Consider the following 288,358-nt stretch of genomic DNA (forward strand, 5'->3'; position numbering starts at 1 on the left):
CATAATCAGACTTGAGCCACTTGATTCTTTTACTTCCAGTTCCAGTGTAAGATGGATAGCCCTGCCTACTGAAATAATACACGACCACTGAAAGTGCTAATTTTGAGCTGCTTCTCCTCGATGCAGTCCTCACCAGTCAGCATCAATACCAATAAACATCAATACCAATACAATGTCAGTTTTTTCATGGCCCAACCAATTGCCTTCTTGTGCAGCTGCTGCATGTTGGGGTTGAAAATAAGCAGCTGTCAACCTGGGAGCAATGGGAAGACATCAGACCTTCTTGCACTGCCCAGTAGACAGTACCTCCAGCAATAGCTTTTGGTTACTGGGTCTGATCCAGCTTTAAACCTAGAAGTACAAGTCTGCTCAGCGAGTTCCCTGGGAGATCCACCTTGATTTTTTTTCTGTATATTTATGGATTTTTTTTCTCTGGATGGGAAGCTGAACGTGTTTTTAGACTGGGAACCCAAGGGATACCATGTCTACCCAAGGGAACATCAGGCCTACCCAAGGGAATGCCAAGCTCTAATTTCTTGCTGCCCTCCATTAATCACGCTTTAGGAGGGTTCTCAGCAAAAATGTTTCATTTTGGTTACAGCTTGGGCATTGCTTGGAATAAGTCTCTCCCTGAACAGAAACAGCACGTGTCTCCATGGAAAAGAGTGAATGTGCATGGTGGGATTTGCTCTGCAAACAGGTGGCATAAAAAATCCTGTTTCAGCATGATCTTGACCTCCTTCCCACATAAAATAGATCAGAAATGTTACAGGAGTGGGCAGCAGACTTCTTAATATCCCCCCAGACTCCAGCAAGCTGACAACACAGCGTATGCCCAAAGCATTGAAGTGTTCCATGCTCCAAACCGCATCGTTTTCTCTGCAGTGATACAGGAGTTAAACAGATCCGTTACCTCAAACGACCTTTGCAGGAGGCTGAATCATTTGCATTTTGATGCACTGGCACTTTCTAAGCCAAAGAGACACGAGAATTTTTATCACCTTCAACAACAGCGTTGCCAGGAGCAACGTGCATAAATCTGCTCCCCAGCATCGGCCTCAGCATGCAGCAGAGGGCGGTGTTTGTGTGTGAAAAATGCATATTTATGCAAAAAAACCTACAAAATCTTCCTCGAACCTTGGGCAAAATTTGGGGTCTGAGGCTTCTTGTTTATTGCTAATTGCCATGGCAACTGTATCAATCCAAAGCTCATCTGTTTGTAAGTACCCCTGCATCTGAGTGTGTGCTGTTGGGATGCTATTGGGAAAATACAGGCAGTGTGTTTTAACTCATGCAAGATAATCCCTGTCCCAAAGGACTGTGATTTAAAAACACACCTCCTGGTGCCCTGCTCCTGTCCTCCTTGATAACACAGCTTTCCCTTTCTCCAGTTCCTCAGGATACTGCCTGCCCTCACTCTAAAAGGAAAGCTATGCAAGGAAAACAGCCCCTTAAATATTTGCACTGGGATGAGAAATAGATGAGAAAACCAATGCAGAGTGAAACTCTTGGCACTCATCTCCTTATTGAGCTTCTTCAGTGTAGACCATGAAGCTTCAGCCCAGTGTCAAACCATGCCCTGCTTGCTATTGGTCTTGATACAATTGGCTATTAAAGTAAAACAAAGATATTTAATGTTTTGTGCCTATTTTAACATGTGAATGAGATTGTGTTTTTGGGGGGAATCCCAAAACAGGACTCAAGGATGGCTCCTGTCAGCCTTTGGGGAGTCCTGCAGGATGTTGTGTCTGGTCTCCTGCTTCCTCCCCACACACAATGATGGGGTTGATGTCTTCCCACGTTTCAAGTGTTTGTGGAGCTTATGGAAGGAGAGGCTGGTGCCCGCAGAGGCAGTGGGCACCATGGCAGCTGGGTGCCAGACGATTCAATGTGCTGTTTCTGGATTTAGGAGGAAACTCTCTGACAAATCAGACAAGAAAATTACATGTTGCAAGAAATAGTGAAGCTGCTGGTAGGCTGATGGTGTCCCTATTTCACTTCTGAGCAGTTTGATGCTTTTTTTCTTTGGCTGGGCTTTTGCAAGAGGGGGAAGAATTGCCCTGCATCTCTGAGATGGGAATGGCAGCAGGGAGCTGCCCTGCAGAACGATGCCATGTGTGAACCATAGAATCACAGAATGGTTTGGGTTGGAAGGGCCCCTTAAAGGTCATCTGATTCCACACCCACAGCTCCATCAGGTGCTCAGAACCCCACCCAGCCAGACCCTGGGTGTCACCAAGGACATCCACCCCCTCTATAGGCAACCTGATGCTGGTAGCATCATTTCAGCACTGATCCTGCCCATGTTAATCCGTATTAATGCTGTGGGTTTCTGAGCAATAGGAACAGAGCACAAAGAAGCTTTGCCTTGTGGCTACGTGCAGTAAACTCAGTAGTTAGCTGTAGCTGACAACAGCAAGGTGAGCTCACTGTCTATTTTTTGTTGAGTAAACATCTTGAATAACTTCATTATGTTAAATAGGAACCCTTATGGTCATGTGCTGCTTTGGTTTTAAATAAACCTGCTTGAATGAGAGGGTAGGAGGTGGTGGGGTGATAAAAAGGCTGCCAGGAAAACCAAAAGTTTCTCAGAATAAGGAGGAGAAAAAAAACAGAAGGGAGAATAGAGATTAAACCTTGTTGCTAAAGCGTTGAACGGAGGCAATAGAACCAGACTGGGGAGGCAAGCACCAAATGGGCTTTCCTCTGTCAGTGAACCTCTTGCAGCACCCTTGGCTATGGAAGCAGCTTTATGCTGCACCAAACAAGCTCCTCTCTGGATATAATTACATGCTGTCTGATAGGCTGCAGTGTCCCAAAGTGTGTGTTTGGGCTGTCTGGATCTCAGGTGTCAGTGCTGTTTGTAAGGGAGATTCTGTGCTTTTTATTACATGTGTTCTGAAGAGCAAAGAGCCATCATTGGCACTAGCCAGAAGATCTAACAGTGGGTCTGCTTTAAGCAAAACCTGCTGGAAGCAAAGGCAGACCTTGCTCCTTTCTTTCCCAGAGTGGTCTACACATGTGGCTATATGCTGAGATGGTCTGGTTTTATTACTTGGACTGAATTTGATGCTGATTGGGGAGGTGAGGAGGAGTATTCTGGTTTAGGTTCAGCCTCCTGCACAGCGCAATCATGATGCAAAGGACAAGAGCAAGAACCAAACTGAGCCTCCCCTCCAACTACCTCTGCACGTGATGAAGCACTCACCGGTATCGCCTTTAGTTATTGACTGCTTTGCAAATTGCTATTGAGCAAGTGAGGAAGTGATAATTGCTGCTTTCGTTCCATTCCTTGTGATGGTGCAGGCTGCCACTAAAGGACTGAAGTCCTCAAGGATTCTGCTTTCTCTCTCTTCCTCTCTTTTAAATTAAAGCATCAAGTCATTGCTAAAAGTACATTACCAAGTGCAGTTTTGTACAGAAACCTGCGGCAAAAATCATATGACAGCTCCGCATGCAGACTGAAAGAAAAGAAACGTTCTTGGAAACTCCCAGGGAAAAACCGGAGTCAGTTTAACAAGTCACAGGTGGGATTTCGTTAATGGGTGTCATAATCGCTGTGTAACTCGTGGCCAATCTAAAACAATAGCTGCCCTTCACAGCTGCACCGAGAGCTCTGTTTGTGGTTTTTTGCTTTCCTTGCCAGCATGTGGTTGGGTTGGGGCATTGCAGCAATCACCGAACGGTGCTAATTAATGAGAGCAAGATGGGTTTGGTGAGGCTCTTGTACTGATGCGTGGTGTTGTTGGTTCACAAGAGCTTAAACCCAAGGGACTTTTGGATCCATTTTCGTGTTTGAGTGTGTTCTTGCGCAGCATTAAAGTGGCTCAACCTTCGGGTGGATGGGTCTGAGTCCTGCAGCAAAATCCCTCCTCCGAGGTTGAACGGACTCAGTCCCAGCGAGCTGCAGGGCAGGAAGCGCTGCTTCCTGAGCTTGGAAGGAATGTATTTCAGATTTGCCCGGCTCTTAGTGGGATTTAGCTGCTGTTCAGTGCTTTGTCGCCAGGAGCTTCAGAGGAACGCAGACACCAGCACTGGGTGCCAGGTGAGCTTGGCTGGGGGCTGCTGTGCTGCTTCCCACGTGGACCTCAGTGCATATGGGATATGAACCCACCCCCACCTGGTCCCTCTCCCGAGGTTCTGCACCTTTTGCATCAGATAAGGAGAAACGCACCTCCTTCTCCCCCTATTTGCTTTGGTTTATTCACTCGATCGCAGTAAAAAGATGAGAGGTGATGGCCTCTTTATTGGCTCAAAGAGTGGTGATGCATTGGCAAAGGCTGCCCAGGGAGTGATGGGGTGACCATCCATGGAGGTGTTCCAAAGACATGGGGATGCAGCACTGAGGGATGTGGTTAGTGGGCACAGTGGGGGTGGGTTGGGGTTTGATGTGATGGTCTTGAAGGTCTTTTCCAGCCTTAATGATTGCATGAAAACGCATAGGGGAGAGCTGGGCAGATGGACTGACTGTACCAACATATCATGCATCCAAATGGTGCTTCATTAAGAAACATTTTGTACCGTTGTGCTAAGATATTGCTACCATACAGAGATCACAGTGTTTTAATACAAAGTTATTAATGCTTTTACCAGCACTGTGCAAACCTTGGTATTTATTTTTAACTAAGCTCCAGATAACTTTAATTCTCAGTTTATGATGTGGCCAGTATAAGAAGCTCTGTCTGTGTGTGGTGACTCTGAATGGTGGGTGGTGGAAGAGGAGAAACCCTACAAGTGATAGCCTTAGGAGTCAGTGGGGAGCCTCTATTTTGTTGCTATGGGATCAAATTACCTAATGTTATCATTGCAGTTGCCTGATAGTACTTTATTTTAAAATACAGAATCATAAAGCAAGAAACAAACAAAAGAGGCTAGTTTATTAAATACACCTTATGTAAGGTAAGGTCAAGGTGACACACAGAAAGGTCTACCAGCAACGTAGAAATGGCTGTAGAAGCTCTGGTTCTTCAGCAGCCCCAAACCATCTTGCACCACAAACATGGAAAAGACCTCCTTTACTATCATCTTGTTAGGTACCAAAAGGTCTCACTGGCTGCCAAGCAATTAATGCTGTGTTTCTCCTGTTCACATTTCACCTGGATGTTTGGTGAAGCGATATAAAGTGGAAGAGAACATCAACTCTACTTGTTTTTGGCTACCAGATGCAATAGGTTAAAGCCAGATCTAACTTTAACATGTCGAAAATGAACTTCTAATTGGAAATCAGATCCTTTTTTCTTCCTCTCCTTTTTAAATCACCATCAACAAGGCTGTAGAGTGGTCATCTAATGGAGCAAGGGAAAGGAGAAGCCTATGCTTCCCTGGATAGCAAAGTGCTAGGCCTCGTAGCCCTGGAAATTCCCTTCAAGTGTTGTAGTCAAAAGGAGACCACACTTTTCTTGGCAGCCCTGTTGAAGCAATGAATACGCTGAGTAAATTCCCAGTGATTTATTTCTGTCATAGTACTATGAGTTGCTGTTTGAATCAAGAGAACGGTCTTCCTGCTGCTTGAGCTGCAATCCAGCATCATTAATAAATAGCATTGGTAAAAAAGAAAAGTCAAGTGGTTAAATTGTCAGCTCCTGTTTGGAAGCTGCCCTGATTAAAATATCCATTAGTGTAAATTGTATTTTTATGGTTAACACACTGTGCTAAATACAAAACTGCATTAAGCTATTATATTCTATGTAGCCCCTAAATCGAATTACCTGGTGCATCTGTTTAGCAAACTGTAAAACCTGAAGAGTTTGGCAATCGTTATTATTTAGTTTGTACACTTCAAGTCTTTCTTTTGACTGATGTAGAGGCACTGTGGGGCTTTGCTTCATAGAAATACACCCCTCTGAATTTAAGCAGAGTTGTGTAGTGCTGAAAATGAGATTTAAGGACGTTGCCTTGTTAATTTTTCTGCACCCAGTGCCATGATTTCTTGTTCTTAAACTGTGGGTGCTTTAATGCCAGAAATTTTGGTGCACTTTTTGTTTATGTGAAAGATGATATGTTTACAATTGCCAAAAAAAGAGATCTTTTATGTTTCCCTGTCAGTTCAGATTAATTCTCACAGCTCAGCTCCCATTGAATGATTTAGCACGGTCCTCCACCTGCTAACCAAGAGAGTGACTTGACCCCACAGCACCTGTGCATATTGAAAAGCCTCTTTAATTCTGACTCAGGAGAAAGTGTGTTTCTCATTACCACTGTAGGGTTGTGCCTGTGTGCACTAGCCCAGGTCCTCCTGTTGCTCTTTATATGCATGGGGTGGAGGAGGTGACAGTGGTGGGAGATGCTGATCTGGGCCTAGAAGACAGGTAAGCCCCATTGTTGTGCTGGGCACAGGGCTCTAAATCTGTGAAATGAATTGCAGATTCACTGAGGTTGGAAAAGCCCTCCAAAATCATCTAGTTGAACCATCCACATGCCACTAAACCACATACCTGATCCCTAAGGCATCGTCCCTGATTCCTTAAGCACCTCCAGGGATGGTGACCCCATCATCTCCCTGTGCAGCCTGTCCCAATGCATCACCACCCTTTCTGAGAAGTATTTCCAAATACCCAATATGGCACGACTTGAAGCCATCTCCTCCCATCCTATTGATGTTACCTGAGAGCAGGGGTTGACCCCGACCTCATTTCAGGGAGTTACACAGGGCAATAATGTCTCCCTGGAATCTCCTCCAGACTGACCCGTCCCATTCCCTCAGCTGCTTCCCATAAGAATGACCCCTCACAGACCCCTCACAGCTCCATTGCTCTTCTTTGGACACGGTCAAGGACCTGGAGAGGGACAACAAAGCTGGTGAAGTCTCTGCTTTGTACATGATTGCTGTTTCCCGTATAGAGCTGTAACGAGCTTCTTGGCGTTTATAGGAATGTTGGGTGCTGTGTTACTTAAACCTTCAGTGATAATGTTGACTATACCTTTAGGTTAAGGGATTACAGACCAGGAGCAGCAATGGGTTGCATTAACAACATCCTGAGCAGTGAGACTGGGGCTGTAGCAGGAAGCAAAAGCAGCAGCATTGGCTTTGTCTTAGCCTGAAATTCCCAGATGCCAGCAACTTCTTGAGATATTCACAACTACTAAATTTGCACTAAAATCAAACAAAACTGCTGACTGAGCCTGCTGATTGCACTGCTTAAAGCACAGTTTTACTTTTTCTTCCTCTCCTCTCCTGAAGAGCTGATGCTTGATGCAGAGAGCTGGATCTATCTCCACTCCTGAATCATCACTTACCATTGTTGCCCATACCAGCTGCAGAACTCTTGCTGTTGATGATCCTGAGCCAGTTTATTCCCTCCTTCCTCTAAGCCTGTAAGGCTGGAAGGGAGAACTAGTCCTTTTTCTCCCCGCAGAGATAATTCTGTACAGTATGTAAAGACTTGGGGGTTGGAGCTTGATGATTCTTGAGGTCCTTTCCAACTTAAGCCATTCTATCAATCTATTACTTGAAGTCTACTATTGCTGTTTTTAATCAGGGGTCACACTGTAGCCTTCTGCTCCATCTGGTACACCTGAATGCCATGGAAGTCAGGAGTGGGCTGGGAGATGTGGCTGAGCTGGCTCATGTGTGGGGATGGTCTTCATCAGTGACCTGGGTGAAGGGATAGAGTCCACCCTCAGCAAATTGCTGATGATACAGTGCTGGGTGGAGTGGCTGATAGACCTGTAGGACCTGGACAGACTGGAGAGCTGGGCAGGGAGGAACCTGATGAGATTAGACAAGAGCTTATTTTAAGAGCAGAGTGCTGTTTCTTTCTGAGTGTTTTTGAGGCTACGTTTTGTAGAGTAGAAGCATTCAGTATCCCTCACCAGCGTGTTCTTCATCATCTGTAGGAGATTTTTCACCCAGAGGGTGGTGACGCACTGGAACAGGTTGCCCAAGGAGGCTGTGGATGCCCCATTCCTGCAGGCATTCAAGGCCAGGCTGGATGTGGCTCTGGACAGCCTGGTCTGCTGGTTGGCAGCCCTGCACATAGCAGGGGGTTGGAACTGGATGGTCATTGTGGTCCTTTTCAACCCAGGCCATCCTATGTTTCTGTGATCTTCTTTCAGTGAACAACGCTCCTCTTGCTAGTTATTAGTTGATCACTGGTGACACTGATTTAGGTGGCTTAAAAAAAGCTATTACTGCACAGGCACTGAAGGAGAAGACTGAGAGAGCAGACACACGAAAGGTAACAAGAAGCTTGTTGGCTGTGCTTTATTTAATAGAAGAAACAACAACAACAAAATCATTCACTAGTAAATGTCTAATTTCTGCTACATCTGCCTCTTTTGAAAGGATCAGCTGCAGTCTAGTGACTATCACAGTTAATAAACAGCATTGGCAGATACTGTCTTTTATTTGAATAGAGAGAACAGTCTTGAATATTATTAGAAGCATGTTTTCAGCTACCTTGAGGTTACTTAAATATGAGAAATGAAGCTCACACGGTCTCAATTGCTGCTCTTGTAGAATCCTGCAGGACAGCTGCTGAATGCCAAGCTTTGTAGGCTGGGGGAAAGTGGAGGGGGGGTATCCTTATTATATCTTTTATTTTTCATATGTATGTATAATTATGTATTTTTAATGTAGCTGTGGATGCATGTGATGATGTTTTAGAAGGCACTAAGTTGGAGAACTGTATCTAGGTGAAACAATTACAAAGTTGATAAGCCATATATATGGGATAATTCTGATTTCTTGTCAAAATGGGAGTTTGGAGTGGGGCTCTATGAGGGCCTGTCGTGCTTCTGGTGACATCAACTATTTTAATTAATGAGGTCATGCTTATTAAATTTGCAGATGGCACAAAGCTGAGATGGGCTCTCAGGCCATTAGAGGGAAGGATTAGAATACCAAGTGATGATGGCAAAGTGGAAAAATCAGAAAGTAATCCAATCAGGGCACAAATAAACTTCTAAATATAGTCAGGAACGGTCAAATGCACAGACACGAGTGGGACATGGGCAAAGGAGCCCCACCAGGGGCTGGGGTGGGCTGTCACTATGCTATGAGTGTAGTGCAGCATGAGGCTGTGAGATGTTTGGGGTCAATGTGTGCTGCTCTTCATCAGGAGGTTTTGGTGTCTCAGAGCCACAAGTGGGTGAGAGCTTAGAGGAAAAGGTGCAGGAATGATCAGAGGGGTAGGAAACAGGACTTGCAAGGAAAGATAAGGAGTGCTGAAGCTATAACAAAGTGTTTGCATCTTCCATGTGTGAGGATTGATGCCATTGCAAAGGGCAGGGATACGCTGAGTAGATCTGACCCTCATGGCAGGTCTTGAAACGCTGGTTGAAGGTGGGTAAATATAGTGTGTATTGTTTCTGTAACTCCCATTGCTGAAATAAAAAGGCACTTGATGCAAGAAGTGGGTGCCAAAGAGGGAAAGTAGCATCCTCCTTAATTCTGTACCCATTTCATTTGGAGAACCTGATTTAATCCCAAAGTCCTGATGTGATCCTTTCAGAATCACCCAATGCTGTTGGATGGGCTCGCTGCAGCCTTGCACGTGTCCCCTTGACCAAAGCTTTTCATGCAGTTGGGAGATCTGCTGCTTCCTCCCAAACTGGTGAACAAAAGCACTATTTAATCTGTGGGCCAGCATTTTCTGTTTGGGAAAAGGGGATGATAATAGAAGAAAAAAGACAGAAATCCATTAATATCTTATAAAGCATTCAAACTCTATAGCAGTGAGTGCCATAGAAAACGCTCTGAGGAAATAAACAGATTTCTGTCTAAAGAGCAGGTGTTGAAATAATTGCAGTAAATAAGGCACAAGGCCACTTAGTGAACAGCAAGAGTGGGATGGGCTGCTGGATTGCTGCTCATTGCCTCACAGTAGTGCTTGTGAGGGAGGCAGAGGGCCTGGGGATAGCAGGAGGGCCATGGAGATGCCTGATTAGAGTCCTGCTGTAACATTTAAGCTGTTGTGATGGAATATTTCTCTATGAGGATAGAGCTGGGCTGTGCAGCCTGGAGAAGGGAAGGCTCCAGGGAGACCTTTAGTAGCCTGTCAGTGCATAAATGTAAGAAGGAGGGGGACAGATTCTTCAGCAGGGTTCGTTGTGATAGGACGGGGGAAATGGTTTCAAACTAAAAGAGATTTAAATTGGATATAAGAAAGAAGTTTTTACTATAAGGGCAGCGAGGCACTGGAATGTGGTTGCCCAGGGAGGTGGTGATGCCCCCATCCCTGCAGACACCCAGGGTGAGGCTGGAGGGGCTCTGAGCACTGATGGAGCTGTGGGTGTCCCTGCTCATTGCTGGTCACTGTGAGCCTTGGGAACCTGCTGCATCTGAATGCTACAATCAGCACTGAAATCCTACCTAACCTGTGGTTCAAAACCAGACACAAGCTCTGTCTTAATCCGTAACAGTTGTGTTCCGTTCCTGTGCTTAAGGTATTGAAAGGTCTGTTCTTTATTGCATTTCTGCCTTAATTGAAATGGGTTGATGGCCAAACTAGAGGATACTACTGGCCTTTCCAAACTGAATGGTGAGGAGAACATGCAGCAGTGATGGCATAAACCTTGTTTCTGTAGGGAATCTTGCTAGTAAGTATTATGGCATTGAACAGCAGTTTGAAAAGCCACCAGGAGCACAGCCCTGTACTTTAATCCTGTTTATTCCTGCTGCTGGAGGGACCTGCTCAGATTCTGCTATGCACACCCACATGTTGGGGCACGATGGTGCCTTGGGCTCCCAGGCTCTGTAATGTAAAGTGGTAACAAATGGAAGAAATACAGAGGTTTGCCTCCTGGGTATGTATATTCCATTAAAAAAAAAATAATACAGAAAAGCATAAAAATAAGCCAGAAGCTCTATAATTAACATAGCGCCAATCATAGAATCATAATCCAGTGCTTGCTTACTGGTTGGACTGGGACCTTTGTGTTGCTGCCATTATGTACACATGTATGCATAAAGGTATTGCTGGCGGCTTGGATTCCTTTTTCAGCACCTGTCTCCTTTCTGTTTCAACCACCCCCAAAGGCAATGAATGCTCTTGTTTTTCATGCCAAGAACCAAGAATCAGTGGCTCTTCCCTTATCCACTGAGTCAGTTAAAAAGTGACAAGGTTGGTCAGGCAGGAGGACCTGTCCTTGGTGAAGCCATGCTGGCTGTCCCCCATCACCTCCATTTCTTCTACGTGCCTTAGCATAGCTTCCAGGAGGGTCTGCACTATGATCCATTGTGGTCAGGTGCTGGAATGTGCTGCCTAGGGAGGCTGGAGTCACCAACTCTGAAGGTGTTCAAGGACTGTTGTGTTGAGGGATGTGGTTTGGTGAGAACTGTTGGTGATGGGTTGATGGTTGGACTGGGTGATTTTGTAGGTCTTTTCCAACCTTGGTCATTCTATGGTTCTGTGATCTTCCTCAGCACAGAGGTGATGCTGACAGGTTGGTAGTTCACTGGCTCATCCTTCCCACCTGTCTTAAAAGTGGATGTGACATTGCTTTTCTACCAAGAACCAGGGCTCTTAGTTCTTGGTTCAGCTGTTCATCTCAGCAGCGTTTGTATTAATTTTGCTTGCTGAACTGCACTGTTACTTCCTTATTTTTTCCCCCACATGGACTTAATTTCCCTGTTAGTTTAGAAAAGAGCAGAGCAGGCTGAGCATCAGTCTGTCTGCCATCTCCTGTTTTAGACATAGGTTTACACCACTGTGGTGAGGAAGCCTTGTGGTTCAGCAAGGCAAAACCTTCCTCTAATCTTTGTGATGCCTTGGAGAGTCGAGAAATCTCCCCGTTTCTTTTGCTGTAGCTACATCAGTTTATTTCCATCTCACCCCAGCTTCAGATTAGTTTCTTTTCTTTGCAGACCGGAGTACAAAACATGCAGGTAGACCTGATGACTAGAACAGCATGAAGGTGGACTTGGCCAAGGGTATAGGCAGACTTGGGGTCTGAGCCAGCACCTCCCACCTCACTATACTTAAAAACACTTCATACAAGAACCTACATTTTGAATATTGTCATTTCCCACTTTAACTTGCGACGAAATGAATCTAGTAAGAACGATAGAAGCGTTATTGAAATCTCGAGTATTATGCAGGGCTTTGTGCATTGTCTTTGTTAGATGTAATTAGCACTTTGGATGTGCACACATCAGATGGTGGCTGAATAAAGTGCTTGTTTAACCCTCTTGCTTCCACATCACATCCTTCTGCGTGCCTTGGAATGGCAGTGTTGGGAAACAGACAGATTCCTGGTTTCAATCAGAAGCAACCAGTGCTTGCTCTGCTTTCAGTGTGTTAAGGAAGCAGTGGTGAGGCGGATGCTTGGTTAACACTTGGGTTATTGATTCCAGCACTGTATCTCCTCTTTCTTCCCTAACTTTGTGCTACATCTAGGGATGATACCGTGAGTTTAAGCATCCCCAACCATACACAATGCACAAAACTGTGTCTTCTGAAGTTGCTCACTTGGAGTGTGTGTGTGTGATGTGATGGTTGTGTTGGGGTGATGCATGGAGGGAAGGTGGCATGTTTTTTGCTGAAATAATGAGGAACAGCCTCAGTATTCCAGGTGCTTTGCTTTTCTTTCTGAGAGGAAGAGTTTTAAGGTAAAGAATAACCATCTATAAACATGAGCTTCAGCCTGAGCAAAGCAGGGTGGGGAAGACAGGGTCTGGTATGGTGTTGTTCTACTGCCTCATCCACCATGATGTATGAGACCAGAGGATGTGCTTCTTGCACATCTGGGGAGCTTGCCCAGAGGAAAACCCTTCAGAGTGACCCAAGCTGGGGCTGGGGAAACCAAGAAAGATGCTCAGCTCTGAGCAGCTCATTGCTATGCATTGGGTCACACTTATAATGGGCTGTGGGAAAGTCATTGTTCTCTATGGAGCAACAGTGGCAGCAAAGCCAGGAGCTAGAACTCTTGTTCTTTGTATCTTCATTGGCTCAGCCTCAGTACAGGGTGGCTTGACCTACTGACATGAGGAGGAAACCCAGCCTGGACTATCAGGCAGCTCCTACGTGGGCGCATGGTGTACTGGGTGAGGTGAGCCAAGTCTCATGCTGGCCTTTCCAACAGGCTTATGAGCAAATGGAAAGCAAATTCTTTCTTTTTTTCCTCTCTGTTGCCTGTCTCCAATCTGAAAAGGGGTGTTTTTGTATGAAATTGCATACCAATTTGCATACTTCAGTTTCTTTACTCTCTCACAAGTCCAAACAGATCCTTCCCCCTCCCCGTCCTCCTGTAGACATCTGTTACTAGATTTCTCCTTTTGTGCTCACCAAATCTGAAGCCTGCTGCAGCCTGTGGGGTGTTTCCAGCAGAGCACAGGGATCCCAGTCATCCGGATGTGTGACCCCCATCCCACCAGCATCCAGCTCTGGCTGGGATTGCAGCCCTATACCCTTCAATGGGCTCTGACTTCGTGCTTCAGCTCTTGATCTCCATTAATAGTGGCTGAAAATAGCACCAAGGGGCCCTCCCCCTTCCTCCTGCTTTGTTTGTCTCGCTGCTATTAAAGAAAGTTGAGACTCCTATTGGAACATGTAATGAGTGTGTCCTTTATTTATTCATTGCATGCATCCCTACATGGGAGGAGGCACTGTGGCTTTTAAAAAGGGAAAGACAGGAGCTATGTGTTCTCTGCCCCAGGTTTTATGCAAATATGTGTATTTTTATGCCAATTTGCAGTCAACTGCTTGTCTTGCTAGGGAAAAGTGGCAAGCCTGGCTATGAGCCAGAGCCACGAGGCAGTACTTCTGCCTGTGGTGTGTGGGGAAGGGGCTCCTGTGGGTTCAGTACCAGTGCTGAACATCATTGGTGCAGGTGCTCAGGGCTGGGGCTGCTGGCCCATCAGATAGAAAGGTGGGTGAAGCCCCAGGCAGGGAATTGTTTCATCCCCGTGTATTTCCCTCTGCCTGCTGCCGGGGTTTATCTTGGCTCTTGCACTCTGTGCTACGATGTTCTGCATTCACATCTTGTTTGCAATCCCATTTGCCAGCCGTCCCCGGCCCCGAAAGGCAGCAATACCTGAATTAGGGAGGAGATGAGGATCTGCTCCTTGCAATCCCCCTCCAGTGCTTATTTCTCCCTTTATCAGCAGTTCCTACCTCTGAGCTTTGCTAAAGCAATTGGAGAGAGAAGCCGCCAAGAAATCCGCGGCATGCGGGGCTGAGTGGCTACAGGAAGCACAGAATTATGTGCAAGGATGGAAGCCCTGCAGCTGTCCTCGACATGGGAACAACTTTCCATAAACATTTTTGGATGCTTTGGGCTTTTCCAATGAGATATTAGTACTGGGGAATGCCCGTTTAATCGGAATGCTGATGTGTCGAGTTATGGTTTGCATCTTTTCAACTAACTGCTGTGAAGGAATCTGGGTGGGATGTCTTTGAGTTGTAATATGTTAAAATGCTTCTCAAGTGATAAGAGGTATGTGAAGGGTTGGAAGTAAGCTCAGGCTTGCTGCGTATATCCTTTCATGTATCTATGAAGTTTGTGGTGGGAAATTAATCGCTATAAATGAGTACTAGCGGGAGAATATGATTAAGGTTTCCTCCCCCAGTTCTGTGCTGCAGACTTATCCACTTTTTGTTTTCAATGTAGGTGGAATATTTGGAAGAGTTTTGTTTGGTTTGAGCAAGTGGTGAGGAATTACACAAACAAGAGAGTTTGTCCCCATGCACAAATGAAAGCATGGAAGGATGCTCAGCCACAGCCCCCAAACCAGAGCACTCAAAGGTGCTTTCTTACCTGAAGGTCTTTGAAAGTCTCCAGTAAAACCTCTGCAGGCAACAAAGCATGTTAAAAAAGAAAAGCACAAAAAATTAAGCTTAAATAGCAATTCTGACTATGAGAATGTAGGCTATAATTAATGGACAACGCTTCTGTGCTCTTTTGGTAGCAAACAGCACCAAATTAAACTTGGATGCTGAATTACTGTATTCTTATTGTTGCACCAGTCAACGAGCATCCGGCTGTCTGCAGCAGAATGGTTCAAACTAGATGAATCAATTCTTAAAATGAAAGTTCTTTACTTGTGGTTTTAAACCACTCTTGAAGTTGCTGTTTTAATTAAGGCTGCTGTGAGCTTGGTGTAAATTACAGGGCAGGAAAGGTGATTCTTGCTTGAATTCCGGTGCTGTCTTACAAAATAGTCGTGCTAACAGAGCACAGCACTTGGGTAAGAGCAAGGAAACAAATACAACCTTCTGGCTGCTTGTGATGGTGATGTTTGCTCTTCTCTGAAGCAGACCATCCTGTGTTAAAATAAACCAACCACCGGGAGCCTTGTGCTTTTACTACACCACGAATTGGCCCATATGGGATAATTCTGGGATGATACTTATGCTTCTTATAAAACGTTTATTAATGCAGTTATTGGACTGTCTCTACCTTTTATTATTTCTGAGTATTTCAATTGTATGAGAAGTTGTGAATATACACTTTGTGATATGGAGAGGGGAAAAAGGTCAGGTGGGGACAAGAAGGAAACCAAATGACATCCTGCCTGGGCTGCAGGTGGAAACTGAACTGAAATTGTCCCAGGTGAAAGGCTGCAGAATGAGTGCAGCTGAGCATGGCTGGGCTCTTCCTCTCCTCATCACACCAATGATACTTGGGGTCATTGCAAGGCAGCATACCTGGAGTTTCTATTTCTATGGGTAGAGCCTTGTTTGAATGCTTGATGTCTGATACCAGTGTTGTGGTGGGGACTAACTGCTGGAGACTCAAATGATTGGGCTGAGGAAAGGGAGGAAAAATATCAGACCATGACACTAATAAGACATCAATATTATTTTAAGGGCTGGTCAAGGAATCAGGCAGCAAAGTCCTGTGTGCACCTTTCAGTGACTGCACCTCATCTCTGGTCTGGAATAGCACGTCACAAAGTGGTCTCACTGCACAGGGACATCCATGTTTCAATGAGGAGCATTCATCCATCCTGGCTACTGGAAGGATCATAGAATCACCAAGGTTGGAAAAGATCATCCAGTCCAACCATGCACCTACCCACCCCTATTTCCCCATTGAACCGTGTCCCTTAGTACCAAATCTAAATGTTTCTTGAGCACTTCCAGGGTCTTTGACTCCACCACCTTCCTGTGCAGCCCATTCCAGTGCCTGGCCACTCTTCTGAAGAAGAAATTGTTCCTAATATTCAACCTGAACGTTCCCTGCCACAACTTAAGGCCATTCCATCTCATCCTATCACTAATGCAGAAGGAGAAGTGGGGTTGGTTTAAGCTTGTGCACCAGCAAATTGTGAACCAGAGCTGAGCATTTTTGTGGTTGATGGTATGGGAACACAAAAGAAACCGACCTGAATTGTAGCTGCTAACTGGTGTTCCCAGGGCTGCCTTTTTAACTGCAAGCACAGCTCAGTGCAATGCAGAAGCATTCCTAGAGCTCATTAATAAAGTAGTGGAGAGATCGTTAAAGCACCTTTCCTTGAGGAGAACCTGTTAATTTTGGAGATGCAGCAGATACAGAGGGTATGCTGTGTAACTTCCCTCTCACCTACTGCTAAATTAATGTTTCAGAGCCCTGCAGACTTCGTGGCTTCTGGGAGCACAAACAAGCTAAAATGGTTATTTCAGGTTGGGAGAAGCACCGCATGTTGGAAATTTAAATGCTTCCTGTGTGGTTTGCGTGTAATATGTAGCTTGTGTTTCTTCTGACATCCGTGGAAATGGAGGCTCTGGTTTCTGTGCTCAAATAGCATTATTGGAAAATGGAACAGTTGGACAGAATTTCCTTAAGTGGAGAACTGCTCATCCCAATCGGAAAGTGCAAGTTAAAGACTAATGGCAGAGTGATATTGAAGCTCACTGAGCAGCTCCTGCGCCTCCTGGGTTGCTTTGGGTGATCTCATATAGGGAGCTGAAGAATCAGCAGTGCTTCAGACCATGTTAATGGCTTCATGCTCCAGCTCAGGAAGAGCAGACAAGCCTTTGTTTGTCGCCATTCCTCACTGAACCATACTAGATGCTCTTGGCATGTGTGTTATTTAAAGGAATTGAGGGTTTTCTCCAGAGTTGGGCAGCCTACCTGCAAGAACCAACCATCCTATTGGGTATGGATGCCTTGGAAGTGCAGCTGGGTGACAGAAGCTCCCTGTACCCAAGGCCATCCTAGATCTCTGCAGTGTGAACTGAATGTCTTGGCGAGGTCTGAAGCTGTATATATTGTACTGCAGGATGTATTTATATATATATATAAAACGTGTACTGACAGCTAAGAACAAATGACATTTCTCACTTTGTGTGCACTCATTTCAGCTCGATGTCAATGCAGGGCACTTGGGGGTTGGCAAACTGATCTGTTTTCTTCTTTTTTCATCCTATTGTCTATTGTTGGCCTATTACAAGTGATATTTCAGTCAGCAAAGTATAGGTAGCGATGACATCTTGGCTAATATGAATGCCTTGAAAATAATAATAATAATAATAATAATATAAAAATTCAGGGTAAATTTTTCTGTTGCAGACTGCTTTGCAACACTGAGAAGTTGAAAATAAATAAAGCAAACTTGGGAATTGCACGGCGAGCACATTTGGTGTGGAATTACTGAGAAAGAAGCCCACGAGGTCAATTGAGTAGAAATGCAAGTTAAGACAAAGCAGTTCTAAATTAGTAGCTGTCAGGAGAGAGCTAGTTTGGCAGAAAATGTTAAACTGGAAGGAATTGTAGCCAAGAATGAGTTGCTCATAGACTCGTTAGCAAGCGAGGAAGATAGGTTTCAAGTTAAAGGTCTCTTTAACAAGGAGAAGGATTAAATCCTCTTTTTCTTGTTAAGGAATTTCAGGGTCAGATTTCTGGCCCAGACTATGGGATGTAGCTAAACTGGGATGAAATGTAAAAATATCATATGAAACATCCCTAAATGAGTGGTTGTGGAGGCTGAGGGTTGGGAAGAAAGCCTGGGGCAAGGTCAGGCTTTAAACGACTGCAGAAAAGTGTACAGAATTGGAGCACAGTCATCAAAGGAAGCCCAGCCTCTACAATACCTGACTCCTCCTGGAGTCTGCATTAATATTCACTGGCAGCATCTTTAATTGCAACAGGAAATCAGGTTAGTGATGATTTGGGCAGAAAGATGATCTTCCTGGGAGACATAGAGAGCTGATTGTCTTGACTTGCACGTGTGCTGCCAGTCATAACTTCTGCAAAATGGGTGCAAAATGCAATGCAATGAGCATATTGATGTTCCCATTCGCTTCTCACACTCATTCACTTCTTCACAGGCGTGTGAAAAAGAAGTCTTGGGAGGAGAAAGAAGGTTCTCCAGGAGTGCTGGGGCCAGACCATGTGTTGCTCATGGTGCTTGGCAGTGAGGGAGAGGAGGGATGTGTTGAGGAGGAGAGGGATCACTGAGTGAGAGGTTGAATTCCAAGCTATCATTGAGGCCATTAGATCCTCCAGTGTGATGTCCAGTGGGTGACAGGCTGCCACAGGACCCTTGAAAGCTTGGCCTTCAGTTAAAGACTTCATCACTTTGTTTCAAGCCATATGTACTTGTCTTCTCTGTCCCTCCTGTCCACTGAGCTTTAGCACCACCGGCCACCAAGTCTTGTGTGAGAAGAGCCACATGTGAACTTGCACCCATAAGTATTTCTGCAGTAAATGCCTCCTCCCCCAGCTCATCCACCACATTAAAAGCCAGTGGTACGCCCAAGGAGGAGGTGAGGTTGTATGGCTGGGGCAGGGAGCGAGGTTCAGATGTGCACACATAAATCAGGGGTGAGAGGAAGGCATGGCCTTTGATGAGGTGACAAATACCTAAACTGATCCCAGCACAAACCAACTGGGCTGAGTGCTTGTGATCAGACAGGGCTGCAAAAACGTATGCTTGAGTTTCAGAGTGACCAAAATATGAATCTCAGAGGCCTAGAAGGCAAATCAAAGGCAAGCAAAGCTTGGCATCTGTGTGAGCTGGCTGCTTGTGGGGCTGGGAGTGATGGGGCTGGTGTGTATCCACCTGCTGTAGGGTATGCAGTAGGACAGCATGCATTACATAGGTGTGTGTGCATGCTTCTATATATACACACATGCCTGTGTGTGCATATATATGTATATAGAACCTCTTGAGCTGAAAAACACATTGTAATGAAACATAATAGGAAATCAAATAGCTGTGGGGTTGTGACATGTTGTTGAGGAAGTGGTGGGGGAATCACAGGCCATGCCCAGGGTGCTTCTGTCGTCAGATGAAGGGAAAAGAAACCCAAACAGGTGCTGCCCATGGATGCCCTGAGCTGGAGAACCATGGCTTTTGTACTGGAGTGAGTCCATGCTGTGGTTATAACAGAGACAGGTGGCTGAAGGAGGAATGGGAGCCATCCTTATCCATGCAGATGGCAAAAGAACAGGAAGCATTTATTATATGTTGCATTATGAATATATATTTAGCAGGGAGTTATGTGGTTATAGCTCTGTCTCAGATGTCTGTGGTTGACTCCAAGCTGTGGATTTTAGACAGACACCGAGCTCTGCAAGGTTCTGGGTGAAAGTGGGAGCTGTGGATTTGCTGACGTACTCATCTGGCTTCCAAACCTGATGGATTTCAGCCCTCAGAAGCAATTTCAGTTCTATTATTCCAATGAAAGGGGACCTGCAGGGTGGCTGCCCACTGGGCATTGCTCCTCTAGCACGAGTGCTCTACTTCCCAAAGCCAATGCATGCAGCTTTGGGTGCTCAGTGAGCAGAGCTGTTGCCTAATGGAGAACTTCCCATACACTGGGGAGCAGCAGCCACCAGTGTGGCTGTACAAGCAATGGAAAAGATGAAACTCAAAGAAATAAGTGGAGGAAAAATTAATATTTTAATGCATGTAGAGCCTATGCAGAGGGAATCGAGCTTTGCAGTGCCTCAAGGCTTTGCTCATCATTCAGCTCCCACAACTTTAAAGCTTCTTTATGTTTTCATTTTGCAGTGCAGGAAATGCAGCTAAAGGTCTTGAGCTGGGAACAAGGATGGCACTGCTGGTGCAGGACGTGGGCTGGCACCATGGGGTAGTACTGGGAAGCTGAATTTGCTGCCTGTCAGCCTCTCCTTCAGGCCAGCATTCCCCAAGTCCTATTGCAATGATGGCTGAATTCCCAGGAGCTGTGTGTACTGCAAATTTTCACGTTTCCAGGTCCAATTTGCTCTGATAAGATGTATGAAATCACTGTCAAACCACCACTGCCTGCATTTCTCACCCTCGCTTTTCACATGCTGGCAGGGATGGGCTTATTGATGAGTTAAATGGCTGCCCTGACATTCCCAACCCCTTCCTTGTTTCAATTCAGGAACTGTTGAAAGTTTTCTCTATTTGAGAGGCACCAGCAGCCTGCCCTGAGGAGTTTTTCCCTTTTAGCAAGAGGTCACATGGGAAAGTTGAGCTTTTTCTTTCACAGAAGTTGATGCAATTAAAAGGGAAAACGAAACACTGTCATTACCAATGCTGAGAACTGAAAGGTGTGACATAACCTGCAGGGACTCACATTTCAAGCTGGGAAAAGCTGTTTTAACCTTATTACTTGGGGAGATCCATTGCTGTGACCAAGCTGCTGCCTTGGAAATCTCATTCTTAGAACACAGTGTTGCAAACTGTTGTGTGAGTTAATTTGGAAATCCTATTGAAGTGCCTCATCCAGCAGCTGTGAGGATGCCTTGGGTGTCTGCATGCCACAGCGTTTCCTCCTCCAGCCTGGGGTTGTTCTAGGGTTATTTGCGACCTGGAGGGTTGGAGTTAGGTTTGGGTTTAGGGTGGGGGTTAGGGTTTGGGTTAGGGATGGCATTAGGGTTAAGGTTAGTGTGAGGTTAGGGTCACCATTAAGGTTAAGGTTGGGGTTAGAGTTAGGGTTATGTTTGGGTCTAAGGTTAGAGTTAGGATTAGGGCTAGTGTTAGTTTTAGGGCTCTGGTTCATGTTTAGGTTGGGGTTAGGGTCAGGGTGAGGTGATGACCACTGCTATGGGAAACCTTGGTAGCAGAGGATCAAGTGTGCTGACATGAGGCTCTTTTCTTTGCTACTGGAAGTAATTAGTGCTGCTTGTTGCTCTTAATTCCTCATCCAGCGTTAAGTGATAAAGAGCCCTCAGTTCTTGCTACAGAGAAATCTGATTTCCAGATTCAGTTGCACTTTTGAGTTTTTTAATTAATCCAAGCTGGGAAAGAGATGATGAGTTTATGCAGAGATCGTATGGGAGAACGTGAAATCTCTTCTTGCAGAGCGCCTCTGCTTTCAATGGGCTTATTCCTAACCTAAAACATCTGCTCCTGGTTTTACAGGAGGGAGCAAAACGAATGAAAACCTCCTGCCTTGGAAGATCAGAGGTGGGGGTAGGTGGTGTCTGTACACTTTCATTAACCAGAACTCAGTGTTTCCTTGGCTGCTTTCTCCTTGGACTTCAGAGTTATAATCGGGTCAATTTGTGGATGGAAAACCTCTCTATCCCTGTCTCCAGTGCTGCATTAAGCAGGTGGCTGCTTAAGACTTTAAATACCAAGGAGTGGATAGGGTGGGGTGTTAAAATTGCAGTGCAGTGTTACAGAGAAGTATTTATTAAGAAGGCATTTTGCTTGCTTTATCATTACAGTGCATCCAATGCTGCATAAAAGGACAGCACTTGGAGGCTCCATTGAAGCAGCTCTCCAGCTGACAGTGGCTCTATGTCTGATTGCAGCTCCCATTCTGGTGGCCCTGAGTGATTTCTTTCAGGCTGCTTGGATCTCCTCCTGCATAGTACACGCACAGTTAGGCCAACCCTTTGCTGATTTAAAAAGTTCCAGCTTTGGGGTTTTTAGAACATTATACAATGCCAAGTCTAATGTGGTGGTCCGAGGCATGGATGCAGTTGGAGAAATACATAGAAATACATTACATTGCATTACAGGTCCAGAGGAGGACCACTAAGATGATCAGAGGGCTGGAGCACCTCTCCTATGAAGAAAGGTTGAGGGAAGTGGGCTTATTATATTGGAGAAGGCTTTGGGTACTCAGGACATCAGTACTCAGGCTTGGCTCCAGAGCTTTCCAGATTCAATTCCTCTCCTTGGTATGTGGGAGTTTTCATTTTGCAGTCCTCAGTTCCTAAGGATTGCCAGAGAAATGCAAGGAAGTCCTGATTTTGGAGCAAATGTTGGCTTTCTCATGTCCGCAGGGCTCAGAAATGTCCATTATTTTGACAGTAGTTCTCTCAACAGAAGACCCTAAGCCACGACCCAGAACATTTCTGAATGTCTGAACATTGCTGGAAGACACAAACTTTTCTTTACAGACACATTTGAGTTATATCCATGAATATAACTTATGATTATATCAGCTCAACTGCTATCATCAGTAAATCTCAGTTCTGTCAGAGATATATTTTATAGCTGTATACATTTACAAATACTTAGTAACGTTACTTTTATTCATAACACCGCTTCATGGCAAAGAAAATCCCACTTAATCTCATTTCAAACATTTCTAAATATCCAATGCAAGAAGCTGGAATGAATATGGCATTTACAAGTGCAGTGCTTGTGCCACGATGCAGTCTGTAAACTCTTGTTCATGTGTGAGCATCAATACGGCTCTTGCTGTGGGAATTACTTAGGACCGATGTCTAGCTGGTTTCTGTACTTCATCTTATTCTTTGTACCTCTTGTCATCACCCGTAATTTGTTGCTTATTGTTCCAACCCTGCTCTGACATCAGGGTTATTTGTTTGCTCATAAAGTTCTCTAGGGCTGAGGATCAGCGACGGATCAGTCTGATGGTCTGAAAAGGATGGAGAGAACTGTTGAGAGAAGAGCAACGTCAATAATAAATACCCAGACTGCGTTATTTCTTTTTCTTTTTGAGGGCAGGTCCCTCAGAGAAGAAGCAAAGCACAGCTGCTCTGCAGTTCAGCCAGAGCTTTGCTTGGGTGAAGGCACTGCAGTCCAGGACCTCAGAAATCAGAGTTCCATTGGAGGGCCAGCAGTGCACAGCTTGGCTGCAGCAGCTGCTAATTCCAAATCCAGGCCTTCAGGGTGAAATCCAACCCCCAACCTCTGCTGAGTGAGCTCAGCTTTTTTCTTGCTGCTGTCTCTTCAGTGACACTCCTAACTTCAGCCCTAGCAGGGCTAGTGCAGTGCTTGCAAGCTAATATTTAATTTCCCTTCAGCCACAGCTGGGCTCACCTGGATTAGAGTCAGCAGGAGGAAGTATAATTTAATGTTGTAATGTTATTTTTGACTCTCAGATATGCTTTGCTGTAGCAGCAGGAAATGTCATCCTCTGTTCAAGCCACAGTGCTGGGGCAGATCCCTGTTGGAAGGGGCTGGGTTGTATGCAAGGAGCTGGGGCTGTTACCATTGGATTCAGTTAAGGTGACTGTCACAGTGAACAGAGCTTGACCAGAATGGGAAGGTGCAAAATGTTTTTTGAGGTAAGGAAGAAATTGGAAGCTGCCACTTGCCTTGCATATTTCCCAGTGGCCAAGCTGCAATAAATGTCAAGCTTGGTATTGCATAAATAGTCATTAAAAGATGAATAGTGGGGTGCTTGATGCAGTTTTGAATCTAATTAGAATGTTTTCGTGATCTGAGCAGGATCTTATTTTGAATATCAAGTGTTGGATGATGGAAGATGTGTGAATTCTCACCTAAAATATTTAACAGCAGTGCTGTGTCCTTCCTTCTAAATCAAACAAACCAGTGGAATTGTTTATCTTTGAGCCATGCAAAAGAAAAGTGGATGCCAGATATGGTTTAAAGCTCTTCTTCACACCAAGAATCTGTCCTTTGAAATAGATTTGCTGAAGGAAACAAGCCCAGCTCCAGATTGGTGCAGTCCAATTGCTTTCCTAGCTGCAGGTTTGCATTTGGTTTTGGCTCTCACAGCAGGTCAGCTCCTTCCCATCCCACTTCTGATGTTTATTCCTGATCATTGTGTTGACATTTTCTTGTTTCCTCCATGATCTGTTGTGTGCTTTTTAATGTTGCTCACCTGGATTCCTCTATGCATGGCTAACACCAGCATAATCCTCCAAACACTGTGTGCAACACTGTAGGTGAAGCCAATGGAGGAACCACACCTCTTGCTTTGGGAGATCATTGTGCCCACAGATGGGACTTGGGGATCCCAGACCCCAGTGTATGCACATCGTCTGCCCAACCCATGGCCAAGACTTTCCAGCAGGCTTCTTGCACGTGGACCAGGTTTTGTATGGTAGCTTTTAGCCTTTGTTATTGAGAGAGAAACATGGAAGGCGATGCCAAGCTTCCAGACTAAACTCATTTCTTGTCTGTGGCCCCCAGAGAGGGCCAGTAAGATGATCAAGGGGCTGGAGCACCTCTCCTATGAAGAAAGGTTGGGGGAACTGGGCCTGTTTAGCTTGGAGAGACCTCATTGTGGCCTTCCAGTATTTGAAGGGAGTGTATAAACAGTACAGGGAATGGCTGCTTACAAGGATGGACAGTGATAAGACAAGGGGAATGGTTTTAAACTGAGACTAGGGAGGTTTTCTGAATGTGAAGGTCTGAGTTATTTAACGTCAACTCAGTTGATTCAGCGATAGATGTTTTCATTAATTCCTTCCCAGAGTTGGCTTCCACTGGCAGTCTGGTTGTTTAGCTGGAAATAAAGGCGTTCTCCTCCTGATAAAGATACAGCAAGACGTGTGAAGTCAGTAATTACAGGCTTTCTGAAAGCCTAAATGGGGATGCTTTGTGTCTGTTAATGAGATGGAATTTTGTTGTCACCTTGCTGGTCTAAGGCATGGAAGGAGTTTATAAGGACTGGCCATATCTTTGGGTAGACCAGCTGGCAGGACTGATAAAAATGGGCAAGGGCTTAGGCATGCTGGTCTGGTTATTACTGTTCCAGTCAGTTTAGTTGGTCTAATAAAAAGATAGGACTTCTTACACGCTTGAATTCTCTTGTATGCTGGTTGCTTCTTGGTATTAATGTAAAATTCATATTCTTCAGTGAGTGATCAACTTTTACCACTTGGAGATAGGCAGGTAAATCTACCAATCTTTACTCAACCTTCTAAAATAGATCTCTGAGCTTTAACCTGCTACTACCAGCCTTGCTTGTTGCTGAGCTCATTTTCTCAAGGGTTAATCGAGAGCAGATTTTCTGATCTCGAATTATTTCTGCCTGATCTGATGCAGGGCTCCTTCTAACCCCCTTCAGTGAAAGAGGTTAAATAAATTATCAAGGGTTAGGCTATGAAAAAGTTGAAGTTAATTAGAAATTCAGAGCTTGGCCTTCAGCCATAATACAATTTTCTTTCTCTATGCCCAGTTTGAAACCAAGTTTTGCTGTGAATCTTAGCTTAAAAATTCCTACTGTCTACTGTTTATAGGATAATCCAATGAGTTAAATGCACACAAGTATTTCAGTAGAGCAACTCCAACATAGCAGAAGTTTTCGGTGTCTGGTTTTGAGTTGCTCTCCATGGATGTTTTCTATCCAGGTTTATCTGTACTGAATGGAAAGGCTCTCCTTAACACAAAGCTGGTAGGAGTGAAACCCAATCATGCAGATTCCTGCTGCTGAGCTGCATAGTTAACCATGATGGGCAAGTGATGATGCCCCAACCCTGGAGGCTTTGAAAGCCAGGCCGGACCTGGCCCTGGGCAACCTGATGGAGCTGTGGATGTCCCTGTTCACTGGAGGGGAGTTGGACTAGATGACCTTTCCATTCCAACTCTAAGGATTCTATGATTCTATGAGATGAAGCAATGAAAATAAGGAGGAGACACCACATTTGGCATCTTACCTTTGTAGACTTGAATTTTTTGTTCTGAATGTTCAAACTTCAAACATCAGCTCCCCATTGTATTTGCTATCTAAATCCAACCACGAACCCTTGGGATGTAACTTAGACCTGCAGCTTGGATTGCTCCAATCTCCAAACATTTTGACATTAAGGTTATGAGGGACCCAGAATTCTCAGGCCATCCTTCCATGGCTGTACCCAGATATGCTGCAAGTATCCAGCTGCTGGTGGTTTATATCCTTCTGAGATGCTGCAGCTGTGAACTGGCAGAACATCCATGCAAAATGTGAAGCATGAGGTGTGGGGAGATGCACTATGTTCCAGTTTTCCAATCCTAAGTAGGAGCGAAGCACTTTGCTGCATCAGAAATATGCTTACCTCTGGAATAGAACAGAACTGACATCCAGAGCTATAAAATACAGTTCTTGGTACCTGGTGGGTCTTATTATTTTTCTGCAAACGAAACTTCTGTCTTTGGGTTTTTCAGCTTGGCAAGTCTTTCCTTTGCACAGTGCTGTGCTGGCACAAGCCCATGGCTGCACAGCACATCCTCCAGCAGCAGCAGCAGGGTGAGAAGGAGAGGGCTGCATGGCATGCAGGCTTCTGTTCCACTGAATTCTTAAAGCTTAATCAACCCAAGTGATGGATTGGTGATAAATATCAGCTGCAGACCCAAGCGAGTCTTCAGGCTGTTCAACCCAATGCTTGCAGCAGAGGTCACAGTCAAAACCTGCAAACTCTTAACCAGTACTCAAAACCAGTAGCTCTCAGTATGACTCTCCCCATGGCTCATGTGTCCTTCCCATGTGTATTCCTAAGCAGATGATTCTGTGATAAGGCAGTGGGGGATCATTAATACCTGCACAGTTTTGATGTCCTTGGGGAATTGTGCTACCACAACTTGCAATGTTTTTGCTGTCTTTTCATCCCCAATCATCGCTGTGTTGAATCCGATGAGGAACTGGTATTCCTGCTTGTCATCCCATGTCTTCAATGGGAGAGCCATAGAGGTACGCACCACAAGGACAGCTGCCTCCTGTCATGTTCAAAACCTCTCAGGACAGGAAAGCAATACACTCCCTATTCCACCTAAATGGTTTTATAATCACCCCCCAGCCTTCGTCTTATTCTTCTGCCCATTCACTATTTTAATTATGATTTTTTTTTTAATCTCCCTGGGCACTGAAACCTCTTGGATTTTGCCTTTTGGTTCAGTTATTTCAGGAACTCATTAAATGCCCGAATCACGTGCTTGTTATTAGAAAGTGAAAACAAGTCCCTGGCTGTGCCATGGGAGAGACTTCATGGTGAATTACCGTAGTTAAGTAGTGGCTTAACAGCTTGAGACTCTTCTAACATTAGGCAGGGTTTTTTTAGACCCTTAATGCATGGCAGATTATGATGCTTTCTGTACTGAATGGTATGAGGTTATTGTCTGTGGTTGCCTTAATATGGCTCTTTGTAGAGGGATAACATGCAATCCTGTGCATGCTGTAGAGGAATTAGGTAATGATCTCTGTTTGACGAGAACAAGGAATGATTTAAATCAGGGGCGGGAAAAAAAACAACAATAATAAGCAAAACTCATCCTACTCCTTAGTTCCTTTTACAGATATTTCTAATTGGATTCAGGCTGGAAGTGAAGTTGAATTGTGATGCGATTCATCAGACTCTAAAGTTCACTGGAGTGCCATACATGGGTAAAATTGTTTGCACTAAGTTGTTTCTCTTGTGCCATTCCTACTGACATTGAGATCACTGAAAGCTGTTGTGAAGCTGGGACATCACAAAACCCCACAAGCTGCTTTGAGGGGCATCATTTGGGGGCTGGTGATCTCTAGAGGTCCCTTACAGCCCCTGTAAGTCTGTGATCACAGCTGGTAATGGGACAGCAGAGAGAAGTCTTATAGGGTGGGTAGGGGGTGGTGTTCCTGTCCCTGAATGCTGGGTGATGGATGCTGAGGTGTGAGATAGTGCTTTTCAGTGACCAAAACAAAAGCATTAAAATGAGATTATTCACTCCTGGGCTTTTCTGTATATTACTTTTCTTTAATGTTGTTGCTCAGTCGATCAAGTGTCTGATCCTCAAAGCATTAGGTTATGAAACATGGTGAAAATGTTAGTGTTGATGCTCAGAAGCCTGAACCTTTTGGGATTCACGCATTGTTTGGTACCTCAAAGCAATTCCAGCTCACACAACTGGTTAGAGCAATAATCCAAAGGTCTGCGGGATTCTGTTCTTTAATCATTCATAGGTTAATGTGCTCGTTCTGGATGCACGGACAGGTGTGCATGCTTAGAGAGCTATATTCTAAAGTGAGGACAGGTGATGGGAATCCAAGGTAAGTGTGTGAATACTCTCCAGTGTGTCTGAAGTTTGTTGCAGTTGGGGATAGGCTCAGTTTCTGCTGCCTTAAACTTCAAGTGGGCCAGGCTGGGTAAGGTCCCAGCCTTTTGGGACCTTTTGGGTTTGGGTTCCTCAGTGCAGTGTCTCCCTTGCTGGCATTCAATCCCTCCTGACTGACCCTGGGATACTTGTTAGATTTATGGGCTATGCTTTGCCTTTATCTTTGTTGCTTTTTAAAGAGTAAAGGAAGAAAAAATGGCAGAACAAGCCAGCTTCCATAAGATCATAGAATCAGGATGGTTGGAAAAGACATTCAGGATCCCCAAATCCCGCCCCAACACCCCCAGGGTGCCTACATCCCACAGAGCCACATCCCCACCTTCATGGATGATGACCCCACCACTCCCTGTGCATCCTGTGCCAATGCATCACCAATCATCAATCTTCTGAGCAGAAATTGTTCCTGATATCCACCATGACCCTCCTTTGGAACAACTTAAAGGCGGTCACCTCTCATCCTAACAAGACCCAAAGAGCATTAGTGATGCTGCTGTCGAAAGGAAATGGAAGTTTGTGCTAACGGTGGAGCAGGACAGCTTAATGCATACTTAAAGAAAACCAAAAAGGCAAAACCAAAAGCAGCATGTGAGAATTTCCACAGATAAATGCCCATTTAAGTCAGAGCCAAAGCACTGAACTCATCCTTGTCCTGCTGAGGGATGTGCACCTGACTGCACACAGTGCATACACAGCACTGGGGATGTATGCTGTGCAGTGCAAGGGGGATATTTCCTTTTGCAAATAATCCCAATGCTCAGGACAAACTCTAACCCAGATGTTAATCTTAGTGCCTGTGAACTTCCTCACTTACTTGCTTAGGACTGAAGCAGCTTAGTGTTTCCAAAAGGCAATGTCAGACAGCTTTGAATAAATAGGAAGAACTGTATTAAATAGCAAACAGTGTGAAGATAATTGGCCCAAAGCTGTATGTGTGCTGTTTGCTGTGAGAAGGGCTGATGCAAACTCGACATGGCACACATGAAAAGGATTAAAACCTCATTAACTAATTGCTTTCAGGATGAGTGTATTGAGGCCAGTTTCTGGAGGGGATGAGGTGGTTGGGTTCTCTTGGTGTTGCTGTAATCTCCTTGCTGCCTTCTAGCACCTGGAGGTAGAGCTTGAATGGTCATAAATATGAAGATCGTGCAGAAAAGGTGTCAGATACTTCTGAATCTTCTCTGATGGACCTGGTTTAGTGGGCAGTGTTGGTGCTCAGTTGGATCTTAGAGGTCTCTTCCAAGAGCAACACGATGGTGGTCTGCAAAGAGAAGCTGTTAGCAGGTCACCTTTTCAGCATCCTGCTCTGCTTGGAGGCTTCTCGTTGGAGTTTTGTGAGGGATAACAACAGGATTCAATGCCTTCCTTCCCCTGGTGTAGCTCCTTGGGAGTCCCCAAACTGGAAACAGTCCTAATAGGACATAAAACTATTAGACGGAGTCCAAAGGAGGGTTGTGGAGGTGGGCAAGGGTTGAGATGTACACCATCCTTCAGTGCTCTGTTATGGATCAGTCCTCTACCAAGAGAGCCATGGGCTGCCTCCCACATAGGGCTCAGGCTGGCAGATGCAACAAAAAGAAATCCAAAAGGGGAATTAAAACACAAAGAGGTGTCCAGCATGAGACTGAGAGTGGTTTGGGGGCTCAATAGCCTGATTATCTCACTTTCTTCCCTCTTGCTGCACTTGTTTCAATGCCTACAGTGACACACAGTGGTGATGAGTTCTGCAGTGCCAGAGCTCTGCCTGAGCTGTGCCCTGGGCTGCAGGCTGCTCAGAATTCAGCCAGATAAGGAAGCTTTGGTTTTAACTCTTCCAACACTTCCACCTGCTTGCTACAGCTTTTTCTCACCATCAGCAGAGAGCTCTGGCTTTCATAAGCTGATTTAAGCCACAAATGCCACGTTCAAATCCTCTTTGTTTTGGGTTTTTTTATTGTGATAATGCAATTTTTTATCCCTGTGTAAGCAGCAGTGGAATAAGCTATAGAGTTCTGCTTGGCATGTTTCTGCTGCTCTTTATTCTCCTGGTGCTACAGGAGCCACCAGGAAAGTGCTGCTCATCTGTTCCTTAAGAGAATTCTTTCTGTATATTCCCCATCTGCTTCTGGATGCAGTGTTTGCAGGGGAGGTAGACAGCAGTTTTCATGATGAATTCTTTTTTCCTTCTTTTTTTTTCTTCCTCATTGCTTCATTTCCCAAGAAAAATCTGATTTTTTTTCCTTCCCCTCCCTCCCCCCAAACCTCCCATTCAGAGAATAACTAGATGGAAGTGTTGGGCTGCCTGCCTGCTTGAGCCATTGCTGCACAGCCTGAGCAATCCCAGCTTCTCCACCTATTAAGATAACCGTGCTGATAAGCTTGGTCTTGAAAGGTCTGCAAGGTGGGTGCAAATCTCCCTCCTCTGGAAATGACTCCTTGTTGGTGTGTGGGTCAAGGTCAATCTTCTGGCAGCTTGCATCCCTGTGGTGTACTGCCAGAGGGGGTTGACAAACCTCTTTTTCTCCTATTTGAGAAGCAGGCTGTGCTCCCTCAGGCTGTGTTTGCAGGAGGACCCCGGGGGCAGTGGGTGGGCAGTGATGCTGGGCAGCTCCTGACATTTTTTCCACCCTCCAGTGCTCAGCCAATTGGCGAGGCTGGAGCAGTGACACATGAAATATGATGAATTTCAGCTGGGGGGGGGGAGGAAGGGAGGACTGCCTGCTCCCATGGTTTGCATGCTGGGGGCTGCAGGGAACAGCCCTTTGCTGACTGCTCCCTGCCCAGGAGGATGCAATTGGCACCCAGGTGCTGGGTGCACCGGGATACCCCCAGGGTGCTGAGCTTGGGGATACAGTGCTGCAGGGGGACCTGAAACCCCCCACGGCCCCCAGGGAGCTGCGTTGTTAGAGGAGGGCAGGGCAGTTTTGGAGGGGCTTTAGTTTGGTTCGTTAAACCGAAATCCCACCTCCTGCAGAATGCTTTATTGCTTTGCCAGGGCTGCTGGGTTCAAACTTTACAGTCTGATCCTGGATTTGATGGGAAGCACTTGACAGAGCCGCGCTGCTTTAACCCTCACACAGCACCAGTCTGGGACCGAAACTGTTAATAACCAAAAATTCAGTTGTAACCAATTCAACCCGGATCAGGAGCGGCCGCTCGGCTCCCTGAATCGCATCCAGCAGCTGTTCATTTTTATAATGACTGTGCATTTATCCAAGAGCCGAGTGGCAAGTTCTCTGTTTATTATTATTCCCCCCCCCTCCACCAGCAGGGAGGGCGGGTGTGTGTGTATGTGTGTCTGTGTGTGCAAATCCTATTAGAAAATAGATATCTATAATAATATTAATGAAGAAGGGCTGCTCACGCAAACCACTCCTCCCCCTTTGCTCCGGCTGTGCCACCGCTGCCGCTTTATTAATTTATTTGTGCTGCGAGCGATGGTCCTCCAGAAGTGATAATTGGTGCACTGTATCTTTAAAAGGTTAAAACCCTTTTCAAAAAGGCCCAGACTCATAGTGGGAAAAGACAAGAGAGGCTTTGGCTGGCTTTGGATCCAGAAAACAGCTGCTGATTAGAGGCTGCGTCTTCAGGCTGAATTTATTACATATTTTTCAGCAGCAGGGATTCTAGGAGGAAGCTTCCGTTTGGGTTTCTTGAGCACGGTTTATTTTTATTCAGAGGAATAACAGAGGAAGGATTTGTTCCGGCTGGAGCATGCTCACAACCTGCAAGATCTCCCATTATTAAACTGCCTACTTTGGGGCTTTTAATGTACATGTGGTTTTTTGTTTTTCCCCCCCCTCCCCCTCCCCCTGTTTTTTTTATTATTAGCGTTATTATTATTTGGCAGCGGGCATCTTTCTCTATTTTTTTTTTCTCTATTTTTTATTTAATAATTGATTTCGAAAGAAAGCTGATCTCGTAATGAGCTTTCTCCTTCCTCACTCGAAACAGGTGCTAATGAAAGAATGCAAAATAGCACCGCCTGAACCGAACATCTCATAAAGACGGGAGCAGCTTGGAGCGCGGATCGCTGCCGGCCCCCCCACCCCAAGGTAGGCACCCGGTTATTTGTCGTGGCGTTTTGCAGATGGTCCATCCCCCCCCCCCCCCCCATTCACCCCCCTTCTCTTCCCCACATCCAGCTTCTCACTGCGGCCGCACAGCGATTCCATTTTGCTTCCCCCGAAAGGTGTCAGGTTGCTGCTGTGTGTGACCGCGTATAGATGATATGCGGACATACATATATATATCTATATGTGTGTGTGTGTGCATCCCCGGGTTGCTCTCTGCCTGTGCTCCCCACCGTGGTCACCTCGGCGCTGTCACGGCCGCCCTGTAACCCCATCCTCACCACCACTCCTCCGTTGCCTTCTCCCTCTTGGCGCATGAATTCATCGTCCGCTGACAGCAACTTCATTTTCTGGCGGCATGAGAGGGCTGTTATGATTTCTCCCCCACCAGCAATGTGGGGCTGCTCACCCTCCGGGGCGATGCTGTTCGGCCCTGCTCCCTTCCCACCCTCCCTTTAGCAGCTGTTACCTACAGCACCCGTGCATAGATATTTATTTGCTGTTCACACTGATATTTTAACATAACCCTGAATACCCTCCTGCCTGCACAAAGCCTTCCGATATCGCGTTTTATTTGCGTGTTGGCATCCGGGATGTGATCCTCAGAGGTTTGTCCTTTGCTGGCAGCAGGAGGTTTCCCTCGGCTTGGCGGTGCAGCAGCTCCATGCAGCACTGGCTCTGTTCTTTGCTCACCCTCCAGCTTTTTTCCTCCCTGCTCTCCCCCAGCTGCACGCTTGGGTTTGCAGCAATGACTGCAGTGGCCTCTCTGATGGCCCAATCCTGCCCTCCCCAGGATCCATCCGGCCACGTGAACCTCCGAGGGCAAAAATCAGCCCTTTGTCTGCAGTTGGGGTTTCTATCATCTGGATGTATCACTCCTCTGTCTGGATGCAGGGGTTTTTTGGGGGGGCTGTTAAGGCAAGGCTGCAAAAAGTTTAGCCCTGATTAATTGTGCCAACTGAGAGTGGGCAGCACGTGAAACAGAATACGTGTTTTGTACAAACAACCCCTTGGGGGCTTCCTAGAAAGAGAACTTGTGAATATTTAACCTGACAGATAGAAGGTAATCAAACTCGAATATGCCCCCCTCCCCCCCCCCCCCCCCGACCCCTTCCTAAAGCAAATAATTGTTAATTAAGATCTTGATGTGGGGAACGTGATTAAAATATGATTCAAATATACTTTTGACCCCCTGGTGGGGAGAAACTCCTCCAGGGCTGCTTTTTGGCTGTGCTGCTCACAAGGACAGGCAGAGGGGTCCCTGTATCTGGGCTGTTGTCCCATGTCCTCCCATGAGTGTATCCCTCCCTGCCCCATCTCTGAGCATCCCGAAATGGCAAATCCAGTGAGAGGGAAGTGTGTTTCTCCTATATCTTATGCTCCCCTGTGTTGAGCCAGCTGCGCTCAGCTCCTGCTGCTTTCAGTGCCATGCCAACAAACACGTGTGCTCAGTGCTGTGCTGTCATTGCTTTTCTTCTGATTTTTTGGAGACTTGTTTTTAATCAAGTGGATGCAAGCCTTCCTGGCTGCGATGAAACATAGGGGTTTCTTGGTGTCTGCTTCTTCTTCTTGCTTGCACTGTGGGTATTCTGTGAACTGGTGTCATGTGGGTCTTTGCTGCCTGTTTGTGGTCCCAGGTCATCAGTGCTGGTGGGAAACAGTTTGGATGAGAAAGCCAAGCGGGATGGGAACTGAGAAAGGGGAGGTGGCTTCCTTCCTAATAACCATCCCCAAGTGTTGCCTTATCATGACAGTAGTCATCAGCTCCCACTCTCAGGCCATGAAAACCCTCTGTTGCTTTGCTCAACCCCACCAACCCTCCCAGCAGCTGGAGCAGGGCACACAAATCTTGCATCTCGTTGCAAGAGCCGATGGGATGCGTGCTCCTCTGCAGACCTGGATGCAGCTGGCACCATGTAGAGCTGCTCCCATAGAGTACCATGGTGGGAGCTGGAGACCCAGCATCTGTCTGACTTCTGTTCCTTCATCACCTCCTGATAAAGGGAAGTGAAACACACACAGAGACTGTCACTCCCCGAGGAGCCCCGGTCACCCGATTTTATCGTGCTTGCAAAGGAAGCTGTTAATTATTTTGCTGGAAATGGTTGTAAACTTCTGTAAATGCGTACGATGTGGCTTTCAGATGGGTTTTCCAGCATCGTGGTTCATTCTATGGAAAATATTGCAGCTGGCTTGCTCAATTGTGCTGTGCAATGGGGATATCTGATGGGGGAGATGGTTGCTGTAGGTGGGTTGTGTATCCCTCCAAGGGTTCAGTTTCTTGGGTACATCATAGTTCTGGATTCCTGCCTGGCCATGGGCTGGTTTGGCAATTACCAGCAATCTCAGCTGTCTCTGTGCATGACATGGATCTGGTGAGGAAGGTATCAGTGCCAGGAGAGAGCAGTAACCCAATATTGATCTAAACCCATCGTTTTTAATTGGACCAGCTGGGAGAGAGCCTCTGCCTTGTGTGCTGGTAGGAGCACAAAGCACACTGGTCTTTGTGGCTAAAAATAATGTCTCCTTTCTCCATGGAAAGCTAAATACCTGCAGCTGGCCTGGCTGTGATGCTGGTTAGGATGGAGGCACCAAGGAGCAGTACATCCCAGCATGTTGATATACAGGGTGGTTTGAGGGTGCACATGGTTATCTGAAGATCAGATAAGCGCTGGTTGTTGCTTATCCATATTTAACCACACTGCTGTAAAATAGATGGCAGAATTCGTAGCCTGGATCTCTTCAGTTAGTTTTCTAAAAAGCTTGGAAACTTTTAACTTTCAAGAATGGAAATGTACCAGCTATGCAAGTCATGGATTTGCTCGACTATGATCTCAGTGGTGATCTGAAGTGGGGGGGAAGAAAGCAGCATGGCCTTTTTTGTTCCCATTTAACCTTTCTGCGTCTTACTTTCTCTTCTGTGTGGGAAATGGGGAGGAGGGAAGGAGAGCCCACTGGCCAAGATCTCAGTGTGAGTCCCTGGCAGACTGAAAGTACGAGTAATAAGTTTTGACTCTAAGCTTCAACTGCAGACAGCAGCGCTTGCTTGCTGGGCCAGCACCAGTAGGAGAGGAAAACGCATGGGGGGAGGCGCACATCTTATTGTGCTGACAGTCCATACAGTTGGATGTGGTTTAGTGCACGGATGATGCTCTGAGCAGCCCAGGCTCCTTAGGTGGGGTCTGGGCTGCTGGGACGTGAGTGCAGCAGCCAGTTGCTGTCAGCAGAAGCTGCATGCAGTGTGGTCAGCTTGGGACCTCAGCAAGCTGCGTGTGAAAGCCCTCATGGCCAGAGGACATGGAACACTGCTGGCGTCCCCTGAGAGTAGAGGGAGTCTCAGAAATAGATGCAGGGATGGTCCCAGCCTGGGGTTGGGCTGGATGTGTTGTGACCTAGGATGCCCTAAGGACTCTGACCCCAATGGCGCCGGCTGCTGAGCATCACCCTGCAGCTGGGAGGGAGGATCCCACAGCCCTGCTGCTCCAGGACTCCTGCGTGGGGATCCCATGGGGCGTTGGATGTGCTGACCACCCCCTTGAGCATCCCAGATGTTTAACAGCTGGGACCAAAAATGCTCGTTTCCCCTCCCATGTGCCATCTCATCGTTCTGGCAGCTCTTGATGTGGGATGCACGGGCACCTCTGAGAGGATGAAATCTGCTCGAGGAGGTGACTGCGGGTGGCTGGACCATCTCCCATGGCTCTCCAGGGAAGGCTCAGGGCTGCTGCTGACTCATGGCTCCTGCTTGGGGGCTGCCAGGAAAATGGAGTGAGTAAACCCTGATGTAAGGAGTAATCTGTTGAAAATAATTCACTGTAGAATTCAATGTTCTGTTCTGCGAGCGAGAAAGGCGAGCGCTGCTTGTAATGATGTCAGGATGATCTCAGAGTCCTTCAGAACACACCTCCGCTACAAACAAAACTTTTAACCCCCTTTTTTTTCAGCTGCCTTTTGAGTTTAAGCACGTCATACCTACCCCTGGTGGGTGTTGCTGCAGGATGATGAATATTAAATCAAAAAGTCTAGGTGGTTTGGAATAAGCAAAGGGACAATTGATAGGGGTTTGGTTAGAACTTGTGTGGTCTCCCATGGCTCATGTGCAGGATGGACGGTGGGAGGTGCCCAGCTGTGCAAGCAGCATCCCCTCCTGCCCTAGTGCTGGTCTGTCTCACCTGAATCCATCCTACATCCTGTTTCCAAGGAGTTCCCATTCCTCACAAGCCAGTTCCCATTCCCCACAGATTTCAGTCCCCCAAAACACATTTGTTGGCCCTGATTGTGTGTTGGCTGTTGCAATCAGGGTGGCAGTCCTGCATGTTGCAGGTGTCCCCATGCTGACATCCTGCTTTTGGTTGCTTAACTCGTAATCCCACCCTGAATTTTGTTTTTGATTCTGGCATCTTATTGAATGTTATGGGACAGTGAAAACTGTTGAGCTGAACAGTTTTGTTTTTAATGGCTGTACAAAAGCAGTCTGGTCGGGTTTCTGCAGAAAGCTATGTGCTCTATTTGCTAGAACTGAATGCTGTGTGCAACCTGGCGTGGTTTGTACATCTCAGAGCAAGCATGGGCAACTTCTCATAGTTTGACTATAGCCAGAGTGAAGGATGTGCCTTTCAGCTGGGACAGAAAATGTTCTTTTACTCCTCTGTTACGCTGTGGATTAAGCGATGATGGGATTTGCTTTTCCTCTCGTGAAGCTGTGGTACTTGAAGTGGTGTGGAAGCAGAAGTTGTGCTGTAGGTTGTGCTCCTTGACTGTACGTTGCTTCAGGTTATTCTTCCTCCTCTTTGTCCCTGTGTGCCCAAAGAGCCACACACATTCTAGATCAGTATAAAGACAAATGGTGTAGGTGGTGTAAGTGGCTGGGTAGGAACTGGGGTTAATATTATAAGGGTGGACAGTGATAGGACAAAAGGGAATGGTTTTAAACTGGGACAGGGGAGATTTGAGTTAGATCTTAGGAGGAAGTTTTTCCATGCAGAGGGTGGTGACACACTGGAACAGGTTGCCCAAGGAGGCTGTGGATGCCCCATCACTGGAGGCATTCAAGGCCAGGCTGGATGTGGCTCTGGGCAGCCTGGGCTGCTGGTTGGCGACCCTGCACAAAGCAGGGGGTTGGAATTGGGCCATTCTATGATAATGTCTGTCTTCGAGTTCCATCCCCTTAAGGAAGTGCTTTATGGGATCCTGGTCTTGGTGGGGATGGGCTGAGTTCGTGAGGGTAATGCAGGGAAGATCTCCATCCTTGCTTCACCTCTTAGTGGTACAGCTTGTATTTCCATGCCCCGCTGTGAGCAGCTCTTTGTCAGCCAGCAGAGATCGATGCTCCAAAATGCCAATAATGTAAATAGCAGCAGACCTGGAAAGTGTTCTGTAAAACAAACTTACCCAGGGAATACCAGGAAGGTATAGCAAAATTCCAACAGCACCCAATCTACCAAAAGTATGGCTTAGTAGTGAGTGCAGGAATGAGGTAAGTTAGAGTAGAGCTCAGCAGAGGCTCTGGTTTGTGTGCCTTCAGCTGTCAGGACCTGCATTCCTTTCCATACATCAGGGTGCTGTAGGGTTGATTTCCATCCTGGATCTGCTCATTGGTTCTGGTGCGGCCTTGAGATTCTCAGCACCATCTCCTGGTGGGATGCTGCTGTTTGTGAAAGTCTTTCCAGGTCATACAATGGAGATGGAGGCAACTGTAACCAAGGAAGATGCAGGTTTTTGGTTGCTGTTTGTTGTAGAATTCATGTTTCTTCTTAGTCATCTGGGTTTTGCTCAGTTTTGCCATTGCAAAGGCTTCTCAAGGCCTGAAGTGGTGTAGTCCCAAATCAGAAATGCATACTGGGATAAGTGTCTTGATTATGAGAAACTTTCTTTGGTTCTGCATGGCTGAATAACCATAAAATGAACCAGGTACTCAGTAGTAAACTGCAAAGGGGACAAGGAGGTGGTGGTGGTGGTTGTGAGAGGAGGGGAGGGGGGAGGTTTCATACTGCATAAGGGTTGCAAAGTTAAGCAATCACAAAATGGATCGAGCGTTTGGTTGAATAAGTAATCCCAACTTCCCTTTGTGTGCACGGTGTTTATCAGATAGAGAGCAATCTTGTGTTACTTACAGCTCTCAATAAATAGATATCTAAGATGAGCTCGGTCATGTATGAGCTCGGTCATGTAATTAAAGACTTCTGACACATGGCCAGATGCTCTGCCTTTATGTCTGTGTAAATGAGAGCGGAGGGTGGCTGTGCGCCACACTGCCTGTGCTCAAGTGACTTCAAAATAGGCTCTTTGTGCATCTAGATGGCCCACAGGGATGGGACTGTCCCCTCTGCAGGAAGGGAAAGGGAGAAATCCTAATTATCTGACCAGGTCTGTTTGTGCAACTGGTTATGAAAGGTGTGCTGTCAAGCTGGGGGGGGGGGTTGCACTGATTTTGCAGGCAGAGTTTCAGGGATGAAATTCAAGCTCCCCAGGGGATGGGCAGTGACTCTGGGGGAGGTGGCTTGGGGGGGTGTTTGGAGCCCATCTGTGGAGACACATAAGAGCAGAGCAGGGTCTGTCCTGACCCCCTTGGAGAATTCTGACTGCATGGGCTCCTGCACCCTCTGCAGTCCGGAGGGATTGCTTGAGCTAAGGCCCTCTTTGGTCAATGGCGTTTTGTCATTGAGCACCCCATGAGCACCTTGGCTTTCCTACCCCCCCAGTACATCCACAATGGTTGTAATCCTATGAAAAGTGACAGGGTTTGGTACAGAGGTGCAAGTCAGAGTGTTGGAAGGAGGGAGGAGACAACGGAATGTGTAGGGTTTATATACTGTCACGTTCTTTGCTTTTCTCAGCGTGGAGGAATTGCTGCGATGAGTTTCATGTGACTTTTTATGGCACATTTTTCTTCTTCTAAGATGACAGATCTCCATGCTTTAACTAGGATGTGCTGCTCCCAAAACCCAAACTCATGCCTGTAGAAGTCATCCATGAAGTTGCTATTTGTAGACTTAGCCATGCCTGACTTTGACTTGGAGTGTTGCAAACCAAGTTTTATTCCTGTGTATGTATTTCTGTATTTGCACTACATCCAAGAGATGGTGTGACGAGCTCCAGCAAATAACCCCACTTATTTTTGGGGAATGTTTTTTAGTAGTCTAAACCTTTCTAAAACCTTAAAGCTCTGTAAGCAGCTTAAACCAATCTAAAGCCTTAGATCATTTTAAACAGCTTGTGCCAATAGAAGGACTTAGATTATCTTAAATGCCTTAAACAGATCTAAAGCTTTAGTGAAAGAATTTGGCCAGTCTTGGATTTGCTTGGTGGTTTGATTGGATTTCATGGGCATGTTGGTCATCATTGGGTCACTGCCCAACCGCTGTTGAAGAAGATACCCTGATTTTCTCTATCCTGTGATTTTGAGTACTTAAGGGACTGACATTTGAACACAGAAGTAGATTTGAACCTTTAACCTTAGCTCTGCCCTCAAGTGAAGATCATCTCTAACTTCTGTATGCAGTCCCAGGTTCCTGCTGGCTGAATATATATCTAACTTGAGAGGGAAAATATATTCTATTACACCAATTAGGGATTCTCAAAGAATGGTGATGGTTTGAATTGTCCTTTGCAGTTTAGATTCTTATCACACGCTTATAGAGCTTTGAAAATCTGATCTTAAGACATGGCGGCTTAATTAAAGGCCTTTAAAAATGTACATAAATGAAGGAATGAGTCCAGCCCGTGACTTCAGTTAATTTGGACATTCTCTAATTATTACTTGCTTTGTGCTACAGCATCATCACAGTGTGAATGTAGGATCTAATACTTCCTTCGCTTTGCAAGGGGAAATCATAAGTAATTCAGGCTCAGAGTTGAGGGGCTCTTCCTTTTGTGTTTTATCTCTTTTTTTTTGTAATTTAAATGAGATGGATTTTTCCTTGCATGTCAACCAGCCTTGAAAGGCTGAGTTATTTGATTTACCTTTGAGTGCAGTGGCACCAAAGCTTTTTTTTACTCCCATTGACAGGTGGAGTAGCATCCTCAGGAATTATTTCATTAGAAGATACATCAATAATAGTACCAGATAGATATGAAGACAGCATCAGAGAAGGAGCTGACATACTCCTTATGCTGAGTGCTTGGATGTGGAGCTGGGTCCTGATGAGCTCTGCCATGTGCAGTGTCTGCTTTCAGTCCCTGCTGTGTGCAAACAGAGCAGTTTTGTGCAGGTCTGATGTGGGGCAGCATTTCAGAACGTCTGTGTTGTAACTGCTTTAAGTTGTAAGAAAGCTAAGTTTTGGTTTCAATTTTAGATATGGCTGTTTTCTCAGGCTCAAGTGTTGCTCTGCTAACAGGTTGTTCACAGTAAGGCTGCTAAAAAGTTCCAATCTCCTGCATTTTATTCGCTTTACTTATTAATGCATTTATTCATAGAAATAGTGAGGGCTTGTTGGAAGGTGCACTGCTTTTCCTTTCGACTTGCCACACGGAATTCTTTTGCAGATGGTATCATTCCTACTTCATACTTCAAGCAAGAAGCATGACTGCTAGCTCAGCACCTGAGAATATCTGGTGGAAGATTCTGGGATTTTACACTTAAAAACACTCATTTTTTAAGTAAATTACAAAAAAATAACCCAAAAAACCCAACCCAATCTCTACTGTAAAATGCATCCATAAATTTCAGGGCTGTGCTCAGTGCTGGAGTCTCACTGTGGCTCAGGCAGCTTGCCCTGGTCCTGCTCTCTTCTACGTGATAAATAAAGTTCCTTTCCTTCCTTAGAGTATCTGACCCAGGGAGTTCAGGATGAAGTTTGTTAGAAATGTAAACAGGCTGCAGCTGGGTAAACCGCTGCTGAATCAGAGCAGGGAGCAGAGCAGCCTTTTAAAGTTTTTTTTCCCCCACCTCTAACCTGGTGATGGGGACTGGATTTGCTTCTGTTGCCCTACTGCAGTGCTGTGGACCTTTGTACCCATCGTGTTGGTGTCTGCTTGGGTGAAACAGGGTGAGCAGGAGCTCTTGGGTTTTCTCCTGTCTGTTGGGAGCAAGTGCTGGGTTTGGAGCTGATGGAAAAGCTGTGAAGCTCCCACTTTCCTCTCCATGGCAGCTTTGGTGCAATTATTTTTTTTTAACCTATCTTAGCCCCTCTTACTTTCTTTTTTCTCCTTTAACTCTTTCTTTGCTCTAAGCTCCTGAGCACTCTCAGCTCTGCTCAGCTCTGCCCAGAGGCTCAAAGCAAAACCAAAGCAGCCAGCCCAGGAATTCCCTATTGCATCCTCTTGCTCTAAGCGAGGAAGGCACTTCTTCTCCCTTGGATGTTTTCTGTCCCCTCCCAATTACAGGTCAGGCACTCATGCACTCCAATTGCAGGGAGCCCCACTGAGCACAAAAGAGTCCTGGAGTTTTGCATGGACAGAAGTAGATGGGAATTGCCATCAAGCAGTGCTAAACCAAGAGTTAAACTGTGGTGAGGCTTCTGTGACTGTTTCATTGAGTCATCTATGGCTGGTGTGTGTCACCCCAGAGCAGCCTCAGTGTCCCCACTTTGAAGCCAGGTGAGACCTTGAAAGTGTGACTGAATGCACGTGGACTGAGGTTGGTACAAGCATTGCTCCCTTCTGCACTGGCCCTTACGGGATGCAGAGAATAGTTTGAAGTATGGAGGGTTGTAGCAGAGAGCCCTGCTGCAGGCTGGAAGGTCCCCAGGTCTCACTTTTCTCCCACGTGCAAACTGCAGCAGCACAAACAAGTTGGTGATAATCCACCCAGCAATGGCATCTTCCTTGGAAAGGGCCCTGATTTCAGAAAGCATTGCTGCCCAGAACAGTGTTTAAGCATGTGCCTGCCTGCAAGCATGAATTTAATTGCCATCCTGGAGAATGTTGTGCTTAATCATCTTCCTCAGTACTTCTTCTGACTCAGGGCTGGTGTTGGCAACCTGCAGGGTGCACCACAGTGGGAAGAGCTGCCAGGGCTGCGTATGTTTCATGTGCGTGGCTGGGTGCTGCTGAGGAAATGTGTGGTGGGGAAGGGAGCTTGAGGTTCTCTGGTAAAGAAAACAGCTCTTAATTAATTGGATGAATAGGGTGAGTTGCTAAAACACGCCGTGTTTGTGGCAGCAAAGGGTTTGTAAGGACAGGAGTTTGGGTTGAGGATAAATGAACCTTTGCAGCTCTCAGCAGCTTGCTGGAACTCCTCATCCTTCCTCCCTTGGGACACAGTCAGCAGCTTGGGGCTTCTTCCTGACTTCCTAGAAAGCCCAGAGGTTCCTCACATCTGCGTGCCCAGGTGCAGGGAGCAGTGTGCACAAGTAAGGTGTGTTGTTTGGGAGCATCGTGGGAGGTGCAGAGCTGGGGACTTGCACCTTCTGGGCTGCTGACCACAGAAGTCTGTGCACAGCAGTGACACGTAACAGATTTCCACCATCAGTTTGAACTCCTTTTTCTCCATATTCATACCTGGGGACTTGTGTGGTCAGTGCCACAAAACACCTCCTGCAGGGGAGAGGTTAGGAATGCACCTCACAGTATGAGTTGATGCCAGTTCCTAAGCACAGCAGCTGCCCTACCAACTGCTTGTGGGGATGTTTCTTCATGATGTCTCCAGGCCTCGGTAGGAATCACTGCACCCCTCTCATTCTCTGGGATCACAGAATGGTTTGAGTTGGACGGTGCCTTTAAAGGCCATCTGGTCCAACTCTCAGCAATGAGCAGGGAAACCCACAAGCTCCATCAGTGTTCAGAGCTCCTCCAGCCTCACCTTGGGTGTCTGCAGGGATGGAGCACCACCACATCTCTGGGTGTTGAGCTGTGGAGAACAGCAGAGCTAACATGATCCCAGTGTTACTGGGGATCTTGTTACTGGGCCAGAGATGAAGATGAGTGAGTGGGCATGAATGAAGGTTTGGGCATGTCAGGAATTTAGGTGCAGGTTTGTTTTAATGCAGGGAGATTGGTCTGAACCAAATTGCAGTGGGAACTTTTAATATAAATTATTTCTTAAAAGCACTTGGATGTAAGGACAAACTTGAAGATTATGGCTGGTTACTTCAATAAGCAAAATCACTCAATTTGCATTTGACATCAATGGGAAGAGCATTAGCTGCACATATAACCTGGAATGGAGTAGGCTTGGGGAGTGAGTGAGCATCTGAAGTCTTGCTTTCAGATTCTCTCCTTTCCTTATTGCGATATTCTTAATGCTTTCTAACTGGGCTGGACTTATCCACACAGAAGGATCCGAGTCTTTAAAAGCACTAAGGAGGAAACCATTGGTGCTCTCTAAATGGGGAGCTGAGACCCACAGATAGAATCATTAAGATTGGAAACTACCTCTAAGATCACCCAGTCCACCCCACCATGTCCATGACCAGTTCCTTAGTGCCACAATGCCATCGGTTTCCAAAGCTGGTGACTCTACCAGTCCCTGGACAGTTGTGCCAAAGCATCAATGCTCTTTGGGAGAAGAAATTCTTCCTAACATCCAACCTGATGTGGGGACAGCAGCTGGAGGCTGTGTACACAGGCTGAGTTTGCACCCCCTATTTGCAGTCAGGTATATTAACCCAGAGGTGCCCTTAACCTGTCCATGGAGGCAGGGCATGTGTTGTCCTCAAAGATCTGCTGTGATTCACCTTCTTTGCTGTCAGTCTATAATGAAAATGTCATGCTGCTGTTCTGCAGGAGAGCTGTAGTGTAGGAGTAACTCCCCGTATGTGAAACAAAACGATGTTGTGACTTTTGGGACGGTGGAAAATGGCTTGCCTTTCCCCTGCTGCTATCTTTGTAGGTATGTCCCTAAGGAAAGCATGCAATCTTTTTATTATTGACCACGTAACTCAGGGCAGAGTGACATTATTTGTCAGTAATACAACACCAGAGGAGCTGCACTGCTCTCTCTAATTTTCCAATAAGCAAATCAAGCCACATGCAGTGCTTCACTAAACCCTTTCCTCTGCAGCTTCCCACACATGCACGGTGTCTGTGTTCCTTCCATTAAGTAATTGAGTGAAGTTTCATGACCAAAGCTCTCTCCTCCCATGGGTGACTGTGAGATTGCTTCACTTGTAGGGAGAATCCACTTCCCTGGGGCAACAAGTGGGCTCAGTAGATTCAGTGCCAGTGAGTAACTGGCTGCACAAAATGGAGATGTCCTTTGGTGCCAGCTCTGTGTGCACATTAGAGCATGTCTGAAGAGTCAGAATGAAAGCACAACATCTATTTCTGAGTTTTCAATGCTAGATGGAACTTAGAGTACCCTGGTGCATTCACAGATATCTGTGTTGTTGCAGGACTTACCAAGCAGTGGTGCCTGGAGGCCTGAGCAGATCCATGGCATCAAAGCCCATCCAGGCATGGGGTCATGGGTAACTTCCTGGTCATGGGCATCTCTTTGATCATGGGCAGTTCCTTGGTTATGGGCAACTCCTTGCTTATGGGTACCTCTTTGGTCATGGGCACCTCTTTGGTCATGGGCATCTCTTTGGTCATGGGCACCTCTTTGGTCATGGGCATCTCTTTGGTCATGGGCACCTCTTTGGTCATGGGCATCTCCTTGGTCATAGGCTGATCCTTGGTGACAGGCAGCTCTTTGCTCACAGAAGATGAAACTTAAGCCAGGAGCTTCAGTGGTTAGAAAGGAGAAACAAACAGGAAGCCATAAGGGTTGCACTGTGACAGAAGTACAGTGGGCACTGTGTTTTCTCACTGAGAATTGTGAGAAATTCAAGTGATAAATGAGAGATTAGGGTAAAAATATAATCAGTCTTATGGCATTGAAAGAGAGGGTTTATAAGCAGGAGGGATCCTTGTCCCGCATTGTGGCTGCAGCACCTCTGGGAAGTTTAACAAGTGCCAGGAAAGCCATGTGTGATACTTAAAGAAAAACTGGTTGTGCAGAGGGATGGAACATCATCTCATGTAACACTGAACATTCTGCCTGTCCTTACAAATGCTGTAGCATCTGTGGGGTCTTCAGAAGCACTGGGCTTCTGCAGTTGTGATGCTGATCGCCAGGGGAATAATTAGACTGGGTTTAAAAAGAAAAGGGTGTTTTATCTTTTAGATATTTCTCCATGGGTGTTATTTTCCATCACATCCTGCTTCTGCTGGTTGTGCAGCCGTGGCAGGCAGAGCAGAACGACGCATGTATTTCTATGCTATTTCTTACCAAAGCTCAAGGCTGGAAGACAGGGAAGGTAAATCTTATTTCTCTAGATAACATCCAGCAAGCTCCTTGTATTTGGAGGTCCTGTCTGCTCCAAGGAAATCACACACTGGATTATTGCAGGGGAAAGTCAAATTGCTGAAGAAACCATCGCATTCAAACCTTGCAGAGGAGCATCATTTTAAACACAGTTGCTCAATCCATCTTCCACGTTGTGTTGCTCCTGGAGGAGAGAGGCCTCCCCAAAGGATCGTTGCTGAAGGGCTCATCTGGAAAGAGCAGCCTGCAAGGTGCGGCGTGTGCGGTAGCAATTAGGAGCTTACATGCATGCAAATGCGGGGCAGCGGTTCGCCTGCAGCCTGCGCTGCCTTCTCCTGCCGGTGGGCATGGAGCTCCTTCCTGGCAAACTATGTCTTGAGCATCTGCAGGACTAATAAGCTAGAAAACAGGCCCTGGGGAAAACCCCTCTCCCTCCCCCTTTCTTTTTTTGCTTTTCTTTTTTTTTGGTGCGAATTAATTAATATATATATATTTTTTCATTGCAGGGAGCAGAGATTTGCAAGACAAAAGCCTTTGCTTTGCATTGTGTGCATTTTGTTTTGTGTCTGTGGCCGGGTGGAAACACACCTGCCATTTTACTGCTTCCTGCAGCAGATGCAAATAGAGCATCCTCAGGAAAATGTTACATCCCTTAAAATAAACTCTGCTGCTCAGCAGCCCGTGTTGCCTCTGGTTTCGTGCTGGAATGCGTCTGCAAAAACAGAAAGCCACAGGATATAAATACAGTTTCAATACGGTTGCCCACCAGTAATGGAGCTGAGTTCATGTGAAAGCTGCTCTCAGCTTTCTATCATTTATAAAGTTGGGGGAGTTTGGGTTTTTGGGTTTGTTTTTCCTCCATCTCCTTCCTTCTTCCTCCCCCTCTTGTTCTGCTCTGGGGACCCTTGCCTGGCTCTGTGTCTACCAATTTAGCTGCCCTGGGATTGCTCTGAGTCCACTGTGGTCTCTCAGGCTGCCTGGGGTGGCACTGCCTTACTATGCGTGGATCTTTTCCCTTTCTTCCTGCTCCTTTGCTGTTATACGGAAAGCCCAAACAGGAAAAGGTTAATAGGAGAAAAATCAAACAGAGCTGAATAGGTCAGAATTTGTCTTGCTTTTGGTTTCCTCGCCCCAGAGCCAGCCTGTGTCTGGTACATAGAGACCTTGAAAGCTGCCTGATGGAGTTTCACTCTTGGTTGATCACATTGCCCTTGAAAGAAACTGTATTCTGTTCTGCAGAAAGACAGAAGAGAATCCTTCATGAAGCTGCTGTACCCATGCAGCCTCCAAAGCTCAGAGGGTGCAGTTCTGCACATCCCATCTGCAGAGGTCTCCAAGCATCAGCTGCTGGGCAGGAGCACAGCAAGGCTCGCTTTTCTTCTCTGGTGGCTGCTTGAGAGGTTTTGCTGCTGCACAGGCTGCCTGGAGCTCTGGTTTGCAGGATGCAGGTGCAAGGAGTGGTGTGAGGATGTTTGGGGTTTCTCACCTGAAAAAGGAGTGGTTGAGTCATTGCGGAAGCTTTGCTATCTGTAACATCGCAGATAGGGGATGCTACCAGCACTGATTCAAGACAGCAAGCTGATAAAGCAGGCAAAAACCTACCTGGAGGTCTCTGTGGGTGTCTGAAAACATTGTCTGGAGTCATTTTTAAGTCCAAATAACATCTGGCGATCATGTGATGAAGTGGTTGATATGGAGGAAGATGGATGTGCATGGGGATAAGGGTGATGCACAGATGTTTGTTCTTCAAGATGTGGGTGAGGTCTGGTGGCCAAGGTGGCAATGGCTGGGGGGAGGACAGGGGTGGGTGTGCAGCAGGCCCATAACCTTGGGTGTCGTGGAGCTGGGGCTCTGGGTGGGATAGCACCAAGAAGATGTTAGGGGAAGCTTGGTATGGAAGGGGCTGAGTAGAAAAACCACAGTGTATGGGAAAAACTGTCTTCAAGAGACTGCTGACTGTTGATGGGCACTGTGCTGCAGGGCCCCAGTTTTTGGAAGCACCAACAGGGCGGTGCCAAGCCAGGATTGCATGGAAGCACATGGGATGGATCACAGCCACTCCCTGAGCATGCAGGTGTGTCTGTCACAGCCCTTGCTCTCACAGTGAGTGTTTGTCTTGGCTCAGGAGTGTGGCAGAGGGGTATGGGGCATGCCTGCCCATGCGGACAGGAATTCCCCTCGAGGCTTGCTGGGTTCAGGCGTCTTTTCCCCAGAACTGCTGTTGGATCATTATGGCTCACTCCAGTTCCCCCTTGCTCTGGTTTGGCAGCATCCCTCCCTGCTGGGTCAGTGTCTATATGAATGGTCTTGCTCCTTTCCACACCCTGGTTGGGCTGTGAGGGTGACATGGCACATACTCAGCCCTATGCTTGGCCTGCTCTGGTTGTTGGCAACCCTGCCCACAGCAGGGGGATTGGAACTTGGTGATCTTTAAGCTCCCTTCCAACCTAAGCCATTCTGTGATTGTATGTTCTTGATTCTTTCTTGCACTTCATCCCAACAGTGATCCTGTTGTGATTCTTTTGGTTGCTTGATGACTTGCAGCAGCAGGAAAGTCCTCTTCCATCCCTTCTTCAAATAATCATCATCTCAGGAACGTGCACATTGATTGTATGGATGGTGTGCCACAGCTGGAAGAATAGTTCAAGCCATGGCTGACACTTCAGCCACTGTATTTTGTGCCATGAATACAACTGTACCTCTTCCTCACGAAGCTGTCCACATCAGGAGCAGCTGAATCTCTTTCCAAATCATACTAACATATTTTAACCTCCCAGATCCATTCTGTTCTAGCAGAGCAGCTTGCTGAAGTGGTCACAAACAGCTGTGTGTGCTGCTAAGCACAATGCCACACTGAACATTGAGCAATGCCAAACATTCTGCTTGGAGAAGATCAGAGACTTTCTTCTTTTAATCATACGCTTTCCTTGCCTGGTGAGAACATCTCTGTGCTGCCTTGGCTAATAGCAGGAATCCTGAGAAAACACAGAGAGGGATCTGCTGTGAAGATCAGGCTACTGTTGGCTTGCCCAGACAGCTCTGCTTTCTCAGCAGAGCAAACCTCTCCAGCAGGGCCTCCAGTAACCTCACCTGTCCTCCCAGAGGTAATTGTGGGCAGATGCATTGCCTGGCTATGATGTCATTATGCTGTGCTACTGCTAATTTGTTAAATGCAAGTGAAGGAGGTTGCTGAGATGACTGGGAGCATTAGCACATAGCATCAAGGACTCGAATGGATGATGCAGCCAACTGGAAGAGATTCCCTGCTAGAGCACTGTGGCACTCCCTGTCCTTTCTCAACGTGCTGGTTCCTGTTGCTGTGAGCTACCTGCTCAAGGCTCAAGGAGGTGCTTGGCATTGGCTTTGCCTGGAGTTTGTTGCCACATTTTCTCCCAGGTGCTGCATTAGTAAAGAGGTTCTCCCATGGGCTACATGAGCCTGGGAGCCTCCTCCTGCCACAATATAGGAACAGCAATAGCTGAAGGGATGTAGTACCAGTGTAGATCTTATCCACTCTTTTCAATCTAAGGCTTGAGTGCTGGTGACCTCTAAGATCTGACTGGTGTGCTCTCAGTGTGCACAGTATCAGCTGGAAGCAGAACAGGAATTCAGGCTCTGGTCCAGCTCCCACGGTGTTCCATGAGGTAGGGTTGCTAGACATCCGTGTAACATGAGATTTCCTGCATTTCAGACTTGAATCCTGCGAGCTGTATTGAAAACATACGTGATGCTATCCTTCCTGTATTTCCTGTACGGTTTTAATATGGGATGTGAGAAATCCTGCTATCGTCTGCCCCCTCCTTTACCATATTGCTTAGAATATTCTTCATCTCCCTTCTTTTCCTCAAGATTCTGAATATGTCCATCAGCTGGTAAGGACAAAGCAACCACTGCAACACGTTTCAGGTTTTTACTTGTATCTTGTGATCCATCCAGACCTTCAGTAGTTAACCAGACTGCCTCATAGCTTTATTTTGCTACTCCCTGCTAAGGTGAAAGAGGAGGTGATCTCTATCAGGTAATTGCTGTATTACGTAATTAATTGGGAGATAAAAAGCAGGTTATCCCAATTGCTCGGTGTTAGAGGTGATTTTGCAAGCAGTTAAGAACTCGGGGTCTCAACTCTCCTTATTTCTGCAAGTTTCAGTGTCACACAATTACACACAAAAGGAAACATTATTTCAGATGAGACTGAGCACAGTAGGAAGAGGTGGTGAAAAATGTATTCTCTGAAAGAGTGGTTAGGTATTGGAACAAACTGCCTGGGGAAATGGTGGAGTCACAATCCCTGGAGGTGTCCTAGAACTGTGGAGGTGTGACACTGAGAGATGTGGTCAGTGGGCATGGTGGGTTGGGTTGGGGTTGGACTGGATGATCTTAGAGACCATCCAACCTTCATGATTGTATTGAACAAGTCTCCTGAATATCAGTTATGGGCTGGGCTTCTCAGTTGCACTGATGTTGGAGCATGGATGAGGAGTACCCCAAGGAAATACGGAGTGAGTGTGTTAAGTGGGTTCCAAGTGGAAGGGAGGGCTGTGATGGAAGAGGAAGCTCTGGAGGACCTCACAAAGTGCTGGTTCCCCATGGCCAGGAAGATGAATTCACTTTAGGATAAATGTAATGACCAGCTATTACAGTGATGAGAACAGAGCAATTTCCTTACTGAGAGAAGATTAAGAGCATATCTACATCATCATAATGAGAGACGGTCCTGTCTTTGAGTTCATAGTCCAGTGCAAAGCGTAATAGTGAATTTATAATGATGGAGTTGAATTTGGGGTTTGCCAAATTCATTGTCCAAATGATCAAATGTACATTAAACAGAAACAATTATGGATAACTTTGGAGCTAGTCACAATGCAGACTGGTGACTACAATGGGACGTACAGCCCACATAGGTGCTATAACATTACTCTGACAGGGCTGATTTCTTGGAGAGACAAAAATCAAGATCTGATGATTTTGGTGTTTAGCTAAGCTAAGCTTCTATCTATCATACCTTGCCTATAACAGGCAGGTCTGCTTGACCACAGTCTTTAAACTGGAAAGAGAAGGAGCACACAGATTTGTTTCTGAACTTCAGGAGAGAGCAGCACGGGCTCTGCTTCCCCATCTCTAACTGCAAGAATGAACTGTGTCTGCTTAGCTGGAGTGTCCCTCTTCCTGAATCCCTCAACCCATAAGAGTCATATTGTATTCTCTGTTCTACAGCTACAGAGGTAGGAATGCCAAAAAGACTGAGCTGCTTGCAGCCTTTCTGTGCCGTGCTGCTTAATAACCCTGCCACTGTGCTTTAGGCTAGCCTCAATTACCCCTTGTTATCAGCACGGAGATCAAAGTACATCATTTAAAGAACAAATGCAGTAAATACCTTGAATTTGTGGATTGACTTTTTTAGAAAAGCAAATTGTCAGGACAAGCTCGAGCTAATCCTGAGCATTTTGCATAAAGAACTGGAAAGAGAAAGAGACATAAGTGTTACCCGAGGTGTCAATTTGCATGATGCAGCGTGATTTTATGATGCCGCTGCTGCTGCCTGTTGTGTAATCCCCAATTCCATGCTTTGGAATTGTTCTGGGTTCTCTACACGGGCTCAGAATATCTTCATGTCTCTGGGTGCTGCAGGAGCTCTCAGTGCACTTTAAGTCTGTAAGAGATTGCTTGGGTTTTAGCGATGTATTGTTATTTCTGCTCCAGGTTTGGGGGGTTTTCTAGCATCTCTTTGCAAAGTAAAAGCAAAGACACTGTTGGACTGTCTGCTGATGGGCTGCGGTTTATCAGGCCCTTCCTTCTAGAGGGTTTATTTCACTATGGAGCAGCTTTGCTCCATTAAAATGTATAGAGTATTTGAATTGAAGGAGTGTTAATGAAGTGTCAGGAAACTTTATTGCTGTCTGGAACTGGGGAAGAGGTGGAGTGAGAGGAAGAGAGGATAACTGGGAAAAATCCCATCCAACTTAACAAGGCCGTTACCTTCTCTGACACGTTCTGGGAGCTGCTGCTGTTAAAGCACTGGGAATAAGGTTCAAGGATACAGCAAGCACTCAGCAGATTCTTCCATTATTTGTAAAGGTTGTTCAGAATTGCCCTCATTAATTTATTTATTTGTTTGCTTTGTTTTGAAGCTTTACTCCCTTTGGAGCTTTCTGGATAGCCTTGGAGCCAGATGCTGTTCCCCAGCTCAGAGGCTCCATCAGTGCTACCCACAGCCTGCTCTTGAGATGTGTGCTTGTAGTTTGGCTTGTTTCTTCTGTACTCTGCCAGTTGGTTTAATTAAACTGCCCGGTTCTTCTGGAAATGGGACATGGAATTACCATAGGATGTCTGAGTGGGGAGGATGTATGGGCTTTAGTGCTGATAAATCAAGCTGTTCCATTTTGGCTAGAGTCGTGGGCCCCTTGGCAAGGGCAGACACTTCATTTCTTTATCACAAAGCATTTAATAGCAAATAAAGTGAGCCAGCAAAGAGGTGGGCTGTGGTGCTCCTCATCTCAAGCCTGAGCTGAGCTGAGCTGGAGGAACAACTGGGGTGGCATCTTCTCATGGCCACCTCCAGTACAGGGAAGCTAAATGGCAGCAGACACGGGGTCCTTGCTTGCATCTCCAACGTGCCTAATATTTAGCTCCAATTTTGTCAGCTTGAGCTGCTGCTGTAAGTGTGTAAATGTCTTCTGGTTTATTTGGGCAGCAGATTTGTTTTGCTTTATTGGCTCAAAAATAAATGGTGCAGCCTACTGCTGTTGGTGCCACTAGCCAGGCTGCTTGCTCAACCGCTGGAGAGCTGTCTTCAGTTCTGCATTGTCTATTCAAACTGTGCTTCAGCTGTTGTGGTTTGCCTTATAGACCTTAATTTATTTCCCCCCCACCCAACAGGCTAATATTTATTGCTGTGATTTTAGGATTTTAGTTGTTACTTTCTCTGCCACACAGGCACTCTCTGTGCTTGCTTAAATTGCTGTGGGTATTCCAGCCAAAGCTATTGCACTAATACCCATTTCATGCTGACATGTATGTAGAAATTATGTATTTTCATGAATTAACAAGAAAAGTTAACTGCCCAGCACATGATACATCTGGTGACTCCACTCACAGCCCTGAGCATGGGGAATCTGCCTGGTCTGCAGGCTGACTTGCATTTCTTCTAGTGGATAGAAAACAAAATCCTCTGTCTCCATAGCCAGAAGTCACACCTCCCTGTTTGTTCTGGGAGTGGCGTTTCCTCTTCAATCACATTTATTCTTCTGTTTGCTTACCTTGGTGTAACTCTTCCACCGGGGAGAGGAAGAGGTCCTCTACAGAAAGGCTGCTTGGTCCCAAGCACTCAGGAGGCCTTTTGTGTGCTGACCCCATCATTTGTGACCCAGTAATTATAGGAATCTCATTTTCACTTCACACCTTCTATCCAGCTGGGCTCAGCTTTGCTGCTGGCTCTTCTGATGGCTTTTCTATACCTAAATACACCATGGGGCTGTGTCATAGGACCAACCTCACACCATTCCACTCTGTAGGACCTCAGGAAGAAGTACTAAGGCTCTCCATGCACTTTCCCCACTTGTAAAATTGTACTAAACTCATGCAAATGTCATTAATAAGTGTTTCATGCTCCAAGAATAAGAGCGTTATGTCAGTGCTTTGCAGTGTCGTTATTTATTATCTGGGAGCTAATAGAATGCAACACAAAGAGCAGTGGTGTGATTTCGGAAGCTGGAGGCGTGCCGTGTTTCTTGATGACAGTGTGAATGCTTGTGGCTTTTTGGAACAGCTCGAGATGTGGAATTTGATGAGGATCCTTCATTGTTGCTCCCAACAAGTCTCATCGGGTGGTTGGTGCTTTGTTTTAGCCTAGAAGGTCACTGGAGGAATTAGCTGGTGTGAATCTGTGGCTTCCTCAATATTAAGAGATTGTTGACACGCTGTTGGGAATAGCATTTCAGGGGGCAAATGCATGAGAAAGGCAGCAGGGAGATACTCAAGCTACAAGAGCACTGAAGCCCTCAGTGGCCAATTCACTGAGCTCCCATTTTGAATCCAGAGGGAAGCAGTGAATATCTGAACTCACTTTGTCCCTTCCATTCCTTCTCCAGCCCTTGTGCAGTGCCAGCACTCATATGGTGGAGCATCCTTAGTGGTGTAGCTGGGCTCTGCAGTCTTGTACTTGGTTTGGTCTCATCTCTTGTACTCTGGGCGCAGCACTCAGCCCTGTGCTGACAGCAAGGTTTTGGATGATGTTCTGAAGCAAAGACATGGCTGTCCACAGTCACTGAGGTTTCACCTGACCCAAAATCAGGGTTGTGAACCTGTCTTGTTTAGTCTGATTCCCGGTTGCCAAGAGATATAGCATTTTTAGTTCAGAAATGTTTCAGAGGCACAGAAATGGCTGCATCTCATGCCTTGAGGTGGATGCTTTTGGCTTATCATCTTCAAAAACTGCCTACTTCTAGAAAGTTTTTAATGAAGACTTACCTCCCTCTACTCCATGGACTTTGCTGGCCGCAGGCTGGTCCTGACTTTCAACTCTTTGAAAGGGCAAGACAAGGGAAAATGGTTTTAAGTTGAAGGAGGGAGGATATAGGTTGGATATCAGGGTGAAGTTCTTTTACTATGAGTGGTGAGGTGCTGGAACAGATGCCCAGAGAGGCTGTGGATGCCCCATCCCTGGAGGTGTTTAAGGCCAGGATGGATGGGGTCCTGGGCAGCCTGGGTTGGTATTAATGGTTGGTGGCCCTGCCTGAAGTGGGAGGGTTGGAGCTTCATGATCTTTGAGGTCCCTTCCAACCCAGGCCATTCTGTTATTCTATGATGATTCTGACTCCCCTCATACTGTGCACTGGTTTTTGAGATTCCAAGAGAGAAAACATGTAAAGATATGTTAGAAAATGCAACCCCCAATCCTGTAATTTTAAAATAATTAAGGACATCCTTGAACAACAGATTCTGCACATGACAAATATCTAAACATGACAGTCTGATTAAGGCTGGATTGTAAATAGTCTCTTCAGTTTAAACTGTTGCATACCAGTGCATCATAGTTTGAAAGGACCTGTGGCCAACAGAAATGTGTCGTACATCCTGGCTGACCCGCTGTTGTCCATCAAGGTACATCTGAGCTTTCAGAGATTAGGACTTTTCAAAGGAAACACATGGATTCCACCTCTTTCGTATTAATATTTCCTGAGTGCTTTTCCTTTCAAGTGTTTCTGTTTTCGGTGATGCCTTTTTTAAATTAAAAAGGCTTCCCAAAGCCTTTAAACACAGCATGTGTCCAAAGTGTGGAAAATTCTCTTTGAAGAGTCCCAGTGTTTTAAAGAAAGAAAAGGGAGGTTAAGAAAAAAAGAGAGGGGGAGCAAATGGTGGCTGGTGTGGTGCGATGGGCAGCTTGGTGCTTTCAAGGAGAGGAGTTTTGATTAGATGTGGAGTTGCCTTGGCTGGTGTTATGTGTTATCCAGATAGATGAATATGCATACAGACGTACTTTGAAATATTTGTGTGATCTATATTAATCTACTCCGTGTTAACGGGATTGTTTGAACGCCCATCTGAGGTGGGATGTGTGATGGTTGAGGCTGGTTTCTCTGGTGGCACTTGGCCCTTCTGACATCATAGGAAGGAGGGGGAAGGAGATTGACAGAATGGCTTGGGTTGGAAGGGACCTGAAAGATGTTCTGGCTCCAACCCACTGCTGTGGACAGGATTGTGGAATGAAAAAACCATTTACATTGGAAAAGACCTTCAAGATCAAGTCCAACCAAGAAACCCGGGTAATATCTACACAACATAGGTTTCATATACATGTGCACATATATATATGTATATATGGTATACATGTATATATAGCACCTCACCACCCACTCAGTGGAAAACATCTCCATGACATCTAATCTAAATCTCCCTTTCTTTAGCTTAAAACCATTCCCCCTCGTCCTATCACTATCTACCTGTGTAATAAGTTCATTTCACTCCTGATTATAATCTCTTTAAACACTGGAAGGTTGCAGTGAGGTCTCCCCACAGCCTTCTCTTCTCCAGGTTGAACAAGCCAAGCTCCCTGAGCCTGTCTTAATAGAAGAGGTGCTTCAGCTCTCTGATCTTCTTCTTCCTCTGGACCCTCACCAAAATCTCTGCATCCCTCCTGTGTTGGAGGCCCCAGACTTGGATGCAGTACTGCAGATGGAGCCTCACGAGGCATACAAAAAGTCTCACCAATACCACTGGCTTGCAGGCAGTGAAAATGCAGTGTAAGGGCAACTCTTGTGGTTGCCAAGAGCTTTATTTTAAGATTTCTATAGAGTTACTGCAGACAAACAGAGGATTAGGACATTGGCGTCCAACCTTTTGGCTTGCCTGGGGTGCATTAAGTGAATAGAAATTGTCTTGGGCTTTACTGCCATACCACCAACATCCGCCTCTGACATCATGGGATGACATCACAGAACTGGGAGGCATTACTTTCAGAGCAGCTCTTATATATAAAATAGTTAATGCTTATAATAACCAAAGTTATTTCGATCTTTGACATTTATTATGGAGATAGAGAGCAACAAAACCACAGAACTAGTGGGATATGTGACCTTGCTGTTATGAAACTGATGCATCAGTGCTTGGCTCAATGGCAGCAGCTGCAGTTTTTAGTGAGCTCTCAAGTTGTTCAGTAGAGGTTTCTGATGAAATTGTACTCCTCCTTTACTTCATCCTTGAAAACAGCTGTATGTTTGTACTGCCACAAGGTGATGACACGGTGAGCTGGTGAGGGAGCAGCTTCAATGCAGGTGGCTGCATCCCAAATCCATGCTGGCCTCTTTAGTGGGCTAGGAACCGTTATGTCCTTCTTAATCTGTGCAAAACTTTCCTGGAAACCAGCTTAGATGGCTATTTGTAGGCTGTCATTATCTGATTATCACAATGCTGATTGATGGCCAGAGGTTCTGTGTGCTGACCTGAAGCTACTGCAGAGCCTGTGAAAAAGGCAATTGTGGGTCTTCTGGGCTAGCTTGACTGGAAATTAAGTATTTCTCTCTAACTGAAGCAACTTTAGGATAAAACTGGATGCTTGTAAGACTGCTTATTTTATTTCTTAACCCAGCTTTGAGTTGCTTCTGCTAAATGCTGGGCAAAAGTCCCTTCTTCTCCTGTCTGCTGCTTAGCATTTCTTTATTCTCCATCTACTAAGCTTGGGAATACTCTCATGGTGTATTGCCTTCAAACCCAGCCCGATGCTCGGTCAGAGGTGGGGAGGTGGCACACGGCTTAAAGGCCACAATGAAACCCGCAGATGCAGCACTGAATTAGGAGGGAGGGTGATGCCAGCCAGCAAACTGTGGCTGCAGTGCACAGCTGGCAGCAGTAATGCAGGGAGATTCCTTTACTGCTCCTCCTTTCAGTCTAAGGAAACCATGACAATATGGCTTGCTTCTTGATATTTTTTGTGTTCAGCTCAAATGTGGTCAGTAAGTTTAGCTGGCTGTGGGATTTCTTCTGAGCCTGAACTTGAACTCAAGGCTGGAGCTGCCAGCCTGGGACAGCCCAATAAAGGCTTCCCATGCTGGATCCTGGCTGAGCTTTGCAGTTTTTTGTCCTTTGAGGCCTTGCTCCTTTGTCTTTGCAGTCTGTTTCCTGGTGCTTAGAGGAAAAAGGCCACCACCGTGCTCTGAGAAGAGATTTGTGCCACAATGAGAATTCCTTGCTTTTATTAGCGCTATTTGCATAGAGCTGAGCATGTGGAGATTAAGAGGCTTAAGCTGTTATGTGCAGAGAAATACAAGGTAATGAGGAGGTGAGGAGGGAAACCCTCAGTGCCACTGCTGGGGCTCAGCCATAGTGCAAAATGTGTGTGCTCAGAGATGCTCAGTGGGGATGTTCTCCCATCCTGTGGGGGGGGCAGCACTGGGTTTTACCTGAACTGCTGCTGCTCTGCTGCCTCTGCCCTATTCCCGCTCTGTCTGCAGCCTTTGCTCCTGATTTCATCCTTTCTGCAATGGGTTTATTGCCTGCGTGGCTCTGTAGGGTGGTGGGATGATGCCCAGGTAGTGTGGGAAACAGAGCCCTTCTTGGAATGTGCCCTATTGCAAAATCAATAGGCGACACGTCTTCCATATTTATATCTGTGCACGATTGCCCTATGGCTGGAGCACTCTGCGGATTAGTAGGAAATGTAGTTATTAGCTCTTGATAAGCAGCCACTTTTCATCCCAGCTGTTTTTCAATTAAACGTGGATGTGGAGTGCAGCTGCTCGTTCAAAGGGCGCTTTTTACTTCCTTGTGAAACTCAGCATCATCCAGCATATCGATGCAAGGAGAAACTTATCATCAAGTTCCTATTTTTGTTCCCACTTAATTTATTTAACAAATCGCCCTGATTGCAGCCAAAGGTGAATGTAGTTCAGGAACTAATAGCAAAGTTGAGATATGCTTCTCAGGAGTAGAGGGAGGGTTGATCACAAATATTTTTTGGGGTCCTTGGAACTTTTTGTGCTTTATATTTCATATTATGTGACCTGAGTTGAGGCCTTCAGTTGGAGCCTAAATGGTTGTACCAAAATTGTTCTGAGGATCTGGGAGTAAATGAGAAATAGTAGCTGTGCACTGTGGGATATCTCAGGACTCACCACCAGAGCCAAAAGGTGGTAACTGTGGAGCTGTATATATCCTTCAGTGTGGCTTAAAATGGCATGAGCTGCCTGGGTGGTTGCTTGTCTCACCATCACTACTGGAAGAGGACCAGTAGGTGTTTTGGGTTAAGAAGTGTGATCTGCTTTCTGCTGTGTTTCATGGCTCCTGGGACAGGGCAATGTGGATAAAAGCAGGCATCATTCTAAGCCAGCATGGGGCTGTCAGGTGATGTGGCAAAAAGAGTGAGAATGCTCCTGATGAGCTGCCTGAGGGAGATGCTAAGGAAGATAAGATTTGGTACAAACCCTCCTCTTCAAAAGGAACCATGTGTGACCCAGGTGCGTTTCAGCTGCTTGGCTCTGTGCTTTGCCTGGGTGGTGCACTATGGTTTTGGGGCACAGTCAGGAGGTGATGACAGGAGGACTAACATTTCAGGGGGATTCTGGGTTACTGGTAGGAAATCAGTAAGCGCAGCTATTCAACGTGGCTGTACAAAAAGAAGTGGGATGGGGATGGGCTGCTCTCACCATGTCTGACTGTTGGTGTGAGACTTGCTGCTGCTGACGGAGGGCTGAGGATTCCCTTGGGAGTTAGCGGCACTTATTCCCAGTTAACACCAGTGTAAGCGATACGTGGGGTGAAGGAGGTGAAGCCATGCCTTCAGGTCCTCCAGACTGAGGCCCTGACTGCCTAACAGCTGTGTCAACCATGGGACCGATGGCCTAAAGGTGAAAATCCCAAGGTCTGATTGCTAATGCACCATAGCAGTGTTTGCTCCTTGCAGTGAGGAGCACTGAAGACCTTTGCATGTCAGACCTCAGCAGGCTCAACACTGCCTTCCTTTTGTACATCCTACCCAACAGGTGAAGCCACAGCCCCAACCTGCACAACACTTTCTGGGTGGAAGCTCCCTTCATTCAACCCAAAGCTTGATGCATTTTTAAGGGGAGAGGGAGGCAGCGGTTTGCTGCAGTTTGTTTGACCTAGTTAGGAGAAATATCAAGTTGCCTCGGGCAAGTAATTAATTTGTACACACTTCCTCCTGCTCATGGCGTGCTGCGTGCAGCCAGTCCTTCTGCAGGTGAAGGTTTCAGAGCTCACAGGAAACCTGCCCAGACCCACAGCTTCCCTGGGCTGCTTTAGGTACATCCTACATCCCAGGGAGATGGAAGCAGCAGGTCTGCAGGAGAGCTCCAGATGGTATTTATTCGAGACCTCGGCAGCTGACTCGGGGTGTTGTAAAGCTTCTCCCTGTTGCTTTCTCTTGAGCAGAAGCTCTGCCTCGCAGTGTTGTTTCCAGAGCAACTGTCAGGGCTGGATTTAAGGGTATTTTTGGTGTTAGCTCAAGAGCCCTGTCTGCAGAGGAGGTGCAAATCAAGGGCAGCTCCTTTCAAGCCTCGTTTGCTTGTTCAGCAGGCACCAGCAGCCTGGGAGGATTTGCTGTGTGCTGCCCCTGCTGCTGGGACAGGTTGTGGGGGTTCCAAGGTGACACCGACCCTGTGAGCCGGTCCTCAGGTGTGAATCCTCACACTTCTGAATGAGTGCTGGGTTGTTTCATCTTGCAATGCCCATCCCGTATGTTATTGCAGTGCAGAAGTGCACCTTGGGCTGGTTTTGAGGAAAGCATCACATACTGCAGGCATGGGGCCAAACCACAGGGGCGAGGAGGTGACCATCTTGCATGAAGTAAAGCTAAATACTAAGAATGAAAATAGCTTGTTTTCAGGCCAAGACTCAAAACCCTCGTGGAGACCAGATGGGGAGAAAAGACTGTTTCTGTGTATTTGGGCTGCAATAGGAAAATCACAGTTAGCCAAAGCAGGGCTGTGCTGTGTGGTGATCCTCATGGCCGTGCAAAGTCTGACATCCAAGCGTGTTCAGCCTCTGTCTTGCCCAATGTACAAAACAAGGGCTGTCCTGCAGGTAGAAAATGATCCATGAGAGCCATTTTGATCCTGAAAGTGGGATCTCAAACACTTGTGTGCTCTGAGTCCATCCGAGTTTTGCAGAGGTAGCATTTAAAAGAAATAGCAATAATAATTTGTTGGTAGCTGTGTTGAGCTGTTAAACAGAATATTTGATGCACCGAGTTCTCACTTGGATGAGTTTGCATTTTACAGAAAGTCTGAGTCTCGTGGAATACAGACAGTTCTGGAAGCAGTTGGCTGTTTAGCAGGAAGGCAGGTATGTGTTGGCATGAGGATAAAAGTGGATGTAAGCCCAGATCTGGCAAAACACACGCTGAAAGCTTGCTGAAGGGCTGGGCTGTACCGAAGTGAGTGTCTGGTGGTGGGGAAACCACCTGGGAGGGATGAGCTTGGTGAGCCAGCATCCAGGTGAGCTCTCAGAGATGGGCACAGCTTTAGGAAGTATTGACCAGCTGACTGTGCGTGCAACAGTTATGCTGAAAAACAGAACTTGAAATTGCTTTTGCGTGTGTGGAAATATCAGATCTGACCTGACATACGAGTCGTCAAGGTATTGATGGTGTCTGAAGGGTTTTAAACCACACATACACATGAGCCACGGGAGCAGGTATGACAGCAGTGAGGTGGTAGAAACTGAAAGGAGCAGAAGAGTTGAGTTGGCATCTTCCCTTCTGGGTCCTCATGTACCAGTTCAGTTGCTTTGCCCATTGCAAATTATCCAACGTGCAGAGTTTCTGCCATGGTTTCTATGACAAAAAGGCATCCTGGACCTCTCACTACCCATTTGATGTCTATCAAATAGATATTCATTTTATCTTTTTATCTTCTCTTGTGGTTTCTTTTGGTAAAATTGGAGGTGAATGAACAGTGAACATACACAGTGAGGATCCTTGGGTGCCAAGCATCCCATGTGCTTTTTCTTCCCAACTGAAATAATCCAAGTCATTTTCAAACTTCAGCATTGCCTTTCAGTGGAGACTAACTTGGAATAACCATGGTTAATAGCCAGGTTGGATGGAGCTTTGGGCAACCTGGTTTAGCAGGAGTTGTTCCTGCTCATGGCAAGGGGTTGGAACTGGATGGGCTTTGAGGGTCCTACCAACCCAACCCATTGTGTGATTCTGTGAAAGGTGTGGGCAGGTGTCCTGGGGAAGGGTTGAGAGAGTGACCACCTTACTGAAAATGAGCAAGGAGAGATGCCCCATCAGGACACAGAGCCCTGAGAAACCACCTGTGGGTTCAGTCTGGGTGCGTGCTGGCTCAGTAGTGGGATGCTGGAGCAAAGTGACACCAGGAGGGGATTTGGCTGGGGGGGATTCCTGCTCTGATCCTGACTCACCTGCAGCAGTAAGGAGGGGAATTCCCAGCCACTCTGCTCCCCAGGATTGGAAACGGGAGCTTGCTGAGACAAGCTGTGCTGCTGGAGGTCGTTCAGGCCCTTTCGGGAGATGATTATTTGCGCTTTAGTTCTATTAATTTCCTCTCTTAAAATATGCCCCGTGGGCTCCTGCATTGTTGTGGCTGTTCAGCCTTGGATTGCTGCTATTTCTTGAAGCCTTCTCAGTATTGGGAGGGTGTTGGAGAACGCACCGCTCCAGTTAGGCACTGTGGTACTCATGCAGCTTGGATTTATGAATCAGTGCTTCTCATTTCAGCTTACATTGCTGGGGTTTCCTCTCCTCCCAACGCCCCCTCCCCAATACCTTTCAGCTGTTTCCAAACAGCTGGCTGGCAGCATCACACAGGATGAGAAAGAAAAACCCCCATAAATCACAGCTACACAACGCATGGAAACAGTTTGAAAGCCATCAGGTTTGAAGTGTAGCACAGTCTGAGATTTAGCAGTGCTTATTTATTTCCATTCCTAAGCTTTATCTGATAGATTCTGAGGATATAGGCGGTCACTGTTGAAGGAAACTAAAACTCTCTCAGGGCGCCAGGATCTGGGACTTTAAGGGAAGTAATGTCAGGATATTCTGGGTAAAATGCTGAGCTTGCAACATGCAGATAAATCTCCAGTGAAGCACTCAGACATCTGAACGTCGGCGTCGTAATCTGATCTGCTCTGGTGGGATCACATTTCTGTGTGTCCCACTCAGTGAGATGCTGCAGGATTTCACCCCCGGCCAAGGGGACGTCAGCCAGGGAGGGAGGAATTACCCAGTGCAGCATCTTGCTCTGAGCACCCAGCAGGGATCCTCTGTGATGGAGACATGGAAATGTGGAGATATACAGATCTGTGTACACATGGGTCTGTATTTATATTGGTCTGAGTCTTTGCAGGGTGGGATTCCGTGTAATGATGCATACTGGTGTGAAGTGCTGCTTTCCCTGCCTGGTGAGGTTTATCCCTGATTCAGTGCATGCAGTCCCCTGGCAGAGAGGAGGATGCTGCAGGAGGATGGAGCTTTCAGCTCTGTGTTGGGAAGAGTTGTAGAGGCTCAGCTTGTGAAATTCATTAGCATGGATGGGTACAAGTCTCGATCTGCTGCCTCCACCCACAGCCAGCAAAGGGCTGAACCTTTTTCTAGCAGGAATCCCCCATCTAGGGATGCTGCTGCCTGCCCTAGAAGAGCCCTTTGGCATAGGAATGCACTGTGTTCCCCTGCCCCTAGCAGGGACCAGAAATGAGCTTCCCAATTCCTTCAGGCCAGAACCCATCCTGATCCACAGACCAGGTCCAAAACCAACCCTGCAGAACCCCGCAGTTCCATTTGGTTTGCTTTCAGTGACGGGTAAAGCAGTCTGGCTGCACTGAACTGAACTCGCAGTGAACTGCACTGCGTAGGCTCTCCTGAATTGCCCGTTTCATTCAAATTCTTTGAGCTGGAGAGAAGCACGCTGTGTTCAAGTGTCAGGAGGGGCTGGAGCTGAGCAATTCCTGCTCGTGGCGAGGGCAGGGCCGTGACCGAGGCTGCAATATTGGGATGCAGAGCAGAGCATCTCTACTACAGCAAAAAGCCAGAAATACAGACTATTTCCTTCCTTAGCCTTGCAGTGCTTTGCTGATACGTTCTTTCTTTCTTTCTTTCTTTCTTTCTTTCTTTCTTTCTTTCTTTCTTTCTTTCTTTCTTTCTTTCTTTCTTTCTTTCTTTCTTTCTTTCTTTCTTTCTTTCTTTCTTTCTTTATTTTTTTTTTTTTGTAAGGCACTTAAAATCCTGAGGGTTAAATAAAAGGAAATGTCTGCTCCCATGGGAACTGCTGTGACCCTGTGTGAGTGGCACAGCTGAGCAGCATCCTCCTGGCCACGTGTTGTGGGGCTGATTGATTCCTCTGGCAGCACCCGGAGCACGGTTTGGCCACGCGTGCCAGTCTGAGCACACTTCCTTCACATGCATCCTTCCTGCCTGCAGCATGGGGAAAAAGCATGGCTCCGAGCTTCTGGTGTTGTGAAACTCACATCTGGGCAGGCAATGGAGAGCTCTGCTCAAAGCGTGTGGGTAAAGGATGGTTGGCAGTGCTGGGAGCTCTCTTAGTTTTGCTGAAGCTCTGTGTGAGGAGACATCACAGCCCGGCTTTGAAGCGCAGTAAGAAAATGTTAATTGGCCTAATTAATGCAAGAATATAAGGCATATAATGAGTAGGACTAATAGCCGAAAAATGGCTTTTGATTCTGAGTATTGCGGTTCTTGTTCTTGCCTGAAATGAGACATGTGAATGCCTAAATGCCTGATTTCTTCAGCTGTCATAAACTTGGGTAATAATAATAATAACACATATATATACATATATAAAACCCATCCAAAACCAGAGGCCGTTTGGGAAAATGCAAGCCCTAATCTCCGTGCTTTGCTTAATCCCTTTGTGAAGGCAGATGCTCCTGCTCAGCCACCCGCCAGCCCATGAACAGCACATTAATCTGGGGTGCTCTGTGAGCCACCCCACTTGGAGCCCTTGAAGAGCAGCATTGCCCACTGCTGCCCTCCAAACCACTCCATCCTTAAGCCTTGCTTCTCACTTCTGTGCCAGCGATAACCCGGAGCAGTGTTGGGGAAGCCAAGGGATTAACATTAATGCTCATGTAGCAATTTGAAACAGAGCTCTGCTTGACAGAGGAGCACTTGTCTTCTCTTGTAAAAGGAAACGGATTAACTCTTTACTTGAAAAGCACCCTCATGTAGCCCCAAAACAGCATCGGATCACCCAGAGCTGCAGCCCAAGAGGTGGAGAGATGGAGCATGAGTTGCTGCTCTTCTTTGCATTGGTTCTTTCTGTAAACAAAGGTCTTGATGGCAACCCATGCGGTGTGAGCATCCTGGCAGGGCACAGGGACTGAGATCACTGTGATATGGTTAAAACTGATAAAAAAAGGGATCTTGGCACTGGGTTTTTGGAGGCCCACCAGTTGAGTCTGGAGATAGCAACAAAAATATTGATATCCCTTACAAATCAACCATGCCATTCAATGGAAAATCTATAGCAATTTTCTTTCCCTGACCTTGGGAGGCCTGGGGCTTTGCAGAGGGGCTGGTTGGTGGTCAAGGTGTTGGAAAGGTCCTTCCCTGACCTCCCTACACACCAGCAATGTTTCTGCAGGGTATTGTTGGGATGGATACACTCTTATCCCTCTTAAGTGTGTTTTCTCTTTTTTTCTTTCTTTTTTTCCCTCCCTTTCTTTCCCCAGGCCTGGCTCAACCCCTGGGTTCTGCATTGCTGGGTCCCTCCTGGTGCAGAGCACAGCGGTGTGCATGCACAGAACTCTTCCCGTAATAAGGTCATTTAGCATCCGAGGGAAGAGAACAGCTTTTAATCCTCGCTAGATCTGGCTGGGCTGCTTTCAGGCTGGCATTAAGAGAGCCTTGAGGCATCCAGTTTCATCTGCAATGCTAATGCAAAGGAGGAAGGGGAGATGTATCACGGCCAGGAGGAGTGTGGAAGAGGAGTATGGTTAAGACCAATTGGGGAACTGCAGAATTAACTTCTGGCTTGTATTTTATGCAATAGATCACACATACAATGTGGACATACATAGATAAAGGCATACATTTGTACATATATATGTGGAGTTTGGAGTTGAGCCCCTGACTTGGAGCATATAACAGTACTGGGGCTGAGGTCCATGCTTGCAGGCAGTACCCTCAGGGCACACTTATTTTGAACGCTGCTTTCTCACTACATCCCCAAATGCTGTTTGCAGCAGTGCCTTTGCCCAGCCTTGCAGCTCCTTATTTTTAGATGAGGTGCATTAAGGGCGAGGATTCAAGCTTGCAGCCAAAAAAGCAGCGTGCTGAACGGCACCCAAGTCGGAGCAGAAGGGTTGAAATCGAACCCGTGCTTGGCTTTAAAAGAAACAAAAAGCGGTGCAAGAAAGAAAGATATTTGCAGGCCCAACTCCTGTCCAGATGGTGCACGGCGGGGTCAGCGCCTCCTGTGAGGAGCAGCGATTCGAATCAGCGCGTAGCACGAGGCAACTGCAGAAGTAAAGGGGTTTTTAATTTCTGGAATCATTAGCATTATGTCATATCAATTCAGTATAGAACAATCAGCATCTGAATCTGATGGGACATTTTGCAGTTGCTATTGGTAACGTTCGCTGTTCCTTCTAAAAACGAGGAGTCTGGGGGAAGGATGTTCATGTGGGAAGGCGGGCGGGTAGAGAACTTGTGTTTGTTTTCCATATTGTGTTTTATTTTGGGGGTCATTTCGGGATAATAGCAGGCAGTGATTGATCGGGGCCAAAGTGGCTCCATCTGGCTGAGGAATCCGAAGCTTTTGCTCAGCCTTCCCAAGCAGTTTTCCCTGTTACTGTTAAGGAGCTCAATTTTAGCCTTAAAATAGAATATTATATTTGTGAAAATGGCTTGAAATCCCCAGAGGATTCAGCATGGATACACGTTAGAGATACAGTAACTTTGTTAATTGCAAACCTCTCCTCTTAACAGCCTTTTAGGCATTCTTTATGCTTTTGTGAATCCTTAAAAGACTTCTATCCTAACATCTCATGGCAGAAATGACTCATCTCACCTGACTCGAAGAGTGAGAAAATGGGAGCCTGCCTTTTCTATTTTTCTGTTCTTCGCTCCTTCTGTTTTCAGAATGCATCATTTCTCTGCTGTGGTTAAAGCCAAAGCCTCAGCATCCTTTCAATTACTTTGTAAGAATGAGAAAAGAAACCCAATTTCAGGTGGGGAAGAGCAGGAGGGAAAAAGGGCTCCTCAGTGCTGTGCTGAGTGCAAGGGAGTCCTTTGAATTTTTTTTTTTTCTGAGCTTATTTGAGGGTTTTTAAGTTCAATCTTGAGTCATGTTGTATTTGGTATTAATGCCTCTACTTCCTCCAGCTCTGAGCGTAGGGCTGCTTATTTGCCCTGTGTTTTTACTTACTGTGTTCTTCCCAATTCTGTAGCTCCAGAACTGTCAGATTCCCCCCTTCCCCCCCAAAAAAAGTCTTTTTTTTTCTTCTTTTTTTCTTTTTTCCTTTTTAAACAGTTTTCCCTTGAAAAAATAAGGAAAAAAGACTATCAGATGCTCATATGGCAAGGAGCTCTAGAGGCATTCAGGGTCAGGCTGGACCAGGTTCTGAGCAATCTGATTTAGCTCTAGGCATCCCTGTTCAGTGCAGGCGAGGTGGACCAGATGACCTTTAAGGGTCTTTTCCAACTCAAATGATTCTATATGGCACTTGGGGCTCAGCCAGTTCTTGAGTTTCTTTGCCTTCCTCTCCTAAGTGCCTCAGAGTTACTCCCAGCCATCCAGTTGCTGCCCTTTGTTGACACAGGCTGATTCAGAGGGAAACATTTTGGGGAATATTCACTGTGATTCCTTTGCTAATTATTGCTTTCTGGCTGCACTTCAGGGTCTGCAAAGCCCAAGTCTAACAGGGAGGAGCAGGAAAGTGTTCTGATTCTCATCATTCCTTGGCATCTGTATGTCCAAGGAGCAAAATGACTGGTAAAGGTCTGTGCTCTGAGCAGGTGGTTCTAAGGATGCAGATGCTCATCCTTGGGGAAATCATTGCCTGAGATGATTCCAGGGGCAGGAGGACCAAATGCTGCTCTGTAGGCAGAGGGTGGATGAATCCTTAGAAGGAAGGATCTCTGTATAGGAAGGGTTATAATTGGGGCTGCTGGAAAATCTCACTATGATTTAAGAATGTGGCAAGTTGATATAAGAGTTTAGAGCAATGGGGTTGTTTTCCTTAGGGCATGCTTTCATTTCCTTCTGCCACTCGTGGACACATCAGACTGAGTTCAGCCTGGCAGGGGTGTCAGTGCCTTTTCTTTGCTAATATTTCACATTCCAGCATTATTTTCTATGAATGCTGGTTGGAAACCCATCCTTGCCCCTTTGACACGATAGCTATTTACATGAAGTGGCCTTTGAGTTTATTAGTAAAGCATTAGGCTTTAATGCCAAAGTTGTAACACCAAAGTTGAGGTTTAGAGGCAGAAATTGTGTGAGCCCATTCTCTAAATGCAAACAATAAGGAGGAGGATAGTGGCCTCTCTGAGGCTGAATTAATGTTGAGTCTTTTGGGAATGAATTTGCAACCCCCGAGCTTGACATTAAGTACCAGCCATCGTCTGTGCTGTGCACACATGCATGTTTGAGCTCGCTGTCTGTAAGAAAGGGCTTTCTCACTCTCCCATCTTTCTTCTTTTGGTCTCACAAGCAAATAGAAACAGTAGTGAGATGAATGGTTGAGTTGTGCCTCTACTATTGATGAGTAGAAGAACTGTTATGCTTCAGTTGCCCTGGAGTCACCTTTGCAGAAGTAAAATGAAGTTATTTTTCCATCAGACAGTTAACTGGGAAAAGCTTTTCCTCCTGGTGTTGAGCCACATGCAGCTTTCCAATGTCAGCACCTGAGATTTGAAAGCACTGATGTACTTTGGGTGGGAGGAAGGCACCTGCTGAAGCAATTCCCTTTCCTTGTTCAGTCAATGTGTTTGCAGGTCACAGCTGCTGGTGTACACGATGACTTCCAACCAGCTTCCCAGCAATCACTGCACTCAATGAAATACTTTAGTAGGAGCAAACAGTGGAGAGGGCAAACAGGCAGGAGATCTGTTGACCTCAGGAATGGAAGCAGCCTCCTTTCCAGCAGACTTGTGGTCTTCAGAAAGGCTTCAGAGTGAGCTCTGCCCATTAGTATGCATCAGACCATCAGACCAGTTGGTAGCTGGCCTCCCACACCTATTAGACATCAGAGAACCCACAAAGGAGGGGATGCGTTGCTGGGAGCGTGCATCCCCTGCTTCCTGATGATGCCCATTAATGCTTTTCTGCAGGTGAGGACATGCAAAATAATGTTCTCCTCTTGGCTTGGCTGCCTGACGAATTTCATGCTCCCATTTAGTGGGGACCCAGCTAGATTCATTCTTTTCTGCCTCTTGTATTATTTCCATGATGTCTGGAGGGAAGTATTTTAGGCTGCTGTGCCCTTGGCTGATGTGGTGGAAATGGACTAGTTTGGAAGTTAAGGGGGATGTGAGGGCAGGAAGAGTGTATGTACCCAACAGTCCTACAGCCCTTTGAGCCCTAGAGGTGAGAAATCTCAGCAAAACTGAGCAGCGGATGGAACCTTCTGGCTGAGATGTAAAAACAAATACCAGAAAGGCTCTTTGAGGCTGGGAGAGACATGGGAGGTCTGTGCTGTGGGGTTTTATCTCCCATTAAGATATATGGGAGGGGGCAGAGGGTGGGCAGGGATGGGGGCTTCCTGTGCACCAGTGGTTGGGGAGGTGAGGTGGGAGAAGGTGCAGGACATGGAGCTGCTGCTTGCAAGCCAGCAGTGGAATAACTTATGGAAAACTTGGGAGTTTTGCTAGAGATGCTTTGAACTTCTTAGCACCGTTATACAAAATATTTCATGGTTAGAAGCTATAGAAAAGCATAAATGTATACAACTGAAGTTACCTGTATGGAGTAAGTCACAGCAGAGTATGGAATAAGGTCTGTCTATTAAGCATCGAAAGGAAAGCCAACAGCAACAAGGAGGAAATATGCAAAGATTAAAATGTCCTTTCCCCTCCCTGTGTGTTGTGGGGAGCATGGAGGATGGATGAGCAGGGGAATACGGATGTGATTAAGGGAAGGTGATGATGGTTCTTGTCTGCCTTAACATTTCTGGTTGATGCTCCTGTGCTTCAGAAAAATATCTTGTTTTGTAACTTTCTACTGTCATAGAGTTTGATTAATGTGTCTGTAATGTATAGTTTACAATTATAAATTAACCACTTATTAATTCACTTGGGAGAATTTGAGCATCTGATCCAATTGGAGACCTGATGCATCAAGGTGCCACCAGTCTGGGACTGTACAAACCTTTCCTTTCTCTGAAGCCTTTTCACACTCAGGAATGTTCCTTCTGATTTCCCATCTGATCCTATACTGGCTGCAGACCCGACTCATGCTCACATATCCTACTGTCACTTTCATCCTCCTGTGATATCAAAGCTGGACTTGGTTTCTCCTCAGCATGAAATCAGATCTGAGCTGTTTGTCCCCTCCAAGAATTCTGATCAGAATTCCTGACGTTCCTGGGCCACCCATCCATCTTTTTTAAATCCCTTTTATCCTTTTTAGCTGGCATTTCCAGCTCTCCTCTCACATCCCTGGGCTGTCCCATGTTGTTCTAGGCATCTCTGGTTGTCCCCTCCCTATGGGGATGGCCATCAGCATTGCTCCTTGCTTTCCTTGCAGGCACAGACGTGTAGATTTTCCCACCCAGTGCATCAGTGGATGACTGCACTGCTCTCACACGTGCTGCTTTTGCTCTGCTTTACTGGAGGCAATATCCTGCTCAGTGCTTTTCCCACTGCTTGTGCGTCACTCCTTGCCTACAGGACCAGTGGATTCATTAAATGAGATGTGTCAATGCATACTATTCAGCATACCAATGGCTCCTTTTGTAACTAAGATCTCTTTCTTTAGCTGATTTTTGTCTAGGGTTTCCGAGCACCCTGTGCTGTGGGTGCCCAGATCTTACAGGTCCATACCAGCCCTTGTTCTGCCTCCATCCATCTCTCCCCTCCTCTAATAGCAAACTGTGATTGCCTCCTTGCCTCTTCAAGTGTTTGACAGTTATTGCTGCTGTCCTTCCTTGTTTCTGTTTATCCATCTGCCTGCAATTTTTTTTTGTGTGTGTGGAAGCTGAGCTGCTTTTAATTAATGAGAAACTGTTGTTGTGTTTGCTGTTCAACACTCCTTATTTCTTCGGGAATTATGGGGTTTATTCCTCTGTTATTGCCTGGTTTTAAGCTAGCCTTTTCCAGCACCAAACCCACTCAGTGCAGAGCAGCATTAATGTGGTGGGAGGGGGGGAGAAGGGGGTGTTAAGCATAAATTCTTGCACTCTGCCCAGGCAATAAATCTTTGTTCTTTAGTTTGGCCATAGGGATGTTTGGGTGGGGAAGTCTCCATGAATTCACATGGAACCAGCAGCAAGCCCTGGGTTCTGGACCCCTCTGTGAAAAGAGTTCCAACATGGCACCCCATGGATGCTCAGTGCCTGTGGGCTTCATGCTCTGTGCCATTGCACAGCTTGGGTGCTGCACCAGGGTGTAATGAGGCTGGAGCTTAATTATACCCCACTGGCTCTGTGGAGGCACTGCTTGCAGGGTCAGGGTGCTCAGAGCTGTGGGTGCCCACCTGTAGCAGAGCTGAGGGTGCTCAGTGCTGGATCAGTCTCAGGCTGTGCAGCAGAAGCAGCCTCAGATTTCTCTGCTCTTGTCCAGGGGCTGACTCACTCATTTCCTCGCTTACTGGAAGCATAGCTTATTATTGCAACATTTTAACAAAATCAAAAGCCAAAACAAAATATTGATATCAGAACGGCTTCAGTAGTAAAAGAAAGAAAATAAACGTGGAGTTCTGTTAGTGATTAGGTTTGATGCGCTGCATCTTTCTTTGCTATATCTTTCTGCATCCTGTTTTTTAAAACAAACTCTTGTCTCTTTGCTTTGGCCTTTGCATGGAGTCAGGCATTCTCTTGGCTTGCTCTTTCTTTGGAGGATCCTTTAACACCAAGCATTCAAAAAGAGAACAGCAGCAGCACCTTTCTGTGTGTTGAGAGAAGGGGGGCTGAGCTCAGTGCTCATGTAGAGCTGGGAAAGACCGTTGCTGATGAACACTCTGAGAATTGCACTGCTAGATGTTAATTATCCAGATCATTACTGCTCTTTATTTTTGTATTCAAGTCAGATTTCTGTGCTAGCAACTGCAGACTTGGCAGTGGTTTGTTTTTTCAAGAGGAGGTAATTGTATTTAGTGATAAGTCTCCTGCAGCCCTTTCTGTTTGCCTACCTAATTTAATCTGCTTGTCTGCATCCACCCAATGGGGCAGCACCAGATTGGGAGCCGTGCTGTATTCCAGGCTCCCTTAGAGACTCTGGGCCGTGCTGGCTTTGCTCCCAGTACAGGGATGCCTGCAGGGTTGGTTGGATGGATGGAGGTCTTCAGAGGGGACCTGACCCCAAAGCAGGTGTGGATACCTGGACACAAATGGACAGATTGAAGAATCAAAGCCACGACCACTCATTGGTTGCAAGGAAGGAAACTGTGGGCTGTGGTTCAGCAGTGATTCCCATTGGATTGGAGCACGAGGGTGGGATGGTGGCTGGTTTGTGGTGGGTGAGCTGAGGTGGTGCTGATAGAGAGGGGATGGACGAGAGAAGGGTTGCTATGTTGGACATTGAAATAGAATTACCCACAATTTCAAACAAATTTGAGCCAGGAGAGCAAGCCCATCCTGGTTGAGTGCTACCCATAGAGATGCTGTCTCTATAAGGTAATGCAACCAGGATCCCTATCTATGTAACACGAAGCTTCTTCCTGAGGTTGGGTTGTGCCCATCTCTGTCCATCTCCCTGCTAATAAATCTGTTTGTTGGACCCTGGACCTTCTGATGCCATTTTGGTGATGCTGGTTCAGTGCCACCCATCTGAGCATTGCTCAGGTGGGAGAAATAGGACCCACTGAGGGCTGAGTGATTAAATACTGTTTAATTTGGGGGGAAAAAGTGCCAAATCAGAGCTTTCCTTTCACTGAAAGTTCAACGATGTGCTTCAGCTTCCAGCTTTAGGGGTTTTACGAAAAACTGCTCTGAAAGCGATATAAACAGGCTTCCCTCTTCAAATTATAATTGAATCTGTGCTGGTAATATGCTTTTTGGATAAATGTTACCTCTTCAGTGCATATAAAGGTTTTAAAATTGGCTTTTCTAATGAGATGCTTGTTGCTGCTACAGCCTTTGCCTCTGCATTGGCAGCACACCCGCATCAATTGGGAGCTGCTGCTGGGTTATCCCAGCTGAGCTGTCCCCAAGGTTTGGTGGTTTTTAGGGTTTTTTGGTTTACTGGGTAGAAAGGGGAGCAGGCACTGACCCAAAGTCCTGTCTGAGCAATGGGGATGTGTGAGACACAGAGAAGAGCCCAGGGAAGCACACAACTTTGGGACAATGAGATAAAACCCAGCAGCCTGAGATTAAATGGGTTGGATCCCAAAGCAAAGAAATAATCACAGCTTCTGCAGTGTGTTTTATGGTTACTGTATGAAGTAAAACGTGTTTGGACCTGGATGAGTTTCCACTCTTTGCTGTGGTGCAGGGATTAAGATTCTCCAGGCTGGGAAATGTGTTTTCTAGCTCTTGTCAGCTGGCACCACATGGGAATAAAAATATGATTTCAAATGGTTTTCTATAAATATTGTGATGGTCTTTGCCCTTTGTGCTGAAGATACACCTTGACCCTCCTAAACATGCCCATTTTCTTTGTCATTTATGACAGAATTGCTTTGTTTTATTTCTTCTGATGTGTCTCACGTTGTAGGCATTCCACCATATTTATATAGCAACTGCTCCAAGATACAGCTGTGGGTTGTGCTGTTATATATACCACACCTGTGAAATCAGCCCTTCCACTTTTCGGGCTGCTTGGCACTCTGTATTGTTTTTCACAAAGACTTGTAACTCCATGTTATTAAACATGAGCTACACCAGCAGATAAACCTGTGTGAGGACAGCAAGAGATTGTCCATCACAAAGAGCTCTGATGGATGCCACCTGCAAGGAGGTGGTAACAGCAGTTACCTATGCAGGGGGTGACACTCATTTTTCCTCTTTTTCCTCCCTTATCCTTTTCTCTGGTCTCATTCCAGCCATGCAATGCAGTCCCCACACCTCCATGCATTGACACCTGAGAGCTACTGTGACATTGTTGCTTTTGCTCTTCCCTGTACCATGAAGCAAGTTTAGGATTAAACACTGCATTTTTAGCATCTCTCCTTTGCACTGCAGGCTGGTTTCTTTGGGGACATTCAGTGTCTATATGGTTGGCTGATGTATTTTGGTGCACTTGATATTTATTAAGCAATAATTAGAAATCTTTCTCAGTTTGCTGCCTGCACTCTTGCACCAGAGGGGTAGGAGTGCCTACAGAAGCTTCTTTTTGCAGGAGGTTGGGGACTTATTTCCTCCATGCAAATCCCATCCTTGCAGTACATCAGCATGGCTGCCTTGCTTAATGTGAAGCCACTTTGGGCCCATCAGCCCCAGTTATTGAAGTTAATTCTCAGGGTGCATCCATTCAGCTAGAAAACTGGAATAAATGCAGAACCTGACACAAGGGTTTAGAGGTTTTTTTTGCACGGATTCTGCATTGCTTTGAGAGCTGAATAAGTTGAGCAAGGCTGCGTTGTGAGTGGGATAAAGGTGGCCAGCTCAGGTTGCTTTGGGGAAGATGGATTTGGGTTCTCCAGCTCTCTGTTGTGCCAAAGTGGGGACTGAACACGTTCATCGTGTGTTGGGTAAATGACATCATAAATACACTTCTTGTTTTAATTGCTGTTGTCTACCTCTCCTCCCCGTGCTCAGAAATTACACAAATTGAGTGGTGTGTGCTGTGCAGGTCTTAATTTGCGCTCCCATCTCTGCTCTTGCTCTGATCTATGGGTTGCAATGAACATCTCCTGCTTTTGGCAAACCTCAACCTGTCTGTAGCCAGTAGCTCTGTGCCAATCCTTCTGGAAATGTCCTTTTATTCCCCCACACGGGTGTATGTATCTCTACTAAGAGATATAGGGTATATACATAGTTAGTATGCTGGGGGAAGCACTCTTACAGCCCCAGCAACCTTTGAGTTGTTCAGATTTCCCCCATAATGGTGCACCTGGAGCCCTCGAGCTGACAACTGTTTGCTTTTGGTGACTGCAGTGTCTGCCTGCTGGAGGGGCTGTAAACCAGACATACTCCCTATTTACAGCTCAATTTAGAGAGATTGAAATGGGAATACAGGCTGTCATTGAACATGGTCTGATACAATGGGGAAGAAGTTTTTAACTGCTTAAATGCTGTGTTTCCTTACATGTTCCTCATTCTAGTAGTCCTTAAGGTATTTCTAGTATAGCTCCAGCAATGTGCAAGCATCAATCCTCAACCTGGACCCTACTCAGATCCTGGGTGTTGCTAAGGGGAGAAGAAGATAAAACACAACATCTCAGCCACCCTAACCTTACTTTTCTTGCATTTCTTATGTTCCAAAGTTAATGTGTAGGAAGGGGAGGACATGTTAAATACTTGGTGAGAAGCGATGCCATCTGCAACACGGCGGGATTTAAACTCTGTCATGTAAAGAACTTCCTATTGCAGTTAGCACTAGGATTTGAACGCTGAGTAATTTAATTAGTGAAGTATTTAGTGGCATCATTAATAGGCTGAAAGAAAGGATACATGGCACATTAATTTAAGTTCCAAATGAGACAAAGCTAGGAAGTATTGCAAACAGCAATAATGGCAGAAAAATAATATAATGAACCACAGAAACCTAACGAGATGAGTAACAAACAGAGATGTTTCAAACTGGAAAATACAAGATAATGTACTAGGAAAAAAAATACATCCAAACACATTTGTTGAAGAAGGAAGAAGCACTTGAAAAGCAGCAACACCAAAGAGGCAAAGGAGCAACACACAAAAAATCAAACCTCAACTTAGGATGGCAGTAAAAGCCAACAAAATACAATCAACACAGGTTCAGCAAGCTGAATGTGGTGAGGTTTTGTCAGTGTCTGCTAAGGGTTGTTGTAATTGCCTACAGTTATTTGAAGCATATGGATGCAGAGGAGAAAAAGTGTTGCTTCAGATTAGCCAAGCAGTGGTGAGGAGGAATGAGGAGATGAAATGAAGCCGTCCTTCTCTTGTCAGCTGATGTAAAAGGATGAAATGCTTTCCCAGCTAGAAGGGACGCTCACCCTGTTGCTTGCTGTTGAAATCCTGGAAGAAAAGTTTAGGTTCCATGTGCAGATGGGCGGAGGAAATAGAGGAGGAGGTTGTCTTCAGGTAGGTGTGAATGTGGATGCATATGCTTGTATATATACATATACATGTGCATGCACCTATATATAAATCTGTTTCTTTTTTCTTGCTTAAGAAATGAATTGGTCTCACTCAGGCTGGTATTCTTTATATAGATTTAATTCTAGATAAAATCTGGGCTTGCTGACTTAACTGGTGTGAGTCAGTGTGGCTAAGCTGGGGTTTGAAGTGGCCTCTTACATACCCAAACCAGTCTGTTCTGTACCCAAAGTCAAAGCTGAGTGTGGTATCTCAGCCAAAGTGCTCTCCTACCTCTCCCTGCTTCCATGCCCTGGGACAAACTGGTTTATGGTGAAATACTCCTGTCCTGGCTGGCTCTGAAGGTAATGAAGGATTTGGGATTGTTTTCTCTTGGTATTTTGCAGTTTGCAATCTGCACTTATGGAGATTATATTATTTCAGTTCCATTCCTTTTGCAAACATTACATTTGGTCTTCCTTAGGAATACAAAATGGCACATTGCCTGGTTGAACTGCTGCGCTGGGCTGTACTGCTCAAATAGAGAAAAGCTGGTTCAGAAACAGAAGTCACACTTTGTTTTATGCCTTCTTTCTCCTCCCCCTTCTTTGAGAAGGAAAAACAGGAAACAAATAGGTGTTGAGCAGTACTGGCTGTGAAAGCACCCCCAGGATGAGACTACATGTACTTGTAATGCTGCCTGAAAGAGTTTTCCTATAAAAACACTTCCAGATGAAGAAAAAGGGAATAAGGCTGTTAAAGTGAAAGCCATAATGCTTTATTAATTTTTTCTATTTCCATTCCTGCATTAAAAATGTGTAATTGCAGTTGCTTGTATACAGCCAGGAGCTGAATCCAGCTATTAAATGGCTCACCACATGTGAGATGAGGTGATGATCTCAGACAGCCAACATGGTTTCACCAAGGGCACAGTGTGCCTGGCCCACCTGGTGGCCTTCTGTGATGGGTTAATGACACTGGTGGACAAGGGGAGAGCAACTGATGTTGTCTACCTGGACTTGTGCAAGGCCTTTGGCATCGTCCTTCATTACATCCTTATCTCTAATTTGGAGAGATAAGGATTTGAAGGGTGGATTATTTGGTGTATAAAGAATTAGTTGGATGGTTGTAGCCAGAGGGCTGTTGTAAGCTTTTCTATGTCCAGGTGGAGGCTGGTCATGAGCTGTGCCCTTTGGGGGTCTGCCTGGTGCTCCTCAGCATCTTTATCAATGACAGACAGTGGGATCAGGTGTTAACTCTCATCAAATTTGCTGATGACACCAAGATGAATGGTGCAGTTGATGCAATATAAGGGAAAAATGCCATCCAGAAGGATCTGGACAGGCTTGAAAAGTGGGCACATGAGAATCTAATGAGGTTCAACAAAGCCAAATGCAACACTTGGGCTGGGGCAATCCCAGCATTGTGTGCGGACTGGGAGGTGAACTAATTGAGAGCAGCCCTGTGGAGAATGACTTGGAAGTTGTGGCAAATAAAGAGTTGGTCACGAGCAACAGTGTGCGTTTGTAGCCCAGAAAGCCAACAGTACTCTGGGCTGCATCAGCAGAGGGGTAGCAGAGTGTGGGGAGGAGGAGGGGGATCACCAGGATGCTAAGGAGCCTGTCTCTGTGCCCTGCTCCTCACAGTGAGATGTGGCACCCAGACAATCCCCTGGGATGCTCAGAAAGGGATGGGTGATGCCTGTCAGCTCCTGGAACGTGTCTGTTTGGGTTTGCAGGCAGATCTGTACAATTAAGCCTTTGTACAGTGGCTCCTATTAAAGACGAGCAGCCACAAAGCTTCAACCAGAGCAATACCGTAGAGCTTTAGAAATGACAGTAATATTTCAACAAAGGCTTGACAGCTTTGACACAGATCAGTTTGCACCTCTATGCACATTTTCCTCGTGCTGCTCCTTCTCTGTCTGGAGGGGTGAGCAGAAGAGACGGGGCAAATTTCCATCAACATTGATGAATGTGGGTAAATGTGATGGCCAGGACAGGGACACGGGTAGATGTGATGGCCAGAAGGAGGACTCAGGTGCATGTGATGGCCAGGACAAGGATGCAGGTAGACATGATGGCTTGGTTTTGGGACATTCAAATTCAATTACTTTGCAGCTGTTTTCCAAGCACATATGCTTTGTCTGAGTTATTTTCAGGTCCCTTTGCCACCTGCATGGAGGAGAATACCAGGTGAGGCACAGTGGGAAGAACCAGGTGTGCTGATTGTAGCGTTGGGGATCTCAACATTAAAAGTTCACCAGAAATCTTAAATACTTTCAGTATAGGCTGTCTATTGCAAGCTGTACTTGCCCAAGGAGTCACAGAGGGCAGCAGTGAGGGCGTTGATTTGGGTTTAGTATTATCAGGCCTTAAACAGTACATGGGGGTCTGATGGGCACCCCAAGGACAGAGCATGGAGACACGTGGTGCTGTGGTAAGGGCTGAGGTAAGCCCACCCTTCTGCTGCTTCTAAACAAAATAAAGCCACTATGACATTCATTTCAAAAGGGGAAAGAAGCTGTGAGATTTAAACTGAAGTGTGAGTGGGTACCAGGAGGAAAGGGTTAATGTGAATTTCACCTTGCTGGTGTCATTGGATGCCAATGAGCAGCGAGGATCACTTGGTGCCATTTCACTAATTCAACTGGCTTTTGTTTTAATGCTGTGCAGAAATTCCAGTTATAGATGGAAGAGGAAACTTTGTTCTTTAAAAACACCCCATTGCATCTGGCCATCCTCTGGGATGCTGCCCTTCCCTTAGGAGTCTGTCTGATTCCTGCTGCAGCTTGGCAAGAGGGCGGCAGGAAGAGTAGGGTAATTTAGTACTTTAGTCTCCATCATCCTCCAGTGCTTGCTGGGGTTGAAGCCCTTTTCCTGCAGCACTGGTGCCAGTTCTGCTCCCCATCCTGCTCCTTGGCTTCTGACTTGAGCTGAGGGGTGAGCGCATCATTGTTGGAACCGATGAATGCTACGCTGCAGCTGCTGGTAAATCACACACTATGATTTCTATGTGTGACTGTTAATAGGCCCAGGTGGGGCCTCGTGCATGGCAGACACCTCCCAGTATCCCTCCTGTTCGTTAAAACTGGATTTGCATCATGGTAGCTTACAGTGAGATGACTCCTGGAAAACTGACTTGCTTGCCTGCAGTGAGTGCCAAACTATGAATTCATTTGTATGACTGCAGCTCACCCTGAATTCCTCTGGGTTTTCCCAGTGATCTGGGGGGATTTTCTCTCTTTTCCCCATCCTTTCTGCTGTTGTCACTTGGTGGTGGCTTTTCATGCTGTCACCTTCAAGCTTTGGGACGTGGATGAGGTTAGCAGTGATACTGCACTGCCTTCTGGTAGGGGTTTTGTGTGATAAAGATCATGATATCATTGCATGAATATCATTGATGATGCTACATGGATCTTGAGTAACAAATAGCAATAATCACAGTGCTCTGATGCACGCATGGGGTTGTGAGCCATCCTTCTTGTTGGTCTTTGATTACAATTGGTACAGTCTGTTGGATGCCTCTGTTCAAAAGCTCAGCGTTTGGGGGAGTTTGTTGCTTTGCTTTAGGCTCACTGCCACCATTCAGCAAAGATCTGCTGTTTCCTTGCTGGGATTTTTATGGCTGGGCATTCGTTAGGTCCATTATTCAATGGATTGCAGGATACGTGCTGTTTGTATAGAGCTGGGGATTTAAAAACATTCCTTCAGCACTTTAAAATGCATGTAGCAAGGTGTATGGGAGCTGCTGAGTCCTGGCCTGAACTACTGATGGAGCATCTGGGGAAAAGACTCAGTCAGTCCTGGGAACACAGGTGAAGGCAATTCAGCTGTGTAACCAAAAGGGGTAGAGCCTGGCTGCACCTCAATTAGACCTCATTTAAGGGCTGACTGTTACTGGACAAGGATCTATTTCTGGATGTTTCTCCTTTGTGAAGCTTTCTTGAGTGAAAGAAAGCTTCACAACCCTGCAAACCTAGACTGTTCTGATACAGGTGAGTAATCTCCTTCCCTTCCTTCATCACACCTTTCTATCGTGCTGGTCCTTCCATCATCATGCCTTTCCCATAGTAAGGATCTGTCCAATTACTACACAAGGCAACATGCAATGAAATGTTTGCCTCTGGGTTGGCTTTGCATTGAAATCTCAGCCCTCCTAATTGCACATAGAGTACGGTAAAATATTCTGCTTAAGTGTTAATGAGTAAACAAACAGATCATGAAACAGAAGGGACTTAGGAATAGGTTGCTTATTTATGAGTCCGATGACTTTTAAAGCCACACACCCTATTTTTTAAGCCTGTCCGTTGAAACGTTGCACTCTTTGGGCTGCTACCTGAGCTGAGATGGTTCTGCAGTCCTGGAACTGCTTGCCAGCACCAATTAATTAAAGCCATCTTCCCAGAAGTGCTGTGCTATCAGCATCTGTAGCAGTGCTTACTGCCATGACGGCAAAAGCAAAGCAGTGATGAGTTGTCCCTTTTGGCCTACTCTGGGGTGGGACCAGATGTGTGGGGTGAAGCAGAACTTGTGCTGTATGGGGAATTTTCCATTGAAGGATGGTGTGTTGGTTGGCATTTCTGCAAGGTTCCATCTGCAGTCAAAGCAAGTCTGGGTTGTAGACACACACGATTCTGCCAGCTCCTTTGTGTATCCTGTCTGCTTGGTCTGTCCTACAATGCTTTAATATAAGGCTTGGAGATCAAGCAAGGAGGTCAGGTTTCAAGGGTAGCTTAAGATTTCATTATTATGATGATTATTTTCATGTATTCCTCTTGCTTTTCTTGCCACTACAACTGAATCTTTGGGCTCTATAACCTATGGGAAGAAAGCAACAAGCAGCTAATGCATCCCCCATGCCACATAGGGGACCCCATATAGACACAGGAGTTCTGCCTCCATCAAAACAGCCCCCAGAAATACAAAATGCATATAGGATACAGAGGCTATGCCTGTATCCCTACCCTACAAAGGACAGGGGGCATTTATTTGCTTTGCAGAAGTGGCACGAAAGGAAACAGGACATAGTCCAGTTATGCCAAAGTAAAACGAACTCTCTGCTGTAAATTACTTGATCTGATAATTGAAGTTTTTAAGCTCTTCAGTCTTCTGGGGGATGCAGAGTCCACCTATATGCTGGAATTTGGGGCCCATTCCTGGTAGTTTTGGTACAAGAGTCTCATGAAAGTGAAATGCTACTGGCAGCATTGGTGAGGGTCTGGTGTGCGTTCCATTTGGGTGGACTCTACATTGAAAGGACTTCAGCTGACATGCAGTCAAAGAACCGTCCCCACTTGCTGCCTTGTGAGCCCTCTGAGCAGCTCAAAGCCGTACCATAGCAGTGGCTATAGAAGTGTTAATGGTAGAGGAGGGAGACCTTTTTCTTCTATTTATTTATTTATTTATTTATTTTTTCCTGCTGCAGCTTTTAAGTTTGGAAAGCATGTGCCTTGATTTTAATATAAAGTAGCCATTGATGGGAGATGCTGCAAATAAAAGGCGCTTTTCTTTTTGCCTTTGGCCCCGGGTCATTGTGCAGTTAGTTTTGTGGCCGTGCATTTGTGTGTGAGGGGGTGCAGCAGAAGGGCACCAGCAGCACATGAGCTGCAGGGATTTGTTTAGAAACTGCCACATTTCTCTCTATCCATCATGTCGTCTCTGAGTGTCTATCAGGCTCCTGTCTCCTTTGGATTTTCACCCAGTGATTTCTTTGGTTCTACCTGTGTGCTACCAACTGGACGCTCTTATGCAGATGGGACAGAGATATGATTCTACCATGCTGCTTTATACTAGCGGCACCAAACCCTTTGACAGCACTGAAAGCTGCATTGTTTTAGAGTTTTGCTTGGGAATCTGGTATAATTACAGTATTTTGTCCCATTGTTTTCCTTAAAGAGTAGTAGTAGCTATAATTGTATTTTCCGCTTGTTGATGTCAAGGTGGATCACAAGGGATGTGTGAGCATCATCCTCCCTGCTGAAGGGTGCTGGGGATGGGGAAGGGCTTCTCCTGCATAGCTCTGAGGATGAGCAACAATGCAGGCTATGCTCAGTAAACACATAATTTGTAGGGAAAAGAGAGATCCTTTCAGGGAAGGCAGAACCCTTTGCTCATCATTTCCCTTTTCTTGGGCTCACCCCTGTGCCTTTTTTGCACATCCTTCAACGCTGACAGCTGTGGTGCTGCTCTGGACTTTGGGTCTGTGTATCCAATCCCTTGCAGGCGTGTTGTTTGACAGGGAGGCGTTGGTGTGTCTGCCTGCCTGGCTGCTATCTGTTGATCTTTCTGGCTCTTTGCCTGCTATGGTGGAGAAATATTGAGGCATAATGGAAGCTTTGCAGCTGACGGCTAAATGGGCTTAATTTTGACTTTTTTTTTCTTAAGCAGAAATAACGCATTTGGCTGGCAAACACTATAGCATTTCTCAGTTTAATGTTATCAGCGATTTTTTACAACAATTTCTCTGCTCAAAAATGTCAACGTGTTCCATTTCAACAAAGTACATGGAAATGAACGCTGGAGGCTGGGTGTCCTTCATTCATCCATTCCTATTATATTATATTAGCTGCCCACTGCGGGGTTGTCCACCACTTGTGCGTTTAAAGATATTCCTGTGCAGTGTCAGCAGTGTGTGAAGTGATGCTCCTGGTGTCCCAGCATTGTGGCTTTGTCACCTGCAGTGCCTGCTAGTCTGCAGTGCCTCTGTGAAGCCAGTTTCCATACCGTCATCAGTGGATGATGTAGGCGATACCACTTTGTGTGATGTACCACTGGTGTAGGGCTGAAAATAATGCTGTCAAGTGTTTGTGCATTTGGCTTTGGTATCCTGGGCTCCAACAGAAGAAGGGTGGCTGGCAGGGACAGGAAGGTGATTGTCTCTCTCTGCTCTGTTCTTGTGAGGTCCCATCTGCAGTACTGTGACAAGGTCTGAGGCCCCCAATACAAGAAAGATATGGAGCTTTTGGAAAGGGTCCAGAGGAGGCCATGAAGATGATCGGGGGCTGCAGCACCTCCCCTACAAAGACAGGCTGAGGGAGCTGGGCTTGTTCAGCCTGGAGAAAAGAAGGCTGCAGGGTGACCTCATTGCAGCCTTTCAGGACCTGAAGAGAGGCTATAAACAGGAGGGGAGTCAACTCTTTGAAAGGGCAGATAACAGCAGGACAAGGGGAAATGGTTTGGAGTTGAAGAAGGGAAGATTTAGGTTGGATATTGAGGTAAGTTCTTCACTATGAGAGTGGTGAGGTGCTGGAACAGTTGCCCAGAGAGGCTGTGGATGCTCCATTCCTGGAGGTGTTAAGACCAGGTTGGATGGGGCTCTGGGCAGCCTGGGCTGGTATTAAATGTGGAGGTTGGTGGCCCTGCCTGTGGGGGTAGAAGCTTCATGATCCTTGAGGTCTCTTCCAACCCAGGGCCATTCTGTGATTGGCTTTGCAAAGTGCAACTTCTCGGCCCATTTAGGGGCACACTTTAAATCAAAGCCTCCTCCAGTATGATGCTGCTTGCAGCTGTTGGCCAAGTAGCTGAGGAGTGCTTTGAGCCCTAAAACACATTCTTCTTATAGAAAAACAGCAAGGAAAGCATGTATGAGTCAAAAGTATATCCCTACCCCAACTGGTGCCGTTTGACCTCAATCCATCTGTAGCTTTGGTAAAGCTATAGGCTTCCATGATTTCTATGGCCTTAGATACCAACCCAGGAGCATTTCCCATATCCCACAGCATCTCCACTCCTCCCTGGGCTGCCCTGTGAAGTGTCTAACTCCTGCTCTCAGCCAAGGTCAGAGCAAAGCGCTTGGGAAGGTTAAAATGAACTAAGAGCAGGTAATGGAAGAGGGCTTGGTCAAAATATCGAGATGGTTGCCCTAAACTTGGCAACAGGCCTTTAATAAACAAACTGAGATAGTAACAGAACGTGCTCGTTGTATTTTTCACAAGTGAATAAAATATTTTGTTGCAGAAATTGGCTGGTGTGAGGGCTTGGTGGAAGGGTCTGTAATTGCTGGTTGGCCAACCGGGTAAACAGAGCCCTGTGCGCTGCTGTAATTGAGGCTGTGTGGGTCAGGCTGTTTAATTGCTGTCTGCCTGCTTGGAATAGAAACCTCTCCACAGCCACGGGCACTGCGTCTGATTGAGTAAACAAGCTGCCTGTCAGTGAGGCAAGGGAGCAGCTCTGGTCCCCTCTCCAGAAATGTAGGTCCAAAGGGCTCTTGCTCAAGGGCTGCGTCACCAATCATGCTTTTGCTAGAAGATGACATTAGAAAGCAAGGAGGATGAAGGTGGATAAGAAACGAGGGATCCTGTGCCTCATCCTGAGTGTCTCCTCCATCATAGCATCACTTGGAGCACTCAGATGCCCTCCATGGTTGCTGTCTCCTTGTTTCCCTGGTGCTCCTCAGGCAAGCAACACTCACACTGTGTTTCTGACATATGGACTCTATTGTGCCGCAAAAGGCCAATGGAAGTTAATATTTTCCTATTGAGATTCCAGATAGGATTTTACAGAGCTATCAGCCCATGCACGGTGCTGGGCTCACAACGGCTGCCTGCCTGCAGGTTCTGCATGGCTCCTGGCCTTGTTGTCATTGGGAAAGGTGATAAATCTATAAATAATAAGAATAAAACAGACAGCAGGATGTATCTGGACTTCCTTCTCCTATTAACTGGAGACTGTATGCAGTACCCACTTGGTTCTTCATATCTCCATCTACTCATGTCTTTTAATGGTAGGTCTCCACGTTCTCTCCTAAACTTGTTGTTCCCTGCAGCCACGCTTCCCTGGTGCTGTGTGGGAGAAGCAAATTGAAAGAATCTGGAACGATGAAGTCACTGAGCCACCGTGGAGGATGGAGCAGAAGCAGCCTTTCCTCATCCCGTAACCCGCGTGCACTCTGTGCTTTGATGGCTCTGGCTCCCAGCGCCTCACAGCCAGGCTCACCAGTGTGGTCTGGCTGCTCTGCAGGGCTGGATGCAGAGGATTCCAACCCCGCTGGCTGGGATGGGCTGGTGATGCTGCTTTTTGGACCTCATGCTCTTTGGAGGAGAGGCGTCCTGTTTGTTTTGCGCGCACGCTTTTCTGACGGTGATATGCGAGATTATGGAGCTTGGTTGATATTCAAGATTCCTTCTGACTCGTGAGCTGAGGATTCCTGTTTAGAAATGCTGTGCAGTGACTGCAAGGGAAAGAAAAAACACCCCCCCAGAAAACCAACACCACAAAACATCCCGTTTTCAATCTTAAATATTGTAGACTGATGGAGTGGGGTGAGGTTGTGCACCTCCAGCTTGGATTCTGCTTTTCAAGAAGCTGTTTTATCACAGACTCTGCTCATTTGAATAATGCAGGGTCTTTGAGAGCAAGCTATTTCCTTCTTTAATATACACATTGAAACTGCAAAAGTACTCTGCAGCTCAAACTTGCGGGCTCAAAAACCCATCCAGCAGAGAATGAAAATTTTCCAGATGAGGAATAGTGGCTGCTTGTTTTCTCCCCTCCCTTGGATGGGTTTGTGTCTGGGCATGATTTCAGCCCTTCCTTCCTATTCAGTGGCCCAAGTATTGAAGTGGGTGTGAAACCTGCAAGTGAGGAAGGGAAGCAGCAAGCAACGGGTGCATGTTGCTCCTCGTGTGACACTGCATGGTGAAAGCCCAGCGGAGCTGCCATCCATTGGGACGAGCCCCTGGGGGCAGCTGGAGGAGGAGGAGGAAGAGCATTTTCAGAGGCACCCAGGTGGGTGTTTAGGTCAGGGCTTTCCTTCAGTTTGTAGTAGGAATAAACAAGTCTGGTGAAGCCACTTTGGGCTTTTACGGGGAGGGGAGGGTGCTGGGTGTTCCCTGCCCCAAACTGCTCTTTCTGGGCTGTGTTTGGGTGGAATATTGTAAAGGGCTCTGCAGTCCTGTGGAAGGATAAGGACTGTACCCATGGTTTGGGAATGAGCAGCATTAAAGGTGCACTCTTGGTCTCCCCAGCTTTGGCTGATGGATGTTCCTGAAAGGCATAGGAGAAGGTTCCAGAAACCAAAGAATGCCCTGCAGTCCCTGCCCTATCTGTAGTCTTGTGCAATATTTGATGTATTTTTTAATGTGCAAAAGGAATTAATTTCACCTGGCTGGGACCTCTGGATTTCAAGTGGCTGAAATCAGACAAACGGACCTCTAAGGGCAGCATGCCCTTCTCCCATTGTTGCAGCCAGCAGAATTAATGTCTTCATGGCAGCGAGCAAGGAAAAAGAATTCCCAGATATTAATGAATGCCAGATTTACCAAATGAACGAGCAGGATTTTTGTTCCTTGGTGAGAAGAGGAAACAACCATGATCTTTCTCAGTCCAAACCCAACATTTTAACAAGGGGGAAGGGGGAAATCATCACCATGTGAAGTGCTCAGCTATTGGGAAACAATGGAAAAAAATCTGAGATCTGAGCCACCGCTGGGTTTTTCTTGTTTTTATGTTTGTCTTCTGGTCCTGTGTTTGATCCTGACTGTGTGGTTTCCTGTTTGTTGTAGGGTGGGTGGGTGCTCCGTACCTGTGCTGTGCCATAGAGCCACGTGCTGCAGGATGGCAGCGCTGCATCACCGGTTTTGCATTGCGTGAGTCCTGCAAGCTCTGTAAATCACGAGTCAAGTTGTGTGCTATACTTGCAGGTCAAGGGGTCTATTCTAATGTTTAGCATCAGGGCTAGGCAGTTATCAAGCTGGTGGTGTTGTCCTGTGCCCCTGGAAAGTGGAGATAAATGCCTGGTCTTCCATTTAGCCTATTGCCAATTCCCTTCCCATGCTGGGTGCTCTGGATGTGGCACGCATGAGAGCATCCTGCTGCCTCCTCTCCACCAAATCACAGCCATGTCACTGCGCTGCTGCCTTCCCAGCACAGCTCCTGAAACCCAAACCCTTCACTCTGATTACTTTGAAATTTGGCCCTGTTTGACAGAGATGCTAAGGCTGAGTTGTGTCTTCAGAGGAATGGTAAGGGGGGAGGATTAAGGATTTGTCAGGAAAATGCTTTTGCTTTCAGCTTATTTTCTTCCTGAGTAAATAAATATCGTAGTAGTGTTAGCAGCTGGGGATTGCAGAGCAGGAGACTAGAAGCCCAGGAAGAAAACACAGATTCTCCTAATCTTTTTATTAGGCCGTGACAATGTATAGAATACCTATATTGTGCATGCAGCACGTGTCCTTATGGAGCCGTTACAATTGATTTTGCGCCGTTGTTAAGCTGTCACTTAGTTTTCTCCTTGATTAAAGCTGTTTGTTGCTGTACTTTGCAAGATTCTTGGTGGCAGAGCGTACAGCTGTGGCTCTAAACACAGCATGGGATGTGTGCTCTGCTGTCTGCTGATGCAGTGGTGCTGAGCACCACCTTCTTGCTCTGACTCTGCTTTGAATTCCTATCCTGGTTGTCCCTGGTGGCTTTGCAAATCGCTTTTTGCATCTGCTGGCAGAATCACATGCATGTCACTCCCATCTATTCCCATCAAGAAGGCTGTGTCCTGGGAGCCCTCTCCTCTCATTCTTTTATCACTGGGAAGCTATTGAGCTAAAATAGGGTTACTGCTTCTTTGGAGTTTGTCACCTCTGCCTGTTCCTGCGTAGTTTTCAACCTTTTTCAAGGTACAGTAATTGGTGCAAATAGGAAATAGCCCAAAGGAATAGTAGATTGAATTTCATCCTAATTGTTCATGATTTTTTTTGTAAAGCCAGCTATATTGAATGATGACTAAATCGGGATTAGTATTTATATTTGTGAGACTCAGCATTTCTTCATGGAAGGCTGTGTCATAGAAAACCTTGAACATTCAGGATGGGAAGCACATCTAAAATTGTGCTTATTCATCTCATTAAATCTCCACATCCACAGGATGGGTGTTTTGCTGGTCCATCAGAAGCTATATGGTTAGTTTCACAACTCCATCAGATACTTTTTATCGCACAGCTCATTGCATTTAATGTAGTTCTGTGGGAAGGCAGGAGATGTAAACTCCAGCAGGCTGGTAGATATCTAAATTAGGTGAGACCATCTACTTTCCCTGTCTGTTGATACTTCAAGGTTTCCTGACAGGTAGTTCTTGTTTTCTGTCTGAGCAGGGCCTAAATAGTTTTTCTTTTCTAGGACAGTTAATTTACAGCATCTGTAATCAAAATAAATTGAATGGACCAAATTCTACCCTAAGGTTGGCTTTATACTTGACCAATAAAAATCTTGCTCTTTACCCATTTTCCAAACACGCACGTGTTGCTGATTCATAGATCACAACATTTGTCATTAAATTAATGACTATTTTCAGGAGGTTTTGATTTTCATCTGTGTAGGTGGTCCAGAAATTCCTTCTCATCGTTAGATACTCATTAACCTTGCAGATCTCCCTTGCTGTGTGTGATGGACACAAAAGCTTCTCATTAGGTTCAGCAACGTGCCTCCTACTTTTTAGTTGGCCTGATGAACGTGTGCTCTTGAAGCACAGGTCTGAGCCTTTTTGGAGCGGCTGGGACAGGAGGATCCCTTCTGTAATGAGTGATATTGCTCCAACTCAAACAGATCTCCCACTACGTTGCTCTGTGCAGGTGAATTTGTGGTATCAGTGGGCAGGGTTTGCCCTACCCATGCTTTACCATCAGGGCTCTGGAGATCTCAGTCTTGGGATGCCTCTTGCTTGTGTGTTTAAGCTCTTGGTCACATCTGTCTCTTCCCACTGGGAGTATTTCTGAGCCAGCAAACCTCTTGGGAACACACTTTATCATGGGGCTATCCTGTCTGGTATCTCTGGTGCTTTGATAATGTGAGCGTTAATTAATGCTGGAAACACCATCATTAGCTCTTCTGCTGTCCTAATCTGTCCCTATCAGTAACCAGAGAAACTGCTCAGTGCTGCCTGCTTTCTCCTCCTGCCCTTTCTTTCTCATGCCCAAGGTAGGTTTATGAAGGCCTTTACAGACAGGAATTTCCAACAGACCCTGCACCTTGAGTCTTTATCTCTGTTTTTTCCTAACCCTCATTCCAACCTCAGTTCTAACAGGCTTGGAGGTGCATTTTGTGAGGCAGGCACAGATGGCTTCCTCAGACTGGATCCCTCAAGGCCTGTTGGGTGTTGGTGCTGCCCATCTGCTCCACCAAACACAGCAGAGCCACGGGGAGCTTCCCGTTGGCAGGGATGGTGCAGCCCTTTGTCCTTCTCCATACACCATTTCTTGAGGGTCACCAGAAAAAATCCCCAGACCCAATATGGGATTGTCCCTCCTGGGCTGCCTTGAGGTGTTCCCATGTTGAGATCAATGCTTGGTGCAGATCTCAGCTGTCTGCAGTGCTGTAATAACACATGTCTTCTCCAAGATGGATTGCAGTGTTGATTTTATTCCTTCCTGATCTTTTCAGTGCATCTTGCATGTTTTGTCACCTGCCAACTGTATTCCCCGAGCCTCAGAGCCCTTGGGTGGCCCAATGAGGCCCTCCCATGCCCGCTTTGATATCCCATGTTTATCTGATGGAAATGAGCCCTTCCGAGATGGCCCACCTCACTCTCTTGCCGTGTTTCCCAGCTGTCTTTCTGGACAACTTTTATATCCCATTGCCCCTGGGGCTGTTCAAAGGCTTCTTTGGAGCCTGAAATCCCTGCAATGTCTTTGAGTTGAGGAAGCCAGGAGAGCATATCGGGTGAGTCATTAGGATTTACTCTGAATTTTGACGCCCTGTGTGTTTTCTCTCACGCTGGCCTTATGTGTAACACAAGCTGGAGTATTCCAGGCCAGCACTGTGTTTTTCTTTTTTCTTTTCCTTTTTCCTTTGTTTGTGTTATGCTTGATTTGATATTCAGACCTCACTCAGTTCTCTTTGGCTGTCTTTTCTGCATAAGAAAAATTGTTTCAAGGACCTTGTGGCTCTGGGTTTTTCAGGTAAATACGTTCTTGTTCTGAAAGCGTAGTTTGAACTTAAAACATAATTGAAGATATCTGTTTGATAAGTGGCAACAAAGGAAAGGCTTGGTAGTCATGTGAATAGCCCAGCTGGTCTCAACATTATTTTCTCGATAAAGTTCTGTGGTTTTGGATGTGCACTGTATTTAAAGAAATAAGTTTGAGTTTTATCAGTTAAAACCATGATACGTTGAAATAGAGATGTGTACTGCATGGCAGCTTGTAGATACCAGAGGTATCTTAGCAGAAAACCGTGCTTTTCATGTTAAGGATACTTTGGTTGTTTCTGCTGGTCTGGAGGTGGATTGATCCTACAGAACCTGGATTTGACCCCATTTTTGGATGCAGGTTCTCACTCTATCACTTAATCCACCTCCAAGGGATTGGCTCTGTAGTTTCTTCACAACTTCTGTTTGGTGGCTTTGCAGAAGAAATCTTTTTGCCTGGCTTCTGAGATACCTCACTTCATGATGGACAGTGTGAGATCCTAGATGTCCTCATCTGGAAAACCTTCAGTTATCAGCAACAAGTTTAATTTTCCTTTTTTTTCCAACCTAGAAATACTACCTCAGTTAAAAGGGCAGAGTTTTTTGGGGCGTGCCTCCACACCTTAACTTTGTGGTAGTTTGTGGGTGATAAGAGTAAGGGAAAGTTAAGCAAGCCAATAGAACATTGGTTTGGATCTTTGTGCATCAGTGGGCTGGGTTGGAGATGCCCAGGAAGGAGGTGATGGAGAAGTGGCTGGAAGAGGAGGCATGAAGGCTGGTGTTGTCACGGAGGTTGGGTTGTGGTGGCAGCATGGTAAGTGCTTGAATGCAGTGAAGCAGCAGAGCAGCTGACTTGCCCTTTGTCCTTCCTCTTGTGGGTTCATGTCAAGAATGCTTAGAACAACCTGCAGTTTCAGAGCAAAGCTTCCTCATGCATTTGTTTTCTATGCTCTTTTAGTAGCCACAATAAGAGGAAGAGCTCAATGAGCAGGGCATGAGGTGAATGTAGTAAGGTTGACTGCTGGTAGAGAGCATCTCATATCAGCTGCTGTGCATGAGCTTCTTTATGCAACTTGCATTGCAGTGTCCTTCTCTGCTGTGGAATAAAGTTGTTGCATGAAAAGGTTGTCAGCATGCGGAGTGAATGCCACGTCCTGCTGTTTTGTGCTAATCTTGTGTACAACTTCCCTGCTTCCTCAACCCTTCTGTCTGTCATGTTTAAATTAGCGTTCAACCCACAGCAATGGTCTTCATCCAGATAAGCTTTGGTCAGGTTGGTGCACATGGTGCATCTGTTCTCAAGCCACAAGAAAACAAATGAAATCACAACACCAGAAGATAAGAGGGCAGCCTCCCCTTGGAGCAGGTCCCTCCAACCTGTTTCGGGCAGGGGAACCATTGTTGTGTGTGTTGGGTGTGAGTTTGAGCTGATATCCCACAGTAGTGCTAAGGGAGTCAGTAAGACAGAGCTCTCCATCTGAATTCAGCTCAATGGGAAGCAAATGAAATGAAACAGAAAATTCAACTCTGTTAAAGAAATAAGAAATTCTTGGCCTTTCCCTGTGATTTTGTAGGACAATTTTTTATGTATGGCCCTGGTTGAAACTGTATTTGGTGTGGATTTTCCATTGGATGTCTGACGGGGCTGAAGGAACCAACCTACTTGTTGAAAGTGATGAGCCGGTCTTCCCAGACACTTAGTCCTGAGATATGAAGAAGAATTCTTATTTTTTTGGAGCTTCTCTTAAACCAGCATGCAGAACAGGCATCTGCATTTCATCTAGAATATCATCCATTTGTTTGGAGAGTTTGGTATAACTTCAAGTCCAAGTTTTCTTTGGATCAGGCCTTTAAGGTTTGGTTTGATTTATTTCCAGTGACGCTACTGAAATGCAGCTTCCTTCTCGTTTTCTTTTTTTCCCCCATCTCTGCCGACCTGCTAAGTTAAAATAAACGTTAGGTTTTGATGTATTTCTTTATTTATTTTAGTTACCGCAGAGGCAAGAACGCGGAGTGAGAAACTTGGATGAAAGGCAGAGAGCAGCGGATTAACTAGGAGAGGTGCCAGGCTCGGGTGCCCTCGTTACTTGGGATTTTGGAGATGTGTTTTTAGGCTGATTTTTCATGTTCATCTTAAAGTCCCAAGCAAAGTGGGCTGTGTTATGGCTGGTTTTCCATCTGCAAGTGGTACAGGGCCACGGTGGTGAAACGAGAGCCATTGGCACTGCAGTGAAACAAGTGTGCAGTCCAAGCAGTGATGGGCTTGTTGAGCATAGATGTGATTTTTTTTGGTAAGCATGTTGCTAACATGGACAGGATCAGTATTTTATACATCATCTACATTTAATTAAATGGTACACGTTTAATATACATTGCATAAATCTAATCTGTTTCTGGTTTTGCTCATTTCTTGCCCGAGGTGTTTAGGCATTTCTAAGCCTGGTTGTTTTGTAGTGTTCCCTTGCGCACACAGAGATAAGGCAGCTTGGATGCTGTGGTTTTAAGGAACTTGACCAAATTCATGCACAGAATTTGGTTCTTATGCTGGGAATGTCACCCAGCCCACACTCCCAGCCCTTGCAGTCACTGTGAACAATTGGGAGCCTATCTATTGTGACGAACAAAGATGACCCATTTTGTCCCCTAAGCTGCCTTGCTTTAAATAAGGAAAGAAAGCCACTACTATTGTATGCTTGTGAGCTGTAATTGCATGCTCATGGGCTGGGTTGCCCTTGCAGAAGGGAAATCCTGCATCCCAGAGGATGCTCAGCCTTGCTGCTGCCTGTGGGTTCCCAGGGATGCTAGCAAGCAGCACACAGGCAGGTTTGGGGTTTCTATGCTTCTGCATGTGATTCTTTCTGATCATCAACTTTCTGATAAGAATTAATTTATCACAAAGACAGACAGAGCTGAGTGTGTTTTGCCAGGGCTTATTTTACTGAGGTATTTGGACAGCGAAGATGTTGCTACTGTTTAAAAGGGAACTATTCTCCCTCTATGTTCTTTCTGCAAGCAGCTAATTAGTTTCATCAGTGCAGTACTTGCTGAACCGTGCTATGGTGATAAGCACAGTTTGAATCCGTCTTGCGAACACAAACCTTTTGCAGACAGGAGGATTATTTACACAAGTCCTCTTTAGGGTAATTAATTTATATTTCTCTCCCAAGATCCCAAAAGTTGTTGGTTACAGAACAGTTTGGCATCACTTTAAGGAAAGGCTCCAGAAGAGGGTTTGCATAAACCCCCACAGGGCTGTGGCTTCCCTGGTGAGCATTTGTTTAGAGATGGAATTAGAGACACGGTGGCCATTGGTTCTTTCATTCTGATCCTGTTTTGGGAGCCCAGATGTGGCAGGTTGCTGGGAGTTTATTCCCCATAGGCTTTGAATAAGGCTTTTCTAGAGGATTATAAATGCATATTGTATTTGTTCTATATTATATACACAAATGACTGTGATAGGCTTGAAATTAGGCTCCAAGTTACAGTCTTGTAACATCTCTTACCAAATGGAAGAAATCATCTAGTTCTTAAGACCTAAAAAACCTTTTAACATGGCAATTTGTTGCATTTCTCTCCCTTGTTTCTGCATTTCTCTCATCTGCTCTCCTGATTCCCTGCCCAATGTACCCAATGCTGCATGTGCTGCTCTTGCTATTCCTCTGAGCACAGCAGTGCCTGGAGCTTTGGCCCCAGCCCTGCCAGCCCTCCCACGGTGGCTGCGAGGCTGAATTTATTTCTCTGCCTGTCTCTCGCTCACGGCGTGGCCCTGGCAGCTCTGGGATCCCATCTGCCAGGCTCAGCTGCCCATGGCCCCACAGTGCTCCCTGCCCTCGGCTCTCAGGATGCAGCCCTGTGCATCATGTGCTTCCTGCTGGCTTTAATGGGCTTTTCACATTTTTACATTAAAAAGTCCCTTTGATAAAGCACTGAGGGTGCTGATGACTTATCACTCAACATGAGGCTGCAGATAAAGAGCTGTGTTCTTGGTGTGCATGGTTGACATCAGTTATCCCATGAATCCAGGCACTTCATAGAATCATCATAGAATGGCTTGGGTTGGAAGGGACCGCAAGGATCATCAAGCTCCAACCCCTATGCTTCAAGCTGGGCCACCAACCTGTATGTTAGACCCAACTGCCCAGGGCCCCATCCAACATGGCCTTGAACACTTCCAGGGAGGACATCCTATGTCCATCATTAACCCACCCAGCATGTACTTTGAGAATCACTTTCCATCCTATTCCTATAGAAATTAACCACAATTTTACTCTTTAGAATAACTCTGCTCTTTCTTACGACTCTACTTGTGCTTCAACTTGAGCAAGACCAGGGATGGAGTTGGTGACTTGTGGTGCTGGAGCTTTGGACATTTATATACAAATTGATTAATATTTAATTTAAGCCCCAGGAAGCACTTCTTTACTATGTAGGTGATACAGTGCTGGCACAAGGACCCAGAAAGGTTTTGGAGTCTCCTCCTTGGGGACCTCTGAAAGCCACCTGGACATGGTGCTGGTATCCCAGTGTCCTTGTTGGGGTGGGGATGGGATTAGATGGACCCTGAGCACCCTTCCAACCTCAACCATCCTGTGATTGGGGAAAAAAAGCTCTTTTCTCTGTCTTAAACCAATCTCCTACTAGTTTGGAGTGCCCTTTGGGTCCTTTACTATAGGATTTGGTGGCTAACAGCTGTGTTGGCCTTCAGGCACTACATTTCTGGAGCCAACATTGTGTTTTCAGGTGCCTGTGGATGTGGCTTTTCTAGAAATCACATCACTTTTGTTCAGCTCGTGGAAGAGATGGGTTTTATATTGTTTTCTTGAATTTAGCCCTAAAACCCTCCTACGCTGCACTTTAGGTAATTATGTACTATTTTGGATCTCATCTTAATTCCTTTATTGGATCTAACTTTTTGCTCCCTTGTGCTAATCAGCCTTAGTCACGAGATACACAGGTGAGAGAGGATGGCTGGCTGGGTATGTTGGGCATGCTAGCCCTGCTTGAGAGACTGATGCTTCAAAGTGGCATCACTTCTTAGAGGGGAAAAAACAGATGCTGTTGTAAATCTGGGTAAGAGGTTGTATGAGAGCTGAAGGGAATAATATCTGTACAGATGGCACCATTCTCCTGAATTCTCTTCCAGGACTTCTGGTCTCTTGTGCTACTCAAACATGTTCAGAGTTTCCTAAACACTGGATCAGCTCAGCGTGGGTTAGGAGCAGTGATTGCTTCTTCTCGTGCCTAGTTATCAAAACCTTTAAAACTGGGCATGTTGGCAAGAAAATAGGAAAGTCTAGAATTACTCTTTGGAGATTATGATTGCACATAGGATGTAGAGAGTCCAGTCACAAGAGGTACATAAGGAAGCCTTTTGAAAACAGTTTTTGGAAGGCTTTAAAGAAGATGACTTGCAATGTAAATCAGCCTGGAGTCACTGGACCCCCAAAGCAGTAAATGACAGGGGAAGCACAGGCCTGAGGGGCTGTGTTATCCCTGCAAACCTAAACCCTCATCCCAAAATATCTTTTACAACCACCAAAGGATCCCCTGGAGGATGTACACTGGCTGTTTCTTTCAGAGAAAATATTATAAATAGAATGGGAATAAGTAAACACACTGTGTTGACACAAGGGCAGCTTTGTTGAAGCTTTTTCACACCGAGTGGCAAACTGCCCACACTGTGCCAATTCACAGCCATCCCATCAGCGGGCAAGGCAGCCCTTGGAGGGGCGAGCAGCAAAGCAAGCTCTGGGGATGAAAAGACCAGGGTCATAGAATCACAGAATGACTTGGGTTGGAAGGGATCCCAAGGATCATCGATAGAGTCCTCTAGCCATGGGACTGGATGTAATGCAGAGCCCCGTGGGCTCTCTGGCATGTACTTGGGGCTGTGCATGGACTCATTTTCTGGAGTGGCTGAGAATGGGAAGGGCAGGGGGAAGATATTGGTGCAGGAGTCTCAAGCTGGGGTGTGCCTGGTGGCGCCTTTCTTCACGAGAGTTGTTTAGTAGAATTATTAATAAAAATTTGGTACTCAGTATGTGAGAAGATGTCAGAGACTGGGCCTGTAATGGCTTAGTAAGACCTTTCCCAGTCCTGTTAATTAGTTTACAATTAGAGTTTTATTTCAGTGTTGTATATGGTCTATGGGTTTATGCTGTGCCTTAGAATCATAGAACTGTGGTCAGTGTTGAGTTAGAAGAAACCCACATAGAATCAGAATCATGAAGGTTGGAAAAGAGCACTAAAATCATCGAAGATCATCTAGTCCAACTCTAATCCATCCCATCACACTCAATGACCACGTCCGTCAGTGCCACATCTCCATGGCTCTGGAACACCCCCAGGGATGGTGACTTTGCCACATCTTTGGGTAGCCAGGATCACCAAGTCCAGCTCTTGCCTCCACACAGCACCATCCAAACCCAAGCCCTATGGCTGTGGGCAATGTCCCAATTCTCCCTGAGCTCCATCAGCTCGTGGCTGTGCCCACTGCCCTCTGGGGCAGAACCTTTCCCTTTTCACATAAGCAAGCCACAGTGACATTGAAGCACATTTGAACTGGGTTTTTTTGTGCACATTTTCTGCCAGTGAAGGACAACGTGCTTTTTTGAAGATTTGCCATTTGTGCCTGAATTGTGTTCTACCTGCTTTGACTTTAAAATCTGGCTTTGTCTGTCAAAACGATTGCAGTTTATTTATAGCATAAAGTACTTTCTAGGAGCTCAGACATTGTCTGATGTCTAGAAGACAATGATTGTCTTCAGAAACAGTTCATCCCACGTTTTGATCCAGCCTTAGTTGTTCTTTCTATGCCATCCTGCTGTGATGATGCACTTAGACAGGAACTGGTCCCATCTGCTCGTCGGTCACATCTATTTTAATAGGTGACTTTATGATAATGACCCGTTGATGTTCGCTTCTGAAGTTGGCAAATGAAGTCTAAAGTAAGTTCTATTAATGTTTATTCCCATGAGCACCAGAGATCTGGTAGGTCCTAAGAAACTGACATACTGAGCTGGAAACAGAGTTTGGCTCAAAGAGTCTTCATTCTGTTATTACAAAGAATCTAGTTAAGAAAGAGAGAGGAGATTTATTCTTATTTATGGTCTAAATGTGGCCTGGGCTCATAGCTGTGCTAGTCTTGACACAGGACATGCATCCCACAGTGGCATCTTCATTTCCTCAGTTACCAATTTTGATGTCACAAAGACAGGATTCAGGTTTCAGATGAAGGTAGAGCCGATGATTCTTATCTCATACAAATGGCCTTAATAATATTGAGAATAATAAAAATACGATGATTGCACTCTTCCTTGCCATGCCCTCATCCTCCCTCCCCACATTCTCGTACATGGACATAAGAGGGTTTTTGCCAATTTCAACGCAGGATTTTTCTATGCAGCATGGATTGTGGAGAACTGACAGTCACATAGGAAAATATTAAGTTTTTAATTAAGAAGTAATACAGAGAGCTTTAGGAGTTTCAACAGTGATTGGTCTTTGGTCAGGTTTTTACACAAGGCTCCTCTGCACCCTTTGGCATCCCAAATCAATTTGCTGCTATCATTGAGTGTACATTAGACTGAGAAATCCTATATTCAATTGCAATTTCTGGATTTTCTGACTGCTGGATCTTAGGAAAGCTTTGCATTCTTGAACAGCAGCACACTGAAATTGCAGGGATGTGCCTCTTGTAAAACTTTCTCTCTTGCATTATCCGAGTTGGGTTAGAGAATGGTAAATTCACCGCCCCACTGATAAGCAGTGTAGTTTTATTGCATTGTGTTTAACTCGCAATAAGAATAAATAGAGGAAAATAAAATGCTCCATTATTTATTTAGAGGGCAGAGCCTTGCAAGCCGTCACAATGCTTTCTTTCTTGGAGCGGTGACTGTACAATCTTCCTTCAGAGAGCTGGAAGCGGCAGTTCCTGGGTTTCTTCGTCCATGAACAGTTGCAAGGAATCCTCTGCTCTGCCTGGTCCATTGATCACATTCTCCTTGTGCATAACGATATCAGAAGCCTTAACTTAGATGAAAGAAACCCAATTAGAGATTCTTGCTTTCTAAACTGCAAGAGTCATCCTTGGTAATTTAAATGAGAAAACTCATGTGAGACTGTGTGAAGGTTTTGTCTTGCATAACATCTCATGCTATAGAAAAGTGGGAAGGTCTACGTTGAGGTTAGATTGGGTTAAGCAAGACTCAATGCTTATCTATGAGATCAGTGCTCTAATGAGAGTCTTGAAGTATTTTCACCTGCATGCTGGTTTCTCTGCTGTGACCAGCACACCAACACAGCTGCAAAGCTTTGGATGGCTGCATGGAGAGCCCCAGGTCTGCAGAACTTTGGAGTGTGCCAAAAATGAAAGGGGTGCACAGGGAGATGGCATAGCCATCCTACCCTTTGTGAACAAGTGTTCTTTATCTCTGTTTCTGCCCCTCCTGGAATTAATCACTGCTTATCAGCAAATGTCTATGCATCTGTATTACTTGTTTTTCCAGGTAGCTTGAGGAGAAGCTTGATAAAGCAATAATACTTGTAATTAAAATATGAAGGTCCTGGCCTATGGAAGATAAACGGTAAAACCCCCTAATGGCTTCATGCAAACCACTTGTCATTGTCTGCCATCTGACTCGGCCTCAGAATTCTGATGTTGGGTTATTTAGGCTGGCGCTGCCTTTCCTATGGGCCAGAGAGCGGGTGGTGAACTTGGGGTGGAGGAGGGAAGCTGTGCAACGGAAGAGAAAGAACACATCTTGATTCACAGAACAGGTGGTGGTGGGAGATGTTTTGCTTTGGTCAATGGATGTCATTGAAAATGAGGACAACCAGTGCCAAAAAGAAAAAAAAAAACAACTCTGTATGAACTCTTCCTTTTTAGCATACAGACTCTATACTAAGAGTAAAGTGGTGTCCTATATGTGACCTTATAATCCAGCAAACACTTTGAGCAGCTGTGGAAATATTTGTGTGGCTCTGGCTTTCATCGGGGCATCATGGCAAAAACGAGAGCTCTGGCAAATAGCAGAACACGTTTTTTTTTAGCTATGAGTGAAATTCAGAGTAAGATCTCTTGCACGGGTCTGTGGCTGAGCCTTTGGTTTCCTCTCCAAAAAGGTAATTTGCTGTATTACAGAGGCTCTCTTTTCTTTGTAGTTAAGCACAGAACTTTCCACTCTAAGTCTTATACTGTTCTCCATACCCTCCAACACGACATCTCCCCAGAATGTGATAGGTGCTTAGTATTTCCTATGTAGGATCTTGATGAAGAGATAATGTTCGGTTGTTGAAGGCTACCTATAAATAACTAACACTGTAGCATGCCTGTTCTATCTTTTTCCTTTTTCCTTGTATTTTTTAAGCTGTGTCTCACAGATGGCCTCAACTCCATCCTTTTGAAGGAGCGGATAAGAAGCAGCAGAAGGATGTCTATAGTTATGTATATACATGCGTGTGTATCTATATATGTGTGTATTGTAATGCAGATAAGCAGCAATGGAGATGGCTCATCCATTAAACCAGTTTTGACCTTGCCAGTGAACAAGGCCATGAGAGATTGGGCTGGGGGTGTTGGGAGGGCCCTGAAAATAGCGACAAGCAGTTCTTGTTTGATGCTATAAAGGAGGTGGTGGAAGGTGAGATGCTCGAAGTGGCAGAATATTGAATGACGGGATTGCATTTGTCAAGGACAAAAGCATAACGTGCTTGTGAGAATCAAGCTGATGGGACTTCACTGTGTGAATGTGTAGGAAAGGCTTTGCCTCCGGTGGACTGTGCATAGAAAATGAGTGATTTTCATATGGTAGGATACAGAGACTTGGAGGAATCTGAGAGTCAGTGTTGAGGGGATGGTTATGGGTCACATCATGGGGTTTTGGTGTGCTTATGGGGATGAGTGTGGACATGAGAACACCCAACAGCATGAGGTTGAAGGAGTGGTGATGCTGTGGGGTTTTCAGCGTCCAGGATTGTTCAGTCCCCATAGGCAGCAGGCTGGAGATGTCTGATCTGCTGTCCTGCCTGCTCATAGAATCATAGAATGGCCTGGGCTGAAAAGGACCATAATGATCATCTAGTTTCAACCCCCCTGCTGTGTGCAGGGTCACTAACCACTAAACCTACACCTCCCCTGTCTTAGTTTAAAACCATTCCCCCTTGTCCTGTCACTATCCATCCTTGTAAACAGTCCCTGTTTGGCCTCTGCCTCTGGACTCATTCATTTTAATCACATGATGGATGGAGCTGGGGCGCTGTGTCTTCCAAGGCTTTCTCATTTTTGTTGGTGCATCAGAGACCTTGTAATTATTTAATGCTGGTGGCTGAGAATTAGGCACAGATAGTTTTTCATGTTAGATCATGCTTTCTGGGTGGGTGCAGGCACAAAAACTTGGGGTGAGATTTGTGATGCAATTAAAAGAACACCAGGTTACAAGTTTTAAGTCCAGCGTATCATTTAAGGCTCTCAGTAGCTCCTCAGGAGAAATAGGCAGCTCTTAGAGCTCCTCCTAAAGTGGGCATTGAATATAAATGGAAGACTGGCTTGAACTATAGAGTGCAAAATGGAGTGGAAAGTGTTAACCTTTGTGCCAGAAGTAACAAGATGAATAACTCTGGTCTTTTACTCATGCTTTCTTTGCCTAGCTCTTGGATCCACTTGTTGTTAATCCCTGCACCAGCCACTGAGGAGTGAAGTGTGATGCTCTTCCCTTGGAGTCACTGGTCTGTATGAAGGATACTGAAACATGGCCAGTGTCCTTGCCCCTCTCCAGGGGCTCTGCCCTTCCTCCTTATCATTGCTAGGTATTTTCTTCACCACTCAACATGGCTTCAACTCAGCACCACTCCAAGTTAATGGTGTGGGATAAAATAGGCCAAGGAAGAAGGCTTGGTGACCATGTGTGCCCATTGCCTCAACACAAGGCTGCCAGATAGGCTTTGTGATGCTGCTCTGCTCTTCACAGATGCTGGTCCTGGGAAATGCTGACAACATGGAAATGACAGAATCATAGAGCCATGGAACCACAGAGTGGTTGGGTTGGAAGAGACTTCAAAGCTCCCCAGGCTCACCCCCTGCCATGGATGGGTGCTCCCAACCAGGTTGGGCTGCCCAAGGTCCATCTATGGCCTCAGGCATCTCCAGAGATGGAGCACCCCAAGCTCTGGGCAGCACTGCCAGCGCCTCATCGCCCTCTGAGTAAAGAATTTCCTCCTGACATCTAGCCTAAATCACCCCTTTTTTAGTTTAAAACCATTCCCACTATCAGCTGTACAACATAGAAAACATCCATGGAACATGGATATCACCTGGAAGGCTGAGGGTCAGTGATGAAGGGGGAGAAAATGTGACAAGAGGAGTCTGTTTTCCCAACCAGAGCAGTGGTCCTGTTCTCTCTTCCCTTATTGCTCCTTGTATGTCATCATCTGCAAAGCTTTCAATGGTGTTCTCCACCTGATCTGAAATGCAGAGCCCATGGGCAGATGTCACTAGGGTCACACTTTATGCCCAGCAGGGCTCACTTGGCAGCACTGCCCTGTGGTGGGCACATGGTCCTCCTTCCCAGCAGGTTCAGAAGGGCTCAGCTGCTAAGCAAACATCCCTCCTGCCCCTGCATTGTGCTATTGATGCAGCTATTTTTAAGAACACGTTCTTTTCTCTTCCTTTTTCTTTCCCTTTTTATTTTTGATTTTTTTTTTCAAAGGAACTTGCCCTTAAAAAAAAACACACACACAACACAAACCAACCCCCAAAAGCATCTGAGTTTCAGATGTGCTTCAGAGTGATGTCAGTTAAAGATCACATCTTGTGAACTTCCCTTCGCTCTCACCACATCCTGGTGGGGTTTTCTGTGTCCAATCTCGAGTCAAACACTTCTGACAGCAGGTAAATATAGCCGAGCTCCAGCCTGTGATGAAATGCGTGGGCCAAGGCAGCCACCTTCGGGGGCGTAAGCACTTTCTAATTATAGCGGGTTCTGCTTCCTTTTTTCTCCCCTTGCACGTCATTATGCAAAATTCATTCTTCTCAGTTGCCTTTCCTGAAACAGGGCCCCAATGTGTGTGTATCAGAGCTGTGGTCTGGCACCATCTCCCTTTTGCCTGGTGGGAACCCTAGGGGCTCCAATGGGATCTCAGCACCAGGCTTTGTTGCTTTGGTCCTGGGCAACCCCATAGAGGGGAAGGTGAACACTGCAGTGCTTTTCAGCAAAATTTCAAGTTGGCTCTTTAAAAAGAGGTAGAAAAAAGGAAATTTGGTTTCTCTAGGCTAGAATTCAGAGCAGATTAAACAGCCCATGGGCAAGGTCAGATGGGTAAGGCCAGGCTTGCTTGGAGGCTGAAGAATTCTGATTGCAGAGTGTGCTAAAACAGTTATGGGGGGAAAGCTGCTTCTGCCATCTTTTGCACCGTGTTGATGGAGGCTGACCATGGTCTTCTATCACTGTGAGCAGTGCTGGGGATGGTGGCTGGAGCTCTTGCCCCCAGCAAGGTGCTGGGGAACTCTGCTGGGTAGAGGTGCTGTGGGGCTGCAGGAGGATGAAGGTTGGGGTGTTTGCAAGCAAACAAATGTGAAGATTGCCAATAGGCAGGACAGCAAACTGCTCAGATGCCAAGTTACTTGATAACTGCTGTCACAGGGTGTACAAGCTTATATGGTGATATAGTGAGGCACTTGCAAGATAATTCATCCTGTAACATTGCCTTGTAAGCAGAGTGAATGGCTCTGGCTGAGCAAATAAAGAGGGTGCTCCGCAGCCCTGCAGTGTTCTCTGAGATAATATGCCTGGGTGTACAGGTCCATTGATTTATCCCTTTGTTTTTATGGACTAATGTTTGTGGCAGACAGACGCTGACATACTGATATTGCAGATGGGCGGTGATGTATCGCCTGCAGAACCTTTAGCTGCTTTTTTCCCCTAGTATTTGAAATGCTCTTTATTGCCGCTCAGCCTTTTATTCTAATTATCTGCCCAGTGTTGTCAGTGGTGAGCAGAGAGTGGAGGTTAGAAGTGTCATATACCACGAGGATGGGAGGAAGGAAGGGTGACAGCAAGGACAGAGATGTCCACTGCAGCCAGGGTGGCCACAGGGAGTGAGCCTGAAATGGCAGCAGCCTTTTGGTGACAACTTAATTTTGCTGGCAAAGAAGGGACGGTGATGGAACGCTGTATAATTTCTGAAGCTTTCTCCTATGGGCCGACCCTGCTCTGAATAGGAGCATTCATTTATCCGTGCTCCCGTCCTGCCCATGGATGATGTGTGAAATCATGATCCTGTGATTCGGTTTTTACATCACTTTGCCACCATGGGGTGGAGGTGATTCACAGAAGGCACTGCTGATAGGAAAACACCAAAAATCCAGTGCTGGGAGGTTGCCTGGAGCCTGATCTCTGTAGGACATGCATGAGGGAACAGACCAGCCTCATGCTTTCAGTGCAAGGCAGGAGAGGGTGAGAAAGGCAGGTTGTTGCCTTTCTACCAAGCAGTGTTTATTTCTGAGTTTCTTTTCCTCAGTTCTTTATAATCAATTGCACATTGTCTGGATTTACAGATCAGTGGAGAGGTTATCACAGAAATGCTGGGCAGCCCACTCCTTCAGGTGGTAATGGGAAAGCCCACATAACCAGGTTGTTCCGCATGGAAGAAGCCAGAACACACATTCCAAGGTATCTGCTTCCTTGTAGCATACATAATGGAGCCCTTTTCTATGTCAAGGTGTTTCAGAAGGTGCATGCAGTGGTTGTAATTCCCACTAAAACCAGTTACTGTGTGTTTTCTGGACCTTCTGGGGAAGACAAGGAAGCATCTGCATTCCTTGAAGTCCTTTCGCTTCTTGAAAGAGCATCCTCACCGCAGCTGAACCCCACTTCTCTGCCCAGAAGACACATGTAGGATTTCCTACTTTGTCCCACAACTAATGGATGCTATGTGGACATAGAGGGGGGGATTGTCATCTCTTTTCTCTGGGTGAGGTGGCAGGAGAGATGTGAAGGGCTCCATTGCGAACAGGTTGTGTGAATCCGGAGAGGTGCTGTCTGTGCTGCAGTTTTGCTTTGTGGACTTTGCACTTGGGAAGCAGTGGAGGGAAGCAGCGGTGCTGTGTGCAAGCACAGGGCACTGCTCTGCAGAGCGGATTGTGAAAGATTTCCCTCACCCCCTCCAAATCTGATGTCATGAAGTCAAGAGCTAAAACGATCTCTTTCTATCCATTTTTTCCCCCTAGCGTAGCACGATATATTTTCTGGGAACAAATGCCTCATGTGCCTCTGTGTGCTGGAAATGACCTCATTTTCAGAAAATGTCTACGGATTGTGTGATTCTGATGCTGCCCGGTGCTACTGCCCTCCTGCAGAGGTGCAAAAACTTTTTGGATGGGTGTGGGGCAGTCCTATGGTGCAGCTACCATTCGCAGTCACCAAACTGATGCCTATCTTGCAGTGCACGTAGCTGGAAGGCTCAGCGCAGGGCGGTGTGCGTTGTGATGTAGTCACCCAGGGCACCCTGTGAGTCAGCTTTGTCCCATCAATTACTTTCAGCTTCCTCCGTGGAGTGCCCAGGGTGTGTGTAAGAGAAAGAGGCAGCGATCTCTCTCTCCCACATTGCAGTGATCACAGCACTCCGTAAATGAAACAGTTTGTAGCTGGGAACAAAGCGTGCTGCAGTCACAGCGGTTATTTTTGGCGATAATGACAGAGGAATGATGCCTTATTATATATCTGGCATTGAGGTGTATCAATAATATCCCTCCTCTGAAGTATTACGAGGGGACCAACTCACCAGAAGCATCTTGATTTGTTTGCTCCTCTGCTTAATGAATCACCTGGATCGGATATCAATGCGAAATGTCATGGGTCGTAATAAATGGATACTGAATGTGGGAAATCCCCTCTGAATTTTAGGTTGTATTCAGCCCTATGGGGGCATGCTTACTCCTCCAGGTTTCTCCTTCTCGATAATAAAGAGGAGGCATTGTTAGTCAGCGAGCCGTGGGGAGAGGAAGTGTTTGAGCAAAATGAGAACTGCAATTGAAATTAGTCAGCGGGACAGATGGGTGCTCATTCAAGACTCCTGAAGATACTCCGAGTGGGTGCTTGGCTGCTAGCAAAATGTACAAATGCATTGAAAGAGAAGTTCAGTTATGGGCAGAGGTGTTTTCTGAAGGGAATTTAAAAGGAAATTCTCTGCTTGTGTGCGGGAGTGCAGGCTGTGCTGGTGCTGTAGCATTCATGATAGCTCAGAGCTTTGCAGAGGAGACCTGAGCGCTGCTTGGACAGCTCTGTGCATTGCTGAGGAAAGCAAAGAAAGTACTTGGTGCAAAAAATGCAGGCTAGGAAATAATAATCAGTCTTATCAGACTGTTTGAGATGAAGTCTGTGCTCTCTCGGCTTGCTGTCATTAATACTGTCATGAAGTGCCTCTGACAGTGGCAGACAGGAGGGCTAAGATGCTAAAAAAAGGCTGGTTTACCTCGGAAGAAAGATGAAAAGTGTTGTAACCAAAGGGGAAAGAGGAAAGGTGATTTGGTTGGATATATTAAGCAACAAGTAGTAAAGAGGAGACCAACTCAACTTTCCCATTGAGGTTTTTCTGTGGTGCAGGAACTGAGACAAAGCCTTTGAGTCTGAAAAAGCAATTTAAAGACCCATGAGCAGTACAGCACTGCTTACTGAACGTCTGCTCAGCTACTTGGGCTTGAGACTTGAGTGGACTGGGTTCCTCGTATGTGAGCTAACATGGAAGTGCTGTAGGAGTGTGTTGATGTCTGTGTGTGTGAGCAACAACCTGAGCACCAAATGCTCAGCATAATGTTGGAAAATGGATCATTGCACCTTCTGAAGGAACCTCTTCGCTATCAGGCAGGAACTTGTACACCCTTCTCCAAGTGTTTATGCACTATTTATGTTATCATGGACCTTTCAGGTTAACATCTGTCTCCCTCTAGTAACTTCTCTCACTGCGTGAGCGTCGGATCAGATTTGTTTCTCAGAAATCTTAGGCAGAAGCATTGAGCTGCTAAGCAGGAGAATGAGAACGATTCCGGGTTTGTTGGTTCCTCAAACAAAAGAAAATCTTCCTTTCATTAGGAAATGATATTTTTACAAAATAGAAATGTAATGTTTGTTTATAAAGCGAGTCTGCAGATGGTGTTTATGAACAATATCAAAACTGTGGTTTGAGACAGGCTAGATTTCATAAAATCACTGATTGTATTTCTTTCTCGCATTGCAATTACCTAATCTCTTTTCTTCTTGTGGCTCTTGGAGAGAAACAAATGAACAGTGTCTAGCAATGCTTGCACTGAGACAGTGCTTTTAAATAGTAATCTAAGTGGAATATGAATTAATAATACACCCGATCCCCGCTGTAATTCCATTTAAGTTATGTGTTTGCACCATGGCAGTAGATTTCGCCAAGAAAACTGAGCATCCCAGTCTGAAATTTCCCTTTTCTTCAGGTTTTGTATATTCTTTACCTCCCTCTTCTCCATCCTCTGCTCCCCTGGGTGCCTGTGCTCAGTGCTGAGGAAGGCATTGGGTGCACCTCAAGAAATGGGGCATTGGCATCGCTTTTGTCTCTGCCATCACTGTTGCAGACCGTGGGATGAACCACAAGGAGAATTTACATCTTCAGTTGGCCTCGGAGGATGAGTTGGAAGGGAAGATGGGTGCAAAACTGAGCCCTGCCTATGAGTACTGTTAGAGCTTTATGGAAGTAATTTAAATAAAAGACTGGAGAAAAAAATGGGTGCTAAAAGTGCAGCCTTGCCAATGAACTGACTACAGCTTTTTCTAGCTTATGCAACAAACCTGTTTCTTGTGCCTACCCCAAATCTCACACATCCACCTAAGCACCAGTGAGACATTTTAACACGTTTTAGCTTGGTTTCTTATGGAGGCTTTGGCAGTCATGCTGTCTATCAGTCTCTTCCTCATGCCTTTTGCACCTGTTGGCCAATTTCAACTGCATTTGGCAGAGCGAGAATCTTAAGGAGAATCAGTTCTTGCAAGTCCTCATCACTCTGTCCTTCTATTCATACACACAGATAGCATCCCTTAGAATCATAGAATTGTTAAGGTTGGAGAAAACTATGAAGATCATCTAGTCAAACAGTCAGAATCCAACCCTTAAAGACAAGCCCTTAGTTCTAAGGCATTCTTAAAGGGTCTGTTTGAGGGACGTGGGTTAGTGGGCATGGTGATGATGGCTTGATGGTTGGACTAGGTGATCTGAGTGGTCTTTTCCAACCTCAATCATTGTATGATTCTCTGATTTTTTTTAGTCCGTGGCTTTGGGTTCCATCTATCGTAGTGGTCCTCCGGGATAGATACAGGGTGGTGTTGGATTGTTGTATGCTAAAGCCAGCTCTGGTTCCATCACCTCTGAAACCAACATTGACAGAGAATGAAAGGGATTTTGAAGGAGGGAGGGATATAAATCTAAGACACAAGCTTTCATATATGCTTCTGCAAATGGAATAGGTGCTTTGGTGTTTGACCTTAGGCTCTGAATCATCTAGGGAAGGCTGAATGGTGGTTCTCTCTCAGATCCTTCACCCAACTAGGTGATGGGTGTGGGTTGCGTGGAGGCATGCATGCAAATGTTAAAGAAAGTAGATCTGATCAGGGGATGCTGGGTGCTCTCACTGTGGTGAGAGAGGGCTACAAAGAGCCTCATGTGACTTCAGATCCCTGTCAGTTTTGCAGTTTTGGCTGGTTGGTTTTGAAGTCTTATTTTGGGAGAAGCAATTGCCTTCTGCCTCCCATCAGTGTGTGGGCAAGCTGTGTGAGTTTTCCCATCTTTCCCTTGCTGTTAGGCTGTGATTTTCTCAATCAGTGAATACAACATGGTTATATACAGACATAGGCTTACAGGATCCAAGCAGGATCCTTTAACGTTAGCAGGACATGGGAGTTGAGGAACTGAAAGTGGCCCAATGTGGACCTCTGGCTTTGACTGGTCCATCCTTGTTGAATGCACTGGAGCAGGAGCCTGCGTCATCCCACCAGGCTGATATGTATCTGTACTGCTTGGGGTTGCACCCACCCTGCAGAGATGTTCATCTCCTGAGGGTACTTACAGCACTTTCTAGCCCTCAGATGTCACTGTGTATGTGTAGGTTTCTTAGGCTCAAATGAGAGGAGTGTTGCATTGCCTGTGCATTGCTTCTTAGCTGTGCCTGCTGCAGGGATCAGGAAACTGAAAGGCTTTGCATACCTTGTCCGTGCCCCAAAGTGAGTTCTAAAGAGTTCTTTGTCCCTGTGGTTTGCTGGAGGGACTGACCAACCTGCAGGGTAGAACGCTCCCTGCAGCTGGCTGTGTGCAGGTCTGATTCCTGCCCTCCTGGCTGACGACTTACTCTCCACCTTTTGCTCTTTGTCTCTAACCCTCTCCACCCCCGCTTGCAGTCAGGGTTTGGCAGCAGCTCTGCATCCCGAGGGTGCTCCTGGTTCACCCGCGTGCAGTACGCTCTGTGCATAGGAGCTCCCACCAGCTGCAAAAGCCAGGAGCTATTTCCTTTCCACTCCCACTGGAATTAATACACAGTCAGTCTTGTCCTGGCTTTGACAACTCTCCTTTTTCATAGCCCGGTGGTTCCTCTCCTCCCCTCCCATCATCCTCCCATAACAGCGGGGTTACAGAGGCTCTCCTCTTCACAGCAGTAAGGTTTTTTCCTAGTGATTTTCAGGCTGATCTGTCTGATTTCTTCTTTTTTTCTTTTAATCCTCCAAAAACCAGAGGTGCAGTTATTCCATTATTCCATGCTGGTGATGAGTCGTAACTTCTTGAGAAAAACGTTGACCCAACAATTCTCATCTCTTTAAGTGTTCTACAGAATAGAGGGTCTTTTGATACCCTCCAAGCTACTGTTCGTTTGCCTTTTGAACAAGTTGCTCGTGAGAAGGCACTGAATAATTGTTTAATGGAAATGAAGCAAAGAGTTGCTGGGGTTTGCTTATAGCCAACTGTACATGGCTTGACTCCTTTCAACTCACTCATCTGCTTTGTGCTTCCCTTTCCCTGCCTGCAGAATGGGTGCAGAGACATTGCCCCTGTTAGGAACTGATGAGAAATACCAGGTACATGTTAGAGCCCATAGGGAGGATGGATGGCACACACACGTGTGGATGCTGCTAGCATGGGCTGGCCTCATCCAGCTGCGTGGATCCCAACAGCTGCTCTTAGCAGAGAGAGTTCTGCTATTTGCTTATTCTCTGAGACAAACATATGTAAGTGTATTCAAGCTTGTAATCTTTTTATTACTGAAGTGGCTCAGGGCCTTTCTACTGTTGTTGAGCTCAGACGTCCTTTTGGGAAGAGAATGTCAGGGTACCACTGAGTGGCAAAGGAGTGAAGGACTCAGTTACATCCCACCACCTCTGTTTTATTGATGCAAAGAGCAGAGCATTGGGATGGTGTTAATTATAGATACAGGATATAGCAAATAAGAGCAGCTGTATGACAGAAGGAAATACGCCGGCATTACTTAGCACTGCTATGCTTTAATTAATAATTAGCCTTTCTGCCTGTAGATGAGAATGTCTCAAAAGTGCCAGCAGAGAGTTTCAGCCCTTGGTGAAGCATGAACACAAACCAAGGCTTGAGGAAATAATTAAGGGCATTCTTTATCAGCCCTGGGCTCATCTGCTTATTCCTCTGGCTTGAAACCTGTGCAAGCAACCTGTCCCTAAAGTCCCAGGTTGAGTTTTCATCTTGAAATGAGGAACATGGTTCCATGGGGAATTGTCCAAGGGGCTGGGACTTGCAGAAGAGCCCTTGGTTAAGAAGGGATAGAGCAAACAACCCAGGCTGCAGTCAGCCAAGGCCAAAGATGTGACCAAGGTTATGCAAAGAGCTAGTGGGAATTTTTGCTCATAATCAAACCCACGGGTCATCAAAAGACCATTGCTGCTCAGGTGTCCTCACGTGTGGTCTTGACTTGTTGGGTCTATGGTAGGAAGGCTTGAGAAAGGGGAACCAAAGGGACTTTCTCAGAAATTGTTTCAGAAGCTCTGGTTTTTCCAGGGCAGCAAAATTTCTCTCTTAACATTCAAACCTTGTCAACCTCAGCTCCTCGCTGCGTGTTACAGATTGCATGTCAGTGATACCAGCTTTGTAAAGATGTCTTAAAACATTCCTCCTTTCCCAGTATTGTATGCAGGGCAGCATTGTGCGTAGTGCCATCAATTGCCTGTGTGTATCATCATAAAAACAAAAAAATATATGTCATGTTTAGGATCCTATTGCTCACATCGGTGAACCCTTGCTTGTGTAATGAGACACACAAACACATGTAGCACAGGATAAAAAACAAGATGTTCTATTCATGTATGCATTCATGTGTGCGTATTCCTAGCCCACTTTACAGAGATTATAATGGGGAGACCGTTATGTCAGCCATCATTCAGAATACAGCGATGTCTGTACCGCGAGTGTTTAAAAAAACAGCCCTGCAAAAATCTGTCTCAAAGGCATTTTCACTGCTGATGCACTCCCTCTCCTGACGCCTATGGGCTCAACGTAAGGTCACCAGACTCCATCCAGAAGAATGGCTTTTGCTGAGCAAATGTGCAGCACGTGAGCTGCCTGTGAAGCACGGCACGTGTTGAGCCATACGGAGGCACTGGGTGAGTTGCACAAGTGTGTGGTGCTGGGGCGATGCCTGCAGGCATATGAAAACTTGATTTCCTCGAGCTGAAGGAGTGACACTTCTGTTACAGTTAAAAGTTACACAAGAAATTCTGTTCTGATAGGATTTTTTTTTTTTTAATTTTCTTTTGCTTTTTCTTTATTTTTTGTGTCATTTAGTAAGTTCCAGCAAAAAGCAGCACATGGGAATTTAGAGTGTTTTTCTTACCAGTTTGCTGGAGGTTTGGGCTGAGGCACGTGGAACAATGTGAAATCTAAGGACTGTTTTAGAGGTGTCACAGTGCTCAGCCACATTTAACCCCTCTCACTAAGAAAATACCTTAAGCGTTGTGATCTTCATACTGCCTGTGCTTGCACCTCTGTTAAGCATTATGGCACAACTAGAATTTAGCTATTGCTTTTGCATATTCCCTTTTTCTTCATTGGTTCAAGATTCCCATTTTTAAGTAAGTTTTTCCACTAGCTGCTCGTTCCCAAGCTGTTGCAGCCTTGGAAGTGTGACCACATGCAGTTCTAGCTGTCATGGCTCTGGCTGCTGATGATAATAATTGCAATATTTGATCCTTGTGAAACTTGGGTCGTTATCTATTCCCATAGTGTTTCCTCTGGCACGTACTCTCAGGAAAATACTTTCTGGCACTGATTTCTATTAGATCGTGGAATAATTTTCCAAAGGAAGTGGCGGAAGGCCAATTGTTGATCCAATTAAAACAATGGTTAGAGATTAACCCCTTAGCAGTTGCAAACCACATATGTAGTTCATTAAGAACAAAGTATTGGAAGATGCAAAGGTTAAAGCAACCTTAAGCTATGGGAATCCTTTCTTTAGTAATTTTGGGGGAATTATGGTTGTTTTCCTGACACTCATCTGTTTCGTTATGAGTGGCAAAGCGTCTTGTAAGTGCAGAAATGTTCCTGCTGCCCGCCTGTTATATAAGGAACTGTCTAACTTTGCATGCAGAGGGTGCTTAATAGAGATCTATTGCTATATATACATTGTTTTTAAAAAAGGAGCTGTCTTCGTGACAATGGGGCTAAGTCTAAGGCCTGATTAGATGGTTTTTGTCTCTTCCCCCCCCCCCCCTCCCTTAGTATAGGCAGGCTCTGATTACTGGGAGCGATATCTCACCGTGAATGAATGGCATAGAAGGAGCTGCAAAGACAAAGAGCTGGCTTTGTCTGCTGATGAATTAAGATAGCATGTGGGTGGCTGGGTGGCTGGTGAATAGCACAGACTTCCTTCATCCTCCTGTCACTGAGCTTTTCTTGTGTTTTCATTAAAAAAAAAATGGGCTTAATCCCATGAACAATGAATTGAGAGCAAATTAGGGGGCTTAGGGAGAAAATAATGCCACATCAGTATCTTAATGGTGACTAAGGCACTGTCAAAACTCTTGAAGGAAGCGAGATCTTGGCCTTATGTTACTTTAATACATGCAGAGAGAAAGATGCTGCTATTATGATCATCATATATTTTGCTCTAGCTTCTCTCTGTCATTCCTACAAACACACACGCACACACAAACATTCAGACTTGTGGGTTTCCTCCAGGAAATGATAAAATTTGTGTTGGATTAGTGCTTTGCACCAGTCCTCCCATGGCTCGCTGTGCCTGAGATCCCTCCCTGGCTGTTTCCAGGTGGTCCCTGTCCAGTGCCAAGTTTTTGCCACATCCCAGTGGCATTTCTCCACCTCTTTTCTCCCTCACTACTAATGGGGTGGCAGCCTCCTGGGGCAGCTGGGGACAGTCCCAGCACTTACAGGATGGGCTGGGGAGCAGGGACAGGTTTTGGGGCAAAAGGTGCCCAAACCAAAGTAGATCAGATCATTCCTTGAAGGTACAAAACGTTTACAACACAATTAAAGCAGTTATAGCCCATCTGTACCCCTTGCTTGGCTTGCAAACATCCTACCTCCACCCCAGCTTCTTGCTCTTATCATCTACTGGGCTGAGTTGTCACCATCCTTCTTCTAGGATGGGCGACCTTTCTCCATCAACTTTGCTTCCACGTTTTGAGAAGAGCAACCCATTGCCATCCTTACTTGCTTGAGGCCAAATACTGTCCCTGTTCTCTGTTATTTTTTAGTCTCCTCTGTTTGGTTCTCTAACAACCCCACCATTGTGTCACTCAACATGTGGGGATGCATTCAGGTGGGCACAGAGCCCATGCGAAGGAGATGATCTGGGCATGCCATGTGTAATCTTCATAAAAAGGCATTACAAGTGTTTTCCCATATTATTTCTTCTCTATTCAGGGCTAAAATTCTTTATTAGGAGTCCAGAAAAAGAACATCTTATTCCGTGAGGAGACCTGTGAGACGTGATGTCACAACTTGGCCTGAAATTGAGCTAACCAGACTCAGATTTTCTGTTTTTCTCAAGATTTCCCAACAGCTGCTTTTATTTGGCCTTAGGTTCTGCACAACAAATCCCAAATCTGGATTTTTAGCCCATTGGTCTCTTGGTTACTTCAAGAATTGAGGGCTTGGCTGCTGATGTGAGGCTTCACACACTGATGCTCATCTGCACTTGTGCTGACATAGACTGAAAATTGCTCAAGTGCAAAGTAGAGGTGTGACATTGAGAGACATGGATAGTGGACATGGTGAGGGTGGGTTGGGCTGGATGATTATAGTGACCTTTTCCAGAATTAATCATACTACCGTAGAACCACCAAGGTTGGAAAAGACCTCCAAGATCATCCAGTCCAACTGTCTACCCGCCACCAATATTTCCCCACTAAGCCATGTCCCTTAACACCACATCTAAATGTTTCTAGAACACCTCCAGGATGGTGACTCCACCACCTCTCTGGGCAGCCCTTTCCAGTGTCTGACCACTCTTTTGGAGGAGAAATATTTCCTAATAACCAGCCTGATGTTCCCCTGGCACGACTTGAGGCCATCCCCTCTCGTTCTGTCACTAATGACATGGGAGAAGAGACCGACCCCCACCTCATCACAACCTCCTTTTAGATAGTTGTAGAGAGCAGTGAGGCCTGCCCTGAGCCTCTTCTTCTCCAGATGAACCCATCCCATTCCCATAGCCACTCCTCATAGCACTGTTCTCCAGACCCCTCACAGCTCCATTCCCTTATATCAGAATGATTCATAATAATCCATAATGATTCTGTGACTCTATGAAACAGTCCAAGATGGATCCCTCCTATTCTCTGTATACAAACCAGCTACCATAACCTGAGAGTGCTCTTGCCACAGACACAGGCAAGACAGAGGTGAACAGTCTGGTGTCTAATTGTAGTATCCCAAAGTCTAATTGCTGTATCTCAAAGCAGATATCGTTGCAAAGCCAGCAGAGACCAACAGATGTGATACTCGTGTTGGAAGTGATGCTAGAGTTTTTGAGGAGGAGAACACAGAATAAATTAAATCTGACTTGTAGTCCAGCAAAACCTGGTGTTTCGTCTATGTCTTGTTTGGGTCTTTTTAGCTGGAGCTTGCAACCTGGGCTTCATAGAAGTGCACTGAACCCTACCTCCCATGGCTGCACATGGCTTTGCTCTGGTCCTTCCAGGCATCAGTTCCTGAAATTTCTTCTATCAGTGCTGTTTTCTATGGAATAAAGAGCAGTACTGCATGGCATTTACCTTCTTCCTTGCTGTGGAAATAGCTTTTGGCCTTGCTGCTGTAGAACAAGGGAGGATCAGAAGAGAGAGAAGAGAAAAGGAAAATGCTTTGCTCCACTGGGATGTTGGCTTCTGACCTGGTCTTTGCTCTAAAACAAATACAGGGAATTTAGCCAAAAATAACAAGCTTGAAAGTGAGAAACCAACCTGCATGCTTATTTTAAGCTTCCTCTTTGGATTATGTGCTTTGTAGCAATATAACTAATGGCTAATGCTTATCTAAATCTCTCTGTGGGGTCTGTTTTTAGCATACCTTAACCAAGTGGACTGAAAAAAAACCCAAACCCAAAGAGCATTATGTGAATATGTTTTGCCCAGTCAGAGTGCACTGAGTAATACAATGTAGTAGATGGCTGTTATCTCAGATATAATCTGGCATAGAAGATAATGTGTTCAGAAAAACGTTGGTGGGGCTCAGGAGCATTATGTACAATAAGAGAAATGTGTTAGCCTGAAATTAAATCTACCAATTTCTTAGATATACACCAAATCTGGGGTCCCCAGGTCGCCGCTCAATACCACTGAAGCAGCTTTCTGTCCTGTGCAGTGTGATGAGGCCTTCCAGGAATCTCTCACATTCCTTGGGTTCTCTTTTCCCTCTGCCCATTCATTACATTGATCATAGCCAAGGTATGGCAATGACCTCCCCATGCCTAGAGTTGAAAGGAAGGGGTTGAAATCAGGAATGGGAGTTAGGGCCATAGCCATGGCCATGTCTGAAACATCAGTTATTTGACCCATGCTAGGTGTGGACCTGGACTGAAAATACTCAGTTCATCTCTAGCGAAAGCAGCTTCTGATGTTTTGTTAGTCTTGGTATTTATAAAGCGAAGTGGAAGACAAGAAAGCAACATTTTTTCACAACTCTTTCTGTTCTTTCTTAACCAAACCTGATTTTCATTTTATTTTGGATTGAGCTCAGTTGAAAATCAGTTTTCTCCTCTGGCCCAGCTGAGACCATGAGCTAAATGAAAGATTTAGAAATGGTCTCTAATACAAAATTTATTAGGATGAAAGAAGGAAAAAAATCCAGCTTAATTTTCATATCTCAGGAGGAATTTGCAGTTAGAACAGGAGCATCTTTTTTTTTTTCTTCCTTGCAAGCATTGCATATTTGCTCCGCATCCATCAGCAAAGGGATTTGATTCCCATATTGCAAAGCGCTCTTTGCTTGAGCTGTGGCAAGATGCATCTCTTGTGCCTCCTTATTTCCACCACCCTGTAGGAAGCCACGATATCCTCCTTCCCCCTGCAGAACCGCGTCCCAAAGCACGTTGGCACCAAGCTGTGTGTGGGTATTTTGAAGGCAGGGTGGGAATGAGAAGCATTTTGTGGAGTTGCACTCAGTTAATGCAGCCGTGAAGCCCAGGGCTTGCTGCCAAGGAATTTTGGGGTAGTTTGAATTGATTCCCACTGTGCCACAGAGAATGCTTGGCCTTGCTGACGAAGCTCAATTCTTGGCTGCAGCAAACCTCTGCAAATGGGTAAGGCAGGGTGAGCTGCAGCTGCTTTCATGTGCTTCCAGGTGTAGCAGCTCCGTGAGCAGGGCGGGTTTGCTGGTGGCTCGGGCTTCCTCATCTGGTAAAGCTGTGTCCTGTTTCTATCTGGGATGAAATGGAGTTTGAGCCTTGCAAGTGCAAGGAAAAACATTTGTGGGGGCAGTGAGCATGAATCCTCCAGCGTGCTGCTCCTGCATGATGAAAGGAACATCAGGCGACGAGCGAGCACATGGGAGCTGGTGCGCTGTTGGCTAGACAACTGGTGCTGATTCATTAGACTCTAATTACAAGTTATTTTTACCCACCCTCCCATCTCTACAAAGGGCTGCTTGGAAGGCAGCGCTGAAACTCTTCCTTTACCCCGTCTTTGGGAACAGTCAGGTGGAAGCCTGTTCACTCTGTGTTGAGCTTTTGGAAGGAACACAAACCTGCTTTGCAGGTGGCAGGGGGGCACTGTGGTGTTGGGCAGTTGTTGCTCTGTAGTGCTTCCAAGGGAGTGCAATGTCCCTTCAGACTGCTGGGCATTATCAGTACAAACTCTAGGTTGCACCCAGGACCTCAGCTTTTGGGTTTTCCTTTCAATCCTCTTCACGTAATACCCGCAGTGATTAAGGAAGTGATTTATGAGTTGCCTCTCCTTCCCTTTTACGTTATGATCCGTGTTGTGCAGCAGGTATAATTAAGAGGGGGTCGGTGCCCGGGGTGACACATTGCTGTCCTGTTTATAGCAGAGGCTCTGCGATCAAGCGGAAGCATTTAAATCCCTCATTAGTGCTCTTACTCTCAAGGGCCAGGCTGCTTTCTGAGGGCTGTTATATTTTCCTCTGTGGCACAGTTTAATACTCTTTCACTAACTACTGTCTCTAGTGATAAATTGGGCTTGTAAAGAAACCTGGCGTACTTGGATAAAGCCTTGTGTTTGAGAATGGAGCAGTGTCTTGGTAACCCTGAGATGTCCACTACAGCTGGAAATGGCCTTCACTCCTTCCTTTCCTTGGGGCAGCTTGTTCTTTTACAGCTGATGTGCCCAAAGGCACGTTAGTGCATCAGTGTGGGGAGCTCATCTATAGCAGTACAGATTTTGGAAAGGGAGATGGCTGAACACTGAATTTCCAAACATTAATTGTTATGTTAGCTTATTCTTACCCTCCGGAGAAAATGATCTGAGGACTATGGGTCTAAGCATCCTACAGTCGTGGGATATCCCAAGTTAGAAAGGAGTCACAGTGGTCTTAGAGCTTGACTCCTGAGTCGTGTTGGTGCCAAGATTCTATCTTGCTGCAGTGGGGAGACGCTGATTTATCATTGAACCCCATCTAGAGTGAAATTTCCCCATTTTTTTAATGATTCTCTTCCTAGGAGAATGGAATGGATGTGATGAAAAGTACGTGGAAAGGCTCAGAGCGTAGGGCAGAGTGGAGAGCACAGGAAGCATTGAGAATACACTTGGAGTTAATGTGAAATTGAGAACAAACCTCCTAACCCCATTAAGTGGTTCTGCAGAGAAAGCACGGTGCAGGCTTTTTATTACCTTCTGGAAGAGCACAGCCAGAAATTTGGCAAGATGCACCAGAAAATCACCGGGTAAATGCAAACTGCAGGTACTGTGTTAAAAGCCCTCAGATCTCCGTTTCTCCCAGGCTTCAGGAAAGGTCTTTAAGTACAACAACAAACAAAAACAAAACAGAATCACTGATGATTCTATCCTCTGCACAAGTAAATGGGGCTCCCTAGTGTGGCTTCTCCAAGCTTATGGTACAGGGAGCATTTTGTGCTCTTGTGATGCAGTCTATAAGTTTTGGTGTGCTGAAGGTTACAAAGGAGAAGGAGACCAAGAGCCCTCTCCTGGCACACACTGAAAGGACAGCTGGCAAACCACAGGCTGATGCCCTCAGAGTGCAGGTGACGCTGGAGTTGGACTGAACATCATTTAGCATTTCCCCATGGCCTCAGGATGTCTTGTATGCTATCATTCCACAGCATGGGGACAGGTTCAGGGCTATGCAGGTGAGTGCTGGCAGTGCTTCTCAGGCTGCATTTCACAGAGCTCAGCAATGTCTCGGGGCTCCTGCTGGGATCCTGCATCTTCCATGGCAACACTCTGTATGCTGAGTGCTTTTCAAGATGTGCATGTGTCTCTCTTGCTTTGGAAACTCCCAGTTTCTCTGGGCTTGTCCCAGGTGTGTTGCATGGCTGTGGTGCTCTGACCCATCCATTTGAGCTGGAGAATGTTCCTAATCTGACCAGTATGTGCAGTCATATGTGCTACAAACACTATCTTAAACTGAGACCATCGCATGACTGCTGTAATTCATGTTTGTCTAGGTTTGGGTATCCCCTATAGATCCAATTCACCCACTCTATGTGTAAACCCTGTGTTTAGGTGTGACCCATGGAATATGAGCTCTGCTCTTCCTCACAGCCTGTGTTATAACTCGTTGAGAAAGCAAACCAGCGTGAAGGTGTTCCCAAACAAAATCTTCCCATTTAGAAAACAACCCAAGGGATTTTGCTTGCTTGGTGCTGGGAAAACCATCAGCTGTGCTGAAGATCCAATCCCTCCCCACCCTGCACTATGGGGAGGCTGGAAGGATGGAGAAAGCTTGTGTTGTCTGCACAGAGCTGTGGCCTCGGCCGCTTTCCAGAGGGGAAAACCTGAGCCCTGCGTGTCCCTTGCTTACATCCCCAGCCCTGTGGGTGCAGGTGCCAGCTGCCTCCCTCCTCCCTCCCCAGCAGTGCAGCAGTCTGCAAGCACAGAGGTCCTGGAAAATGTGAGATAGTGGGAAGGAAAATGAATGTGTTGTCAAAATAAATAAACAAACAAGGAGGGATGCTGTCCTGACGGCTGGGATGGGGCCGGAGCCGCCCCAGCAAGGACTGCAGCCACATAGTTTGGGGCTGATGTGCTGTATGGGCAATGGGCTCCTGCTGGCACACACAGTGTGCGCTGTGAGCATTGGGTTACATTTGCCATCCAGTTTTGGGGAAGGCCATACGCATTACAGGCGTCTGCGTTACATTATTATCCCTCCAGATCCTATAGGCATTCTTCAGTACTCCTTTGGGGCATCATCTGTGCTGCTAGTTCCCATAACAACTTGTGAATTCATCATTCCAAAGAGGAGGGGGAGAAAAAAAAGGAAAATCAGCCCAAATTCTCTTGTCTTTTGTCAGCTACTGAAGCATTCAGATCCCTGGCAGCCTGCCGCTCCTTTTCTCCTCCTTTTTTCCTTGTTTTTCATGAAAAGAAATCCACGCATACACTTAGCAGGGTCATTGGGATTATTTATAAAGTAAAAAGTGTCTTACCTATGCAGCATTATAGATGCTGGGCCTTGGTAAACATTTAAAGTTGAAACAGCGGTAGATTAAAAGATTTTTATATATCAGGTGCTGGTTTAGCTGATGTATGAGTCTCTTTAGCATCCCTCTGACAGGTCTATTTAGAGCTTCCTTTGCGTCTGGCCTTCCTCAGGCAATGACACTCATTACTCTCTGCTTGTCAGTCACAAGGAGTTATAATGGAGCTTAAATGGGTCTCCTGACACGGTACCCTTGTAACGGAGTGATAAATGCCAGTACTCCTACCTGACAGTGCACAGGAGGGGTGGGCAGTGGGGACCCCCTGGGTCCTGCTTGGAGCAGAGGGATTTCCTCAGAGCTAAGGGTCATAGGAAGGAACTGAAGGCTTCTGAGACAACTTGATCCAGTGGAAAATGTCCCTACCCGCGACAGAGGGTTTGAACTGGATTATCTTTATGGTCCCTTGCATCTCAAACCATTGTGCCATTCTACATGGAAAGACTGAACACAAGGAGAATCACCATCATGATGAATTGCTGTTGTGATCAACAGCCGTTTTCATCTCCTGTAGTTGTTTGTCCTCTTAGAGTTTTCTTTGTCCAGGTATTTATTGGGCTGTAGTGTCAGGACCTAGATCAGTGCTGAATTTAAACTTCCCCAGGTCTGCCTGTGCCACCTTCCATAGGTGAAGGCTGGGTACCCAATTTGCCCATGTTTCCTAGGGCCCAGTAGTCAAAGAATTGAGTTTCCAGAGCTCTGTTCCTCCAACTGCTTTGGTTTTGTGTTCAGGCATTCAAGGAGAATGCAGAAGGCAGTGGATGGGACTTGTAGGTGGGTATCTGTGCCACTTGTATCACAAAGCATGCTAATACCTGAAGTTCCTCCTTGCTGAGGGTTTCCTTCCATGGCATGAAGTTGCTTCCCGAGTTCCCATGTCCCATCTGGGTCACAGCATCCCTGGGCTCAGCTCCCATTCCCTCTGCCCTTTAGGATAGTCCTGTCTGATTGTATCCCCACTTGATGCTACTTTTCCCCTTGTTTCAAGAAATAATGCATGAAAATACAGTGCAAACCGCCACAAGTGTACACATGCAGATGCTTAGTAACATCAGGCATGACTTTGAGTCTATAGATAGACAAATGCTGCAAGTGTTGACACCCAAGTAACAGGACTTATGTCATACACTTAGTCACATCTAGGATCTGCGCTTGCACAACCAGCCTGCTGCTAAATATGGAGGTTACAGACAAAATCTGAGCTCTGGGCAGTTGATGGCTTTGCTGAATTAGTGCCTGTGCTGGATTTTCATAGGATCATTAAGATTGGAAAAGACCTCTAAGATCACCAAGCCCAACCCTTCCCCTCCCTGCCCACTGACTTCATCCCCCAGTGGAACACCTCCAGGGACGGTGACTCCTGGGCAATCTCTGCCAACGCATCACCACTCTTTTGGAGAAGAAATTGTTCCCTAATAAGGCCATAAATTTTAATGCAGTGGTCAGCGTGTGTAACTGAAGAGTTAAAAAACCTACTGGGAAAGGAGTTAAAAACCCACTGGGAAAAAGCATGTAAGCACCCAGCTGTCGGTCATTAGTGCTCCTCTCCCCTGAGCAGGCCCTGGGTTTTAAGGACAATGAACTGTGGTTTAGGAGAGGAACTATTCCCATTTGAATTGGATTATCTGACAATTTAAGTGCAATTGCATGAAAACAACATTAAAAGAACATTAAGATACTCTAGATAATAGGTCAGCCTTGTCTGATAGAACATATCACCAGCTTTGGTTTCTTGGCTTGCTCTTCGCTCTGTTCATTGGCCATCCAGGAGCAGAGCAAGGCAGAAGTCCTGTAAGATATGCATAAAAAGGGGGGGAAAAAAGGAGGGGGGAAAGAAAAAGGGAAAAAAATTAATACAAAAGATACCTCTTCATCTGCCTAAAACCCTGTTCAAATGCACAATGGAACAAATTAAGCTTGTAGAGCCAGCTGTAATTTTGGCATTTCTCAGCTTTGCAAATAAACATTCTTTAATTAAAGCTCGTCTCTCGCTTCCGATGATTTTTAGACAAAGCAGTGAGAAGCAGTGCTGAGAGGGCCCGATCCCTCCTCAGGAAATGATCTTTTAAGGAGCACTGGGGGGGCACAGTTTAGTGGGAAATATATTAGTGATAGGTGGATGGTTGGACTGCATGATCTTAGATGTGTTTTCCAACCTTGGTGATTCTATGATTCTATGTTTATATAGGGGATGGCAGGGCAAATTTATTGATCTGCTTAAGCAACTCCTTTCCAGCACAGTGGCAAAAGGAGAGGTGGTCCAGCAGGGCAGGTGGCACAGCCTGTGTGTGTCTGGCTGGATTAAATCAGCCCTGGATTCTGTTCCCAGCTGTGCTGGAGCTGATCTTGCACAACATATCCACTATCTCATTTGTATGAGGCTTGAATGATACTTGTTGGGCTCTTCAGAGCAATAAGAGCCATTGCTCAATATTAGAACCAGTGGAAACCGTGGCACTGTCGTGGGTCAGTAGAAGGGACTGGAGGAGTAGCAAGTGTGCTCCCATCTCGAGTGTGTTTGGTAAGCTGGGCACTGGGCAGTCAGACTGGAGGCAGTGAGTCCTCAGTAAGTGCAGGTGATGATTTTCAGGTATGTGTAGCTTGGCAGAATGAAGGAAATTGTCATGAGAGCTGTAAAGATGTACTTCCTGAGTGCAGGACGTGTGCCATGACAGATTTCCAGTTGGAGGGGGAGAGCTGAAGGGCTCTTTAGAGGACAGCACCTTTACTTTCACTTGGGGTAAGGCATTTTATTTCTCATTTGCTTTTTGACACTGCTGCTGAAATTATTATTCCAGGAGGACTGAGTTGATCCATACTAATTTAAGTGTCTAAAAAGTTATAGATGAGCTGTGTTTCCACGACTCCCAGTCATCGTTGCGATGTTTATTCTGCGGTGGTGAAGTCATTACCAATAAGCAACTGCTATGCTTTGAAAACAATGAAATCATTTAGTGATGACACTGAAATAAAGGGAGGTTAAGAGGCGGTGCGGCTGAGTTCAGCACGCTAAAAGTTTTGCATTTATTTGCTGCGAAGGGAACCTGTTGTTAAGAGCCTAACGCAGTGCAGCCGCCGTTAGGGAGTCTCTCCACTCTCATTTGTTTGATTTATGCAACCAGTTCCCACTGACCAGACCGGCTCCGATGGATTGCACCTCTGTAAAGCTGCCACAGTTGACTGTGATATTTTCCTGACTGTTTTTTCCATTTAAATCAACAACTTTAACCCTGGCTTTACCTCCTCAGCTCTAACTTAAGTCTTGAGGATTGCTTTTGGGAAATTGCTGTTTTTAGGTTTTCAAAGGTTACCCAAAGCGTCGAGTTATTGGATTATATTCAGCGGATGGGCTTGGGGGTGGTGGGGGAGGACTGTGATCAATGTCTGTGTCCTCTGGAGCTTTGAGAAGAAGCTCTCCCAGGGAGTGGCTTGCTTTGTGCATAGCGTTAGGCGCTGCCTGGAAGCGCTCAGCTCCCACAGTTGGATGCAAACTTGGCTCTGTCCCTTTTTTACGCGGCGTTTTCAGTACAAACCTGGGCCAGGGCCAGCATTTGTGACTTGGGATAGCGCGAGCCAACCATCCCAACCCCTGCTGCCTTCACGTGCTTTGTTTTCCTGAGGAATCGCCGAGCTCTCCGTTCTCCTGTTACCAACTGGCTGAGCTCAGAAGCTCTTCATGGCTCCCAGAGGTTGACTTTGGGGCTGTCATTAGCTCGAGATGTTATTGGCAGTGGGTCCTGCGAGCTGCCGCCAAGAAACATGTTTAGGCATTTGGATTGCTCTTGTAAATTTTAATTAATCACTTTGCTGCTGTATAAGGCAGCGCTGTAACACATACTTTATGTTCAAGGATTCAATTTCTTACAGCAACATTGCACCACAGGTTAAAAAAGAAAGTAGTGGGGTAACAAACATCTACATTTACAGTCTCATGGTGGTTTTATTTGCAGAGAGGCTCTCAAAGTGCTGTCAGTGCCCAGTGTGGGCATGGGGCAGTGCAGGGATGCTTTGCAGCAGGAGATTCAGGGATGCTTCTGATGTGTACAGCTGGTATTTTGGGTCTTATTCCTGGGTATTCCTTATATATGGACACTTCCTTAAAAATGTAATGTATATATATACATACACACACATATATATTTTCACAGGAGTTAGAGAAGTCAGGATTTGGGTGGTGGTGGGGATTCCTGATGCTTTTGCTTTGGGTTTTACAACAAAAAGACTTTCTGTTTCCAAGTCTGTTAATACAGGACCCCGCATTAACAATGAATGTGTTGAGTAAGTCACAAATGTAAATATTCAGTGTTGACATGGGTTGAACTACAGCTGTATGGAGCAGTCCAGAGCCTTACGGTATAGCTGTAAAGTTGTGGATGCTGAGATGCTTGGGATGTTGATGGGGAGGTCAACAAAGCTGTGCCCCGATAGCACTGGAGAGAGGGAAACAAAAGCCACGTAGCAGGGCAGGGGAAGTACATAAGGAACATAATGTTGTTTGATAGCATTGGTGATATAGACAGAACAGGGATTTGCTGTAGAAATGAACATAGATGAAGAAATTCTAATTTGCCACAGGGGAGTGTGCTGAGGAATGGGGTTGCCAAAACCCTGACATTGGGATGGAGGAGGCACGTTGTGCCACATTCACTCCCTAACCTGGGAGGCTCCCTTCTATAACCTCCTCTGCATTGGCTGTATCCCTCAACTCATGTGGGCTCTTGGACCAGCTCAGGGATTTACATTACAGTGCTGTGCAGAGGATGCTGTGGAATTGCATCACCCCAAGACATTAGGCGAAAAACCTGTGTAATGAAGGTGTCGTGTAAGGGGATGGAGGTGTCATTTCACTTCTGCCTTGTTCCCAATGCTGTGTTCTGTGGTAGCCCGGGCCCCAGAAAAGCATGTTTGAATATCAGAATGTTTTTAACCCAGAAAAACAGGATTATTGCAAAGCCTACCAACAGGAATTGCAAGCATTGTGATTTTCTGAGTTGTTGCCCTGCTCTTGTTTCACTTTCACTTCTTTCTTTGCCGACCTCTGCTTGGGAGATTGATGTGGAGGCCAGCAGAGGCTCAGCTGCTTTCCAGGGGTGCAGCAATACGAGGGCTGACTCCTGTAGCATGATGAGGCTGTGCAATACGTTATTATTATTATTTTCTTAAAGCAAATCCCAGACTTTGCAGCCAGCCTCATTAGTCACACGCTGTCCTTACGGGACCGCGTAGCTCGCCTGCTCCCTGCCACGTCCCTGAGCCTGGCACTGCAGCCCGGAGATTGACATCTCCTTCTCCAGCTCTGATCTCATGTCTTGACCATCTGCTTCTTCTGGTGGTCTCCAGAGGGTCTGCCAATCAGCAGAGCAGGCTCTGAATGCACAGGCAAATGGGTTAGATTATTTTTGGACCTTCCTTGCAGCCATCTGTTTGGGAGGGAGCCATGAGCTTGTCTTACCCAGCTGGGTTAAGGTGCTGTGGCAGCCTGCGAGGGAGGAGGAAGCAAACAGGATAAAGAAAATTACCCTCTTCTTAAGGAGCTGAATCAGCTGCGAGACGGCCGCGAGCTGTGTGCCAGCAGCTGGCACGGGTTGTGGGACATGGGGATATTTCCCAGCTCCATCCCTTCGGGGCTGGCTGCTGCCTTTGGGTGACACCAGGCGAGGCAGCAAGTTTGGTTCTGCTCCGGAGCTGACTCGTGTTGCCCGTGACAACCCGGGTCTGAGTCTGTTTTACATGCACACGCGTACACACATGCATATGTTGCTATAACAACCAGCCAGGACTTTTAAGAAATGTTGAACTCTGTTTTCCGGGTTGCAAAGCACCTCAGTTGTGCTGCAGTCCAGGAGGCAAACAGCTGCCTTCAGATTTCTGTTTTTCCCCCTAAAAAAATGTTCTAATTCAGGTATGCGAAGCAGAACATCTGGGTTAATTACCATGGAGTATAAGGCCTCAGTAGGGCAAGAGGCTTTGCTGCTCTTCTGTTGTTTGCTGCAGCCCATCCAGCATGATTGTAAAGGCTGTCATGGGAGTGCTGCTTTTGGTGTCCCTGGAGCATCAGGCAGCAGCAAAGCACAAATCACAGGTGAGGAGCTGGACCTGCAGCCTCCAACCCAAAGTAATGCTGTAACTTGCACAGCAACAGCCAGACACTGCTAGGAGCAGGAGGTGTTGACAGCAAAGACCTGTATTAGCTATGGGAAGCCTTTTCCTATAGCTGTAGCTACTGGTTAAGATATTTATGATATCTATTCAATGGCATTTGTCCCCTGGAGCAGATTGAATGCTAATACTATGTATTTTGCTTTGTTCTCTGAGTGATAAGGGTGCTCTCAGTAGTGTTGTCTTCCCCCCCCCCCAAAAAAAGGGTTTTATTACAGGGAAAAGGGAAGGAGGAGTTGCACAGCAACCAGATGACACGTGTGTGCCAGCCCTTGCACACTCATCTTCATATTGGCTGCATCTGAAAGCCAGACTTACCTTAAAACAAGACCAGAGGAAGGCAGGGAGTTCTGCTTCGCTCTTGCAGGCAGTGCTTTGTCTCCCTGTGATCCAAACACTTGTGGTCTTGTGGTGACTTCAGTGCAAACAGCAACGTCTAGGATACCCTGGCACTTCTTTTCCCATCCAACTCTATGTTGAGGGAATGGAGATAAAAAGGCTCTGACCATTGTCTGGGGATTTCTAGATATGCAGTAAACCAGAAACCAGCTGCAGTTGGATTGCTGGAGGTATAGAATTCCCAGACACATGAATGTATGGGCAGAATGGATCTGTGTAGTCTGGAAGCATGTGGTAAGTTGGATCCATCTCTCTGGAGCTGGATGCCTTCTGGAGGTGCTGCAAGATGGGTATGGGTGTGGGAATGTGATGCACATGCTCCAGTCAAGTGGTTGGTTCATGTCCATGGTTTTTGGTTTGCATGAAGGCTCCTTAATGATTTCAGTGGATTCCTGCTTCGTTCACCTGCACTCAGCATCAGGAAGCCTTCCTGGAATGATTCATCCCACAGCTCTGGGGCTGCACTTTGCCTTCCCTGGAGCACTCGGTGGCTGGGGACAGGCTGCTGAACTGAAAGGAAGACTTTTAGCTGCAAAAATTGTGCAAGCCAGCATGTGCTATTTCTGGAGCAGGCTGTAATGTATGCGTCTAGCCTGGCTCTCTTCAGCAACGGCCAAATGTTTTTCGAGCAGTAAAGAAGGTAAAATAGAGCAACACTGTGCCAGAGCCAGATTTTCTCTGCGTTCCCCAAGCAAAGCCTGCAGGAGCCTGCACGTGCACTTGGGGACATGCAATTAAATGCTTTGGTCAACAGCAAGTGGAGTGGGTGCCCTCGGGCACAATGGGGTTGCAGGCTCAGCACTAACACAGAGCCCCACAGCCATGGGGCTCAGCCCTGTTTTGAAGCAGTGCGTGCCCAACTTGGGTTGAAGGCTTTTTTGTTGCAAAATGCAAAAATTAACAGCCCTCCCTGCAAGTCAATGGAAGGCAAAGCAAAGCAGGAGGGAGAAGGAAGCAGCCAGCAGGCTGAGCTGGCTCCTTGGAGTGCTGGAAGCAATTAAAGCCATGTTAGGTTGTTTCTTTGCCTAGTTTGCAGGGGAGGGTGAATACATGATGGGTATATGAACCCTATGGCTTTTGGGTCTGGGGTGTGAGGCTTTGGGTGGTGCACTGCAGTGTGCTGTTGGGCAGATGGCACTGTGTCAATGCCAGCAGGGGACAATGGGGCAGTAGCTGAGGACTGCCTGTGGGCAATGAGACCCTACTGCCCTGCCCAGGAACTGATGCTCTGCTCATCCCATTGGATGAAACCTTTGATAAGTGCAGGTTTGAGAAGGTGATATCCAAGCCCCTAAACAGCACAGCAGCCAGTTGGGATGTTTGCTTATAGCACGTGCTTCAGGAATTAATTGAGCTGTGCCCGTGGTGCCATGTTCAGAAGGCAAAAGCAACATTTACTCACCAACTCTATGGGTTGTTAAACCAATTGCGTAGCACTTCTGGGTCCTTCACGCTCACTGAATTCAAACCATTTTGTTTTGTAAGAAAGCTGCAAGATTAAGGTATAAATGATTGTGGGCTTTTTTTTCCCTTTGGCATTATTAAGTAGGAGGGTTTTGCTTCACCTTCTGCTTTTTGTTCACAATAATAGCAAGTATTCTCACTGCTCTTATTCAGCTCCATCCACAGCGTTTGTGTGAGTGCTTTTGCAATGACACTGCACAGAGTTTTCTGTACCTTCATACTGGCTGTGTTTGTGCCAACACATTATCCAGAGAAGGATGCAGATATAAAATTAGTTAATCTAATTGCTGGCAGCAGAAGGCATGGTGGGAAAGATGCTCTGAAGAACTGCTGGATGGGCTAACAGCATTAGGCCCCATTAAACCCTCTGAGAATGAACTGTCAGTAGATATTTCCTCCTATGTAACAGGAAAAATGAATTTAATCAGACAATAGGAGTAAGTTATTCTTTAGGTTGGTAATAAGAGCTAAAGGAAAATAAGAGTCACTTGTTCTAAGCTAATCTCAGCCTTTTGATTTTTTTCATTTCTTTTCTTGAGAATCTTCCCATAACCTGCGGTGATTTTTGGATTTCTGTTCAGGATTAGCCCTGCTGGCCCTTAGGTTAGAATGGAACAAGAAGTTCCTGACCATGCCAAGAGCAGCTGGCCTTGTGGCATGGCCATGGTCCAGCTCTGAATGTTCAGGATGGAGTCTGGTTCCCATCTGGGGCCTTTGGTATTAAAGGAGCTGGAAAGCCTGTGACCAGCCTGTGCCTTCTATATGTGCATCTGTCAATGAGTCATTTCATGTGTGAAAAAAAACTCATCAAAAGCCATTTCAAGTCTAATGTTTATGAGCAACTCTGTGATGTGAGACCGTGAAGGGCAGTAATGAATGAGTGTGGAGTGGGTCAACATGCTTTGCTACAGCCCAGACCAGAGATCCCAGAATGAATCATAGAATCATAGTATCATAGAATCATAGTATCATAGACTCATAGAATGGCCTGGGTTGAAAAGGACCACAGTGATCATCTTGTTCGAACCCTATGCTGTGTGTAGGGTCACCAACCAGCAGCCCAGGCTGCCCAGAGCCACATCCAGCCTGGCCTTGAATGCCTGCAGGGATGGGGCATCCACAGCCTCCTTGGACAACCTGTTCCAGTGTGTCACCACCCTCTGCGTGAAAAACATCCTCCTAAGATCCAACCTAAACCTCTCTTGTCTCAGTTTAAAACCATTCCCCCTTGCCCTACCACTGTCCACCCTTGTAAACAGCCATTCCCCCTCCAAAAGAGTGAGAATAGAATCATAGAACTGCAGAATCATAGAACCATAGAATCACAGAATGCCTTGGGTTGGAAGGGACCTTAGAGATCAAGGGAAAAGCCCTAATGTCTCCATGGCAGGCAGTGTGTCTGTGGCATGAATGAATTGTTTGATTTAAAATCACCCCTTACGCCCTGGTCTCCTGTGTTTCTCCCCAGGCTCCCTCTCCCAGGTCGCCGTACGAACACCCTGAGCCTCCTCGAAGTGCTGGAGATGAACCCATAGCAGTGGGCAGCAGGTAGGAGGCTCAGCCTTGGCCTTGGAACCATGTGCTGCGTGGCCCATCACCAGGGTGATCCAGGGGCTGAGCTGCTGCAGGGTTTGCTGCTGGTTTTACACCCCTTTGATGAGGTGATGCACTTGCTGGAGTTTGCAATTTCAGGGTGAGATGGTTGGTGATGCATCATTCAAAAGGATGTTTAGAGTGACAAAGGTCTGACTCTCATTTTCACTTGTTTATTTCTGCTTGCTGTGTGCCATTGGTGTTGCTTGGAGCTGCCTGGACAAAAGCATGCCCTTGTCCAGGTCCCTGCTGCTGCTGTCTGAGCCCAGGAGATGTGCAGGTCACCTCTCAGCTCCTTCTGCTGTGATCTTATATCTGACTCTGTAGCCAGCAGCTGGCTCCTATGACATATTTAGAAGCAGAGTCTGTGGTCGCTTTTTGTGCTTTGTAGGTGAGGTCATGACCATCAGGTACCCAACTTCTCCCTTCCTGCCCTTCCCATCCCTTACAGTGCACCTTGCAACTGACCCAAAGTTGCTTCACTTACTGATGAAAATTCACTCTTCTTAGGGATACTGGTTGTTTAACTATAGGGAAATTTGTGCAAGTGAAGCACGTGGAGCACTGAGAAGACCCTCTAGGAGAAGATGCTGAACCAATGCCCAGTGCTGGGCACTGACACTGCATGTTTGTGGTAGCACAGCCCAGGGCTTGGTGTGTTCAATGGGAAGTTTTTAGGGACCAAGAGTCACACAGCTGATATGACACAGATGGATGTAGCTCTTGTGTAAAAATTGGGTTTGATTGCTGCCTGCTTTGGAGCACACAGCCCTCAGAGTTGCACATCTCATGGCAGCTTAGTGGTTCATAGTGGGTATGGTGCAGCTCTGTATTGTTGTTTTCAGAGTGGAAGTGTGGGTAAAAGAGCAGGAAAGCCAAGGGGGGATGAAGGAAGATGGGCTGGAGAGCCCACCTGCAGGAGCTGCAGCCATGCCTGGGGGAGAAGCTGCTGTCCTGGCAGCAAGGGGAGAATGGAAGGAGGATGCTGCCATGTGGCATGGCCTCATCTTCAGTCTCAATGGCCAATGGTAATTGAAGGGGACAGATTTTGCTCCATGGCAGCAGCAGGTAGCCTGTCTCCAGCGAGAGCTCAGAGCTGTCTCCATCAGGAAAATACTTCTTGCTCCACGGCCGTTATAGCTCATTATCTCACTGACCTTTAATTCTGCAAGTGTTCCTTGCAATGTGTTTCTTCAGCCTGCTCCAGCTCCTGACCTCCGTTCCCAGAGGCAGCAGGATAAAATATTCATCTGCTGTGCTGTCTAGCTACTTTGCATCCCTCCTCCACCCCTCCGTCTCTGTCCTTTTTGGCAATCTGTTGTATTTTATTTTTGGTCTGAGTCCAGGAGCTGAGCAAAAAGTACTTGGGCAGCTGGAGCAAAAAACAATGGGTTTGAAACACACTTTAATGTGTTTGTAAACAAGTGCTCTTCATCAGGGTCCCTGCCCAGTGCACTGGCAGCAAAACTGAGACTCTTCTGAGGTCAACATTAATTGCATGGTGTAAAATGGTCAAGATGCAATGGGAAATATCTCCTGTCCCACTGTGTTCCGTAGAATCATAAAGGTTAGAAAAGACTTCTGAGATCACCACGTCCAGCCATGATACTGTGCTCATCACTGTGGTCATTGAGCACCTGGGGTTGCTCTTTTCACAACCGCAACAGGGAAGATGGGCAAAGATTGCTGACAGTGTTGGTGAGGATTGTGTTGGCTTTGAGGGTGCTCCAGATGTTACAGCTGTGGAAAATCAGCTGCTGGGTAAGACTGATGTAGAGAACAATCCTGCTGTCTCGTCAGGATCTCTCAGTTTCTTCCTTATTTCCATAGCTTGCTTATAGTGGGCAAATACAGGAGGAGAAAAGCCAAAGTGCTCTAAAACCAGCCCCTTTGCTGCACCCCAGCACAGCTCCCAGCCCCTGGCTGCTCTGTAGCTGCTTGGGGATGGATGCAGCCACTCTTGAGCTCTCCCGTGAGCAGCAGCGTAATTGCAGAAATTGGCACGGTGGCTTGGAACGAGATCTAATTAATTAATTCGAGACATGCTGGGATTCAATTTTATTAAACCTTGGAATCAGAGTAGACGAGATGAAATGTAAGCAAAGGTTTGGGAAAGGAGAGGGTATGAGCTGCCTGCCAGCTCTGCCGTCATGGGACCTTCATGTCCTTCACCAACATGGCACTGAGGGCATGCTCAGGGTATAGAAGTATATATGTGTGTGTGTACACACATACATCCAGCTGCAGCCTGCTGTGAGGGTTTCTCTCCAGCTCGGGCTATCAGAGAGGCTCTGCTTCCCCCACCCCCTTTCTATGTTACCTTGTGCAAGGTGCCTACCCCATCCCTCTCTTGCTCCCCAACAACACCAGTGGTGATGAAGGGGTTTCTTTGGCCTCTCCCTGCCCCTGTGCTGATGGATGTGGCACTGGATTTATTGCTTGTAATGTGATTTGGGGTCTTCTGGAATGGAAATCCATTGCTCACATGGTCACATTTTGAGGCTTGCTCTGCTCCCAGCTGTCAGGTCAGGTGTCTGTGTGCTGCCGTGGCTTTTCATTGCCAAACTTTTCAGGAACAAAGTCTTTTCTTTTTTAAACCAATGCTTATGTGGTGTGTATGCAGAACTCTCATCTCTCTGAGAAGAGGTGCAAGCAGAAACTCCAGCCTTCCCAGGGTGTTGCTTTGCCTGCCGCATCCAGAGCATCCCACACGAGCCAGCTCCTCTGCTGACAGTGGCAGGAATAAACGTTACACTAATTTTAGCTCTCCCTCCAAGGTGGGTATATCTCTGGGGTGAGGGCACAATGAATGCCCTATTCATGGAACTACAAACACAGTAAAAAGAAGAGGGAGAGAGAGAGAGAAAAAAAGAAGTGTCCCACCCTAACGTGTTTCTGATCTCCAAACAGCTCTAATTTTGGCTTGCTCAGAGAACAAGACGAGGTAGTGTTCGTTTTAACAGCCAGGAAAGGGCTGTCTGTTTATATTTAGGGCCTTGTAGATTTGCACAGCGTGTGCAGGTGGCACATTAAAACATGTGGATGATTTCTTACCAGGATAAGGCTGTGTTTTTACTGGAGCACCTTTAATTTTCTACGAGGGCTAAGTAAGCACTGTGAATCCTGTTGCAGTGTGTTCTGGGGTTAAATGTAATGGATTTTGGAGTGTTGTTCTGAGCTTAATCCCAGTGGATTCCTCCCTGCTTGCACTTTCCAATGTGGCTCTGCCCAGAGCTCATATGTTGAAGAACAAGTTGGCATCTCCTGCCACCTGGAGCCTGTAGGGCACTGATGACTGTCATTTGCTCACCAGTGCTGGCACACTGCAGCCTGGTGAACAAGTAGGATGGATAGAGAGCATCATGAGCATCTTCCTGCAGCAAGGAAGGTCTCAGTCACTTCTATTGCTTGTAGCTTTGATCTGCACCTCTGGTTGAAAATGGTTGTTCCCCTTAAACCCAGCCATGCATGTTACTCCATTGGTTCCAGGAGATTCAGGAACCCATTCATTGCTCACCTGGAGTCATCTTGACTTCAGTGGCTTTTCTTGGCCTGTGCTTTTGGGCTGTGGCTCCTGGCATTTGGTCATTGTTCCTACTTGTCCCGATCCACATGTAAAAGGGACAACTCGTAAGTGAGACTGAGACAGGCTCTCCAGTTCTTTGAAGCAGTAGCATTTAAGTATGCCTTGCATCCTGCTTGATGCTGAGACGTTGGAGATAGCCGAGCAGCAAGCACAGGTGCTGAAACTCTCTTGCTGGCATTTGGGAGCTGAAAGCCTCATCCTTCTGCCACCCTTTGGAAATCACTCATTGGCCACTAACCCTGCTCTGACAATAGATTGTGCCTTTTACATGGAGAACCCAGGTGCTCATTTGGTATTTGATAGGCTTACCCAGATCCCAGGGGTAGGGAGGGCTTTGTGAAGCAGAGTGCAGCTATTAATGTGACTTTCCTTGGTCTCCTGTAGCTCCTGGTCCCCTGAGATTTGTTCTCGGATCCAAAATTAGAAAGCTGTTGATGGTTCTTTCATTCAGAGTTACGAAAGGGGCTGTTTGACTGAGCTGAGACACTGGGCAGCTGTGAGCAAATGAGGCTCAAAGTGGTTGCAAGAGCAGGATGGAGCTCAGTGTGGAGAAAAGATACCAAGTTTTAATTACAGGTACCTGTGTCATACCACAGGTCTGGGAGATGGGGCAGAAAAGAGTGGAATCCAGGTTCTGTTTGCACTGAACTATTTCTGTGCCTGTTTGGGTACTTTGCTGTGGTAACCAAAGGACCTATTTTTAGCACCTTTCCCAAGATTCTCCTCCTCACTCCACTGAGCTGCTTGGGAAGCTTGTGTGCAAAACTGTCCCAGGGGTCTTCAAGTTAAATTGAATCTTAATTCAGATGGATTCCAAAGGATTATGTTCTTCAAAATACATCAGATTCTGCAGGATACCACCCTGGCTCTGTGTCCTGCTCAGGACGGAGCTGGTCATCCCCATATCCCCAGTTCCATCATGTACCCATTTGCATTGCTACAAAGGGCTGGAAAAGTCTGCCTTTAATTTGTCAGATCCTGATTACTGCACGAACCCAGTCACGTTGTAATGGCAATTCGTCTTAAGAGTTTAACAGAGTAATCCACAAATCCATTCCTTCCTGGTCGTCAGCCAGTGAAGCACCTCTGAGTTCAGCATAGCAAAGATCAGCTCTCTGTTTCCCTGGGAGGATCCATCATAGGGGATAACAAACAAGTTTTGTTGTACGTTTGTATATGTCCTTATGGTCAGACTTTTACCCTGTTCTCTTTGTCTTAAAGTCCTTCAGATTTTACTGCACTAACAGTGGGGTATTTGTGTGCTCCAACTGACACATAGAGAAAATTCACCTTGAAATATTTACTTGAGGAAGTGTTGTTAGGCTTCATAAAGCATAGATATGCAAAGGAATATAAGCAAAGGAGCCACAATGCAAACAGGGAGAGGTGAACTTCTTCCAGTGTTATTTCCAGTGTGAATTTTCAATGTGTTTCAGTATTGGAGCCCCTTGAAGAAAGGAAACAGCACAGCTTTTAGTGTTATCTGTGTGTAACAGGTCAACTTCAGTCAATGGGGAGGATGTTACATTAAGTGTACCCGTGATGGATTTGCTTCCATATGATGGTTCAAGTTCATGCGTTGAAATGATTCAGGTATTACAGAATGGAAATCCCAAAGTGGAACCTGATACACTGATACTCGTAGCATGGGAGCTCTCTGCTGTCAAAGGCTTTTACTTTCAATGTGATATTACTTGACTCTATGTCACTGTCCTTAGTTATGCCTCAAACTCATGCTCCATCCTGTAGCCAGAGGAACAATGATGGTAATATTTGCTTATTCTGATTCAGTCAAGGAGGTATTTAGCCTTTTTAATGCTTAGGATTTGCTTTAATCCCATGTGACCACAGTTATCTAGGTAGTCCTGGAAGACAAAATAACTTCTGAACTCAAGATGCTTGAGCTTTGAGAGTGATGTTCAGCAGCACAACTTCATGTTCACACAGATACACAAAATGCCCTTATTATTATTCTTTTTCTTTTTTTTCCTTGTTATTTTTTTTCTGATTTATTCTGGGAATGGAAAGAAAAAACACTACATAGAGTGTGAATATTGAAAACGACAGGCAGGTGTGGACTTGACTATATACAGGTAGAGCACTTGGAAGAGCTAATCTGAAACCTGTGCACCTGTTTTATCTTCATCACCATTAGATCTGGTTATCCATATCGAGTCGATGGGAAAGTTAATGAGGAAATGTGGGTGCTGCAGAATGGCAGAGAAGTTGCACAATACCTCCCTGCTGCTTGGCCATCCCTCCCCTTGGCCAAGGGGCAGCCAGTGTAGAGAAACTACATATGTATGAGCAGTGCAGTTGCCATATACCCAGTACACAGAAACTCTATCAATGCAGTAACTATACTGTAAAGGTGTGCAGCAGGATATGCTGCTCTTATTTAACCTGTCCTGGAAATGCAAGAGCACGTGGCTCCTAACAAGATTAGGTATTACATTTAAAAACACTAAGCTTGTTAACACAGTGCATAATTAGGCTCTGGAATTGACTGCCAAGGAAAATCTTTGAGTGGACCTTAATAACGCTTTAAAAACCAGACAGACACTACTATTATTGATAAAATGACACATAGATCTGTTCGGTGAGAGCTGCGGAAAAGTCGGGCTGCTTTAGAACTACAGCCTCACGTGTTGGGCCTCAAGGCAAACCCTCCTTCCACAAACCCCACTTGGTGCTGGAGTGAGCCCAAGCAAAATCAGCTAAGAAGGAAAATGGGATGGACCTTCCAACCATGCAGTCATCCTGCAGGCTCTGTGTCCAGGTGGAGCTTTGCTCCTTGATTCCTTTCTTACTTAATCAGCTTTGTGCTGCTGTAAATCCACGTGCAGTGGTGGGACAGTTTGTGATGAAGAGTGCATTAAGGTTTAATGCTCATCGAGGTCATGTTTGGGTCCCATCCAGAGGATGCTGTGAGCAGAGCCTGGGGACCACATTAATCCTCCTCAGAAGGTGCTGGTGCTGTTCTGCAGGTGGGACAGCCTCACCAGTTTCACCCTGTAGGTTTAAAGTTGATTTTATGCCAAAACACCATTAATTTCTGCCATCTTAGAAATTAAGCCTCTGCCGTCTGTGCTCAGTGCTGAGACATGTAGGTCTCCATGCAGAGCTCTATTAGCTCAATTTACCCTTTTCTTCCAAGACAGTTTTAAGCACTAATTGACCAGAATTCAAACCAGCTTTCTCTCCTGGTGATGTGGTTCATTGCTTATAATTGACCTGCTTTTCTGGCAGGGAAGAGAGCTGTACCAGCCAGCATATACTGTGTGGCTGTAGCTTGGAATTACTTAGATGTAAGCCCTGAAAGGAAAACTTTAGGAGCTTTCTCTGCGGAACTGAAGCTGTAAAATAAAATATATGGAAAGAAAAATTTCCACACTAGTCTTTTAAACATGTAAGCAGTTTCAGGGAAGGAAGCTTAGCGCTGCTGGTAGCAGAATGCAGCTTTCTGGAGGTTTTCCTGGATGGACAGCCAACAGTCTGAGAGAGTGAGAAAAATAACTTAGAATCAAGGAATCGTTAAGGCTGGAAAAGACCAGTAAGATCACCCGGTCAGCATGATCCTTTCTATCTTCTTATTCCTCTATATTCCCATATTTGTTTTTCCCCAAACCACCTTGAACCTTCCCTGACTTTGGTTCCTTCCTCAAACATCCCATTGTGAGCATTGTGTAATCCCCAGGTGTGATTCCCCTGCACTCCAATAAGCATCCCATCCCTGCCCCAGTCCATAATGAACTCGAGTTGATTCATGGCGTGGGTCATGGCTCTCGTCATCCTGGATTTCACACCTGGATCTGGGGCTGAGGCTCTCCTGGGACAGCCCTGGGCTGGGTGTCCCTTCCCATGAGCCCATAATTTGGGTCCCCGCCTGCTGTTGTGCTCCGTGCTTCTCTGGGTTTATGATGGGCAGGGAGGGGCCTGTGGCTCCTGGGATGGGCTCAGAGTAGGTGAGCAGGGTGTTACTTGCTCCCTTCACCTCCCTTGGAATCTCTGTGCTCTTTTGTGGGTGTGCAGGTGGAGATTTTTATCATGTAATGTGACACAGATGGCCAAGGGTGGTGTGATCCATGTTTCCCACTGGGAAATGAGGAGAGATGGAGGAGATGTGTAAGGAGAACTGCAACCCCCCAGTCCCAGATGTCATAAGACTCATACTGGTGTCAGTAGTGGACAGGAGTTGAGTGCACATTGGCAGTTCTTAGACTGCAGAGCACTTTATGTACTTTGTATTTAATGTGGGAGCTGCCCATGCCCAGTAGAGGTGGAGCAGGTGCCCTCCCTTTGGTTTGAGATGTAGATGAAGTATAAGCAAAGCATCTGGCCTCAAGCCTGGGGTGTTTCTGAGCAACTGTGTGTGCCTGATTATGAGTACCAATGGGTACCAAGGGAGTATTCTAGGTCCCATGTGGCCTCTGTTCAAGTTTAGACTATGCAGCTTGCAGCATTGTGCTGCTGGATTTGTGTTCCTGGATGTGGGCACACATCAGCTCCCAATGGTAGGCAAAGACACCAAAGCAGATGCAAAAACATCTGGACATCACCTAAAGCTGAAAGATTTTTTCCATCTTCTGCTGATGCCCCGTGTGGAGCCTTGGCTGCTCTCCAGCATCAGTCCCTCTCTGTTCTCCTGCCTTGGAGGTGAGTGAGAATCTCTTCTGCCATGAGCCGTGGGGGAGAGAAAAGCACTGAGAGAGGGAGAAACACACCTCGCTGCTTAAATTAGCCTCTCTGGGATTCTTTTGAGAAGATAGGAAATATGACAGCCTGATTTACAACAGCCCTTTTCTGCCTTGGAACTCACTGTGTGCCTGTCCTGTCTCCCTGCATCTAGAAATAAATCATCACGCATTCACAGAAAGGCACCCTTTTATTTGGCCACCATATGTGCCTGACAGCTCAAACACACATTTTTAGGCAGTGCTGCCTCTCCCTGTTTCTTCTCCAAGCGCTGTGAGTTTGAAGCATTGATTTTGCATTCGGGCTTTGTTATTTTTTCCTTTTGTTTGAGGGCTGCAGAAGGGAACTGCAATATGACCAACCCAAACTCTTTCAGCTGCTTGTGTGACCCTGAATGCGTGAGAAGGGATATAGAACAGCAGGAAAAGATGAGAATCGGAGGGTGATACCTGCTTGTGCCCTGTGAGTTTATCAGTGGATGTCCTGGTGGTGGTGAAAACTCCCTTAATCCTTAATGGCATGTGTGGCCGTCTTGTTTACAGGACAGAGAGGTGAAAAAACAACAACAGCAATTAATGGTTGCATTAAGACTGATGGGATCTTGGACTGTTTATTTCAAAATGGTCAAACTGACCAAGAATGGCAGCTCAGGTTCTGCCTACTTTGCATCGGTGAATGATACACCATTGAATAATACATAGTAAGCAGAGTGATGGGAGTCTCTGCTGCGAGGCCACCTAGGACAGAGATGAGATTGCTGCAGGAGCTGATTTTGCACCAGTTCTAGCATTGTTGTTCTCTAGGTGCAAATTTCTGTACTTAAGGAACAAATGCTATATGTTTGGTGGGGGGAGAAGCTGATTCTGCCTTGAAAGATAGAATATGAGCTGACAGAATGTTGCAAGTTTCTGTAGTGAGACCCAGAAATGAGGCAATGCAATTGAAGCAAGGAGCAACAGTGCTCTGGTCGTGGGAGATAGTTCTCACATGGAAATGTCCTGATGCATTATTGCTTGGCATCACCATTGAAACAAATGGGCAAGTTGTTACCAAAGCCTTCCTCTTTACCTGCCTGCGTATACATGATATTGAAAGAGCATCCAACACAAGATCCAGGTGCCCGGGGGGAGTTGTTAAAAATACACTAAAATAGTACACAACCTGCCAGCTCAGCTGGAGCAAATAAGGAAAATCCTGCAGAGAGCTGACCTTATCCCATTGCACGGGGCTCCCCTGCTGTGTGCACGCTGCTGAGATGAGCAGGGCCAGGCAGTGAAATGTGAGAGCCAAATGCTACGGGAGCAAGTGACAGAGGTCCAGGATGGAGCATGCGTTGGCTGGAAGGTGTGCTGCAAGGGTGGGAGAAGCAACCAGAGGTTGTTTTGCATCAGGTTGTCCTCTGAGATGGGGGATTTCCCACTGATGACAGCATGCTGTTGACCCTGTCTGGGGAATTTATGAAGGGAGAATCCTTTGTTGTACTGTATTGAAGGTAAAAGGAATCTAAGGAGGATGCTGGGATGGGGGATGTGATTTTGCAGAGAACAGTGAAAGATACGCAGTTGTGCTTTCTGTCCTGATAAAGGAATTTGAGAGCAGATTTCAAGGCTGCCAAAAAAAAGTCATTGACTTTTTGGTATATTTGCAACTCTATTTTCAGTTGACAGAAATACATTGCCTGCTAGTTTTCAAATAGAATGCATAGAGTTGCGATCAGATATTGAACTCAGAAATCGTATTGTGTTTCTCTACTAGAGAATGTTTATGGAGGCTCAACAGTGGATGTGAGCAGTGGATGCTGGATTTCAGCAGTGGTGACAGAGGCAGTGGGTCACCTCCACTAGTGCAGATTTTGACAAGCACAGCATACAGGTTCTTGTCAAAAATACTCAGATAATGGTGGTGACTGTGTTGAAAAATAGTGTTTGGTAGCGGAGAGTTTGATCTATTAAAGAGTGTTATTGTGCTCTCTGTATTGGTTATAGTTTCCATGGAAATAAAGAGGAGGCATTACTTTCAGAGCAACCTACATATATAAGGTCCAAGGCAATTCCTCTTCACTTGCTGCAGCCCAGGCAAGCCAATAGGTTGGACACTCATGATCTAGTCCATCCCCAAGCCATTCTCACTGACTGTGCCCCTTAGTGCTACATCTCCACATCTCTGCAACACCTCCACCACCCCCATTCAGCCCATACCGTTGCTTCAGTTATTCCTAATATGCAACCTGAACCTCCATTGGAACAACTTGTGGCCATCACTTCAAGTCCTAGATAATGGCTATTTCTATGATGTCTTTTGTCTAAAAAGCTGCCAGACCCTTGTAGTCTATATACATGTGGTCCTGCCAGATAGGAGATGACTCAGGGGTTGGAGGCTGTTTTCACAACCAGACATTCACCCAGAGGGTGGTGACGCACTGGAACAGGTTGCCCAAGGAGGCTGTGGATGCCCCATCCCTGCAGGCATTCAAGGCCAGGCTGGATGTGGCTCTGGGCAGCCTGGGCTGCTGGTTGGTGACTTTGCACATAGTAGGGGTTTGGAACTGGGTGAGCACTGTGGTCCTTTTCAACCCAGGCCATTCTATGATTCTGTGATTCAGGAATTCTGAGATGAGAAATTCATGATGGGTCTTGGGAGTTCTGCTCGGTGGAATGCAAAAAAACCTGTGACCAAGGGGACACTGCAATTTGTGACCATTTGATTTCCTTTCTGAAAAGCAAACCTACACTTTCGTTTGTGTAGTATTTTTTTGGGGGGGAGATGATTCCTGTGTACACGGTATAAGCCAAACTATATGGTGAAAATGCTTATTTAATCTTCAAATCAGCACTTGTTATGTATAGACACCCATTCTACTGGATGTGGACCCGCTCTGTTATACCTTGTTTCATGTGTATTGGTGTGGTTATTGGGGTATTTGCCATTCATTGGTCTACATCAGTGGTTTCCAATCTTCTTTTAATTTGTAAGTTTTACATTTTTATGGTGGGATGCAGTCATTTGCATAGCAAATTTAAGCCTCTGGACACTGCCTTTGCTTTTCTTACTGACAACTCACAAAACCCTTAGAAGTTGCCCCTGAATCCCCAGGGCTTCCCAGACATGCTGGAAATGACTGGCCTAAGATGAATAGGAGGGTTGTACAGAAAAAGACAGAAAGGAGGAAAAAAGTCATGTCCCTTCCCCAGTATAAACACAGCAGGACTGGAAGTGCTGGCTCTGAAGATGATATCTCCTGTCCCTGAAAAATGGATCAAGCAAGTGGGAAGGTCATACAGTCACAGGGTCAAAGAATATTTGTGCTGGAAGGGTCTTAAAATTTGAAGAATCATAGAATTACTTGCGTTGGGCTGTGCTGAGATGGGTTGGATTGTGTTGAGTTGGGTTGAGTTGTGTTGGGCTGGATTGGGTTGAGTTGTGTTGGGCTGGATTGGATTGGGTTAGGTTGAATTCGATTGTGTTGGGCTGGATTAGGTTGAGTTGAGTTGTGTTGTGTTGGGCTCGTTTGTGTTGGATTGGGTTGGGTTGAGTTGTGTTGTGTTGGGCTCGATTGTGTTGGATTGGGTTGGGTTGAGTTGTGTTGTGTTCAGCTGGATTGGGTTGGGTTGGGCTGGATTGGGTTGGATTGGGTTGGGTTGGGTTGAGTTGAGTTGTGTTGTGTTGTGTTGTGTTGTGTTGTGTTGGGCTGGGTTGGGCAGCACTGAGTTGGGGTGGATGGGTACTTCAAGATGGCAGAACCACAGAAAGGTTGCGTTAAAAGGGACCTCAAAACCCACCCAGCCTCAACTCCTGCTGTTGGGTAGGAGGGGACACAACACCCTCTGTGCCCCCAGCACAGCCAGACAGCAGCATCTGAGGGGCAGAAAACCCAGCAGCCTGGCTCTTCCACTCATTAACTCCTGCCAAAATCCCCAACCTCCCCTCTCCTCCCTCCCCGAGCGCTGTTCGGCGCGGCGCAATGCGTGTGTTCGCTCGGATTGCTCAGAGTTGGCTGCGGTTCCTATTCGCAACATATTGTTTGACAAATGTCAATTCTGAAGAAAAATAATTTAAATTATATCTTCGAGACAAAGTTTCAGATTTAACGTTGAGCAGATGCTCTGTCTAAAATTAGCATAATGATTCCTCATGCCTGCTACTTACCAGGACATGTGTCTTTAATGTAAGTGTTGGAATAATAATGAAACTTTGCAGTGATTTTTTTAATTTTTTTTTTTTTGGGGGGGGGGGGGGGGATAATTGTAGATTCTCCCGCATGCTTTTGAAATGTTTAATGAGCACAGGGACCTTTGGAGTTAAGCAAAGCTATTTTTCTCACTTTGCAGATGTGGAAAGGGTGATGTAGAGTTCCCAGTGCTGGGAAGGAGACAGCATGGGGGGAACGAGGTCACTGCCTGCAGTGGGCATTCAGCTCCCAGCTGCTGGTGGGAGGGCTGGAAGGGCCGTGAGCTGCCATCAGTGCACATAGTGATGGGATTTCCTAATGTAAGGGGGAGAGTTTTTCCAGCGTTGGGCTTTTACTGGTGCAGGCTGTGGGGCATGAGCCTGCGGCTTCTAAAGGTCTTGTTTCACTTTTAGGGATTTACAGTTCAGATCGTAAAAGGTTGTTAAATATGCCTCAAAATGTTAAGTTGGATCTGTGGGTTTCTGCTGCTGTGACTTTCCTAAGCAGAAGGATGACATGGGAAATGTATTCCCAGTGCCCTCTTCAATCTAGGAGCGTGATTGCTCCGAGTTGGACGTGAGGGCTTTAAACAAACAAACAAGCAAAGAAGCAAACAACCTCTGATAGTCCCCAGACAGTTTCCCAGATGGGAAAACTTTGCAACAGAAAGGTGAAGTGACTTCAAGAATGAATATGAACAGCCCAGATTCCCATGCTGTAGCAAAGGGGTTTAGGGGGAGCCTCTTTTCATGCTGCATGAATTCATACTGCAGCTCTAGCGATGGTAAAGATGGAAAAGATGAGAGTAGTGACCCAGCTCTGGGCACTGGCAATGGGAAGGAGAGGGATGGGCTGGGATGTGTGAGCAGCCTCGGGACAGTGGGTGCAGCGTGCTGTGGGATCACAGTGCTGGCAGCAGGGAAGGTGGAAAAATGACAGTGTTCCAAAAAACGGGAACAGAAACAGCTTCCAAGAGACCTTTTCAGGCAGTGGGTAATTTTTACCCATCCTGAGTTGGGTGAGGGATGGGATCAGCGGAAGGGAAAGAGCCCAACCTTTGGGTGTCAGGGGAGTTGTGGTTGTGTTGGCCAACCATGACCCAAGTATGGCCTCTGTCCCAACCAAACACTGGTTTGGAATAAAGGGTGCCCACAAAACTCACCTCAGTAGCCCCACAGGGTGAAGCCTCAAGGGAACCCTGCCCTTCCTCTTCCCATTTCAGTAAAACCACACTTTTCCACCCAAGAAAAGGCACCGCCACGGGCAAACACCTTTGTGCTAATTGCATTGAATGGCCATATTTGTGCTGGTCAGGAAAGAAATACCCGGACCCTGTGGGTGCTGGGGCATGGAAGGTGACTTTGGGAAGTGGCAAGAGGGAATTTAGGTGATGGGCAGATGCTGAAGTGCTGGTCAAAAGTAATAATAAATAAAAGAAAAAATACCTATGCTGCTTTCTTTTGAGGAAATACTTCAATGTTCCTGTATTCAGTGCTGTGTGGTGCACCTTGCTGCTGTTTCTATGGATCCTGAGGCTGTGTCCATTGTGCACTGTGCCCATGCACCCCTTGAGCCATATTTCATTTATTATATTTATATATTAGTATTTAGCATATCTAGTGTCTGCATCAGTATGATGAGGCAACTGCACCTACTTATGGCAAAGTGACTCAAGCTGAGACCATGGGAGCAAAATTAAACACATAATGCCACAAAGCATTGCTACGTCACAGTTATTCTCACTTATGTCCAGAATGAGAGATGCAGAAATGGAGAGTGAAGCTGGGCTAGTAACAAGCACATAGAAAGCAGCTGTGTTATATGGCATTTTCTTGCTTTTAGCACCAAATCACCAGGGAAGGCAGCAGATAGGGACTGACAGGGGGCTGCTCAATGCTGCAGCAGTGGGGTTCCAGTCACTCACTGCTCTGGAAAGCAACGTGTTGCTTGCTGAGCAAAACAACAGGGCTGATGTTAAAAGCACACCGTGCCAGGTCTGGCTGCTGTAGAGACCACACAGCATCCTTACTTCATCCTTAGATGCCTTTTTATTTTATATATATCTATATATCTATATATAGATATTATTTTTTTGGCTCAGCTCTGACTTTTTGAAGTCTGAAGTCAGATAGGAGCAGAGGCTTGGCAGTTCATATATACATATCTACATATGTATACATACTTTGGAACGAGTGATGTCTTTGTGCAGCCTGAATCAGAAGAGCCCCATCACACCCCCACCCCCCGGGCAGTGCATGGTCGGAGTGATGAGAGCGTTGTTTCCCCTTCCAACACAAGGTTTGTTAGGGGCAGTGCTTAGTTAAAAACAAGCAAACAACCAAACAACCTTCAAGTCCTCTCGCTGAGCCTATCAGACTGCAGGCTTAAGAGCTGAGCCAAAAAAAATAGTGACATCTGAGGATGAAATAACGATAATGCAAGTAGAGCAAAGCCAAGGGAGAGAGTGGAAAAAGGTGCGTTTGGGCGGTGGGATGGTGAGGGGTCCCGCTAGGAACCCTGAGCTCTACGTGTCCCCACTCTGTAACCCTGAATTCGGGCTCCGGTCGCTCCGGGTATCCCGGAGAGCGGATCTGCCGGGCAGATGGGGAGGGGACGGGGAGGAGGAGGGGGAGGAGGAAGGATCAGGAGGAAGGAGGCGCTGCCCTCGGCTCCCCGTACCCCCCGTCCCTGCTCCAGGTCCGCTCCGTCCCCTCCCGTCGCTGCGTTCCGTCCCGGCTGGGGCTGCAGGATTCCCTCGCTCGTCCCCAGCCCGCGGAGAGCTCTTGACAACAGGAAACAATGTGTAGTGAATGGAAAAAGGGGGTGGTGCCGCCTGCACAACTTCCCCTGACATCACTGCCCAAATAAGGAGCTTGAAACGAACCTTTTCTATTGCAGCCCGGCAGAAGATCCCCCCGGAGTCCCAGGGTCTGCAGAGGCAATGGCAGAGCCGCGGCTGCAGGGCGGGGGGCGAGCGCAGGTAACGGGCACCGCTCCCTCCGTCCCGTTCTTTCTCTTTCTCTATTTCATTTCATTTCGATTCCTTTTTTTCCTCCTTGGGGCAGAGGGGAGCTGGGGGCAGAACAGCGCAGCGGGGAGCACGGGGACGCTGCTGGCTGTAGGGGTCTTAATTGGTGCCTAGCTCTAATTAAGGTCCGGGACTTGCTGCGGGTTTGCGCTGGCCGTGTTAAGCGGGGTGAGCCGTGTGTCCGCGTGTCCGTCCGTCTGTCCAGGACGGATTTCCTCCTTAACGCTCGCACAGGAAAGTGATCGGGGAGCGCCACGTGACGGCAGCGAGCAGAATCCTGCGTGGGTAAACCCTGCGTGGGCTCAGTGCTCCCAGCCCAGCATCGCGGGGCTCTGCGGGAGGGGATGCAGTGACCCTTAGTGGGCAGTGACCCTTTGTGGGTGCCACCTGGGGGGCTTCCCCGGGGGTATTTTATCCCTTTTAGTTTTGATTCTTATTCCTTTTGTCCTGGCTGTTAGGTGCCCACATCTCAGCCTAAATTGAGGCAGTGTTTAAAATGCATTAAGTCTAACTAAATGAGCGCTAATGATTTAAGCTCTTTAGCCTCCTCGATGGAAATTAATAATGCTTTTGATGCACCCGGAGGTGCGATCAGAAACGCAACCACGAGCTGAGCTGCTCTATGCAAATGCGTGGATTGTTATTCCGGAAAAAGGCACAGTGTATTATTATTAATTTGGGGTTTTTTTTTACATCATTCTGGTGCTAATTGGCTGAGTGTCACCTGGTCCTTCTACCCAGCTCCACTGCGGTGAGTGGAAGTGGCCGGGGCAGCTGCCACGGTGATTGATGGTGTGAGCAACACAAACCCAACCCTTGCTCTGCTGCTGGGGATCACCTGCAGCTTACAGGCTTTTGGTTTCCCTGGTGTTGAAAGACTCTTAGTGTCAGCCTGCAGAGTCAGCTTTAACTTTGGTGTCTTGGTGTCCCCCACTGGCCTTTGTTACACCCTCTGGTTCCACTGGGCTCCAGCCATCCGCTGCCTGTTTGGGACTGGTGTGGTTTTCTTGCAGTTTGGGAAACTTTGGAGTTTTGTAGGGAAAATGTGCAGGGTGCTGTCAGTGTGCATTCACAGCAAGAGCATGTGGGGTTTGTGTGGTGGGATGTTTGCTTCTTGCTTCGCTCCCATGGCAGTGAGCATCGCTGCATCCATTGCTTCTTGGTCTTTGCACACAGCTGTTGGTGTAGAGCTCCTGGGAAGCTGCTTCCCTCTATGCCAAGGATTCATCCTTCATTAAAGGGTGGAGGGTTCCTGTTGTAGGCTTACATGTGGTCCTGGCTTGCAGAGCAGCCCTCTTCCAGGGCTTGCAGCTTGGTGCTCAGCCTATGGAGGAGACACTAAGGAGAGGAAAAAAAGCACTTGTGGAGGGCTCGGGTAAACTGCATCAAATAAAAAAGCCTTCCAGAAGTTATGGGTTCATTAATGGACGTGTTGCTGCCACGCTGTTTGCACAGCTCTGAGCTTTGCATCCCATGGGACAAATCCAGCACCTGTGCTGTATCCCCTAAGAAATGTCTCTCAGGGCCCTCTCCTCTCCTGGGGATGCTCTTGGAGCATCAGGAAAGGACCGCATTCGCTCTGAGCACTTTAACCCTCATTTCTCCATGAAGATCTCAGGCTTACAGCCAGCTCTTCCCAGCAGCCGTCAGAGTGGGGCAGCGCTCGCCCTGCAGTGGTTGTGAGCGGATGTGGGGACTCCGTGGGGTGAGTCCCATGAGAAACAGTTTCGAAAACAATATTTATTCAGAAGCTGACAACGAAAGCACTGTTTGGGAGCAGCACTTCCCGAGCCGTGGGGACCAGCTGCCCTGGGCTGCTCTAAGCAGGGAAATGCACTGGGCTGGGTGAGCACCGCTGTCCCTGGGCTCTGTTGGGGATTACCGAGGGGCTCCTGGGAACTCCCTGCCCACGTCATGCCTGTGGCCCCCAGCCACATTGGGAGGCTCCTTTTATCTCTTTCCCCCAGGTCCCCTGGTTGCTGAGGCTGCTGCTGCCTCCCGGCCACGTCCGGCTACACACAGTGAATGCAAGAAGTGTTTCAGCAGTTGCCATTCCTGCAGCAGTGCTTTGGAGCATTTCGTTTCTTGGCACGGGGTTCAGACTTAGGAGGGGGATAAAAAAAAAAGAAGCTCTGGAAAGTTATTTGTTTAAAATATACGTTTAACAGCATTGTCTGTGAGTTGAAGAAGGCTGCTTGTTAGGAGATCCTTATAGCTCTACAGGGACCTGCAGCCAGCGAGGATGCAGGGCAGGCATTTCTGCTCTTTTCCATCCTGCCCATTGCACTGCTGCATCCTTCCACCCCGCCCTTGCCAACCCATGGGCAGTTCCTCCATCATAGTGCTCCCTGTGCTGCAGCGGGCACTGCTGGCCTGCAGGACAGGGTCTCCCCCACACTGGCTTTGCATGCTGAGCTGGGATCTCGGTTTCTATAATTGGCGCAGTAATCAGAATGGGGATTTAATATTATTATTTTTTTAATCCTTTCCATATCCTGCATAAGGTGAACCTTTTAATGAGCATCAAAGGAAGCCCTGCGTGGGGAGGGCCTGTGTTAAAGGGGATTACTCAGTCACTCAAAAAGCATTTGGTGAAAGTAAACGCGCAATAAACCTTTGTTATCCCCTACCTTGCCTTCCTTTCTTTGCACAGCCCTTCCAGCGTGGTGGGAAGCCGTATTGTACCTTGATGATAGAAATTCCTTTTTTTGTGCTAATGAGATTTTCAGTTTCAGGAGGTCTCCAGATCCCAAGTCGTCTTTCCCACACCATTTATCCCACCCTTCCCTTGTTCCTCCCTTGGACTTTGGAGGGTCATCTGTTCATTAAACCATTATTTAGGCTTTGCAGCACTGGGAGGCTTTGGGGTTTCTGTTATTTTGCTCTGCTTTACTACAAGACCTGCAGATTCTAGGCAGGAAGGTGAAGCATGTCAGAACTTGGCTACATCCAGCTGCATTCAGACCTGGGATTTGGGTTCCTGCGGCAGTATTGCTCTCAGATGCGTCAAGACCTGGAGGGGTTTGCTGATCCCTCATTTGGTGGTTCAGTTTAGAGGGAAAATCTCAAGAGAATCCCAAAAAATTAAGCCTGGCCCCTTTCCCAGCAAACCTGGTTAAAGTGTCGTAGTTCCCTGAAGTCCTTATTGCTGAGCTCCAGATGGAAATCCAACTACTGCCTTGCTCAGATGGGATCTCCTGAAGTTCACTACTTTATAGAACTCAAAAGGCCCAAAGTAGACACAACCTTTAATTGTATAACCACCTGCTGTCACTGTTCATAGGAATTACTGGTGGGTTGAAGTCTCGTGGAGACATGGAATAGCCTTCTTTGCCTTAGGGTGTGTGGTTATTCTCTTGGTAATCAATTCTATGGGCAGTGCCACAGCAATGTGGGTGCTGTTTGCTTTGATGGAGAGACCCACGTGGTGTTGAGCTGTGAACTCATTATGTTCCCAGCTGGGGTTAGGGCATGTCCTTGGGGTAAAAGGCTGATAAGCCAAAGGCTTGATTGGGCACGTGCTCCTCAAAAGTGCAGTATGAAGGTAAGATGTGTGTTGGATGCTTTATAGGTCTGTGTTGCTGCTGGTAGCAATGGTGCACAGTCTCTGGCCATATGATCTGGCGAAGGTGAACCAATGGCTGCTATTTGTGATAGGCTGTAGGGCTCACTAATTGTATTTCAGTGGTCCTAGGGGCTTTTGTGGGATTTAGGAGGACCCTTTGTCTTATGGCTGTGCAGAGAAGAGGGTTAGTCCCACTGTGTGCTGTATGGGGGCAGTGGGGACCCCAAGGAGACACTGACCCAGAGCTGCAGATTTGTCACTGCCTGGATGTGTTTCAGAGTTTTCCGTGAGGCATGGCTGGGTCTTTAAATAGCTGCCCACGGGTTTCCTGTGTTTCCTTCTGCACCATATTCAGTTTTCCTGGGTTTGTTCCCTTCTGGGGGCATTTACTAATATCAATTAAGAATGTAGAAAAACTGAAAGTGTAGCTAAAATGAGGTGAATAGAAATAAGCCAAAAAAAAAAAACCCAAAAACAACCCACCCAAACAAACAAGTGAGCTTGATTTAATTCACACGTTTCAGTAAGCACTGGAATAGCCTCCACCACCTGTAACACATGAGCAGCTGCAGGATGCTCTGTGGGCTGAGCTGGGAATGGGACAGTTATTTGCAGGTGCCACCCTATTGCCACTGTATTGTAAGCCCCCTTGGAGGGTTTATGGCCACACCAGGTGTTAGAATCATAGAATTGCTAAGGTTGGAAAAGACCTCCAAGATCATCTAGTCTGCCTACCACCAATATTTCTCCACTAGACCGTGTCCCTTAGTACAGCATCTAAATATTTCACGACACTTGGAAAGGAGCAAGTTAAGGGTAATCAGATGGCTTGCAATGAGGAAGGATGCAGCCCACAGGAGGATGAGCATTGAAGGATGGAGGCAATGCCTGGTCCTCGTGCAGATGCAGCCTCCAGGAGGTTGAGCGCTGCAAGGTGTTTCTAGAGTGGTTCTCCTTGGAAGGGCTGTTGGCTGTGATTCCTTTTGACAAAAGTAGAAATATTGAATGGATTTCTTCAGTTGAGTTAGTGAAGTGTCCTGACATCCCAGCTCAAGTATTGGTCCAAACTGGGAGACACCTGTAGGGGACATCAGGGTAGGAAGGACAGGATAAAACCTTTCCGTGTGTGTTCAAGTGGACCATAAATCTGTTGGGCTTTTGCTTGTTTTAAAGATGTAAATAGAGTGTTGGTTGTGTTTGAAACAAAACTGGCTTAACTTTGAAGATATGGGATGTTTGATTTCTGGACAAAACAGTGCAGTGGAAGGTCAGACCTGACCCAAGTACAAAAATAGCATTATAGATAGATACGGAATAACATGAAGTTTTCTGGGTTGAAAGGGAAGTCAAGCTGTGTGTTTAATTACCTCCCCCAAACCTGCATGCCATGCTTAGGTATTTCCTTCATGATTTTCTCAGGCTAATATTAACAAAACCCATAGAGAAACTACTCTGCCCACCATTTCACCACTGTGTTTACATGAGAAAATTGGCTGGGGCACAACAGTGTGACCACTGTAGCTTGGAAGAAGCGCATGATTCTTCTGGAAGAGAGGATCTCTGCTGGAAGGGGTCCTGTAAGAATTCACAAGTGTTTCAGGCCAATATCTCTTTGTGCCTCGGTTCCCACTTCTGTAAAATGGGGTTAAAAATATTCTCCCTCCCTCCCAGGGTCGTTGCCACACTCCATCCACAGCAGTTTGTAAAGTGCCACAGAGTTTTTTCCACCAGTGTGAAAAATGCTAAGTAGAAGTAAATGGACACTATTTCTAATAATATTCTGAGTGCTTTGTGCTGCTGTGAGTGGCTGCAAATAACTTTTTCATAGAACAACAGAATGACCTGGGTTGGAAAAGGACCACAGGGATCATCTGCTTTCAGCCCCCTGCTGTGTACAGGGTCACCAACCAGCAGCCCAGGCTGCCCAGAGCCACATCCAGCTTGGCCTTGAATGCCTGCAGGGATGGGGCATCCACAGCCTCCTTGAGCAGCCTATTCCAGTGCATTTTGAGGAGCATTCATTAAAATGAACACCTTGCTGCCTTCTCTGACCTTGCATCAAATGGCATCATTTGCGTTCAGAAAGAGCAAAGTGTGGAAGGCTGAAACCATAATTGCCAAACCAAACTTTTCTTCGTAACCGTAAGGCAGCGCTGTGCTGTTTTTCTGCTGAAGAAAAAGCCTGCAGTGTTGGTTTTATTATACATTATGCAGGTTTTAGGTCTTTAAAGAAGCGAAGGGAAAGTCCCAGATGAGGTGTTGGTTGCCTTACGGTCTCCATGGAATATAGCTGCTTTTTGATTCTGCCTGTAAGTCATTGCCGTAGACATGGTCTCCTACCTTCACGTTTTGATCAGTCATCCACTGGTGGGGATTTGTGCAACGTTAGGAAATACTTTGTGTTCGTATTTGCATTAATCAGAATTATTCAGCAGATAGGAAATGCTATGCCAAAATGTTAAAGCAGCATTTAAAGTTTGCTAAGTAAACAGGCAGAAATGAAGGCAATCGAGTACGTAAGTAAGTAATCGAGTAAGTAAGGGGAGTCTTCAAATCCCATTCCTGCTGAACTGAGATGGGTCTTTCTGGCAGTGTTTGTCCTGGAAGCTTCTGACTGTGGATGTGTCCATTGGCTGTGTCAAGCATAGAACGCATCACAGAGAATCAAAGCTGGATGCTGTTCACCTTCCCTTCCCTTCCCTTCCCTTCCCTTCCCTTCCCTTCCCTTCCCTTCCCTTCCCTTCCCTTCCCTTCCCTTCCCTTCCCTTCCCTTCCCTTCCCTTCCCTTCCCTTCTCTTCATGGCATCCAAAATGGACATTTAGGCAAAGAATTTTTCAGTGTCATCACTGGGAAGCAATGAATATGGTCATGGATTCCACGTGGAATATGATCATGGATTATACTGAACTCAAGTTGTTGCATGTTGAGGGCACTCGGTGTGCCATCAGAAGGTGATATTTTGAGTCAATTCCCTTCTCTGTTTGCGTTTGCCCAGGGCGGTATCGGCCGCCACGAGGAATCGTCTCGCCGTGCTCCATGGGTGTGTGCGTGTGCGAGAGGAGTGCAGGGGATGTTTTCCATTTAGCAGTGTTATTTCTGGCACTGCTGCTTTTTCTGTAATCACTGTGGAAACTGTTATGCTTGGGGGTTCTTCAAGGAAAATCTGTAAGTACTTCTAGGGAGAAATGTATTAAGCAAGTGGCTGTGATACGCGTTTCATAAGGGCTCCCTTTACTCAGGGGCTGGAATGGACCCAGTGCTGGTGGCATCGAGCCACCTCCAGCCTGTTCCTGGGGTCAGGATTTGGGGATCAGACCATACTTCTCCTCTGTTTTCACATACCGGGAGGTTGTTATCACTCTGACCCAGTCTAGAGGCTGGATTATGCCACTGCTGCAAGGAACGCATCATGAGGTCACCTGGTTTAGCAGCCCACCTCTGGAGGATGCTATGAGCCTTGCAATAAATACATCGACCATGGGACAAACCTCTTCTAGTCAGAGCACTTGTCGTTCTCATTTATGACTTATTCACAAACCAAACCATCCCATGCCAGAAATTGCACATATCAGAAAAAACAGCCCCGTTTTCAGGGAGCTTATCATTGAAAGCAAAATTCAGAGGAAATGTGCATGTATAGGGGAAAGAAAAGGGCTGTGCTCAGGCGATGGGCTTGCTAGCTCTCCTGTGCTGTGTTTTATTGGTGGTGTTTAAGAGTGCTCTTCTTCACTCTCGTTTGTGGAGGGGCTGATACCGGAAAGAGGAAAGGAGGTTTTGTCTGTGCTATACATATTTGATGTTTTACAAGCATGCATTTTAATGATTACCTTAATAAGTTACTTAGACCCTCCTCTCACTTTATTTTGGGATCTCTGGAGGCATTCTGTTTGCTTAACGCTCCTGAAGTCTTTATGGCATTCAGCAGAGATTTATTACTATTGATTATATGGCACCCAGGACAGCGGTGTGCAGGAATGATGGTCCTTCCAGGAGCACTTCAGCCACCATTGGCCTGGTTAACAGGAGAGCAGAGAAAGCAAAATGGACAGATCCGTCCAATTTGATGACCTCATCAATTAATTATTAATTGAGCTTTTAATTTTGCATCCATCATTCTCCTTCTGTCTCCCTTGCCTTCCCAGAGTAGTTGTGTGGGGAGGAAAAACATCACTAGATACTTCAGGAGGGGGGGGGTTGCAGCTTTGTTTGGAGCAGAGCTGTGCTGTGTGTTAACCCCCCAGACTCCATTGAGGTGCTGCCATCAGATTTTCAGAGCATCTTTATTATAAGCCCAAAGAGCTGAGTTTCTCCCAATACTCTGAGCTGTAGGGCAGATGATGGTGTTAATCCATTCTGGCCTCAGTGCTGATGATGGTGTAAGTCTCTTTTTCCTCCATTACTTGGTGGCTGTGGACAGAGAAAAGTTGCCTCTGTTTTTCTTAGGACTTCACAGTTTGGCATGGAAACTGCTTTTGCTGCTTCAGAGCTTCCAGCAGATGTTTGCAGGTGCCAGGAGGGCAGTTTTTTCCTAATTGCATGGGCAGCTAAGAATGTTTGGTCTTGGTTTTGGCCTCTTTACAGCTCTTTTGAAGGATCAAGAATGACTTCAACTGGTAGTAGGATAGTGAGATTTCTGGGGCAGTGTCCCAAACCAGATTGTCTGATGCTATGGAGCATCAGCTTTGTGGATGTTTCCTTCCTTGGCTGTGTTGTTTGGCTCATGGATTGAGTATCACTCTCATGGGATAGATCTTCTTCATCCCTTCCATCTATAGGAACTCTACTTCCTTCTTTCCTAAAGGGATCTTTCATGACCCCAATAAGCCAAACCAAACAGCATGATCCATGGCTGGTCTTCAGCTGTTTCTGATGAGACATTAGTGCCAGGAATGGCTGCACAGGGCTTCCATATAGTGGAAAAACCTTCAATTAACCAAACCTCTCACCACATGCCTTTTTTTTGCCCCCCTCTTTCACATCTATGGCACTTTATTGACGAACTGGGCTCATCGACTCCAATGAACCACTTTTCTCTTCAGTCCATTTGGTGCTGTGGAGAGAGCTGATGGGAATCACCACAATAAAATTTTAATTAAATGCCAGGCAATAATTTGCAGTGAATAAAATGTGGTACCTGCAGTACATCTGTTCAGAAACCCAGAGGGCCATTAGTGACTTTGAGAACCGGGAGAAAGACACAGGTCCACTTACCTTATTTCTTATTCTCTCATTCTGGGGCCGTGAGACCTATTATGTTTAATATTTCATAGCAGCGCATTGTTGCCATCCTTCCTGTGAGTCATTTTTCCACCAGAAACCCGCACTCGCTGTGTTATTTAACCCCTTTAGGCGGCTGCAAGGTGGACTGCAAGGCTTGTGCAGCAAGGCTGTGCTTTGCACACTGCCAGTGCATTGCTGTGCAGTGCCAGGAAGCAAAAGCTGCTTTCATATGCAGCCACCTGCACTCACAGAGTAAAGCACAGACATCCCCAAATCATCTGGAGTGATAACCAGAAATGAAGCTCTGCCCACATGGTGGTACTTTTCCCTATGTCTGAGTCTACTGGAGCCCACAGTGGAGATGGTGGGGAAGATCAGCAGCATTTCCAACCCAACAGTGCAGGGAGCTTCGTCCAGCCTTGAGAGGTTCCAGGTGATGGGATGACTCTTGGTGCAGAGTTTTCCCACTGTTTGTTCATTTCTACCCTTGCATGGCTTTGTCCCATCCTATGAAGGCCTGTGTACCTATGCAGGGACGTTTGCACTTCTCACATTCTTGCAGCTGTGTCTTCCCCTACAGCATCTCCAGTCCTTTGCTGTATGAGGCATTGAGCTCTTTTCCATGTTTGGGTTTCAGAAAATGACTTGCTGATGGTTTCTGGGAATTCCTCTTGTTTTCTCCAGGTTTCTGACCTGGGAACCGTACACAGTTATATGCTATATGTTGTTTTTCTCCTCTTTCAGCAGAGTTCCTGCTATGCAAACTGATAGGTTTGAGGCCAAAAATACATGCAAGTTTCATTTAAATAACAGTAGTGGAAACTTTCTATGGAAAGAAGACACCCTCCCTCCCCCCAAAAAATGCCCCTGAAAGAACAAAGTAATTGCCTTACAGAAAGACTTCCTTTTGCTGCACTGTTTTCCGTTTACATCAGCCATTATGTCTCCTCTGGGTTGTGCAGTTGTGGTTCTTCGGTGTGTCATCCAGCAAAGTACAGCAGAACTTCTGTGCACAGAAGAAAATTGTTACTTTTTCCCTCTGCTGTAAGGAAAAATAAAACCAACCAACTAACCGGCCCAGCTTTGCTCTGTACAAACAGGGTCTGTGAGATGAGTGGAATAGAAAATCACTTATCAGCCCTGAGTGCGGTGCTGAAGGTTCTGCTTTTGTGTCGTCCTTCAGATGGGAAGGTTAAAGAATGTGAGCAGTAGCACAGAGCAATTGCAAACATATGGGAGCTTCTTGACCAGCAAGATGAACCTACTGTGGCATTTTAGCACATACAATGCAGAGATGTGTTTCTCTTGACCATAATTAGGCAAGGGCCTTTTAGCCTAATGAGCCTAGAACACGAGTTTGGCCATCTTATTGTTTTTACTCACAGTAACTACTTACATGGTGCAGACCAGAGTTCTGCAAGGAGAATGTTTTGTTTCTGACCCTCTTTCCTATCGCTGATTTTTGTCTCAAGTCCCATGAACTGCTGGTTCAATCTCAGTTCATAGTCTCACCCCACTTCCTTTGGTTCAGCAGAGTGCTTTTGCTCTGCAGAAGTGTCAAAAAGTGCATACCCATGCCTCACTTTGCTTCTTTGTTCATCCTTTACGATGAAGGCAATGGTTTTGCTTTTTAACGCCTTGAAAAACTTTTAAAACACCATATAAATGAAGCCAACAAGCACCAGAGATGTGCCACATGAACCATTTTCTTCTTGTTATTGATAGGGCTGAGCAGAGGATGACAATAACTGGAGGAACTTCTGTAGACACTGTGTCATGCTTGGCAGCAGAAGATTTCTTTTGAGAACATTGCATTTATGTGTGTGTACACAAAACAAGAGCAAAGAGGGTGGGCTGATGATTTGCCATGGGTCTTCAAGTGAAGCCATGGCCATAGCAGCACTACCTGGTGAAGTCTGGGCTGTCTGTGTCTCCTCTAGGGAGCGTATCCAGCCCTTTCATACCACCTGTTCCTTGAACACACTTGATATGGATGGCAATAGCCCAGTGGATGAGAAAGACAAGTCCTTCTAGTTATGTTGCTCATACAGTGTACCTGAAAGTTCATAGCTCAGTTGATGAGTGACCTGAATCAAGGTCCCATCCAACCCAGCCGTTCCATGGTTCTATGGTCTTTAAGGTCCCATCCAACCCAGCCATTCCATGGTTCTATGGTCTTTAAGGTCCCTTCCAACCCAACCATTCCATGGTTTTATGACCTTTAGGGTCCCTTCCAACCCAGCCATTCTATGGTTCTATGACCTTTAGAGTCCCTTCCAACCCAGCCATTCCATGGTTCTGTGATTCTATGACCTGTATGGTATCTAGTAAGGTCAGAGGTTTATATTGGGAGGGGAATCCAGGTAAAGTTTCTTCTCAGGTGCTTATCACTGATTTCAGAACTGCATATGTTGCTGGACTTGTTTTTCATTTTTTCTCCTTGCTTGAAGTTCATCTCACTTACCTCACACCATAGCTTCAGACTGTTGTATGGCTTCTTGCTTCTCCCCTAGGAATGTGAAAATAAACGGTTAGGATGGATTTATAAGAGGTGTGTGGAAAACAAAGAACCAACCTGGGGAGATGGTCTGCGTTTCCCAAAAGCAGGGATTTGTGCTCAAGGGCAAACTGGTTTCTCCTGGGATCACCACCTCCCCACGGGTGGAGGGTGTTAGCCCAAGTCAGCAGTGTGGTCAGCCCATCATTAGTTTAATTCCCTACAAGATGACAAGAAAGTCCTTGTTAGACATGATCTTAATCTTGACACTGATGTTAATTAGCCCTGATTCATTGTTAGGAGAGTATAGAGCCAGGCAGGAAATGAGCAAAAAGCATTACTGGGGGGAAAAAATCTCTGATTTCACACTTGAGGGTGTAGGGAGGGGAAGCTTTGAAGTCGCTGTGTTCTTGCTGCAGTATAATATATTAACATTTTGGTTTTGGCTCATGAAGTACTCTTCTCCCTCACCCTCAGAAGCATCGGATGTAATTAAGCTCAGAAGCAATGGTTCTTTCCAGCTCTTTCCTGTCAGCTGGGTGAAATAGCACAGAAATGGTGGATTTTGTTTTAATATTAAGTTTTTCCTCTTAGAGGAGGAATAGCGGTGACAGAAACTCACTATGTTGGGGCTGCATCACCCCTGAGAAGCAGTGCATCACCCCTGAGAAGCAGTGCATCGCTGCTTCTTGTTCAGTGCTGCTGCACAGAGACCTAAAGTGCTTTCAGTTTCTCAATTAAATGGGCAGTATCATGACCTGTGTCTGCATGGGATGCAGCGCTGCTGGGGAGATGAGATGTCCCAGCAGCAGCAGCAATGCAGAGCTATAGCTCTGTCAGAAAGCAGAGCTCAGTGATCTGTAATGGCTGCGAGCCATTGCAAAGGAGGTTTGCAGACATCTCTGTGCTGGAGCAGTTGTATGATTTACAAAGTTGCTTTAAACCTCAAATAGAATTTTTGTTTTGTTTTTTTTCATGTTTGTAGGCTTTTTTTTTTTCTTTTTCTTTTTTTTTTCCATTGGTTTTGCAAACAATTATTTAACACAAAATAAGGCCCTTCCCTGCATGAAGGCACCTGCCATAGGGCAGCTGAAGCAGTGACCTCCCAGCACTGATGGCAGCGTCACCATCTTCCAGAAGCAGGGGAAGGGCAGCAGAGCCCTGACCCTCCCCTGGCTCAGTGTGTGGCAGGGATATGAATTAGTAATTTGTGTTCAAACTGCTTGCACAGTGTCATTGCCTGCAGATAGAAAGCACGTGGCCTCGTTAGAGAGGGTGATAAAAGCTGCTTTATCTCAAGTGTCTGAACTGCTGCATTTTTTTTTTCCCCCCTTTTTCCTTTTAATCTGATATTCTGTGTTCACAGCCCGGATGGGGCAGATACCTCTCAGTTCAGATTGATACAGTTTTTCAGTGGAAACCTGTCTGTTTCATAGGATGCTCCCCAGCAATATTGGGATAGAACCTGGAGCTTCAGCTTGTCACAGACTTGTTGAAGTGTTTATGCATCAGCAAGGCACGAGGCTGTTTCTTATTCCCGTGGCATTTTGGTGGTTCTTTGTAACTAGAGATGCCTGAGTAGTAGAAGAGCAGCATGATAGTAGGAAGATGCAAGCCCCTTGCATTAGAACAACCTGTCAGGTTGTGGGAGGTACAGAACAACTACTAGAAGTGCCTGCACCCACCCAACCTCTCCCTCTCCAGACCCATCTCATTCTGTGCGGGTTACTCCTCCTTAGGAGTAATTAGGGCTTCTGGCACTCACGTTGCAGTCTTTCACCTGTGAACAAATATTTTGCATGCTGCGTGGGAAGGCAGGTTTGTTCAAAGATGTGAATAGTGTGATATCCTATTATGTACAGCCACAAGCAAAGCATTTGTGGATATTCAAGCTAGACCTCTGTTGAGTATACTTTAATATTTCCCAAGAGTCTTTTTGAGATTGCACCACTCTCAGTCTGTGCTTCCATGGCCTCTCATCATTCTTGCTGTCCACACTGGGACTTCCTTTATAATTCTATTGAGACGCAGTGTCTGCTATCAGGACTTCCATAGTGCTTCCCTTTGTGTATCTGGTGAGCAGTATCCCTCTCTGCGCATGGCAGAGTGATGCTTGGTCATACAGCAGCAACCCAATAGCATCCAGCTCTGGTTCTGTCATTGATCCTTTGGAATCCTGAGATCCATTTCCTAAGAATAAATAACTAAATATCATAATAATAAAGATCCTTGCAGGTTGCTAGTTATTTCCCTTTTGACTTGTCATTGATTATTCCTGCCTTGGTAACTGTTCACCCATCATTCCTGAATTGTCTTTTTTCTTTTTTCTCTTTATTTTTTTTTTCCAGACCATTTCTACTCCTTACCAAGACCATTTTGAATCCTAATCCTGGCTTCCGAAGTACTTGCAGCCCGTCCCAGCCTGGTATCAGCCGCACTTTTAGTAAGCATACCGTGTTCCGTCATTGCAACCCATTCTGATAACAATGAATTGTGTTGGACAGTCCCCGGGTCACCCATGTCCAGCACTGTGTGTGCCCTGTGAGAGGTACAAAAAGCAAAGAGGCTCCATGGGATGATGAGATTTGTGTCCCAGTGCGAGAGATGTTATCAGCCCCTTAGACGTTTTGTCATGAGAAATATGTTGATTTCCCATGCGATGCTTGAATAGTGTGGGTTTTATGCAGGGCTGGGAGGCTGAAAGAGCAGATCTGTGCTGTCACAAAATCAGCACATTGGCTTTTTCCTGAGTGTTTGTTGCATTTTTGTTCTCCTGCCTTCTTCATGGAAAACCCACCTTCTGTTCACACCCCTTTTGTGCAGCAGTTGATGGTTAAAGAGCCGCAGTGTTGGTGATGGCAAATGTGTCCAAGGAACATTTATGTGTTATGCTGTGGGACATGGTTTAGTGGGACACATTGGATAGTTGGATGATCTTAGAGGTCTTTTCCAACCTCAGTGATTCTGTGGTTCTATGAAGGGCGATACCCCAGGATTCACGGTTTTCCATGGAGTCTCATAAATGGAGCTGTATAGACCAAAATTGTATTCATAATGGAAAGGGGCTGAGCCAGATGGTGCCCAAAGAGACCACAAAGAGAAGGCACAGACAGTGCGTATGTCTCTGTAGCAGTCAGCATTCAACAGATCAGAAATTAAAGCAGAAACAGTGGAGGGAGCCCAAAGGTGATCAGCAGCAAATGAGCTCAGACAAGAGGTTGTGTCTTGTTTCCTTGCAAGGGAAGGGCATAAAGCTGGGTTTAGCTGTTAGCTGCATGAATGTATGTGTTTGTCAGAGCAGCTCTTGGTTTCATACTTCACCTCCTCTTTGACATCTGCTGTTTTTGGGAGTTTAAGTTGGATCAGCTCTTGTTGTTCATCTCTGAATTAAAATGAAAGGGAAAGCGGGTGTTGAAACCTCTCCATTTAACTGACAGAGGGGCAGAGCACCCTAGCAGAGTGATGTGAATGTGAATGGTGTGATGTGAATGAGGATTTCCTGCCCCTGTGTCACAGGCTCAGAAATACCACTTGTGTGCTGCGAAGAGGGAAACTGAGGCACAGAAGGGCATCACTTGCATTAAGCTCATAGAGTGAGCTTGGTTGAGAGATGCTGATTTCTCATCCCCTCCTCTGTCATCTGTGTCTTACCCAAAGTTAGGAGAACTTGAGAAGAAATGGAGTTCTGTGAACACAGACTTGCAGTGTGTTGGTTTCAAGACACTAACTACACAAAGCTGATCTACTATGGGAGAAAAAGCCTTAAATATCCCCGTAGAGAGGACATAATGTGAATGATTTTGTGTTTATTCATTGCATTTCACTGAGTGGATGAAATCTCTCCTGACTGTAATTGAATTATGTGTGGATGTTTTATCTAGCATGGTGGTGTTAAAAGCAGGTGCACAAAGGGATTTCTTTCTGGAGCAGGGGAAAATAACTGCTTACTGTAGCAGTCAGTGATTCCTACCACTGCAGTAACCCTAATCAGATTAATTATTATCTGTCTGGCTTTTATTTATAAAAGCAACACGTCTAAAGAGTTTTGTTCAAAACCTTGAAGAGTTTCAGTAATATTTTAGGTTTCATTCACGTGGTGCAATGTATCAATCTGTGGCTTTGAGGGAGATGATGTTTCCTCCATCACTTAGACCCAGCCGCTGCTTCTCCATCTCCTCTTACATCCATCTCCTGTCACCATCCCCATATTGCCCATCTAGGGGTGGCCCCGCTACCCCCATGCATTGTCCTCACCCCAAATTCATCTCTCTTACTGCTCCTTTTTTCAACACTCATACCAAATCTCCCCCCATTTGGTAGCAGCCTGGTTCTGCTTTTGATCTCCTGGTAGGACCCAGACCGCTGTCTGTGTTGCATCCTTGCCCCATCTCACACACAGGTTTTTCTTTCTGTAATTTTCCACTGGTGTGTCTCACCCAAAATCATAGCCATTCTCACTTGCATAAGCCACTTGCTTTTCCTGTCTCTCTCTCTCTCTCTTTTAATGCATCTTTCTTTTGCTATTTTCCATTTCTGAAGAGCTGTTTAGATTTTCACATCACCAGACTGCAGGGCATCGCATATGTGCTTGCCCACATGTGTCTGCTTAGAGCAAAAGTTGCAGAGCAGGATCGAACAAATGAGGCACTTTTCCATCAGATTCATCCCTCTGTTTTCCTTTTGCATTTATTCGCTGCTCAAAAGTGATTTTTTCAATCAAAATATCAAGACAACTTTGGGTTTCTATAACCCTGAACATGAGACCTTTTTTCCCCCCACCCTCCTAAGGTGTCTGTCCCTCTGTCAGTTAAATGGGAAGGTTTGAACACCCGCTTTCCCTTCCATCTTAATTCAGCTCTTCTTTTCTTGCTTGGCTTCACAGCCAACCTGTTGTTTTTGTATCCTACGCACTTCATCTACCTGGAATCCAACAGTGTCACCATTGATGACTTTTCCATTTCTCTTGGAAAGGCAAAGTGCACGAGAAGGTTCAGGGTAGACAGAGATTTGGCTTTGGAAGAGATCTGATGATCCATGGTGGGTTTTGGTAGACAGCTGAGTAAGGATGTCCTCATCTCCCTGTACCAGGAGCCAGCTGCAGCCTGTACCATCCATGCCAGGGGTCCATACATGTTGTATTTTCAGGTTTTCCTGGTGCATGCAGTGAAGTGCCTCTGCATGGTAACGTGTGTCACCTTTGTGTCAGCCTTCCCCCAAACACAGAGGCGATGTTTTTAACCAGGTAATAACACTCTATTTTAAACTGCTTCTAAAAATAAAGTCCCACACAAGCTGGCGTTGTGACAGCAGTGTTTTATAGTTGAATTGTGGCTGTTTTCTTAGGATGATTCATAGAAAGAAGATGAGCTTTACTAGTCCTACCCCAGGGTAAGGCGACATTGGTGAGTTGCTGATTGTAGGTGAGAAGATCGCATTAGCTCTACGGTAGCTGGCTTTTCCCTTAGGGCTGAAGTGTCATGTTGAACACTGGATAAGCTTTCTTTCTTGTAGGTGTCTGGTAGCTAACACAGTGCATTCTGCACATGGAGAGCATCCTACAGTGCTTTTGAGAGTTGATGCCATTCAGTGACAAATAATGGCCAAGGGGAGTAGTGAGGAAGGAGGTGGTTTCTCTGGGAAACAAGGTGGAGATTTAAAACGTACTGCATGAGCTCAGAGCTACAGGGGAGAAGTGCAAGAGCCAATGGTATGAGGTGAGGTGAAAGGAAGCATTACAGAGATATCTAGAAAGCAGGAGATGACTCTGCCCTCCCACACTGTCATCAGGTATCTCAGCATTTGGGCTGGGAGCAGCTTCTCTGCTGGAGCACATGGGTCAGGCTCGTTCTCTTTGTAATGTTAAGAAGAATGAGTCTTTGTTGGGCTATGTCATAGCCTCTCCTTGCCCAGCCAGCCACCTCAGCACCTCACAGAGAAACCTCTTGCCCTAAGCAAAGACCTTTCATCTCCTGCAGTTAGTGTGCCCCAGAGATGACTGAGGAGTGAATGAGAGGCAAGGAGAAAGAGCCAAAGTATCCAAGGAGCAGGAATATCTCAAATCCTTTTAACAGACTACTGAGATGCACAGAGATGTGGTAGATACCCCATCCTTGGTGACACCTAAGGTCAAGCTGGAGCAAAGAACCCAGATGGAGCTGTGGGTTTCCCTGTTCACGGATGGGAGTGGGATCAGATGACCTTTAAAGGTCCCTTCCAACTCAATTCTATGATACTGTGAAACAAATGCTGATAACCACAAGTCTCTTACATCCATGAGGGTGATGGGATCTCAGAGTGGTTGTCTTGAAGTCAAGTGCCTTTGAAACACCAGATTTCTCAAGAATGGTGATCTTCAGTCTACCACCTTCAGGACAGCAATACAAATGCCGGCCATGTTGAAGGCAGCGTGCGTGAACCTCCACCTCCTCGCCTTCTCCTATGAATACACCACTGAGATCTTGATGGCACCTCCTGGTTTCTTGCCACCACGCCAAGCTCCACGCAGCATTAACCTGCAGCACATCACACCAAAGCAGTTGTCAATCCTGCTTCCCCTCTGGAAGGAGCAGTAAGGAAAGGAAAGTCTGCTGCATGGGAAGTGGTAGGAAAGTATCACTGCTTGCTCACAGCGTGCTTCTTTAGAATGGAAAAAGAAGCTTATCATGATATAAGAGGCAAAACAGGACGTTTGGGTTCAGCTCTGCTGTCAGCTTGTCATACAGTGCTTCTGCGGGATCCTGTGTTTGCTGCTGTCATAGGGGAATGATAATTTCTTATTTCTGGGATCAGAAAGACTGTCCAGTTTTGAACTGGCAGTTGGGATAGGAGCAGGGGGTTGAATTGGGGGCTAATTCTGATCCTATTTACAGTGCATTTACTGTGCATTTTAGGAGAGGCTGCCTCAAAGACAGCATTCACCCCGGAGCAAATAAAACAGTTAAAGCAAATTAGAACTGTTATCAAAGGAAGAGCGTGCACAGTGGGACACGAGCTGTGGCTGAGCAGTGTTTTTACTTACAAGGACAAGGCTTTTTAACTGGGTGTTTCCTTCATTTGTCATCATTAAGAAAATGACAGTTGGAGTGAAAATTAAATACTCGGGGGAAAAGAAAACAAAACAACATCACAAACCAGCAGCCCTTCAGCTGATGATTAGATCTGCCCTGGTTAGTGCTACTACAGTGCAGCCCTTTCAGCCCTTTTGTCCCAGGAAGAGAAGGAAATCACTGGGGGAACATCAAAGCTGATGAGCAAGTGAAAGGATGAAATCACCGAGAAGGAGAGCTGTGATCTCACCTGTCTGTAATGAAATTAAAGGCTTTTCCCCCCATGTTGTTCTGTGTTTAAGCAGTGCTGGGAGTGAGGATGCTCCAGTGCTGCTGCCAAAGAGTTAATCACAACATAATCGTCTCCTTCTCTTTCGGAGAGGAGTTTCTCTGTGGCAGCCCTCAGGGCCGTTGGGTAAGATGCGTGATTGTGTGTTCTGGCAACCACTTTGCAATGTGAAATAAACACCCTTCCCCATAATAGCCTTCATTGAGCATTGTGCCTGGGAACCCATCGTGACACACGGCTGCATGGGGCCGGGGAGCTTCCTCCTTCTACAGCCTAGCAAAATATTTATACAGTGTCTTTGGGTAAACCAGTGCTGTGGGCTGAGCTGGTCTCAATGCCTGTCCTGCCCTGAGTCTATCCTGAAATAGCGAGAGCATCCCGGCTCCATTTAATCTGTCAACCAGATGGAACCAGCCTCGCTTCCCATGTTAAGTTTACTTTTTAAATTGCTATAATAACCTTGCAGAAGTTCTTGTTGCTTTAAGTAACTGGAACAGAACTTTATACACATTGGCATGTAGAGCATCCATACTTGGGATGTGCACTGTGGAGCCAGGAGGGGAACTGCAGGGTTGCAGAGCATTCAGTGTGGGGTCATGGGTGCTCTGTGGTTATTAGGCCTTGCAGTTGCTAAGGGGAAAAAAAAAAGAGTCCTTTTCTTGATTGTAGTACTTAAGAATAATATTTTTCAACTCTTGGTGCTGTAGAAAAATGTATTTTGTTGTTGGAGGAATGTCAGCTGCTTTGCAAAGAATAGAAATGCCTTTTTTTATCCCATTGACCTTCAACCCCATAAGGTCTCAATGGCCAGAGAAAATTACGATGGGTTTCTGGCTCCTGACCATTGCTGCTCACCAAAAGCTGTTCCACAGTGTCACAGTCAGCCCTGCAGACCACAGAACCAGTTGGAGCTAGAAAGCTCATGTTCAATGTATAGAAGGCTGATTGAGAAGAAGCGTGTTTCCAAGAATCCTCTGTGTTTTGGTTTGTGTAAGGTCTAGAATTTGAAGTATGTTTCTCTTGCCCCACGTAGATCTCAAATAGTGATTGTGGGTGGGGGATTGCAACATATATGGCTGGTTTTAGGGAGGGTGTGTGGAGATCCGTTCTTGACCTTGTGACAGACAGGATATTTCTAACTGAAGAGCAAAACCAACCCCCCAAAAAACCCTATTTAATTTTATTGATGCAGACTTTGGGCCCTGGAGCCAGACAGAGACTAGAAAACAGGAACAGAATCTTAGCAGAGTCTGTCAGTGGAGCATCTTCACTGAGAACTGCTTTGGCTGCCATCATGTGCAGTCTTTAAATCAAGGCTGGTTTCACTTTTTGTAAGGGATGCTAAGGGTCAAAGTAATGATCTTGATGTAGATGTGTCAGAGTTCTCAGCCTGTGCTGAGCAGTCGGTCAGATGCTTTCCTTTATTATGCTGTTTTCTGATCTTTATATTTGAAGGTCTCTGAAGACCACATGAGATCACGGTATCACCTTTTGAAAACCAAACTTGTAATCTTCCTGGAAATGCTCCTTCCAAAGAAATCAAAGACCTTAAATGTGATGCAATCATTTTCCTGCAATGATCTCTCTGTAGCAGCATTTATGTTTTCTGCTGTTTTGTCTAGAACTAAGAATAGGAATTCCCAAAACAAACTCTGCACTTACTGTACACCAGTTCATCACTGTTAGGATAGCCCACGTAGCCTCCTCTGGTCACAGTGTTTGGTTTGTGAGCTGTTCAGAGCCCAACTGTGAAGACAAACAAGCTCTTGTGGAATTATCACGCAGTTAGTGTTTTTCATTTAACACTTTTACATCCAGGCTTGAATTCATAGAACTCCCACCTTCTTGGATGAATGTTTTTTTTTTGTCTCTGTTCCTGAAACCCTCTTCTTAACCTTCAGGTTTGGTTCTTGCAAGGCACAAAGCCGAAGTCAACATTTCAGGGTCCCCAGAAGGGCTCCTACCCAGATGGCCATTGAGTTGCTTGGGGCACCTTTCCAATGAAGAAGGGCTGAGGGACGTGGGCTGTATCTGGAGGTGTGCACTGAGGTTCTTGATGGGAGCTGCAGCTGGAGAGCAGAGGAGTGAGGCTCCATGGCCAACAGCAAAGTGCTGGGGGAAGCCTAAGCTCTTGTCCTCTCATGCTCACTCTCATGCTCCTCTCTCTCTCACTCTTGCAAACGTTGCAGTGCTGTTGACCTGCCCTGGGGTTGCAGTGGCTGATGGCTTGACCGGATGTTTCTGACGATGTTACTTGCTCTATTTAAAGCTGTGAACTCTTCCTCCAATCCTGACCTCACTGTTGGCTACATTAATAAGAGATCTCCGTAATGAGATGTGACTGGAACCATCTGCTTGGGGGCAAGCAGAAGTCTCACCCATCACCTTTTTCTGAACCAGTCCCCCACCATTTTATGCCTGTACTGCTATAACTGACCTGCTCAGGCAAAGCCAGCCCCTATGGCCTGCTGCCTGAAGCAATTCCAGGCTTACCTTATCTACAAACATTTCATGGCACATTGAGGCAGAGGCGGAAGTCTCATTACTATGCTTGGTGCTTTGGAATGGGGCACTTCTAATACATGTTTCTATTGGCCCATCAAAAATAACTTTACATACATAATTAAAACTGCCTTTAGGTAAAGGTGGAGGTAACAACCATGGCTATCTTTCAGAGGCCCTGTATCCAAAAAGATGCTGCTTAGAGGCTCAGTGATACGCTTTGTAGGTGAAATTTTGCAAGGCATTCTTGCTGCTCTTCTTGCAGCCACCCTGGCGGGAGGTTGACTGAGTCTGACCAAATTGTCTGGCAAACACCAGCGCTATCATCAGTATTAGTATCAGCACTTCCACAAACTTCTCTTGCTGTTTCTCATGATGATGTGGCATAGCCAGGAGGAAAGAAGGACATTGGCTGGATATCCATTTTGCCAACCATCACAAACCTTGTTTTTATTTTCGTTTTTCTTTTTGTTTCTTTTAAGCGGCCACTTGATCTAAAGTTCTGACGTGGAGCCTGCTGTGATCTTTGACAGTGAATGTCTTGCTGATGCTAAAGTAACGAGGGCATTTTGTGATCTCTGAGCAGCTTAACCTATAGGAGATTTCATCTTGGGTACAGGTTTTGAGGAATTCTTTCTCCTGAGGCTTTACAAGGCAGAAGGTTGTTGGATGAGTAGCTGAAGTAATTATTGAATCTAGAATCTCCGCATGTTTAAGGTCTATTGCTTTAATTTCTTAGAAAAAAAGGTGACCTGCTTCAAAAATAAGACAAAACACAACAAAAACACAACACAAACCAACCTAACAAAAAAAGCCAACACCAGGGTGGAAGTGTTAATGAAAATCCTTATCCTTCTTGCCAAAGACAAGTCTTTAACAAACATCATCAAACAAGCATTTTGAAGCCTCTGAGGTTTCTCTTGAGCCCTGTACTAAGCAGAAGGAGTATTATCTCAGATTTCCTGTCTGTGCACACAGATATATTAACCTTCTTCAGTAGGGATGTGAGACCAAGCTTTGAAAAATATTTGTATGCATTGAAACCAGTATTATTTGACCTCCATGGCGTTTCCTTAATGCCATTCCAACTCTGAGCTCAGCTGAAAAGTGCTGAAAGATGTTTTAAAAGTGTCTGTGGCCACAGGTGTGAGCTCATTTCTAATTAAACAGAAGCCACACTTTATTTCGTTAGAAAGACGATAATAAATGTACATACAATTGGCTGATTCTCAATTAATTAGCTATTAGAAGCAAATTCCATAAGGTCTAATAGGATTAGAAAGTGGAACTCGGTGTCACTGAAGCATTCTCATTCTCCTGATCTGCATTAAGATGTCATTTTGCTCATGGCTCTGATGTGCTATGGGTAATTTCTGCAGGCTCTGGATGTAAGAGCAGGATATCCATGTAGGAAGATGGTGAAAGGTGTGCAGAAGTCCCCATTCCTTTTGACATGAACTCCTTCAGGCACGGGACATCTACAGCTTCTTTGAAACAAGTTGCTCTTAGAAGTGTAGATGCTCCATCCTTGTAGTCTTTCAAAGCCTGGTTGGATGGGGCCTTGGACAGCCTGATCTGGTGGGGGGCAACCAGCCCACAGCATGGAGTTACACCTGGATGATCTTGAAGGTCCTTTCCAACCTTAGCCATTCTATGATTCTATGATTTGGAATAAGCTATGAATCTTCCCCAAAAATGGGAGCTCTCAGCATTCCCTCTCAACCCACCAGTTCCATCTGCAGCTACTTTTATCAGATGGGTTTCAGTAGCCAATTAAATACTAAGAGATGGAACAGCTTCCCCTGCCCAGTCCACTCCAGCCACAGCAGACCACTGGAAGCCCATTGAGAGCCTATTGGGAGCCCATTGGGAGCACGTTGGGATTCCATTGGAAACAGTGATGCAGAGTAAATACTGGGTCCAGCTGCATCCTTGGTGGGAGTTTTTGGGTGGTTTTGATTGATGTTTTATTCTAAGGTGATCTAAAAGAATGAAGGCTCTATGGTGTAGAGGAGATGTGGGAAGCCCTGCTGTTTGTTTTCCTGCAGGGTGGGCTGGTGCTGTGGGTTCCTGAGGAACAGGTTGGAGAGGTAAAAACAGGAATAGGTGGATGCAGTGCCAATGGGGTCCCTACCTAAATATTTGCATTCATCCGCAAGAAGCATCTGTTAATAGGAGGTCAATCACCTGGAAATTTACTCCAAGCCGTTCTGCTTCCCATTAAGTACTGGCTCGTTTCACTTGCACAAGGTATATTTTTGTATGTGCATACAGGGGCGTTTTGTGACGACAAGGAAGGAAGCAAACAGTGTCCAGGACTTGGTTTTTTTCTTCCTACAAAGTTTGCAGCATTCCCTCCAAGCTCAGTCATCTTTTCATTCTTTCCCGTTAAACAAATTTATATCCTCACTCTGAGAATTAATAATACATGTATTTATCTGCATTATTTTTCTATCCCTATTACATCACTTAGGAAGCTGGTCAACTCAGTGCATTGCTTCCAGGGCTGGAACCCTCTGAGTGGAGAGAAGGCAGTTGGGCAGGAGCATGGGCAGCAGGGAAAGACAAACCTGCTGTCAACAGGCTGTGGGAATTTCAGGCTGTGGTTGCTCAAAAGGGTTTGTGGGATCTGTAATGATGAGTCCTTAGATTTCAATTGGATTTCAATCACAGACAGTCATCAGCCATGCAACTTGGGGTAATACTGTTGGGTAGGGAAGCCAGGATGGGCTCTTCTTGGGTTTCCCCATGGGTCTCCCAGCAAAGTCCTGACTCTTTCCAGTCCTGTTGAAGCAATTGAGACCTGATGAGGACCTGAAGGCAGAAAAAGGAGCTTCCTTTCTGAGGGAGGAGGAGGAAGCTGCTTTCCTCCAGATGAAAGCCTCTGGGGAAGCTGCAGTCCAAGGAACTCATCCTGGGTAGCATGGAGGGAGTGCTCCCTCTGGGTGGTGTGAGAGATGGGTCTGTGTCCATGGAGCTCCTCCTGGAGTTACAAAAGTGATAATAGCACCCTGCCATGTAAAAATGAAATCCTTTGGCTCTGCTCAGTGCATGGTGTGCACAGGGCTGTAACCCAATCCATCGCTGGAGCCAAGCATCCAGGGCAGGTGGCCCACTGCTGGCTGTGTCCCCTCACTGGGACGTGGTACAGGGCTCTGTGCTGCAGGATGACCCAGCTGAGCACACGGCTGTGACAGGACAGGGCCCAGCTCCCACCTCTCGAAGCTGTTGCTGGAGGACATCTCACTCCCCTGGGGCAGAGGTGCAGGTCAGTTTTGTGACCCCAGTACTACTGCACGGATTTGATTATCTGAGGGATGAGATAGGTTTGCTCTAATTTGCTCAACTTTGCTATATTTTTGATAGGACATCTTTTTTTTTTTAACATAAGTTCATTCATTATTTTTTTTAATAGAGAGACGTCGGTTGGAGTTAAAGACAGGATCCCCTCCTGCATGCTGAGATATTATCTAGTGGCTGGTGACCCTGCACACAGCAGGGGGGTTGGAACTAGATGATCATCGTGGTCCTTTTCAACCCAGGCCATTCTGTCATTCTGTGATGTTGCATTTGTTTGGGCAGAAGTTCATCAGGCTTCCTGCTTTCTTTGTGCCAGGGCATTTTCAGGACTTCTCCATATCTCATATGTGGTCTTTCCATTCCCCTCCTGCTCACAGCTCCCTGGGCAATGGCTTAGCAAAGGACTGAGCCAGCAACGAGCAGCTTGGCATTGATCCTCTATCAGCACGGCGCTTCTGGAGCCAGAGCAATGGCAAACTCCATGGCAGCAGTACTTTATCAGTACGTTATCAACCTGATCCCTCTCTTCTATACATAGGGGGAAAAGAATAAATCAGCAAGCTGAGAGGGTGAAACTCTTCAACCTTTTCATGTTGTTTTTGTGGGGGCTTTCTGCTGAGTGTGCATTGGTTTTGCTGAGCGCTGTGGCGAGCAGAGCCATTGGATGTCCCTGCGAGGAGCTCTGCAGATTGTGGCCTGCATGCTTTTGGCTTATTTCGACATTGTGCATGTCAATGTGATACTCCAGATTTTCCTGGCTGCCTTTCAAATGCTTCTCACCTTTAGCAGGGCCTGGCATTAAACTGTGGAAGGATGCAGCCCTGTGTGTGTTTGAAGTTTGCTAAAGCCCCGTGAATTTACTTTGTTTTCCCAGAAGAGGAAATGACAGAAACACAGAGATATGGAATGACTCTAAGTGTAAATGAGAAAACATTGAAAGGAAAATATATACATATTTTAAAAGTCCATGTGTACAGGGCTAGCCAAAGTCAAGCAGGAACATCGCAGCCCTGCAGCTGGCGAGGCGCAGCAATGGGTTGATGGTTGGACTTGATGAGCTTAGAAGACCTGTCCACCTGTAATTATGATTCTGTGATTCTATGATTAAGTAATTCTGTGATTCTAAGACCTGCAGGGCGCTGTGTGCAGCTCAGTTCTGCTGTCCCACAGACACAGCTGGAAGAAGAGTTCTGCAGATCTCCAAAAGGCAGGAAATTGAAACTCCTGTGTGTAACCATGTCTAGCTGGGGAGGGAGGGAGCAAAAGAGAAATAAATAGGTCAATGGCAAAAATGGCACTAAAAAGGGTGTATGTATGTATGTGGCAGCACTGAAAGAACAGTGAACCCAAACCAGCAAAACCTCAGCAGTTGTTGGTTTGTCAATTTGCTCGAGCTGCGTGTTGTTACTCTCTCTGAGGTCTATGCACAGAGAGATGCAAATGCATTCTGGAGCGGATGCTTTGCATCTCCATTTTGCATAGTCAGCTCTGTGCAAAGAGAGGGGGACTTACCGTGGCCTTGGTGTAGAGCAGTTCTGCACGGGGATAGGCAGCAATGTAGCTCCCGCTTGCAGGCAGAGGTGCGTTTGCATACAGAGGTGTTTTGTAGCATTTCTTCCCCTTGCTTGTGTATTCAAAGCAAACTGGGAGCATTTTGCAGTGTCAACTTGAAAGATCACTTTGTCGTTTTGGTGAGGTTATGCAGTGATCTTGGAGGCTGCTTGGATTTGGTTTTGCTGAGGTTTTATTGTGTTTTGCTTAATTGCTTCTGTTTTATTGTTAATGAGACAAAGAGCAGTTTGTAGAAGAGCTTGAGGAGTAAAATTATCCGGGAGCAGAGATGAAATGTGGATGTTAGAAGTTGCCTTGCATTGTTTGTACAACTCCTCATTGGATTTTGTTCAGTCCTGCAAACGTGGAGGTGACATCACTGCCTCATCTGTGTCCTGCAAGGACATACCTGGGGCAAACCCTGCACCTGGCTGCAGGATGAGTTCCCCATGGGGAGGAAGGGACGTGTCCCATGCTCTCTCTTGGTGAGACACCTCTGCAGTCCAGTTGATGACTTTCTGCAGTCTGAGAAGAGCAGACTTGCAACCTTTTTGCAGAGATTTCAGTATAACCTTATGAAGCAGAACCGTACAGGAGTGGTGTAGCCTGGTGTGGGGTCCAAACTTGGGTGGCTAAAATCTGTGCGTGGAAAACACTGAGGAATATTTGGCAATGGGGATTAATCTTATAATTACACACAGCTACAGTTCCTTGCTGGTTGGATAAATTTGGTCCTTCCAGGTGGGCAGCCAGGAGTCAGGACCTGGGACTCCCAATGCATTGCTGCAGGGCGAAATGAACAGTGTTAGGATGAGCTTGTTTTCATTTTGGTCATTGCTATTGGGTCCATTTTTTGCACTGACTGCTAAAATCACTGCTGCATACTGCGGATACAGACAATGAGCTCTGCATGCAGCACAGGGCTCTTGGCAGGGGAGCTGGGGGGTGCATTTGCATGGGACTTTACAAGATGTGTGCAGTGATGAGCAAAACAAGCCCTGTCTCCTTCGCATGCAAAGCAACAGCTTTGTGACCTGGGCTCTATCTGACTGCTGCAGCTCTGAGACGGCAAATATACCCATAAACAGATGAAGCCAGGATCAATTTGATGACCCCAAGGACAAGTGGCGTGGGAGCAGGTTGTTCCATGGGGGTGTCCAGGCTTTGTGTGCAGCCTTGCAGAAGGGCAACCTTTGCCTTGAAGCACCATTTCACTTCTCACCTGCTGAAATTGCCTGGGGCACACAGCATACCTGGGTTTTGCTTTTACCTTTCCATTTTCCACCACTTAGTTGGTTGGATTTAGCACAAATGGAGAAGTGAGCGGGCAGCAAGACTGCTGAGCCATGGCTCTGTGCATCCAGGGCAGGAAAGAGAGGCAGTTCATCGATAAGTCAGGGGAGGGTCAAGGGAAACCATTTTCAGCTGATCTCCACAAAGCTCGTTGGCCAGGAGACCAGGGGCTTTGGGATTGACTCAGACCTCATTCCCCACTGATTCACCCTGCAATTATGAGATTGAGCAGAAATCCTAAACTCCATCTGAACTGTAGTTGTCCTTTTTTTTTTTTCTCTCCCCCCCACTCCTGTGGTTTGAAACTATGTAGAAACGTTTTGGAAGGTTTCTCAGTGCATGAGTTTAACCCTGAGTCTCAGCAGGGGGAAGGTATTAACGGGGAAAGGCAATTACTGCTTTAGCTGTATGCAAGTCACATTACCTTTGGAAAGAACCACCCTCTCGCCAATAGCTGGCTTCCCATTCAGGGTTTGGCAGGTCTGGAGCGTTGAATTCAGATGAATTTTGGAAGAATCATTGCACAGCAGTAGTTTCAAAATATTAGTTCACTAATGACTTCTTTGCACCAATGAGAGTGTGAGAAGTGAAAGCAGCAGAGATTGTTACAATCCTTGGGAGGGATGTGGCGGTGATGCACGTAATCCCACTTTGCAGTCACCAGTGCTGAATGGCTCTTAAGGGTCATCTTAAACACTGAGGAAGAACTCCATTTTCTTGAGTTTTGTGTGCAAGAAAACAGGATTAGATACATTACGAATGCAAAAAAAAATCTACTACTGGGATATAAGAGTGGTGTGTTGGCATTACCTTCCTGTCTGCGGGAACTCAGCTTCAAATCTCAGTTGTCCTTAATGACTGAAGTGATGTTACTGCAGTCTCCTGCTCCCAAGCATGTGTCTGTGGTGAGATGGAGCAGCCTTGGGCTGCTCACTGCTCTACCCAGATATCAGCAGTGTGTGGGGCAGAGCAGTGTGCTCTGGGGTAGCACAACCCTGTCTTGTCTTCTGCATCTGTGGGACCAGGAGGAAGGGAGCTCTCAGATGGTATTTTTCCCTTACCTAGGTTTGTGGGGCAGAAAGCCTCTCTCCATGCTGCCTGTTTTCCAGCTGTGGTGCTCATTAGCTGCATTAATTAACTCTGTTTCAATTTGGATGCTTTAGCGGAAAAAGAAAAACTGTTTTAAGCTATGAAAGCCATTGTTTGTGCATGACTTGGGGGCAAGGCGCACAGTTGTTTTCCTGCTAGCACAGGTGCCCATGGTTGTCCAGGTTGCTAAGAAGGGGAACTGCTGAATCCATGTGGGTTAGAAGCAAAAGTGAACCAATGCAGCATTCAATCCTTGAGTTTTTAATGAGCAGACAAAAGTCTCCTGGAGATGAAACGAGATCTCCCCGTCTGTTTCTAGTTATGAGGATACTTTATCTCTGCAGGTCTCTCCCTTCCCGTAGTATCCGTGGGCCTCACGGACACTCATGGATGACTCACATCACATCTGCAAAATAGGGAAGTATCCCCATTTTAGAAGTGGGGACTAATGCGGGTTGTAGATGTATGACTTGCCCGGTTTCACACAGGAAACATGTAACTGAAGTGGGAATTGAGCCCAAGTCACATGAGTTGAGCTCTGGATTGCTGTCTGCCCTTGGCGAGCCCAAAGCAGCTCAGCAGATGTTGTATGTGTGGAACTGGTTTGAGAAGCAGGAGCATTCATCCAGAGGTTGTAGCTATAAATGTGAAGCTGCTGATGCATACAGTGGGGTCAGGATAAGGTGGGAAGTACAGCAATGAGCTGGAAGTGAGGTGAGAGAAGAAGGGGCTGAGGATGGAGCCCACCCTGTGGGGGATGTGCACTTATGGACACCCTCGTGATGTCCCTGAGGAGCACTTTGGCTTTATACAGAGTCTGTTTACGTTAATCCTCGCTGGACGTGCCTTTCTGCAGCAGTGCTTATACGCATCTGCTGTACTTCACTTGTATGTAATGAGCATGTCCCCTTTCTTCTGTTAGTGTTTCCTTTGTCTGCTGTGATACGTGTCACTGAGAGCATCACTGGGACTCACATCTGGATATTGATGCTCTATGAGTGGTTTGAGTTGTGCTCTGTGCCGTGGTTGGGTTTTAGGATGCAGAGCCCCAGGGGAGGAGAAATTTCAGTCCTCTCCCAGACAAATGAGGGCTCATTACACCATGGTTTGTGGTGGCTGCAGGTCTTCAGTGGAGCTTATAACAGTTCTCCAAACTTGTTTCCACTATGGACCTGGGATGTGGGAGGAGACAGGGTTGTTTTCAGGCACTGCCATGCCACCCACCCACTGATTCTTCCTGAGCTTCTGGGATTTGGGATGGCAGAACAGGAGAGCAAAATTGAGCTTTGAAAAAATGGCCTCTCTCTCATGGCTGCTCTTGGGCACACTCCTTAGGTGAGAAGAGGCTGCTTGCCTACGTGTTAGTTGTCCAGACTTATTCTCATTTAGATATTTACATGGCCCTTTATGGGGGCCATTTTTGAGGAGGAAGGGGACTGTGGGGCTCTGAATAACAGAGCAGCGGGTCTGTGATACAGGGCTTGGAGGGGTAAGGAAGTCACAATCCAGAGCCAGACACGGCACTGTTAAAAGTCAGTGTGGCAGCAACTGAAGGCTGACTGGGGGTAGTGGCAAGAGTGAAGCCCATTTGAAACCTTGGGAACAGTAACCAAAATTTGCTGCTGTGTTCTGTTCTTCCATGTTTCAGGGGAGCTGTGACCACATAGACAAGGAAGAGCTCTGCTTAGTTCTGCCCATGCCTTTGCTATTATTGCGGGTCTGAGCCCTCCTGCTGCAGAGTGGGGTGCACAGTGCCACTGAACATGGGATTTGGTGATGGGCCATTGCCTTGGAGGAACTGTATGTTCTTCCATGGAACTGCAGTGCTCATATCTGTGAAGGAGTTGTCTTTGCTTGCAATGTATGCAAAGATCATTTAGCATTGGGGTTGTTAGAGTTAGGGTAATATGGTTGTAGTTGGACTTGATGATCTTTAAGGTCATTTTCCAACCTGAGCAATTCTGTGATTCTATGATTCTGTGCTCAAGGTTGTTTTTCAAAGTGCATTTTCACTTGGGATCTTGCTTTGCCTAAGCCTGACCCCCTGTGCAGATCAATGCATTCATGCTAAAAGGTCAGTGTAAGGTAAGTATGGAGGAACTGTGTGGTTAAATGAAGTTGAGGTGGCCTGAATATGTGCTTGTCAATGTGTGGTGTCCACTGAGCAGTAGAACCTATTAGCAGTGTGTTCCAGCAGCGTGCACATCCCCATAAGGGTGAACTTGCTGCAGGAGGTGAGCGCAGTCACCAAGGGCATCTCCAGCTGTTGGGACTCCGTTTGTGTACTGTTCTGGTTACCAAGCAATCCTTTCCATCAGGGCACCTGATGTAACCCTGCGTGCTCACTGCTGAGATGGCATTTTAATATCCAAGCATTATGATTCCAATGTGCTCTTTCTTTTACAGACTGAATTAAATCCTGGGCAAACAAGGGAGAGACACCATCAAAATTACAGGCTATCAAGCCCACTGTAAGTAATCTCTGTTTTTTCTTAGTGAGTTGCTCTGGATGTGTGTGTTGCCCTTTGCAGTGGGCTCAGCCTGGAAACTGTTTTTCTTCTGTTCTTTGTCTGCCTTGCTTTGCTTTTTCTTTGCTAAACATAGCAATTTTTTTTTGCTTGGCAAGTCCTGCCAATGCTATATCAGCTTTTTATATTACCAAGCATATTTACAAGAGGTAATGATCTACCATTGCTGCCCACCATTTACACTGTGAACCCCTTTTGGCCATAAATCACTTTGAAAGTCCAAGGGAGCATCTGTGCTGTCATTCAGAGCTGAAGCTGGGATCTCATCATGATGATCATAATCTCCAGGCAGCAGAATGCTCTGTGCTTTGCCCGTAGTCCTATCTGCTTTGATAAGACACTGCCTTGCAAAGCTCTGTAAGAACCAAGGAACACCGTGAGCTACTGACAGAAGGGTCTGGTTTCATTCAGCTGTGTCTCCCCACATTGATTAATCTGTAGTTTAAAAATGGGAAAATGCTAAATGTTAGTGGTTGCCAGTAAGAAGGGAGCCATACCTTTCATGAAGAGCAGAAATAGGAGCTTGCGTTTTGCTTAGTTCACTCATTTTCACGAAACTTGGAAGAATCCAAATATATTTAACATATGTCAGATACGATAGACTTTAAACCTGATGGAAGTTGGCCATTTGGCTTAAAAGTTATCACAGAGAGTGACCAGGCAGATTTTCCAGTAGCACATTAGCTGCTCTCACCTTCTTAAAAACAGTCCAAAGTTCTGTGTGGAAGAAAATGCTGTCTGTTGTGGTTGGAATGGTATGGAAAGGCAGGGTTTCTGTTGGAATAGCTTCCCGCTAAGCCTGCTGGATCTCAATCTGTCTTACACAGGTCCAAACAGCGAAGAAAACCCTTCCATCTGCTGCGGTATTGCAAACAGCAGAGTTTTGCCACCAGGAAGATTTTAAGAAACCACTGTAATGAAATGTTTTAGTGTGCTGTAAGCAACAGGCAAGCAGCAGAAAGCCAAGCACTGCTGTTTTCTGCATCTTCCTTGGAAGGACTGGGTTCTGGAGGCCAACCGCAAGGCAGATGAAGGATTCCTTCATATTTCTTCTCAGTGACGTTCCCACCTGGGGCTCAGGTATCAGCCTGCAGCACTTCTCTGCCAACTTCTGGGAGCTTCCATCCCAAATCCAATGGCAAAGAGCTTCTTCCAGAAAATATGCACAAGTGATGATCCCCCATATCGGGTCAGCACTAGGCACTGGCTGGTTGGCTCTTACTCAAGTCCTGTAGTAGGAGTTAGGTGAGGTTCAGGGTTTGGAGAGTCTGTGTTCCTGTGCATCTTCACAGTAATCCATGGCAGCCATAATAAAATCATTCAAAGTACCAACAAGACTATCTAAAATAGCATTCCTAAGCATTTTATCTCGGGCTTTAGAGTGAAACTCTGGTCCCATTCAAATCAGAGGGAATTTTCTCATTGATTTCCTTCATCAAGGTGGATGCCTTTGTTTTTGTCTTACAAATGAAATAGGCATTTCTGTTCATGTTCACTCTGTTACATTTCAAGTAAAACCCTGAGGAAATGATGTTTGAATAGAAATACTAGCTGGAATCCTCCATTTTAATGCCTGTACTTTGGATTTGGCCAAAGACATGCAATGTTAGCAGCTGGAAACCATGCCCCATAAAATCCATGTGACTTTTTCCTTAAGGATCTGCTGACATTGTGCCAGTGCTATGCATTGCCTTGCTGTGCTGATCTACAGAGAAGGCAGTGCAGAGCACAAGCTAAATGAAAGTCAACACTAATAAGCAGAAAGAGTAGAGGCATAGCACATGACAGAGAAAAGAGACTCCTCAGGTCATGTGGAGGCAGAGATGAAAATAAACGCAAAAGATGTGCCTTTTCTGAGAAGAAAAATGGGAGAATGGGGAAAGCATGATGATAAGGGACATAGTTTAGAGGGGAAATATTGGTGGTAGGTGGACAGTTGGATTATATGATCATGGAAGTCTTTTCCAACCTCAGTGATTTCATGAGTCTATGAAAATAGAGGCTGGCAGATTTTGGCTGAGAGAAAGCAAAGAGAAACAGAAAGAAAGGAAGAGGACTAAGATGAGAGTCGGCTTTCTTGTCTGTGTAGCGATCCTCCTTAGCAATATCAGGTTTTATCCAATGGGGCACAGCAGGGTTGGGCATCCACCCTCAACCCTTTGGAAGCTCTCCTTCCCTTATCCCACCATGTCACAAAGCTCATGAGAGAGAATCACTTCCACAGTTTTTAGCTTCAGTGGACTTCATGTTTTTCTGCTGCTTTATTCTGCGCTGTTGAATTTTCCTTGGAGACGTATCAATCCAATGAAATGGTATCCAGCCAGGAGAACTATCTTTTGCCATTGCCATTCCAAGACCATTTCCAGTAATGGAAAAAATATGTAGAAAGTAGCCTGAATTGCCCCAGAATGGTCATACACGCTGCTGTAGGCAGCAGGTGTGCTTGCTCGTTGACCAGTTATTTGAATGCTAACTTTTGTGCAGAGTTCATGACTAAATCAGCTGCAGCCCATGTGTTCATCAGAGGATGGTCTGAACAGTTGGGATGATATTGAATCATCTTAGGAAGCTTCCTCACAGGCCCAGTTATTTTGCACTTCGGAGTAGATATAGAGTCTATAGAAGAAAACAGTATTAACATGTTTTTCAGTCTTTCTTTTGCTGGCAGTTCTTAAATGTGAGTGTGCGAGCTTGTGGGAGGCAGCATTCACATTGTGCTTGCTGAAAAAGTCTCATCTTAAATCCTCTCCTACCACCACGTTATGTGCTCTGTGCGTCATGAGTGGGGCAAAGAATGCAATCTTGGGCAAAAATGGATGTGATAAATCAGCTTCCCAGCTGCCTTTGATCTTAAGTAAGTCCTGTGCTGTAAATACAGCACGCTAAGTGTAGCCCAGACCACACTTGGTCAGCACAAAGGAGCCAGCACTCTCAGAAAGGGATTTCAAAATGTAATTAATTATGCCTCGTAGTAATGAGCACACAAACATGAGGCACCTTTCCTAGCAAGTCAGGGCAAGTGCAAGGCTGGGAAGAAGCAAAGTTCATGCTGGAAGAGATGAGAAAAAAGGAAAGTAAAGCATTAAGATAGGAGTGAGTTTTCTGTATGTGTACCTCAGATGTGGTTGTCAGAGCAGACCAAGTAAGCCACTGCTCCTATTAATAAGAGATGACAAATCAGGGCAATCAGTCTCAGTGATGTGAGACATTGATGTGGGATGCATTGTCCCCATGGGGTCCCCATTGGCACCTGCACCTCCCAGTGATGGTAAGAGAAAATAGGGGATTTAATGACTTGAACCCACCTGAGGTAAGATGGATCAATCCCATCCAACGAGCAGACAGTTTTTAACCACTCCTGTAAAATCTGATTGGATGGATGCTACCATATTTTTAGACACACCTAAATTAAATTACCTGACACCCCACATCTGTTCTTTCTGATGGAATATTGAGCATCCACAGGGATGTAGGACCAGATAAATAGGGGATTTTGCATAGAACACAATGGACCTCTTCTGCTGGCTGTTCATTGTTGCTGCTCAGAATAAGGCTGGGCTGTTGGGCAGCTAAAGTCTCAGGCACATGGAGCACAGTCCCCTGTGCCTCCCTGTTACGTGTGGTTTACTCTTCAGCCCCATCCCTGCATTCTTTCCCTGTATGGGGCAGTAGCAAAGCAGCAGGGCTTTGAGCAGGTTCCCATTAAATTAATGCCATTTTGTTGTAGCAAAGCAGAGAGTACTTTCATAAGGAAGATACTTTCTATCTCACTGTAAGTCATTTGTATCAGTTTGCTTCACTTAAAAAGCCCCATCCTTGGGAATGCTCCTCCTACTTTCTATCCTGTCTCTTGGTGATGCTTTCTTCTTCCAGTACAATTGGAGTATTTCCTCTCCAAGTGTCTCATTAGTAGCTGTGTTTGATGACAAGTAAATTTCGTAGAGCTTCCCATTGTAAGGAGGGTTTGCCTTTACAGACAAGCAATTTCAACATCCTGCCCATATGAAATATGCGCATAGTATAGAGCTGGACTTGCATCACTGCTTGGCAGCAAAAGGCAGGAAATTAAAGCAACAAAATTTCAGTAAAAGAGTGCATGTCCTTTCTCTTTGCCTGCTGTTGCTGTAAGTGACAAGATTGCTGCAAGCTTAGGGGCAGATTTCATGCAGAAGGATTGTCTTTTTATTCATCAGTGAATGTATGTGCTACATTAGGCAGTGCTTTGCATATAGTCAGTTTTACTGTGTAGTCTGTTGGGAAGGGAAGTGCAATTACAGAAAGCTGTAACACTATAAATGTTTGCAGGAGATTAGGAGGAATCCACATTCGAAGCCATTTAAATACATTTTTCAGATCTGAGCGTGTTTCAAGTTACTGTATTTGGTTACAGCTGCAGTGCCAGTTTATGTGTACATTACACTAAAGCTTAAGTCCCTGAGGTTTGACTTAGTGTGATTTATGTTTAGGTTATCATTACGAGTGACGTCTCATAACTTGTGGACATTCAGTCAATTATTCTGAGTTTCTTCTTGCAAAATATTTCTCTGTAAAAGCAGCGCTGTTTAATTACTTAAATACAAATGCTGAAGTAATTTTTGTCTTGTTTGTTTTTCTCTTGGATGTAATTGCAGAAATGTTGGAAATGCTTTTCCGAGGCTTTTGAACTCAGAAGTGGAACAGAAGGAAGACACAGGGGGACGTACACCGTTCAGCGTTATTTTCCTTGCACAGGAAAAGAAGATCATTATGAGATGAGCGCTAAAGTCTCAAGTTTTCAAAGGTTTGCATAACAAACAAGAGACACATTGTGGGTTGCATCTTGACTTTGAAGGCTTGCCACTGTCAACTGAAATAAAATGGCGAGGTTTAAAGCCTTAACCAAGTTCACAAGGAAAATATTTGGACTAAAAGTTTTGGAAAGTTTTCTCTCTTTGAAGTAGTTTGTCATGTGTTACCAATGTGAACTTTATTGACCTTGAAACGTTTTTTTTTTTTGAGTCAAATAGCAACTAGTGACACTTTAGTAAAATCTTAAATCAACAACCATCTCCTGGCGACTCCAGCTTCGTAACAAATGCAGGCAAAACAGGGAATCTGCAGAAGAGACCTTTATTATTCGTAAATGAAGCCTGCCAAAACCTTCCCGAAATAGCATTCAAAGACCCTTTTAAGGTCATGGATCCTGAACAAAGCCAGAAGAGCACAAAAAAGGCTGAGGAAAGTCCAAGAAAGAGGCTTCCCAAAGGAGAGGCTTTCCAAGCCAGTATTTCATCTGCAGCTACGTATCAGGGCAGCTCTGCTTCTTCGCAAGGAACCCCTCTCCGAGATCTCATATCGCAGCAGCACTTTTCTGGCTCTTTGCCGATTCCAAGAGAGGAATCTCAGGAGAAGACTGGACATCAGAAGCAACCTAAGCCTTCCTCTTTCGAACACCCTCCCCACGTCTCGCAGCTTCAGCAGCACGCACTGTCACCAGCATTCATGTCTCCTGGGAAACCCGAGCATGTCCTTGAAGGGCCCACATGGCAGCTAGTTGATCCCGTCAGACCAGGTCCCTCTGGCTCCTTTCCATCGCCCGGGCTTCACGCACACCACGGCCAGCTCTTACCTTCCCATTCACCTATCATTCCTGGAGAGGACATGCCGTCCGTTCAAAAGGTCTACATCCCTCGCCCTTCACAGGTTCCCTTAAAACAAGCTGAGGAAGTGCACAAGAAGGAAAAGAAACCTCAGAAGCCAGGCAAATACATTTGCCAGTACTGCAGCAGGCCTTGTGCGAAGCCAAGTGTGCTCCAAAAACATATCAGGTCACACACAGGTGAGAGGCCGTACCCTTGCATTCCATGTGGCTTTTCTTTTAAGACTAAGAGCAATTTGTATAAACATAGGAAATCTCATGCTCATCGAATAAAAGCTGGGCTGGCCTCAGGGATAGGAGCAGAGATGTATCCGTCGAGCTTGGAAATGGAGAGGATTGGTGGGGAGGACTTTGAGGAGCCAACAGAAGGAGAAAGCACAGATTCGGAGGAGGAGACAGGAGCGATGTCGGGTCACCCTGCAGAGCTCTCCCCCAGGCAGAAGCACACCTTGCTGTCCAGCAGCCTCCTGAGCGCTGGGAGCCAAGGCTCCAGCCACGACCGCTGTTCCCTGTCCCATTCCAGTATGTCCCAGTCACTTGAGGACAGCAGCCAGTTTGCAGAGCCACCATCTGACCAAGCTCTGAGCCATAAATCGGAAGATACCCACACGATAAAGCAGAAGCTTGCACTCCGCTTAAGCGAGCGGAAGAAGGTCATAGATGAGCAAGCTTTCCTGAGCCCGGGGAGTAAAGGAAGTACTGAGTCAGGCTACTTCTCCAGGTCAGAAAGTGCAGAGCAGCAGATCAGCCCCCCAAATACTAATGCAAAATCTTATGCAGAAATTATTTTTGGGAAATGTGGTAGAATTGGGCAAAGGACTGCAATGTTGTCTACAAACACAACACAAGGGTTTCCGCATCTCTCTACCGAAGAGAAACCCAGTATGGTACCATTATCTGTGCCTAGAACACAGGTTATTGAACACATCACTAAGCTAATTACAATTAATGAAGCTGTTGTAGATACCAGTGAAATAGATAGTGTTAAGCCTAGAAGAAGCTCTTTATCTAGACGTAGCAGCATTGAATCTCCAAAGTCTGCTGCTTACAGGGAACCATTTCAGTTTGATATCAAGTCCGGTTCCAGTAGCCAGTTGGATGCCTCAAAAACGTTGACATCCCATGGTGAAAAAATGAAGCCCGAACAATCATTGTTGTCACTTCAGCAATCCCACAGTGCCACAGAGACAGTGCCTCTCCTAAGAAGCCACTCAATGCCTTCTGCTGCATGCACTATAAGCTCCCCACACACCTTTAGAGGTAGCTATTCATTTGATGATCACATCATGGAGCCTGAAGTCTTAAGCCGTAGTCAAGCATTTTCTTCCCATCCTCGAATGCTAAAGCGACAACCAGCTATTGAGCTACCTTTGGGAGTAGAATATGTCACAGAGGAGGTGAGCTCTGCGAGCAAAGAGACTGTTTCCAAACCTCCTGAGGAGCCTGAAACCAAGGAAAGCGATCTTACCAAAAAATCACGGAAGGGGCCGAAAGTTAAAGGGTTCATGTATGAATGTAACGTATGTGGTGCTCGGTATAAGAAAAGGGATAATTATGAAGCCCATAAAAAATACTACTGTTCAGAACTGCAGCTCTCAAAGCCACGTTCTTCCACTTCCCATACCTCTTCAGAGACTGAGAAAAATGTCATGGATCCTGAAACATGGCCCCAAGTGATGCATTACAAGCTAGGGAGCACTTTGGAGCTTACCCCGCTCCGAAAACGGCGGAAAGAGAAGAGCCTGGGTGATGATGAGGACCCTCCAGCTTTTGAGCTGTCGGATACTCCCTCCTCCAGCACTGGGCCAGGAGCTCAGTTTGCAAACCCGGCCTCATCCGACGTCGCTTTAAATCTAACCCGTGAATCCATGAAGTCACCAGCAGACCCGGGGAAATCCGCACCTTCTGATGTCAGTGCCAGCTTCCATTCCAGGAATACCAAACTGGTTTCAAGCACGGAGGGCAAAGAGAGAAGGGCAACCTCGAAGGAGATCTCTGTCATCCAGCACACGAGCTCCTTTGAGAAGTCTGACTCCATTGAGCAGGTGAGCGGCTTGGAGGGCGAAGAGAAGCCCACGCCGCAGTACCCATCTCAGCCAACCGCGCAGCACAGCCGCCCACATCACTCCCTGCAGCCCAAGTTGGTGCGACAGCCCAACATCCAAGTCCCAGAGATTCTGGTCACAGAGGAGCCTGACAGACCAGAAACGGAGCCAGAGCCTCCTCCAAGAGAGCCAGAAAAAACGGAGGAATTTCAATGGCCGCAGAGAAGCCAAACGCTTTCTCAGCTCCCTGCAGAGAAACTCCCACCAAAAAAGAAGAGGCTGCGGCTGGCAGAAATGGCTCAGTCCTCTGGAGAGTCCAGCTTCGAGTCAGTCTCTCTCACCAGAAGCCCAAGCCAGGAGAGCAGCGTATCCCATGGCTCCAGCCATTCCGTGTCATTTGATCGGGAAGATCACAGTAAGACAGAGCCCAGCAGCCAGCCTCCCGAATCCCACTCCAAGCCTCCAGGTGTTGGCTCCCACATGTTGATGGTCCCAAGCCACCACCACCACCATTCCAGGGAGATGCGGAGATCTGCCTCCGAGCAGACACCCAACGTGTCCCATGTTTCCCAGATGTCGGAGACTCGCAGCAAGTCCTTTGACTATGGGAGCTTGTCCTCCACGCCTGCCTCCACTCCTGGCCCCTCCACCTCCTCAGCTCCTCAGGAGAGGAGGAAATGCTTTCTTGTGAGGCAGGCATCCCTCACCAGGCATCCGGAGCATGATCCGGACCCAGCTCCGGCAGGCCGACCAGAGGCAGAAGACCCAATTCCTTCCTCAAGCAAATCTCCCTCAACAAGTTTGCCCCATCAGCCGCCATCTTCATCCCCTGTGCCCTCTCACGGTACCTACCCAAGCGATAAGAGCCAGCCAAAGGACAGCCCCCAGCCTGCATATACCCAGCCCTACACAGAAGCCCTGCAGGTCTTCCATCCCGTCCCCCAGCTAACGCTGCACGAAAAGCAGTACCTCTCCCCACAAGTTTCCATCTTCCCTTACCAGCCGCTCCTGCCCCAGCCAGGGCAGCCTGCAGAGCTCTTTGCTGCACACACCATGTCTGACCTCCTCTCCGCGCAGCTCAATGTGCGCCAGCTTCCCCCTTCCATCTTCCAGACTCCTCCACTGCCCCTCCAGCAGACGCTGCTGCACCCGGGTCCACTGCACCTCGCTCCGCCGCTGATGCCGCACCCCACCGAGGTGCCCTTCAGGCAGCACCCCTCCTTCCTGCCAGTGCACTACCCCAGCTCTTCGCCAATCTCCTCTGCCTTTTTCCTGCCTCTTCAGTCTCAGTTTGCTCTCCAGCTGCCAGAAGCTGGGGGACATTTACCACAGCTCAAATCCAGTTTATTCCCAACAGCAGGGACCTCCAGCCTTTCCCCGTGCACAGAATACAGCTTGGACACTCGGTTGTACCCCCTGACCCGCACAACAAGCCCTTCGGTGCCCATGTCCACAGCTCAGCTCGCTGTTCCCACGCGGTCAGACCCTGTGGTGTCCCTTGTGGTCCCCGTCCGCATTCAGACCAACATGCCGTCCTATGGGAGCGCCATGTACACCACGCTTTCCCAGATCCTGGTCACTCAGTCTCAATGCAGTTCCTCTTCTATTGTTCTCCCCAAATTCGATGATTGCCAAGCCAAGGGCACCCTGGTCTGCAGTGCTGATGTGCATAGCCTTGGGTTTGATCTAGCACAGATGATCACAGAGGAGCAAAGGATTTTCCAGAGCCCGTATCTGAGGGTGCCATTACCCCTACCGGAGCGAAAGGGCTGCATCCCGCTCACCTCCCCAGCAGACAGTGTCCTTGGTCTGGAGGGAGGCCCGTCTACTGTTGGTGGAAGCAAGAGGATGCTCTCTCCAGCAGGCAGTTTGGAGCTGACGATGGAAACGCAGCAGCAGAAAAGAGTGAAAGAGGAAGAGGTGTCAGAAGCAGAGGAGAAGTTGGAAGTGGTGAAACCACCCAGTGCAATAGAAGAAGGGAAAAAGCAGGATAAAACTCACTTTCTTACTGAAAGCCAAGGCAGGGTTGAGGTTGAAACACCACCTAGTTTGTCCTTAGAGCAGTCAGAGCCGAAGGAAACCCCAAGTACTTTGCAGCAAGCCGTGTCCCAGTCTGGTTCTCCAAGCTTTGAGGCACTGGAGGAATATCAGCAGCCAGCTGGCAAGCAGCCCCTTGGCAAGGCACCTTTACAAAGCGTGAAGAAAGAAGACTCCAAAGAGCCGGTGGAGCAGCCTCCACCAAGCCCTCCAAGCCCTGCACCTCTGTCTGAGGTCACTTCAAGTGCAATGAAGTCTCGAGAAGGTACAGATATGAAGAAGGTACTTCAGTTCCCCAGTCTCCACACAACCACTAATGTCAGTTGGTGCTATTTAAACTACATAAAGCCAAATCACATCCAGCAAGTCGACCGGCGGTCTTCAGTGTATGCCAGCTGGTGTATTAGCTTGTATAATCCCAACCTTCCGGGTATATCCACTAAAGCTGCCCTGTCCCTCCTGAGGTCCAAGCAGAAGGTGAGCAGGGAAACCTACACCATGGCTACTGCTCCACGGCCAGAGGCAGGCAGGCTTGTCCCATCCAGCTCCAGGAAGCCCAAAATGACAGAGGTAATGCAATCCTATATATTTCTCCTCATCTATTTGGATACTTGGGAAGAGGGGGACGAGGGATGGGGAATTGCTACTGTTAGTTTAATAGGAATTTGTTCATCCTTTTCTCAGTTGGGTAAGTTTTCAGTGAAACTTATAGAGTGAAGAAGCAAACACCCATTAGAATCCCCTAAAATGATAATAAATAAAAGGCAAGCCTGCTCCAAAGCAATGTGCCGTATTTCTGTCCTCCGGTTTCTACTTGCCTTGTAATCAAAAGAGCATGTAGGAATCACCACCGCACCATGAACCGCCACTGCTTGAGCAAAAAGGATTAGACTTGATTTGCATTTCTGTCTCGATATTTCAAATAGCTTTACAGCTTCTTTTTTTTCCTTCTTAATAAATGCTGTTACAATTCCCTACATTTTGCATGTTATAAATGACAAAGGATTACCTTGGGGAAATGGGATTCTGTCTGGTTGTGCATCTACTGATCTCACGTTAATGAACATGGAGAGGCATGCTTAAAAGTATTTAAAAATATTAAAGGGAGATTTGCAAGTGTATTTAGGCTCCCAAAGAAGTGTATAGGCATGCAGTGACATTTATAAAAGTGCCTCAGTAGGTTAGACATGGAGCCTTGTGAAAACACCCATGTCTTTTAGCCCATTTAGTTCATGTCCTTAGCTGTCTGCCTGCTTTTCTGGATACCTAAGGATATTTTATACGTTGTCTTTGGAATTAAGAGCAGCAAGGTCAGTGGCTTTGTGCAGGCAGAGCTCGCCAAAGCCATTGGCCACATAGGTGCAGAAGTCCTTAAGAAGATTCTGCTGACTGGAGTTTTGTATCTCACATTGAGGCCAGATTTTTTTCTCCCTCAGTTAATGCTGAACCATACAGATCCCCTTTAATCCAGGTCATGTTCATGTAGATTAGCAAACAGAATTGCTCGAAAGACTTTGCAATTTGATATTCATCTCAAGTCAATTTATATTGATGGATTATTCATTTTATTTCTGAATCATGAAATGAACTCTGAATATTAAATTTATCGTAATCGCTGCTGCAGCTGCTGCTTATAAATATGTCTTAAAATGCACAGTAAGGTCGCTGTGATTCAATAAATCTTTATTTCCATTCAGCATTTCCATCATTCTCCTGCAGAAATCCAAAAGGCAGATTTTCTTGGAGCCTGGGGGCAGATAATTACCTGTGCAGTGCAATAACCGCACTAATGCTTGATATTTATGCACTCTTTTTTCAGTGGATTTTATCTGGAGGGTGTTGTACCATCCTTGATTTCATTCTCTTAATAGAAGTGCCTGTGCTCCTTTGAACTTTGCTCTTTGGCGTGGTGCTAAAATGAACACAAAGCGTTCAACAAGAGACCCTCATATCCCAAAGTTATAAGTTCAGATCTACACAGGAGCAGCTCAGCCCTTACCCATCAGAAACACCTATTTCTCTGCATGCGTTTGCTCAAAGGCTGGCAAACCTTTTAGATAAAACCCTACAAAAGCTGCACTTTCCACAGTGCAGTTTGCAAAAGCAAGGGCTTGTCCTGCAAAATCCACCTAGAAAACGATACAGCCTAACTTTAACATTGATACCTGCTGCTGGGAAGGAGCGGGTTTTGCAGGAATCACATTAATTTCAATGGAGAAAAATTGACCTCATGCCAAGTCAAGAAATATTTTTAATTAGACGATCAGTGGGAGTGAAATCCCCATTTTAGTCTCATTTTATGGCTGGCACAGATTAGGAAGCTGCTGGTTACTCAGGAAGACGCAATTACCCAGAGCTGCGTAGCAGTGGCATCAATCAAAGGCTGAGAGTTCAACCTTCAGTTAACTCCAGCTACTTAAGTCTTTTCCTCCTTATGGAACTATAAGCTGTCAGTCAACACAACAGAAAATGTAAAAAGGCTCTAATATTTTGTATAATTATGCATGCAGCAAGCTACCAGCAAGCAGTAGTACTGTGTATACTGTCTACGTACTTGGCTTGATTTCTAAATTACCAGTGGGATTTACTGAGCAGATCAATTCTGAAGTGACTGTAGGCTGCATGTAGGGATGGTTAATTACACTGTATCGTGCTTGTACAGTTTGTAAATTAAATGAGATTGTAATAGGGGGTAGTAGTGACTGTATGATTTTGGCTCTCCACGGTGCCTTTCATCTGTCTATGTTTTGTGCTTTCAAAAGTTGCAATAAATAAACCTCATGCTACATCTAGAAAGTCAATTGTTTTGTATTCCTCAGTAAACAAGGAACTGAACTGGGAAGGCTTTCACTAGCATTGTTGTGGATGTGTAGCTCCTATCAGGAGGTGAAGTCGCAGTGCTCCATGTTAAGTTTTCAGAGGTGCTACTGATTGGCTCCGAGCACAGAACCCATCCCCATGGAATCATAGAGATCCATCTGTGCTGTTATATTATTGTAGTGTTGCCTGGCCCCACTGTGTCCTGAGTGGATAACCCACATAGTGCCCAGGAACATCAGGGGAGGTTGGGCCATTCCCTGGAGGCATCTTGGAAGCATGCATGGGGCCGATGGTGTGGAGTTGGGATCATCTGTGTGAGCTGGCCCAGGGCGGAGAGCATCCCCTAGGTCCTGTGGAACTTTTCAGGTGTCTTCTTGAGCTCTGTGGCTTCTCTCTAACCAGGGGAGACAAAGAGGCACCTGGTGAGTGTTTTGTCCCCTTGAGATAAGTGCTTAATCGCCCTGAGAGCTTCCACTGTCTCCAGTGGCCACAGAGTCAAAGGTGACCAGCTCGGATTTAAACTTCTACAGGCAGTAATTCCTCTCCTAACCCTACGTCTTTCCAACCCTCACTCTTTTTCAAGAAATAATATATGAAGTGAGAATGTGGGTGATTCAGTTGTACTTCAAAGGTGTTTTTGCATTTATGTAAAAAGTAACCTGGGTAAAAGGCAGCGTGCTTCTCTCTTTCAAAGCTTTGGAGCCCCATTATTCAAAGCTTTGGAGACCCATTATGCGTAATGTTAGGTTTTAGCAGGGAAACTTCCCAAGATTCCATTCTAGGTGTGAGAGCACCACTTGTATTGGGTAGGAAGGCAGCTCTAACATTTCAGCCCATATACTTTAACAGATAACATTACACATGTGAGATGAGATGTCAGCACATGGCTCAGACCTGGCTATGAACAAAGGGTGGCAGGGATAGCAGTGAGGAAAGCAAACTCACCCTGGGAACATGTGGGGAGGTTGAGGGTTGTTTTCTCCCATTGGTTTTGTGGCTTTCTATGCACGGCGCCCTTGGCAGCAGTTTGGTGAAAGGAAATCACCCACGAGCTCTGACTGTTGAGTGATTTACATCAAGCTTAGATGGCCCAGGTCCAAAACTGTGAGAGTGTGTGTGTGCGAGGGGGAAATCCAGGGGCTGAGGTTAAATATATGGATTCTAGTGAGGACTGCTCTCAAGATCTTCATGCATTTTAAGGGAGAGGATGATCCAAGGACAGAATAGTGGATCTGGGGACAGCCATATACTCAGATTCACCCCAGCACCCGGATAACCCTGAGCCAGCATGCCTCTAAATAGTACTTCCAAGAGGTCACTGTAAACATAACCCAATCTGCAGGGCTCAAAACCGTATTTCTTGAGCTGTTGTCCTGTCACGAGCAGCCTGTGCGGTGGGCTGGTGTTTCAACCTGCAGTGTTTGGTCTGTGGAGTCTGTAGAGTGATGTTGTATGTAATCAATGATTGTTTTGCTCTTTTGGGGAGATAGGTTCATTTGCCTTCGCTCCTTTCTAATGAAGGTCGAAAAGAAATAACTAGAGCTGAGAAGGAAGAGGATAAAAGAGGAAAACCAGAAGAAGAGGCTGTTGTAACCAAAAGAGGGGAGCCAGTCAGGATCAAGATCTTTGAAGGAGGGTAAGTGTCAGTTTTATTTCTCCTTTTGTACCACAGCCAATTGTATAGGAGTTGGTTACAGTGATGGCAAGTCAGTGTGGAGGCCAGGTATAGCTGGATTCCAGATTTCTTTCTGCAGCCTCCTTACAAACCCACGTCTCGAGATCAGCAGATACTTCAGATTGCATTCATGTTCTTTTCTGAGTTGTCTTCAATTGAGAGCCCCCTTGATCTCATCTGGGAGCAGGTGGTTGAGTGAAGACAGCTGAAGAGCACATATGCATCCTGCAGCTGTCTCTGATGTGGCAGGGATGCTCGCCATGTCTTCTGCATCCTTCCATAGCCTTCTCCTGAAAATGAAGGTCCTGATGATTGTTGCCATTATGATGAGAAACTGGGGAGCGCTTTCCTTGGGTTTTAGATGGGGGAGCAAAGAACCATTGTGTTTATGCGATTTTAAACCCACCCAACTAATGTAGGTGAAACCAGAATGGATGCAAGGCCTTACATTTGATGTATATCTTTATTCTTAGGTCCAGGTAATTCAGAGTGCTCTTCAGTAATTCAGCACTGGTCTAATATTATTGTTTATCTTTTCAAAAATGAAGAATCAGTTAATGAGTAGCATGTCTGTAGGATGCAATTAGTTTCATACTTCAAGATCATCCTTCCTGTGTATTGCAGAATCCTGAGCAGGATTCATCAGTTCTTCTCTTGCCATTGGGTGGTCTTGGTTTTTGTGTGCTAGAAAAAGGCTTTAATTAGTCGGTGGTTGTGGTTTTCTCTTTGCTGTTACCTGTTGAAGTTTGCCTTTATTTTAAAAGATTTCATTAACGGATGATCAAACCATCTAACCAGTAGAGTAAAGTGGTGCTTTATGAGAGGAGAGCTGCTTGTTGGCTCAGGACTGCTCACCTCTCACCCAGACTGTGTGCTCAGCTCGGGTTTAGGTGCGCGTTGGCAATGAGTGGTGAGCACCAAGGGCCAACCCTTAAAGGAAGAGTCCTTCCCTGTCACCTGCCCTCAGCCTGTAGTGGTTATGGCAAAGTGATTTAGGGATGGAGCCAGGGAATGGCAAGAAGGCAGCAGATTGGGATGTGCAATGAGTGTGCCGCTGTCATCCTTCTGTTGCATGCAGGGCAAAATGAGCGTTGGGTTTTATTGCCTCAAATCCCCATAAGAAGCCTCCATTTCCCTCAGCTGGGTTATCCAGGACTCCTTCCTAGGTGTGATTAAGGAGGTTCATCATTAACATGGATGAAAATCACTGTGCCCCTCACAGAGCTGCTCCATGGAGGCTTTTGGGGGACAGTACCACATCTCTGTGTCCTTGTGTCCCAAGCAGAATGGGTGGGCATTCACATTTTCTAAATGACAGATACAAAATAAAGCAACTTTTCCAATATGTTCTGTATAAGCCAGGATCAGGGAATGTATTAGTCATCCTCAGCGTATGCTATGTTTTATTTTAAAGTTCCTGTAGCATCAGCTTAAGGCAGCCGTCCTTCTGGATACGAGACAGAATATAGTAGCTGCTTAATGCCAAGCACAGGCACAAATGTATGGTACCAGATCAGAGAAATGCATTTAATATCTCAATAAGATGGTGTGTGCGCTGCTGAGAGGTAGGACAGGACATGCTGTTCTCCCAAGGTGCTGCTATAGGGCTGGTGCTTTGTGTCTTAGCCCCAAAAGCTTTCTGACACTGAATCCTTTGGTCTCAGCAGCTCAGATCTGCATGGATGTTTTCTTACAGATGAATCTGTGGGTTGCTTAGTGCTTTGCACAAGATGCTAAATGGATCAGACCTATTCCTTGCCATCTCCTGCAAATGTTTCAACCAAAAGTGCATCCATCCTCAAGATGTCAATTCACCTTCTTTATTTTCCCTCCGTAAATATTTCCCCTTTGTTTTATTCTTCCCTTATTTATCAGTTTCTCATGATCTGTTCCAGGCTTGACCCATCCTTCCATTGCAAAGCAATTGGTTTCAAATCTCTTGGAGCCAACCTGTGGTTTTTTTTTGCCTCTACCAAGTAGGGTGATTGTAAAGAAGTTCAAGTACTCCTACACAATCTGAACTTGCTGTATCTCTTTTAGCTCCATCTTCCTCTCACTTTGTTTTTTTTTTTCTTTGAGCTCTTCCCTTTCTCAATGCTATTTTCAGCACTTGCTTATTTTTCCCACTGCACATCCTTCTTCCAGCCCTATTTCTGCCTTTCCCCTATTACTGCCTTGCTCATGGCACCCACGACCAGCTCTGCTTCTTCCCCTGCTGCTGGCCAGAACCTTATTCCCTGGCTTTCAGAGAACAGGAAAGCCACATTTCATGGTTCCATCACACCTGCTGCCCATCTTTAAGGAACGAAGTGATGAACCTGCTGGGGGCTGTAGGAGCTGGGGTGCAGGGAGAACGCGTGTGGCTCTGCCTTGGCTCTTCCATAGTTAAACACAGATGGAATGTGCAGTTTTGGGTGGGCTCCTGTTTGTAGAATGAATTCTCTTTGCAAACAAGTCTTAAGATCGTTCTATATGTAATTTCAGCAGTGAATTTATATGGAAAATCTTGGAATTTCATAGGACTGGGTGCACCTTGGCTGCAGCCAGCGTTTGCTCCCATCATGAGCACCCATGTACTCAACAAACAGCAAAGAGGTAGGAGCTCAGCACCCCACTCACAGACAGGGCAAAGCACTGCCTTGTTGGGGTGTGTATGGGGGAGCCATGCTGTCAGGCAGCTTGTACTCCTCTAGGAGCAAATAAAAGCACCCACTGGCCTTGTCCTTAGGGTTGCCATGGTGGTTGTGGGCAGTGAAAATGAGCTCTGAAGGTCATGCTGGCCAGCACAGCTTTAAAGTGCCGTGATTCCTCTCTGGGTCTGTGTCACATTCATCAATCCACTCTGGGGTTTTGGGGGCACCGGGACCATTTTGAAATCTTACGTCATGAAACTGTAGATTGGTATCGACCTGATTTGAAAGCAAGGTTCTTGATGGTATCATGGGCTTGTAGGGAAATGTTGCCTGTTTACTGTGCATTAGCATCTTCATGATGAAATCTGATAGTGGTAGGGGTCAATATGTGTCCTTCTGCTTCACAGCCACGTCGCCGTGCTCTGATGGAGTCCACTGCTTGTCTCACTGGGGTCACTGACTGCAGCTAGTAGGGAAAGCAGTACCAAGATATAAGGGTTAAGAACAACTAAGGCTGACTGGTATCCCCAAAGCAGCGTCATGTAAAATGAGTACTCCAAAGGGAAGGGAGAGTTGCTCTCTGTGGGGAACTGCTTCGTTCTTTTTTTCTCTGTAATAGGAAATAAAAACACATGCAGTTATAATGTAATGGTCACAGCCTCGAAGCTTCCTTCCATTTCTACTGCCCCATGTGTGCAAATCTGCATATAAGCAAGAACCCATAGTGTTGTGGTGTAGGATATCTTAACAATGAAGAAGATGCTCTTGGTGCTGTTGTTACCCAGGCTGCTCTGGACTTTGGTCTGGTTTGATTCAGACATGAATCCGGGTCCTCCACTCCTTTTTCTCACCAATAAGTAACAGTGTTGTGGCTTTGCCAGCCATGAGTTCTTCTGAAGCATTGTGGTGGATCTCCTCCACCTTAAATCACTGCTCTGTGTGTTGGAGTGAATTCCTGTCTCACAGACCCTTCTGCCTAATACAGTGCATAGAACTGGGAGGACTGCATGAGGACCAACCACTGAGCTCCTGGGTTTGGGAAGGGAGAAACTGTTGTCTCCACGCTGTGGGGCTGCTTATGGGATTTTAGGCAGGCAGGAGGGAGGTGGAGACCTCATCCTGATTGGTGAGAGGTTTTTTTCCCAGTGCTGAAGGAAAACAGAAAATCCTTGGGTCTGTTTTATCAAGAATTGAACATGATTACTAACTGGGGGGGGAATAATACAACCTTTTGCAACCCATTAGCTGTGTGCATTCCTCACTCCCTGCTCTCTTCCCGCTGCCGCTGGGATCTGCGGTCTGTTCCTCTGGGTGATCTCACTCCATTTCTATGACCGGCCACAGAAACTGCAGCTCCCACCCCCAGCTGACACACACCTCCCGGAAAATCCCTGGCACAACAATGCAGGAGTTTTATTACCCTGGAGAAAGCCTGCTCTGTTCGACAAGCAGAGTTTCTCAGCGTGTAACCCCAAACCCCTGCTCTGAACCTGGTTCGTTCAGGGGATTTCCTCTGCTGCTTAGATGAGTTCTAAGAATTCATTGTGTTTATTTTGCGAGAGTAATTTATCCCAAAGACATTAATTTGAGCACACACATTAGCAGCAGTGGAGGAGTCTGTCCATATCTCATCCGGCTGCGCTGTGCATCAGCAATGCACAGTGCTCCTTTGCTTACCTGCTCCAGTCCTATGGGGGAATGCACTTCATGGCCCCAGGGTGGTGCCCCACATACGACATGAAAAAGACATATTTCACTACATAATCATTTCTTGGGTGAAAGTAAATAATTCCTGCATTTTTCATTGTAAATAGAAAGTGAAAGGGGTTTTCCTGCTGCTCTTCAGGAGAGGCTGGGGTTGATACGAATGCCTTTCCATTGGGGTCAGAGGTGCCATACTGACCTCTTGCTGTTAATCTGAGCATCTTGTGGTCGGTTACTGGATTTTCCCTGCTCCCAGGAGTGCTGAGCAGACATTGCTTAGCCCTGTGGCCGCACAACCCCATGGAAAATGTGGTACTACCTGTATCAAGCTGCACTCCTTAAAGCTCTTAAAGCCCAGTCATCAGCTTGTGCACAGGTATTTATCCTGTTTTTGTAAAGAACCTTAAAGCAGATGTGTGAATTTTCAACACATGAGGCTTGATGACAAATGGAGAGCTTTTATGCCATGAGGTTTAAGGCCTACAGCCCTATTGCTCAGACAGCTCTGAGAGTGCTCAGCCACCATGGGTTGGGCATGAAGGGAGAAGGGAAGGGGAGAGCATTCCCTGATTTTGCCATATGAAAATGAGACATCACATACAGTCATGGCAGCTCTCCAAGAAGCCTCTCCAAAGGAACCTCCAGATGGGACATCCACGCTCATAGGGTTTGGGTTCTCCACGTGACAGGAGCTGGGCTCATGGTACTACTGGGTAGGGACAAGCCTTGTCCCAGTAAAAGAATGTAAGATCTCATTGAGCACCATATGTTTACACTCTGTTTTTATCTTTTCATAGCACAAGGAAAGCACATTTTCTGCTTAAAAAGCTAACAATCCCAAGAAGACAAGACACAGGGTGGCAATTTAAGGCTGGATTTATGAATGTTACCACTGCTGACAAGATGAAAGGAGGGATGGTTTGAAGAGCCAGGTTGCAGGCAGTGTGGAATGCTGCTTGAAGGCTGCATGCAGGAATAGCAGCAATGAAAAATGGCAACTAGAGAAAAAATACTTTCAAAAAGAAAGGGATATGTTCTTTTCGCTTTGAAAGTCATTGCATTCTTACTTTAGAGGCTGTATGGAGAGAAGGTTCCACTCAACCTGAAGCAAATGATTTCCCCACCCCATAATATATCTTTAAGACAATTTGGATTTGAACAGCTTTTTAATTCTGGTCTTACTTAAGCAACATTTCTGCCCAATAACTCAGGTTGTTGCCAAGAAACTGAAAAATCAGTTGTTTTTGGAGGTCTGATCAGGAAATCCTTTCTTGGAACGGGAGCTGCGAGGTACATGGCAGGAAACAGAGCGTGGAAGAGGAGGAAGCACAAAGCTGGGCAGAGCAAAGCAAAGGTGCCACTCACTTGGCTTCAACCCCAAGGACCTTACTCTGTTGATGTGTGGGATGGGGCTGGCAGAGCTGACATGGTTCCTTTTGGAAGGAAGGTGTGGGGCAGCTCTGAAATGGCTCCAGCTCTCAAACCCACTGCTCATAGATGGTGCTGCCTGCTGGGTGCTCTTGTATTAGTAACCTGGCATGACAGAGCAGTAACTTTGGGTTGTTAACCTGAAAACAGGTTATTAATGTCTGTTGGGAGCAGCTTCTGGTTGTGTAAGCAATGCTGAAGCATCATGCATGATCCCAAATGGCCCTTTGGGACAGAGCCCAGAGTTTGAAGCACTTTGTATTTCCTCACTTTTATGACAGTGTTTACACCCTGTGAGTTGATAGCCACCATAAATGCTCCTCAAAGGCTCTGTGCAACGTGAATCAGCATCGTTCACATCCAGTCTGTTCTTTACTACCTCGTTATGGATGTGGGTGCAAAAAAGCATTACATCCTCTACATTTTGGCCAATTGAGCACAGACCCACTCTTAGTTCCCATCCCAGCCCTGGATGTAGGAATACTCACACGCACATAGAGCACTCACACCAGGCACAACGCTGCCCATCCCTTCCCTTGGCTCCTGGTGGCAGGACATCCCTGCAAACCGCCAGCTCTCCTTCAGCACCAGCTGTGTTTGCACTGAGCAGTTCCTGAACACACTGTTCCCTGAGTATATCCTGCAGACAGCATGGTGGTTGGAGCAGATACATGTGGCTTCGGGATGTGGGCTGTGCACCCCTCCTATGCCTGTGACTCACTGTGGCCCTTGGAGAAGTCCTTCTGCTCCCTGTGCTCCCATTCCCTTCCTTGGGAGAGAGGACACCAATTCACCTGGTGCTAAGCTTGCTTATCTGCTGCCTTTAAAGTATCTTAATATTCCTCAATGGGAATTGTTAATGTTTTATCCCATTTCCTGTTCTGAATATCTTGTTGCTTTGCTTGACAATTGGGTTCATTCTGCAGCTTATGCCTGTTTTCCCAGGAAATTAGACAAACACAGAAGGATTCAGTCTGGGTTGTTGTCTGGCTTTCTTCGTTATTTTTCCTAAATTATTTTCTGTACAGCCAGCCCACTTTCTTAACACATCTTTCTGGCAGACACTCATAATGCTGCTTGATGCTAATTTCCCACAGACGGTTTATTAAGAAATATTATCTCAGCTTCCCGTGTGACTATGTGTGGGATGCACACCTTTCTGTACTGGGTATTGTCCTGAATAAAGATGCCTGTGAACGTCCATCCAACCTGCTTGTTGGCTTCCCCAGTGTAGAGCACTTGAAGTGGAGCAGAGACCTTGGATGCACAGCATTCCCCATGGTGTTTTCTCAGCCCCTAATTCTGTTCACTGTGACGTTTAACCTCCTTTGTGTTACACAAGGACAAGACTTCCCATTTACTGTCATTTCAAATGAGGAAAAATATAAATGATATTAAACAAGAAAATGTCTTTGATGCCATGCAGAAGTGCATGGTGATGGCTATCCTGCCTTGCTGGCATCACATTGCACCTTTATTTGGGGAGCGGAGTGCTCCAGCTGCCAGGCTTGTCAGTCTCCCGCTGTAGCACTGAATTAAAAGTTGACTATTGATTGCATATGTTCTAGCAGTTGCTTGACTTACGACACTTGGTAGATTCCAGGTTAGGTCCAGCAAGATAACCAGGAGCAGAGACTAACAAGTGAGTGGGTTACTGGGGTGGGAAACAGCACCACTTTCTTTCCTTCATCAATGGAAAGATGAGTTCAGGTCACTGCAAGCAAAAAGACAGGATGGGGGCACTGCATTGCTTGGGGCCTCTCTTCTCTGCCCTGCCAAAGGCTTGTGAACTTGGAGATCTATCATTCGCTAAAATCACCACTTCCAACCCCAAGCCACTGACCATGCCCACTGACCACATCCCTCAGTGCCACATCTCCATGGTTCTGGAGCACCTCCAAGGATGGAGATCCCACCTCTGCCTGGCCAGCACATGCCAATGCATCACTGCTCTTTCTGAGAAGAAATTGTTCCTAATATCCAACCTGACCATCCATTGGTGTTGATCTCTCATCCCATCACTGTTATCTAGGAGAAGAGACCTACCTCCACCTTGCTACAACTTCTTTTCAGAGCTTTCTTCCCACCTAGGGTAAAAAGGGCCACCAGGGGCTGCAGGACCAAGATTGCTGGCGGAGCAATGTGAGAGGTCAGGGAAATTGTGATATCCAAGAGCAGAGGGATGGACACAAGCATTTCACAGTACCTTGGTCAGATGGGTGAGGGAAAGCCAGTGGAAAGGAAGGGTGTGATTTGATCAGGCAGTTTTGGCAGATGAGTTGGAACAGAGAAAGTAGAAATAGGTTAAAAGGAAAGAGACTGTGATTATCCAAGCAGGAGTGGGTCTGCAGCTTATGTATATGGGCTTGTGGCAAACGTCAAGATTGTGGGCTTTGCAGTTTATTGATTCAGTGACACAATCTCTCCAGTTAATTCAATGGAGAATTTGAGAAGGCAAACGTTTTTACCAGCTTTGCTTAGGATTATCCAGTTCTTAGCATCTGCACATCTAGGCAGCCTGTCCTATACAGCACTGTAGATAGACACCCTTTAATAGATTCCAAGTACTGTGCAATCAATTAGAAACCCATTGTTCAAATAGACAGACCCAGACCTGACTGACTATTGCTCAATCCATATCCCACTAGGTGAATGGCAGGAAGATGACTCTGAGAATATAATTCTGGCTATTTGGGACTTCACTGGCCCTTCCTAATGATGAAAACATTACTTTTGAGCAGATAGATCTCTTCTCGGGGCAGATGTTAATCTGATTCCTGCTCATCTGTTTCTTTTCTTGTTTTTGTTTTGTTTTTAAATACATCCCAAATGTTGTAGTTGATTTTCAACTGTCTCTAATGTCAATCAGAGGATTCCAGTGATGATAGATGGACGTGAAATTCTTGGGACTGTTCTGCATGATGGAGGAGGAATGGTAGAGGCCTGACAGTAAAATGTGCCTAAATGATATTGCATCTTCTCAGCCTGTTTCCTGCTATTTAAAAGTTATGCTTGGTTTTCAGTTTTAGCTTGTTTTTGAGGAGGGGCTCACTGTGGACATAGGCACATGCATCTGAAACCTGGAGCTTGTCTAAGCCCAATGATCTCTGGGTCATAAAGTGCTGTAAGGCAGCTGTCAGCTTAGCTCAAGTTGTCCAGGATGGAGGAGAAGAAAAAAGCTGTGATTGCAAACTGCAAGTGCTTAAAGTCATTTCCCTGACCTGAAGGACCTGCTTCTGCTCAGGCATTTATGCAAAATAAATGAATGAGAAAGGATGGGCTGTCACCCTTTAAAAACATGTGAGAAATCCTAGCATATGTATAGAAAAATGTGAATCCAGACTGACTGTAACTGTGCTTCTTTGTGAGTAGACTCGTGTGACCTAAGGAGATTTTTCCTGCTCTGTTTTGCTGTTTATTCTAGTCTAGAAATAAGACTGAAGGATAGTAAGCTTTAGTTAGATTGGAAACTGGAGATGGGTGGGGTAACAAGCAAGATCTTGCTTAGTTCTTCTGATGATGTTCACCTGAGAGTTCTGCATGGTGGTTGGGCTTCCTAGAGGTTCAAGTGTTTTTGATTGCTTGGGCCCTTGTGTACATTCTGTACGTGGTATGTCACAAATGAGGGGGGTCATAAGGTGTGAGAAACTAATTTCATAGAATCATGAAGGTTGGAAAAGACCTTTAAGGTCATCAAGACCAACTGTCAATCCATCACCATCAAGTTGTTATAGACCTTCCTATTTGTTGGGTGCTGTGGTTTCTTGGAGAGCCTGGGCACAACTGAGCTGGTTTGGGTATCACTTGGTAGGCCTATGCATAGTAGTGGTGTTTTCAAATAGCAAGTGTTTCTCACAGATGTTTCAGACCAACCCTTATACCAGTGGTTTTTCATGTTTATATCTTGCTATTCTTATTCAAACAAACCATTTACTTGCAGAACTGAGATTCAGCTCTCTGCATTTCAGTCCCCTTTCAAGACCAAAGAGTGCTGTCAAACATCAGGTTCTCTGCAAAGCATTTGGCTAAGTGTGCCAGAGCAGCCTGATTTTTGATCAGATGGGAACCTATCCCAAATATGAATGGAGCAAAACCCTTTGATACAGAAAATAAACCCCTCTTGATGGCAGGAGGGCTGTGGTGGGACCAGGGACCTGCAGGCTGCAGGTGTTTGGGTGGGTAGTGGGGGGAGACATTGTATGGCACAAAGTCCTTGTGTTGCAGCTATGTTAAAATGGGACATCAGGAGTTTAGGGTAAGGATTGATCAACTTTTCACAGCTCAAAAAGATGAAGGATGTTTGGCGTGGTGGTGTAGAATGGGAGAGGTGATTTCTTTTTCACTTGGCTTTGGTTTGCCCTTGGTTTGTGGATATTTTCCCTTTTTTGCCCCTCAAAAGGCTCTATGTGGTTAGAACCATAGTGACATCTGTGTATTTGGGAATATAGGACATCAGTACAAAAAAAGGCTAATTAGTTTATTTACCCAGACTACCAAGCTGAAGTTTTAGAGTGGAAGTGTGCTGGTTTTACCACAGAGTATTATTTATAACAGTAATTTATTAGGAATTCAGCTCTTCATATGTTGCATCTAGAGCTCAATTTATTGAGCTGAAAGCTGAGCACACTGCTTAATCTTCAGAGGTGCTGAGCAATTGGCAGGGCTGATCACAGTTGCCCTAACTGTGGTTATTTGTGCCATTGCAAATTGGATCGTCACGTAGATGTCACCAAATGGGCTTAATAAACTCACAGCAACCAAGAGTGAAAACTGTGGCCCTGCTGCCCCTTCCCACTTGTTGAAGCTGATGGTAAATTAAGAAAGTGCTAATACGTGGTGAAGGGTACTTGCAGGAGGCAGCAGCCTGCGGAAATAGAGGAGCCCTGGGAGCCGCCAGTCCTGCCCTGTGCTTGAGCAGTAGGTCTGTGAACATTTAGTTTTGCAGCTTGACTTCTTTAGCAGAGAAAGCCGCAGCGATTTCTGATACCGCACCGCCGGTCCCTGGTGCATCTCTGCTTTGCAGTGTGTAAATCTCTGAGGCACCTCGGCATAAAACACACACGAACCTCTCTGCTAAAGCTGACGGAGGTTTTATGTCTTGCAGTGAAGAGCAGTGATTTAAAATAGCTCCTAGCTCTGCCCCCGCTTCGGAAGGGGCCTTTGCTGTCCTCCTCTGGAGAGCAGAGGCCGTGTCAGCAGTAACAGCAGCCGGTTATTTTTGCACAGTCCCCACAGCCTTCCTGCCATCCCTTCCAAAGTGTCACCAGCATCACCGAGGTCACATCTGGAGCAGCGGGTTCGCGAACCCTGCCTGGAATGGGACGGCTCTACACTCCTCCGCAGCTGGCCCTGTGCAGGGAAGTCCCGGCTGGATGGCGATCCCACGGGGGCTGGTGGCTGCAGGCAGCTTCCTGCCACGCCGTGTTTATCCATGAAAGGGGAAGGCAAGTGGTTTCGTAGAGGAGTCGCCTCGGATTCTTGCGGGCTTTGGTGTCGCCTTAGATTCAGACAGCAGCACGTCTTCCTATAGTCCCAGCTGGAAGCAATCCCACCCGCCCCATGTGAAGACGTGGGGGTGAGAGACCCCCGGGGAGCCTCTGTGTGTCCTTGGGAAAAGTGCCACAGCTGCAGAAGGAAAAACACAAACGGTTGTTGCTGTGACTTCCTGGAGAGAAACAGGAATGCATTTTGGTCTCAGCAGAAGTGAGCGTGATATACTGGCACTTTTGACACGCAGACATGCAAAACAGAGAGAGAAGAAGTTCTAGGCAATAATTTATGTGTTGTTTTTTTTTTTTACTTTTTTTTTTTTTTTTTGAAAGGAAAATATCCTGAAATGGTGGTGCTGAGAGGGATTTCCTGAGGTATGTGAAGAATGGTCTTAGCTCTCTGGATATAGCACTTTATGAGCAGACTGGATCTTATCTGCCATTCGCCCTCACTGCTGATCGTGTCCAGATCCCTTCCAGGTGGGAACTCCTCTTAAAGGAGATAATGGAGGTCTCTTCCCATTCCCTGAGTTCTCATACTGTTGGAAGAAACCACACTGTGCTGCAAGTCGTCCATCCTGAGTGCCATTCCATGATTGCAGTCAACACCATTCCTGCTATTTTCTGGGGGAGCTCAGTCTGTGTAGGGCTTTTCCTTACTCTTTGCATTTTGTCAGCTCTTCTCGCAGAATGGCTCTGAAGTGCAACCTTTCTTGCCCATATACAGAAGTAAAATTCAACAGCTGCTCATCCAGCTCCTCTGCACTCCTGATCTGCGTGCTTGCAGTATTGGTCTGGGTCTGTCTCTGTTTTGGAAAATTGGAAAGAAAAAGTAATTTCCTTGTGCTGTGTCTACATAGAGCTCTCTTTGCATCCATTTCTTTTATGACAAAATATCCCTTCCTGCTCTGAGCAGTGATAACACTCTCCACTCCCCATGTATTATTACTACAACCTTTCTTCCCAGCTGGAAAGAGCTCTATGAAAACATCTGCTGATCTTCCTCCTCCTTCAACTCACCTCTGCTCTGAGATGTCTGTCTGTAGAAATGATGGCAACATTATAAGGCTGTGTGTTCCAGCACATCACACTGACCTACATCCTCCTGTTGTTTTCCCATGATATCCACCACTGTCCATCTGCTATCTCTTTGTATGTCCTTGGGGCACGATCTTGGTAAATTAGCTTTTCACTCTGTTCACTGTCTGCACGGTAGACCTGTAGGCACTATGTTAAGATAAATAATAAGGATCTGTCTTTGAAAAATATTACTCCTTCATGTGTGCAAGGTGCTGTGCAGAAGGGGTCTGGCTTGGCTGCAGGAAGCTCGTTAGGAGACCTAATGAGAGCAGCCAGCCCGTGGTGCAGAAATACAAGCAAGAGCTCAGCTCCTTTTTTGAGCTGCTTTCAGTTGCTCCTGCTTCAGCCTGGATATGCTCCAAGTGAAAGTCCCCGAAGGTCATCAGCAGGCAACGGTGCTCTCAGGCTCTTTTAAAAGTTTTTTAATCCTGGTTAAACATGCTCCTCCTTCCCCAAATCTTACGATCTTCCACCATTAGCACACACGACCATTGGCACGTTCTCCTTCTGCGAGACTTCCATGGGAACCTTTCCAAGAAGAACTCATTTCACAGCCCCTCTCAACCCACAGGGGAGGTGACCGGACCCGTCACGTTTTCCATCAGTGACCTGGGAACTTCTCTCCTCCTTCCTCCCACCCCACCTCCTCTATGCTACCGATGGCGTCTCTGTGCTGCGGATGGAGGGACCGCATCCCTGCCTTCCTTCTTTCCCAGCTGCATTGCTGTTGAGTCTCTGATCTCACCCACGAGCGTGGCAGGACGGCTGGGAACAGCTGGAGCTTCGTGGTCCCGCGGTCCTCGCAGGAATTTCTGCATCCTGGAGGAGCAGGAGCTTCCCAAGGGAGAACCGTTTGCACTGAGCGCTGTCCCGTGAGAACAGCACTGTTATCTACAGCTATAGAGCTGCATCTGTAGAAGTGGTTCCTAAGAAAGGAGGCTGCTTTGGGACTGTGAGGCTGACGAATGTTTAGGGACTTGTAGAAGAAATCACCTAGGGTGCGCCCGCATTAAGCTACAGAAGAGTGTCCTCTTGGCACAATCATGTTTTTTCTTCTGATTATTATAATCATTATACACCAAAACGTTCTGTACAGCAGTCATAAAACACGCTGGCTAACAGCAGATGCCTGAGAGAGAAGGATTTTTATTTCTTGTTTTAAGTTCAGTTGCTGAAAAATGACTGGAGGAGAAAAAAAAAAGAAAAAAAAAGCATTATGGGTTTTCCAGATTTTTTCCTCAGTAATTGTGGTATCTAATGTGTTTTTTGATTCCAGGCTAAAAGATGAGGGTTTTGAGCTGTAGGTCCTGCAAGCACAACTTTGGCTCTGCTCACCTCCTCACACATCATCATGGGTAACGCAGGCTCTGCCCCTGGTTACCCCTGCACTGCCCTGTTTCCTTCAATTGCTTTGCAAAGGCGAGTGGAGCTGCCTAAATTGTTGTGCTGATTATGTGCAAGAGAGAACAGGATCCAGCTCCTTCTCTCTGGGCTGCATTGGGTTTGTTGGTTTTTTTGCAGGGATAGTGAGAGAAGGAGAAAATCACAACGTTGTGAAACTGCTGAGCTCAGTTTCTGACTCAGAATGTGCCCTGGGGAGGAGCAGTGGGATGGGAGGGGGAACTTTCAGAACTCCCCAGCTGTGGTGAGAGCTCCTGGAGAGCTGCAGGCCACTGCAGATCACATAGAGGATGGTCCTCAGGGATTTCCAGCGATGTGCAGATGTGAGAATAGCAATCACTGCCCAGCTGGTAGGAATTCAACTGCTTGGTGAATGATTTGCGCTGCTCTGGACCCAGCTTCTGCCCTCCAAACAAAACCTCCACCTGACCCAGCTGCCAGCATTGAGGACAGGTTGGGTTGGGCCCAAATTTTGGCTGCAGAAACACTAAAAAAGCATTTTCCGCCAGTGTGTACCTGGATTTTCATGGATTCAATGGAATGATGACTCACTGCCCCTTGCCAGGTGTTTCTCAGCACAGGTCCTCCCTCCTCATTATCATCAGAATCAAGAAGGGCTTAAACTCTGCTCCTGCTAATGTAGATGAGTGCCCAAGAGCCAAGATGCTTTGCTCCAACTCATCTGGAACCTCTTACAGCTCTAGAATTGGACTGAACAGTCATCGGATAAAACTTTCTAATGCAGTTCCTGGAGTTTCTGCTGTCCAGTTGGACTGATGGTATCTCAGGTCTCTTTGGGACTAGTCCTCATTTCCTTGCTTGGCCTTGACAGGAGACAGGAAGCAAAGGAAATGAGGAATAATTAAATCATTTCTTTCAAATTGTTTTGTCTTGGATCTAACTTGAAGGATGGGTAAAGGCTTGGGACGAGTCTGAGGCTCATGTTTCCTCAAAGAGTTTCTCTATCTCCTATAGAATTTCATTAATAATTACAACTCCTAGGTGTTGCGGAGCGGAACGAGGGCCGACACAATGATCTGCTTGTAGGTGATAACCTAAGCCCAATCCATTCAATCCTACATGATGTTGAGATATCATAATAACCCAAGTGGCTTTGGGTATTTTGTTAGTTGTAGTTGTATTGGGAGGAGAGCGGAAATTCATCAACCATCAATACCCAGAGGTGATGAGGGCAAGAACTGACCGGAACGTGATACTGACTGAGTGCTTTTGTTATGGGGTTACTGTGGCTCTCAGATTGTCTTTACTACGTGTTTGTGTTCTGTTTTGTTGCCTTTGGGAAAGAAGGGACCAGGCAGCTGGACTTGCTTTTATTTACTATGCTTCATTATAACCAGAGGCTCTTTGGCTTCTATGCTATAGAAATAAATCTAGCCTATTGTTATTATTTATTTTTACTACTTATTAAGAACTTTCACTGGGGAGTTGGACCTCGCTCCAGGAAATGCCAGGCTTGGTGGAACAGGTATGTTCCACCACTCCCATGGTTCCAGTCCTATCCATTGCCCTGTCTCCATCAGTCTCATCCATCGCTCTTTGACATGAGAGGACCATTTCTCCTGGAAAAACACCCTGCTGTTTCCATCCTGTTCCCTGGCTCCTGCTGGAGCTTCACATGGGGTTGGCAGAGGGGTTGTCTGGGCTTTCTTGTGAAGACATTTGGAAACCAAACATTTGTCCTGAAGAAGTTATTCCATAATGTGCAGCATATCGGGTTCGCTTCCAAGATTCTTTGAAATCAAGGCACTTCCTGTTATTTCAAAGTATAACCAGGCCGACACTTGGATGAGGTTTGCATTATTGTTAATGGCAGCCAGTCTCAGACATTCAGATTTTATTGTGCCAACAGTTTATGGATGGGTATTCATGTCACTGGTGAAGAAGTGAATGAAACTCAATACTCCCCGCAGGGAGCTTGCCGGAGCTGCTGGAAGCCTTCTGCACTTGGAGGATCAGTGTTTGGGTTTCTATTGCTAAGTAACAAAAGGACGGGGATAAAAACAGCTCCTGCACAGCACCCTCCTCCTAGATCTCCCAGATCTCCATACACCTACGTGGGGAGCTGAGCTCTGAAGCCTCTTTATACAAAGTGGAGGAGACTGAGTTTCTCCGGGAGAATTTATCCCATGTGTCACACTCAGAGGGTGGAGGCAGAGGAAATTGAGGGGAAGTTTTGTTTTCCTTCACCATCCCTGTTGTTTGTAAGGACTTCTCCTGTTGATGCTCCCAAAATCTGTCACTGATTGAGCAATGGGAAAAAGATGTGGGAAGTCACTGTAATGGCATCCTTGCTTCAAAAGCTCTTCGGAAAATAAGCTTAGATGTAAGGAAGATGTACTGAAGTCCCCTGAGACAAGAAGAGGAAAACAACTATGATGAAGCAGATGTCCATCAGGGAATAGATTTCTTCTGAGCCATCTTTGTTGCTAGCTTGTATGGTGAGGTCAGCCCTCCTTTGTGGTTTTGTTTTTGGTCTCTGCATATTTTACCTATAACATGATGAACATTACCAAAGTTGGCTGATTGATACTAAAGGGAAAGTGGAAGTAAGCAATGATCCCTATATCACATTGCAGCCTTCCTGTGAGGAAAGGAGTAACTTCTGCTTGCAAGTGGCTTCTCAAATCTGCTTGAGTCAATCAGTTGTACCAGACCATACCCTCTTTTTTTTGTCTCATGAAACACCTTAGAAGTTTGATTGAAATAAGGATGACTGGAAGTTTCCTTTCTCTCATTTGGGATACTCGGGGAATTTTAGTAGGTGGCCTGGCCATACAATAAGTGAACATGAAGATTCTGTAGAGCAGGACATCTATTGCCATCAGCACCAAGGCAGTGAATAGGACTCGGCCAATGGAATTGTCTCCAAATTGCCAATACTATTAAAATAACCACATTCTGTAGCTCTGACTGCAGTTCATTTGTCACCTGCTCTAATTCAAAAGGCTCTTAATTATTTATCTTAGTGATTAGAAATGTTCATAATGAGATGCAGTTATTGCTATTAATAAATAATAATAATAATAATAATAATAAAGATTTTGAAATGTAATCAATTGCATCTCTTCCAAAGCTTGTCAACATAAAGAATGAGACCTAAAAGCTCATCGTCTGAATTGCAGTCAGATGCTTAAGACTTGTGGTTAATTAGGCAAACATGTAAGGAGTATGCACTAATTTCATAGACTTGTGGAATCATAGGAGGGTTTGTGTTGGAAGGGACCCTTGAAAGGCAACTGGTCCAAATCCCTGCCATGAATAGGGATAGACACCTACAGCTCCATCAGGAGCTCAGAGCCCCATCCAGCCTGACCTTGCATGAAGTATTTATGGCCAAGCATTTTTCACTTGCTGTATAAAGATGGATTGAAAATAGTGGCAGGTATTGATGGATAAGTTTGATCAGTTCTTAAAACTTCTGAGTATTTCTTGTTATTACTGCAATCTTTGCCATTTCTTCAGTCTGCTCATGTTGCAGTTTGCTGCTCTCCAGTGATGTTGCAAGCAGGTTATTTCTAGGATATAACATAAGCTGAATTAACCGTGGATGTTGATCTGGGTCTCAGCTTTCTCTTGTCCCACTTAGTGAAGCGTGGTTTTCTAATGCCCCATTGAGATCTTCAGCACTGCCCGCCCTGTCCTGCTCCCAATGCGGAGGAGCAAATAATCACCCAAGGAATGAGGCACAGGGGATCCCAGCTCACAGCGCCTTGCTCCACAGCCACAGCAGAACAATGCAGCTAAATTTCCCTTGTGTGGTGTTTGTCTTAATTACTGTTTTTCATAATGTGCAGAAATCTGGCTATTTTAACACAGTGGTGTTTTAGTCTACAAACATGCCATGTGGCTTTTATTTTTTTCTCTCTTTCTTTATTTTTTCCCCCTGTTTCTTTATTTCTTGATGGAGAAGGAACCAACCTTGTTAGGTATTATCTTTATACATCATACCACAAAAGCAATTAGCGTTCAGGCTGAGCATAAAATATATTCTCTATGTTACCGGTGGCTACTATGCTATAGATTCATTATAAAAGCAGTAGATGGCATTTTCTTTTCCTGCTTACCTACTCTTAATTCTGGTGACTGTAGATGGAACAGCTCTATTTGAGGTGCAATTACACCATCAAAATGCATTAATATTTGTTCACCTCAGAAGCCAAATTCTAACAAAGAATTCTTTGAGTGTTTGCAAATGTGTTGAGATAAGCTCTAGAGTTTGGTGGCAGCTTCAAAATAGACACCCTCTCTTAGGATCCAATGACTATTCAAGAAGAGTAGTGGGAGGAATGTGTTACTACATTATGCTTATGTTGGATGCATCCTTTCAACGTAGTCAGTACAGTTTTAAATAATCTGTGAGTTATAATTTACTCCAATAGAATTCTTCAAGGATTTAATGATCTGCTTAGGACTGTTAAGTGGTACAGAGCATCACAGGCTTAAAGAAAAATATGGGTACCGCAGGGACTGAATTGGTGCTGAGAAATGAATTCCTGGAGCAAGGCCATGAAACACAGTCCTTCCTCCTTGACATGGAAAGCGACAGAAGGACGAGGAGGCAGACTGTAATTAAAAGAGCCATGGCACTGAGAATCACTCATAGCTCTTAGGAAAATAGTGGCAGAAAGAGCTGCTTTGGGAACAAGGAGTATCTGTGTCAGTATTTAGAGTGGTTAATGTCAGATTAGCTGGACACTGTTTGATTGATTCTGATGGGGGTGAAGAAGGAAAAGATGGAAATGGGAGAGGTTATCTACGGGGACTTCCAGGCTGGATTTTCTCTATGAATACTTTATGAGTGGGCTGTATGAGTTGTTGGCATTTTTTTTATTGTTTTGATCCTGATGTTTTCTCTATTTGGATTCAATCTTCAGTAAGGAAAAGTGGTGCTGGAACACTGTGCGTGTACCTCACCCCAACCTGCCTGGCTGTGTTGAGACAACACTTCAGCATTGCCATCATGCAGCGTTATGTCTTAGAAGGATGTGTAGGGAAATATGTTAGAGATGGGCACATAGAAGCAGAAGGTGGATGTGTTGTTTTGTAATGCTGACGTCATATCCTTGTAGTCACAAAACTAATTGCTACTTTTTTTCTAGTCTCTTTCTTTCATGTTTCTCTATGGGTTGGGATGAGTTGCTCAGGTTCCATATGTAGGTGTCTGACTTCTGCATGGAGTGTTCTGAAGATGATCCACACATGACCCAATCACTAAATAAGAAGTGAGAAACTATGGAAGTTGTTTCACTACCTCTGCTCTTAATGGGTTTAATTGGACTTAATGGAAAGGATGCACAGAAGGAACAGATTATCCCATGCACACAATCAGTGCTATTCCATATTTCTCCATGCTGGGTGCCTAAAATGGCCACTTTGCATGGATGATGCACACGCCATGCAGTGAATACTTTCACCTTGCTGTAAGGGCACTTTCATTTTTCAGTCTGGTTTCGTTTCTAAATGCATTTCAGTAATGAAAGGCCAGGTTGTCAGCTTGTGTAAAGCAGTGCAGTATTATTTACATTGATTTTTTTCTTCCCCCTCCCCCTGAAATAGTTGGATTTTTAGAGCAGCTTGGAATGACAATTAAGTGATTAGAGTGTAGAGAGGATGAAGCTGTATAACAGCAGATAGAACCGTAATGAGTATAACTGTAATTTTACTTCTAATAGAGTAGAAAAGGTCTGATGCCAGAACCCAAAATTAAATCAAGCTTTCACTCAAGCATAACACTCAGAGGAGTAATAACACTCAGCAGTGTTTTTGCAGTTCTACATCCATGTACAACACTGGCTGGTGTTGGGCTCTCTCTGTGCTGAATGAATTGAACTGGAGGAGATCCCATGGTGTTAGGTGTACCCACACTTCCCAAAGAGCTGTTCCAGGTTGGGGTGGTGGAGCTGCCATCCTGGTACAAACCAGCTCACAAGAGCACGAATCCTCCTGTTCCTTCTCAGTCAAATTAGGCTCTGCTGGCTGAAGGATTTGCTTTTGCTGATGGAGAAATGCCTTTAAAAGGCATTCTGTGTTCAGTGTTTTTATGCTAGTAAAAGCTCCTTGTGTGGATTTGGGTTGTTCATGCATGTTTTCTGTGTTGCTTTCACTCTGGTTGATTGTCGGCCCTTGGAGACCACTGTGTGTGTTACAGAGGTGTCAAAATGTGTGTCAGCTCCTCCAGTGGATTTGCAGCAAGGAGCTGTACCCAGTGAGAGGTGCTGCAAAGCCTGAGCACACCGCTTAAATCTGTGCCATACTGCTGTGCAGAGTAAATGTACCTGAAAATGCTGCCCATCTTTTTTTCAGATTTAGCCTAAATTTTCTATTTTATGTTTTCACTCATGGATTCATGGGATTCTTTGGGACCTTGATGAACTGGAAAGATGGGCCCATGTGAACCTAATAAGGTTCAAGAAAGCAAAGGGCAATGTTTTGCACGTGGGTTGGGATAATCCCAGATATCTATACAGACTGGGAGAATTCCTTGAGAGCAGCCCTGTTGAGAATGACCTGGGGGTCCTGAAAGATGAGGATGCCCCATCCCTGGAGGTGCTCAAGGCCTGGTTGGTGGAACCCTGGGCAATTTGATCTAGTGCTTGACCAAGTGGTTGGCAGCTCTGCCTGCTGCAAGGGGGTTAGAGCATGGTGATCCTTGTGGTCCCTTCCCATCCCAGCCCTCCTGTGATTCTAGGATAACCATCCATAGTAAAGCAATTTTTCCCCATCCAGGCCATTGTACACATCTCTCCAGGTGATTAGCATGTCCCTACCCTTTTCATTTAGCTACAGTTTTATATGTTGTTTGAACCATTCACTTTTTGCATGTTTTCCTCCCAAATTCATCTTTACATCAGCAGGGAGGTTATTTCCCTCTCATCTTTCTTTTTCCTTCTGGTTTGCTTTTGTCATTCCAATTATGAAACACAAAAACCTGGACACAGAGTTCCAGATGTGGTCAGTTGTGGAGGGATTTCCTTTGACTCGATGTTCCTGCACTGACCTCCCCATGCCCTGGTGTTCTGGCTGCCATGTCACAGTGCAGAGCTATAGGAAGAGGCTCCTGTGGCTTCTTTTTTCCATGATATATGGGTTCTGCCTGTGTTCATTTTTGTAGGCAAGCTGGAGGATCATTGATCTGCCTTTGGACAGTGCCCACCCATGGTGCTTGCATTGCTTCTGAAGCAGCTGATGTGTCCCACACTGCCCTGCACCACCAAGGTCGTGCAGACAGAGCCGTGATCACAGGGAGCACAGTGTGGGCATACACCCACTTTATTGTTTCCCATTCAAAGAAATGTGGAAAATTGCCCTAGGTAAAATCCAAGCTGTGAGGACCCACCAGGGATGTTATAAAAAGCAGACAGGGTAACTTTAGCTGGAGCTGCCCTTTGTGATTTTTGCTTTATTTTCTTTTGCAATGCCATAGAATTCCTACTCCCGCTATCTACGCTTGGATTCCTGCAGAGAGGAAACGAGTAGTGTGCATCACTTTAGACATTATCTGTCTTTCTCCTTGGATCTGTTCATGTTTTGTGGTCTTGATGACCAGCATTGCTGAAGAGCTAATGGGCATTTTGCTTGGTAGCCCCACCAAGGAGCTTCCATCTGAGCAGCATGCTGTCCTGTGCTTGACATATGCTTGTATCCACATGAATTATGTGCTGGTCCTTCAGTCAATCATAGAATCATAGATAGAATCATTAAGGTTGGAAAAGATCTCTAAGATCATCAAGTCCAACCATCCACCTGATATATTGCCCACTACACCATGTCCCTAAGCACCACTGATAGCTAATCTTGGGGGTTTCCATGCAGGAAAGCTGGTGGTTCTTTGATCATTTATTTCCCATACAGATGGATGATCATAAGGAACACCTTCCCTTTTAGGGGCACTGCATATTGGTGGGACTGATGGTCTTACAATGCAAAATACTTTAAAATACTTTGGAAAAGTATGGTCTTGTTTTGATGTGACTTGACATTGAAATAGCAATATTTGGTGCTCATCTAACTTAACCTATTCTGTTCTCTAAGCAGGATTAGTCAGTGCTGGTAAATGTTAAATAACAGAAATCCACGGCAAGTAATGCCCTGGTGAAGGCAAATGGAGATCCAGACTGATAATAATGCATTCATCTTTGGTGCCTTTCAACTGTTTCATAAAGCTATTTACTGATAAATGACACACAGTTGTGCTCCTCCAGACCCTCATCATGGGTGAGACATGAATACAGCATTTCAGAAAGCCTAGTGCATAGAATGAGATCACAGTGGTTTCTATGAAGAAGTTCCCACTTTATGTACTGAAATTAAATCTACAAAGATGAGTTAATGTCCCCTGTGTTTGTATCAGCATTCATTGCTCGGTCATGAGATATATTACAGAGTCTGGGGATTGGCAAGGGCTGTTGCAAAAGATAATTACTAGGAGATTTCTGTGCCAGATGCTCCCATATCCATACCCTGTCTAGCTGCATTGCTCTTCAGAAATTCTTGTCTTGGTGTGATATTCCTGTCTGGTACATCAGGGTACTAAAAGGTTTCTATGATGCTTTTAGAAACCTGGAAATGACATTGTCTAGTCTGGATTTTGTAAAGAAATACTTCTGTTTGTTCTGCTGTCACTTGGCTTGAGTTAAGAGAGATTTCCTAGTAACTGTCTGGCCTTCAGGACACACCTGTGAAGGGTTCCCACCTCCCTCTATAGGGCATGCAGTGGGTAAGGATAAGTACTTGTGCTGCACGTGGAGATTTAGAGAGGGTATTGCTGGCATCACCATGGGAGAAATGGTCTGACTGTCCAGTGGGGAGTTGTGATAAAGGCAATAAATGTCCTGGTAATTAGTGACATTATAATAGCTGTGCATTTATCAGCAATCTGTCACATTTTGCAGGTGGCATAAGAAATAAATTAGATCAGCTAATATCAGGGCAGACAGTCAGGGACTTCCAAAGGATTTAGCTGAGCCAGATGAGTGGGCAGCCTGATGACAGATAAAATGGGCCATCAATAAAAGCAGAGGCCTAACACCAAAGGCAACAACTGGAGCTGCTCGGGTCACTTGACTGAGAACTAATTGCAGCAGCTCGGGAAAGGATCGGATATCTGATTCCTGTTACTGTGTACCAGAGATCTGAAAAGCAAACATGGGAGTTGAACAAACATCCAAACAGGCTGAGGAAATACTTGTTCGCTCACTGCAAAATCAGCTGCGGGTGTTCTGTACCACTGAGCTTAAAATGTTGGATATTGGCAAAGTCGGGTTGCTTAAGTCTGACTGGCCAATAACATCAGTTGCTTGCTTCACTGAGGCAAAATGACATTGACAAAGGCCTTCCAGGGCAAGGAGAGCTCCTGGTGGCTGCAGGAAGCAGGAATGATTCATCCCAGCTGTGTCTGGAGCAATGGGTCCCCCCAGAACCTGCCAACCACCAACACTTCCTTCCCCCTCTGCTCTCCAACCTTTGTCGTGTGGTTTTCAGCCACATGAAAACTTTTGGATGTTGCTCACAGCACTGAGAAAAAAAGAAGGGAAAACAAAATAAAAAAGGAAAAAGAAGTGTCTGTGGCTAAAAAAGGACAGCCAGATATTTGCAGCAGCAAATAGTAAAACCTAAACCTCCTAAAACTTGCAAAGGAATAAATGCTTGATGGTTTTAGGTTTCAGCTACGTTCAAGGGAATGAGTTGAGGCAAAATTTGATGTAGTTTGGTGTTATCCAAACTCCTGACAGTCGCTGGGGCCGCCTGGTCTCTGCTATGGGAGGCAGTGCCATGGCTGTGGCAGTCCCCTTTGCCCTGAGTAGTGTCGGTAGTGGTTGCAGGAAGCTCAACACATGTGCATTTGCTGGCAGAGCACAGCAAATAAGCTTTCAAAAGAATGCATGAAATAATGGAATTTTCATCCTTTCATGTGTCTGTTTCAAAGGGCTGTTTCCAAATTAGTCTCCGTGCTCGTAATGACCAGTTAGCCTCCTGGGTTTCAAATCATCTCAGCATTAGATTGGAGCCGTGGCACCATAGGAGGTTTAAGTTGCTAACTGCGGGATTATGAATTCCACAACACTCTAGAAGAGAAGCACAGATTTGCTGACACAAACTCCAACTGTGAATATCAGAGGAATCCGGTTACAGCACACGCAATGGAGCAGGAAGGTCCCTTGTCCAGGGTAAATCTTCACGTGAAACGAGCTGTCATTGATTTGTCGTTCTGATGCAAATCATATGAGTCTATGAGATCCGCAGAGAAACCAGCTTCATATTGAAGCAATTATCTCCATAAACATATTACAACCTCCAGTGCAGACAGATGGCGTTTGCAGCAGTCCCTGTGTTATGGCAGTCTCACCTGCCTTGTTTCTCCTCATTTGGTTTGGTATTTCTTTGGATCACCTTTCCTTCTCTGCTTCTTTGCTCCATGAGATGTAGAAAAACGTCTGCACTGAAGGATGGCTCAGTCTCACACTGCGTCAGATAAACAGCAAGGCTAATTTCAGATTAAATCATGTGTCACTTTTTATCCAGGGAAAGCCAGCCCTGATAGCTCTAATGAGGCCAACAGAGGGACTGCTGGACACAAAGGACTTACTTAGAGGTTTCCATGTGAGGGTGTAATTAAGGGTAGTGCAAGTACAAGGCTGATAAAGGTGCAATTTCATTTTTTAAATGGCAATGTGATTACCAGAGCAATGACAGAAAGAAAGAAGGGGAGGGAGGAAGCCTGAAGCACGAGTTGGAACAGGAGGATCAGGATTCCTGGGTCCCTTTTGTTGCTTTCCTATTAAATCAGCGACTGAACTAAGGAGCACCATAGGCCACCCTTGGCCATTAATTACAGGTACCCTGAATGAAGTAGAGCCATTGGCCACTCCTGGCCATTAATTGTGGGTACCTGGAATGCAGGAGGGCAGTTGGCCACTCTTGGCTATTAATTACAAGTATCCTGAATGAAGTAGGGCTGTTGGCCACTCTTGGTCATTAATTACTGGTATCCTTGTATCTGTAAGGTTGAATGGCGAGAGCTGGATGGGGCTGGAGGTTGTGTGTGCTCCTCAGACACCAGCTCAGTCCCTTCTGTCCAGCCACCTTGCTATAAGGTCTGTTTGGTGGAGTAGAAGTTACCTCTATGCTTCCTAATGAATGAAATGAAGTGAGGCCAATGGCACGTGCTTTCTTCCTGGGTAGGAGATGAAAAGGTTGATGCAGTGTGACCTTCTTGCTTTTGAATCCACACCTGTGTGTAACTGCGGTGTAGTTTCCTGGATGCACCCTGTGAGGATCATGCTGCTGTCACCATCTCAGCTGATGGCCATATGTTGCATGCGTTGTACTTTGTGCTGCTGTTCCTATTCAGTTTCTCTCCAGAGCAGGTGTGGTGTTCTCTCCATTCTGGTTTGGAATTGAGTTTATCAAATGCTACAGAGTGGCTGACATTGCTGTGTCTTTGGGTCCCCTGTTAGGATGCTCTGGAAGGTCTTATTTCCAAGTGTGGATATTCAGGGCTTTTGGAAGACCAGATATATTTCATATTGAATGGAAAAAAAAAGCCAGTTGCAAGAAGCACCACACTTAAAACAATTTGGCCTCTTTCGGAGCTAGCTTTGTGTTACGTTCTCCTTTTGCTGTATGTAAGGAAATTACAGACTCCATTTGCTAAGCTGCAGGAGGCTAAATGATTGGTCTCACTTGCAAATGTTTTTCAAACCTATATCATGTGGCCTTCCCTACGTGCAAAGGCATGGACAGAAAATAAATGAATTTATAATGCGAAGGAAAGGTGGCTGACCTGGGTAAATCCAACCTATGATATTGTGCCAAAGATAAGAGCCTCGAGTCTGTGGTCATTTAGAGTTAGTATGATATATTTTCTTAAATGGCATTTTCTTGCATTGTGTCCATTCTGGGTGCCTCTTATTTTAACAGGAGCTGTAGTGCAGGTCTCTTATCTTATGGCAGGTGTAGTGCAGCACTGTAATTGTTTCCAGTGGCATTTGCTGCTGTCCCAGTGAATGAGAAGGCTGTGTCACAAGAGATCTATCTGGGATGTATTCCTCAGTACATTGCAGGGGACACTGACAGTGTGCATGTTTTAAAGCACAGCACAGCTGAGAGAGAGAGATGATTCAGGCCGCCGGGTTGGACTGCGACATGTATTATTCAGAGTGTTATGAGTGCTTTGTGTTTGAGGATGGGGAAAATCAGGACATTTGGGTAACCCTGTGACTTGACCTCAGGCTTCGTGCTATTCATCTGTGCAGAGGAAGACATTAAGACATTAGAAACATGTTCCAGAAGAGGAAGAAGGCTTCTGGGCAAAAGATATTTTGTATTTAGCCTAATTACTCAGAGCTAGCAAATGGTAAATGAGACCGGTGGTGTCAATAACATGTTAAATTAACCTAGGAAAGTTGTGTGACTACTTTTGAGGTGGGAATATTCTTTTTTTTTTTTTTTTTCTTTATCATGACACCTGTTGCTCATAGGTACAAATCAAACGAAGAGTATGTGTATGTGCGAGGCCGTGGAAGAGGGAAGTATGTATGTGAGGAGTGTGGAATACGCTGCAAGAAACCCAGCATGCTGAAGAAACACATTCGCACGCACACAGACGTCAGGCCATATGTCTGCAAGTACTGTAACTTTGCTTTTAAAACCAAAGGTAAGAGACAGTCAGCTCTTAGCAACTCTGCTCAGTGTATTGACTTCACGGGGTGCTTGTAAAGGGGAAGGGAAGGCCTTCCCAGGCCTGGAAAACCCCATGAGGCAGAGGGAGGGGGAAGAGGGAGTCTGAAATGGGCTGGAATTACCCAACGGGATCAGCCCTGAATCTGATGCACATCCCGAGTCTGCTCCATCCTCTTGGTGTTTCTTAAAGGAGAAAATTGGAAGCAAAACTTTGCTGCCAGGGATTTGTGAACAAAACCATCCCAGAATGAGGACGAGCTCCTGGGCAAGCACCTGGAGACAGGCGTTGGGTGGCTTTGTACGCTCGTGCTCTCAGGATTGGTATTTGCGCTGCACATTTTCATCCTTGGCAGTTGCATGCAACTTCAGCATTCTCTGCATCATATGAACAGACCTTTGCTCTAAAGACCTCCGTCCCAGGTCATCTAGTCATTAGTGACACACAGCCTCACTGCTTCCAGCTGTTCTTCACAAGCAGCCTCCATCATTGCCTCAGACCTTGTGCAAGGAGAACATGTCAGGAACATGCAAAACAGCATGTGAAAAAAAATGAAAGTCTGTTCCCATGGACTTTGGGGAAGGTTGTCAAAAGTGCCAAAAGGGCCCAAATCCTTTGATATCTCATAGTCTGGCACCACAGCTTTCACAGTTCTGCTCTCCATCTTTGGTTGTATCAAGTCTTGCAATAAAGATGTTGAGTTTGGTGTCTTGCTTATAGCTCGATGTAAGTACAAAATGCCCTTCATCTCTAGCTCCATCCTTGCAAACCTCAGAAAATTGCAGAGCTGGCAGAGTTGATTTCTCAATAATAGCATCCCAAAACCCCACTGTTACCCAAGAAAGATGCACAGCAAAGACAAGGGAGGAGGCCTGGGTGCTGCATGGGCTATGTCATGCCTGCTGGCCCAGAAGTGCCGTTGGTGGCCATGTCTGTTCCTCAGTGCTAAACAAGTGACCCTGCCACTGGGTGAGTCACTGGGGCCATGCCTGGGGCTGGAGGTTAAGTTGTGGGGAATTTCTGGGTAACAACGTGTTGGGAATCAGCAAGTGTATGTGGGCATGGGGAAGTGATACCATGTTTGAGGCCAAATTCTTGACAGACATATGCAGCAGATCCAAGCCATGGCTCTTCCTCTCCTTCCCCACCCGCAGCTCTCTCTGATCCATTTTCTTTCTCTTTCCCTTTGCTTTGGTTCCTTTGTTCCGAGGTTTTTCTTTGAGAGGTGAATCTGTTCAACCTCTCCCATCACTTCACCTTGCTTTCCATCATGCTTCCGTTAGGCCGTTGTTCAGAGTGATGAGATGAATCCATCCTTTCCACCATCTCTCTTGCTGCTTTGCTCTCCATCTCTGCTGCCTTGAAGCACACCGACAAATAGATGCTTGCCTCCAAAGGATTCCCCTTCTTCAGCTTACTGGGGAAGGCAGCATGGGAACGCTTCCTTCCAAAATCAATTTGCTCTGGGATTTCAATGCTAAACTGTCTATTTGCATATGGATGCATGAGGGGGGCAGAAGTTACTGGGATGAGCAATTTTAGGACAAAAGGTTGCATGATGGTAACTTGGAATTGCATGAACATGGCTCCTTGTTGGAAGGGGGTGGGGTGACAGTCAGAGTCCTGCAGGCATGCTCCTACTGCACATAACTTTGCAACCCTTGGATAAAATCTGTTTGCTTTGCTGATGGGAGCATAAGGACCTTTGAAACTATTATTGGAAAGCACGGTTAAAAAAATAATAATAATAAAAAAAAATCATCCTTGTGTGCTGATAACATCATCAATTAAAGCCCAGCTGCAGAATTGTTGCAGTTGGAGCCTGAAACAGAGGTCCGGTTTGCAGAACTAGAGGTTTCACAGCTCGTTTTGCAGATGTCTAGAAGAGGTTGGTTGGGGCCCTGACTCATTAGGATCCCCCTTCCTGGCGAGCAGTTTTGCAACCACAGTTAATTGCAGAATGGAGAAGCTGGAACTCTTTGCTACCAGATTGCACTTGCAAAAATATAAGTTGAGCTGAAGCTCTTTTAGAAATCAGCTTTCCAAGGTTAATTTTAGCGTTCAGTGTAAACTCAAGGGGAATATCTATGGGGCTGTCTTCATTTTGGCTGTGATAGATCTCTCCAGCATGATCTAATGCTCAAAGCTCTCAAGTAGCCTGGAAGCGGTTTAATGATTTTTTTATTGTTATAATTTTAATGAGGACCTTTATCTAGTTAAAATGTGCCCCAGTCCCCCTTGAAATTCCGTATTAATGTTCCAAGAGCTGGGAAAACTTTTTGCAAAAGAGCGAGCTTTCAGTATTTCCCACTGTTCACTAATTATGCTGTTTGTCTGCTTTTTGTGCATCTCTTCCATTGCAAGCAAAGCTGTTCCTCTGAGTTATGGAGCTGCAGGGAAATGTTTTATTATTTTTATTATTATTATTATTATTATTATTATTATTATTATTATTACTATTATTATTATTACTATTACTATTACTATTATTATTTTAAAGCAATTCCGTGAGATTATATATATATATATATTTATATACATATATATATTTCCTGTTCACTCAGTTGATGGAAACAGCAGCCTTGGAAATTTGGTTTGTAATTTGGTTTGACTTTCATTTCTGGATGAGATATCAACATGCCTCTTTAATGAGGTGTCTCTACCTTCACTCCGTAGCAGTGCTCTCCTATGAGGTTTGTTGCTATGGCCTCAGAGAGGTTGTTTAAAGCAGTTAAGCTGCTTCTTCATTGTTTCTTATTGGGAAGAAGGTGCAGTCCAGCAGTTTTCCCATTGGGATGGATAAGAAGCCACCAGCTGTCCCCGTGTCCCTGCCCTTTCTCTTCCATGGATGACCCAGAGCTGGGGCAATGCTGGCACTTGAATTTCCCACCCTGTGCACAGATTGTCCTCTCCCACAGCCGTTGTTTTGCTGTCAGGCTCACAGCACGTCTGGATTGCTTGATATTTCTTAAAATTTCTGGAAAAACCATGTGGAGCAGCAGACTTTATCCACGTCTTCATGCAGAGGTCAGAACGGACAGAGAGCTCTGCGTTCATGGGAGGAGTGTTGGCTGGAGATCCCCGTTTGACAGTCTGCTCCACTCCCAGCTCCCAGACGCCAGACTTCTCCATGTCCTCAGCCATAGCCCTTAATAAATTAGCTCTCAGTTCCTTAAATCAGCACACGACAGGCACTGGGGTTATTGAATGTGCTAATGTATTGAATGCGCTACCCCACAGCCCTTAAAGGCCAGGTTATTGCTGTTCAGTTTATTATTATTACTGCTGTACAGACTCAGCACTCTGCTAAGCTTCTCTGGAAACTCCAGAGCAGGTCCAACTGGTGGAATGTTCCACATGAATTAACTCAGCTAAAGCAGGGCAGAGCCACAGCCTCATTGCCAAGAATCCATGCACTGACACTGGGAACAGAGAAGAACCCATTGGTCCAAGCAGGAGGAGAAAGACTGAGAAAAGGGCAAAAAATAAAAATAAAATAAAAATATAAAAATGAAAGGAATGAAGGCTGAAAGTCAAATTCAAGTGAAATATTAGGCAGTTATTAAGATTCCATGGGAAATGTGCTAAATCTCTTGATTTCAAAGCCCAGCTTTGGTACCCTTCTGGAAGATCAGTTAGCATGGGCTGATGACATGCTCCAGAAGATGGCTGGGATTTCATAGCCTGTATCCATGCAGGATGGATGCTTGATTCTCTCCTTTAATCTTTTAAGTCAATATAAGAAAAATAACAACATAATTTAAAATAAATTTGAACCTTTTGCCCAAGAAATGATTCAAATTAGAGCTTTTCTTTGAGAGCCACATCATAGATTCTTAGAATTGTGGAATCACAGAATGGGCTGGGTTGGCAGGGATTTCAAGGATCACAAAGTTCCAATCCCCAAACATAGGCAGAGCCGCCAACCTCCATATTTCATATCAGACCAGGCTGCCCAGGGCCCCATCCAACCTGGCCTTGAACACCTCCAAGGATGGGACATCCACATCTTCTCTGGGCAGTCATCTCCATACAGAGACCTGTGCACTATTTAAGTCACACATAAACCCTATTTCAAGGGTTTATCTGGGATGAGGAGCATTGCCTATTGCTTATCCTCTGGGTAAGAATGTGTCTTAGATCAAAATGGGAGTTGCCATTGGTGGACTAGCTGTTGCTCTCCTTCCATACTATTTTAAAGGAAGGATATGAAAAGCAGTATCAGTATCACAGAGTTGCCTTGGATGCTGAGGTCACGTTGTTGGTTATTTGCTGGAATTTATTGTTGTTAAATTGTTCATGTTTAATAGGAGAAACAGAAATCACGGTGTGCATCTGATGTGGACAAGTTAATTTTTTCCACAAATCTTAATGTTTCCATCCCCTGATTTTCACTTTAACTCCACCACCTTTAAAATATTATAGTAGATGTTCTGACGAATTAATTTCCCTCTTTTAATTTAAATGGAAAATCACTTCTAGTCTCTCCTAAGCAGCTTTTGGAACAGCACAGTTTTAGCTTTCTCAAAACAACACAAGCATTTAAGCTGCTTTAAGTCCAGAATAAGACCTCACAACAGCAGAAGAGCTCAAGCAGCCAGCAGTGCATAGTTGTACGCAGGCGTAAGAGAGAGTCCATCCCTGTGCTGCTCCAGTGCAAGCGGTGCTCAGGGTGGGGGGAGGCACCATTTGCAGAGCTTCCCTAATTTCTTCTAATATAATCAATGGATTTCAAATCTGGGAGCTCCTTCTGAACCTTAGTAAGGATCACCCACTTGTTTAGGATTGGGGTTGACTGTTCCGCAGCCTAAACCCAGCTCCCCTCTCTGCTGGTTTCCTTCTTGTTCCTTCAGATATGTTTCCAGCCGTTTCCAAGGAAGCAATGTTATTATTATTATTTTGTTTTAAGCTAGGAACCAGCACTGAGCAAGGCAATAAGTAGCTGAACATTTCCTTTTAGGATCCATGTCCAGCTGTTACATGGGCAGAAGTGTCGATTTTACTGGAAACGTGCTGAAGTACATTTAATTAAAGGGTCCTAAAACACAAACTGTTGGAAGAACCCTGATAAGATAAACGTTATCCTCCTCCAAATTGCTCCCAAGATGATAACTTTGCTTCTTGCTTTAAAGCAGCTTCCGTGAAATGACGCAAACGGAGCTCAAATGGGAGTCCACCCCCTGAGCCTCCCTTCCCATGAAGGCAAGAAGCTTTCCCAACGTTGTGGGACTCTGTGTGTGTGTGCAGGGAAATGTCCCCACCTGGGGGGCTGCCACAGAGAGCTCTGCACCCTCTTCTTTCCCACTGGTGTGTTGGCATTGCCCATAGTAACCCAGCAAGGATGAATAAAGAGGGGAAGCAGAGTAGAAAGTAGTAGGATGGGAAAAGAAAGCAGTGCTTGCAATGAGCTGCTCTATGGGATTTGGCACACATTCACTTGCACTGGGATTTTTAGTGTTTTTTTCTTGTTTTAGTGCAGTTTTGCTCAAAGCATCACATCCCACTGAATAACTCATGCTTTGCCCTGACAAATCCAGATGTACGTATCACAGTGGATTTATGAGCTTGTCTGGGGTGGTGGACCTCCCCCAACCATGCTTCCCACTATTCCTGCGTTACCACAGCATAGCCAGCTCCCCCAGCTCCCACCAAGCTCTTGCTGGAATTTATTTACCATGTGTGCCAACCAGTCAGATACGTTGCTTTAGCACTGAGCAAAAATGGGTCATTTTTGGCAGCGAGATGCAATGCGTTGTGATGGACAGGCAGCAGCAGGGTTTGATTGCAGCAGGCTGAGTCAGATCGTCTTTTTGGTAGTTAGGTCCAAAATTAAATTCCAGCTCCATGAGGTCAAAATTTTGAACTCATCGGATACTTCTTGGCACAACAGCTTTTCATTTACAAAGAAGTGGCCATTCACTGGAACCAGAGGCATCCATGAGAATGCACTTTTGTCCTACTGAGTTGCTTTGGGCTCACAACAAAACTCCTAGTCCAAATCAGAGCTCTTAGCCAACATGGCTTCATCCTCACACCTGTGGGGTTAAGAGTATGTTGGCATGAAGTTTTAAAAACCCTCTTACTGGAGCTAAATCATTATAAACACCCTTTTGGAGCAAGAATCATATCCTCATCCTAGGTGAGTGCCAGATACATGAGGATATAGAGTCAGCCTTTGTCCCTCTTTCTTGGTCTTTCCTGTTGGAGCCATTCCATTTCATATAAAAAGGGCTAAATAAATAATTAGTGGGCTTGGTAGGTGGATGATTGTGGCACTCTTCTAAGCTGCAAGGGCATTACAGGACCGGCTTATTTATTTATGCTCACTGGAGCAGCACAAGAAGGTTTGGTGGGGGCTCCCCTATTGTCCCACCCAGCACTGGGACTGGGTTACTCTGTAATGCAGTAGACAACCTTTCATTTTTTTTCTTTCCTTTCCACCAATTTTCATTTTCCCCTTGAAAAGAGGTTCCCTGGTGGATAAGTAGGGTTAATAACTGTCTAATTAACCTGCCTGCAGTTTGGGAGTTAGGATTAGAGAGCTTTTCCCCAGCCATGTGCCTGTGGGTTATCCCAGCTCAGGGCAGCAGGGAGCATCCCACATCCCATAACCCCCTTGCAGGGGCTCCTCTCCCCCCCCCCAGCCCTAGGCAGCCTCATTAGTGTTTAGCAGGCTTGCTCATGGTGCCCAAAGCTGGTGCACAGGACTTAGGAGTACCTGTGGCTCTTGTTCTGGGAGCTGAGAGCTTATCCCTACTGCTGCTTTGCTGTGTGGCAGTCCACCAGAGCCATTCTGTGTAGTTGTAGGGATGTGCATCTGCATTGCTTCACACCACACAGCCTCACATGCATGTAATCTTGAGTAAGTACTAGCATGGATCAAACTGCCTAGCAGCCAACCCCAAGCTCACTCCCCAGCCCAACAAACTGCTCCTGAGCATGGAAATGGCATTTCCCAGCTGACTCCACTAATTACTGTTATCTAGAGTTGTATCCAGCTGTTCAGGCAGAGGCAGGAAAGGCTCCTTCCAGAGCGGGCTGCTTTTTATCCTCATTGCTGCCATCTGGAGTGCTCATTTTGGTAGCACTGCTCTGCCCCAGGCAAGGGTGAGAGGTGTTACCCACTGCACTGCACTGGGGAGCATCTTCCTTGTCAACTGTCCTCTGTTGCACCATCACTGACAGCAATTCAGGACCTTTCTTCCTCTCTAAAACCAGTGCATATCCCTGGTGGCTTATCAGGTGTTTAGCCTTGCAACGTGGGATACCTGCACTGGGTAGTGGGAATAGTCTGAGAATCTTCTTATCTGGTACAGAGCCCAATTATTAATATGTTACTAAAGAGTTTGCAAAAAAGAAAAAAAAAAAAAAAAGAAAAAAAAATCGTTTAAAAAAGCCATGTTGACCAAAATGTGTTCTCTGTTTGCTTTCAGGGAATCTGACTAAGCATATGAAGTCAAAAGCCCACAGCAAAAAATGTCAGGAGATGGGCGTGTTGGTATCTTCACTGGTGGATCTGGAAGCCGAAGAAGGTAAAATCATTTGCAGTCCTATATATATTACTTTTGCCTCTGAGAAAGGGTAGTTCCCATTTAAGTGGAAAATGTGGGATGGTTGGGCTCCTTCCAAGTTTACATGAGGCTGTAACCTCTCCCTGTGCTTCTGTTAGGAAGATCCTTAGGATCTAGAGCTGTAGTGCTGAGCATGAGCAGATGCTTGTGCTGCTGCCCTGATGGTCCTGCCAAGGAGATGCCCCTCTGCAATATGGAAAGGAACTCCAGGGAAAGATGTTTCCATCGGGATCATCTTGGAATTATAGAGTCATTAAGGTTGGAAAAGACCACTAAGATCATCTAGTCTAACCCAGTACCACCAGGCCTAGTAAACCCTGCTCCCAAGTGCCATATCTTTGAGGAAGCTGCCCATCTGACTGGCTGGATGACTCCAAAACACTCCAAATAACCAGTTCAGTCCCAGGGGACTTGGACTGACTGGAGCAAACCTGGTCAGTGTCTGGAGGTGCAGCTCCACTGCCCCACTACTGCATGCATCAATAAACCAGGATAGGGACAGCTGCTTCCCTCATCCCCAGGTCATTGCTATGTGTAGGATAAAGGTGAGCCACCCTCAAATGATTTGGATGTTTCTCAGCAGAGAAAAGAGCTGGCAGAATGAAAATAACATGATGCTTTGACATTTACTGGCATTATTCTGAATGCTTTACAAGATACATTTACCCTGTCTCACCTGCTCATTTCTTTCATCTGCTTCTGAGCGCGCACACAGTCTGTCCAAGGGTCTCTAACCCAGCAGCCTGTCTGTGCCATTAGTAGCACATGTGATTCTCTCATTTAGTAATTTCTGCCAAGCTTTATAGTGGATTGTGCAGCTGAATTCCCCTGAAATCACTCCAAAAAGCAGCCCTGCAGAGAGACTGGCCAACAGTGGGCAGAAGTGAGATGGCCATGAGCTCTTCTGCCTCCTTCAGAAGCGTTGAAGGAAAGGTGAGGAAGGTCTCCAGAAGAACATGGGGAAGTCTCACATGTCTGAGCCAGAAAAACAACTGTTTTACCCCAGTTATTGGAGGCTGTGGTCTGACAGCTGCAAAAGGTCAGGCTATTCCCATTCTTTCCCTCCCATCTCAACCCAAACCATCCAGGTTCCTCAGTCCCTGGGATCTGCTGTGCCGCAGCCCGACAATGGGTTAAAGTGAGCTCCATAAGGCATGCAGCACCACGGTTATTTTTATATAGTGAGCATCAGCTGAGTGAGTTCTGGAGTCGGTGCTGGGAGCCAGGGAATGTTAACTCGGCAGGAACAACAAACAGTGCTTATCACCCCGCTCCCCTGCCGAGGTTGAGCCCATCTGAGGCTTTGTTGGGAAAGGGGCTGGTTTGCGGGATGTGCCACTACCTTTGTAGGTAATTAAAAGTCATTAAGTGAGGTCCTCCTGTGTTGGCTTACATGCTTCGTCCCTGGGTTGTTTAGTTAAGCAGTCTTGGGGCCTTTTGCATGCAGTCATCCCAAAGTAAGATGCAGGTTCCTGGATGACCCTAGTTCAGGCCATATGTGCACCTCTCAAAAACTATCAAAGCATTGGCATCAGGGTGGCACGTTCAACTCGCCAGCCAGGATCTGGGTCTGGCACAGCACAGCTTCACCAGCCCAAGTCCCTATGGGTGTAGCAGCACTTCACCCTCAGGCCTGATTCAGGATGGATGCAGTCCTGGGTGGGCAGGGGATGAGGACATGGGAGAAACAAAGTGCTCTAATACACTTCCACTGGCATTTCCAGATATTCCCACAGTGCCTTTCCCATCCTCTGTATCTCCTTTGCCCCCCAGTTTACCTTCTTAAAGCCATCCCATTAATGTGCTACCGTGCTTGGAGGGGTGATTCTCTTCCTGTTGAAATTTATGAGCTCTTGGTTTTGGTCCAGCTCTTTAAAGCAACCTTTTGGCCAGACTGAGACACACTGTGCTTAGCTGTGGCCTTTCTGCAGGAAGACATGGCCAAAAGGGAACCTGACTGGGGATTCTGCAGGAGCTGCCCTAAAGGAAAGCTTTCTGTCCTCCATGACCCCCAGACCCTTCTCTGCAGGGCTGCTCTCAGTGAATTCTTCTCCCAGTTCTTTTCCCAGTTCATATAATCACAGAATGGCTTGAGTTAGAAGGGACCTCAAAGGTCATTTAGTTCCAATCCCTTTCCAAATTTTCCCATTCTTCTCCAAGTTCTTTTCCCAGTTCTTCCAGTTCTTCTCCCACACTGGCAGGGAAAGAGGAAGCAGGCTCCTGAAGTGTAGGAAAAAGGAAAAGGTCTTTTACAGTGAGGGTGGTGAGGCACCGGAACAGGTTGCCCATGGTGGATGCCCCATCACTGGAGGCTTGATCTGGGCAACCTCGTGGAGCTGTATCTTGTTTGTTGCAGGGGAGTTGGTCTAGATGACTTTTAAAGGTTCTTTCCAACTCTTAAGGATTCTATGATTTTAAGTGTTGACTGTGGGAGTCTGAAAAGTAGCTGTTGTCTTAAACCTTTTCATTATAGTCAATTAGAACTAATGAATCAATCAATGGAGCATCACTTCTGAAAACCTGTAGATCAGAAGTCCTATCAGTTCTGAGGACAGAGCTGTCAGGGCTGACTGTATGAGTCAGGGGGATGCTTTGTTCCTCATTTCCTTCAGCCATTCCCCACAGGCTTACCAAGGGACAATGTCAAATAGGGTCAGATGAGGAGGATGAGCTGTTCTCAGCCTTTGGCCTCACTCATAGAGTAAGAGTAAAGCTGTGAGCTCAACAGAACTGGCTGGAACCATCTGCTTGAGGATGTGATTTTTTAGCCATCATCAAGTCACTGGTTCCCAGTAGCACATGGATACCAATGGGGAGAGGTCCTATGGAGGGACAAGAGCCCACGAGCTCCAGGACAGGACTCCTCACATTGTTGCTGTTGGCTGCACAGCAGTTTGCTGGAATGCATTGCACTGTCTGGACTTCATTGCATTATGCAAGAAACCCGTGTAATTTTAGAATTACAAAAAATATACAGTCCCCGTTTCCTCCCATTGATGGAGACCATTCGTGTTTGTGTAAAGGGGGACCGTCTGCCAGGAAGGAATGCAGAAAGGTGAAAGCAGAAGGCACAGTGTCAGCGGAGCGTTTCCATTCTCTCCTCCCATCTTCTCTTTCACCTGGTTTAAAGCTAACACCAAACCCTTGCTGAAATTTCAAGTATTCAGGAGGCCCTTTGCTCCTAAATGCCAATCAAATCCGAAATAAAACAGCTGAGGAGAAGGTCAGAAAGTCATATTTGGTACTGTGATCGTTGGATGGGTGAGAAAAGAGCAGAGGAATGACAGAACAGCGAGTGAGGAATCAGAGATTGCAGCTGCATCGCGGCGTGGTGGTGGGTTGGAGATCGCCTTCCCATGTGGGCTCAGAGCAGAGCCTGCTGCTGAGGAGTTTAATTAAAGAAGTAGAAATGTGCCACAGCCCAGCTCAGGAAGAGTGCTATGCTCCCCTCTGGGGGCATATGGGGAGGGAACAGCCGTTCCTACAGCTCCCTGGATTATTTTCAGCTTGAGCCGTATTTCACTTGATTGTTTTTCTTTCTATTTAAGGGGCAGGGGAAAGAAGGGGGTGTGACTATAAAAGGAGATTGGAGCATAATTCTTCACTGTTGCATTGGTTTGGCTTGGTGCGACTGCACAAGACTTGTGCAATATTGGCGAGGGTAAGGCAGATGTAATGAAACAGCATGAAGAGCCCTACATGCCATCAGTGGGGCAGTTTTTCTCTCCGTGTTCTCCTGATGTGCCCTTGCTCCCCCCAGCCACTCGACAGAATGTTTTTCTGCTACAGAAATCCATGTCTGAGCTCCCTATGGAGCCGGCGAGGATCCTGCAGCACCGTCCCTTTGGGATGCCCCAGGGCTCACTGAGCTGTTCCCCCCTGTGGGAAATGCAAACAACACCCCAGCGCAGAGCTGGCTTCGCATTTCCCTCACCCTGTCCTTCTGACCTTGCTGTCTGTGAGACTGAGGCCAAAACAAGGAGACCACACAGGAGACGGCAGCAGGGCTGGGGCTGTCCGTCCGTCCCTACGCCTGTGGATGTCGACCCCACAGACCAGGACAGTGCTAGCTCATGGCTCTGGTAGTGAGCTGCATTCCCTTTCCAGGCAAGAAGAATGCACGGGAGAATGAGCCTGTTTGGAATAATATTTGTTCTGAAGTCAGCTCCTCTGGGAGTTTGCACATAACCCAGTGTTGGATCCTGGACCCAGCAAACCCCATCGTTATACAAGCATTGCACAATGCTCTTGGTGGAGTGCTGCTAAATACATGTCATGTTCCACTGATATCTGAGGTCTGCCAAATACATTGTGAGCATTTACCAGTAAGGCCCTGTTATTCAAAGTAAGCTGAATTAGGCATTTATCCACAGATCTGAGGGACTTCTCTCTGTGTGGCCACGTTCCTCCTGCAAGCCACCAGGTGTGGTCCAGCTCCACGCTGAATCCCTGGAGCCTCCTCTTGGCTCGTCCCACTGATGGCAGCCCTACATGGAAAACTTCGGCTTGGAGAGAGCAGCATCTTATGCTGACAGGGGCAGGGGGGAGAAGAAACCAGCAGTGCTGCAATTAGTGCAAGTGTCAAAGCAACATTTCCCTTGCACAGCTGGGGAGCAAGCGTGCCTCAGCAGCACTGCCCCCATCTCATTGGTGCCTGGCATTAGCATGGCTTGAGAAAGTGGTGTTTTATGGGCCCCTCCAGAGAAGTGGGGACTTCTGGAAAGCCTCCGTCAGTGTCATTTTGTTGAGCTATAGTGACATCCAGTGGCTGTTCCCAACGGACCTCTGCAGGCTGAGTTTTCGTGTATCGAGCCCTGCTGTACATCTGGCATTGGAAATTCAGGTTTTGTCTGTGCAGAGCAGAGGGTGAGCCAGCAGCTTGGTACTGATCTCTTAAAGCTTCTCCTGGCTCTTTGAGTAGAAGAGAGCTATTCTATGGGCTATGGGATGCTCTATGGGAGCATCTCTATTTTAATTTGCTTACCTAAATATTCCATGGTTTACAATCTCTTATTACTTAAGTATCCCAGATGTGTCTGCACTATAGCTAGATTTGATCAAAATAAGGGGAAACCCACTGAGATCCTTTCTTTTTTAATTAAGGCCCTGTCTTGCTAATATTTAAATGTCATATAAATTAGACAGGACAGCTGTTGGCTGCCTGTGTTTTGGCAGCTACAGATGTTATGTGGACACCACTGCAACAAACAGTGGTAGAAAGCACATCAAAGGATGATGGTGCTGCTGATCTCCATGTCTAGCAAGACCTTTCCTTGTGTTCCTGAAGGAGCAGAGGCTGTGTGATGGTGTACAGCAGTAGCAGGGGCTGATGGCACAGTGCTGTCAGAGCAATGGTTGGAACTATTGAGCAGAGCACCGGTAGGATCCCAATGGTGGGATTAATGGGTTCAAGGCAATGAAACCACCAGGGGGAGAGCTGTAACAGAGGACAAGGCTGGAGTGTAAGGCGACTAATGTAGGAAATAACTGGATCTTCCTTCCTCTTATCCCATGAGATCTTTGGAGCAAGTTTAGCACAAACCCACCCTCCGTGTGTCTTACACTTCTTGTTTTGTGTTTGTCTTGCAGGAACCAGTGAAGACCTATTCCAGGACTCTGAGGGGCGGGAGGGATCTGAGCCTATTGAGGAACACCAGTTTTCAGACCTAGAGGAATCTGACGATGATGACGACAATGAGGATGATGAAGATGAGGAGGAAGAGGAGAGCCAAGATGAACCACCTTTAAAGCTGCCGGAGGCCAAACAATCTACACCATTGATGCACTCTTCAGGTGGCTCTCCGGCTTCTCAAGAGGAAGGCACAGAAACAGCATCGTCCTTAGCCCAAGAAACTGCTTCCAGCAGCCAGAAAGTCGGTGAAGGCCAGCAGAGCTCCTCCTGCGGGCTGGAAACCAGGTGGTCAGCAGACAGCAGCGACATCGCTGTGTGCCACAGCATCCTGAGTCTCCACAGACCAGCTCTGACTTCCACCGAACAATTGGCTTCTGCTGAAAGAGAGTCTGTCACCAGGCCACCCATGTCCCTAGCCATGGAACTGTCAGCCTCAAAAGACACCTCCCCAAGGAAAAGGTGGTCTCCAAGCCAGGACTCCAGCAGAGCTGGCGGCAGCAGCAGACCAGTGCTAGCAAGAAAGCACCTGTTAACCAAAAATGAAACTTCACCCAAACGCTTTTCACCCACTGGGGAGATGTCTCCTTTGAGGTGCCTGTCCCCAGGGAGGGGGCTGTCCCCATGCCCACGTGTCTCTCCCAGGAGGGAGGCTTCCCCTCTGCGGTGCGCATCGCCAAGGCTCGAGCTGTCACCCAGCAGGCATCCATCCCCCAGGAGAGAGCTGTCCCCCAGAGCGTACCTTCCTCCAGAGGGAGAGGCCTCATCTCCCAGCAGAGAGATGCCATCGGGCAGGTATTTATCACTGAAGAAAACCTTGCCCCCAAGCTGCTCGGAGGCACCCAGGTACCCATCCCCTGGCAAAGAGGACATGCCTGGGACGAGCAGATCAGCAGCAGATGACAAAACTCAAAGCTCATATCAAGCCCAGCATGGAATATTATCTTCAATGCCTCTACCTCACAGGTTCTTTGGCAAAAATGTACAGCTCTATGAATCCAAGCTGGTAAGTCCAAGCACCCTCTTTCCCCTTGCTGTGGTGTGATTTTAATTGAGCGTTGCAATGCAGAAGTGCAAAGTGACTGTAAATGCATGCAGGGAAATGTGAGAGCGAGCAGCAAAGGGTTTGCACCTGTTGGTGTGCCCATCTCAGCTGAGGGGAAATAAAGTTGTCTCCTCTTCAACCCAATGCAGCTCTCCCTGACCCAACCCATTCTTTCTTTTCCTGCTGAGGCAAGCAGTAAGGATGTGTGCTTACTAAAACTTGTCAGAGTTTTGAAGAGATCTTTTCCCTGGGAGTTTCAGATCCATTTCTTAGATTTCACCAGCTAAAGTGAATCTCGACCTATTTTTCTATTGTCAGTGTCCTGAACCAGATTTGGGCTAGCCAGGCATCTCTCACACCTTGATGCCTTCTCCTGGGCTACATCCTCATGCAGCCCACTGTTAGATTAACTGCTGAGGAATGTTAGTTTGGACATCTCTGCTTTTATTTTGCCTCTCCAGCATAGAGAGGATCTTCTCACTGCATCCAGAATATCATTTAATCTCTCTGTTGGACGTATCACGTCCTATGGGTAAAGGAAAATTGCCTGTTCCTCCCACTGATGCAGGCAAATTAGACATTGGGTCTGGTGGAGCACTGAGAGAGCTCCCATTCCTGCTGAGATGCCTGGCTCTCCTTTAATGTGTGCTGATGAACATCAGATCCAGCCCCAGAGGACCCATCACACAGATGCTGACTCAGGTGTTCCCGAAAAAGCCCCATTGCACCATTTGCCTTTCTGTCATGTCCACAACAGTGACTCATCTCTTGGTGCTGCCTCCCTCCTGTTTCCCTCTATGAGTGTTTGCCTTAGTTTCCCAGAGACCATCAATTATTTTAGGCCCAAAGTTTTGTCCACTTGAATGCTACTTCCCTTACTTCTCAACTGCCTTTTGGGGTGAACCTCAGGGCTGTGAAAACCCCATTCCTTCTGCTCTGAAACATCTGTTGGGAAAACTATCCATTATTACCCTTTTACTTACACTAACTTACCCTTCTTCTCATTGTCCTGCTTCTTTCAGAGCTGGTTTCATCAGATCCCCAAAGGGACCCCTGTGCTCCAAACTAGTGTCCTTTGTGGGAATGGTTAGCTGGGGCATCAGGCTTTTGTCCAGATCTGTGCCTCAGGTCTCACTGCAGCTGTTCCTCTTCCCAAAGGCTCCTGCAACAGGTCATCTCTCCCCTTGGTGGCTGTTGCACCAGGGGGATTTGCTTGGGATTTCCCAGCATCCCTACAGCAGTTCTGTCAATACTTTGTGTGGATATGTGTCACTGAGCAGGCATTGGGACTGATACGTGCTGACTAACTCATTGCTACCTACTGTGGCTCTAGTTTTCTTTCTTCCTTTCTCTTTTGCTGCCTTCCTCTGCTGCCTTATCACAGACATCCAGCTTGCAGGTCAGACAGTTTTCCATAGCTCCACAAACGATTCCTCCAGTGAATCCTCAAATCCCGTAACTCCATCTTTACAGAAAATTTATTTCATTTTCTGTTGCTTCATCTGCCTGGGAGTCCTGTTTAGGGGTTTAGTTATAACCACATCAACTAATTAATCCATTTCTGTTTAGCCACATATCTCTCCATGATGTACATTAGAAAACTATGTGAAGCACCGGTTAGAGGAAAAGGTAAATTGGTTAGGGTGCTAACCTTGATTTCTGCAGACCACACCATGAGGGTGGTGGTGGGGACCATTGATGGGAGTCCTTTGTGCCAGACTGGAGTTAATGCTCTCAGTGCAAAATAACCTTGCAATTAACAGCTGTGAGGACGTAACACTGTTTCAAGGAAATACATTAAAAATGGATAGCAATGCTTTTGGGCACTGATGTAATCAATGTACTGATGGAATGTAAGGATGCAGGGAGTGTTAACATCTTCTGATGGGATTCTGGAGGTGACTGGTAACAACTGAACTCCTGGGCCTGTGCCCCAACAGACTGTGTGCCCGCAGAAAGCAAACACTGTGGGTTGTCTTGCTCCTTATCTTAAGGGTTTGGGAGCCCAAACCATCCTGGATGGATTGATCACTCTCCAAATTAGAATACAATGTGCACAGAATCAATCCTTGTAATGATCATTAATGATGCTAGTGCTGTACCTTATGCGTTGCTCTGATTCAGCCGTTTCTTTTTCCCCATCTGGTGCAGAAGATAGAACCCAGGAGCCCACCACGCTCACCCGGCACCATGCAGCCCATCTGCTTCAGACCCTTGCAGGCACCTCACGAACTTCACGCCCACAGCCGAGGAGAAGAGAATGTCTTCAGCCACCTCCCACTGCACTCGCAGCAGCTCGCAAGGACCCCGTACCCCATGATTCCCATTGGGGGCATCCAGATGGTCCAGGCCAGGCCAAGCACCCACCCCAGCCTGGTGCCCAGCTCCGTAATGTCCCTGCCAGGGGGACACTTTTCACCTGGCGGCAGTAGCTTCGAGGAGCCATGGGTGCCACGGGAGCCTTCATCTGCATCTGTCTCCCCAGTGGCAAAAGTTTCCAAATACGCGCTGTCCCCAGAGCCTACAAGCAGCGAGTGCTTGGAGGAGAAGATGAGGACTAGAGAGCTTAAGCAAAAGCCAGACCCGGAGGAATACAGGGTAAAAGTGTTTGCTGAGCCCAGCCCCGCAGAGCAACCGGGCCGCTCAGCATCCCCAGCCGACCCCAGCACCACCCGCCAGCCCTCTCCAAAGCCTTCGACGAGCGGGGATGACCCCTTGACTAAGCCGGGCAAGAAGCAATGTGGCAGCTCGAGCAGCCCTTTGGAATCACCACACTGCACTTTCACCTCCGAGCTCCCATCCCCGCCGCCGCCCAGCAGCCCTCAACCCTCCAGAGAGCCCTGCAGAGCCCCCAGGAGTCCCCACACAGAGCCCACAGGCGTAGGTCACGTTCAGACAGAGGCGGATGACAGCACGGGCAGTGCTTAAGGCCCCGCCGTCTGTTCCACCTTTAGGCTTCCTATGTAAAATCAACAGACATTTTCAACACTATTTCCTTTAGTATAATCATCGCTATACGAAGCACTCTAGTGAATGACCAAACCCATGGAAGTTTCCTGGTTTTCTTTGTCCCGGTCTGGTATTATCTCCACATGTATGCAGTTACTTGTGCCTTTTTCTATACCTTTTGTTGCTTGAAATGTACAAAAATGTTTGAGGCTGTGAATATTTTTTTAGAGTTTTTTGGAAAGGGGTTTGTTAGACCTTGTCTTTTTTTGCCATTGAGGTGTGTGTTCTTATGGGCCTGAGAGATGCAGAAAGGAAAGGGTTAAGCATTTTAAGAGGAAGAAGATGCACTGAAAACAAAAACAAAAAAAAAGAAAAACTTTTTTTTTTATATATTGATTCAATGATTAAAAAGAAAACCAAACCCTCGCTCCTGTGTACAGAAGTTTATGATTCGTATTTATTACATGCTTTATTTAATTCTCGCAAAGTGCTTGTTGGGTTTTTCTTTTTCTCGCATCCTGTTGCCTATGGTTGTGCTTTAAACACTTGAGACTGCTTTACATTTGAGAAACGTGTTTACCCTGAACTTGTAAATGAAGCTAGCACTTCCTCAAGGAGGAGGGGGGTGGGGAGGGGGCTGTTTGCAGCGAAATTGTCGCTCCAAGAGAAAAGCTCATCATGAACATCTCTCCCTCCTGCAGAACATCAAAGCACTTTTTTTTTTTTAAGTTAAAAAAAAAAAAAAAAAAAGAAGAAGAAGAAAAAAAAAAGATAAAAAAAAAGGGACACACACACACAAAACAAGATATAAATTCTTCTTCAAAAGATTTACCTGCAAGAAGGTAGGAATGTATCGAATGTAGCCCAGTCTTGGGCTTCATCCCTCCATCCCCATCGCTGGGTCTGGAGCCCTCTCCATGGTCCTGGAGCCCCTCTACCCCTGGCTCTAAGGGAGGTTCTCATTCTGCAGCCATTTCTCCTCCCTGGCTTTTAGGTGGTGGATGAGTTGCTCCATCCCATCCCGTGGGTTTGCTCCTTGAGTTTTAGGGATGCTGGAGGAGTCTGTGCTCTGCTTGGTGACTCTGTGCTCTGTTTCCTTTGTATTTATTTATTTAAGCAGAACATGTCGCCCTCATTGAGCAGACGGGCCCTTTTGGCTTATTTTGGAAGGAAGAGTTACAGTGCTTTGCAGTCAGCGTGTTCTGCATGCATGGTGACTTTTCCAAGAGCAGACTTTCCCCTCTGAGCTCCCATAGCAGAGCAGCTGCCCTGCTGCCCTCAGATACCAAATACAGACACCGACGGAGTGGCTCCGTCCATGCGCTTTGAACCATGGCCATTGGGTATGTGGCTCCCCCAATGGACAGCAGAGGGTTATCAGAAGATTTTCTGATCTATGAAATCTGTACAGACCCCCCTTTTTTAAGAAAAAAACTTAAAAACCAAGAAAAAAAAAAACAACAAAAAACTTTTAACTGCAACAACAGCAACAGAAAATAAAAGAGAGAAAGAGAGAAGATGAAATAAATATTTAACCAGTGGATCAGTTCTACCTTCTTTCAGAGCTGTTCCAGTTTATCGGGTACGTAATACACGTTTTTTTGTTTTTTGTTTTTTTTTTAAAAAAAGAAGTTTAAAAAATAAATAAAAATAAAAAGAAATAAGAGAAAACCGTGAATGAGAACATATTTCCTTGCCAGACTTGATGAGCTACGAACTGTTCCCGTTTCACGGGCAAATACTATAGATTTTTTAACAGTCTGTGACTTCTTTTTTATTTTAATTAATTATTTTTATTTTTTGCTTTTCTTGTAAAGGGAGTTAAGTACAAAAGGAGATATCATGGAAATAGCATTAAGGCTGTGACACCGACCAAAACAATGTCCAGAAAGAACCCGTGTCTACCTTAATCAGCACTTCTATTGAGTTCCCCTTTCTTCCATCTCCCTGGGCCTAAGCCTGATCCTGCTCCCATATTCAGTCAAGTCCCATGGCAGAAGCCAAGGCTGCAAACCCAGTTCAGCCCAGTGCCTCTGCTCAATGGAACCATAGGCACCAGCTTCAATCCCTCCCCCCCAATTGGAACAACACTGAAGTGTGTTGACTCCTCTGTGTGCATCCCTGACCCTAACCCTAACCCCGCCCCAAATTCAGCACTGGGTTCAGATTTCCTGGCTTTTGCCACCTTTTTCTGCCTTGTCACACTCTTAACATTATTCCAAGGTAGCTTTTTGTATTTAATTTTTTTAAAAAATATATATACATATATAAATATATATATATATAGCAACTGTACATAAAGAAAAGCAATGCAGCAGTTGTGCACTCAGCATTCTGGTTTCATTTGGTGCGTTTGACATGAGCTTTGGGCTAGATCAAATTTGCTCAGCTTTCTGTAATTGTATTTTAATCCTTGACCTGTTGGCACTTGGCACGGGTGTGGGTTTTTTAATTCCTTCTGTCATCCCGAACAGAAGGAAAACAAAAACAAAACAAAACCTAACAAAACCCAGAAACCCCTCAGCACGTTGTTGTTGTTGTATTTCTTTTGGTTTTGTTGGTGTGGCTTTTTTTTTTTTTTAATGATGATGACTTTTTTAAAGCTTTTCCAGAAGCTCCAGATGAGTTCTGCATCCCAGCTGCAGAGCATCCCAGCTGCCTTTGGCTAAAAACCAGGGTGAGGAGGTGCAGGGGTTGTGCAGCAGCGATGCTCCATGGGTTGTGCCCTGCAGCCACAGAGTAGGTGCATGTGGGGACAGCCAAAAACTCAGGGGCAAGGTGAACAATCTCAGCCTGGTCCTGCTGCCCAGCGGGCACAGTGGGGAGGCTCTGGCTGGGGTGACATGGTGCTTCATGCGATACCTAATGGGCGCAATATGGCCTATTCTAGGCAAAAAGATTCACAAAAATATAAATATTAAAAATAATAATAATAATAAGATATTTAAGGGCTACTAATCCCGCCGACAGCTCAGAGCTCTGCGGGAAGGGCACCAGCATCTCCGCTTGTGGGCAGGGCAGCATCTTGGAACTGCCCCATTACAGTGGGGGGACTCTGAGCACTCTGAGTGCCCCCAGTGCCTCTCACCCATGTGTGTTGGCACCGCACTGCACCTTTCTGCAGGTCTGGAGCCCCCTGTTCCTGCTATTTCCTACTTGGAGCACCCGCTGTCCCTGCTGGCTATTTCTTACCGCTCTCTTCTTGCTGGGTGACAGCTTTTTTGCTGCGTTGGTTTCTACGCAGGCACTTTGCAGAGGCAGGGAGCAGCACTATTTCAAAGAGAATGTATTAGTCACGCAAGTAGGCAAAATGAAAAACCAAAGCTCAACCCTTGCTTTCCATCAGCAGGTGGAGATAAGCCCTCCTGCTTTCCATCTGACAGAGCTCCTTAGTGCACAGCCAGGTGTCCCCATGCCCCTGAGTGCGTTGCTCAATGGCAAACTGTTGGTCTCACATCCAAAAAAAGATTTTGCAAGATCTTGTCCCACAGTCATAAGTAACTTCTTGAGACCATTTCATTGAGTATCCAGAGTCAACAAAGCACTCCTACATGGACTTGTGCTGAAGCACTCCACAAATTCCTGTAATGTCCTTTTGCTCAGAGCTCATCCTGAGTTCTGCTATTTCTGTTGAGGTCACAGTGATCTGTAGGATATAGGGCCACCTGAATGGCTCTGTCTTTCAGGGGGCTGCCCTATGTCCTGCACCCCATCTATGCCACCTCTGATTACAAGTTGTTGGCTGGGCACCCAGTGACAGCAACAGGAATCCCTTATGGTTGTGATGGAGTCACCATGACTTTATGGTGCATGGCTGAGGAACACATTTCAACACTTTCTTCTTAAGCGTGTCCTTGAGGTCTCACTGCTGGTGGTGACAAATGCACCCCCTGTCCCCATTTCTGTGTCCATTGGGCTCCATTGTTTGGGTCTCCCTGAAGTCAGCATTCAATTCTACATGGTTTTTGTTTCCAACCCACAAAAGCAGCACCTGAACAAGCAATATATTTGGTGACGTGGAAATCATGATAGTTATTCCATGCAAAATCCTAGAGAATTTGATCTAGCCCTGTTATGTGTACTTGCAGTATCACTGCTTACGTGGGTTCATCATGTGCTTCTCTTTTTGCTTCGTTCTTTTTCCCCCGTATTTTCATCTGTTGCACAATATTTACAAATAAAACCATATTGTAAATTATTTACAAAAAAAAAAACAAACACAAAAATACAAAAAAAAGGAAAAAAAAAAAAAAAATCAGTCCTGATGGCATAAGACCAATCTGTTTTCATTACTGAGATATTGAGATATGATGGCACTTACGATCACTTTAGTAAATGTAATGTAAAAAATTAATAATAATAATAATAATAATAATAATAATAATGTGTACGCAAATTTAATATACATGGTCTCATGTAAGATAAATATTTGCCTTTTTTTCTAAAAGGTGTATGTATTCTGTAAGTGGAATAGTCTGTAGAAAGTTTCTATATGTTCTTAAAATGGCAATACATTCCAAAAAGGTACTGTAAATATGTACAGCGTACAATGTAATTTGGTAGTTTTGCCTGTAAGTTTATTTTAACTCCGGTTTCTACACTTGCATCTTGCAATGTCTGTATGGTTATATCAGTGCAAAAAAGGGAAAAAAAAAAAAAAGAAAAAAAAAGAAAAAAAAAAGAAAAAGAAAAAAAAAGCAGGTAAAAGCACAGTCTGATGTATAAATAAAAAAAAAAAGACAAGAAAAACAAAACCAACAAAAAAAAAGATAAAAAGAAGAAAAAACACTCAGTATTTGATGTTTGTGACTCTTATTGTAAATGACATCTGTACTGTGAATGAGAAGTTTTTACAAGTATAATATTGCCTTTACTACAGCTCAGATTGTCTGCTCAGTCTGAGCATATTTTTAAAAAAATAGCATGTTGGAATAAATTTTTCAATCCCAACATATTTCTATTTGCATGGCTGGTAGTCTTTCATTTCCATCTTATTTATCACAGTCTGAGACTTGGGTTGGAAGATTCGGATATCCCATTAAGTTGCAGACCCCCAACCCCACTGCACTGAGTGGTGTCCCATCCAAAATGCCACACAGGCACTGCTGACATTTCCCTGCAGCAGTGATGCAAGGAATGCTCTGCAGAGGCTGGATCCAACTTAGTTCCCCAATGTTACCACCAATGGAATGCAGCACTGGGTTGGGGTTTTTAAGTGATGCCCCCATTCCTGGATGTCTTTGTGCCACCTCCTTCCTGTGTCCTCATCAACTTAAGTGCATTGAGGATCCAATGAAGCCTCCTGCTATGTGCTCAGCTTTTGATGAACGGCTGCAGACAAGTTCAGAGACTGAAGCAGGGGGAGGACTTGCAAAATAGGTCAAGGATGGTGAACTCCATCTGATTTCTAGTGGTGACCTTGCAGCTGGGGCTGCATCAGTCAGTGGAACCAGCTGCTCCGTGTCCAAACATCAGAGCTGCACAGCACTGGGTAACAACCCCCCCAGGGGTTCTCCCATGCTGAAAGAGCTGAGTGAGGTCTGGGAACTGTGTGCTGAGCTCCGGGTGCTGAGTGTTGGCAGCTGAGCTCTCTGTGTTCCTCTCTGCATCCCTTGCTCAGCCCAGCACTCCTTATCCCAAGGACCGAGGCTGTGCGATGTGCAGTAGGTGTGTATCCACCATTTTCAGCCCATGCAGCATCCAAAGACCCCAGTGGGCTCAGAGGAAGGTGTGAGAGTCACGGCCTGGGGAGGATCAATCCCAAATAACACCTTGTATTGTCCTTTATGACAGCAGAAAGCAAGGAGTGCTGGCAGATGGCCACAGGCAGGTGAGGTTTGTTCCAGACATGCTGCCAGCTCTTCCATGTGTGCTTCAGCAACTCCATAGAGGAATGATGGGAAAAGTTTATCCAGTTCTTAAAAAGAGAGTCTTTAATGGTGGAGAGAGCTGCCTGCAGAATGCAGTGCTTTACCCCTGCTAATCTCCCATGCCTGGAACCACTTTGGTTTACACAAATCTTCAATGGCCCCAATGCATCAGATATCCCAAGCAATTCCTACCCCCTTTGTTTTCAAGACACAGAGACCAGACTTTTCCTCCTCTGTGAAGCCAAATGTGGCTTCAGAATACAAGAAGCAGTTCCCCACCACTGTGTGGAGGGTGGGACAAAGCTCTAGAAATCAGTGCTTCTGTCTGGGAGCCTAAAATTTCTTCAGTTCTTCCAAAGCACCAACACCCTGCGGTGAAGCTCTTTCCTACTTCTGAGGTTCAGCCTCCCTGCAGATCAGAAGCTTGACTTGAGAACCTAAAAGATATTGGAATCATAGAATCATTATGTTTGGATGAGACTCCCAGGAGTCCAACTATTGACCCATCACCACTGTGCCCACTAAACCACATGCCATTAAACCATTAATTCTTGTTATAACTGGACCTTCCTGTGCATTACATACGAGCACTTTCAGGAGCCTGATCCTTGACATCTCTTGCCTGAAGGAGGTGTAGTAGTTCACACAAAGCTTATGAAGAACAAACAAAGAGCACATAAACCTCACAGGTTTGGTGCTTTATCTCAGTGCTCTGTGTCCCACACACCTCTGGGTGCAGCAGCATCCCCTTGAGTGGCTTCCACCACTTGCTGGCCACAGGCTGCCAGAAGGAAGGCTGACTTTGATGTCTTGGACATCCCACGTCCACTTACCAAAGCCTAGATAGATAGAGGAAATGATGCTGGAAGGGCAGAGCAATTCAATGCAAAAGATAAGACTGTGCTGCAGAGACTGGCCAGGAGACAGCTTGTTACATGTGTGTTCCTGACCCTAAGTGCTGGAAAATGTGTCGAGGGGGAAGCATCCCCTACTCCTCTGCATGGAGGGACCTCAAGGAGGGTGTTGTGCTGGAGGGGCTGTCAGGGGCTGATGCTCGTTGTTATGACAACAGGAGGAGACTGCTGTGTGCAGAGTGGAAAAGGGGAGGGAGGGAAAGGGTGCTGGAGGAGAGAGCCTGAACGGGGTCAGGCATAGGGCTAGCAGGCAAAGTGTGGGGATGGGAAATGCCACTGGGGATGGACACATTGCAGGGCACTGGAAGGGGCTGGGTTTTGCACCCAGTCTTTTGCACGGCATGCATGCAGTGCTGTGTGCCAGCAGCCAAAACTTTGCTGGCATCACACACACAGCTGGTGGGACCCACACGATGGGTATGACCTGGGAAAACCACGTTCAGTGCAACAGCCCCGGCTGATGATTGAAGCAGATCTCTCCTGGGGAGCGCTGGCAGGCAAAGCATGACCTCATTTTCCTTGCTGATATTTCTTGGATTGTTAGCAAGGCAAATAAAAAAATCACCTAATAACAAAGTCTGTGTCCAGCTGGAGCCATCATTGCCCCCTCAGAGTCTAAAATGGGGTTGAAATCAAATCAAGGAAGGCAGGAAGCTGCAGGGGTAAGCCCAGAGCTTCAGCTTGTGCTTTCATTTTAATCAGGTGTGTTCTTTGTAAATCCACAGCTCCTGAATTCACATGATTAAGTGAAAGCTTTGGCTTGCATCGTCAGAAAGATGCAAACAACCATATCCTCTGGTTTATGGAGGAAAACTTGGAACTACAGCCTCTGTGCTTGCCAAGAGGGATCAACACATGACATCCATGGCTCTGTCACTGCCTTCCTGTGAGCCCCTTGGTGTGGCCCAGATATCACCCACTCAAAGGCATCAAGACTAGACCAGTCAGAGCAACCAGGGCTGACCCTGCAGCTGATCTGCCCTCCACTCCTTCCCAGTCTGACTGCCTCTATCAGAGTGTGTATCAGTATGGGAGGAATCAGGGATCTGGAGGTGCTCAGAAGCTTTAAACTTCATCAAAGGTCTATGAGATGAGTCAGCTTCAACTTTCCTTGAATTACAGACTAGCTATAGAAGGAACATGGTTTCAGCAGGAGCTGGCTGTAGATGAGACCATATTCCATGTATTATTTATCTAAGAAGGTCTTCCCCCAGTTTCAGCTGATAGTTGAAAGGCAGCTCAGGCCACAGACATGCCCAGTTGCTTCATTCCTAAAGTAATGAGATGTTCCAGCTGAAATATCTGGGTTAGGAGGTGAAATGTTAAACTCCCAGTGAGAGCAGGGTTGGGTTTGTGGTCAGAACTTTTGGTTACGGCTCTGGTCCTATAAATGTGTGAGCACTGGGAATTCCCAGGCACATGCACACCATAGCTGGTGCTGGATTCTTTCTGTCCCACAGTGCATTTCACTTACAGCTTCAGCTCCTGGAATCATGCTATTAAATGAGAATGCAGATTTTCAATTTAAAAAAATATATTCCTATATATCATGGCTGTGAAAAATAGCTGGAAATCATGACCCTACACTTCCCAGCATGAGGCAAATGTGAGCAATGCAAAATGCATTATTCTTTTAACTTCATAAGTTTGAAGACTCCACTTAGGACTCCTCAATACTCTGAGTCTGAATGCAAATCCAGTGGATATCTGCAATCTTAAGATCTCTGTAACACATCAGAATATGAATTTTAGCACCCATGGTTGGGGGGTGAGATGTAGAAGATGCACAAGGAAGACAGCATTCAGGATGAACTGGGTGGATGAATGGATGTGTGCATGGATGGATGGGTGGCTGGGTGGATGGATGGATGGATGGATGGATGGATGGATGGATGGATGGATGGATGGATGGATGGATGGATGGATGGAGGGAGATATGAGTGAAAGCCTCTGAAGTGTAGGACCACGTTACTGAACGGAAGGGCTTAAATTCTTCGAGTTAAGACACTGCAGAAAGTACTGACTGATTCTTCTTGGGGACAGACAGGAAAAAGTCTCCTCACAGCTTATTTTCTACAGCTATCATCTAATTCTTCGTCAGCATTCATGCAGTTATCACCTTCTTTCTATCACTTACTTCTTTGATGCAGTGCCCCTACAAAATGGATGTCTTGGGGTTCAGCTTACAACAGTGGTGTACCTATTGAAGGCTAGATGGCTTTGTTCTCTCCCTGAGCAGGCATTTATTAGATGATGAAAAACAGGATAACCTGTCCTCTGGTTCTGCTGGAATTGAATGGTTGAATGACACCTTCTACTGTAATCTAACAGACACAGTGTTGTCCCATGCCTGAAGCACGTTGCAGCACATCATTTCATCCCAGCCCACCCCAATCTGCAGCTCCATTAGAGGAACTGTGATACTGATTTGAAAATACAGAATATATTGTTGGCACATTATATCTGTCTTTTGCTTTTCAAAGACCAAACAGCAACTTTTCATACCATCCTTCACCAGAATAAAGACTCTGAACCCCTTCGGGATCAAACCCTATAATTCCTAAATTCTCATGTAGCACCAGGAGCTGGTGCTTTAAATTCTCTCACATCCAAGCAAGCAGCATGAGACCCAAAAGCACAAGAAAGTAATGGCTATTGCTAACAGCAAACCTATCAGCCTGGTGCTTTTATATATCTGACTGGAGACCTAATAAGCACTGAATTGGTGTGTGATTTAATGAGTCAAACTTCAAAGCTGCTGTTTCAACACCTAATTCACTCATCTGGACTAATAAACAAAATGGGTGGCATTTTTTTCTCCCCCCTTCTGTCAATTTATTATTTACCCAGTTGTTTTACAGCGCCTAATTTAATAAGTGCAATAACCTGGGGTGCTGCTTCAGGAAGGAGGAGAAACTGAGAAATCCTGCAGTCTCCCCTATGAACAGCTTTGGTGGACATCAGAGTTCCCATTAGAACATTTTATACCTTCTGTGCCACTGGCAAGGAAGAGATTTTGAGCTCTGCACATCATCAGACAGCCCCAATTTCCAAAATGTGCCATCAAGCTGCTGTAATAGGAGAATGGCAGAGCTGGTTCTCCTCGGGTGGCTTTGTATCAGCAGTGTTTGCTGGGCAGTGGTAATGTTCTACTCCTCTGGATCAGGGTGGCAAAGTGCATCCTGTCTGAGCAGTATGGCTCATTTTTGGGGTCTCTTTGCCTCCAAGCTGCTGTTTGCAATACCCACAGTCCTCCCCCTTCCTCACTTCTCATTGCTGGGTTTCAGAGCACTTTTGCAGACATTAAAGAGCTGTTCCCCAGAACCCCAGAGGCTGCAGCTAAACCAAGCTTGCTCTGCAACGTTCCTACTGTTGCTGTGATACCAGCAAGAGCTCACACCAGCCTTTTTGTTACAGCCTAAAGTAGCTCAGAGGATAGGTCATTTCACAGATAAAGAGCCCAGCCAGGGATCTTACTGTTAGCCACTAGCAGAACAAGGGATGCTGCTTGGGATTCATCAGCCCTTTCAGAAAACATCCTCCTTTTCTGCACTACCCCCCTGCCCTGCTTTCATTCATCCTTTGGACACCAGCTGTGCTCCGTGCAGAAGTGCAGTGCTGGATGTATTAGGGTGTTTTGTAGCCCATCCATTGATCAGGCTGCTCAACAGATGGGGAAAATCCTAATAAACCTGCAGTGTGTTCCCTTGCTGCTAATGAACTTTTGATCCATTTTCCTCTGTTTTTAAGTGGGAAAATAGACTTGAACCAAGCTTGTGCTCTGAAGGGCCACATTCCTGCCTATGAGTTATTTCCAAAAGGCTGCTGTGAGAGCATCCAAGGCAAAATCCCTGCTCTGTTTTCCTGACTGCAGAGCTCAGTGAAAAGGGGCTGCGTTTCCCATTTCAGATTGCTGCTAATAGAAGCAGGTAAAAATCACAGCCAGACTTGATTTTTGAGGTAGGCAAGCAGGGACCTACCTAAGCTCAAGCCAGGCAGCAGAGTGAGCATTGTTGCTCCTGGGGAGCACTGAGGGACCACTGAAGATGAGAACAGCTTTAGTGACAGTCCTGTCCTCCCCACCCCCCATGATGAGATGAAGGGAAGAGGCATTCAGGATCCTGTAGGGACATCTACATCAGCACAGGTGGGTATGCAGGGCTGGGCTGCAATGAGTTGTGTGCTGCACAATGAGACCAGGGACCACAAGTGGTGCTTTGGAAACCCATCCTGAAACTTCTCCAGCCCTGACCCACAGCTAGTGCCAGCACCTTGCTTTGCTCATGAGACTGTGATCCACCAGTCATAAACAGCCTTCATTCCCCTCCTTGCTTGGGAAAAACGATGACCACAGCCCTTCCCAATCACCCTCTAAGGCTGTTTGCCTCCTAATACCAAAGTCCTGCAAGTTACATGCCCCGGCAGCCCTTCAAAGCAGCATCACTTTACAGTCAGCCCCACTTTGCCACCAGCCCTGCAGGCAGAACAGCCAAAATCAAACCAGACTGGCATCTTCCAGTGCTACCAGTGTTCTTGTGGTGCTGGACACATTTGCCCTTGTTTCTGCAGCAAGATGATGGTGATGGCACCATTGTCATCCTGGGGCTGGATGCTGCAGGGCACAGCCATTTGGGTGGGTTTGCAGCTTGTGCAGGGGTGGCTGCGTGCACCCTCTGGCCTCTGTCTGATGGTCTTACAGCGGTGATAAGAGGGGATCAGATTGCTGACAGATGGTATTAAAATGAGCTTGCAGGGACGGAACACGAGAAGATTGGATTAGTGCTGGTGTGGATGCCCGTGCCAAAGACTGCTGGAGCGCAGCCCCTCTCCTCTCAGCCCCACACCAGGCAGGTGTTATCAGCAAAGATTTTTCTTTAAGAGAAATTAATGATTTTTCTCAAGCACTCTTGTGTCTTTAATTAAATTGCCTCAGGAAGCTGTCAGTCAAGCAGTGGAAGTTACAGCCCTGCTGTCAAGCAGATACTCGGTCAGATGAGTGTTTTGTGCTGGTGATGCTCACGGAGGAGTCAGAATCTCCATGAGTGGTAACTCATGGGAGCAGAGCTGCCCTGAGGCATCCCCATCCAGCACCCTGGAGAACAAAAGACTCCTGGGCCCAGCTTCTCCTGCAGGCAGCCCTGTGCCAGGCAGGCACTTGTTTGGGGCCAGATGGAAGAAAGGACCAGATTTGCCTGGATTTGCCTCTAACCCAAGCAGCTAGGTCTGACTGTCTGCCTTTGCTCACAGTCCTGGCACTGTGCTATGGAGCGAACAGGGCAGCCCACAGACCCTCTCTTTGCTGATGCTGATACAGTCCAAGTGCAAAACTGGACCTTTTCCATCTCCCCTTATCCCAGCAGAGATTTCATGCTGTGCCCAGCTTGGTCCTCCTCTGGCCAAGTGCTCCATCTGGGTCATCAGAACTGGGGGCTGGCTGGGATCCCATGTCCACGGGGCCAGGAGGGGGCAGATGGGGACAGTGGCAAGCCAGGAGAGGTTGGCTGGGACAAACCCTCCTTGAGAAAATGCCTCTTTGTCCTCTCACTGCACTACAGCCACATCTGGTCACTCTTCAGCAAACTGCTTCCTTCCTGAGCCTAGGGTCTCAGCACCATCAGCTGTGTAATGGGAAAAATAACTCACCAAAATATGGATGCAGACAGGCACACTGTGCCGCCAGGCTGGAGGCAGGCACAAGACCTGGCACCATGCAGAGATGCTCAGGTGGGTGCTGCACCAGCTCCAGCCATTGCATCAGCTCTGCGGCAAGCTGCCACCAGCACATCGCCTGTTGGGGTGTGAATTATGCATGTCCACCGAGTGCCATCTAGTGGGATTTTATTTTATCTTCCATATTTCCTCCTTTTTTTTTTTTAAGGAAAAAAAACAAAACCCAACCAACCAACAATGAGCCAGCATTGTGCACGGGCTCGAAGCATGAGTGCATGAGCGTGTCTGAGACTTAGAGAACAAACTAATTAATGCAAATTGTCTGTATCACACGCTCTCAGAGCAGCTCCTTTCCAATTGTTTTTTGCACATCTCCCATCCTTGCACCATGCCTGCATTCTTTCTGGCATGTTAGAAATCTTGATTCAGAAAGGAAGATCCACAAGGAAAATATTGCATGTTTTCACTTTGCCTTTAAGGAGCTGTGTAAGTCAGTGCTATCACAGGGTGACTGAGCACTGCATGATGATGAAAGACCCTACAGAAACGGCAGCATTGTTCCAAAATGTATTAGTGCCCATAATTGTGCATCTCTGTGTGTCTGACTTGGAGAAAGTGTGTGTTTTTCTGCTTATTTGAGAAGTATGAACTCAAGAAGCGAGTCTATCAAAAGCCATTGGTCAATAATTGACCCCAAATATTACCTCTTAAAAGAAAATGAGACAACTATTAAAGATGAAACTGTCAGAACACATGACCGCTATGTGGGTACAGTGAGGGTCTGTCAGGGTGCTGCTCCAGGATAGAATTACTCATATTTTACTCACTCCCTACTCATATCTCCACCTGCAAATTACTTATCTGAGAAAGAGCTGAGGAGGTGGTGATGCAAAATGATAGCTAGCTGGGTATCCCCCATGGTGTTATTTGCACACTCATCAACAGGATATCCAAAAAAGACTTCATCGTCACTATGGCCAGGAATGCTGCCTGCAAGCATCAGACCCAATGTATGGTAATGCTTTAGAGGGTGGATCCAGGACCCTTCATTGTTCTGCATCCTACACAGGATGGACCCACATAAGAAAGAGATAGAAGGGTTTCATTGAATCCTGAACACAATTGGAGGTTTGGATTACCAGCTGGGATCATTGGGCATGGAAACACTAAGCTTGGCTCTGGCTTTTTCTCTGTAGTTTTGGCTGTTATTCTCAGACAGTCCTGGTGCCTGGAGGAGCCCTGCTGTGACAAGATTCGGTCTTTATTCTCTCATATATCCCGTAGTTCCACTTGGAATCATAGAATCATAAAATCACCAAGGTTGGAAAAGACCCACGGGATCACCCAGTCCAACCATCCACCCATCACCGACAGCCCTCACTAATCCATGTCCATCAGTACAATGTCCAAACGTTCCTTGAACACCTCAAGGGTCGGTGACTCCACCACCTCCCTGGGCAGCCCATTCCAGTGCCTGACCACTCCTTCAGAGCAGTAGTATTTCCTAATGTCCAGCCTGAACTGGACTGCTGATAGTGATGCCATGAACTGGTGCAAATAGGGGAGCACAGCCGTATGCTGCAAGTGTGAGTAGCCTCCAGACCTCACTGCTGCTGCTTTGGGACTCACCAGCAGTGTTAATGTTTGTCACCTGGAATTATTCTTCCTTTCCTTACACCCAGGAGCCTTTGGACAGGGTGATGTTATGATCGAAGAGGAAATATCACAGAATCAGAATCACAGAATGGAAGAAACCATAAAGCCCACTCTGCCCCACCTCTTGCCAGACCCACAGTGCAGATGGAAGGAAGGACATCATGATGTGCTCCAACCACAGTGGGCCCACCATCACCATATCTCACCATGATCTTTCCAGCAGAGCTAGACTTCTGGGTGGGGTTTGCATCCAAGATTGGCTTAGGCTGCTGGGCACATTCCATAACCCAACACATGTTTATCTGAAACATATTCCAAGTTGGACCAGTCTGCTCTAGAGAGGCTGTGACCACAGCCAATATGGAAGCAGTGAAGAGGCCCCATTGGGAATTTGGCTCAAACAGAGTCAAAGCTGTTGGTGGTGATCCAAGAATTTTAATTGATTCTGCCAACACACACACCCACTGCACTCGGAGGGGCTTAGTGTTGGCCTGTATGTGCGAAACCTTGCCGCGGGGGCCTGCTAATACTGCACATTGTTGGCATGCTCAGCACTCTTGAGATGGGACCGATGAGGAGAGGCTCTACTTGGCACCAGCTGCCAATGTCTGCTCCCATGGGGAGACCATGGATGACACAGCAAGGAATCCAGGTGGGAAGCAATTATGGCAGGGACACACTTCCATTTGGTTTGCCCCCATGGAATCAAGACATACAACCTTCCCTCAGCTCTAGGAGAGCTGGATGGAGAATGTTGCTCCCAATTGTGCTCAGGACAAGGAATAAAATCACTGTTAGCAATCATGGCCCTTTGATACCAGCCTCTCTAAGACCACAGAATTTTGTAGTGTTTGAGACATGCTACACAGAGTGAGCAATGGGGACCTGCTGCTCTAAGCTCAACATGAGAACACTTTGCAGTCACTTTGCATTGGTATTGACCCAGGGAAGGATCAGCCCCCAGATACAGATACAGATATTCTCTTTTCACTGAGGCAGTGATGAAGGAATGGATAACTGAACACAAATTTGTTATCTTTAATCAACCTAACTGTTTGCTATGTGCTTGATGGGGGGGCATGGGCAAAAGTTTCACTGCTTTCCTCTGTCTCTCTGCTTGTTTCTTGTGTGTGAACCACTATGAGGATGGACGGATGGGACTATGGGAGAGGGTCAGCTCAGGAAGCACCCAACTTTCCATGCACTGCTAATACTTCAGGTAGCTCCAGCCTGGAGCCTGAACCTCTGGCACGCTGAAGCTGTGAAGCACCGTAGGTTCTTTTTGCCCGCCTTACATCAGAGCAAGCAAACAAAATGCTTGTAATCAAGAGGCAAACGTGACAAGAGCGATAACTCACATGCCGCTCTGCTTGCTCACCCAGAGTAAGCCAGGCAGAAGCTAAATATAGAAGTAAGATTGCTAATAACTGGCACGGGAAAGCCTTCAGCGTCTCCATTCAGTTCATTTACACCTCCCACAAAGAAGACAAAGAAAGCCTCTCTGAAGGGCTGCCAACCTGCTGCCATCTGAGTCAGTCACTCTCAGCCACAGCCTCTGGTGCAGCTCTGCTACCCGATGTTGTGCACGTCGAGGGCCAGATTCACAGCTCGGTTACCTCCAGGCAAACCAAGGTCATGGCACTGTTGCTATAACCAGCACCCAGCCTCTCTGTGCCTGTACCCATTACCCAGAGTCCCAGGCTCAGCAAGAAGTTGGCACTGGAGAAATGGTTTTTGCCTTTTCATTTCAGAGTTGCTTCTGCTGATCAAACCTCACTGTGAGATGGCCACAGTACAAATCGCTGCATGTCAATTAAAGGCTGAAACATTTTGCAGATGTTAAAACAGAAGTCTTGTGTTTGAAGCACCCGGGCATCCTCATGGCAGTGTTTTTGCAGAGTAAATGTGTGATACAATAGATTTTTGGCAGCTGATTGGCAGTAAATGTACGTTGGTTACCTAAGAACAAGTGACTGTAAGGCAGACACCATTAAGATCTCCTTGAGTCTGTGGTGGTTAATCTATTCCAAGTAGGGCTTTTCCAACCTTAACATGGAGAGACAAGGTAAACTGATGCAGTCCAACAGCAAGGTCCTGAGCTAGCTGGAGTTGAGGACATGGGTGCTGAGATCTATGTGTGTAGGAGGTAGAAGACCCCTCTGTTCTCCCCCATGGTCCATGGCTGCCATCCATCGTATCATCCCAAAGCAGCCATAACAGCTTTGTTTGCAGTTGCCAGATGATGGCAAGTCAACCCTTCCCTGCAACTCTCTTCCAAGGATGAAGTGAGCTCCTCAAACAGCTTGTTTTAGGGCTTTGTTCCCAGACATGGCCCTAACATCTCGGAGGTGCTGATTTATGGGACGGCGCCAGCCCATGCCCAGGTGAGAGGAGAAGCAGACATCCATCGATGGAGGTGATGAGGGCAATGATGGAGAGAAGGAAGTGTTGACAGAGACAGAACTGAAATCTGCCCAGAGCCTAACAAAGATGTGAGGCTGGAGGCACTCCAAGGAGCCATGGGAGAGGCCACTGAGTTGAGTGTTGTTTTCTCTGACCCTTTGCCAATACATTTCCAGATCGTGGTGGATGATTTGGGTTTTTAGTCACAGCATGCAATTTTTTCTCCTTCCCGATCTGTCCCTCACACTTCCACACCTGACTGACCAGATCAAGGAGTGCAGTGTGCAGATTGGTATCTCGGTGAGGCGGCTTGCTTTAAGAACAAAGTGTGACCACATTCCAGGGCACGATGGCTGTCCCAGCCAGCAGACTGCAAACAGGAGCAATAGTGGATATGCATTTATAAGCATCCCAGTAGGCTTCTGCCTCCTCCATCATCCCCTGGGGGGTGATATTTATCTTCCTGAGATTCCTTCAGCTGTAGCTACTGTACTTAGCTTCTCATGACCCCAGGCGTTAATGAGGCTTGGACTCAAGTGATTCCCAGTTTATCAGCCTCTAAAGAATTCCCCCCTACTCTAATTCAATGACCTAAAGATAAGTGGTGTCATAAGACTGCATAGTTTATTTGCCTTCCAGCAGACAAGGAAGCCCCCCACGGTGCCCATAGGAGGTATGAATATTTCATCTTGGGGTGACTGCTGGAAAGAGGGAATCTGCCATGTCCAGAGAGCTTGAGAGAGCCAGAGCAGAAGCAGCAACACAGAAATGCTCTCATCATTCTGGAGAGTTACTGGGTGTGGGATTTGTCTACCTAAGCACATACTTTTGAAAACTCACACATCTTCACAGGGTGATAGCAGGCGAGAGGAAAGCCTTTTCAGAGGCCCATAAGAGTCCTGTGCAAGGAGTCACTAAATGTAATGGTCTAATCCCATGCTGAAGGGGGTGAAGCAAACCTTACTGACCATCTCATTTTGGTGCATTAAAGGTGGTGATTGTACAATCAGTGCATCTGGAAATCTGCACTCCAGGAAGACATTTAGATTACTTCCATGGGTTTGGGCTGAGAGTTGGGCAACCTAACATCCCTTAACTCTGAGACTGATCACAGCTAATTATTAAACCTCAGTATAGGCAACCAATAAAAGACCCATGAACACATAAAGTCCAGTGCCCATTCCTGTCCCACTTTACATCCTTACCATTTACCTCTGTGCCCTTTGGGAGAGTGCTACAATCTCCTAGAAGCTGGGGAGCTGACACTCCTCCAGAGAGGTGAAATTCAGTGCACTCATTTCCTGAGCAATCTTTACTGATGTTGGTGGAGAAACTATGAATAAAACCCAGATATGTACATCTTCAGAAGTGGAAGCTCATTTTACAAGGATTGCAGAGAACAAACCACAGGGCAACAACCATAAGAGATTAATACCCTTTTAGGAAACCAGCCTGATCTCTTACTCATTCTTGGTGAGAACAGCAAACAAAAGCAGGGTGATAACAATGCTGTCCTTCCTCCCAGCCTCTCTGGCACTCACTGCAGCGGGAACATGACTCTTCATGCCCATGTATGCTGCCCATTGCACAGCAATGGAGGAAAATCCCCCACACAGCCACAGGTCTGTGTCCTTTGTGATTCACTGAGATTGCTCTAGACTTAGGTGCATTCACTTTCAGTTTGAAGTATTTGGGCTAAAATAATTTCCACAGGCTTCTTGATATTTTACAGTGTCCATGGCCTGGGATGGGAGGTACCTTGTGCAGTGTTGCTGCAGAAGGTTGAGGGCATCATCAAAAGGAGCTGGCCTGGAAGGCTGAGTCCAGATCATGCTATATTCCTACACTTAGCAGGCCTTTAGGAAGTGATACATTGGAGTTCACATCCTCTCTCATCCTCTAGGTGGAAGGCATGCTGTTATTCATCTGAGCAGCATGAAGTTGGGTAGACAACACCGTTACACTTGTCTGTAATTAGCTGAACCAAGATCAACCATAATGCCTCTCACGTTGCTCATTTGACAGCTCAGTGGCTTAACATGATATCCCACAGCAGTGGGACATCCTTGACCTCCAATGAGACATTCCAGGCTCATGCTAAGGCAGGTCAATGGCAGGACTTAAGCACTGCAACTTCTTACTGTTGTAAGTTCAGATGTGTTGACATCTAAAGACACAAATACTGTGAGAAGTGACTATTTCTTTCAGTGATTATTTGGCAGTAGGGTCTGTATAAGTATATGCAGAAACCCTCTTTTTTCTTGCCTGTTAAGCTGAACATAAGACTTCTAATGCCAAACCTTTGTCCAACAAATCAAAGCCAGTGATTCACATATTCTTCATTGCATCTGTGCTATTTTAAAGAGGAGCAGTTTGGATATGGGGACTGGGCAACATGCTCAACAGGGAGGTTGGACTAGGTGGTCCCAGTGGTCCATTCTAACCTCATCCATTCTGTGATCCTGTGTTTTGGGTGCTTGGCTCCTGCCACAGAGATGAGCTCAGAAACAACCTGTTGAGCCCTTTGCAGCCCTTGCCTCATTGCTGGGCTCTGTGAGCTGTGTGTAGTCAGTGCACTGGGGAATCCATGCTGCCACAGGTGAGCGCAGCACTGTGGGTAATCAATTATCTCAGTTGCACATTGTTTTCATTCCTTGACTATGTGCATTTCCCAGAGAGCCGATTATGTCACTCATTAACCTTCCAGACCTCTTTATTTTCTTTATGCAAAGAGCTGGCTTTTGTCAGGCCAGCACGTTCATATTTCGGCTGAGCTTCAAGAACAAAGAGTCCCCACTCATTCCTTTCTGCTTAGTCATACCCCAGTCACGTAGAAAGCTATTACCAAAATTGGTACAGAAAGATTGCCAACCGCAGAGCTCCAGCCCAGCTGCGTGTGGTGAGATTTGCATATCAGGGAGCTGGGAGCAGGCTCAGTGCAGGCAGCGCTCACCGCTAAAGATGTTTTTTGTTCACTTCTGCAAGAGAATGTTTGTAAAGTCAGAGCCTTTCCCAAAACAATGAAGATAATCCTCCCATCTGGCCTGTCCTCCCAGCAGCTTTTATCCTCTCTCAGCACTTGTGTCAAGGCCAAACTAAGCTGGCATCTCAGCGGATTAACATCCAGGGGTTTTTTTTTGTGGGGTTGACCACGTGGAGGTATTTGCTCCTTGGCAGTTGAGGAATGTGGTGCCATGAAAGCATCCCATGTCTGTTTTCACACCTACGTGCCACAGAGCATCTTCTTGGAGTGGTGCTCCGGACCTCCTGCATGACCACTGATTCGAGCAAAGGTGAAGACAACGAGCACATATGACAGCAGCAAAGCAGCAGAGCTGCAGGCTGGAAGATATTCATGTCTAATAGGCCTGCAAGCACTCTTCCTTCACAATATACAGAGAGAGTTTTCTGTGGAGCTGAGTCCTAGGTAGTATTACTGGAGCAGTCACAGGGCGTCCTCCAAGCACGAATCAGCTCATCAGCCTATAAAGGCTGTGTTCCCTGTATCTTTTCCTCCAAAATCATGGAGAAAGAACCTACACATAATTAGTTTCTTTCTGAGTCTGTATGTGTGACTTCTAGCTTTACCGTACAGCTACACAGACTAAGAAGCCCTTTTTCAAATGGTGCAAACTGATATTTTCACAATATCACATGAACCCAGATCAAATCCAGAGTTTGGGAATGTAAGGAACTCTGTTAAGATTTGCAAGCACACTGATGCATTTCTGAAGCAAGCCAGTATCCCACAAGCATTACTTTACATCAGCCTGAGCTCTTTTTCTGCTAAGGAAAGCTCTTTTGAGGAGCTGAATGCTCCTGCTTCCACCTAATGATGACTACAACCAGAAGATGGTGGTCAAAAACTACGGTGACATAGATATAACAGAATAACATCTCCATTGCTGCAGAAGTTCTGGCTCACGTTCTCAGTTCAGTTATTCCCAGCCTTCAGTTTGAAGGAGTGAGGGGCACCTCCATGCTCTTCTAGAGCTTCTTGCCTTCTTTGCTATGCAGTTGTGTCTTGTGGAGGAGTTTTTCCTGGAGGTTTTCAAGGAATGAGTGGACGTTGAACTGAGCATCATGGTCTAAAGAAGTTAGAGGCATAGGCTGGTGGTTGGACTAGATGATCTTAATGGTTTTTCCAGCCTTAATGATTCAATATGATTTTGCCATGACTCAGCCACGGAGGACGCACCTCCAGAAGTGATGCTGTGCCAGTGGCCTCTGGTTGCAATCCCTTTTGTAACAGCCCACGATACAAAGCACCACGAAACACTGAAGGGCTGGGTACAACATGCCCTTCTCAGGCAAGCCCTTGTGCCTGAGTAGGTTTGTGCCGTAGGGTTGCTTTGCAGAGCTGGGTGGGGTACGCTCCCAGTTGCAGTTTCTCTGCCTGCAGGAATGTGTGCTCTCCATGAACTGTCATCTGAATAGTTATTGTTCAAAGTGCTTAACGTTAACTGAGATTTGTGTTACATCATCCGTCTGTAGCACATGTACCCCTTCCTTAGGTGGCATCTTTCACCACCGTGGATAAATCAGATGCCTTCCAGGGCTGCCACGACTCATAATTTTGACACCTCTGTCATTATGCCGTTAACGTAGGGCAGATCATCCTCCCAGTCTTTCTGGGCCTGTTCATCCCTCTGACACAGCTAGACCAAGGCTTTGCTACATCATGTCCAGACAACCATAGCACAGTGAGGCATCTGCTGCTGCATGTAATTAGCTGTGCAAAGCTGCCTGTCTCAATAGAACTGAATTGCAAAGGTTTGAGCCCATAAACGTGACAATTTGAACAACTGCAAAAGCAGGACAGAGGATGTCTGAGCCAGAGCTGTGCCTCCAAAGCACTTAACAGCACCTCTCCTGGCTCATAACTTATCAGGGTAAAGATTAGCAGCAGGACTAAGAGTTGCTCCTGATGGAGACTTTCCCATTTCCTTTGCCATCTGGAGGCCAGGCCCTCTGGCTCCCCATTTCTTGACAATCCAGTGTTGATGCTGTGGATGCTCTTTTGGTTAGATTCACCTTGTGCAGGTTCTTGGGCACTTCTGGACTTGAAAAAGCTCAGATTCTGATGCACAGTGAGTAATAAAACACATCGCTCCCCTCTGTACTTGATTTTCCCCTTCCTTTCGCAGAGCACAAAGCTTAGCTGGTGTCAGGAACAACATGTCCTGCACATGCCATTCCAGTGGAAGATGGCTTTGAATTTCAATACTCTCACCCCCTGGTGGGACTACAAAGGGAAAGGTGTTCCCATTTCTGCTCCAGAAATCCACTTTTAGGAGTGATAACACCCAATCACCTTCAGTTTGGTGTCCAACCATGCATGGCCCTCTACAAACATCAATTTCTTCCTACGCCTTTCCCTGTGTTTTCTCATACTGCCCTCACAAGAATAACTTCTCCATAAAGCCTCTGACACTGTGGGTACCACTTTGTCCCCACAATCTACCACCCTCGCATTATACCTGCCTACACCATCCTGCTCCTTCAGATAGAAAGGATTTGGAAACAAAGGAGAGCTGCTGTGAATGGAACTCTGTATGTGTTATGACTGCTAGCATCTACAGCGATGCTAGATTTCAAATGCCTGCTACTTAGAGACACAGGCAGCCAATTTAGTCTCAGTGCATTGCAGACTATTACAGAGAGAGCACATGCACACACACACTTCTCTAATGAAAACTACTTTTGTTCTTTCTTGTTTTCTTTCTCTTACACAATAAAAAAATCCTTCTGGCTCTAAGCACCTCTGCTCACTGCATATAGAGAAACACACATTTTGCCAACAACTCTCCTGAAGAGACACCCTGCAGGGATATCCTGTCTACACTTTTCCTATCGTTAAGCAGAGGCTGGAAGCCTGCATTTGGGGAACTATCCAACACCCACCCTGTTTGCCACTTTGCCAATGTTATCAGTGTTTGTCCCCCGTGCTGTTATGTGTCCTTCAGTGTATTGCTGAATTCCTTTCCAAAATGTCATAAAACAACGGGGACAGCTCTGTTGTTTTAGGAAAGAGGAGAACATTCTGAGTTCGGTGGAGAATGTTTATGCCATGGGGATGTGCACGTACCTCGTGTAGGATGTCTGCTGTGCAGCAGCAGAAATATGAGTGTTTGAAGGCGCCGGGTGTAGGCAGTTTTGTGTGCACTCCTTTGGAGTAATGTCAGCACCTAGGCACCTCAAGCACCTACAGTGTTAGGTGGCAGCTGAGGTTTTAGGTTTCTCAAGGATGCCTACATGCTAGGCTTGAGCACTTAATCCCCTCTGGATTTAGCTCTTTGGACATGAGGAGCTGCTTGTGCACAAGCCCTAGAGAGACTCTTAAACTAGGCGTTCCCCACTTTCTGTTTTGTTGGCAAGACCTGATCCATTAGGCATGTGCAGAGCTTGCCAAACCCACACAAAAGACAGCAGAGACGAGCCCTCAGACATGTGTGTGTACTAGTAGACTCAAAGCCCAGTGGTTACAGCACTTTCAGGAGCTGAGGGAGAGGCCAAGTGTGAATAATCTATTTTATGCTGTGGCTATTAAACACAAGAACTCCTGCTAGGAGACAATGAGGCTACCTGGGATGGGCTTTTTCATATCTGTCCTTCTATTTTGTACAACTAATTAGACAGTGGTTAAAGCAGAGGCTTGAAGGCAAGCGTTTGAACAGAAGGCTATGGGATATGGTGAGAAGGGAGGATGTCATCTGCCATGAGAAAGGCATGAGCAATTCTCTCACTGAACTTCTGCAGAGCATTCACATTTAACAATCCCCCTGACTGCCTAAATCACTTCTTTGTATTTCCCACTAATTTAGGCAACTCTCTGCTCATACTGGGTTTTCTCTGAGACCTGATAAACCCTTACATACAGCAGCACATTCTGGGTCTTACCATCCTAGCAGAAAAAATGCCTAACATTTTTGTATCTGTGTTTTTGATTGCCCTGGACCCTAGAAAAACTTGTGGCAGTAAAACAATGGGACTTAACTCAGTTTTCCAATATAGCAGATAGGCAGTGCTTTATGGTTGTTGATTTATCAAGCTTTACAGCTTCAGGGGCAGACAGATGAGGATTATGGCAGGGAGAGAAATAAAAGGACATTGAAACGTGGGTCTGTGGTGGGCAGTGAGAAGCACACCTGCTTGGTGGCTGAGCCAAACTACAGTGCTGCAGGGAACACTGAGATGGATCAGCCATGCAGGAGCCTCCTCAGGCTACATCCATTTGGAGGTGGTGGTAAGTTGCACTGGAGCACTGAGTGTCCATCCTGATCAGGTACAAAAGCACCCCTGGGCATCTGAGTGAGCTGGATGCTCATCTGTATCTTGCTGGTTGAGCTCGTCCACCCCTTGGTCATCCATTGGTCCTTCACAACGTGGTCTTGCCAACCACACTGATGGGAACTGGTGTCTATGTGTCAGCCTTGGCCAAAGAGGGATTTCCATAAGAGTTTGCTTAAAAGCCCTTCCTGAAAGCATTCCCTCTTCTCCCTGCTCATCAGGGCTGAGCTCCCCATCATGTGCAGAGGGAGCACACATCTCCATGTGATTCCTGCCAGAGAAAACCACCCCATAACCACAGCAGAGGCTGCTGTTGGGAAACCCTGAGATATAAATAGAAATTTCTCAGAGGGGGAGCCGAGTCCTTTCACCCCCTTTGCTGCTCATCTGCCTTGTTTTCTCCCATTATCTGCACTGAAAATAGAGATGGCTTGTGGCATCCAAGAGCCAATGTGTCAGAGTCAGACATAACCACCGTGTGGCCTTCGGAGCAAAACTGCTGGTTGGAAATGCTGCTCCCAGCTCAGCAGCATGGAGCAGAGAGATCGGATCCCTGGGAGTTCATAGAGCATATAGACAAAACAAAGAGCTCAAGAAAAAAGGGCAATATTTCCTTCGTTCTTCTTCACTATTTTCCTATGGAGAAACAGAGATAAAAGCAAGTATTAGAACAGCACTATTTTGGCTGAACTACAAACACAGCCAGTGACTGACATATTGTTAAGCATCCTTTACAAACACATTGATTTCGCTGGAACCAACAAATTAACAGCACAACTAACAAATATTATCATCATTATGAATTCACGGTATCTCATTTCTACAGCTCCGAAATTGATTCTTCTCCTATTCTGCCTGAATGCACTTCTCACAGTGAAACCCTTGTTCAACATGCCACGACTGTTTCACAGGCAAAGCAATCGTGGTGCTTTGCTCAGAATTAACACATTTCTCAGACCTAGGCTAATATTGCTGATAGAAATGCTGTCTTCTATTAAATTCCTCACTGTTTTACATCATTTTATGTGGGAATCAAGAGCTGCAGAATTCCTACTGAAGCAGAAAATCCAGTTGGAGCCCTCAGTTCTGATCCCTCTGGACTTGCAGCCAGATACCAATAGTTACAGTATAAACCAGCCTCTAAGAACTGAAGTTTCATGGCAAGATGGTTAACCAGTAACAGAAATTATGGCTACATCTGTCCAAGGGCAGAGACATACAGCAAAAAGACACTGCTAGCATAGACTGATCCCTTGCCAAGTTTGTGTTGTGATTCCTCAGCACCTAATTATTCCTACTTTAATTAAAGTTTCTTGTAAAACTTTCGTTGTTTCCTTCCCTAAATGATCTGCTCCTGCAGACTGAAGTCTCTCATCTCCTACCAAAATTGCAAATGGAGCTGGATGGAAATTATGACCTTCTTAGTTTGCTGGATATGTCAGTATTTCTTCGAGCCAAGCATTTCAGGTTTCCTTTAAAAACAAGGTGTTTTAAAAAAGCTGCAAGCTTGATTGAAATTCTGCACTTTCATGGCAGGGAATATTTCCATTACAATTCTGAACACTTGAGTGAAGAAAATGAAATCATTTCAATCGTTTTGAAACAAACTGCAAGACATGGAGCTGAAATGATTCCACTGAGTGTAACAACTGCCTGATTCAAAAGCTCCGGACTTGATTTCTGACCCTACTCATAACGGGGGGTGGGAATTGCTCTCTCAGTGTTCAGATTCTTCAGTGCTCTCATTGGAAAATGTCTGTAAGCTCTCCATGCACCGCCATAGGTTTGTACATTGTTCAGAACAATGGGATTTGTCCTCTAGGTGGCACAAATCAATACATCAATACATCAATAAACCATATAAATAATTAATAATTAACCACATGTGCAAGCACTGAGGTTTAAAGGGCATATATGTGCATTTTCTCTGTTTTCTTCATATTTCTTCAAGCTGTATCTACCTTATTCCTTACTCTCTGCATTTAATTCTGTCTCTGATTGATCTTGTCAACATCAGGAGGAGAAATGCCTGCCCTACATACCCTGTAAAGAAAGAATGTCCTTTTATTCATTCCACTGTGGAAGAAGTAAAAGCTTGTGGCCAAACAGAAACTAGCTGCTTAAAGAGGCCTTCAAGCAGACGTGTCATCAGCTGGTACAGCCCACCACATACATTGCTGTGTCTGCAATCTGGAACAACTTGGCATTTGCAGAAAGCAGCTGTTGAAGAAGAGCAGAAAGGGATCTCTGCACCGGTCCGGGTGGTAGGAACCCCTCTGAACTTGTCTCAGCTGGAAAGAGCGATGTTACACAAGCTGTTCTTCTGCACTTGCTGCAAAGGATTGGTATCATCAAGCATTTAGAGATGGAAGACAGCTCCGAGGTGGTGATTAATTGCATTACACCTATTGTAATTATAAATTCCAGGTCACTCATCGTTCTGAAGGAGTTCAGCCATCAGGGTGGAGTAAATGCAGACATCCATGTTAAAGTGTTCCAATGAACACCCAACGTACGAGGAATGTCTCCATGGGTTGTCTAAACACACACTGCACTTTTCTTTTCTTGCCCTTTGGGCAGAGAAAATATGCAATCAGACAGGCACACAGGACAGATTAGTAATTGTCATTCAATTTACTCCAAGAAAAAAATTCTTTCTTACAAATGTTTCCCTCTGGCACAATTTTTCCATCCATAGGAAAAAAAAAAAAGGGGTAAACGTGCTTTTGCTTCCCAGGCTGCAAGGAAGGAATACGGTGGGTTCACAGCCTTCAAACTTCTTGAAAGGAGTGAGCAGTGCTGAAAATGATCAGCAAGTCTTGATGTGGGAGAACTGCAAGTTTTCAGTAGGGCATCTCCCTGCAGGAGCTGCTGTAGTGAAGGTAGGGTGTCATCAACAGCACATTTAATACAACTTCAAAATAACAGCATCAAAACCAGCCTAGATCAGATCTGTGCCCACTTAGGGACAAGCAGGGGATGCTGAAGGGGATAAGTCCTACCAGAAGTCTGCTCCTGCTCTAGGTGGGAGCCTGGTGGAGCAGAACAGCAACAAGCCATCATGTTCAAGTGCTTTCCAGAGCCAATCACAAGTCCCTATATTCACATTATCCACAGTATAGCTGCTCCATTCCCTGTATTGGCTCAGACTGGCTCAAGAGGCATTTTTTTCCCTTACATTTTCATTCTCAGCATCTTGAGTTGTAACATTTCATGTGCTCCTGATGCCTGACTGCCATCCCGTGAAGGTCCACCATTGCCTCAACCTCACTGATATCAGGCTTTCCCTATTCAAATAACTCTTAAGATCTCTAGTTACAGTGGAGAAGCACCTTCCTTCCTGGCAAGGATAGAGGCTGCAAGTTTTATCCTCCTTCCATCACCTTCCTGCAGGATTTCTGCCCACCTGGTCAAATGGGGACACGTGGGCAGAACATCTCGAGCAGTTTCTAATGGCAGACCCAACACCTGGGGCCAGGCTGCTTCTCTTTGTGCATGTGAGGGTCTCTGGAATCTCCTACATCAGGGAAAATACACCAAGATTGGGACTGGGGTAAACAGCCCCTCATGCTATATTTGGGTGTTGATAATGCAAACCACAGACAAACATAGAACAAGGACAAATCTGTTGTCAGTAAACCATGCAGACACCCAGGTCTTAATGCTTCTTTTTGGTTTAGAGTCATTTGTATCCATTTTGCTGTCAAACTAGTAATCCTATCTAAACTCAGACAGGCAGTCTTACCCCTCCCTTCTACTAATATCAATGTTCACACAAACAGAAAGGAAAGTCACAGCCTGGAGTTGGTGTGCTGCACACAGAGTATAACCAGGTGCTTGCAGAGCACATTTTGGAACGGTTGGAGCTGCCTGGACTTTGAGTAACAGCCCAGTAATGTTCTGATGCTGTCACCGCCTGAAAGGATGGATTAGCAGCCCCAGTTACATGGTGGGTCTAGCCTTTATCCAAAACAAAAGAAGCCAGGGGAGTTCTAGAGCTGTTTCAGAAAAAAGGAGGATCTCCCTCAATACTGGGGTCTCAACCACTGATGTTATCTACATAACACCCAATGAGTGACATCCAGAATGCCCATGTCTCCAAATGTGGAGATCCCAAACATTAGGATTCAAAAAATGGAGCCACCAAATATGGGAGCCCCAGAGGAATGGGGTCCCCCAAATGTTGGGGTCTCATGTGATGGGGACCACAAATATTGAGGGTTAGCCAACACTGAAGCAGCTCGGTGCTTCAGGTACATTTCAGGTCACTCTTGATGGGTTTGAAGCCAAAAGAAAAATGTGAGGTTAGGATTTGAAGGGTGCCACAGCATTGCTCATACAATTTGGTAGCCTTCCACAGGCTGAAACTCTCCAGACCACAATGTTTGGCCAGGATGGTGTCTCCTAAACTCCCTGCCATTCTCAGCACTTCTGAAACTATAAAGACAAAGCTCAGTACTGATGCTGTGTAGGCTGAAAGTGCTGGACAGCAAATGATGCTTCTGCCCTACAGGAATCCAGACCTCCTTGTGCACCCTTCCTCATGGGGTAAAGCACTGCTTAGGCTGCAAGTGCTGCTCTGCTGGAATTCCTTGCAGTCAGCAGAAAGCTGTGATTTATAACAGCTGATGGGGAGGAGGAGACACGGTTCTCCCAAAGGAAACCCCATTTGACAATGTCTCCTTCCTACACTTCCTAACAGGGACTCAGTGGGGGATGACCAACGGTGGAAAAATTTCACTAATGTACCAAGAAAAGAATGATGATTATTTGCTGGGCTTCCATCCACCATGGGGAATTCTGGCTTGTGACATCACCCCATTGTTCCCGTCGGTGCCAAAAACACACTGGGATCCCATCTCCTCAATGGTTAAAGAGCTTTCCTGTTTGCTCGTTCCTGGTTTCCAAACAGCGTTTCATCCACGCTGCACGGGACGTCGCTTTCCTTAAGCTGCAATGTCCCTTTCGTCATTTCTGCCTGGAATTCTTTACAGTGGAGTGAACAATGTATTCCTACAGTCAGAAACAAAAGGGAAAAAATAACTGCGGGAGGCAAAGCCCATCTTTGGCATCCAGGACCCCGTGTACGCCTTTGTTCCTTCTTTGGAAGCCTTGTTTGTGCAGCACGGACCCGTCCCTCTGCTGGAGCCTGTTGTTTTTCTTAGAGATCTCAGTGTGGTGATAGTGCCAGGAGTGCTGGCTGCAGGAAGCAGTGTCCCCTGCTCCTTATCAGGGGAACAGCAGGAGCAATGCAGTGTCTCCTGTGGCCAGGAGGTCGCTGCTCTCAGTCCAAGCAGAACTTTTCAGCCCACAGTGCGAAGGGGAATTGAACACACAAGCTAAAATGAATAGCTGCTATTGGAACTGTGATGGTTGCAAGCCCAAGCAATAACACGTGGGGATGCTTGATGCTGAAACAGCTGTTTCCCTATGCCTGAACATTCTTCTTTGCAAGCCTACGGTCAAATTGCTCCATAAAAAGCCATTGGTTTTTAACACAGAAATTCTGCAGCCCTGGGCAAAGCTATGGGAGCTCTGTTCCAAACAGTCCTGGTCAATGCAGTCCCAATCCCACCTCCACTCTGCAGGGTTCCCTCATCCCTTCCACAAGTGGAGACCTTTACCCACAGCCCCACATCCTCTCAGACCTTTGAAGCCCTGGTGCCAAACATCCCCACACATGCTGGTCAGGTTTGTGCCTGCTCAACGCAGTAGGGTATTTCCTGGAGGAAAAATAAATGAGTTCAAACTCCATTCAATAGGCATATATGAACAAGAGGGTGTAACATTTGCTCCATTTTCTCCAACAGCGTAAATCACTCTTGGGATTGATGAGAAACGAACAAAACAAGTGAGAGATCTTGGATGAAAGGTCTGGTTTGTCAAGATATTTTTGCAGCTGGCATTAAAGGTAGATACCCAGCAGATAACCCAGCACTTGTCTTCTTCTACCAACAACTACAAGACCTTAACAGATATTTACATGTTGCTTCAGGTGCTTTTTTGAAGGTGTCAGCTAATTGAGAGAGCTGTGGCCACAAAAAGGAGGCTGGGAAGGGAAACAGCTTGAATGTAGCTCTCCAAACCCTCAGGTGAACTTAAGGCTGTTCACCCTTCCCAGAGGCATGGGAGACCTTCACGCAACACAGTCCTCTGCCTGATCCTTTCAGTAAACATATCCTTGAAAGTCACAGGGCCGCCTAAATGGCAGCAGCACCCTTTCTAAGAAAGTGCCCCCTGAAGAATAAAGGATGTCATTCACTCCCCACAGCCTTTCCTCTGCGTGCACAACTGCTGCGTTACCTTCCCCACGTCGAAAATATCTTCTTTCAACCCTCAGTGACCAGAATGAGGATGATAGAAACTGGAGCTAGGAGAGTTCAATTATATCACTGGATTGGCATCTGGAATTACATGTAGTATCTCAGCTCAGACATAAGCCTGCAACTTGGCACAGCTGGAACATGGGCTGTAACAGGTAACGCTGCTATTGTATTTCCCTATTGTCTTCAGAATGATTGCTGCATTGGTACAGAGGTCAAAAACTTCCCTCCTTCTGCTTCTGCTTGTTTGCTGCTCACACAGAAGTGTTATTTTATCAATCTCAACATTATTTTCTTATCTTTTTATTTCAATAGTTTTCACTATTTCTGATTTTCTCAGCATGTCCTCTGTACATTGTAGTTGCAGCCCCAGGTGGATTTTTCATCCTCCCTGTCCCCTCTCTTCACTCCCACCCAGTAAATGGAGCTGTCTGCATTACCTGTGCTCTCAAACATGCCATCACAACCAAAGCAGTTTGGTGAACAGGGCAACAGTTTCCCCAAATCCTGTTATTTCAGTCCCACCATGGGATTTCCCCCCACACACAGTGACTTCATGAACGCAGAGAGGGACTCACCTTGATGCTTGGTCAGTGTGGATATTAAAATCTCTCATTATTCCTTGCAGGAATGCAATCCCAACCCATTTTCCTTCCATGAGATACAGCCAGCAGAAGTTACTGCTCAGATAAAATCAGTTCTCCTCACTCTGGCCCATTGCGTTTCTCTTGTTTCTCTTCCCACTCCTTTGCTGTGCTCTACACTTTGTATCAGACTTCATACTGAACCATGGTAACACACATCATCTCGCATCCTTCCCCGATAATAAATCCTTTCCCGCGCAATAAAAACACTATAAAACAGCTCGTTGTAAACAGATGAAAACACACTCCCTTTCCTAAGAAGCCTTCAGAAAGTCAAGTGCAAGAGCAGTTTGTCTCCGTGTTTTTTTGCCTCTTAACCTGCTTTTGCAGGTCCCAATCCCACGCTGTACCCGGGGGCCGCGCAGCCAGGAGCTGCCTCTGGCCCACGCAATGCCCCGGGGGTTCCTCCGAGGGCAGTTTCTCAGTTGTTTTCTTATTATTATTATTATTTTGGGGGCTATTTTAATTTCTCATACACGAAAGGCTGTGGCAGACCGGGGTCCCCCTATAGGGAAGCTGCGGGGCCCGCAGGGAGCCCCACGCGTGGGGTGGGAGGGCAATACGGGACTGCGGAGCGGGCACCGCTCCCGCTCCATCTGCCGGCAGCGCCTGCAAACTGCTTCTTCCTTCACCTGTAGCACGCGTGGGATCCATCCCCGCTCGGGACTCACCCCCCACACACGAAACAAACCCAGTTGCACACACGCACAGCAGCGTGCCTCACTGCCCCACGCTCCGAGCAGCCCCGGCGTGGGAATTTCTCCCCGCACCATCCCCGTTCGGGACGGGAATCCCACGCGTGTTCGCAGCTTGGGGCCGGAGACGAGCTGCAGGACGAGGCCCCCCCGCAGTGGGGCGGACCCACGGGATGCCGCCTCTTCCACCCACCCTCCCACCCTCCCTCCCTCCACGCGTGCCCGCGCCCCGATGTTTCCCCCTCGGGCGCTCCACGCGGCGGGGCGGAGCGCGGCCGTGACGCGGAGGAGCGGGGCTATAAAGCACCTGCCAGGGGCCCGCTGCCTCCAGATCATCGCTGCGGCTCCGACTGAAACGGTGCACGGAGAAGAAAGGAAGGGAAACAAAACAGAGAGGGGGAAAAATCATAGAAAAAGAGGAAAAGCCCCAAATCGAAACCCTCCAGCTCTTTCCGCAGCCTGCAGCCATGCCCAGACATCCTGCCGGTGCTGCGCTGCTGGCTCTTGCCTTCTGCGTCCTCCTGGAAGACGGTGAGCCCCGGGGCTTTGGGGGTCCCGGGTGCAGCAGAGGGTTGGGGGTGGAGGGCACTGCGGGGCAGTTCCTGCCGGGTTGTGCCAGGCTGCACCTCAGTGCTCTGCAGTCCCAGGACGGACCGTGCTCTGGTGCTCTAAACCCAACCTGCAACTCATCCCTTCTCCTTCTGCTGCAGGTATGGGGCAGCCTCCCCTGCAGTCCCACCTCGGCTCGGCGGCGCACCTGAGGACCAAGCGATGCTCCTGCAACAGCTGGATGGATAAGGAGTGCATCTACTTCTGTCACTTGGATATCATCTGGGTTAACACACCTGGGTGAGCGTGGGTTCTTTTTTTGAGGGGTGGCTCTGTGGGTGAGTGGTTCCCTGTTCTTCTTTATCCAGGATGGGGGGCAGTTAGAAGGAGGTGAGAAAGGAGGTTTGTGCAGCACCTGCACCACAGAGCGTTCAGCCCTTTGCAGCTGCTAGAATACAGGCTGTGCTGTGCTCTGGAGTTCCAACATAACCCAAAGGGAGGGGAACGAAAGCTCAGGGTGCTGCCTCCCTTTATCTTTATTTGAGATTTGTACTTCTGCAAGACAAAAGCAATAGCAAGATGTTATAGCTGCAAGCCAGATAAGTTACATTACCCTCTTGCAAACTGTAACTCTGCCTGCTGGCTGCCAGCATTGTTAATGAGACAGTAGTGGGTTGGCACTAACATCCCGTGGCTGCCAAGTCCTGCCCTCAAGAATGCTAAAGCAGCTCTCCGTGCAGTTTCAGACCAATGGCCATCGCTCTGTAGCAAAACACATGTACTCAGGTGTGGTTAAAATCATGCTCACTAACGTGCAATTACAACTCGCTGCTTGCTCGGAGCATAGTTTCAATCACTGCCAATCCTAAACCCTCTGGGAGGAGAGATTGTGATCAGAGATGGAGCAGGAATGTGCACACGCTAAGAGCTTGGGAAGCATGTTGAGATCAGGAGGACCTGTTATGGCCGAGATGTCTTCATCCGTACTATGTCCCATGCATTACAATGGCTGGGATTTGTACTCTGTCCTGCCCATTGCACAGTCTGTGTGCTGGTGAGCCCAGCCCGTGCGGCAGCCCTTGCACGGGTGCAAGGAGAGAAAATGCCACTGGGAGGGCTGGCACGGCCATCTCCCTGGGAGGGGCAGGGTAAACAGTAGGTGGGAGAGGAGCTGGAGTTTAAAGGCTTGGAATTATCAGTGGCCTTTTCACCTTATGCCTATAGATGAGTCTTTTATTATCATGGCTCTGGCTTGGCTGCCTCCCAAGGCTGTGTTATAAACCTGCTGGCTGATAACAAGCGAGCAGCAGCACTGATTGCTCCTCTTTCCAACAGGCACACTGCTCCCTATGGCCTGGGCAGCCCGCCACGACGGCGCAAGAGATCACCTGGCAGGTGTGAGTGCTCACGCTCCGGAGACAGCACCTGTGCCAGCTTCTGCCAGGAGGAGCCCAGGTGAGCCAGAGAGGCTGGGGATGCTCCCTTTGGTGCTCCTGGGAGAAGGGGGTGAGGGTTGTGGGGTTGTTTTGGGGTACCAGCATCTCCTGTGTGCTGGCAGCTTGTTGTTTCACTTTAGCCAGAGCTATAGAGGACTGCATGCGTTGTGGGGAGGTGAGGAGTGAAGTTATTGTACAGATGTCATTAGTTTCTTATCAAAGCAATAGTCAAAACCTTCCGTCATTAACTTGCCTATGAATTGAGCAAGGCAAGAGGACAGCAGTAGAAGTATAACAATCAAATAGCTGCAATTAACTCTTCAAATCATGCACTGAACTTAGTCTGCCAGCAGTGATGACAGGGCAGTGTTCCCCTGGTGCCTGCATGCAGGTGGCTCATGCACTTCTCCTTTCTCATCAGGTACCGCCAGAGCCTGAGGCTCCCAACAAGCTCCAGAACATCAGCAAAGGCTCCACAGAGCAGTGATGTGAAGCCTTCCCAGCGCAGCCTGCTGAGAGCCCTCAGGTGAGTGTGCCACTGAAACCCACTCTGAACTTGGGGCTGGACTTGATGATCTCCTTCCAGCCCCTATGATTTTGTGATTCGGTGTGAACTTCCCTTGTAAGCATATGAAAATTTGGGGTTGTGACCTCAGAAGTTGCTTGGGTTGGAGCTAGCTTCCCTCCTGGTTTCCCTTTTAATAACTCAGCTGAGCAATTTCTGCTGTGTAGAACTGAAGGCTAACAGCTGAGGGAATAAGGGGATTTCCAGCACTAGAGCAATATTACTTAATGTAATTTTTGGTGGGGAAGTTCCTCTGATATGGGATGGACAAAAGGATGATGTGTTAGAAGGAAAGAGATATCATCCCATAGGAAAAGGATGGATTGGGCAGCAGCTTCGGATCAAAAGAGATATCCCTTCTTAATATCCCATCACTGAACTGTGGAACTCAGTGCTGGAAGGACTTCCAGAAGTCTAAACAAGTCAAAAAGTGCCTGCAAATTGAGAGATAATTGGTCCATTGGTGGTGGTTAAATCAGATGCAATCTAAAAGACAGATGGGAGAAGCATCAGTTGGACCATCCCAACTAGGTGGATCAGTGCTGTAACATTACAGCTGCAAATAGGGATTTCTATTCTTCCATCCCTCCTTCTGCCTCAAAAAAGAAAACACCAACCCAAAAGCCAACAACTGAACCTGAGACACCAAAAATAATGCTAATTATTAACGACCCAACAACAAAACAAGACCCAAAGTGGTGACTGGTTGGTAAATGGCATAATACAAGTTATTACCAATGGGTAAATGGCATAATATAGGCTATTGCTGAGTAGGAAAATGGACTGATGAGTGAATATTTTATGTCTCCTGGTTGCAGGGACCTTGCTGCCTCCCGCCTGCAGTTCAGCAAGCAGCAGCGCCATGCTCAGCGGAGTGCTCCACCAGCAGTTTTGCCTTGGAAGAAGAACATTTGGAAGAAGAAGAGATAAGGAACAGGTGCAAACCAAGTTCGCCAGAAGAATCTGGAGTTCCGTGGGTGCCGCTAACTCCGCTGTCGGTAGTTAGAGCTGAAGGAAAGGCCATGAGTGGAGGGGGGAAGATGTGGAAGTCTCCATGCTCCCATTGCGTGAACGAGTACAGCATGCACTCCAGAGACTGTTATAAAGGGAAATCAGTGTCTCTCTATACAGTCATAGACGTGTCGTGGAGCTGAATTGTGCCTTTTTGGATCAGGCAAGGGTCTTGCTGGTAGAGCACTTGCTTCACTCTGCACTGGAGCCCAAGGCAGACAAACAGCTGCTGCAGGTGGTTGAATCACCAACAAAACCCAAACAGCCATGTGCCATCCAGACATGGCAGCATCGAGTGCCCACATCACTGGCCTGGTTTGTTCTGCCCTCAGACTATGTCTGAGCATGGGTTCACTCGGTCCTCTCTGACGTGGTCTGGCTGCTGTAGATGGGGATAAGCTGTTTCTGGGCCCAGAGTTGCACTTTTTTCACTTATCGGTGCAATGTATGTGTGAATGAGACTCCTGTGGTCAAACAGCTCCCAGTATGTATATATAAAAGTGTATCATCTTGAAGCCTGAGAGCCACCTGAGTGGTCAGTGGCATTCTTTGGCTGAGAAAATCACTAGAGGGCCATGTGGGTCTTGTTTAGGTGGATGATAGCTCTATACAAACCCAAGCGTGGCTCCTGCCACCATGCAGAGCAGAGCAGGGTGGGATGCTCACATGCAGCTGTATCTCTGCAGCAGTTTCTGGCCCTGCCAGGCTGCAGCCCCACGCATGGAGCCCCATGGAGCAGAGGGGTCTGAGCAGAGCAAAGCTGCTGGTCTGGATGGGGTCAGCTCTGGGAACCTGGCTTGTTCCCTGGGACATGCTCCCATAGGGTTCCCCAGCTCTTCACCCCATACCCCAGCTTGCTCTCAGCTTTCCCTGAAATGAAGGGTTAGGGGCAGAGAAGATGGGTGGTGGGAGAATGACATGCAAAGGCTTGCTTGCTGCTTCACTTAGATCAGATTTCTGAGTCGGACCCTGTATAATAAATAAGCAGTGTGTAGATAGCACATCACTGTTAAGTGTAACCAGAGTAGAGAATGAGTTAGGCAAGGGGTAGCCAGGTGGGATTAATGTGCAGGAAAGGATCATCAGGAAGAGAGCACAGCACTGTCTGCACAGCTTTAGGAGAAAGGGTTGGACTTAAACCCACACAAGTGGTGGTTGCTTCACCAGGGGCAGCACAATGCTGCTGGCTCAGAGGAGGAAAGGAATAATTTGGGCAAAAACACAGAGCCCAGGAGCTGGAAACCCATCTTGTAGGCAAACAGCCTCAAGGATGTGGGGCTGTATTGCAGATGCACTTTTGCTTACCTGGGCAAATTGACTTCTGTTATAAATCGTAGCTGTGGCTGTCAGCTGGTTAGCACAGGTAAATAACTGCAGTCAGGTCCCCCTTGCTGCCCGGTCCAGTATTACAGATGAGCATCAAGAAAGGTTTGCTTAAGATTAGTGGTGGACCAAAACTTGTGGCTGTCACAAGTGTAGTCCCATCGGACGTACATACAAAATACTTCCTTGATTTTTGATTTAAGCCTTAAGAGAGCAGAGCAGAGATGAGACCAATTGATTGTATTGTCAATGAAACAACCGACCTATCCTTTTGGTCCCCAAAGCAGCAGGTTTTTTTCTATTTGACCTTCTGAAGGTTTGAGTCATTTGGGAAAATAAAAGTAGATTAAAAATAAGTAAATCCTGAAAGGGTTTGTTCCAAAGGAAACTTTGCACATGGTTTAATGTGAGCCTCGTAATTTAAAATAAAACTACTGCTGTAAAATACTATGTATATCTCCTTGTGTATGTGATGTCTCATCTTCAGCGTGACCCATTGCACGTGTGCCGTATGTAGCATTCTGACATCTGTGTATTTATTTAAATCTATTGTTTTTTTCTTTTGGATGACAATTTGCAAAGAAAAAGATCTAATTTGTAATAAATAATGGCAAAAAGTCAACATCCTTTTTTTCTCCCTTATTCTGTTGGTGGTGGGTGGAGAAGAGCAAGAAGGCAGCAGGACAAAAGCACTGTGGAAGGGAACGGGACAGCAGAGCTGGGTAGGAATGGGGATGGCGTGCTGAGCACAGCTTGAATCCCTGCTCTGTGTGTCCTGTTAATGTTCTCTCATGGATGAGCACTTTGTTGCAGATCATCTCGGTGGCTGTTAGCACCGCAGGGACAAAGCGATCCCACCCCCTTCTGCAGCCCCATCAACTCTGAGATCTGAGTTTGGGGTTTGTTTTATTTTTCCCTTTGTTTTTCAGTTCTTCTTTTTTCTTTTCTTCCAACTATGGTTAAAAGGCCCTCATCCCATTAAAGCTGTGCCTGAAGACCACGTCATAGATTGCTCCAATGTAGTTAACTCAGTGAATTTCATGGTGCAGCTGTGAGGAGGAAATAAAGAAACATTATCATAACAGCCAGCAGTGTGTTTGCTGCACACCCAGCAGTTCTACAGTTCAGTTGTGGGTTTCTATGCCTTTCTGGGGTTGGGAGTTTGGAGAACAGCAGCCCTGCTCTTTCCTACTGCCTGAATTCCTTGGCTGAGCTACAACCAAACCTCAGCCCTACGACCTGGTGTTGGGATGTGCAAAAATCACTTTTTTTTTTTTAAATGATTTTATAACAAAAAGGGAAGAAAAGGTGCCCAGCAATGGCCCTCACTTCCCTATGTATTAAATCAAAGGTGTGTGTTTGGAGTAATTTCCAGCTTGGGCTGAGTCCAGCTGGTGTGAATGAGGAAGCTGAGGGCTGCTGGATGCTCATTCATTTCCCAGAAAAGATTTCTCATTATCTGGAATCTCTACTGCCCAGCCTTGGGCCCAGCCTTTTATTTGTCTTTCTTTAAGTCACAGAAGAAATATGACCTTAGTCAGCCTGGAAGCAGTCGCCTTTCCCTGCTCGTAGGGGATGAAACCATCCCATCTGCCAGGGAAATGGTGCTTGGGGAGCACTGCCTTTGTTGGAGGGGTGCCCATGGGATACCTCAATTCCCTGATCACAAAACCTCAGCAGAGCTCCTCACTTGGATCTTACATGAGCCCCTCACATGTCCCCAAGTGCCAAGGGACCACTGGAGCCTGGCAGCAACCCCATAGCATTGCCTGTACCAGTGCCAACATCTGTACAGAGCCCTGTCCTTTGGGTATGGTTTTAATTACAGGAGCTAATTAAGCATCACCCAAGGGCAGGAGAGAAGGGAGATATTTGAGAGCATCTTAATTAGGATGTAAAGGGAGAAGAGAGGACTGTTTATTCTGAGATTATTGAATTTGGTGATGAAGATCAGCTGAAGTGGATGGAAGGAGATGTATTTTATCATTTTTCATACATAACAGTCAATAACAAGAGACATGCATGGAAAGATGCTTTGAGTGAAGTGTGTTTTGGTGGGTGCCTCTTCGAGGTCTTGGCCAGTCAATAATTACACGGAAAGAAGCAGCCATCTACTCTGATAAAAAGTTTCCCTGCCTGGCAATTTATAAGTTTGTTCTGCTTTGGATGTCCCTGTAGAAGAGCCTTATGAATTAAGACCTAGAATAGGTCACTTACACAGGGGACACTAAAAGCTGGATTGGCCATGGCCATGGCACATCCCTGTGGTGTGGCTCACACCCTTCAGACTGAGATAGAATACGGCACATCACTGGGCAGTTCTATTCTGCTGCTGTGTTTAAAGTTCTTTTCTCTACCACCAGGATCCTTGGGTGTGAAGGCTGTTGATTGATGGGTGGTTTTGAGTAGAATGGAGTGAGGAACAGGCAGGAGCACAGTGGATGCCAGCTCCATAACCCATGTCTTCTGCCTCAGGGCAGTTCTGTGGTCAGCTGCATCCAGCACCTTTCTGGGAGTCAATTCAGGCTCAGGACTGAAAGGGATCCCTCATGGGGGGTTTCAAGCCCTTGGCTTTTCATGTTCAAGCCTTTCACCCCAACACTCTCAGCTCTTCCTCCAGCAATCTCCATTGCCCTGTCTGGTCTGATCCAGGAAACATAAAAGACTCAAAATTTAACTCTTCCTCACGAACTCTACGAGGGAATTATGCTGGGAAGCAGGAGCTGTAGAGGCACAAAACCGTTGTGTTAAGCATGCTCCCATCTGCCACACATTCCTCTGACACTCAGCAGGAGCATTTTGCTGCCTCATCCTTTTTTGCAATCCTTTTCTCAGCCTCACACCCGCTCGCTGATGAGTAATTGGGTGCCTCTCCCCACATAACTTCTGTAAGACCTTTGAGGCAACCTTACAGCCGCTCCCTTGTCCAAAGGAAACAGTGCACTCCTCTGCACAGCACTGCTCCACCAGCCTGTCCTGCAAAGGAGAAGGTTTCACTGAGCTCCCCATGATGGAGGGGATTCCTGTGGCCACCAGGTCAATCTAACAATGTGCATTGGCAACCCTGCACTCCTCCGTCCTCATCCCCCATTAACCATTGGCTGGCTCTTGTGCTAGGCTAAACCTTGGTGGATACATTGAGCTGATAGACATCCAACTCAGAAGACAAGGAAGATGTTTCTCAGGCTTGGTGACCTTAGCTGGGTCAGACAAGTCTGGAGCTGAAAGATGAAGCTCCATGAGCAGCTGAATGTCTGGCTGAGACTGAAATGTGGGAGGCTGCCAGATCCAATGAGGTGGAGTTTGCCAAAGATATGACTTCTGGTGGTTTTGGTTTCTCATTTCGAGTGAGACCTGGAGTCTTTGGTGACGGAAGAGGCTGAAGAGGAAAATGAAATTGGATGCATCAGATTAAGTAATCACATAGTTTAGAGCAGCAGTTGTTAGCTGTGCTGGGGAACAAATAGAGGCTCATGCCCGTATTTGCAAGAGGTGAGAAGCATCCCATCGTGTCTGTTGAAGTGTCTCTGCTGGAAGTTGTCATTCCTGTAGTGCACCTGGAATATGTTGAAAGTAGTGAGGTCTGGGAGACAGGATATGAACACCTTGCTGAGCTGCCTCTGTGAATCAACGGGAGAACACCAGAAGTGCTGCATTCCAAAGGAAAGCATGACAAGGCTGATCAAAAAGTCATTTGGGAATTCCAGGATATCTCATCTTTGACAGTTTCCTGGAGACTTACCTGGGAGCTGTAGATACCTTATTACCTTCCCTCCCAGAGACAGAGTTCCCTTCAGCATACCCATGCATCCATTTGTTTATGACCCTAATACAACATTATTTGCGACGTGTGTTAACCGGTTCAATCACTCACCCTGATGACTTTCTTTCTCATTTATTTCTTTATTTTTTTTCTTAGATTACAATACATGCCGTGAAAATCTCCAAGACTTCATTTCAACAACAAGACCATAACAGTTTAGACAAGATCTTAAATGGTGAATAACCCTCTCCCTGGAGATTTGATGGCAAATACGAAGTATGCCTCTGTGACTTTATTATTAAAACAGAATGATCTCCCTCCAGCTCCGTTGGAGGGGGAGGAGGAGAGAGCACACATGGAGCAATTAAGAAAAATGTCTTTGACCTTCAGCAACTTAATCAGCTGCCAGTGTGCTTCCTAATAGTGTGCTAATGGTTAAGTTCTTCTGGATGCCATAAAAAGTGCTATAACTGGAGGCTACAATAAAGTGCTGATCAACCCATCAAGTGAGTCAATCCAGAAGTAATATCTGTCTTCATAATGACTATAATAAAAACGATGCCAGAGCCAGGAGATGACGTGAATAGGAATGCTGCTTAATTATGCTGGGCTGCAGCGCTGGGTGAATTTGTCACACTTCTTCAAACTTGCTTTTGGGTCTTATTCCCACTCCCACCCAAATAAAAAGCCAAACTTCGTAGCTGTGTGGCCAAGGACACAAGGACTGGGAGGGTGAAAGCTCCCTCCAAGCCAGCCAGAGCTGTGGTGCAGGGAAGGCTGTTGAATTTGGGGGAAGGCTGTTCATCCCCGCAGTAACTGCACCTATAGAAAGCAGGCTGTAAGCGTGACTGTGTTTATGCCTTTGAGAGGTTGAGGCTGGGAAGCAGAGAAAATGTGTTCATAGATTTTATGTATTGCAGTGTTATAGATTGCCTGCTATTTTGTGTCGTGGTATTGAAGCAGGGTGAAGGTTCACTGGAGCCTCGAGTGATGATGAGAGCAACATGAGACAAGACAATTGAGTCCTGTGCTAAAAAAGCATGGATGTAAAGCAGCAGAAACCACACTGGGCAGAGAGGGAAATCCTGGATAAATCACAGAGACGTTACCTAGAAATGGGGATATAGCTGAGGAGCTGACAGTGTTTGAATGCTGTCCTTGAGGATTTATAGAACCGTAGAATGGTAAAACCACGGAATGGTTGGGTTGAAAGGGACCCTAAAAACTGAAGAATCATAGAACGGCTTGAGTTGGGTTGGAAGGGTCCTTGAAGATCACAGAACCACAGAATGGTTGGGTTGGAAGGGATCTCAAAGCCCTCCCAGCCAGACCCCCTGCTATGGGTTGAGTGCCCCCCACCTGGTCAGGCTGCCCAGGTCCCATTCATGGCCAAGGGCACCTCCAGGAATGGGGCACCCACAGCTCTGGGCAGCAGTGCCAGCACCTCACTGCCCTGGCAGTGAAGAATTTCCTCCTCACATCTAACCTAAATCTCCTCTCTTTTAGTTTAAATCCATTAACCAAATTTAGCTTTAACCACTTTTAGTTTAAATTCTTTACAACGAATAAGGCAGTGAGCAAGCTCCTTTCAAAGGCACCTGATGGGACAATAGGAACAGAGAGACTGGCAGGTCGTACCCCACATGGTGCTTCAGGAATTATCCATTGATCCACAGATACCAGATCAAGAAGGACCAGCAGGAGCTGAGAGCACCTGTTGATGTCCATGGAGCAGCGTCTCTTTTCCTGCAAAACAAAACCGGTGTTTTTTAGGATCCCTCTGAGCACAAAGCTGCTCTCCAGGATGCCATAAGAAGCAGGGATGAATTCACAAGCGCAGCATGGAGCTGGTGGAAAACATGCTGCAGCCTTTCAAGGAATCGCAGAGCGGATTCCTCCCCCATCAGTAAAGAAAACAGGATGCAGGCCACATTCCTGGCCACATAGACAAGGCTCTGCACACCAGCACAAACACATTTTCTCAGTTCCAATTAAACCCTGGCTTTATATCACCTTGCTGCTGATAAGGGCCTGATTAATGGAAGAATTGTCTTTTTTCTTTTTTTTTTTTTTTCCTTTTTTTTTTTTTTAAACTTCTTTTTTAATAAAGTCCCTGGTGCTAATTGTTTTTCCCCTCTCCCATTTCTCGTTTTAAAGGCTCTTTCGAGGAGGGCTGCTGATTGTGCTCCCAGTTGTATGGGAACACTTAGTCTCTTCCTGGTTTTGTTTTTGGGGCTAACTGCTGCCATTGAGCCTCACAGGACCAACAGACAAATCACCTCTGAGGATAACCAGCAAAATCCTGCCCTTGTGCCTCCCGATAAACAAGTGCAGATTCATGTGTTTGTTCATGACACAGAAATCAGCCAGGACAATGATGTGGTGACTTATTTTTTTGCCAGTGTTGTTTCCTCTGGAGAGCCGACTTCCCTCGCGGAGCCTCAGGTGCATAGCAACAACTCAGCAAAACAAAAGCCAACCACTGCAAGGCATTAGAAAAATATTATCCCGGTCCGAAGGGTGGGGCCCCATCTTCCCATCGGCACCCTGGTGCTGGGACCAGCCCTGGCTCCAAACATTCCCACGATGCCGCCGCGTGCATGCCAGGCTAATTAGCTAAGTGCTCTGCTCCCAGGTGATGCTGCCTGAGTGGCGAGAGGTGGGTTCTGCTCCGAGTGGAGCAGAGATGGAGAGGTGATGTGCGTGTGTGTCATAGAATCATTAAGGTTGGAAAAGCCCTCCAAGATCATCCAGTCCAACCGCTAGCCCTTCACCATCATGCTCTTTAAGCCATGTCCCTAATGAGTAAGCTAAGCACAGGGCTGGAGGCTTTGTTTAAAAGCATTTGACCATCAAAGAACCCTCATTCTCTGCCCACCATGGGCTAATATGAAGTGGGAATGGTTCCACCACCTCTAAGATATGAAGTGTTGGACAGAGATGCACTGCAGCTCATGCCTCAGCCCTATGGACCTACTACCAAGATCTAGCTGCTCAAGGAAGTGGTTGATTCACTGTCCCTAGGAAACATTTAGATGTGCTACTAAGGGACATGATTTAGTGGGAAATATTGGTGGAAGGTGGAAGGTTGGACTGGATGATCTTGGAGGGCTTTTCCAACCTTGTTTTCTATGATTCTGTGATCCTATGGTGCTCAGCCCAAGGTGTCCCTAAACATCTCTCCTGCCTGTTTCTATCTCCATTGTCATTGCATCCCTAAGGGAAGCTTGCTAGCATATGGTGTTGAAATGACTGATAGACCTGAAGTGGCTGAGACCTCACACTCTTGACATGTCAGCAGAGGGAAAGCCTGGCCAAAATGCTTGGAAGGGACAGGATGCAAAGGAGACCAGCAAAATCAGTGACTGATAAAGCAAATGAAAACTGAACACAAAAGGGATCAGCCAGTCTGGGTCAGTGGGGCTGAAGTGTCTGAGTGAAATGCTCTGCTAAAAACCCTGTCTGTGGCTGCAGGTTGCTGCTGTGCTATCCAGGCTGCTTTCACCTATAGGAAACTTTCAGACCTCACTGTTCTGCACATCTTTGTACACCCTGGCCTGCCTCCATCCTGCCACTGTGCTTCTGCCCTGCTTCTCCTTCTCCCTTTTGCATCTTCCAGTTTTCTGTCTTAAATCCACGTTTAATTTCACCCTTTTCCTGTTGCTCTTTTTGTTCTTCTATTTTGGTATAGCTGATGCACTTTTAGATTGAAGGTGAAAAGAGAACACTGGATCGAGAATGGATGCCCCATCCTTGGAGGTGTTCAAGACCATGTTGGACAGGGCCCTGGGCAACCTGATCTAGTAAATGTGTATGTTTGGTGGCCCTGCTAGGCAGGGGGGTTGGAACTACATGATCCTTGAGGTCCCTTCCAACCCGGGTCATTCTGTGATTCTGTGAGAAGAAGGATGGGTGAAAGATGTGAAGAAACATGGGGCCATAATGGAAAGAGAAGCAGCAGGAAAGAGCAGTTCAATGTCAGCTCATGTATGTGGGGTACACAATGAAATGAATGCATTACTGTGGCTATCTCCATATTGCTCAGGGCAACTACCCCATGGGCAGATCCTCACCCCACAGCCCAGCAGGGATGAACAGCTCATGTCCTGCTGCTCCATGGAGTCCTCAGTGGGGCTTCCCAAAGAGGAATGGAGGCATCTGATGTGGCAGTTCAAAAGCACCTTGAAGGTGAGTCTCAGGGATGGGCTGGGGACCTTGCACTGCCTGTGGGAAGGAGTCACCTTGGGTCCCTGCAGCAGAGAGACTGGGAAGGCTCTTCTACCCCTTAGAGATGTGAGGGAGTTGGGGTTGTTCAGTGTGCTGCTGCTCCAGTCTGTCTGTCTTTTATTCTTTCTACCCAAATGATCTCCCGATTGCATTCCTGTTGCTTCTGTGTGGTTGGATACAGTTGTTAAACTTGTAAACAGAGGTGTTGCAGCTGTTCATCTTGCAGGACTGCCATCAAGCCACGAGCATCCTGAATGTGATGGTGCATGCTCAGAGATGGGTGTGACAAGCACTACAGAAATCCCTTGGATAGAGGGGCATGCTTTACAAACAAATGGCTGCACCCTCAGATTCCTCCCCTGGAGGGCTTGCTTCTTCCCAGCGTGTTGAGTAGTGTGTAAAAGCCTGAAGTGAGGAGTGTGAGGCAGATACCTAACAAACACTCATCAATCTCCAAAATACAGAGGGGAAATATCCATCTTTGTCACAGTGGGAGTGTGTCTCTCTTATGCCAGGTATGGCAGGATGAGTGGGGCTGATCACTGCCTGCAATACATGCAGAGGTGTGCTGCACCAAATGCACTTTGCTCTGCTTCGAGCTGCTGATGGGGCCATGCAGGTGACCAGGGCTGCTACTTCTTTGCACCATCTTCTGTTCTCCTCTCTCCTTAACAACACCTGTAGTTGCTCTTGCATTGTTTTGGGTTTTGTGAGGTGAGATGGAAGGCTGTAGTGGGACAGCTGGGATTATGAGTGCATCATACATAGGGATAAACCTCAAGGAAAGGAAATTGGAAACAAGAAAAGAATCACTGTTACTTGGATAAAGAACAGTGCAAAAGAGGCACACAATTCAGCTACTGTATTATTGGTTGTACCCCTAGAGGAGTGAGTAGAATACTTCCCACTAAGCTCAGAAACAGATCACACACCAGTATGAAAATGACTTCAGTATAACACTGACTTAAACGTTTGGCTGTATAGAATAATGTCAGTGTGGGTCTTTTTTAATTGCTTTTTTGATGTGGAGCCAGCAAATGTCATGAGTGAAGCGTGCTTCCAAGCAGAGCAGCTAGAATACTTTAATCTTTATGAAAATAACTGAGTTTCACATCACACCGGGGCCTTAGGAGCCGGGATTTAAGGAAGATGTCAAATACAAGTTGTAACACTGATTGCTACATCCTGGCCTTGGGAAGGGCTTCCTCTTTTCAGTTAGGAACCTTAAGCCTCAGCCCGCTTTTCAAGCTGCAACCCCATACATGGCTTGATATCAGAAACTTTCCTTCCTTGTGCAGACCTTCAAACTTACATGCACATTTTCACACAGTGGAAGATCAATTCCCACTGTCTGAATCATGATAAATCTGCCATCTCAAGATTAGGGGTAGCAGAGAGTGGGAGAATGTGGGCAAGTTGTAACAACACCTCCATGTTGGATGCCTTTTTCAAGGGGATGCTAGTGGAGCTCGTAGTATAGATAGGGTGAATTACCCATTTTGTTGATGGGTTGTGTCACAGGTCCAGCAGAAGACCTCAGGAACTGCAAAGTTCAGTGCTGCATTGCTTAAACTCAGGTGAAAATCCCAATCCCAGTGCTCTGTTTGGCACTATGGTTCCCAAAACAGCGAAGGGGAGAGAGGTTAGTTGGCTGGGATTGATGACACAGAACACCCATATCTAACCTGTAGGAGATGCTCAAATGAGTCAGAGCTGCACCCAAATGTTGCTGGAAGATGGCTTTGGGCCCTGAAATGTCTGCCTATGATTCTTTACCTCATTTATGCGTTTCTCTGCCTACAGTGGCAGCTACATGAATCTCTTCCAGTAGCATGAGACCTTGGTTAGATCACCGACTGGAGGAGATGGGTGCCCTGATATTCAGGCACTAATCCACTTAGAGAGGTTTGAACTTGCCTCTCCAAATTGTTTGAACATCACCTTGGGATGTTTTCTGGTTATGAAGGTTTTCCACCTCTTTTGCTAAACCTTCTGTCCCTCTCCCACCATAAGTGCTCTAACTACTTCCAATTGCTACAAGTTGGAGAAGCAGGGGCAGTGATATTTGCTTTTTGCACCCCAAATAGCCGTGATTTGTAAAGACACAGGAATGCTGCTGATCACAGGCAGGAGGTGCACTGGGAGTTTCCTGCCTTAAACCTTTGTCCTCTTATCTCACGGACCTAAGATCAAGCACAGCCTTCCCAGATGTTGCATTGCAATTGCCTCTTGCCACCTGGGAGGTCCTGTGGTTGGCTGCCATCAACTTTTGCATTACATTCTGGATTTCACTTGCTGCTTTCAGAATCATAGAATCACAGAGGTTGGAAAGGACTCCTAAGATCAGCACATCCAGCTCCATCTGCACTGTGCCCACTGACTATGTCCCTCAGTGCCACATGTCCATGGCTCTGGAACACCTCCAGGGATGCTGATCCCACCACTTCCTGGGCAGCTGTGCCAATGAACTGAGAAGAAACTGTTCCTATTATCCAACCTGACCCTCTCCTGGCACAACTTACCTATGAGACAGAGGCATTAAAAGCCTGGCTGGACTTACTTCATCAGACTTAAATCAGCATCACAAAGAGATGTTTCCATTAGCAGCTGAAGCCAACCCCCCTGGCTTTGTGCTTAGATTCCTTTCTTGTCCATCAGAGGGATCCTGCTGCTGGCAGCCCCAGGAAGCATTGAGTTGCAGCACTGGAGGCAATTCCACAGCTGACAGGACACAGTTTGAAACCTTGTTCTACTTTTGGACTGTAATCATCCAGGAATGAAGTGATAGTCAGCAACATGCCCTTCTGTTGACCTACAAATGATACTGATATAGAAAATTGGTATTTAAAGAACTAAGGGATGGTGTTTCAAGGAAATTATTGTGCTTTATTGGTAGCTGAGCATTGTAACTCTTGTCCTGCTTTAAGCTTGTGAATGATTAACTCGATTTGCCTTGCTGTAGCATGAACAACTTTTATGCATTTTTTTAACTACATTTATTACTTAGTACATACCAACTTCTTAGAGTGTAACCGATTGCTTTTGCTGACAGCTAGCTTTATTGGACCTTTATCTCAAGCCTTGCTTTACTGGCTCTTGCATTTATTGCAGCAGATCTGTGCTAGAGCATCATTTTCAAGCCATTGTGAACCAGCTGTGGTAGAAAGGAGAACTGAGACACCTTCAAGTCCTATTCAGTGACATACTGCACATGTGTTTGTGGGATACTGAACTTTAATCCTGTCTTAGAGCCAGCATGGAAATGTATCAGCCACCAAACAATGAGCAAAACAAGGTTCTGGACAGTCCATCTGAATAGGCTGTGTGTTATTTTAACCAGACAGCTCAGCGAAACCCAGCTGAAGTCTGAGAGCTGAAGAGCAGACTGTGCAGGGCTGAGGATGCTGCCTGGGGCCAGCAAGGTGCTTTGAGGTGAATTGGAAATACAGCTACAGTTTTGGAGAGGACCCATTTGAATGGCAGTAGTTTGTCTGCAGGAAGGAAATTGGCCTGGCTTTGGAAAAAGGAATTTTCTCTTTGATAATCTGAGAACTGAAGAGTTGACTTGGTGCCATCAGCAGGTCCTTGGAGGCAAAGGAAGATTTGATAAGAGCAGCTTTTCACCCTTGTTGACAAAACATGTTGGCATTCTGTCTTTGCTTTGCATGTTTTAAGACAGGGTGGAGAAACACAATCACTCCTGGAGGAAACAGAGTGGTAAAGCAGTGGTGCTGATCCAACCTCCTGCATCTGTAATTTGACCTTGGTTTGTGAGTTACAAGTTCTGTTTTAGCCCCTCTAAAGTAACTCAGATATGAAGGAGATTTGTAGGAAGATGGGACAGAGTTTCTCCAGCACCTCCTCACACACAAGCCCCACCTTAGCCCCAGCAATGGGGTAAGAAATCTCTAATTTGGGGTTGACATGTCCACAGCTTTCTTTCACTTGCCTGAAACATACGGTGTCACATCACTTCAGGCATCATCCATCACCCCAAGCACTGGAATCTCCTTTTCCTCTGTCCTTCTGGTCTTTCCTGGGTGGGACAGTCGAGACATGCTCAGCACAGATACCTTCTTTGGGTTTGCTAGGTGCTCTTACTTAGGAAGTGTTGATTTAACCCTCTCAGGAATTAGCATTACTCAGGGCAGAGCTGCTTTGAAGTGGTTACCAGGCTCATTAGAAGTAAGTGCTGGGTGTGGTATGTATCTGCAAGGCAGTAGTGTCATTCTGTTTCCTGGGGACTGAACCTGTAATAAGGGGAGTTTCCCTTGGTGGAGGGGGCAGGTGTGAGGCAGCTGCTGGTTTGGGCAGCCAAGTGCGACACAGAGTATGGAGAACATGGAACTTCCTATTAAGGCCTCTTCACATTTACCCTGCAGCATAAAGCCATAGAATATTGCAATCCCATGGGAGACAAGTTGATGTAGTGATTTGAGAACAATATGCCTGTCAATGTTTGATTTCAAATTATACCTGCAAAGACCATCTTCAGTTCCTCTTTGTTGGTGGACTGCAGTGATGCCCACCTGTATCTCTGGGATCTACAAGAATCCTGTGATGTTAACTGAACACTTCACCCCTGATGCTTAAACACAAACCAATGACTCACCGTAGCGATATGCTTAACTCCATGAAGCAACATTTGCTCTGGTAGTGTACAAATGGCCCTGGTTCATTTTTCAGCCTTGCCTCACCTGCTGGTACGACTTCTGCCACCAGAGGCAGAGCACCAGCTCATCCCTGTTGCAACATACCATGTTGGTGATACCTGAGAGATGCTCTCAGTCTGTTCTGGAGTGGTTGCTTACTCATTTTCTTCAGTGTAAGTTTGGTCCCTGGGCATTTGTGTTGGCATAGCAGTGCTGTACCACCTTTTGCCTTTTGGCATTGGTTATGTAAGGATCTAAATATGCTGGAGTGACTCACTGCAAGGTCTGAGCAGAGCTGTTTGAACAAGAATAATGCAGTGAGTTACTGAAGCGATGTCTGCAGAAGAAGCCCAGCACTCCCACAGTGGCTGCTTCTGCTGAAGACCCATTTACTCTGTGTGGGACTTATTTGTCCTTTTCCTTCAGACAGCTATTTGCCAATGAAGGCTGGTCTTCCTCAGTTTATATCAGTCATGTTACTGACTCTTGTAACAGGCCTGGTCTCCAATACATCCCAATACCTCTTGTCTGTACAAATGCCACATCCCTTCTCCCTTTCGGTTAATTTATTCCTTTCCACTTTTCAGGTCTCTTTCAATGGAAAATTGCAGTACAGAAGCTCATGCTCCTTGGCTCTTCAAGCCTCAATGCAGTCATTTTCCTTCATTTTTGCATGCAAAATCTCTTACTGTAACCACATGTGGACATCATGCTGCTTTGTTCTGTCCTGCTTCAGCCAGCCGAGTTCTTTCCTGGTCTGTGTCACACAGCCTCGTGCCTCTCTACAAAGGAGATTCAATATCTCATATCCTTTTTCATATTCTCCCTGTCTTATTTTTCTGTCCATATCACAAAGAACCATCACATTCAAGGTAGGTCTCTACCATCTGTATTTCTTTTAATATCTGTGGACAATAGCTATTTCTCATTAGGTAACTGCCTGAGCTTTGTAAAACTCTATGAAAAAAAAAAAAAGGGCATCTTTTTATCCTGAAAATGAAGGCTTATAATAATATCAATATTGTATTTACCCCAAAGCTTGGGTAAGAACTCTAAGACCATCAAGTCCACCTACTGTCCCACCCCCACCGTGCTCTCTGACCATGACCCTCAGTGCCACATATCCATGGTTCTGGATCACTGCTGGTGACTCCAGCACTTCCATAGACTGAATCTCGCAAAAGGTCTCACATCCATGCTGTGAGGTGGAAATGAGTCCATCAAAGGGAGCATGGAACTGCAGCTCAGAAGCCTCAGCATCAGCAGGAGCTCCAAACCATTTGCTCCATTGGAGGCAAATAACCTCCATGGTTATGCTGGGAAGGAGGCAATCATTTGCCCACCCTCTGTTCCATTTCTTCTTCACTCATAACACAAGGACATCTCCATCCCAGTTCTCCAATGTCTGTTCTCCTCCAGCTGATGGCAATGCCCAACACAGCATGGGAATTTCCAATCCTGGAGGCAATGTCTACCTCTCAGTGACCTCCAAACCTCTTTGGCCTGTGGAACTGCTACAGAATTGCACCTGGACAGAGGAACTCCAATAGAGGTTTTCACCTTTCCATGAGAGATTTTAGACTCAAAGTAAATCCATGTGTCACGGGTTAACACCATGTTAAAAGTTGAGTCGTGGAGCACAGAGCATCACATCCCACTGGACACACGGACATTGAAAGTAGAGTGCAGATAGCATGAGAGCTCAAATATCCCAAGCTTCCAGTGATTTCAGTGAGTAATAAACGCCTACAAACCAGAATGTAAGCTTTAGCATTCAAAGTGCTGAACAGGGCAATATCAAAACGCCTTGAAATGTGGGCTGGGAAGTATCTACACTGAAAGCAATAACTGGCCACGCTGTAGAGGCATGGGTTACTCTCAAGGAAAAAAACAAAAGCTCAAGCCAATCACTCAACTGAAGTAATGGTTACAGATTAAAGAGGGAGGGAAGGAGCTTGGAGGAAAGGTCAGGTGCTGTGGAGGGAAAAACAAAACAACAACAAGCAAAAAACCCTACAAAACAAAACACCTGAGACAAAGACTTGGAAGCTTTCCTGAGAGTGGAGACACTTGAATTACCTCAGAAGAAAGGCTGCTGACTTTCCTTATAAGGAGAGAATATCTTGTATTTAAAAGCTGAAAGGGTGGCCGATATCTGTTTAATTTATTGATTGGTTTGCTGGAGATTTTAGAAATCTAGAGAAGATACTTTGGAGACAAGCAAAGATTTAATGCTGACAAAACGAATAAGTCAATTTTGCAGTTATTTCAACTATTTTGAACTATGCTGATTTCCCTTAAAAACCCAAACAAGAACAACAAAAAACACATTTGAAATTGCAGCAATATAGTACTTTTCTTTCATGTTTTGAGACCTTAGTTCTGTGTAAACAATTTCTGAGGTAAGGATGACAACATGGTTGCCTCCCAGAGAGCTGGGTCATTGGGTTTATGCTTACCCAGTGATGTAATTGCCTGTCCTGGCACAGAAGTAATTGAAGTGTGCTTGCTCCTGTGTAGGACGTAAGAGAATATCTGAACAGCCCTTCTGGAATTAAAAACTCCCTCCACGAGTCAGTCTCACAAACTTCACTGTAACGTGCAGATAAAGGAGGGCTATGAACAATCATTCAAGCCATAAGGAATGGCTTGAAATTACTGAGGATAGATACAAAGTTCAGAGTTCTTGGAAGGGGATCAGTGGGGAGAAATAGAGGTTTATATGATAACTTATGCAAAGGATGGCAGAAGGGCTAACCCTACTGCCTGGCAAACAGGCATCTAAAGGAAAGAAGCTTTCTGGATCCTATAGGCTGAGAGGGAACTTAGGGTTAAAGAGATGCAGAGATCTCTGTCTTGGCTCCCTGTACTAATCCACTACCCCTTAATTGATCTCAGGAGAGGAAGTATGAAGATAGGGGAGAAAAAACACACTTAGGTGAGGAAGGAGCTCCCACATTATCCTACCCTGACATGCTCCCACAGAATGCCTTGCACAAAGGTGGTTGCTGCTGGCTCTTGAGCTCTTCTGTAAATGGGATCTGCCTCTAACCATTCACGTCCTTGGTGCCCTCCTGAACTCACTTCCACTCTGTTTATTTTGTATTTGCTGCACTTGAAACTTCAGATGGAGTGGCCGAGCAGAAGTGCTACTTGATGATCTCCTTGTTGACAGCTGCTCCTACTGTCCTGAGTGCCTTTCACCAGCACTGGGTGCTGCCTTTACAAACCAAGAATCCTCCTTGGTCAAGCAGCAGTATTGCATTTGGAGCTGCTGTGCAACCCTGGAGCAGCTGAGAGGGCACCACAGCCTTCCCCAGAGGTCCTGGAGCCTCAGTGAGCACAAATACCCCATGTCAAATGGTTTTCTCTGTGCAAGGTGTGCTGTGGACCAATGAGACTTATATGGGTCAGTCTGCCTCAGTCCCACCCTGCCTGTCCACTTGTGCTGCTCAATGGTCTGTTGATTTGGAACCTACCTGGGGTGACTGGAGATTGTTCCTCTGTATATCATCTGCTGCTTTCCAGAAACTCTCTAGTCATTGTCATGATGTATTACTGCTGAATTTATCTCAAATTCAGTAGATTCAGCGTCTCCAAATTGGTGTGGATGTATTTCAGTAATTTTGCAATGTAGATATACAGCACTGCTTTCCTTTTCTTGTTGCTATTTCCCCAGGGAAGCTCCATAGGGTAAGGAAAGTGGTTCAAGGGCATTGCAGGAAGCAAGGACATCCTTTGAATGCACTGACTTTGACCTCTCATGGCACTTTGACACCCCTGCCTCTATCTGTACGACACTACTAATGTGTTAATGCAACTCCTTCACATGCAGATCTTCTTCTACATTCAGGGGAAAAAAAGTAAACCATTAACCAAAAGACCCCTAACATAATTGATAAAATAAAGGGTGGCTGTTATATTATTCAAACACATGCTTTTATTTGTAAGCTTCCTACGTTGGCTCTGTATGTGGATATAATTTATGTTTTGGGCGAATGCCATTTTGCATTTAACTCATGAGTTTGACACCGTCCCAGGCGGCACCGTGTGTGATCTTGAAAAGAAAGTGAACAATGTAAGATTTTCAGATCACACAAAACTATTGAGGTCAGTCAGGACCTCAGAAGAACAGGGGAAAAAAATCCAGGTGTTCCTGCCAGCGTCAGGTGAATGAGTAGAGCACTGTCGGATGGAAAGCAAGATGGATAACTACCGGATTTGGAAGGAAGAAGCAGAGCTTTATGCATGTGGCTGGGTAAGAAAAAGCCACGTGTGGTCAGTAACAAGGCACCTTACCTGTAAGCCTGGTGGTGGTGGTGAAGAAAGGATGGAAGTGGTGACGAGCAGTATAAAGAATGAGGCAGAAAAATGATACTGAACGTATGCTAATGTTGTTAGATAAATCAGTGCTGCTCTCTCACACAGTGCAGTTCATCACCTTATTTAAGGAGGGAGGGGGGAAAAAGTAGTGATTTCTGAGACAAGCAGTGAAGACAAGTGGCCTGAAGAGATTTCTATAAGAGATGCTGAAAAGCCCCTTCCCTACCTCTTTTTTTTTTTTTTCCCTTACATTTTTTCCCCTTGCAAGTCATTCTATTTTCCTGCTTTCAATTACTTTGATTAAGTACCTTTGGGGGCTGTGATGTATAAAAGACGCCATGTGAAGTGCACTGGACCAGCATTGCCCCTTTGGTTCCTGCTTTGCCTTAATTGTGCTCTTGGCCCTTTGTTTACTTCTCCACTTATTTCATTTGTCAGGATGTTGGAAAGTGGCCTTTTCTTTGAATTTTTTTTTTGTTTGTTTCCAGCTAATTTTAGTTTGTTTTATTACATACACATTGTCCAAGAAAGTGATTAATAATGCTGTGCTGCCTTCATGGCTTGCTGAAATTCCTTGGCTGAAACTAGTTTTTTTTGCCAAAATAACAGCTCTTTGAGTATACAAAACCTTTCCCAGAAGTTGTGCCTTTCTTTAAAACCCCTGGATTTCAGTCTGAAAACTATAAATTCACATTGGAAATCAGAATGTTTTCATTTGGAAGTGCCATTACTTTATTTTCATTTGGAAGTGCCATTACTTTATTTTTTTCTAGCCTTAAAGTGCTACCTTGTCTTCTTTCTAAGTCAGGTGTTTGTTCCCTTTTGGAAATCACTGCTGATGTTTAATCTAAGCCATTTGCATCCACCTCCAGCTATTGTAGCCATGCAGTGAGATGTCTTCAGCAACTGCTGTGTCCTGGGTCACTATGAATGGGGTTCACACTCCACAAGTGCATCCATCTGTCCTATCACTTTCATAATCCATAATAACAAACACGCTGCTTGTCTCCATGATCAGCACTGCTTGATTCCTTGTTCAGGAAAGCCATTAAAAGAATTTCAGAGATTTGTTATTTTCAAAGTCCAAGAAGACAAAATTCATCTCCCCCTGGTCTAGAACCAAGATACCAACATGCAGACACCAACGTGTATCTTGCTTAAATCTGTACATGAACCTCCTCAGTGAGGTAGAGCTGACCATAACTGGAGGCTATTTGATCAGATGCCTGTCTGATCTAACACAGGTTTTCTCCTGCATTGCATGTCCTATTTTCTTTCTTTCTTTGTATATTTAGCTGGAGGGTAACATTGTCCCCTCCGTAGTGAATACCATGCATGAGAATGGGGAAAAAATGTTCTGTTCTGACTTGGTTGTTCTACTCAAAAGCATTCTACCTTTACTCCTGGTGATTTCTTTCTCTTTTCGGGTTTTTTTTTTTGTTTTGTTTTTTTTTTTTTTCCTCACAGAAATAGTAAGTCTTGTCATTATTTTCCACTGCTGAGCAACCCAAGGTCATGAAAAGTCAGTAGTGGAAACAGCAGGTTACACGTATACAGGAAGTAATATCTTTTACCATTAAATTTCAAAAGGCTTTGGGAACAGGTTAGAAGATTTGTGATCAAAATCAAATAAAAGGGTGTTTTCATGGGCTGTTACTTCCCTGGTGAGAACCCAAGTAAGGCAATGGAGAACAAGGCCATGCGTGGCTGGTAGAGCACAGATCAGTATATATTCACATGTTGCTTAGCCTCAGAGGTCGGCTCACAAACTGTCACTGTTTCAGTTTGTCTTTCTATAGAAATGCAAAAGATAGTGATAGCAGGAAAAGTGACTGCATCATAAACTAGGACCTGGTGTCAGGCACAATGAATATGGTGGCAGAGTTGGGTTATTATTTCCCCTTGGGGCAATTTGATCTGCAGTGATTTTCATCCCATATCTAGGGGAGATGATCTCTGGGCCCGGTCTTGCATTGGCTGCACTCAGCAATTGAACTGGCCTCAGATGTTTCTGCAGAAGAGCTGCAGAGCTGCTCTGAGCCTGAGGCTTGCCTGCTGCCTATAGGATATGTTGCAGCTGGTCCTGGCTTAGGGAATGCAAAGTATGTCTCCTGCTGTGCCCCGAAAGCAACCTGCCCTGAGGATTGTTTCCTCCCCACCTGCCTCAGCTCTGGCTTCTTGGTTCTTTAGCAAAGAGGTATGGAGGGATGGGCAAGCAGATATGCACACAGCTCTTGCAGGCACAAAGAAAGCTACTTGGGGGAAAAAAAGCACTGAAAAAATGCTGAGGTCTTTCAGAGGCCATCAGCTACACTATACCATGTTCCCACTGTGCTCCCTCTTGTCACAGCAAGACATGATGGGACCCAGCACCTCCCTTCTAACAGCAGACAGCATCAGGCTCCAAAGGAAGCCCCAAGGAGGGCTCAAAGTGGGTGACCATAAATGCTCAAAACACCTGAACCTGACAGCAGGTTTCAGCCTTGCGTGAGCTAATGGGAGAAGTTCATTTTTCATGCAGAGGGTGGTGATGAGCTGAGACAGGTTGACCAGAAAGGTTGTGGATGCCCCATCCATGGAGGCATTCAAGGCCAAGCTGGATGTGATCCTGAGCACAGAAGTCCACAGAATTACAGAATCTTAGAATGGCCTGAGCTGAAAAGAACCACAATAATCATCTTGTTTCAACTCTCCTGCTATGTGCAGGGGTGCCATCCACCAGACCAGGCTGCCCAGAGCCACATCCAGCCTGGTCCTGCTAACAAGAGGAAAGGGATAAATCAAAGCAGGGAAGGAAAAAAATAGAGAATACTCAGGAAAGTATAGGGTTCAGGTGACTGAGACACTGTGAGGTTTAGCATAGAGTGCTGCAGGAATTGTATGGCAACCTCTGCACCAGTGCTTCTGAAGTAGTGAAGGAGGGTAACGAAGGGGACTAAAAACAGTACAACCTCTTGGAGCAGGAAAGGAGAGCCCTGGGAGCTGCACACCAGAGTAATCCAGCTTGTGCAACAGAGAGATTCAAGAACAAATTGTTAAATAATTG

At 46.2% G+C, this 288,358-nt stretch overlaps 2 protein-coding genes across 11 annotated transcripts; both read left to right on the plus strand.

Annotated features, from left to right (window-relative positions):
• Positions 1 to 31,467: 31,467 nt before the first annotated feature.
• HIVEP3 (HIVEP zinc finger 3) lies at positions 31,468 to 232,485 on the plus strand. Of its 10 annotated transcripts, XM_015883618.3 has the most exons (12): positions 31,597 to 31,840; positions 32,024 to 32,124; positions 127,672 to 127,751; positions 143,144 to 143,225; positions 156,905 to 156,999; positions 174,033 to 174,097; positions 178,786 to 184,444; positions 188,185 to 188,330; positions 214,605 to 214,780; positions 222,238 to 222,336; positions 227,965 to 229,010; positions 231,201 to 232,485. In XM_015883618.3, the coding sequence occupies exons 7-12, from the start codon at positions 179,330 to 179,332 to the stop codon at positions 231,975 to 231,977; spliced, it is 7,359 nt and encodes a 2,452-aa protein (XP_015739104.2). In that variant the 5' UTR covers positions 31,597 to 31,840; positions 32,024 to 32,124; positions 127,672 to 127,751; positions 143,144 to 143,225; positions 156,905 to 156,999; positions 174,033 to 174,097; positions 178,786 to 179,329; the 3' UTR covers positions 231,978 to 232,485. The 10 variants fall into 10 exon arrangements, 8 of the variants coding, with proteins under 8 accessions (XP_085374162.1, XP_085374164.1, XP_085374161.1 ...); XM_085518036.1 differs by lacking the exons at positions 31,597 to 31,840; positions 143,144 to 143,225 and adding an exon at positions 31,468 to 31,550; XM_085518035.1 differs by lacking the exon at positions 143,144 to 143,225 and having other exon boundaries at positions 31,554 to 31,840.
• Positions 232,486 to 263,773: 31,288 nt separating this feature from the next.
• On the plus strand, positions 263,774 to 268,969 carry EDN2 (endothelin 2). The gene is made up of 5 exons (XM_015883746.3): positions 263,774 to 263,994; positions 264,174 to 264,312; positions 265,348 to 265,467; positions 265,870 to 265,974; positions 266,832 to 268,969. Exons 1-5 carry the CDS (start codon positions 263,931 to 263,933, stop codon positions 266,941 to 266,943), a joined length of 540 nt encoding a protein of 179 aa, XP_015739232.2. The 5' UTR covers positions 263,774 to 263,930; the 3' UTR covers positions 266,944 to 268,969.
• The last annotated feature ends 19,389 nt before the right edge of the window (positions 268,970 to 288,358 follow it).

The sequence above is a fragment of the Coturnix japonica genome, chromosome 17 (assembly GCF_054131305.1).
Source record: "Coturnix japonica strain WE chromosome 17, WE-NBRP24, whole genome shotgun sequence".
Classification (NCBI taxonomy): Eukaryota; Metazoa; Chordata; class Aves; order Galliformes; family Phasianidae; genus Coturnix; species Coturnix japonica.

Coding starts and splice junctions, on each gene's coding strand:
- HIVEP3 (XM_085518036.1), top strand. CDS start 179,330: ATGGATCCTGAACAAAGCCAGAAGAGCACAAAAAAGGCTGAGGAAAGT. Junction 184,445..188,184: donor GGAAGCCCAAAATGACAGAG/GTAATGCAATCC, acceptor TTGGGGAGATAG/GTTCATTTGCCTTCGCTCCT. Junction 229,011..231,200: donor AGCTCTATGAATCCAAGCTG/GTAAGTCCAAGC, acceptor CATCTGGTGCAG/AAGATAGAACCCAGGAGCCC.
- EDN2 (XM_015883746.3), top strand. CDS start 263,931: ATGCCCAGACATCCTGCCGGTGCTGCGCTGCTGGCTCTTGCCTTCTGC. Junction 263,995..264,173: donor CTGCGTCCTCCTGGAAGACG/GTGAGCCCCGGG, acceptor CTTCTGCTGCAG/GTATGGGGCAGCCTCCCCTG. Junction 264,313..265,347: donor ATCTGGGTTAACACACCTGG/GTGAGCGTGGGT, acceptor TCTTTCCAACAG/GCACACTGCTCCCTATGGCC.